This window comes from Platalea leucorodia (assembly GCF_965183815.1).
Source record: "Platalea leucorodia genome assembly, chromosome: 7".
Taxonomy (NCBI): domain Eukaryota; kingdom Metazoa; phylum Chordata; class Aves; order Pelecaniformes; family Threskiornithidae; genus Platalea; species Platalea leucorodia.
In genome coordinates, this window is record NC_138829.1 from 72369217 (window position 1) to 72619574 (window position 250358).

At 47.5% G+C, this 250358-nt stretch overlaps 9 protein-coding genes across 22 annotated transcripts; 5 read left to right on the forward strand and 4 right to left on the reverse strand.

The window, feature by feature from the left end:
• Positions 1-1164: 1164 nt before the first annotated feature.
• On the forward strand, positions 1165-22262 carry GATD1 (glutamine amidotransferase class 1 domain containing 1; the record flags this gene model as incomplete). 8 transcript variants are annotated; one of them, XM_082318919.1, is made up of 11 exons in its annotated part: positions 1173-1258; positions 2027-2103; positions 2494-2599; positions 3170-3277; positions 3907-4001; positions 5172-5265; positions 7185-7296; positions 7819-15897; positions 16491-16608; positions 20396-20537; positions 20987-21092. In XM_082318919.1, 8 exons carry the CDS (start codon positions 1201-1203, stop codon positions 7826-7828), a joined length of 660 nt encoding a protein of 219 aa, XP_082175045.1. The 8 variants fall into 8 exon arrangements, with proteins under 8 accessions (XP_082175041.1, XP_082175045.1, XP_082175046.1 ...); XM_082318920.1 differs by having other exon boundaries at positions 7819-8337; XM_082318922.1 differs by having other exon boundaries at positions 7745-16608.
• Positions 20176-27757, reverse strand: TALDO1 (transaldolase 1). Its single transcript, XM_082318914.1, has 8 exons — positions 27567-27757; positions 24659-24782; positions 24089-24196; positions 23261-23392; positions 22641-22816; positions 22273-22470; positions 21085-21230; positions 20176-20411 (listed from the first exon to the last, which is right to left on the reverse strand). Exons 1-8 carry the CDS (start codon positions 27661-27663, stop codon positions 20379-20381), a joined length of 1014 nt encoding a protein of 337 aa, XP_082175040.1. The 5' UTR covers positions 27664-27757; the 3' UTR covers positions 20176-20378.
• A 1574-nt stretch (positions 27758-29331) lies between these two features.
• On the reverse strand, positions 29332-94820 carry EPS8L2 (EPS8 signaling adaptor L2). The gene is made up of 21 exons (XM_082318934.1): positions 94722-94820; positions 73507-73571; positions 72254-72309; positions 56121-56185; positions 50518-50679; positions 49466-49615; positions 49241-49320; positions 48957-49096; positions 46673-46752; positions 46047-46173; positions 45600-45688; positions 43196-43270; positions 41967-42115; positions 41658-41784; positions 41151-41266; positions 37580-37691; positions 36373-36480; positions 34733-34874; positions 33028-33211; positions 31994-32126; positions 29332-31651 (listed from the first exon to the last, which is right to left on the reverse strand). The coding sequence occupies exons 2-21, from the start codon at positions 73548-73550 to the stop codon at positions 31580-31582; spliced, it is 2211 nt and encodes a 736-aa protein (XP_082175060.1). The 5' UTR covers positions 73551-73571; positions 94722-94820; the 3' UTR covers positions 29332-31579.
• Positions 94821-100110: 5290 nt separating this feature from the next.
• TMEM80 (transmembrane protein 80) lies at positions 100111-107348 on the reverse strand. Of its 2 annotated transcripts, none has more exons than XM_082317153.1 (5): positions 107277-107325; positions 104794-104810; positions 102737-102830; positions 102531-102623; positions 100111-101205 (listed from the first exon to the last, which is right to left on the reverse strand). In XM_082317153.1, the coding sequence occupies exons 1-5, from the start codon at positions 107293-107295 to the stop codon at positions 101000-101002; spliced, it is 429 nt and encodes a 142-aa protein (XP_082173279.1). In that variant the 5' UTR covers positions 107296-107325; the 3' UTR covers positions 100111-100999. The 2 variants fall into 2 exon arrangements, with proteins under 2 accessions (XP_082173279.1, XP_082173278.1); XM_082317152.1 differs by lacking the exon at positions 100111-101205 and adding an exon at positions 101870-102170 and having other exon boundaries at positions 102737-102809; positions 104635-104810; positions 107277-107348.
• A 90-nt stretch (positions 107349-107438) lies between these two features.
• Positions 107439-132441, forward strand: DEAF1 (DEAF1 transcription factor). 6 transcript variants are annotated; one of them, XM_082317602.1, is made up of 13 exons: positions 107439-108406; positions 109363-109460; positions 109856-109985; positions 110836-110982; positions 111814-111953; positions 112675-112740; positions 113674-113800; positions 115636-115764; positions 116547-116675; positions 121122-121372; positions 128493-128558; positions 130339-130428; positions 131800-132441. In XM_082317602.1, exons 1-13 carry the CDS (start codon positions 108115-108117, stop codon positions 131902-131904), a joined length of 1770 nt encoding a protein of 589 aa, XP_082173728.1. In that variant the 5' UTR covers positions 107439-108114; the 3' UTR covers positions 131905-132441. The 6 variants fall into 6 exon arrangements, 5 of the variants coding, with proteins under 5 accessions (XP_082173728.1, XP_082173729.1, XP_082173726.1 ...); XM_082317603.1 differs by having other exon boundaries at positions 130342-130428; XM_082317600.1 differs by lacking the exon at positions 131800-132441 and adding an exon at positions 130922-131788.
• Positions 132442-135201: 2760 nt separating this feature from the next.
• DRD4 (dopamine receptor D4) lies at positions 135202-149767 on the reverse strand (the record flags this gene model as incomplete). The annotated part of the gene is made up of 4 exons (XM_082316923.1): positions 135202-135404; positions 136134-136681; positions 137070-137182; positions 149492-149767. The coding sequence occupies 4 exons, from the start codon at positions 149765-149767 to the stop codon at positions 135202-135204; spliced, it is 1140 nt and encodes a 379-aa protein (XP_082173049.1).
• Positions 149768-165041: 15274 nt separating this feature from the next.
• Positions 165042-168974, forward strand: SCT (secretin; the record flags this gene model as incomplete). Its single annotated transcript, XM_082317327.1, has 5 exons — positions 165042-165130; positions 166089-166193; positions 166480-166584; positions 167745-167846; positions 168863-168974. The coding sequence occupies 5 exons, from the start codon at positions 165042-165044 to the stop codon at positions 168972-168974; spliced, it is 513 nt and encodes a 170-aa protein (XP_082173453.1).
• Positions 168975-171120: 2146 nt separating this feature from the next.
• On the forward strand, positions 171121-184524 carry CDHR5 (cadherin related family member 5; the record flags this gene model as incomplete). The annotated part of the gene is made up of 14 exons (XM_082317328.1): positions 171121-171199; positions 171415-171593; positions 172494-172544; positions 172730-172822; positions 172948-173046; positions 174400-174510; positions 174873-175046; positions 175445-175535; positions 177133-177230; positions 178017-178223; positions 179282-179398; positions 180327-180399; positions 182894-183045; positions 183946-184524. 14 exons carry the CDS (start codon positions 171121-171123, stop codon positions 184522-184524), a joined length of 2103 nt encoding a protein of 700 aa, XP_082173454.1.
• Positions 184525-196645: 12121 nt separating this feature from the next.
• On the forward strand, positions 196646-222053 carry BUB1B (BUB1 mitotic checkpoint serine/threonine kinase B; the record flags this gene model as incomplete). The annotated part of the gene is made up of 23 exons (XM_082316858.1): positions 196646-196788; positions 198239-198298; positions 198550-198694; positions 199603-199799; positions 199901-200079; positions 200198-200391; positions 202361-202455; positions 204649-204875; positions 205157-205269; positions 206769-206866; positions 207162-207214; positions 207710-207790; positions 208041-208119; positions 208518-208620; positions 210041-210327; positions 211271-211446; positions 213594-213740; positions 213914-214026; positions 214309-214470; positions 215185-215327; positions 216911-217082; positions 217466-217572; positions 221825-222053. 23 exons carry the CDS (start codon positions 196646-196648, stop codon positions 222012-222014), a joined length of 3264 nt encoding a protein of 1087 aa, XP_082172984.1. The 3' UTR covers positions 222015-222053.
• Positions 222054-250358: the final 28305 nt, after the last annotated feature.

Here is a 250358-nt window from a genome sequence, read left to right on the forward strand (position 1 = left end):
ACAGGGATGAAAAATGCAAATCCAGAAACTGAACAAGGTTTACAAAAATTGCTTTTCCTCCGGTGAGCCACAGAGCCGAAAGCAACGACACCTGCAAGAAATGAACATTTTTCTTGAAGAATAATGACTCATTGAAGATAAAGAGCGCACGCAAAGAACGCAGCCTGGGCCAGACATGAGGGATGGGAAGGACAGTTTCAGGGGGGTTTGGATGACTTTATTTAGTTTGCAATTCTGATGCTCATTCCAGCGGCTCTGGGAAACCACCCAATTCTCCAACCATGTGTTTCACCCATCATTTTGTTTCAGCAAACCACTCTTGACGGATTTGCGTGCATCTCGTACCATCCCATATAACGTAATTTGTTGTGGTTTCTTCAGGGATGCGAAAGAGCAGAATGTACGTCTGTCCCTTCACGACGCCCCTGCCGTTATTCATCCCGAGGGTGAGAGGTATCAAGAGCAAAACCTGAGAGATAACTTAAAATAACTTAAAAACAGCTTGAGCCAATAACAGCTTAAGCCAGTAACTTAAAAAGCCCACCCTGGGCTTATCAAAGGAGTTTTGTTCCTCCTTATGTCGTGCCAGAAACACACCGTTAGCACAATAAACCCTGATCCGTGGTGGCTTGGGGTTCTGGTGTTGGGTCGGGACTTGGGTGGTTACAGCAAAGAGGCTGCAAACCCGGCACTGCAGCTGGATGCGGCCTCTCAGCTGGGCGTTGAAAATTAGCCGGTATTTTCACTTTAACGCCTGCTTTTTTAATTTCCGATCCACAGCATGGTGTCACTGGCTTCCTCTTCTCTGAGGTGGGGCGGTCCCTATACACTGAAGAAAAAAATAAAACAACGTAAAACTTGATGAGGTGAAGAGCCCTGCTGCCAGCGCGCAGCCCGAGGAGAGCCGAGGACACCGAGACGCCGTGAAGGGGAAATAAAGCACGGCGGCCGCTGGCCGGTGGCGGGGGGGAGGCAGGCGGCACAGCTGAGCCCCATCCTCCGCCGCGGTGCCCCGCAGGGGTTAAAAGGCTCCGCGGCCCCGCGGGCCCCTCACGGCCGCCCCCGCCGCTGCCCCTCAGGCGCCGCCGCTCCCCTCCCTTCGCTCGGCGCCCGCCGGCGGCGCGCGCGTCCCCCGCTCTCCCCGCACTGCGCAGGCGCGGCCGCATGAGGAGACGGCCGCCGCCGCCGCCGGGCGCCGCCATGTCGGAGCGGCTCGGCAAGCCCACCTGCCTCATCGTCGCCAGCGCCGCCGCCGCGGGTGAGACGCTCTCGGGAGTGAGGGGAGGGGGGGGGGGGGAACCCCCCGTCCCGCCGGGCCCCGCTCATCCCTTCGGTGCGCCGGCCTCCCCCGGCCTGAGGGCTCCCCGCCTCGCCCCGGGGTGCGGCGGCCGCGCTGCGCGGCCGGTCCCCCGTCAGGCGCGTCCTCGCACCACAGCTCGCACAGCTGTGCCCTGGGCTTGCAGGCGTGCCTCTCAGCTGTGCGTCTGTGCAAGTCGCTGCAGCTGAGCCGTGCAGGCACGCATGCATGCTTTTTTTTGCTCGGCTTTGCTCTGCAGGGGTAGGTGCAGATGCTGCTCCTCCTTGTGCACCTGTGTTGTGCGCAGATGTGCTCGCTTTCCGTACGTGCTCATCTGCGATGCACAGGTGCCTGCGTGGCCCCCTGTGCACAGCTGTGCTGTTGAATACCTGCAGGTTTTCCCCCCTGCACGTCCCTGCTCCTGCGCTCGCATGTGTCCCTGGAGGCACCCAAATTCCCTTTGCTTCTGCCTTCCTTCCCTCTGCCCTCCCTGTAACACCCCAGCCCGGACAAACAGAATACCTCCATCATGTATTTCTCAGTACATACCTCACCTGTAACGAAGGCTGTGCATTTCTTACATCTTAAAATAACCCTCTGAGATTATTGCGAGCTTTTAAGATGAGCAAAAAAACTAAGCTCGTGTATTTTGCTAGGTAAAATGAGCTAGTGTGGCTGGGATTAAAATAGAACTGCTGTTTCCTTAAGTTGTTGGACTCTGCTTTTCAGGTGTGTCAGCCCAGTCCTTCCTTCACTGCTTTACACTGACTAGCTCTGCATTCAATCTGCAAGTTGCGACTCCTGGGGTAAGTAAAAATGGGCAGTTACTGTGATTTCAGTCTGAAACCAATTGATATCTCAATTGGCAAGAGAGAATTATACTAAACTTTTTTTGAGAGGAGTTTTATTGGCTTTACAGATTGAGACTTTTTTTTTTTTAAAATATTCTGTTTTCTTCATATCGAACTGAATGCATGCTTCCTTTAGTGTGGTTCTGAACCCCTCTGTCCAGTATCTGTTACCCACAAAGAGTGGAGGGAGAACTAATAGAAGAACTACTTCAGTGAGAAAAATGGAAAACTTGAGGTTTTTGAGAGCTGAAGTCTCTCAAAATACCACATGGTTATGCTTCGAGAAACGTAGTGGGTGCCTGTGCAGTGATCCTAACCATGGTCTTTGAACGATGTTTTCCCTAGGGGAAGCCAATTGATTTTGTGGATGTGAACGAGAGCAACATGCGCTGGATACAGGACTTCCGTATGAAATCGTACGCGAACCCTGCCAAGTTGGAGTCAATTGATGGTAATGGCTTTACTGTTGGCCAGTGTGTCATCCCTGTTTGACAGGGAAACAGATGCTTCTTGGTGTTAGGTCTTTAGGGAAGAACAGGACAGAAAAGGCATAAAACTTGTGTTTTAAGAGGAAGCCCTGGCAACTACAGTTGCTGTTTCTTTTTGTTTAAGAGAAAGTCCTGGCAGCTGCAGCTGTTATTATTTACCTTGGATTGGTAATTCTCTCTTATTTTATACACACACACACACAATGTATATATTCTCCTTCGTATGTATATACACACACTATATATTGTTATTTTTTTAGAAATAAATATTTTGCTAAGTAGAAGCTAGCAGACATAGCAGTTTTAAGCTTTGCCTGGGTAAGAATATCTCATTAAAAGTGTATGGTTTTTGTTGTAAAAAGGACCTTTTTCTCTACTCCACATAAATCTGTTAGTTTCTTTAGTTCATTCAATTTATACAGTTTTTGACTGGCTTATGTGGTATTGTCTTAATTTTGTCAAATCTGAAATAGGTTTATGATCTTTTTCATGTTACTTGTATTACAATTAGTTTATCCTTTCCTCCTTACTAGGTGCTAGATACCACGCGTTGCTGATTCCAAACTGTCCCGGGGCTACGACTGACCTTGCGAACAGCGGGTACCTGGCTAAGATATTGCAGCACTTCAGCACTGAGAACAGTAGGTGAACATCATTAGATATTTTGTTAAATAACATAGTCCTGCCTTGCTGTTCATGTAAGGCTGTTACCTTCCAATGACTTAAAAATGTTTATATAGTTGAGGAGCATTCAGAACTGGAAAGAGCTGCTTTAGAGAAGTGTATCGTCTCTTCAAAAGTATCCTCTTTATGTAAATGCATATAAAAAATATCAGTAGCTTTTCAGTGCTGGTATCAGAGGAGGGTTCTCTGCCTTACGCTGATACAGAAGTGGCTCTCTCCAAGTCAGTAGGATTAAAGGTTCAGAGCTGAATGTGGGATGTACCAGGATCATCATTAAGGCTGTAGTTAATCAAGACTTGTGTGTGCTTCTCATTTACTATTTGCGTATGTGTTTTTCTCCTTGGCTGGTGCTGTCTGGACTTGGAGTTAATGTCTGGTAGCTCTTTGCAAGACTGGAGCAATTCTTATTGTAGTGTGCAGGAAAAACCTTACAGCCTGAGAGGGCATAAACAGTGCAGTGCAGTTGTATTGCAGGAAGGCGGAATGCTGTAACACGAAGAATCTCGTTAACACTCACCTGTGTTTTGGCTATTTGATGATGCTCACAACTGCTCAAATATGCTTTGATTTTTATTTTTCTCTCTAGAGCCTATCTGTGCGGTTGGACATGGAGTTGCAGCTTTGTGTAGTGCCACCAATGAGGATAAATCCTGGGTATTTCAGGGATACAGCCTGACAGGGGTAGGTTGAGCTTTCACTTGACTTTTGCTGTTTGGGGGCTTTCTTGCTGTGCAGGGGCCTGTGATTTCTGGTGCTGGTGTTTCTGGTCTTACTCTAGAACTTCCTACAAATATAAATTATCAGTTGGGTACCCTTGGCTTATGTGCAAGATGTGGAGAGCTGTCGTTGGCCAGGGGTCCAACACCGAGTGCACGAAGGGATTGCCTCACTTAGCTGTCATGTGGAGAGTGTTTTCCTTCCGACTGTTCAGTAAACTTTCAACTGAACCGCTGAAATGCTGGAAATGAGCATTTGGATTGATAGAGGAGGGCTTTTAAGAATGACTTTTTTTTGGTGTCGTGCTGAAGGTAAGTGTTTCTCAAGGTGCTCTCTCATTTTAAAAGGTCGAGGAAGTTTTAGGAAGAAAGGCTGTTTGTACAAACTGGCTTGTAATTCACAAAGTGGGCAGATACTGTTGATGTTTTATTTAATGTACAGTTGTATCTCTGACCTCACAGACCACTTATATGGCAGTTGTACCTGTGTGCCAAGATGATGCAGACCTCTCTAGTACAGCTTCTGGGGTTGAAAATGTACATGCAAAGTTAAGAAATTAAGCTTATGGGATTCACAAAAGCTATCAATGTCCTGATGTGCTTGTGTTTGGCATTGCAAACCATGGTAAAATATTTTAAATAAGGCATGATATGGCCTAGCTGTAGTTGCTATGGAAACAATAAAATTCAGTTTCCTCCTGTGCATATAAAAGCTGATCTAAGTAGTCTTAATTTTTCTCTCTTCATTTAAGCTGTTTCCTGTATTCATTCCAAAGCAGAGTACCGTTGTTTGGGCTCTGCAAGTGGCACAGCATTTGTGTCCAAATGTTTGTGTCCAACAGCCAAACAGATCTGCGCTTCCCTGAAGTTAACTGCGTGCCCCCTGTTCGGTTGATGTGCAGAAATTGCTTGGTGTCATTCTTTTTGTCTCACTGAAGAATTTTCACTTTGCTCCCTACAGAAAATCCATAGAAGCTGCTTGTGGTCATTTGGTTTTATGCTTCATTTCTGTTTCGTTTCCTGGGAGAATTGTAGGGGGAACAGAAGAACAAATTGCGGGGGAGGTACATGTTGGTTTTGCTTGGCTTTTTTTATAAAAACCGAGACAGACTCATTTCCTTTTGATCTTTTTCAGCCCTCCGTGTACGAACTAGTAAGGCAGCCTAATTTTGCCAGCTTGTCCATTATTGTGGAAGATTTCGTGAAAGATTCTGGAGCTACGTTTAGTGGTACGTCACTCTCTTGTTGTCCAGGACTTAGCGTTCCGTGGCTGCATTTTGGAAATGAATGTTTGCGTGCCAATTTTACACAGCTGAACGGGACTCTGACAGGATATCTCATCTTGCATTCCCATTTTGTGGATATAAACAGATAACCCAGCGGATTAGGAGTGTTTTAAGAATAAATGCCACGAAATACTGCGTGTGGAGAAGTAGGGCAGCACAGCACACTGATCTCTGTGGTCGTCCACGTGTATTCTTTTACCCCGTGGTAAACAGGAGGTCGCTTGTCCTGCTGTGAAGGAAGAACACGTCCTGCAGGGAAGGGTGTGAGCAGGAGGGTTGCCATCCCTCTGCGGGTGCGCAGCCCGTACCTGCAGGGGAACGTCTGTGCGGAGGTGGTGTCCTGCAGCTGCTTCCTTGCTGCGTGGCAGGGAGCGTGTGCTCTGCCCAGAGAGGTTGAGTTCTGCATTTTGGGATTGTCCTTTAGTCAAGCAAATGCTTCGTTATTTAAAGCTGGAGGCACTATACTGAATGTTTTTGGTTGCTCTGATAATAGTTGTCTTTTACCATCAAGTATGTCACTCGTAGCTGGATCTGGTGTTGTAGTATTTTCTTGTTTTGTTACTAGTAATTTCATCATTATTAGTCAGAATGTAGAAGTTTGACTTTTGAACTGCAAAATCTGAAGTTCTGCCCTGCGCGAGAAACTAAATCCATTAAAGCACAAAAATGTCGCTTTTTTCCCCGGTTATTTCTGGGTGTGCAGGGAGAAGTGTCATTGTCCTTTACATGCTGCTTTCTTGCAATACTGAAGAGCTACAGGGAGAATTAAATAATAAGCTATAAATGGCTCTGCTCAGCCGCAGCTGTCATTCAGTCTGCTATTTTGTTAGGTAATTTTTTAGAACCTGTCCTTAAAGAGAACAATGAGATGTTTGTGGTATTTAAGTCATCCTTTATTTAACAAGAAAGGTGCCACCCATTGAACTGATAGAATTTGAAGTGGCCAGATGAGAGATTACACGCATGGCACAGATAGGAAACACAACCTAATGCCACGCATCTATTTTTCACTAAGAAGAAATGCTGCTGTCTTGTCAAATTGCTGTATATTCTTTGCGTAATCCTCTTCCATCCATGCTGCTGTCAGCCTGTTTTCTGTGTTTAAATGGCAGCTTTAGGCTTTTTGAATGAGCTGCTGCTGCCACCTTCTGCATAATGGGTTCAGTACCGATGGTTTAAAAGCTGCTGTCTCGGTGGTACCTGTTACGTCACGCGTGCTTGGTTGCAGTGGTGCTGACAAAATGAGCAAGAAGAGGAAAAGCATGTGTGGTTTGGAGGCACTTTCCCTGTATTTAGACAGTCAGTGGCTGGGAGAGGGAGAAGAAAATAGTTGTTGTTCATTACTGACAAAATAATGGTTCAATCTGGAATGAGGCGACTTAAAAATACTGGTTGGAGTACTTGAACAATTGCTGGCAGGTATTAACATGCCAGGCTGTTATAACTGGCCAGAAAATAAGTATTTTCCTGCAGGCTCTTTGTAGCGTGGTGATTACAACTTTGTCTTGCATAAGAAGAGTTTATATTGTATTGCAGGGTAATTGCAACTTTTAAAAATATATACTTTGAGGTTTTTATTATGAAAATCTCTTGATAGATGCACTTTAGCTATCTGGCGTTAATTGAATCAAGGGACCGATCCTGCCGTCCTTCCAGAGAAGGACTTTCTAGAGAAATTGTTTCAGGATTGGGAGCTCAAGATTGTCCCTGTCTGGGGGGGTTATAGATCGGCATGTCAGTCACCCGGCAGGTCTGTCTGGTCAAAATAGTTACCTCCTGTGTTAGTTCTGTCAGAGGGGTGATACCGAAACTGAAGTAGTGTCCGCTAACGCAATGCTTGTTGCTTTTTCTCCTGTATTTAGCCAGCAGTCCGGATGCTGTACATGTCGTGCTGGACAGGCACCTGGTGACAGGACAGAATGAGAATTCCACGCTTCCTGCGGTCCAGAATCTTCTCATTCTTTGCAATGTCAGGTGAGGCAATATGGGAGGTAAGAACTGGGAACGGGCAGTGGTGAGCATCTTTTAGTTTCAGGAATATTGTCCCCCAAAAGAATTTTTTCGTCTAGGTTAACTGCTGAAGTGCGTGTCGTCTTTGATCTAGCTATTCAGTTGGTTATGTCTTTTGGTAAAAAGCATTTGTGAAAAAAGGTAAAATGGGTTGGGAAATGCACAGCTATCTATCAGGACTGGTAAAGTAAAATGCAGAATAGGCTTCACTAAGGATTTCCGTTACGAGAAACATCTCTTGTGTGGTGTTCTTTGTGCTTTGGCAAGTTAGCATTTAGTCAGCTATGGCTTAGGATTCTGGGAATGAACAGATTTAATTTCTTTGGTAACGGCCTGGCTGTTTGACTGTCTTTCATCTTGTCAGATAGAAGAACACATGTATAAATAACCACAAAAATCTTCTTTTGTTCAGGTGAATGTGTGTTAGAAGTCCTTTCCTGGCTGTGGACTAACAGGTCGTGTCATGTTTGGATGTGTTTCATTCAGCAGGAAATGAAGGAGCAGGTCTCTTTGCAAATAGGATGGATGAAGAGCCAGCAGGCTAAGGATTTTCTTGTCTGTTATCTGGATAAAACATCTCTCTAAATTTCTGTCCTGGACAATGAAGTGACTGTGACAGTGAAGTGGCGATGTCAGGTTTTGCGTATATAGAATGGATGAAGGTTGTGACTGAGAAAACTTTGAAGTGCATCACGCTTCAGAAGCAACTGTGAAACCACCTTGCATTTTTGTTGCTCTATCTTTTTTTCACTGCTGCTGTCTAGGCCCTGAATTTACAGATGTGGGGAACTGTCTTTTTTTAAAACAAAAAGTTGATGCAATGAATACAGATTGCTGAAGCTGAAGACCTTGCTCTAGCTTGACGTTATGCTGATTGTTAGTAACTCTGCCCCAAAGAGCGCTTGGAATTCTGTGAACCATCTGGTGTTTGTGTTTCAGACATCAAAATCCACACCTAGAGCTTCATTGAAATGCAATTTCAGATGCGTTCTCACCTTTCTTTTGGTAGGTCACAGAGTTACTGTCTGAACTCTGAATGTGTCTGGGACGCTTGGATATACTTGGAATAGGATGGAAAATGCTTAGCTGAACTCCGAATAAAGCAGAACCAGTTGTTTGAAGGCAGCTCGCTGTGGTGATACTGTTAGCATAATGGGCCCTTGTTTTCTTCCTTGCCTCTTCACATGATTGGACTTCTGTTTAAAAAGTTTGCTCAGCTCTTTTTAAATGGTCTCCTAACTGGTTATCTGTTCTCCTTTGTGGTGCTTATGTTATGATTTTTGTTCTGTTTGAAATGTTTGAAATATTTCCCCAGCAAGTACATTGTGGTTGTCTCTTGCTGGAATTTTATGGACAAAGAAAGAAAAAATGTAGGCAGCTAATGTGGATCACATCTTCTGAGGAACCAACTGTAAGATGAAATCTGTTCTTCTTTCCTTTTGAGCAGCAGATGTGGCTTGAAGTTGAGCATGGAAAGGAATAATCAGACCGAGGATATTTTTCGTTGTTGCAGGCTCAAACATAGTAAATCTATGGGAAAGTAGACAGATTTAACATTTTTCCTTCACTCTTGGAACTGAGGGCAACATTTCTGCAGTGCTCTGTGAGGGAAAGGACCTTTGTGGTTGTACTTTTTTTTTTTCTCTCTTAACAGGATAATATGATATATTGGTTATAACCAGTCATCAAGCAGGGTAGTTTTATGCTTTTTCTGTAGAAGTTCAATTTTTTTAGTTCTGTCTCAAGAATTCAGTGTGATTTTAAAAGAGAATCTGCTGTGGGATTTGTTGGGTCTTCTACTGTTATATTCTGGAGCCCAGCTTACAAATTTTTGGCTTTGGTAGAAATTAGAATGTGAAATTAAAATTGGGCTTTGATAGAATTTATCAAATAGCTTCGATAGCTGAAATCCTCATTCCTGACAAGTTGTCTTAGGGATTTGTTGACCTCCGTCACCATCAGGGCATACTTCCCATCTGGGTTTCTAGTGGGCTGTCTGCTGAAATGACGTGGAAAGCTTTTGTACTTGCGCTGCAGTAGTATTTGGAATTGGGGTCTTTTTGTGTTGAACGCTGTGCACCTGCAGCAAGGAGACCCCCTGCCACCAAAAGCTTTATTTAACTAGAGAAGGTGAAGCTTCATGCCCTTGACTCCACTGATTGCCTGAGCAGGGAACTTGGCGGGGCTGGAGTCAGGTAATAGGGGTCCTGGAGGAGGTGGGTGCAATTTTTGTGGCTTCTGAGGTGAAGGAGCGTTGCCACATCTGACTGCAGCTGCAAAGCAAAGCCTTGTTTCTGAAGTGGAGTCTGAGAGGCTACAAGTCTGTATTGCCTTGGGGGCTGCGCTGCCATGCGATTCTGTCAAAATCGCCAGACCTTTTATTGCCTACCTGTAAAATAGAATATTGCTGTCTACCCTGTGTCCTGTTTCCATTCGTTAATTGTGAAGTTCTGTCCAGGCTCATTGATAAGCTGCCAGGTGAACAAACAGTATTCAGACCACTGCAGGCACTGATCAATTCTCTGTTGTACTGTTTTCCTTATTTTGTGGCAGCCAGGACCTGTTGGAACTGCTTCGTGCCTGTATCGGGAAGCACACGGATGTACAAAGTGCACTGCCTTTAGATTTCTGTAACGCTTCCTTGTGCTTCCCGTGTGGCCGCAGATAAAGAGGGGTTACTGTGCGTATCTCCGTTCTGTCACATCACACATCCGTTTCCGTCTCCTCAGTAATCTGAACAGTCCCCAGCGTTGAAGCTGCTCTTGCAAAATAGAGGGAGAATTGCATGATCCAGCAGGAAGCGGCTGGAGAGGTGATGTGTGTAAGTGTGGGTGCCTGCAGCTGTCGGATGGGGTTGATGAGGAGCGAAGGATGCTGGCTGCGGGGATGTGGCCTGACTTCTAGCAGCAAAGCGACTTCGGTAAAACGGGCCTCTCTCTCACGTGGATGGTGGGCTGGCGTCGCGCCGTCTTTAGAAATTACACTGGCAAACTGTGAGCAGCGAGTGGTGATAGCTCTTCTAAGTTCTCGTACAGTATGACCAATTTTAGCCAAGGATTGGGAAAAAATTATTCTAAAACTGTGGGGAAAAGAAGATCAAATTAAAGTAGGAAATATGTGAAGCTGTTTAATGTCATGCCAGATACCTTCAGGAAAGTTTTAGTCTGTTGATTCTGAGGGGGTGTTATGTCCGTGGATGAAAATGTGAAGGCGGTATCCATAATTTTTGCTTGTTGCTGTTTGAATTCTTTTCTTTACCATATGCGTGCAGAATTAATTGCGCTCCTAGTCTGCTTCATCAAGAATGATATAGAGAGTTGATGACCTTCGTGATAAGTTTTCATTTAGTTCTTTGTTCTGGAAAAGCTTTCAATGCAGCAGTGAGCCTCTTGACTCTGTAAAAATTTAGCCGTCCATCAGGCTATTTCTAACTTTTATTTATTTTGAAACTAGTTAAAAGCAGCAGGGCTGAAGTCCAGGCTTCAAAGGCAACAGCATGTCCGTAGTCTGGGGTATTGTAGCATACTCCCCTATGTTAGTTCCATGTTAATTCTGTTCCTCGAATGTAACACTTGATATTTTTTGTTATTTGTATCTTTTGCTTAAAAGGTATTTACATCTACTAAAATCATGAAGTGAGATTACAGAAAGAATAATGATTTTTGGATAAGCCTTGCATTTTATGCTTCCTATGTGAAGAATTTGAATACCTTGGTTCCTATCTTCTGTACCTTGTGTGCTGTGCTTCCTTCCTGGCCCAGCTGAGAAGCAGGCCGGTGAAGTATCACATCCCAGGCATCCGAGCAGGGATATTTCTCCTGAGTTTCTTTTAAATTAAAATGGCATGCCTTAAAATGGCATGTATTCTCCGCTCCCTGGCTGTAAGAATACAGCATGCTCAAACTGCTCAGCAGCCCAATTTTAAATACTTTTCATTTTAAATATTTTTCTTACCCAATTATGCATCACAAGACTGTGACAAATAACAGCACCTGGGTTTTTGGAGGGGCATTAGCATCGATGAGAAATGTTGCTGCTTATTGCCTTGTGCCTATAAACCCTTATCAGTGTCTTAGCTTCTGGTGTAGTTAGTGTTGTCCCTGCTTCACCACCCTACCTGCTAATCTTTAGTTTAAAGTTAATTTGAATGTAAAGATAGGTGTTTATGACCCCTCTAGTGATGTGGGTTAGAAATCATGCTTGGTGTTTCACTGGCTTTGTGACCAGTTGTTCATAGAGGATTCTGGCGTTTAAAGCACATGACAGGCCCTTTTGTCCCACAGGCAGAAACTGCTTCTCAAACAAATTGAAAGCTTCAAATTCTGGAGATTTTCAGCCCACACAAATCCTGATTGTTTGAGTGTTGCGCTCTGGAGCGCTGGGTGCTTTGGTCCTAGGGATGTTATCAGCCAGGCTTATTTCCTTAGAAATCTCTCTGTTCCTGGTAACATCCAGCAGCTGATTTTTTTTTTTTTTATTTAGGGAACCACACACATGAAGTGTGTTACATCTTGTCTGGGCTTAAAGCATGGGATCATATTCTGTATTTTCCTCTGTTCTTACGGGCAGACACTGAAGCATCTGCTAGAAGCATCAGAGTGCCTCTGCCATACACGTTGCAGAAACATTTGTGGGATGAATCCAAAGGGATAAGGGGCTTTCTCAATGACTTGTCCCTAGGATAATCTTTACAGCAGTTGGCTCACAGCTGTAAAGCAACATTCCTGTATTGCACCCCCACAAAGGATTTCTTCACCGAGAAGAAGACAACACGTATCACAGTGCATCCCAGCACCACGCTGGCCACTAAAGCTGTGTAGTTGGTCCCTGCAGGGAAGAAAGGAAAGGTAGAGAACATCTTTAAGGTGATAGGAGCCTTTACTGGCAGTACAAGTATCGGAATAAATGGAAATGACTCCTTGATCCTGACTTGCCTTAAAATGTCAAATGGTACCTATCGGATACTGTCTGGCTTGTTTAATGTAGTCTGTAATAGCCTGTGACAGCTGTATTTGGTAGTCCTTAAAAAAATGAATCTCTAAGGACTAATTTTAAAGTGAAATTCTACGTTGGGAGGCTGAAAATAAACGAATGTACTTACTGTGTCAGTTTTGTGGACCCTAGTGGCTGTTATCCCAGCAGCTCTGCTCTCTTGCACCCTTGTTTTGAGAGTACAGGAGGCACTGGGAGCAACTGTGGGGAGCAGCGGCGTCTCTCCCTCAGCGCATTGCATCACGCACTGCAAGAGGGAGCTGAAAGGGGAAGGAAAAGCTTCCCCCCACCCCAAGCTTTGTGCGTTTGCATAGAGCTGGATGTTGAAATAGAGAGCCGCCACCACACGGGAAGGCTGATAACTTCGCGTTTGCTCATCGGTTAGTTGCTGCTCTGTGAATCTTGGGAAGGCAGCGGGGCCGAGGGATGTTGCAGGCTCCCCACAAGGTGGTGGTACTGCTCTAGGCAGACCTTCGCCTTCCTCCTCAGCCACCAGCAGACTCCATCCCCAAACACCAACTGCAAAGATGTTCCTTTCTGCTTGTGAATTCCCGAGGAAGGGCCTGCTGCTTCTGTGTGCCTGGGCCGGGCAGGGGGGCTGCAGCTGAAAGAGGGAAAAACCTGGGACACCCCCCAGGGCTACAGCAGCACAGACTGCATATTAACACAGGGTTATGTACACTAAACTGCCGTAAGCAACAAGCTGTTCCCCCGGCTTCCCAGTCATCTGTGCCCATAGGCTCTGCTCTCCCATGCTCCTTCTTTTCTTAGGAGGATGAGGGCAGCGTAGTTAAAGATCTTGTCATGAAAGCCTGAATCCTTTGTCATCATCTAAAACATCACGTGCTAATGCTACCCTGCATGCTTCCCTTAGAAGTTATCCCTCCTCAGCATCACCTGTTACTAAACCTGCTTTCTCCCCAAAGGTCTCCCACTTCATAGTTTTTCTTTGTGTAAAGCCAAGGGCCAACCCTGAATTGTAGCGGATTCTTTTAAGTTCATTTGTAATCTTGAACAACTCCGTGAAATTTAAATAGGTATGCTGCCGCTGAAGGGGAGCTTGAGCCTGTGGAGTTGCTCTGGTCTCTTGATCTCCTAGATTCAGCAATATAAATGGGAGTCACGTATCCCTGGGAATAAGAGATAGGATTTGTACAGCTCAGGTGCTGCAGAGGTGAAGCTGAATTCCTAACTTAGGCGCAGCATCCCTAGCCGCTAGTGCAGTGTAGCGCCAGTCTGAGTGTCGGGCTGCATTTGAGTGGTGTGGACTGTAGCAAGATAGAGAGTCCCCTCTGCCTTCGAGAAATGGTACATTTCCTTAGACAAAAGTGTGCCTAGAGGGTGCTGTGATTGTGTGGATTTCACAGGACAAACGGGAGACCCCTTTGCGAATACTCTTTGCATGATCCAAATACATCTGAGCTCAGGCTGTAACCTAGATCCCAGCGGTAAAGCAAAAACAAAGTCAAAAAGCCACAGGTCAGATTGTAAGCTTCCTTCCGTTACACTGAAATTAAAACCGAGCAGCAGAGCCCACAGTGGCCTCTAGCAATCCTCACCCTGACAGCGCAGCAGCCGTTAAACACGCAGAAGCCCGGCAGGGCCTGCTGCAGTTGCTGTTTTCCCGGGAGATGCTCACGGCTGCTGTGCAGATAACCTCTGTGAGGCCCGACCTGTGCAGCCCTGAGGGACTCGGGCTCTGCAAGGCCCTTATCCTGCAGAAAGGCCAGAAGGGCGGTGGATGCTGAGGGTCGTGGTGTGCTCACATCAGAGCTGGCCTCCGGCGTGGACCACAGCAGCAAACCAGCCCCGCCGTTGGGTTAGAGTCACAAACTGCTTGCCTTTTCTTTGCTTTCTGGATGGTGGAGGGGTTTTGCTTATTTTCCCAGCAGAAGAGAAATTTTCTCTTCAAATACAAATGCTGGATCATACAATTTCTGTATAAAGTTTCCAAGAATTCCAGACTACGGCCACGAAGCCCAGCAGTCCTGTAGAGAGCAGCTAGAAAAGATGGAGCCTGTCGCTGCCTCCTTTCCAGGCAGCAGCCACGACTCCTGTCACCTCAGCCCTGCCTGGGTGAGCCATCAAGTCCCCAGGCTGGGAAACACCATCGAACTTAAACCTGATCGTCGCTACTGCTGATGTGTTTGAAAGAGCAAAAGAGAGCAAGCAGCGGTTGCCAATGGGATGGAGAGCTGACAGCGTGGCTAATGCACTTACAATAGCAGTTCTGGGCTGTGAGGCCCACGGATATTTGGGGAGACGCCTGTTGCCTTTGAAGATGTTTGGTGCTGATCCTGCACTTCATGATAGCTGTTTTGTGGTATTATTGCAGCTTAGGGCCTGATGCTGTGCAGGCGGTGAGCGGTGCGTGGTTAGTCCCTTTCCAGGCTTAGTCCACGCATGCTGCTGGAGCTGGTTCGGTCACCGTTCTCTCGTGTTGGCAGGTACCACTGTAAAGGAAAACTCTTCATATGGCAGGAGGCTGATCCTTTCCCCGTTGTCTGAGGCTGGGCTGAGAAATGAGGGTCTTCTGATCCCAAAAAAGCAGTCTTCCACTGACTTTTCCACTGGAAAGCAAAGCACAAAGGATGTTTTCTTAGGGCCGTTTCCTTTGCTCTGTGGAGATCTTCCTCAGCCGTGGTTGGGCGCAGGTCGCTCTGCTAAAGGGATCTACAGTCTGACCGGTTTGGCTGTTGTTAAGAAGGAGCAAGAGGGATGCATCTCACGTAGGCTGTATTGAAGCCTGAGCGCTTGTTCATAGTTGTTAATGATAATAGCAAGGAGATTTCTATTTCAGCTCTTTTAGTAAGTAACTTTCCCAGGACCCTGTAGCTGACCTAGCAGAGGCTGATATTTTTTTCCCCCAAGCTATGGCACTATTTTCTTGAATAAAAGCAGACTTTTGTGATTTTTTTCCTTCTACGCAAATTGTGTGACGTAACGACTGAATATCCTTGGGGATACATTTACCTGTTAAAGTGAACTGCAGAGGAACAGAGCTCAGAGCCTTGCTCTGTTTTGCTCCTGAAGCATTGTATGGATGGATCTCCTGCATCCAGGTCTCGGCCGTCAGGGTCACCGTTTGCCTTGGAAAATCCTCAGCTCTTAGTTGCGCAGGATACGTCCCTTCCCAGCCCATCCTACATCAGAGCACAGCCTTCCTGAACCAGAAAGAAGACAGAGCTGAAGCGCAGGCTTGGCCTCCAGACATCAGCTGGGAAATCGTGAGAGTCCGAGCACCCTGCCTCAAAGGGAATTAGCTTTCACCATAACAGATGCAAAGGATTTTACTTGCCAACAAAGGCTTGCCCGAGGGTGGCCTTCCCACCATTGCTCGCCCGTGCGTTATCGGCATGGTTGCTCAGCCAGTCCCCGCTCGAGTCAGGCCTGGCCCCGCTCAGCCCAACCCGGAGAAATTCGTGCTTCGTTTGAAGCGTGGGGTCTCCCTCCCCGGCTGCCTCAGAGGGCAAACTACAACCTTACGCGTCCGTGCCGTTTGTAGCGCTCTGCAGCCTTAACCTGGGCTCTGGCGCTTGGGCTACAAACACTTGGAGGAAGCGAACTGCGGAGGTTTGTCCCGTGAGGAAGGGGGCTGGTGGCAACCCTCTGTGCCGGCTCTTCTGGCGTGGGGCTGGGGAGCCCGGGGAGCCCTGCCTCGTGGGGAGGGCCTGGTAATGGGGCTCAGGTGTAGAGCAGGTGGTAAAGGGAGATTTTCTGTCCCAAGGGGTTGGAAAGGCTTAGCCTCTGTGGCTGGGAAGGATTACTGGCCCTGGGTGCGTTTGATAAAGTGCAAGGACATTTTAAAATCAAATTTTAAAATGTATGTATTAGTTCTTTGGAATTTACACACGCTCACATTTTATTTGCCCCTGCTTGCTGAGTCCGAGCTTGTCCTTGTGCCTGTGATAGCTAAAAACCTTTCTGGGAGGCAACAGCCATCATCTGCTCCCCATTTCTTAATGTGAGGAGGTGTGGAGATCTGGGAAGCCACTAGTCAGAGTTTGTAAGCTGGGCTCAGACAGGATCCTGGGAGAGAGCTCGTCATCTCCTGAAGAGAGGTGAAATTGAGGAGGAGTTATGGGGTGAATGTGCTCCGTGTGACCGGATAAACAGCTGCATAGGCTGAAGGTTTATGTGGTTGTTGGGTTTTTGCTCCATTTCAGAATGGATGTGGACTTTGTGACTTAGCCATGTACATCAGTCGCCTCAAAACAGCTAGCCTGTGCTGAAGAGAAACAGCCCCAGTGCTGAAATGGGAAACTGCAGCTGCTACCAGAGCAGGTAAGGGATCCTACGACAGTGAACATTTTAAGCCTAACTTGTTCATCTCCTGCCCCTTCAGCTCTTGAGGGGACCGGGTGTCTGTAGGTAAGCGGAGTAAGGTTTGACTGTTACTGAGGCAGCTTCTCCTGCCTCCTCTTCCCCTTTCACTGCAGCATTTCGTTGTCACTTGAGCAACTTTTGGAGTGAGGGGAAGATGCAAAGTAGGTTAAATTGAGGAGGGACCCATCTGGGTTGTCTTCTCACAGAGGAGGACTCCAGGCTAAAAGAGGATCCCAGGTATGAGAGGTGCATAGGGAATGCGCTTCCCAAGGGCAGCAGGATTATCCACAAAGATCAGACACCTTTCAGGCATTTCCTGAGCTGTTTGGTAGCCACAGAGATCGAGGACACAGCTTTCCGATGGGAATGACTCGATTGCTGAGCGAAGCGCGGGATGGAGGGGTCTGGCAGGTGAGCTTATGTCGATGGCTTCAATCCATGAAGCGGAATAGCTGCTTCTTCCCTTCTGCGCTATTTAAGGGCTTGGAGTCGGCCTTTGCACAGAGGTTTTTGGGGTCCGAGTGGCGCAACTCGCACAACCTCAGTGGGGAAGGGAGGCTGGCAGTTTGCCAGGCGCGTGATGGTGTTAAATCGTAAAGGAGAAAGGATGCAGGCAGCTGCGCTCCGCGTTGCCGATCAGCGGACGAGTCAGAGAGCTGTCTGTGGTCGTTACCAAAAGGCAGGCTGCAGATTCACAGACGGTGGAGGCGGTTCAGTTAGCGGTCATGTCCATGCATCTTCATGGTGCGAGAGGAGTGTGCTAAGAAGGCAGCAGTGTCAGGAAAAAAACCCCAAACCCACTTAAAAACTCTGTAGGGCACTTGGTAGGGCTGGGGAGATGAGCAGCTCTGAGGTGAATGAGTTTGGATGTTGGTTTTTTTTTTTAAAAAGAAGAAAAGTAGTTTGCCAGAGGTGACTCCAAGCATCACAGCGTGACACTGCACCCGGACACGCGGGTCACGCTTGGCTATGGAAGGGCTGGCATCTTCCGGAGCTGGGTATCGGTCGCTTGCTGACCTGTGCTGTGATGCTGTGAGTGCTCCGCTGCAGCGTCATTGTGCCTGAACCCTTCCACCTGTACGAATGCGGTAGCACCCTAAAACACCTCGGGACTGCTGTGCTAAGAAGTCGGGCATTGGGACGCGCTTGCCTTGGTGTAAGACAAGCCGTGGCAGGCTGCGAGCCATCCAGCGATCTAGGTGCAGTTCTAGCCTGTTGAGAGGCTTGTCACCTGTCGGTGACCGTGAGGGAGGAAGATCCGTTTTTCAGGGAGACCAGCAACAACTGCACAGACCTCTCTCTATGGCAGCTTTGTATTTGCCACCTCTTCAGCCCCAGATCTTCCTCTTCAGAATATGGGAAATACTTGAGCTCTTCATCAGCAGCATCGTGTTTAATGTGCACGGGGCGCTGGATTCAGCAGGCTCGTTGCTGTGGGGAAATATTTTTGTCTGGCTGAGGATCCCCATCCATCCTACCCTGCCATCTCTTCTGATTATTGTAATAGCAGTTTTTAGAAAACATGAAGTGCCTGCTCAGGAGTTGTGTGACCTTTCAGAAGTCATCTCCGATTGCTCTGCCTGGCCGTGGGTCTCACTGGTCTGTCATCTCTGCCGCTGTCGGTCTCGCAATGGTGCTGTGCAGCTTTATTGAAGCTGCCCCAGGGAGGTGTAATGCTGGACTGGCTGAAAGCCTCGTTCTCTTGCCTGAGGAAGTCATGACTTCATACTTTTGTTAACTGTTAGCAGCTGGAGCCAAACTTGCCTGTTTTGGAAATTGTGGTCTGCTAAGAAGCTAGACCTCTCCTCATCTCATATTCTGGAGCAGAAAACAGACATTGAGAAAGCTAGATCCAAAGCGGAGAGCCTGCAGACTTGTACTTGGCACCTCCGCTGTGCTTGAAGTTCAGTTGCCTTTGCAGCAGGAGACAAATGCTCTGTTAACAGTTTTTAACGACGATAGCGATGTAAATCAGAGCGCACGCTTTGACTCGCAGAGGTAGGTCGGGCGGCTGTGGGGCAGGGTAAAGCTTTTAATGCTAGCTTGACCTTTGGAAGGAAGGGAAAAAGGTCCCCTCCCTGCGGACAGCTTGCTTGCTGCCGTGGGCTGCTTCTCGCCGTTACCTGCGCCTGTAGGGCAGAGGGGTCCAGGCCCGTCCCCTGAGGCGGCTTCATCTCCCTGGGGAAGCCGGCGCTACTCCCAGCCGGGGGGGGCAGGCCCAGGGCAAGGCTGGGAGCGCAGCACCACGCAGACGCGGCTGATGCGGTTCTGCGGTCAGACCTGCAGCTGGTTTGTGAGCATCCAGCCGGCTGTGGCCAAAACAACAGTTCCCAGGTTGTTATGGCGATGTCCTGACAACGGTGCTGCTGTGTCACGCTGATGTTAGTGATCGGTTGTTCCCTTGGCTTGTTTTTCTTGTATTATTCAAGCTGGGTATAGCATGTGTGTGTATAAATATTGTAAGCTCTGCTGCCTTTTTTCCTTTTTTATTTTTTCAAAAAGGTTAATTTCAGGCAACTTTATCAGGAAACAGTTAATTGTGTCTACAGATCTTAGAATCACAGAATCGTTTAGGTTGAAAAAGACCTTTAAGATGATCGAGTCCAACCGCTAACCCAGCGCTGCCAAGGCCACCACTAACCCGTGTCCCTGAGCACCACATCTCCCCGGCTTTTAAATCCCTCCAGGGATGGGGACTCCGCCCCTGCCCTGGGCAGCCTGTTCCAATTCTTAATAACCCTTTCGGTGAAGAAATTTTTCCTGATGTCCAACCTAAACCTGCCCTGGCGCAGCTTGAGGCCGTTTCCTCTCGTCCTATCACTTTTGGCAGCAATTCCATGACTATTAAAGAAAAGCAGTAACTCCTCCATAGACAATATACAAAGCTCTAACAGATGATCTTGAGTTGTATCCACATGTTCACTCTGTCAGCTCAGATTAACCAGTTGTTAAGTTATTTATTAACTGCCTGAGAGACTTAGTTACTTAATTTTGAAAGCATAGCCTTGAATCACATCGGGGGTAGTGGTAGCTTCTGCCGGTGCTGTAATTGCAGTGGCACTTTCAGCTTCAATCGGTTCCCGTGTTCGTGCTGTTACCTTGCTTTGGGCTCTATGCAAGTGGTAAACAAAACTGGTATTTGACAAAATTCCTAAAAATTGCTTATGATACAGCTTCTTCTCCCCTGTTAAAAAGCCTTAAAATACTAACTACGATGGCATTCACCAGGTTTGCCAACCTCTGCTGCCACCTGGGCTGCATAAAGAGGACAGGAAGGGACTGGAGCCCAGCTGGTTTAGTGTACGTACGTGTCTCATAAGAGTAGTTGTGGGGTTTGTACCAAGGAGGGCTTTTGAAACCTGCGTCTTCTCTTTAGTCGCAGTAAGACAGCATGAAAGACAAAACTGCTTTCTTAATGTGTTAGGAATGTAGACTTAATTAGGAATTTAATGTAAAAATTTAAAAAAAGGAAATAGTATGTCAGGCGTCCCCTGCAGCAGTGAAATGAACACGTTACAAAGCAAGTCTGTGTTAATTTGCATGTATTGACAAAAGTGCCACAAAAATTCGAAATTCTATTTGTCCCTTTGCAAGTTGATAAAAAAGCATGATACGGGAATCTATCCATACATAGCGTAAGACTTTTACAGATAAGACATTTGTACATCCATGTAACCTCAGGTGATCCACTCATTCAGCCTTGACCACTCAGGAGAATTCTCATTTTTCTACTTTCCGTTTTCAGCACTGAACATTCGCTCCTAGAAAGAGAGAAGTAAACATAGAGCAGCTGAGTAAGAGTTTGGGAACTGGACTGCGCTTCAGCAATGCAGGCTTAAGTCACTCCTAAGCAGCTGTCAGCCAGCACGAACAAATGCCTAGATCAGGTACGCTTGGTGTGCATTTCCCCCCGCTGCCCCAGAACACACAGTCCGATTAATCCCATTTGAAAGACTCCCCATAAACTGACAGAATGGTTTGGCTAGACTCAGCCTATCTGTTCCTGGTGCCTCCTACTGCCAAGTACAATCATGATTTATTTCCAGCTCACTGTCAGAAGATTATTTGTGTCTGTACCTCGGCTGACAGCTAACGAGTTTAGAATTAGACGTAAGGGACTTCTCACTTTGACAGTACTGTTCTTTTGATTAGCTGCCAGTCTGAACACAGCCTTGGGCCTCAAACAGCAGGTGTGGCTGTACACATCTGGCGTGAATTCCTCCTTGAGATGCAGTGAAGTTTACCGAGTTCACTTAATTTAGGTGGCCGGTTTGCTAGCTGCCTGTCCTACATAACGGGAACGGCCTGTATCAGACCTGATCGGGCTTGCTTACAGGTTTCTCATCCTTAGCCATACCACGAGGCACTGCGGGTTGGCCGCAGTACTTGGAGGAACGCGAGAGGTGTCAGGAGGCAGCACGATGCGACATCTACCTTTAACATCCTCTCCAGTTTAACTGCATCTGCAGCAAATTTTCTGATCCCATCGGATAATTTCTCCACAGCCATTTGGTCTTCGTTGTGGTGCCAGCGGAATGCCTTCTCATCCAGGTGGATCTTCTCAAGCTCGCATGCCTGAGCTGTGCAAGGGGAGTTGAAAAAGAAACAAACCATGTTATCAGATTGTTACCGAGTGCCACAGGCTTCCTAAAACAGTCTCAAGCTTCTGACCGTCTCCAGCTGCTGAGAGCAGTGTTTGAAATCTTTCAACATGACTTGCGACATGAGCACGCTTTGGGCTGCAAGGCTGAAAACGCTCTGGATCTGGTTTGGGGGAGTCATCGAGATAATCAGTTCCTCTTAAAATACAGTGTTTACGTGTATGCTGTTCTCTTGTATCTGCTTCTGAATGGTACGGTACTTTCAGGCCTATTATCAAGAATTATACAACAGTCCTGCTGCACCGAGACATTCTAAGCAAATATGCTGAACAATTGGGTCTTTGATTATTTGGCAGTACCTAACAAAAGCGCCATTGATAACGTGCCTACGAGCCAGCTCGCACCCTGTAAGCAGCAACCCATGACTACAGCTGTGCACAAATCTCATCCGAGTTGTGAAGCAGCGTTTTAATAAGGCTACAGCAAAGCAAGAGAAGTGCAACGGGAACATACATTCAAAAGCATCCTGGCACAGTATCGCTAGATCAAATCACTTAGTCTTGCATGTGATTAATTTCTAGAGTTTCTGGAGGGAAAACACACCTTTGGGCATGTCTGGAGCTAATTGCATCACTGATGCAATATTAACATAAAATTAAACCAGGTTTGGCATCTTCGCTAATATTCAGTAAAACTTCATCCCAAGCACATGGAGGGTAAAGTTCCTTCTGCTCTCCCCGTCCTCTCAGGGGAGGGTACGCGGTATTTAAGCACGCTCAAAACCCATCGTAATTCCAGGCAGCGTACTCAGTGGGACCCAAGACCCTAAAGAAGCGACTGTGTGCCAGCAGCTGTAGCAGAACTGCTGTAACGAGGCTCTATTTCCATTAGAGAGGGGTCAACATTTATCCTTAAAGCAGAACAGAAGCAAGCACCACAGAGCTGAGTGGAATCACATACTCTTAACATTCAAGAGGAAAGGGAGACTGAGCAAGCCCGTGTTAGGTAGAAGTGGACTTACCCTCTTTTACACTGAGCGTGGGAGTTAACTTGACATACTCTTTGCTGAGCTCTGCCAAAAGCTTGGGGGAAATGGTGAGATAGTCACAGCCTGTAAGCGCCTTTATTTCTCCCGTATTTCGAAACGAAGCACCCATCACGATAGTTTTGTAGCCAAACTTTTTGTAGTAGTTATAGATCTTAGTGACACTCTTCACTCCTAAAAAGGAGAAACCAGCAGCTTTCAGAATAATTCATTTGAAGTACAAATGATTATTTAGAACATGCTCAAAACCAACATTTTTTTCATTAAGAGGATTTATACAAGTCGACTGCAGTTTGAATGAGGAGCTATTGTATTTTTAACAATACAGTAAAGGGAAAGCTTACCTGGGTCCTCGGAAGGCTCGTAGGTTTTCTTCTCTCCATTTGCAACGTACCAATCCAGGATACGTCCTACGAATGGGGAAATCAGAGTAACTCCAGCTTCAGCACAGGCAACTGCCTGAGCAAAGGAGAAGAGCAAGGTCATGTTGCAGTGAATCCCATACTCCGCTTCCAGAACCCTGCAGACACAGGCTGGCTTGAAACAGCAGTTTGCTCACCTACTGGATTTACGTTCCAGTGACAAGCTAGTAGGTTAAAACTACCGAATTTCTTGAGTTAAACTAGGAATGTGGTACAGTTTATAAGCTTTAAAGTTTTAAGCTAACAGCAAATGTTTTGCGCTGCCAGACTGTTTTATTTAATGCTGTTCCTTGAACCAAACGCAGACAACTTAGCATGGTATTTCAGGAAACTCTGTGGCCTGGCCCTTGTATGAACAAACTTTTCCTATTTCAACAGAAAGCTGTAGCAGAGCACCTTCCTTGCTAGCTGTAGCCCTAGTAACAGATCTCCTGGTGCAGTGCTTTCAAAACAATTCTTTAAGTGCAGAATCCATTTGTCAGGTGCCTGTCAACAGGCGGAACCATGCTATGAATCAGCATACTAGGTATGGAAATACTTACTTGCCGGCCTGGATTCCTTCCCAGGTTGAAGAGAGCTTTATGAGAATACGATCTTTACCAATTCCTGCTTCCTTATAAAGGTCAATGAGGCGCCTGGCCCTTTGAATCATTCCGTCCTTATCAAAGGACAACCTTTGAAACAAGAGCAGGACTGCTTAAAACTGACTTTTTTTTTAAAATGCCCCCCGCCCCCCCGCCAAACCCCATTGAAAAACATTGTCTGTTTTATCAGCATTTATATGCCAATAGGAGGTTTTTGCTCTCTGAGATACTTCCTGGATTGTGAGCCCCTCAAGTAGGTGCACGACAGCGCCGCTACTCTTTGATTCAGAGGATCCAGAGCTCGAGATTGACTTTCTCAAGGAAAGCTATGGACTAAAGTTTTCCTCGAGTTTTTCATAATGAATGCAGACGCTGAGCATTAGAAGTGAATTGGCAATGAGGAGGTTAACAGACAAATCCTATGCAAGTCTTGAAATGAACTGTTAGAACAGATCTCTTGGTAAATTGAGAAGACGTTATCGCACAGAAGAGAATGAGCAAAACTCTTAAGTATACTGGAAGCATGAGGTTTCCCTTGCTTAAGGAACAAGAAGATCACAAAAATCCAAGTTCAGTATTACTTGTTTTCGTAAAGTTTTGTCGCCAAGTTATAATCAAGCAAACTAAGTAAAATCCATTCTCTGATTAAACAAATATTAACAATATAAACTCTTGCTAGCCTTATAACAGTGAGCTGTCGAGGCAAGAACGTCTTTCTCCAACTCACATCGCTTCTCTTTTTGTATGTACAAATATCCAGGGTAACCCAGAGGAAAAAGAGCCAACCTTGCATCTACTTCTGTGGACACACGGCCAGGTATCCTCTTCAGTATTTCAGCTCCAAATAATACAAAAAGTTTGTCACAAGCATTTTTGATCTGCTCCTCTTCTGACCTGAAAACCACAAAGAGCAAAATCATTTCGGGGGGGAGGGGAAGTGCATTCACACCTTGCCACGGATTTGAGGATCAAATTTCACAGCCCATTTAACGTTAAATTCCAGAGTTCCAGTAGCCCCTTCTGCTCTGCTCCGTGCTTATGGTCGGCCCTGCGTCCCACCAGCAGTATTAGCCTTTGGATACTATTTCCTATAATGCTGTCAACTCAAGAGTGTTTTCCTGAGCAGGCCTAGAAGGCCCCGTGAAAACTGGTAAACGGAGATGCACTTCTGTAAAGCACATCTGAAACGAGCATAAGAAATTTTTCTTGAGGAGTTGAGGCATTTTGGGGCAGGAGATACACCTACGAATACACGAGGGGAAAACCCCAGAACACTGCTAGTAGTACAAAACACTATTTGTATAAAGAAGGCATCTTAAATATAGATCCACCGAGATAGAAAACCTCTTTACTTACCCGCCAAGTTTTTTCCCGTAGGCAACAGCATCATCCACAAGTTCCTGGTAAGCTGGCATCTGAGCGGCAGCTAGTATCAGAGATGGGTTTGTGGTGGCATCTAGGGGCTTGTACTCATCAATTGCTGGGGAAATAAAAACGGCCTGTTGAAAACAACCGGCAGGCCTGAGCAATTAAAGGATTTTGCTCGAATATGCGAGGACGTAGACACTTGTGGCTGTAGGATATTGGCGTCCATGACAGAGCAGACTGGTGCACAGTGATGTTTAAAGACCACTGCCTCCAGTCTGGCTGGTGCCAGAACAAGGTTAACAGAGCTACGGCAATAAGATACAGCAAAGTCTAAAGAAGTAAACTCATAGACGTGACAGATGAAGAGAAGCGGTATAATTTTCAACTTCTCACATCTGTCCGTATCATATTCACCAGCATAGCTGAGCTCCAGGAATCACAGGGGGAAGGTAAAGACGAGGGCGTCTTTCTTCCCTTCTAGCAGTTAGATTTTTGGGGTTTTGTTTCTACAACCAGAACAGGAGAAAAACCCATCTGTTAGAAAAGTTGCTAGAGCCTTACTGCATTTTAAAACTTTTTCAGTTGCAGACCGTTTCTTAGTGTCAGTTCTTGTAATTTCCTTGTCCTACCAGGCTTCTGTCCTTGTAGAAGGTATTTGAACCTTTGGCTTACCTTAAGCCCTGGCCTACCCCTCTTCCAGGCGATACCAGTTGTTTACCAGAGCAACCATGCACTTACCGAAGTACCGTGCATTGTCTGGCCCCGACCACAGCCGAGCTGCCCGGCACACAGGGCCTGACTCAGCAAACGGGGGAGAGCCTCTGCAGGCCCTTCAGTTCTGCTTACGAGCTCCCTTGTTAACGCAGCTAAACGTCAAAAATAACAAAATATTTATTACCAGCTCATTTTCCTCGGTGTTTTTGCACAGGGATGAAAACCCAAGTTAGAGAGTGCAACTGTATTTTTTCAGTCATAGAAGAAAATAAGTATTGGTTTTCCATAGCTCCCTCCTAGGCAGTGATCACGATCCTGGAGCAAGTCCACTCCATATGAACAGATCCTTCAAAACACACTTCAGTTCACACGGATACTGCCTAAAATAAAGCAGCACGCCAACGAAACTCAGATCTGAAGCATCCGCACAATTTTAGAGAAGTCTGTTTTGACAGAGCTTATTACTCCTCCCCAGCCTTGCGGTGTTTGAAGACTCTTGTGGGGCTGTGGCAACGTGCATAAATTAGCCTCGTTAAGGCTGTCACCCAGTTTTCCTCACTTCAGGTCCGTCAGAAGGCAGGCAGCAGCCCGTTTTAGCTGGGAAGTACAAGATTTCGGTGGGGGGTCTGTGACCGTTGTGCCACCTTTCCTCATTGTGAGCACAAAGAAAGCCAGGCAAAAGAGTAAATGTATATATATATATATATCTCTCTCTCTCTCTACATTTTTTTATATATATATATATACACACACATACTGGTCCGGCTTAGTTAAAAAGCAAAATTAGCGCAGCTACCAGAGGAGCCAGCACCACTTACTGCAGGTACTTGCTTCAAGAGCCGTTCAGACCGGCATCCTGTCCTGCACAGCGCCGGACCGACACGCTTACCTAGAAACAAAACTGGGGCCCGGCGTTCGCAACAACTGCGCCTTAACCAGCATCGGTGTTTAGCTTGAACGGGGAGGGAGCGCGATGCTGACTGTAGCCTTCTTCGGGCTGTAAGACGGATCCGCAGGTGACAACAGGCAGAGCCAGAGATCAACCGCAAAACTGTTTCAAGGAGCTTGTTCAAACTTTGCAGCGGCCAGCGCTCGGCCTCCTTCCCGCCACCCGAATGCAAACACCGTCACAAGGATTACTTTTTTTTTCCATCGTGCTTTTTTGAAACCAGGGTAGACAGCATAATGTTTTAAATACATAAATAATCTTTTAAATAAATAGCATAATGTTTTAAATTGGTGCAATCTCGGCGCACGCTGGGCTTTGGCCAGGTTTGTTGCCGCTCGACGGCACGCAGATCCGACAAGGCTGAAGTTACCCGGTCGCTTGGCGTCTCCAGCTCTCCCCATGCAACGCTCGACAGAGCGGCACCGGCGCTCCGTACCTGGCGCGGCACGGCGGTCGTCTGTCGCGGCAGACGGACTGGAAGGTGATTAACCACGTCTCCCTAAGGTTTCATGCAGCTGGACCAGGCGGCCCACAGCTGGGGTCGGCGCGGAGGCGTCGGGAGCTGAGCTGCTGCTACCCCTCTGCGCTCTTAACCTTAAATTCACTGACGCAGGAGACGAGGGGCGGACTTGGCAGCGCTGGCTGAACGGTTGGACTGGACGATCTTTTCCATGTGGGTAATATAGGGAGAGAAAGGTCTTGCCCAGCCTAAAGGATCCTGCGATCCTAAGGCGTGTGGCGGGCGCCGTGGGGCCCGCTTCTCCGTCCCCCGTGGGGCTGGGGAAGCAGCGGGCCCGAGCGCGGGCCAAGGGAGCGTCGCTCTGCGCAAGCCGGGGACGCGCAGCGGGTTTCGGGGTTCCGGGGGCCCCGGGCAGCCCCAGCCGGAGGAGCGCGCTTCCTCGCTCTCCCGAGACGAGGGAAACAGAAGCGCTCTTGCGTTATCGGCCTTGCTTCGCTTCCGCCATTTCAAACCCAGCAACAACGACAAAGCCAAACCCCAAATCGCACTGGTTATCGGAAAAAAGCGACCCCAGGGCAGAGCTTCTCCTGCCGAGGCCGGCGCTTAGGAGGAACGGAGCCCCCCGTCCCCCCCCCCCCCCCCCCGCCGCCAGGGTGGTTCGCTCCCCCTCAGGCGCTCGCCCCCTCGGCCGGGCGCGCCCACTCTGCGCGGAGGGGGGGGACACGCACACACGGAGTGCGGTGACAGGGCCGCCCGCCGCCGCCGCCTCTCACCGTTGAAGTCGCCGGTGTCGGCCACCACCGTGGTGTGGTGCTTGAGCTGATCCAGCGCCGACTCCATCTTCTGCCGCTTCACGGGGGACACCGACATCGCGCGTGGGGCGGGGGGGGCCTCGCGCCGCCTATAACCAACCCTGCGTGCCCGGAGGGGAGCCCGCCTGCGCGCGCGCCCGACGATCGCTCGCTCGCTCGCTCGCTCCCGCCGCCGGCGGGGAGGGGCGGGGCGTACCACCGGCCCGCCCGCCAATCCCGTCCCAGGAGGGAGGGCGGCGAGCCAATCAGGAGCGCCGGGGCAAGACTGACGCGGCCGGGAGGAGCCGGAGCGAGGGCGGGGGGGGAAGGAAGTTTCTGATTGGGTGATTTGGCGGCTCGGGGGCGGGTCGTCACCTTGGTGACGGGGGATGCGGCTGCCCCCGCCCGCCATTGCCCCGAGCGCGGAGCGGGCGGCGCCGCGCCCCGGGAGCCGCGGTCCGCAGGGCCGGGGGCGAGGGGGCCCTGCCGACCCCAGGAGCTCCCGTGGGGCCTCCTCCCGGCCGGGCACGGCGCCCGAGCCGCCCCTCAGACAGCAGTCCCTCTTGTGCCCGCGGGGCCTCTCCGGGGCAGGGCTCCGCCGGTGGCACAAGATGGCGGCGAGAGGGTTGCTGAGGGTGAGGCCTTCGCCCCTTCAGCAGCCTCGAGGAAGGACTCGCAGCCGTGCCCCGCCTGCGTTAACCCGTTGCGGGAGCTCAGCAGTGCGTTTCCTCCCTTGCTGCCGTGGCAAGGCTCAGCACAGCTTGGCAGCCAGGGCTGCGGCCTGCGCTGCCGCGCCAGGGAGAGCCCCCCAGCCCAGCAAGGCACGTGTTCTTGGGTACCTAGGGCGGGTCGGTCAACTGAACTTCATTTAAGCTCTGGAGAAGGCAATCCTGTTAACGTGGCTGTGCTTCTGAAATAGGGAGTGGGACTTGGCTGGAAACGTTGCAGAGTCTGCCACTTGGCCTTTAAACGGAGGCTCTTCAGATCATGCTGCTCCCCTCATTTTGTCTTGTATTGTTCCAATTGTGGAAGCTGCCACAGTAATTTCCCTTCCCGATATACAAGAATATGCCTTTGTCCAGCCTTCTCATGCTTTGTCCAACCCAAAGAGAAGATAATGGAAAGAAGGGTTAGGTTTGAGTCCTGTTTGAATTCCGTGACTATGTAGGAAATGTGTTCTCATTGTCTCCAGCGTCCTTTGCCAAGGAATAAGAGAGCCTCCCTCGTATTACATCGCTTCCCTTCTCTTTGTTCTCGGCCCTGCATTAGCTGGCATTGAGCAGGGTTGGGCGGTTTTAGCTTGCCAGTGCAAAATGTTGTCTTGGACGGTATCTGTGTGTAAATGCTGGCGCGTTGTCTCAGTTGCATGTACCAGAAGTAAGAGAAATTTGTTCTTCAAGGTGATGAGAAAGGGGATGTTTTGGATTCAGCTGGTGGCTTTCCCAGCATTTGATTGCTATCATATGTGGGATTTTCACCTAGCCCTGTTTTTAGATGTGAATGATTATCAAGGCAGTCACATCCTTCCTTTTGCATGGCCGTCCCCCAGAAACAGAAGGAAACATACAGTTTCAGATACTCTGCTGTGTATCTCAGACTCACAGCGACAAGTCGTTAGGAAAAGCCAGCCCTTAACAACTGTTTTTGTGTCCTGTTGCTTTAATTTATATCCAAGTGAAAGAGACAGAGATGGAGTTATAAGTATAACTTAACTATTTTAATAAATCTTATACAGTGCATGGTTATATCATTTTATCCTTCGTTCAATTACATTAATGTACAGTACATTATAGCATTATCTGCAGGCAGTACAAATATAACAGATGCACAGCTCAGTCATATGGAAATTTTTAAAAGTGACTTCTGCAATAAGGTCTACTGATATATTTATTTTACGAAATGCTCCCGTGGCTCCCAGCTGTACAGAACTGTCGTGTATGCTTCTGTTACAATCCCCAGTAACTACAATTGTGTGATTTGTTTTCTTTTATACCCGAAGACAAGAATGGTGTCGTATTTCCTAGCTCACCGTTTGTTTTTATTTTCATTTTAGAAATGATTGAGCCTCCTGTCCTCGTAACACCGATGGTTTGCCAGTGTTCACGCCTGCTTCCCATCTCCTTCCTAATCCAGAGCCAGGGCTTCTCAGGAGGATTGTCCTCTTCATCCCTCCCTGACCAGGTGAGCGCCCTTTGCAAATTCCAGCCGCTGTGGCAAGCCAGCAGGGTTGTGACTAGAAACATGATCCTCCTCTGCAAGTTCCCTGCCTGCACCCTAATTCTGCTGGTGCTAACAATGTCCTGTTTCAAGATTAAGAAAATATATCATCCGTTAGAAACGTTTTTGGAAGAACAAAGCCAAAATTGAGAGGTGCGTCAGTACGCTCAGATTTAGACCCGTCTTCCCCAGCCGCTGCTTTACAGCTGTACAGCTTTTTCCATTGAATGCGCAAGGACAGGCCCAAATTGTGCAAAGACTTAGGCACAGGCTTAACCTTTTGAGGAGGTGGGACCATTCACAGCCCGTAAAGGAAAGCGCATGTGTAAGTCTTTGAGGAGCCTGGGCCTGAATGCCCATTCACCCAAAGTGAAGGTGTGTGAATGAGAGGGGAAGACAGAGTCTTCCCCGTCTGTGAGCAATTCTTGTAGATGTGTTTGCTTTACTGCATTCCTATCAAGTTACTCTGTAAGTAAAATATAGATATAAATACAGCGTGTGCCAAAGATGCTGTGGACAGGAAATCTACTATATGCTTGCTTGAGCTTTTAAAACTTTGAGTAAATTATTGGTGCATAATCACTTAATTATGTCTCTAGGGAAGGGGACTTTTTCCTCATCCCTATTTGTAGATTGTAAGAGCGAAGGGGTATTTCACTAGATAGATATATACCTATGCACATAACATTATTAAGAAAAACAGGAAGTGAAGAACAACAGCCTCTACTAAATTAGATTGGTTTTTTTTTCTTATGGCCATTTATTTTGTATTAAAACAGCCTTTCTAAGTGTGCTTTTGGTTTTTAGATATTTAGGAAGCATTTCAGATTACTCTTTGCAATGAACACCTGAAGGTGGGGACGAGTGGCGAACACCCTGGGAAGGGCTTTGGGTGTGACTGGGTTGGGAGCAAATGGTGGGGGCTTATCTTCTCCTTGTTTGAGGCCTGGCTTTGGCAGTCCTGCAACTTCCCGGCACAGGATCGGTGCCGAGGTGAAGGGCTGCGCAGCTGCCCTGAGCCCCAGCCTCTGTGTAAGCAGGGATGATCAGGCTGAGCTCACCTATTTGCAGGTCCAAATCACTTCAGTTGTCACAGGTTATTACACAATGAAAGCCCAGTTCCACTGTTCAAAGGCAGCACGAACTGGTACAGGTATTTAAGGAAGCAGCCGGTCTTAGGTAATGTGTGTTGCAATTCTAGCCTCGTCCAGGGGACGTGGGGGGACAGAAAAAGGACAGTGAACTCTCACAGGGCCTGTGCTAGTGGGCTGCAGGGGCTATCTGCCAGAGAAGGAAATGGGAAGTAGGGGGAAAAGACTTATTTCTGTGGTCCAGACTCTAACAATTCAGGCTGGCTTGTTCTGTGCTGTGTGCCGTGCCCTCTCTTCCCGAGCCACGCCGGCGAGGGGGGTGGGAGCAGGTACGGCTCTCTGAGAAAAGCTTTGCAGGGTCTTTTTTGCTTGAATCCAGCCATTGTCGTACATTCAGACACGTGTGAAGTCTGATCTGCTCTGATCGCATGCACATAAAATTTCAGTATAAAATATATAGTTATAAAAAAAAAAAAAATACTTCATGCAATGTTAAAACACCTTTCCCAATGGGACATGGTCTTATTGTCTACCCTTATCAACAGCGTTCAAGACATTGTCACTTTGGTGGCAATTACACCGCTAAGTGGAGCGCTGCTGTCTCTTGTCTGGACTGGGGATCACTGCTTTCATTCCCTTTTTCTGCACTACTATGACTAATAGCTGAAATAAAGCAGATGATAGATTTTAATGAGCGGAATCAATCCTTTCCTGGCGACGCTTCATGATTTCTTCGAGCTCGGACTCCCCTCTGCTTTTCTAGAATGGAAACAAAACAGGAGGTTTGAATTTTAACTTCAAGCTGTAGTTAAATTATAATATTTAACTAATGCTTTAAGAGTAGAGCTAGTTCCAAAGAGATGAGTGATACCGGTAAGAAGGCAGATTCATTAGTGGAGACAGGGTGATCTGCCTTACAGATTTGGGGCCTTTTTGCTTAAAAGACTGCTCAGCATTTTTAGGTGGTGTGGTTTGTTTTGGTTATGTGGGTTTTGTTTGTTTGTTTTTAATTGTGTTTCTCAAAACGTCTGTTTAATGGGATATCTGACACTGCTGGTACAGGCACCCATTCAGGTAGGAGTTGTCCAGAAAGCTGCTTACCTCCAGTTGGTTTTTCTCCACCGTGATTTTACTGTATACTCTGTTCCCCTCATCACCACACACTTTCTTCAGCTCCTCTCTGTTGAGGGAGAAGAGCTGAGCTCCAGTAAGGATGCCGAGGTGCTCCACTGTCCTGGGAAGACACAAAGCAAGGAGGTGATAACTGTGCTATGCGTGGCCTCTTGCCACAGGCGAGGAGTCGGAGACCAAAGGGCTAGGAGCAGCTGACGTGCAGCCCCTGCGCCAGGACCGTATCACATGCCAGGCCCTGGGGCTGTGCCAAGGTGGCAGCTGATGGGTCACCCAAGCTCTCGGCGGGGACGACAGCGAGCCACGAGGAGCGGGTGAAGCCAGCGTCACCCTGGCATCCACCGTGTCCCCAGCCCCGTGGGTATTGCGGTGATTTCACTCCAGTTGCATCACGTTTAGGGAGGGATCCTGGAGCTCCTCTTAGCTCGCTGTGCAGAGCGGGAGCTGTAACTCCTAACCCTTGACCACGCGCAGCTTTTTGGTCCTTCCCCGGTGGCTGGGAAGATTTGCTAGCCCCGGCTGAGGGTCCGGCTCTTCCTCAGAGATACTTTAGGACAGCTTCTCCAGAGACAGGCAGTCACCTGAAATTTGCATTTCAGGCCATGGGTTTAGTTAGTTAATCAGTTATTTTTCTCTAAGTTCAGCACGCTGAACTGGCTAACTGGGGCCAGACAAGCACCAGCGGTAGGACGTTGTGCAGCGTTTGGCTGAGTTGTGTGAATAAGCAAGACCGTTCCTTTATGTGCAGCTACTCATTAGGTCTTTCACCGCACTGTAAGACAAGGTTTATTTGATAGTGTTTAAGAAAGAAAAGGAGTAGGTTTGGGCTCTGAATGTACTGGTTATGTAGCCTGGATTTAATATGATTGAAATCTAATTCGCAGCACAGGCTCTGTAAGTAAATACAAGTGACTTGTAATCCAGTTGAAATGTTGCAAGCTGCCTCCCCCACTCCTTTTTAAATGACGGACCAGCATTTCGTATGGTAGTAAAGCAGATCTTACTCTTTGCTGAATGACTTTGCCTCCAGCCAAGCTTTGACTTCTTCAGTGCTGGATTCGAAGGTGAGGGGCACAGAAACTTCCTGAGGCTTTTCCACTTTGAAATTCCTCTGGGGAGGCTGAATTTTATTGTTTGTGATCATCTTTAGCAACTCATCATTCAGCTCGTCCATTTGATGAATAAGTTCTGGGGAAACAAGGCACAAGGTAGAGAGTGGGGAATGAAATCAAGTCGTCAGTCACAAATCCTATTAATTTAATGTGTTTGCAGGGAAAATGTAAGGAAGATCAAAACGTGGCTCAGCATTTCTATTAACTCTGGAAATACACCAAAGGAAAGAGCTTACTTTTGTATTTTAAAGAACAAGCTTGAGTGCTTTTAGAGCAATAGGTTGAGAAATGACATTTTGACCTTCAAACTTCCGTCAGGAACAAATGTGTCAAGGGAGACGGCCACAGTTTTGGAGGCTGGCAGGCTGCTGGAGCAGACTGTGGGAAGCATTCATTCTGTATGGCTGCTGTCTGCAGCAGGTGCTGGCAAGGACCTATATTTTCACCTATTTTATATACAAATTTATATTGGGATCGATCTTTTCTCGTGCTGCTAACCTATCCTGTTCATCACACCTCATTCAAAGGGCATAAAACCCCACAACACCAGCTAGCAGAAGTTTGCTCAAGGGTGTAAAACCTGCTCTGGCAGCGTCTTTGCTTCCACCGGTGCTGTCAAGTGGTGACAAGGGACAGGGTCCCTTTTCCCTGATGTCTGGTGTTGCTGGTGTGCTTTTGCTTTAGTTTGTCATCTTCCTGTTTTTGAGTTCCTTAGTTCCCTTCGGGCTATTGAAATAAGGAAATTGCCCTGCAAACTTAGCGGCAGGGAGGGGAAAAAACCCAGACCACATGAGACAGCAGAGGTCGGGGAGGCCTGACTATCTCTTTCTGAGAACGAGGTTCCCATTTTTCTGTGCCCCTGTGCTGCCATTTATTTTCTTCCCATTGCCCCTTCGCTGTCCCCTGATGTGGAAGGCCAATTGTGTGAGTACCTACAATTAGAGTCTTGTTTTTGAGCTGTAGCCCTGCTCCCTCCACTTTTCAGTCCTCTCTGCTGCTTCTAATAAGTAATTTGCTGATCCAGGTCCTCAGAGCTCCAGCGTTTGCTGTGCAGCTAAATAGAAGTGGCAGGAAGCATGAACTGGGAGTGAGCAGCACACTCGTAAAACTCCAGTGACACACCATCCAGTATCACTTTTTCCATGAAGCTCCTGAAGACTGTGGAGAATAACTCAGGGTTATTAAGAGATGCTTGTCTGCGATGCTTGTATTATGGGGCTTTCCGTCATCCCAAAAGGGCTCCTGCTGCCAGGAGGCCCCAGTAGCTGAACGGTACTACCTGGAACCTCCTGTACACCTCCTCCAAAACCACTGTGGGTCTACTGCTTATCACTAAAAGGTGCAGTCGCTCCTTGTGCAGAGCCTTATGAGAGGGAACGCACGCTTGGGTAGCTCTGAGTAACCAAAAACAGTAGACAGACCATTATGGTGAAAGTAAAGAAAGAAAGAAAACCACGGGGATGGAGAGCAAGCAAAAGCATGTGCTCACAGAAACTTTTCAATTAAGTCCTGAAATGCAAAACCACGGTGCCAAGCTCTCTGGCTGCCCGAGGCTGCTGCGTGCGGTGTAAAAGGGAGCGCGGTGTGGGACACCTACGTTCTTTGGCGTCCTGGGGAGAGTTGCGCGATAGCATTTCACTTCCCCATTTATCCCCAGCGTAGCTGGCAGGTAACTTGTGAGTTGGGCTGGATGGTCCATATCCCCTGGGGCTCAGGTCTCCTTTGTACCTCTGGTTAGACTAGGTGATAAGAAAGAAAAAAAAAAAAAAGTGTAAGAAATTTTTTTTGCCATTTTTTATTTTGTTAGACTTTTTGCCTCCCACCCACGATAGCAAACTGAGGGACAAATTGCCGTGTTCTCCCTGTGCTGATCTGGGGCCGCTCAGCTGAGGCTGATGTGACCTCAGGTGGAGCTGCATGGAAGAAGTTAATTTCTGGGGTCTCATGGGAATGAACAGAACCTAAGCCAAAGACGGAAGACTGCGTGAAGGCATTTACGCCCCTGGAAAACGCGTCACGCTTGTCACATGGAGAGGAGTGGTGGTTCATGCCTGCTTACTGCTGCTGTGGATGACTGCTCTCGCAGGCGTGACTCGGCCCTTTAGCCTTCTGCTATGCAGAAATGACTGCTCAGGGGACTTCCTTGGAGATGGAGAGCAAGGGAAGCAAAAGGTTTTTTACGTGAAGAGAAAACAAACAGAAATCCCGTTTGAAGCGAAAGCATCACTGCTGCAGTAACTTGGTGTTAAGTGGGACTGCTGCCAAGTGCCCAGAGCAGTCTGGAAAGAGTTTTTTGACATTTTGATTAAACTAACAGGGCATTTATCTAGAGGCCTGCTGGGGCACCTTATGCTTTGCCCAAACTCTGAAATACCAAAGTGGGGAAGCAATTCCATGCTTCCTTAGGGCATTTAGAGCTCTCCAGCTCCACATTTTTGCAGTGCAAGGTGCTTGAGAGCAGTATTCACTTACTACTGAGACAGTATTTCTATCTACCTCCACTCCAGTCAGTAACTTGTTCCTGCTGCTGAACCGAACTGGATGAGGGAACTGTCTATCTTTAATCCCCAACAAAAATCTCAGCATTTTGGTGGCAAAATTTGCTTTTATGGCTGCGTTAGCGCTTTTGTCCTGTTCACAGCACAGCCCTGAAAGCAGCAGGGTTTCGCAGCAGAGGAGGTGGTAATCCATAGGCTGAGACGTGCGAGGGTTTGGGGGGGGAAGGCGCTGCCAGAAGGTGGAACTCTTTCAAGCCACGGTAGCCAGCAGCTCTTCGGTGACACCTCAACACGAGCTCTTTCTGTTGGTGCTTCTGGCACCACAAGCCATGGTGGCAGGCTCGGGGTGGGTGTCCCTTCGAGCCAGGGTCTCGCTGCATCGCACGCCGCTGCCCGTAGCACAGGACTCGGCCTTCGTCTGTGCCATAACCCTGCCTGCCAGGCACTGTCGGCAGCAGGCAATGTGCTTGGCATCTCGGAGCAGCAGGAAAGCATGAGGCTGCCGTGTGGATGGGAAGGGTCGGCCTCGCTTGGGGAAGGTAAACAGCAGCAAAATGTGAGAGTTTTATCATGGGAGACTCAGGAATCCCCAGGATCCTGGCTCATCTGCTTGTGAGGGTTCATCCCGACTTGTGCACGGCATCCTAAGAAATCCAGGGAGGTCTAATTACAAGATTATTCTTGGAGGCTGATTATGCCCTGCAGCTGGCTACCAGTTAAATATCACCTGACTGCAGACCTGTTCGAGCTCTTCCAGTTTCACCACATCCAGGATATTATAAGGGACGTAACCAGCCTGCCCGCTCCGGTTGAGCAACTTCCACCACTGCTTATTATCTTCCAACACCTGAGAGAGGGGAAAACATAAATTTGCGAGTAAGAATATCAGATTTCTGGCATATAGTGAAAATAAACCACACGGTAACATGGAGTTGTCAGAATAACGTCACTGAGGCCAGGAGCTGGCAAATGGATGTTGCAGTCATTTGCCATTCAGGACTGAAGGCTTTCCTGAAGAGCATCAGAACTAACGACGAACAGGAGAGCATCTCTGGGGGAAAACAGATCTGGGGTGCTGAAGAACGCATAGTTCCTACTTAATTTGCCTGTTTCTCCATCTTTTTTTTTTTTTTTCTCCACTGACTGAGTTTGTGTTGTCTTTTTGCATTAAAAAGAATAAACCAAGCGTGACTCCTGCCAAAGATGCTGGAGTGTTATCATATAACTTCATCATGTGTCACATCATAACATAACATGATCGCATCGTAACCATGATGTGGCAAGGAGATTGGAGATTGCCCGTTGCTGCGCTAGTTCCTATTGCTCCTGCCCCCCTGCTCCTTTCAGCAGGCTTGTTTTTTACCCAGAACTGTGACTTAAAAAAAAAAAAAATAAATTTTTTAAGTAATCTTCCCAGAATGGGTGAGCTTTGCTGGCAAGACCCACACGTGATTCTCGTTCTAGCTACATTTTTGAACAGAAGTTTTTTCTGAAGTCGTAGCTCTGTTAAAGTTAGTGGGTAGAACAAGTCGTGTCGTGCATTTACCAGCTGCCAACAGTATTGCAGTGAGAGAAAGGTTATCAAAAAGGATGTTTTCATAGAAAATAATTCCTTTGGGGGGGGAAGTGGTAATAACGAACATAGGCCCAGCAAGTGGGTGAGCAGCGTGCTGCAGTGACTTGTTTTCCTTCCTCCTTATTGCTAATTAAGATGTGACTGATGGGTTTCAGCTGAGCAAATGATCCAATGCATACAGTCAGCCTGCTCCAGCTCAGATGTAAGGCTTTAGATTTGAGTAAGGCTTTAGATTTGAGCAAAGCTTTGTGTTACTGCTCAGAAAACATCAAGCAAAAATTGAGTTGGCACTTGCCGGTATCTGGAGGCCTCTCTCCCGTTCCTGGAAGGGGGAGCAGAGCACAGCTTTTCCCCGAGCGCGTCCACTTACCTCCAGGATTTCATCCTTAAGCACTGAGAGTTCATTGGCATTTCGCGCGGTGAAATCGTAGCGGATTTTGGCATATCTCTTCGGCAGAGCCATTCCCTGTGCCTCAAAATTCCTGCAGGAGAAAAAAAAAAATGGAGTTTTAGTGGAGGCCCGTCTAATAACTAGGGGAACATAGGTTCACTGGCAATAGAGGAGTGGTGAAGACTGTGTGCCAGCGCAGGTAGAGAGACAATTGTGCCTCTTTGCTACTCTATTTTGAAGAAGATTTTCACCCCTCATTTTAGTGAAACACCCTGTGTTTGGGGGAGGAAAAAAAGGCAAAAAAAAAAAAAAAAAAGAAAAAAGCTGTAGGGTTGTTTGGTTAGCGGCCTTATTGGGGGACTGTGAGGCTCCTGCTTTCAGGGTGGAAGGAAAGACTTTTTCCCCTGTCAGCAGCTGCTTTGCTGCAGCAAGGACTGGGGAGACTGACCAAGCACAAGCAAAATGCTCTGATTGCACCTCCTGTGAAAAATAAGTGTGAAACCCTCGTGTCCTGATAAGTGGAAACAACTGCCCCATATGCAGGAGCAGGGGAGAAGCAGGCACCGGTGCTGGGAGAGAGGGTACTGAAAACGAGTGTAGGTAGAACTGACTGGAAATCTGTGTTTTTTTCATCAGGCAACGAACGCTGAGCTACTGCAACAGAATTCCGCGGGTTCCCAGGAAAAGTGAGTTCGAGTGTTTCTCTTCTACGATACGTTTGGGGGGGCAAAGGAACGGGTTTAAGTATTTTGCTTGGGAATTTCTGATGCAAGAATATACGGCTTTCAATGTTGAACTGACTTTTCATTTGGAGAGAGAGAGACAAAATAAATATGTTAGATTGTCAAAAATGGAAAATGGTGGGAAAAGTGCAATGAAAGATTCCTTTGGATCCAAACTGAAATAGTTAATAGGTTTGGGTTTTTTTTTTTGCCTGGCTTAGGAAAATTTTGCAGTTCTCATCTGTTTCTCCTCTGGTTAGGATGGGTGTAGTGTTATTTTTTAATTCCAAAAAAATGTTTGCAGTATGGAAAAACTGTCTTGCTTTGTTGTATACGGGCAGGTAGAAACTACTTTAATGCACTTTCTGTGAATCCTTCTGCTTGTGACTTGCAACCTGCACAGCTGCCCGGTGCAGAAGACTCCCAGGCGCTGTATTCGCGGTGGGCATGCCAACGGGGTTGGTTCTCACCCAGTTTATGTCAAGTTCTGTGTAACTCGGTGAAGCCAGTGCTTCCAGCACTGCTAGCAGCTATGGTTTTTAGCCTGATGTTTTTCCATTGCCGAGTTCTTGGGTTTGGTCAGTGATGTTAAATCTGTGATCTGTGGAAACTCGGCTCTTTGTTGGACTGCTTCTGAGGCATCTGTAAAACCTGACTTTGAAAAGCAAGCCCATTATGCTTAGTTTTATTCATTTTACTGTCTTCATTAGATAACTTCTGGTGGTCTGAGGGAGGCGGAAACCCCTGGTTCGATATCGTGCCTGCAGCTGTAGCGCTGTCTTTAGCTTGCTTGATTTGGGACACCTCTGGGTCGAGTTACAGCCACATGCGATGTATGAGTTGCAAGTCTGCAGCGGGGGAAGAGTTTGGAGCAGACTCTCGGACCGATTGAAGCCACCAGTCAAGAAGGGGAGTGGTGGCCGTACCCAGCAGCGCCCTGAAGGCAGGGAGGGGGAGAAAAGCCAACTTAAGTAGAAGTTACTTCTTTTGTAGCATTCCAGAAGGTAAATGAGTCATGAGAGAAGAGGTGACAGCTGGAGGAGTTTGAGGCTAATGTGTACTTTGCATGCACCTAAGGTTTTACACAAGCGACCTTTTCCCGATTATTGTAATATTGCTTGGGGCTTTCATGACAGTTCTCTGCAGCCCAAAGCCCTGGTGTAAGTAATAATACTGATGCATGGGTATTTTTGTTAATATAAGGTCTCTTGGTTAGAAAACTGGTTCAAACTACCTCGAAAAAAGCATGAGTACAGCAGGAACTATGTCTGTCATCTTGGCCAACGTCTGGGCAGACTTGGCTGAAGTCTGCTCTGGAATGAAGAAGGCGTCTAAGCACATCCTCAATTTTAGCATCTGCTTCAGTGCCGTTAGCTTTGATGGTTTTCTTTCTTAAATGTTATCCCTAAGGAAAACTTGCTGTTGACAGTCTGAAAGGTAGGTAAAAAGATACAACGCCTGTCCCAGGAGAAGAGAGATCTCATCTCCTCATCCGTGAGCCCACACTGTAGTTAGGCTGGGTGTTGTCTCAGGGACACGGTCACCTTGGTAAAAAGGCACGCTGTTGATTTGTATTCCAGGACTCGATACTACTATTTATAGTTTGCCTGTGCTGAGACTAACAGGTGAAAATGTTTCCTTATGTGTGTTATCTACCAGTTGCTAAAGATAGACTTAAATGTTCTCATGTAAATTAAGTTCTCCTTATTTTTCATAACCTCACTGGGAAAAATGGAATTGGAGAAGAGAATTTGTTACCGTAATTCTTTCCCTACTCAACACTGTGTCTGTACCATTTTGTGGTCCCACCAGGACCTTTGATGGGGTGAATGGGAAGAATAAGTTATTTTGCTGATATCATTGGATTTAAGGTATTTTGCTGTGAATTTGAACTTTTTTTGTAGTAGTAGAGCTTATAAATCTTTCAGATTAGAACATAAAACCATGAAAAAACAGTCCGGCTTGAAGTTTTTTTTCCCTGTTCAGAGCTGTCCACAGAAAAGTGCATAGTTAAGTGCTTTGCTGGGTCTGGACTTCCAGTCTTTAAAGATTTGAAGTTGGTAACTTCATGTCAAATCACTGCAAAGCAGAGTACGGCAGAGAACTAATTTGCAATTTGGGAAGAGTTTGTTGAAACTCGGAGATCTTGGGAAAATTTCAGACGTAAGCCTATGTAAACAAGCAAGCAGATGAAAAGCCTCTAAACTTTGAACCAGAAGTACTTTGATAAAGACTTTGTACCACTGAGTAACTGGGAATAGAAAACCAGCAGTGGGGCAGAGCGTTGGGTTAGATTATGAAAGAGCCGTCTTTCCCTTGGAAAAGAGCCTGAGGCATAGGGGTGGCCTGGTTGGTTCTGGGTTGGGACCTGAACTTCCCAAGACTTGTGAAGAAAGGGGAGGTTTTTCCCCCATTTTCTGGATTTATCTCATTAAGAAGAGTTGTCTTAAGACAATAATAATAAGAACAAAAGGGCAGCGCGGTATCTTTGCGCATGATCCTTAACGTCGCTTTGGTGGGCTGCTGTTAGGAAACAAGACATACTGATTGACTAACGAAGTCAGTCAATATTTTGGCTCTTGTGGTGGAAAACACATGTAACCCATTTCCTTGTAGACCTGCTGGTGATTAAAAAGCAGACGGCGTTTACATGAATAATCCCTTGTCTGATCTTTGAGTTCTCTTGATCTTGTTAACAAGTCTGAATTAATAATGGCAGAGAGTTATCTACCAGGATGCCGAAACATTCTGGCGTCGTGATATGTTGCGGCGGGCGCTTATGAGGTCACACGGTGGGAGCCGTGGCCAGGGTGGTGCTGATACGTTACCTATTTACGTGCTGAGTTACGTTCTGTTTGAAGGCATCCACGGCTTGTGTCTGATCGGAGGTCTGGCCGCGCTTGAATGAGGAGTTACGGTAAGGGTATCCGTTGGCTGATGATAGCTGGAAAGGTAAAAATGAAGTCAGTGTTACCAGGAAAGGGGAAAGCCGTATCAGAGAAAAGGAGAGTCAGTGGTAGGTGAATCATGGCCTGGAAGCTTTTGGTCACGATGAGGTGCACACCAAAGAAATGTTCTTCAGGCAGACCTGCATCCATGGGGCTCCGTTACGGAATAGTATCTTACTTCCTTTGATCAGGAGCTGAGGCTGATTATTGCTGCCCTTTTCTGGCCTTATTTTCTTTCCATATTTAACTGGAGTGACCAGATCCAACTGAGTTTTGAGCCGACTACTTGTTACACACCACCGCAAGCTCTGCAGATCCATCTCTCACTCTGAAAAAGGGGGAGGGAGAGGGAAGAGAAGAGAGGATGACCGGGGGCACAGGACTAACCTCTTCTTGCAAGTGTCCGATGTCTATTTCCCAGGGAGCTCCGCGGAAGATTTCTATGGGTGGTTCCCAGCCATTGCGAAATTTGGGGATGTAGGTGGGGATGTTTGCTTCTCGGGGCCATTCACCTCTAGGACATGAAGTGGGGAATATGTGGTGAGAGTCACAAGGAACAGGTCTCTGAAAGCGTGTCAGGGAGAAGCAGGGGCATCAGGGCATCCCCGACCCTCTGACTCGGCTATAAAATCAAGCGTCCTGCCTGCCTTTCTCAAGAGCTTGGGGAAGCTGGTGAGATGGCAGCTCTGTCCTCACCTGGATCTGGTCCATGTCTCTCCCAGGGAATCCCAGAGGTTTATCTCTTTTGGTGTCAGGTGTCCTCTGAGGAAATCTGTGGCGTCTTTAGAAAGAAGCGGGCTGAGGACAGACCTGGCAAGCTCAGGGCCACCACAGCTACTGATGATCTGGGTTATACACAAACACACACAAAAGTGAGAGATTTTGCAGGAAACATTCAAAATATCGAACCAGCGCACATGCATAAAGGAACAGAAATCAAAGACAGAAAAATCAGTAGCTCGGATCCTTTGGAGTCTCTGTGCCTGCCCCCTCCAGAGGAAGCCAACGTACCCTCCATGGTGAGTACGTCTAAACCCAGGCTAATTCACATTAGACTTGCACTTCCAAAGTTCTCCTCTGTGCCTTCATATGTAAGGGTGAGGTTTCACAACACAGATGAACTAAATTAATGGTTTGCTGCTACCTAAAAGGGATGCTGTATTCCCTCAGCGTCCCCGTATTACCCTGGCACTGCACTGATAGTACTCGATGGGCAGATTTCGTTAAGAAAAGGCAAATAGACAAGGCAAATAGTTCCTGACTCAGTTGTCCAAGGTATAAAATGAAAGCCAGAGGGCAAGCCTTCGTGACAAGGGATGGCCTGGCTCCTGTTGGCAGCAGCTAATCCTTAGTCAGCTCAGTTGTCTCAAGAAACATCAACCTAAATCTTTGAAGAAGACTGGTCGGTTCAGAGGAACACAAGAATTTTTCTATTGGAGTCAAAGCAAGGTATAATCTAAAAATTATCCATTGTTAGAGACAGGATATATCCAGGATAAAGTGGAAGCTGGCACTTTAAAAGATGGAAAACCATTTGGTATTTCTGTGTCCCTTCTGGCTTCTTTTTCAAGTTAGGATTTCTGCTTCCTATTTTCAGTGCAAATATTGAGCCATGTTTGCGTGCAGGTGAGATCAGGCAGATTCCCGATGGGAAGCATAGGTGGCTTACGCTTTTGTTCGCAGTAAGTCTTTGTTAATGAGGTGGAAAGATTCATATTTGCTAGCGTTTGTGTATTTAGTTCAAGCTGGAAATCAGATCAGAGGCCAGAAACACTGGCTTTGTTGCTTCTAGACTTTACTGAGAAAGCTTTAGCCAGTTGTGAGCAGTCTTCTAACTCTCCTGCGTTATCTAGCTGCCTCTAAGTGCAAAAGCAACATTAGAAATAAAAAGTTGATTCACAGGTTTCCCTGCAAACTCGGTTTACCAGTTCCAGCGGCCCAAATAGGAAATGCACCAACTCTGAAGCGCTGGGGTTCTGGATGTGCTTTCTCAGTTTGGCCTGAAAAGGGAAAAGAAACCCAGTTTAATCCTAACCCGATTTTGCCTTCTCTTTTCTGGAGGGATTGTTGCTGGCTGATGTTTGCTACAGTTAATAACGCAGCCTGAAAAGTAAGGAAACTTTCCACAGTGCACTTGAAACCAGGGAAGAACAGTAAGTGATCGGGCAGCAGGAATCATTCAGTTTTAGATCATTTGTATTTTGTGCCCATTTCTAAGGGCGTTGAATTTCAGGAGGGGTGGAGTACCTACTCTGTTAAAAGCGGTCCCTTTGAAGCTACTTTGAGCAGAAGCAGAAAACCTTGGCTTATTTTGAAAGTCTTAGTGAAGAAGGGCCAGGTCTATTGCTTCTGACTCTTGCAAAGTTGAAAATCCCACTGGTTCCCGCAGGGCAAGTGTTTTGTGGGGTCCCTTGGCAAATTGCTGACAAGAAAAAATCTCCACCAAGGTCTTGGCTGCAGCGCCTAGGGCTACCCTGGCCACTGAAATGCGTGGTATTTGGAGCAGACTGTGGTGGGATGGAGGAGCAAATGCTTAGGATTACTTTACTGTAAGAACTGCGTTTCATTTACAGCAATCAGCTAAGCTGTGGTGAGAAACCCCTTCAGTCTGTGCTTCCTTTCAGCTCTTTCTTGTGTCGTGTGCTGCTGGCATTGCTGCAGTGGGAAACAGACTCCCTCCTCCCTACCGAAATGCAAGGCATTTTCAATGCTGGTGATTAAACATTAATGTGGAGTGGAAAGTGTGAAATAACTGCTGGCAACAAGGTGACTAAATGAAATGGCACTTCCAGGGACGTCGCAGCCACGTGGCACGTGACAGCGGCGCTGGGGCAGACGTGGCAGTGCTCCTCCACTGATTCCCCGCTCTCCTCCTTGCTTGCCCCCGGCTTCTTGCCCGGAGAGCAGCTGCTCGTCGTGCGTTTGTGGGTACACAGGCAGCAAAGCCCAGGGCCCGGCCGCAGGGAGAGCTCGGGCACGTGAATGGGTTTCCTAGGTGTGAACTCCCACGCTGCTGACGGGGCAGCAGCAGCGGCGCTGAGCTCGGGGGCTGCGTGCCAGAGGATTTGCAGAGATCCGCAGCCCGCGATGGGCGCTTGTGGCTGCACCGCCTGATTGCCAGTGGCCAGCGTAGGACACTAACGCCAGCGCAGACCTGTGCGGTGACAGGGTTTGGCTGACCACGCTGACTCCACTGTATTTATCTCAGCTGTGTCAGCGGTCCGAAAGGGCTGGGATGCAACAGCCAGGCTGGAATTTCTTTATGCTTGGAGAATCCTCAGCTGCTGCTTCAGGGAAGCTAACGTCCCGCTGTGGCACAGCCGTAGCGGGGCGCCTGATCGGTTTGTGCGAGAGCAGCGGTTGCTGGCCAGGACTGCCACCTCCAAGACTCGGTTCTGGTCCTGAGCAGGCAAAAATTACGCATATTTGCTTCTAAAAGAAAAGGTTGGAGCTTGGTGTCCTGCATTAAGGTTGTTTACAGTCTCTGTGGTTTCCTTACTAATAACTTCTCAGGAAGGATCTTGTTAGGCTGTGTTCGCTGGGCAAGTTTGGTCAGAACTGACAGAATTTCCTTCTGGCTCATTACCCTCCTGGTGTCTCAAACTTCACTAAGCGGAGCTGGCAGCACTGGGAACATCTTTATGCTCCTGCTTTTCATCCCCTTTTGAAGAGGGCAGCTCCTCCAGGGGCTAAAGAGAGGAGGAGCCAGGAATCCTGGGGCAGTGAGGGACATCAGTTATGGTTAACCAGAGCCCTCCCAGGCCCCTGGCTGAGGCAGCTTCACAGCTGCTCTGTAGGCAGAATTGGATGAGAACAATTTAAAGTAGATAAGACTTTTTTTTCTTTTTTTAACATTTGCAGTCCTCCGTTTTATGCCTTGTAAGGATAACAAGGACTACAGCTCTCGGAAAACTACCCAGCCTTTTAAAGGCCACAAGCAGAAGCGAATATCAAGGTGGGGATGTCTGTGTAAGCCTTAGCACAGCTATCAGCAAGGTGGGCACGGCAGTTCTTGGCTCTCTAAGCTCACGGCTTCGCAAATGCTTCAAGTCAGGACTGTATCTGAAAAGAGATCCAGGCATTGCAAGGCCCCTGGCTGCTCAGTCCCATCCTGGACTTTACGTTTCTAGTTTCAGTCTAACAGCTTGGCCCAAGAGACCTGCACAAGCCTGACACAGTGTTTGTTCTGGATTCTGAAGAATCTGGAATTTACACCTTTGTCCCTTGATCGTGTTTTTGGTTCAAATTTCACTTTAAATGCTTACTACTGTGATATATGGGGAAAAAGCCCTGTCACTGCATGGGATGAAAATACCCTCCGTGTCTTACCAAGAGGTTAAAAGCCAGTTTGGTTTTCTGGAAGCAGTCGATGAACTCGGCCTCACTTGGGGGTCTTGCTCGAAGAGTCAGCATGCCCTCTTTTATGAGAAGGTGGAGAGAAAAACACTTTAATTAGAGCATCCCTTTTCAGGAAAGTTTCATCTTGCTGTCAAGCAGAAGATGCAGCAATAAAGGGTGCTGAGACTAGAACTGCTAAAACTCAAGGGTTCAAGAAGCCCCAAAGTCTTTCTCTGTGTTGGAGGCTTCACTAGGCTCTATGGGCTCTACAAGAGGTCCCCACAGACCAGCGGCACCTTCCAAACTGGTGTAGCTGCTGTTGGGTCCATAGCCATGCTGCTGCGTCAGCCTGGCCCTGCTGGGGTGTACGCTGAGGTCTCCTCCCAACCTTCATCCGTGCCCCCGGGTTCCCCGTTTGTTCTAGCTGTTGCACTGTACCTGCTGGCCCTTTCTTCTTGTTCTTCTTCCCTTTCTTCCTTTGGTTGAGCTGTTTGAATGCCTCTGCAGCCTTCTGAAGCCTGGCCACAAACACTTCAATGTCATCCAGAGTGCAGTTCAGGATTTGCTGTGAGGACAGAAACGCAACAAACCAAGGTGAAAGAGCGCCCAGGCTGCACGCAGCTGGGAAGCCCGAATCCCAGAGCGTGCCGCGCTGTGCCTGCTTCATTTCCTGGAAGAATGCACAGGAATGGGGAATCCAGGCATGAAATTAAGCTGAATTCATCACTTTCCAAACACAAAGCTGGGCCTGGTTGTGTGCTGTACTTAGCAGTGTGACAAGCGAGCCCTGCTAATGGAAGTCTGGAAAACAGCCCCAAAACCGGACTGCGGGCTGGGGAGGAGCAGCCCTTCTGAAATCAGCAGAGCTACCTCAGGTCAAAGGAGATTGTTACCGACCCAGCGATGGAGCTTTGCTGTTGTTCACCTTGTATTTATGACCGGTAGATATCAGTTTAACAATGACTAGACTATGCATAAAATGTCTGCTCGTGGAGGAGCCCCTTGCTTCCTTCCTCTCTTCTCTCTCTCCTCCCTGTTGACTGTGCACTGTTCCTGTTACCAACCGTTTCTTTTTCAATCTTCTGTGCTAAGACAGCTCGGGATTCTTCGTGGTCTTGAGAGCCGGAGCCTCGTCGTTCATAGTCTGCAAACAAGGGAGGGAGAGAAAAAGATATTTACTATGAGAGGCTGAAAATAGGCTCCATTAAATGCAGGAACCCGTGGGATGGTAACTCCCAGCGTGGTGGTTTATTCCGGGTTATGAGAGCACCTCAGGAGATCACAAAGAGGAGGAGGTGATCAAAGTTGCCGATTAAATCTTCCAAGGTCACAGCACCTGCCCTCTGTGTTGATACGCTGCCTGTTTTCAAATATAAGCAGTGAATGAATCACGAAGAGCATCCAGCTGTCGGCTACGGGCAGAGACCTGCAAGCCCCGGTCCCCAGGTGCCGCGAGTCACTAACTCCTTTGCCTTTGATGCATCCAAGCTGACTTACGCCCGCAGAGCAGCTGAGGAGCCGCCGCGCGCATCGCAGAGCGCTCCACGTGTACGTAAAGTGCGATTAGATTAACTCCCACTCTCTCTCCTAACCTCCAGCGCTCCGCAGGAGCCTCCCTTGTCCCAGAGGACCAGTTTAACTGAACAGTAGCTGAGAAAGAAGAAATAAGACCTGAAAGTGAATGCAGCTGTCACTTGCCTAGAAAACAGCGTGCCAGGAATTCTGCATGACTGATGTTTAGGCAGGCCCATGCACAAATCAGCATTTTTGTACAAACTCATATGCAGTCTCTCTCTCAAGTGTTTTTAATGGGCATTAAAAAAAAAAAAAAAATCCTGATCCAAAAAAATGCCTGAACACAGGCACCTCCCAGCTCCCAGCCGACAGGCACTCAGTGAGGGGTGATATTTCGGCACGAAGAATTGCTCGGGTGGCCTTTTGTGAAAAGAGTAACGTGTCAGCTGAGTGAAGTGGGGTTGAGAGGGCTGGCATCGCAGGTGTTGGGACAGCAGGGTATATAACGCGGGAGAACTGGGGAGGCGGTTTTGGCAAAGGACCGTGAAAAATGTACGTCAACTTTAAGTGTTAAGACGAGGTGATTAGTTTTGACAGGTTTTGTAGAAAAAGCAATAAGGCGTGTTTCAAAGGAGAGGCGAGCTCAGCAAACAGGCATCATTCAAGGCTCTCTTCTGTCAACCTGCTTTCGTGCCAGGCTCTGTGTTCTCAGATCCAGAAATCCTGCCTGGGTAAATGCCCGGCTCTGCTGATGTAAGGAACGGACTGAAAGCGTTGTGCTGAGCATCCTGGGAAGGGCAGAGTTAAGGGTGGCCATTTCATTAAAAACTGCTGTGCATCAGGATATAGATGTTTATACGTGGTCCAGCTCTGAAATATAGATCTTATTTTCATTATGCAGAACTGGCCCTGAAATAGGCTCTCCGTTCAGGAGGCCAGAGCAGCTGCTCGGCTTCGGATCCCATCCTCGGGAAACGAGTGTTTTCTCTCCTCAGCTGGTGTTTGGAGTTTCTTACAGTATCCTGATTACGTGTTTTCCTTGAACCTAGAAGTTAATCCTAAGAGAAGGTGGTACAACAGGCAGTGATAAGAAAGGCTTACAGTTTGGTTGTCATTTTAATCAATTTGAGCTTTTGTCAGAGAAGCAGCTCAAAGCTCAAAAGAAATTTTGGGCTTTTCTCCAAAAAGAAATACAAGTTTTCTCAAGCCAGCTCAAACGGGCTGAAGTCAGGATGGTTTTGGAATAAGATTTTAGATTCGCACGAGAGAGGTGCGTTCAGATCTGCATTTCCACACTCAACTCTAGGAGAATTCATGCAAACCACTTGATTTCTGAGGGTGAAATCTTGGCTCCTGTGAAGTCAGCAGAGCCAGGAATTTGCCTTTCTGACCAGGTCTGTCTTGTCTGTACGTCTTAAGACCACCAGTGCCTGGTCCGAGCTTCGTGTGATGGCTCAGTTTTCTGAGGGGCTTTCACCTCTTTTGGGAATTTCGGTATCCCCAAAATACAGGTGTCGTCACAAGGAGTTTCCAGGTGTTTTGATTTATTGAGCTGTTGTTGAGCAGAAGATGCCTACTGCTAGCCCAGTGGGTACAAATGTTTGCTGCGGCCCAATTTTTAGGTGTTTATAAAGCACAGCCGGAGATGCAACAAAATGTTGTACCTTTGGTACCTGTCTGTGTTTACATGATAACACGGTGAAGAAACACTGGGCTTCCCTGTGCTGGGGCAATACAGGGCCCGAAATGACCACAGGCCATTTCGGGAGGGTTGGCTGTCTGGGCTAACCAGTCCCCCGTCCCCAGGGCAGACCTGCTGAGCACTCCCAGTACCTGGATTGTGCTGGGAAGGGGGTGCCACCCGGTTCCTGTTCATCGCTGAGCCTCGCATGTCGTGCTGGATCGGGATGGGAGCCGGCCCTTGCGGCGGTGGGAGGATGGATTGTCGCTGCCTGATCTTTTCTTGGTTTGCTCTGCAAGGGAAACAATGCAGAACAACCCTGTCAGTGGCTGCCGATCCTGTTTCTGAGAGTCTGGTGTGCGAATGCGCCACTGTAAATGGGGTGCTTTTTTGTTTTTTTCCTTTTTTACTCCCAGCTGTATCCTGCACTACTTACTTGAGTGTCTGTGGCCGTATCTTCTTCCCATGCTTGTGGTCTGCCAGGGCACTTTCTATGTCCTCGTGAACCATCTCCGCCTCAGAGATAAAACAGGGATGTTTTTAAGGGCTTTGCTTTGGAAAGGACTGAGGGCTCTAAGTGGGCAAAGGAAGAAGGGGCTGGCAGACAGCGAGGAGCATATTTTGTTCTCTGTTTCACACCAGCAAGGAGGGCTCTGCTCACCTCCACCTCGTCGCAGTTGAAGAAGTGGATGTCAGGTTTGTGCTGCTCCGAATCCTGGCACACCAGGAGGAGGATGGAGGAGTAGCGCATCTGATTCAGCACCGTTTGGCAGTGCTGGACTGTCGGCAGAGGGAAGTCCTCCAGCTCCTCCTGGAAGAGAAAGAGGAAGGGGTCAGGCAATGGGGAGCTCTTGAACTGTCCTGTGTACGAACTCCTGGGATCCCTGTTTGAGGAGAGAGACCTAGCAGAGCTTGTGCTTCTCAGCAGCGGTTTGCTGGGCTCTTCAAAGATACGTGACAAGGTTTGCAGAGGGACAGTGGCTTGGGACTGCAGAACAGGAGAGGGGTGGGCGGCAGAGGTGAGCCCTTGTTCTCCTCGGAGTCCTGAATATGGGGCCCAGCGTGAGACTTCAATAACTTGAGCTTTGTTGCTCACCATCATCTTCTTGCTGTGCTCTGCCTGTACCAGTGCACTTGTCATGCATCCCAGCAGAGCACTGGGAGGAAGGATGCTTTCTGTGCTCCCACTGTCTCCTTCGATGACCTTGGGCTAATATTCTTTAGTTTCTCATTGCTAAAATCAGGGCAGCGCCATTCCTCTCCCACTATATGGCTGCTCTTTCCCCTCAGATTAGGTGCTCTGTGTGCCTGTACACGTGTCACCTGTCAAAATGGTGCACATTCTCGGGCAGGTGATCCTGCGTGTTATTTTAATGCAAGTAATATGTCCTTCCCTCTCTGCTTGTGCTTTACGCAGATCTCTGCGGACCTGTAAGTCTGCATCACTCCCACAGAAAGCAGTTTTACTGTTGGCCTGGAGCAAGGTATCTTTCACCTGGAGTACCTGTGCTCTGGAGCTGTGAATAAATCATCCCACACCTTCCTGCCCTTTGAATTAGAGTCAGCCAGGCCCCGCGCACCCAGGAGTGGATTTTGGTAGCGATTCGCCCTAGTTTGGGTTCCTTAGAAACGGCCCTCCCAGGCAGGGCGGGAAGGGCACGCGCTGCAGCCCACGCGTCGGCCTGCGCGCAGCTCTCGCGGGGCTCTGGGTACCTGCGACTCGCAGTCCAGCAGGCGGATGGACTTGTCGTTCACTTGCAGCAGCATCTCCTGCGTCCAGATCTTCTCTTTCGAGTTGAGCAAGATGAGTTTTCGAATAGCGTCGTCCACCGTCACGATGGACTCGCTCTTGTCCATGATGAACGTGGCCAAGTGCTGAAGTTGGGAGGAAAAGAGGAGAAAAGAGGTGAAAAAGCTTTGATGGTGTGTGTATCGTAAATCAGTGGTGAAACCATCTCTAAAGGCTTGAGCTACTGTTTTTCCGCTCTTTAGAGCACAGGCATGAAAGAGTTGCTGCAGACAGTGTATGTTCTGGTTGTTAGTACCAGCCTGTCTGTAGTGGTGAAAGATTAGGGTTTCATAATGTAGCAAGGGTTTTCATAACGAGTTTCACCACTTGCATATTTATCTCATCATATGTCAATTCTAGCAGCTCTGGCCCCCGTCCAGCAGCGCGCATTTGCAAATGCTTTGTACACACGAGTTAGTCCCCTGGCTTTTCTGAAACTGGCTTGGAAGTTTAAATATGTTAGTTAAGTTTTGCTTGCCAAGCTAAAAGCACTTGCGTTTTGCTTGTCTCACGTAGCAGATCTCCCTGCGTGGAATTTGTGCCAGGCAAAGAGCTCACACAAGCCATGGGCAAACGTTAGTCCTCTGTCAAGGTGGGATCCATGCAATGTATGGGCTTTGGCCCGGTCCCCTGCCCCGGGTAATTCAACGGGCTGCACCAGAGAGCTGCTGCGCTGCGAAGCTACCCGGTCTGCAAGGCAGCTCCGAACCCGGCGGCTGACTCTGCACCAGCCCTTCAATCCCCTCATGTTACCTTCCCCAAAAAAGTACCCAAATCAGCCCTCATGGTACTGAAAATTGGCGTCGCTGTGTGTAAGAAGGGATTTTTTGCTCCTTGGCTCTGTCCTGCACTGTGGCTTTGCTAGATTACCCTGGTTTTCCTCCTTCCCTCCCCCTGTCCTATAAACCCAGCCCAGGGCTCTTCCCACTGCCAGCCTGGCTTCCGTGCTGGCCTCCCCTCTCGTGCCACCTTGTGCGCGCTCTCGGGCCGGGAGCTGCTCGGGTAGGGTGGTAACATCCCAGACACGACCGCGCTCGCCTCCTTTCCCATCCCTGCCCTGCGTCCTGAAGCGTGTGCCGGTCCAAGCCCTGCACTTGGCACTCGTATTTACAAAGAAGGGAGAAATGTGTTGCATACAAATGGTGCGTGTGCCCCCCGCCAGCAGCAGGTGAAGGCCACTCCAGAAATCCAGGTAATTTATTTATCTCCGCGCTGCTCAGCAGGCATGGAGAGCAAGCGCTGCTCTCTGTGGCTGGGGAGAAGGTGCCTCTGCCAGCAGAGGGGCCTGCAGGGCAGGAGAAGCCGGCAGCCTTGCCTGCTCAGAACAGCCGGGCTGTTTTCTGCGCGGTTGTCCCTGTGCGAGTGACAGCACAGCCAGGCCACGTGTTCAGGTGACAACAGGGGACGGGAAAAAAAATTCAGGAAGGAAAAGGAAATGGTCCCGTTTCACCTTGTTCCCTCTGCTGCCCTGCTGTGCTCCTGGTGAGAAGGGAAGGAGAACATGCCCGACTGGGAAAGCGGCTGAAGCTTTTCCCTCTCGTAACCAACTTTCTCCAGGAGAGAAAGGCAGGAGGTTTTCGGATGGGCAAGTCACAGGCCTGACCACTGCATCTGTGCCACAGCTAGTCCGAGGGCCTGCTGCCAGGAGGCTTATCAGGCCAGGTCCCAGCTCCTTCTCTCTTCCCTGGAATATCGATAGCCCATCTACCAGCACAACTCTCTCGCCCTGCTTCCCCTACTCCGTAGCATTAGGGTAAACGACAGGTTGTGATCCCTTGTCTTTGTGCCTTCTCCCAGTGATCAGACATAACCTTTTTAGGGTTCAAGCAGTTTCTTTCTGGTGCTGATTCTTTGCTACGGTGTCAGGGGCCAAGGGGTGGCATGGCACAAAAAGACAGTCTTTGCCCCAGAAGGCTAGCAAGCAAGAGCTGCAAAACATGAGAAGGAGAAAGGGCTGGGGGAAAATCTGTCTGTTCCCAGTAGCAGTCTCAGCTCATGAGTGAATTAAATACCCCAGCGGGTAGTGTCCACAATCAGCATGTGCCTCAGCGGGGAACGGAGGGGGATGAGCGAGTCGCTTGGGAAGAAAGTCCTTTTTTACCTGTAAAAGCCCAGGGAGATGCCAAGCGGGAAGCAGACTAAGAGGCAGCAAAAGCTGACCCTGCTCCAGCACCAGGGAGGCAACCAGCACTGTCCCGCAGTGGAAACACGTTACGGAGGGACCTTGGGGAGGCTGTGAATGTTGGGGTCTGCTACAGACCAGGTGGACCCGAGGAGCATCCGTGTGCTCCGAGCACGGAGCCTTGGATGGTCGTGTGGAAGCACAGGCAAAGAACCGTTGTTGCAGTCGGCTCCAGAGAAGGTGGATGCAGGGGGAAAGGCTCCGATTTAAAGTACTGGTGGCCCTGACGGGCAGAAAGGGCTGAGTCTTTTAAACGCAGTGGTCAATGGTGGGAATTAGGGGCGGAGAGGATTTGTGGTGACCGATTTGTTGTTAAGGTGGTTGTTGGATAATTCACAAAGACTGGAAAGAGCAGAGAAGAGGATAAACGCTGCGGAGTGTAAGACCCAATCCTGTGTTCGTAAAGCAAAGGTATTGGGTGAGGCACTGTCTAAATAAAACGCCGGGCAGGTATTTGAGCTGAGAACTGAGATTAGCCATGCAATCAGATCTGAAAAACATGCTCGGGTGTATGTTACTGCAATTGTAAAATAGTGCACGAAAAGGTATTCGCAAAGTCAATATTATTTGTGCGGAGGTGACAAGCCCTCTGCTTTCTGAGCAGCGAAGAGAATCGGTTTATATCTTATGACGGGCATTCTTATCTGTTCTATTATTTTAACTGCCAGGTTTATAATCTTCATAAATTCCTTTGTTGTTTACTGTTAAGTAAGTTAATTTTCATGGAGGGGAAGGCTACTTGTCTAACTCGGACTCATTAGAATATTTTTTTCTTTAAATACTGGTGGAGTGAGAGGGAGAGAAACTTGCTGCTGTCTTTGATCTATCTCATTAAAACCCCTTTTCATCCAGACGGATATTCAAATATCGTAGCTTTTCTAAGAATGGGCAATGACTCCGTCCACTCTTAAACTTTGATCAGCTTATAGATGACTTCAGAGGGTGTAAAATGCCTCTTGTGAGGAAACCTCTTCCTACCTTACTGCCTGCCACTGAGATCCTGTTTGCCTTGGTCGAAGTTCAAGGCAGAGGCTCGCAAATGGGTGGCATATGGGATAATTAACGAAGAATTCACATACGTGTCACTGTTTAAAGTCCCTTCTCTGCTTCCATGGGTGACTTTATTGGGTCGGAGTCACTGATGGGGATGGTTGGCAGGGCCATCGATGGGGCAGCTGGCCTTCAAGTTGCTTTCTCTGATGGAAACCAGGGCCTCTTTCCAAACAAGCGTTTTTAAAAGTCTAAATTTCATTTTTAAGCAACTGAACAGGCTCCTTTATGTCTGTGTACTTAAGCTCTCTGCTGGACTGAGGTCTTAAACTAGAGAAGAGAGGCCCTGCCTACTAAATATCACCCTTTCTCGCCTTGCCATTTTCAGCGATGAGTGGTCCAGCCTCAGGCGGGCCCCTCCGCTCCTGTGGCACGGAGGCCACCGGCCTGTGCCGGCGTGTTGTATTCCAGGAATCGCCGGGCCCGGGACGGCCGGGCTGGCTCCTCTTTTTGAAGTGGGTGTCTGTGACGCTGGGAGATGAATTTGGCTTACTGCCTGTCGTGGTTGAAGGGTTTTGAATTACTTGAGAGGACACGGTAGCTGAGGGAGAGCTGAAAGGTGATGGTCGATGTGGTCTCTGGGCAGATGAGTTCTGTAACCACCACGGGAACCCTGTTTTTAACCTGTCTGTCTGTGCTGATCAAGGAGGGTTTGAAGCATGGGGTGATGAGAAGGACAACAGCTCCCACTACTCCTTCAAATGTCAAGGAGGAAAAAAGGACAACAGCTTCTCCGTTCGCTGTTTCCTTGTACAGAATTTCCCTTGTCTTTTTAACATCTTTTTTTACCCCATTCTCCTCTTGTCAATTACTCAACACTTTAATTTGCTGAATCTTGATTATTCAGAAAGGAAATAAATTTTTGATAAATGATGGTTTCATATGCCATTTTCAATTTAAATTTAAAGTAGAAAAGAGGTCCATATGTAATTAAACCAACTTCATATTCTTTAAGGATCATTTTTGTCCTCCCTTCTCGTCAACCATTTCCCATCTGCAGGCTGTAATGACACCAAGGGTCGGGCTGAACAACTGGGTCCGGCTGGCTCCACAGCAAGTCCCTGAGACAGTGGCCTCCCAAGCACATGTCACACCTCATAGCCAGAGGACGGAGCTGCTGACCTCAAAGTGTTCCCAGACACTGGTCCTAGGTGTAGCCCAGCAAGGGAAAGGGGACAAGCCAGGAACTTCCAAGCCTTTGGTGCAGGTCAGCACACTGGGCATGCAGAAGCGGTGACCGGTCTCTGTCTCTCTCCCCATCCCCAAAGCAGTCTGTCTAATGTGGGTGTCCCTCCCACTCTTCAGTTCAAAGAAACGTCTGGGATCCGAGGGAGGGACAGTTAAATGGTCAGGGATGGCCTGTGTCACACAACGTGGGAGAAGCCATCAAAGTCTGGACCCGGCTTTGTCATAGGATTTGAGCATGATTCAGAGCTGGACGATGGAAAGCTGTTCGTAGCCTCGTGGGAGGATCTATGAGCTATACCAGAGTCCGTTCCCTCGGACTTTGAAATAATGCCGTACCGTAATGGAACAAGTGCTGCTCTCCAAAGCACCCAGTTGGAGAGGAGCAGCAGAGAAATAAAAGGTGGCAGGAGAGCTGGTATTGATTTTAGGCAGAGCAGGCCATGTGTAAGAGGAGAGAAGAGAAGGGAGAGGGATCTGGTCCAGCCTGAAACCTCTGACTCGTAGGAAGGAGTGGGGCTGGTCTTGGGAGAGGAGTTGTCTCAGGGCTTGTGCAGCTCTCATAGTCCTTTAGTTTATCTCCTCAGAGTGTCTGTGGTAGAGAAATTCCTGTGCTCCACCTACACATGCTCTTTACTTTCCTACCCTTTTGTGCTCAAAGGAATGGGGTGAGAAGCCCAGGTGACCCCAGTAGCGTGTTAGATGTGATTGAGAGGACTTGTGTGGTCTCAGTCCCCGGGTCCAGGCTGGCAGGACCGTGGGGAGTGCAGCTGAAGGAGGGAAATTACAGCGGATGGCTAACTCTGCAAGTGTGTCCTACAGTCCGGGAGCTAGAAATAGGGAGTGCACCCAGCGGGGTGGGAAGTTCAGGAGACCAAGTTCATCTACAGGCAGCCGGGGCCAGGAACCGGAGAAAAGAAATAGGAGGTTTCAAGCAGCTTTGCTGTTTGCCTCTCCCAGGGTGTGAACAGCGACGCTTGCTTATTATAAGAAGGTTCCCAGCTCCTCTTTGGCCTAATGAAGGTCCAGGACAAACGAAACTCATTGCATTACCAGTGTCTATCGCTGACGTTGGCCTTTCAGCCCCTTAACGTTTCATTGCATACTCACCTGTACGTGGTACTGTGAAGTCTCATGCATAATGACGTTGGAGTTGGAGTATTTTTTCCTTTGTTCTGCAAAAAAAAGAAGAAAACAAGTCTTCATTGTAGTGGCTATCGGTATAGCAGGGTGTGAGAATTACAGCTCTCCTGATGGGGTGCTACAGTCTTTCTCATAGTCTCTGGGCTTCCAGCTTCCATCGGAGTATTGGGAATAATAAAACATATAAAAAAAAAAAAACCAACATTAACTTTTGTAACAAGGCTTGGCAAATCGGGCATGTAGGGCACACGTTCAAGTCGCATCCCTTAATGCTGCTGCTAAGTTGATTCCTGGAGGTCAGCACCATTTGCGGAGGAAATTAAACCTAGCGTAAAGGAAAGCCCCAGACAACGACTGATTAGGGAAGCTCTTGGAAGAGGGCTGGGTAGGTGAGGAGTGGCTTGAGAAGGCTGGCAGAAGGCTACGACATGCACGTAGCAAGAAGAACAAAATCCACCACAACCCATCAGTTTGGACATAACAGCCCTTCGAATCGTCCTCCAGAAGAAACCACCTGCGCTACCGTGACGCTTTCAGTTTGGTTTCTCGCGTTCCCTGGCAAGCCGCAGCAGAGGGCTGTAGTTGGAGATAGGAAGGGCCGCAGGGATCAAGGCCAGCCAGCCAGAGCCTGCGTTTCTGGTACAATATTTTTATGAGGCAACAAATCGTCATTACTTCCTGCATTTCTTACTGGAAAGCAGCAGTAAAGAGCAATTGGGAAAAAATTGCTTGGTATTTCATGAGGCTATCGAATATAATCCTATAAAAATTCACCCTCCCAGCTCTTACTCGCTGATGAATTGGTACTTGTCCGGGGATTCCTTATGCTTGAATAGCAGAGGAGTAACTCCCCAGGCCCAGCGTGATCTGGGAGCATCCAAACTGAAACCACCGTCCTCACCAGCAGAGGACATCCTCTGATCTCTGCTTTCCTTAGGAAAGGCAATGGCAGTTTTATTGTTTTCACCCTTCCTAAAGCCTGTGTCAGAATATCCCGGCCTCTGTAGCAAGTCCCGACCAAGGAGATCTCATAACGCAGCAAACGTTAGGGCTCCTCGCGTTTTAAAGAAGAATATATTAATCTTAGTTTATTTGTGGTTTACTTCAAAGTTCTCTTTAATGCCTTCTCTGGGATGTTGGCTTCTCTCTTGTTTTCCCCTTTTCTTTGAACACGGAACATGTGGTCTCATTTAACAAATTTCACATTAAAGAGGCTGGCACCTAGAAAACGAATATCCTCATAGGAACTCCTTCGGTTGGTTTCCAGATTTGTTGGTGAAGTGGTGCAAGATCAAGGTAAAACTTTACAAAATGCTTCTTTAGTTTATATTTTTGGTAGCATGTCCCATTTTAATTGAAAAACTCCCCAAAGCCTTACAAGAAATGCTGGTAATATTTTTGCTGAAAACTGAAGCTTTCCTAGTAATCAAAAGAAGGTGACTTTTTTTTTTTTTTAATAAAAAAGATGGAAAACTGAAGATAAGTCTGTTTCGAAGTGCAGGCAGTGAAATGAAGCGAATATAAAGCAGAGCAAGGGCAGGGCAGTAACTGGAAGGGGCTGGAGGTGGGAAGGAGCTCGGGGAAGGAGCAGGGTCTGCTGGAGCAGTGACCGCCCCGTGGTGCCCTGGAAGGCCTCTGCCCACGTGGACGGGCTACGGGCACCCAGGGCTCTGTCTTGTCTCTCCTTTAGGTGGTAATTTGAGAGAGAGGATAGCAGCCTAACGAAGGTGCTGGTGATGTAGCTCCTCCCTAGGGACACAGGGTTTGTTTGCCTTTTGCTGTTCTCTGAAACTGCAAGTGTTTTGCATCCTTTTAGCTTGTTCAGCAGGACCAACACCGGCCTACGCACTGAGCGCTTCCCTGGTTTGCTTCTGTGCAAATCCTTCCCCTTCTGGGGGAATGAGCACAGCTCAAGAGGTTGAAGGAGCTCGAGTGGTAGTTCTGGCTTTACCACTGCTAGTCTCTTGCCTTTTTTTTCCTCCGTCCCTCGTGTAAAACAGAGAAGTGACTGTTTCCTATCTGCTGCTGCTACTATTGTGCTGTTGAAGTTACTATCCCCTTTCTTTCCTCCTGTCGGGTGGCCGCTCGGTGCCCAGTCTGGCCGTAGTCTCCCTCAGTGGTGCCTCCCTGCTCGGGGTTGTGAGGCACAAGTCCTTTTGCAGACAGAGAAGCCGCCAAGCCCCAGCCCCGAGGAGCGAGCAACGTGGGCTCGCTTAGAGAAGTCGGCCAGGTTCTGCCTGCACCCTGGCCACCTGCAGCAGGGACGGGAGCAGGGTGTTGCCTGACGGGTGTGCATTGCCACGAAAGAGGGAAGACAGGGGGGTCGAGGGCACAACAGGGCACCCGCAGAAGGGAAAGCGGTCACGGTCAGCACAAGTAGTGACTGAAGTGAAGCAGTGCTGCTCTGACAGCCGTTTCCTTCTCCTCTGGCTATATCCCAGCAAAAATGGTCTCTGACCACATCACCCCAAGAAAGCACAGTCCCCTGGTTGCTCCCAAACCATGGAGTTGTTTTCTACAAGATCTACTAAGCCTGTCCTATACATCGCCCCCAAAGCTACCAGGAATCACTGAGACTCCTGCAAATGGACATCATCTCCAGCAGCTGCCTGCTGCTGCTGCTCCCATTGCTGCTCCACACTACTTTGGACCATGAAACTGTCTGTCCCTTTCCTTGAGCTCGCTTGAGTGAACTTGTCCCACAGACAGTTGCACGGGGACAGTGGACTGCAGCAATGGTACGGAGAAATGAGGGTCAGGATTGGGAAGGATGGCAGCTCCTGAATTACAGCCTGAGGGCTGGCTGGGGGGAAATTAGCCAACTCTGCCACGCGTTCTCCTTTAAGCCTTGCATGCAGGAGGGTGCTAGCAAGGAGTAAATGCAGCAAGCAGAGCATCTTGCTGTGATAAGAGCAGAAAAAATACCCCGAAGCACCAGTTTGGACCTGTAGCTTAGTCCTGGGGCCCTCCTTGTATTCACTTCTCGCCTGAGTAGCTGTTGCTTAAACCTCCTGCCAGCAGGTCCTGTGCAACGGGAGGAGAAGCTGGCCTGAACCTGCAGCTTTCCCAGAGAGCTGACAGGAGTTAAAACATCTCATAGGCACATGCCTCCTTGGCACTGATTGCCAGGGTTTCTGCAAATGTCCTTCCTCGTGAGCGTGTGTGCCCCTGGCTATAACGTGCAGCTTCATGCCTTCATTTTTCCTGCCTAGAATGGGATAGGATTTCGAGCCAACCTGTCTGGCCTCTGTGAGCGCTCCTGATTCAGGTTATTTTGATTTAGCTCACACCTAGTGGGAATTTGGGGGTTCTTTGGCTGTCCTAAAATCAGAGAGCTGGCAGGTAGGGCAGTTAAAAACTGGTTATGGTTGAACAAGCTCAAACCTCTCAGGTATATCAGACTGCGGGTCTTTTGCACTGTTTTTTCACGAAGTGTCTGTCGGGTGCTCCCGTGACCTGCCCTGGTTTGGGGCTGTGAAATGCTGGTCAGGAACAAGGGGCAGCGGAGCTGGGAACAGGGCTCGGGTCACGTTTGCAGCATGCTTTTGCCTTGGGTTCCACCTTGGTAGTGTGAACCTTTTCCCCTGGGTTCCCGTTGCATCTCTGTTCCGCTTTTATTTCTCCTTGGCTTCAGTGGAAGGAGGATGAGCAGTCCCCGAGCTCAGCTCGGGCTCGGTGGGCATTGCCAGCAGGTGTCTCTCCAGAACAAGCACTGGCCCGAAGGGCTCCTTTCCTTGGGATTTAGCTTGGGGATTTCACCTTTCTGCTTGGCCAGCAGCGAAGAGCTTTTAAATTGAGCTCCTCTGGGTACTTCTCCAAAGACTCAGGGCTGAGCACTGGTAGCACACGTGTCTGTGGCTGCAGGAGCATGCTAAACATACAAAGATAGCCCAGAGACATCGACCGTGAAAAACGATGCTGCTGCTTTCATTCAGAGCCTGGCAAGCGTTGATAGAAGCTGATTTCTAATGCTTTTTAACATTTTTCTAACATTCTTTAAGCCTGGGGTGTGCCATCAGCTTGACAGGACACCCGAGTACTTTGCACCTTGCATCTCTGTGCCTGTGTCTGAAAACCCAGCAGCGTGCGTTGCCTCTGCAGCTAATCCCCGATAGCCCTGAAGCGGCTGCTGGTCGCAAGTAGAAATGATTTATGGGTGGGCACGCCGGCAGAGGCGTTAACGGAGACTGCAGGTCTCCGAGCTGGTGCCGACTCGGAGGTGGAGCGAGGATAGTTCTGGGGGGAAAGACCTCAGACACCCAGCACAGCTCCCTGCTCAGCCATTAGCTTCCAGAGTGACCTTGAGTAAATTAATTAATATTTCAGCACGGCCACTTCCCACCTGAGGCTCGCATCAAAGGGTCAATGGCATTTTCTGTTTGCTGTGTGTTTTAATTGCAGTCTGCCCTACTTCAAATGTGGGGCAAGGTCTGGAAGAGGGCACACGGCAACACACACCGCAGGGATTCGTGTCTGATGCGAGGAACTTTTTTCTCTCAATAACCTCAATTTCCTCACCAAGCATTTCTCATGTAAATAGATGACACTAATGGAAATGAGAACACCGCGTCTGTGTGGGATGGAGACAAATTTGGATTTTAAGACATCCTGTCCCCTCCTTTTTAAAAGGGAATGGAAAAGGCTGAAGTGGTTGGTCTGGAAACAAAGGGGTTTTACATTAGGGCAGGCAAATGTCTACAGCCCTGAGAGGAATGGTGCAGAGCCCCGTCAGGAGCTGGCAGTCCCCGAGGAAGGGAAGGTATACTGGGGGGATGTGGTTTCCAGAGGGAGGCTGGAGTAGGTCTGTGTTTCTGGTAGGAGAACAGCCTGCCAGACTCTAGGCTGGCTTTCTGGCAGGAGAACCAGACTGGCTTTCTGGTAGGAGAACAGCCTCTGGAGCTGTAGCAATGGTCAGGGCTGTGGCTGGTTGCCTACGGACTCTCTGGGGTCCCCTCCGATGCCTTTGCCCCATTCTCCAGGCTCAGAGGAGCTGCCTGTGTCGTGGTGAGGGGAGCTCTCGGCATGCACGTCTGAGAAAATGTTTGGAAGAGCCCTTGGAAATCTTGGGGACCTGCCGAAACCTCAGAGCTCTGCGTAGCCCCGCTTCCCATCGCCTGCGCTCAGGGTTAAGCTCGCTCAGAGGGGCCCCTTTGGCCATTTGCAGCCTTTTTCAGCGCAGCAAGCCCCAGGCGTTCCCCCTCCCTCTGTTGATTCTCCCTGGGGGCATTTCTGCATTACCTTTAAAAGTCACACAACTGGAACAAAGTGCCTCTGTTTTGTCTGGGGATGCCATTCAAGTGAGTCCCAGAAGCTGCCCAGGGCGAGGAAGGGGGTGTTTCTGCATCGTCTCTTTCCTGTCCCTTTCTTTAAGATGGCTGCTTGTTCCTTCTCCTGAGATCCCTTCTGTATTGTTGGCTTCTACCTGGTCCCCACACCCACGGAAACTTTTATTTTTGTGTTTCCTCCTGGCATCTGCAAATATAACCACACGGCCTGAGAACAGCCAGGCTTTCCGGGGACAGCAGGGTGCCACAACACTGAAATCTCCTTCTTCCCTAGCATTTACTTTTGATTTAACCACAGAAAGAAGATCCCAGGCGGCAAACCACGAAATAGTCAGTCTTAGGCCACATCTGTCTGAGAAGTGTGGGTGCTTTAAAAAAAAAAAGGGGTTTTTTGTTTGTTTGTTTGTTTGTTTACTTTAAGGCAATGTGGTGAAACATTGCAAACCTTTCTGTGGATGCATCATTATTTGCCCTAGCTTAAACCTGTCTCTGGTTGTGGTGGGCTGAGCCGAACAGGCCATGCGCAGAGTGATGCCTGCAGGGAGATCTGTGGCTGTTTGACCCTACGGATCAAGGGGGATCCTTTAGGTTGGACAGGTGAACTCCCTTGGCCAGAAAAGACTCCAGGAGACAGGTCGCATGTCCTGGGTAGCTCCCACACTGCCCTTCTGCACAGCCCTGTCCTCTACCTACTTAATTTTGTATGAATGAACGCTGGCATGTTAGCAGCAGTAGCTAATTTCCTCCCGGTTTATCTGACACCTCTCCTGCTCGGATGCTTTGCATTTCTACAGCGTCTTGCAATAGGGTCTCACAACGGAGAAGCCCTGAGCACCGTAGGGTGTTATCCTGTTATCCAACCCAGACCCTGGCCCCAGGAGGCGGAGAATTCGCATAATCCCCATGCGATACATAAGCATTACAGGAATATAGTGATGATTTTCCCCAGATTAGATGGCAGCCGCTGTCAGAGGTCAGACACCAACCTACACCTCTGTTTAAATGAATTATCTTCTGCTGTGCCCTTTAGAGGCTGTAGCGTAGAGAGGCTGACTCTTTGGATATGACACAGGCTGGGCTGCAAAGGGCAAGGAGAGCTGCAGGGCTGTGGCACTAGTACAGCAAACATCTGAAGGTGATAAGAGTTGGCATAGGCCCACAGTGACCACCACTGTACTATTTCCCTTCTGCCTGCCAAGAGAGCCAAAGAGATGGGAAAACAATGCAGTTTTGTCCCTTGCTTTGGGTGTCTGGCAACAAAAAACCCCTCATAGCGTAGGGATCCCGTCTCGTCTGGAGGAAAGTGGCTGGTGCGATCCACTGCTGTGGCCTAAAGAGCAGTGATGGGTAATTCACAGTCGTGCTGTTGCTGAGCCCAAAGGCTTGTATGAATGGCATGGGTGATCCAGAAAGTTTTGAATGGCTTGAGCGTGGATGCCACGTGGGCCATGCACACGCTCTGGTAAATTGTCTCATCTCTTGCCTCTAAGGATTTGGCCCAGCGAACCCTAAGACATGCCTTTCAGGGGAAAAAAAAACCCTATAAATGATTCTTTAACTGAATTCAGTTCAGTTGTTCCCTCCGTTCCTAACCAGCTAGCTTTAATCTTGCCTTGTAGCCAGAGGTGTGGGGAAAACTGCAAAGTCGCTCTCTGCAGAATGTTACCTATTGCCAATATCTTGGGGATAAACAGTGCCGTGGGAATGATGTTTCCCACGGGCACCAGTGGCCACATGGGGAAATGGAAAAAGCTCCGACCACTGCAGAGGTACTAGGTGGATTTTACTCAAGGACTCAAAACTGGGTGCTGGGCTGAAATCCCAGTGACAAGGCTGAAGTCTTGGCTGGAAGGGACAGCATCCTGTTTGGCTTTAGGTTAAGGAGTGAAAGGGATGAAAGAGAGTAATAAATGAGGAAGGGAAAAAAAAAAAGCAGGATCGATGCACATCCTGGAGGGATGGGGGTTATCAGCTCGGTCTAGGAAGCCAAACCACAACTTTGGTGCCACGTTCCCTCCCGATTTCCATGCAACACTTGTTTTTGCAGGGATTTAGGATGTGGCTGTGAACACTCCCTTCAGCCTGACGGATTGTGTGCACAAGAGATCGGCTAGCGGGATAAATTCTGAAATAACTTGGTTAAAGTCTCTAGGGATGTAGAGCAGTGCAAAGGAGGGCAGAAGCGGGCTTGTATGGCCTCTGCCAAGCCAGCAGGGCAGAGCATCCCCAGTACAACGAACCGATGGTACCAAGGGTGGGAGAATGGGTGGGCGCAGGGGTAAGACACCCAACGGGGCACCTGGGCTTGGGCCCTGCCTCTGCTGCCAGCTTCCAAAATGGCCTGTGAATATTCACAGGGGGTAACATCGGCCCAGAGAGGAGGGAAACGGGCTCCTCTGGGGTTCAGCTTATCTGACCCTGAAGCAGATAGCCAAAAGATGTTAGCTGAGAGGTATGACAAGAGCACCTATGGTTGCCAGCTGTGCTGGGATACAGCTGTATGACCGTGCATCTCCGTGCAGAAGACACTCGTGCCTCTGCATAGGGGGTAGATGGGATGAACGGGGTGTGCTCCCGCCACGCTCTGCTTTCCCCAGATCGTTAGTGGGTTATAGCATTTTTTTTTTTCTGCTCTTTTTGCATTTTCTTAAGTGTCTGCGAGAGGGCAGGAGGCCTCAGGACTGCTGTGACGCTACGTGTTCCCGGCGTTTCGGGGGAATTTGAGCCCTTCTTTCCTGCCGCTGGCAGAGGGAACGCCTGCGGTGCTACGCTGAGCTGCACAGGGGTTGCAGGCTGCCACAGGCAGGATCCCAAAGCTCAGTCCCAAGATACCATCTCTTTCCATCCATTTACATTTTAAACTGTTATAAACAAAAACCTGCCTGTGCTCTTGCTGTACGCCGGGGCCAAAGTCAGTTGTGGTGTAAACAGGTGCCTCTGTAACAAATGCAGCCAGTTACGCCAGAGCTGCAAAGGCCCCAGCCTCCCCTCCATGCGCGTCCTTCTCCGATTAATTAGCGCGTTTTATCACACAGGATCCTCCCTGATCCTCCCGTCAATCCCCGTATTTGTTTTCAGCCGTTGCTGGGCAGAAGGCACAGCAGAGTACGTGGGGGACGGACAAGTCAGCTGTGAAACTCTCTGTAAGGCACCAAAGACGCATCGGGTTAGGTTTGTTTTCTTTGGCAGTACCAGACCAAGGACCTCGCCTTGATTCCCTGCATCGCACTAGAGACCTCCCTGGCTTCCACGTCCATTAAAACAGCCTAAGGAAAGTCCTGGCTGTTGCCTTCTGGAGCTTGCCAGTTCTTTATATTATCTATACGTTATCTAGCAGCGCACATGCTGTTTATAGTAACTTGGCAGTGTAGCATGATCAAGTCTTTGTGCCAAACCAGCAGGTCAGGACGCAACCCTCCAGAGGAGAAACAGAGCAGCAAATGCCTCTCCATGCTAATGGCAGCGATGCAAATTTGCCGGGCCTGCGTTATAAAGCAGCCTTACGAAACAGCATCCATTCCCAGGATCTGAGCATGGGGCCAGATCTGATCTGGCAGCCTGACAGCACATCTGCGGTAGCGCAGCTCTGCCGATCCGACAGGTTCCCGCTTCCTCACCGAGTGGGAGGATGCTCCAGGTTCTGCCGGGTTAGTCAAGGATCTGGTTTCGGGCACTGCACAGACCTGCAGGGTCTGAGCTCCCGATAGGGAGGCATCTCCAGGTCCGTACCTTGCTTCTGCTGTTGCAGAGGCTTCCCTGCTTGGGGTTCCCTACGGCTGGCCGGCCGGCACGGGGAAAGCCCCATTTTGGAAGCACCTTTGCAGCTTCTTATGAAACACCAAGCTCCCTGGTTTTCCTGTTAGCACCATGGTACTTTCTGAACTGCCAGAGCTCATCTGTATCGGTGGCTGTGAGGCTGGGAATCTTTGCATGGGGCGGCTGTCACTCATGGGTGGCACGTTAGTACGTGACCTGGAAGCTCTGGAAGTGAATGAAAAGGCTTTCATTGAGGATGGGGGCAGCCAGAGGTATGAATGGTCCGTGGCAGCAGGGAGCCGCTTACTGATAGCGCGTTGGCAGCTGCTGGTAGGTGTCGCGAGGCTGAATTCCTCCTCAGCACGCTTAATATTTGCTACTAGCTCAGACCCAAGCGCTCACATTCTTGTTTTATTAGCTGAAGACACAACCCACTCTAGCAGAGCAAATAAAAACCTGACCCGCCTCCCGGGTTGTGCAAGGACTGAGTACATCAAGGAACACTGCGTGTTTGTGGCCGGCATGCCAGGGAAGGCAAGGCGGTACGTACAGTAGCCTACTGTCTGCTGGGCAGGCACCCGGGGCCGCTCAGCGGAAGATAATCAGGGTATTGAGGAGCTGCAGGGGAAGCTCATGGGTAGAGGTGTTCCTTTTTCCCTTTACAACCAGAGCTGGAAGAAATATGCCAAATTATTTTTCACCAAACAATCCAAAGTGGTGTTTTCTGAATTTCCCGTAGCTGGTAATGACATATTTTGAATGTCAGAATACATTTAGTAAGATTGGGGGAACCTTGATTTAATTAAACAAACTGATGAATTTGCTTTACTTGAGGACCAAAACACTCATGATGAAAAGTTTTCCTTTTTCTGTTGTTATTAACTAACACAGCTTTTGTTCCCGAGGTACTTGGGCATATCCGACAACCCATTTCCATTTAAGAAAACGTTCCTCTGAATAAGCTCTGAGCAGCTACTCCATGCAAGGAGAGAACTCGTGCTCAGCACTCTTGAAGCGGCAAGGAAAGAGGGCCGCTGGCGATGCCGAGCGGGCACTGCGGCGTCAGAGGTGGCAGATCCCCCTCCGCAGCCCCCCATCGCCAGCTGCCGTCCCAAAGGCCCCGCGATGCAGACACGAGGGCTGCCTGCGGCAGGTCGGAGCCGGGGCTGAGCCCAGCCCGCTCCGATTTCCAGCCAGCAGCACCCAGAGCAGAGCCTGCTCCTCCCAGTAGCTCCAGTCGGGGCTGGGCTGAGCCTACCCATCCCTCATCTTACCCACCACTGGGTTTTGGTCTGCAGGAACCAAGAGCAACCCTGGCTTCCTGTTTTTCTTCCAGCCCTGTTTCCAGTTGGAGTATTAAATGTCCAAGGCTTTGAATAAAAGGGTCACCCACAAGGCAGTGTCGGAGGGGAGCCAGGGTAATCTGAAGCTGGAATCTCGGGTGGGAAAGGGGACGTGAAGAAAGCGGCTGAAACGGCACCGAGGGAAGGACAAGGGAGTTATTCAAGGCTGGCAGCGGAGGAGGTGGGGAATTAATGTCTCGGGCACTGCTCTGACTCGGACCTGTGATCAGCACCGCCCCGGGCTTTCTTGTGGTGGGCTGGGTAAGCAAACAGCAACAGCAGGTGGAAAAACCGCACTGCCTTTCACCCCACCGGCTGCAGGAGCACTTTGGCTCCCTGTTACTGTCCCACTGCGCTGGGCAAATGTTCCCTCAGTTGCCCTGCCATTTCCCAAATGGGAATCTGCAGGGCAGTGCAGTGGTTCCTCCCCTCTACGGCAAGGAGTCTTGGATCTTTACTGGATCTGAGACTTTGCTCTCCTGTGGGATGATAGCTTTAAAGCAAACGGCTGTGCAGTCAGTCAGGTGGGAAGTTGCTGTATCCAGAATTGCAGCCTCACTTCTTTACTGATGGTGACGCAGGCCTGCTCCAGGGCACGAGCTGAGTCAGACGTGCCTAAAACCAAACACCTCGCCTTCCCGCCGAGCTATCGGACCTCAGAAATCGTCTCAAGGAATGCAAGTGCTTTCCATTTTTAGCTTTTCTAAAAGACACCGAGGATATATCTGCATCTGAGGGACGCGACGGTGAGTGGCACCGTTCAGATGCTGCCCAGATCTCCTTGGGTTCAGGCATGTGCATGGTCCTCTCGACACAACTGTGTAGCTGAGCAAGCTCAGTTTCTAGGCACCGCTCCTGCCAGGGCTGTACCTTGCAGGCAATACCAGTGTGCGTTAAATCCATGCACAAACCCTCTTCTAGAGGGCCATGGGGAAAGAACAGCACCTCAGTGCTGCTGTTGGTAACTGTGGGACTGCCACATGGCCTCCACCTGAAATAATTAACAAGCTCGTGGTTTGGGCGGGCAATAAATAATAGTAAATAATGACCCTTTTGTTGATCATCCTGAGCCATCAATAGTAAGTGCACATTTACAATGCAGCTTTAAGGAAAGCAAGACTGTCTTGAGTCAGTGTTGCTGTCTCGCTGCTCTCGGGGCCGTTGGTGAGTTGGCACAACTCTTGTCTGTGATGGGTATCTCACAGCCGAGACCCCAAGGCCCCGCTTCACGCTGTGCTCACCCGGGGTGTGGGAGAGCCGGCGGCAAGGAATTCCAGTCTGGGGACCCTGCTGGGGGCGAGTCTTATCTTAGAGACCTCCCCACGTGGCTGGGCGCTGGAGGCCCTGTTAGGAGACAAGGGAGGTCTATGGAGACCCCCCAGGAGTTGGTTCGTGACTGTTAAGCGTAATTTACTCCTTTGCCATCAGTGTATTCTGCCTAGCCAGGGCCAGCGTCCTCTGCCAAGCCTCTGCCGGTGGCTCCTGGGTGCAGCTGGCGCTGGTGGAGTCTCCTGTCCCCGCGGCTCCCCAGGCAGCTGATACCTGTCCAGGGCCACGCCGGGCAGGCGGGAATGGCTCTGCTCTTTGTGTTCGTGCCCCGTGTCCTGTTACAGCGCCGAAGCCTTTCTTGGGTTACGGGGGTGTGCAGTGTCAAGTGATCGCGCCTCGCAGGCTGCCGCTGTTCAGCACCACGTTTCTCCAGCCTAACTCAAGCCACAGGCAGTTCCTCTTGCTTCAAAATCCCTTTTCCAGCCCTGTACCCCAACAAGTTTTGTTTTTTCCCAGAAATGAGTGTATTGAGGATGGGGTGGGCAGGTCGGAGCCAGCTGGCTGGGTCTCACAGGTCTGGATGTGGGACGAGCACTGCCCTCCTGCCAGGCTGGTGTCTCGCACCCCTGCGGTGCCCCTCCGCGTCCCAGCGCTCTGCTCTGCGGCCCTGCTGGGGGCCAGCCTGGTTTCAGATCCACCGGGTACTTCTGTGCCCCAGCACTTGAAGTGAGAGGCAAAGTCAGCCAAGGAGTTGGCCAGGGGTGCCGGAAAGCAGCTGAGCACCGCAGGGACAGACATGGTAGCCAAACAGAAATGGGTGCTCTGAACGCTGCTGCAGAGCCCTTTCCTTCCTACAGCCCCATGAGAAATCCACGGTAATCGTTAAACTGCCCTCGACTCTATGCAGCTTCTCATGGTTACACTGCCTAATCCATCACCAGAGACAGCGCTGTCTGATCAACCGTGAACGCAGCTTAGATGAACGCCTGCAGAAGTCCAGCTGGCTGTCACCACAGAACGGGGTGGCAGAAGCCTGCGGTGGGAAGCACTATGCAGAAACGCTTCCTCCCAGCCCTTCCCTTGGCTTCTGCCGGAGCCGCACTGGTTTCCCCCCCACAGGCTTTCATCTAGTTTCAGAACAGATGCCAGTAAGCAGAGAAGCAGCTTAATTTATTTATGGTATGCATTAACATTTATTCAGCTGGTTGCTGTGCATTGAGTAAGGTGGCAACTTGATAGGTGCCAGCCATTCCCCCTGCTGCCAGCGGAGCCGGGGCTTGCTCTGTGCAGGCAGCCACAGACTCTTCCAGAATGTGGAGCTGAGTAAATGTGATGCTGTTTTGCTAAGGGGGGGAGGAAAGGATGAGTATCCTGCTCCCACGACAGCCAGGAAACTCCACCGAGGACAGCTGAGCACCTAGAAAGCGTATCCAACTCTGACCAACTCTGGTAGGGATAGGGCCGGGGGAAAATACCTCAGGGCTTTAAGCCAGTTTCTTTGCAGAATTCCCCGGTGACTTTGGTTATCTCTCTGCATCCCTCTGTGCTCACCGCAGTGAAGACGACGTAATGGCGTGTCGCATACTTGATGATCAAGACAATTACAGCAGGCCAAGGGTGACACCAGAGCAGCCACCTTCCCCGCCCATCACCGGCCGCGAGGCTGTGTCCTGCGGACCCACGCTGCCCTGTGAGTTTCACACGACGTCCTTGAACCCCCCAGAGCAGATCCCCCACCTCTGCCATCCAGTCGGCTTTCTGTGCACAGCCTGGAGCTGCTGCTCTGCTTCAGCCTCACCATGATGCTTTTAAATAGCACTCTCCGGGGTCTCGCCAGAGGTGGCTTTCATACTGCCAGTAAGTCCCTGTTGATACTGGGGACCCCTTGGCCCTCAGATAGCAGTCGTGTCCCTGGAGCTGGCACTGCTGTTGTGTTAGGCCAGTAAGGAAGGCTCAGGCTGGGTTAGCATTTAGAGCCCAAGTACCTGAGCTGATGGTTCAGTACGTGCCCTCCTTCCATACCTGCTTTGTGGTGAGAGGCACTTTACTGTAGAAAAAACATCTTAAGAAAGCTAAAACCCAGGCCTCGCTCACCTGGGAATGCTATTTAGACATCTGTGTGCTTTGGGGCATCTGTGTACGTTACCCAGCGAGCTTTAAACGCAGCAGATGTCTGCGTGCTGGGAATCTGGGAGTCATCGCACTCATTTCTTTGGAGGCCTGGCAGCGTTCACAGGCTGAGCGTCCAGCCTGATTACACTGGAGAAATATGAAAAGTCTTGTCAGCTCCAAACATCCCTTAGCAGCATCGTAATCGCGTATCAAGGCCAGCTCAGCTTGATGTGATTTCTTTCAGTATGAACCATAATTCTCCCGGGAATTTTAGTTCTTGCCTGCCCTCCACCCCCAAACGTGCCAGCTCACAGCAGAAATTAATGTTGGGGGAGGGAGGATCTGAGTGCGAAGGGGACCCAGACATTAAAATATTGGTTTAACGCATGCTGAGTGTCCTTTGATAAAGGCACGCTGAATTAGCGGGGCGGGTTTCAAGTTCTGCCAAGCAGAAACCCCGTGGATGTACTCGTGCTGGGCTGAGCCGGCCAGCAGCCACCGATTTATGCAGTAAATTACTGCAGAGCTGAGGCTGCGCTTCAGAGGTGGCAGGGAACGAACGGGCAGCTGATTTACTCCTCTTGAGGACTGGGCCCATGGGGTTATGGTCCTCATTTAAGGTTTGCTGGAATTTGGTCAGACAGGTCCCATCCCTGGTGAAATTTGCTTTTGGGGTGTGTCCATGCAAAAAAATTTAAAAGGCATAACTCGGTGTTGAAAGGGACTTGAGAAACTGTGTTTGTTTTAAAGGCAGTTTGTCAGCCCTTCCCTTTGCTGGCTTTTGCGGTGGAGGCGTTGCGGGGTGGTCCCCGCTCGCCGTGCCGCGGCCCCAAGTCAGCCTTGCGCTCGCAAATAGCTCCCACCCTGAAACCCTGACGGTTCGGAGCCCGCGGGGGCTAACCCGTGCACCTGCCGCGTTTCCAACGCAGTCGTCAGCTCTTGGTTTCGTTCTTACGCGTCTCTGTGCGGCGCTCTGTTCACCTCGCAGCTATGCTCTTTCTGCCCCTGCTCAGATCTGCCCGAGCTTTCGGTGCACAGCGAAAGAAACGATGCTGTTAGAGGCAGGAGGAGCTGCTCTGAACTAGCAGTCCTGTGCGCAAAGTGGAGCAGCACCCAAACGTTTCCACGCCTCGTCCTCTTGCTTCTTTCTAGGCTTATCGCGTGTCCTTTCGTCTCCAGACAAGTGACCGATGCAGTTCAAACCCCCGCTTGGCACCTGCCCATCGTGCAGCATCCAGGCCCCAAATAGCCCTGGCCAGTGACACCAACTTTCTGTCCTACCTTTATTCTCATGTTTCACTTCTTTGCGGCTAATCGAAGTTAACAATGATTTTGTTTAACGCTTCATCCACCAACTACAGCCCCCGCCTTCCCACCAGCGACCCCTTTTCCCCAGGCAAGGTCGGGCACTTGTGGGACAGTGCTCCAGGCCACTCCACACTGATAAATCTGCAGCCAAAACCGTTCAGCAACCAAAGTCACTTCCCAGGGACAAATAAACCACCCTCACCTCGTAGCTGCAAAGGGAGATTTCTGATCAAATACAAGCTCTCCGACAAGGGGCACACGCAGCCTGTTCGTACGCCATGAAGGCATCACCCAAGCAAATGGACAGCTCTCGGGTGGGAGAGTTTGCAGGCTCGGGCTCCCCGAAAACTGCTAGTGTTCCCCCAGACAAACCCCCATCTCCTTATCCCGGGAGTGACGGAGGGAGGTGACTTCTCACACGACTTTCTGCTTGTTCTGCCCACCCCACAGGCCAGGTCTTCACCCGGGGTACGTTAAGAGAGCTGCTAAGATGAGGAATAACTGTTATTGATACCTAAATGTTTTCTACAGCTCTTCACCCAGTGACACATGGGCTCCCCTGGAGCTGGGGTGGTTTATAAACAAGCTGCATATGGGCTCTGCCCAAGCACTCATCCTACCAATTCCCTCTACTTCCAAAGAGCCAAAGGGCAGCAGAGCTTTCATGGTTCACTGAGTAGTTAAAAGCGGATAATCATTAACCTGCTGAGGACAGTCTTTCTTTTGTTAGGCCCTTTATCAGGTTATCTCGCTAACATAACTGGAGAGGATCTGGGTGATGGGTGGGGGAAGCAATGTTCTACGTAGCTTGTCCTCACAAAATCACAGCTGTCCCCAGCATGGGAGGCGGTGGCACAGAGGTAAGGTGCATTTTTTTGCCACGTCAGGCCAGCCTGTTGCGTATGGAGGTCTGGATTCACGTGGCTTTGATTGAGTTCCAGCCTAAAACTCCCCAACAGCTGCATCCAGATCTCCAGAGGTGTTTTTGCTATAGGAAACCTTAGATGCCTTTGTGGGCACGACTTACCGTACAGGTCCTTTGCGCTCAGCTTGGAGGCTCCGTCCGCTCTGCCCATGCTGCCACTGTAAAAGAAAGAAGGTACAAATAAACCATCAGCTCCTGGATCTTTTTAACATCTGCTTTCACACTGCAGCTCTGCAGCTGTCCCGAGAGGGACCAGCCCTGCCCTCCTCATCACCTCCGCCAGATGTGGTACGATTCCACATTCCCAGGCAAAGCATTTGCTTGTCCGACCGTGCTGGCGGCTCCCTCTGCAACCCTAGCTGTTATCCACACCGCAGGCACGTGTCACTAAACCCAGCAGCTGGAAACAGGAGACAAGAGGAGCCCACCGAGGCCTGTCCCCACTAGAGTTACCTTCACACGCAGCGTCCCCTGGAAGGACATTGCTTCTGGAGGGGCTGTTTTAAGGACAGCGGCTCCCAGTGTGCGATAAGTGGGGCTGTTACAGGGAGCCGTGCAGGTAAATGGAGACCCCTCCACATTATACCTGAGTCCACCTGAACCTGAGGCAGTGTAAGTGCCAAGATTAAGATCCCTTATTAATGGACTCTTTTGAGATGTACTCCTTGAAGGTAGGTGCTCAGATATAGAACATGTCCCATGTAAAAATGTAGAAGGATGTAATTGCGTGTAAACGCTTGAGTTTTGGGGTGTCAGGTCTCCAAGCATGGGTTCCATCCCCTGTAGGGCCACCCCCCATGCCTGGGTTGTGTGTAGGGGTGCGCAGCCAGGAGATAACAGTGTTTTCTCCGGCTCGGGCCTGGCAGGGGATGATCAAAGCAGGACCTCCGGGTTTCAGGCGCTGTGGTCAGGCTGTCCTGCACGGTGCAGTGAGCCAGTGGGTGGCCGGTGGCTGCTTTCTGCTCTGTCACCATGTCCCCCTGAGGGCAGGCGGAGGTTCACGGTGCTCATACACCTACACCCTGCTCTCCAGAGACCAGGAGTGTGCAGGAAGGAGGGAGAGAGCTGGTGGCTCTGGCTCCATTGGGAAGCCACCATGGGCTGCCATAGCCCCCAAGCCACAGGTGGAGAGGCTCTCAGTGTCCCTCTGATTGGCATCACCAAGCCACAGGGCACGTGAGGTGTGAGGCAGCGATGCTGGCTATGGCCACAGCTTGTGAGGTGCCCAGGAAGGGTGAAACAAACACCAGGGACTTGGGGGGCAAGTGGGACCGCTGGGAGCATCGCCCTCGGTGGTGGGAAGGAGTGGCGGTGCCAGCCACGAGCTGGAGGAAGCCCGTCGCCGAGATCCTTACTTTGATGAGCCAGGGTTGCTGCTGAGGGATCCCTTGAGACTCATGTCGCTTCGCAGGACAGGCAACTGCAGCAGAAGCAGAAGAGACAGAGTTAGTGAGTAGAAAACACGCTGTCAGACGATTTATCTGTGTGCGTGCTGCCCTTCCTGCCTCTGATTTGGGGTGTCCAAGCCGCAGCGCGGGCAGGTGAGAGCAGTCGGGTGAGCACGATGGGGTTTTCTTGCTGATCTCTGCCCTGCGGCTCAGACACCTCTCCCAGCTCTGACCTGGCCATCCCAGGACGCCTTTCCGAAACCTATTTCCACCTCTCCCCTCTTGCCCGTCCCTTCCGGGCAAACCCCGACTTTGTGGCATTTCAGCACGTCTTTTTCTAGCGAAGCAGCCCTGCCTGCAGTTCGGGACTGATGTGGCCCTTGCCTTTATGGTCTGTCAAAGCCCATTAACAAACATCTGGATCCCTGTGGCCATGTGCTCATGGCTCTAAGTTTCCCGAGTCATTTCTGCTGCCTATAGTGCCATTATCTTTTGTTACGTGGTAATTTTAAACTCTATACCAGTTGTTAAAGTATCCTTACTGGAGTATTGCTCTCATAGAGAAAAGTGAGATAATTGTGAATGCTGCTCCACTGGCAGCGTAAGGGTGGAGAAAAATTTACTGCAATGGCTGAGTGCTTGGTGAGAGGCAGGCAGGCTCTGTTCACAGATTTTTTTTTTTTTCCTCCTCTTTCAGATGAGAATTATAAATAATGTGAGAGAAGATGTGAGAGAGATCCAGGCACTGCTCTGAGAGCAGAACTGAAAGCAGGAAAAAAAAAAAAAAGGGGAAGGGAAAACAAGGTATAATAAAACCTCGGGGGACGCCTTGTATTGGCATCCAAGATATTCACCTCTGCTCCAGTGCATGAGTTGAAGGAAAGCCAAGACAAAGTCTTGACGTTTTCTCATTCACTTTTGAAAAGCTCAGGGGCACCTGCCTGTGGGCTGGGCACTCAGCACCTCTTTTTTGCTTCGCCTGGGTCGGACCCCGCTCACCTCGTTATAAGGTTGTCAGAATTCAAAAGTATGGCTTTAAAATACTCGTTGTTGGCCTGGAGGAAGAAATTAGTCATTGCCTTCGGTGGGATTTCCTGCGAGGGGACCTTGGGATGCGCTTGGTGTGTGCCGCGGGGCCGCCGTGGCGGCCGGCCCTGGCAGGCAGCAGAGCTGCCTCGCAAAGGTTTTTCTTGACTGAGCTTAGGCTAAATTGTGTGTAATCCCCCGGGAATGCCCTGGAGCCATCCCTGGCGCCTGGGATTTCCCCTCTGGAGGCTGTCAGTCTCTGCTGCAGGGCTTGTTGTATCGTCAGCAGAGCTGCCCCAGATTCCTTACCTATCCGTTTTTATTCCTCACCTTGGAAACACTCATTTGTGCTATTTTGCTGCGTGTGTTTCACCCCGAGGTGAGGGCAGATACAGAGTTTTCTCCCTGATCGTAACAAGACCGCACGCCTGTCGGATATTTCGTGGCGATGCAGCTCTCCAGGCGAAGCACGGGGCTTCTGCACGCCGCAGAGCGGCACACCGCGAGCACCACGGCACAGCCGCGTACGCACAGACCGTGTGGAGGACCCCGGCATCTTTTGGGCTCAGCCTTACGGCTTTCAGCCTGCCTTGTGTCGCAGTAACGCTCCTCAGCACTGAGACGCTGTTAGAAATGACTTTGAAGTGCATTTTGTAGCTAGCATATTAAATTCTCCCTTTTTCGTCTCTCTTGTGGTTGATACTAAAGTCCACGCGCACGCACACATGCAGATATAAATTCATACACGTTAGAATCGAAACTTGGTGTTCTGCCAACCCCTCTGAGTGTAATAAAACCCGTCCCTGTGCCCAAGCTTGGGTACCTGTGAATTTTTCCTCTGTTAATAGCTGTCTGCTGGTTTCCTTTTACAGTCCTCAAACTGTTCCTATCTCCCAGATCTCTGTGTGCATTAGCATAAGATACCTAGAAAAGGGAATGTGCTCTCATAAACCCAGCTCTGGTCTGTTTACACTATCTGATCACTTTAGTCCCATGGCTGATGATCATAGTTGGGAATGTTTCTGCATATTAATGTAATATTTCTGGCTCCCTTCCATTTACTGCCCCAGGGCCGTGTCCTTAATGGACTGAAATCCAGGTTACTCCGGCGGGTAAGTGGTGCCGAGTTTGCCCCGTGGAGTTCCGAGCTTGCTCCCGGGCCCCAGCCGTGAAAGAGCAGAAGGACCCAGGGATGCAGCCACGGTCACCCTAGGTTTTGTTTCTCCTTCACAAGCTCTATCTAAAAGACAGACTCTGGGGGATCTGCTCCTGCTTTTAGAGGAACCCATCTGGTCAAACCCTGTGTGGCTGCCAGGGGAGCAGACCCCGTGGCAATGGCAGAGGTCGCTGCTCAGCTTCATGGGTGAAGAGGGACCAGCCATAAAATAACCCAATTCTTTATCTCATGGTAGTTAATAAGAAAGTAGTGACGGGATAAGCTGGGCTCCCTAGAGCAAGGCAGGATAAGCTACCAGGTACCTCGGCTAGTGGCAACGCCACGGGACCCCCCAGTGCCAGAGTTGACTTGCCAACGCGCTGCTGGAAGCATGCAGCGGGAACAGCCGCCACCCCCGAAACAGCAGAGAGGTTTTGTGCCGCTTGCAGTCCCATTTATACCCTGACAGTAAACCCCAGGGTCCCCCCTCCCGCCGCCCAGCACCGGTGGGAGGTCGTCCTCGCTTCCAGGGTGCCTGCATCCGAAAGAGGACATGAAACGGGAAGCAATGCGAGCGCCTGCCAAGTCAGCGGGTCCTTATCCTGCTGGGCTCCCTTCTTTTTATTTATTCGTGCTGTTTTGGTTATTTAACCTTTGCCTAGCTGCACTAAGGGCCGTGTCTGCATTTAAACTTGTGTTAATCGAAATGAGGGTGTGGTGATGCTGGCCAAGTTAAACCAGGACAGAGCCTCGCGGCAGAGCTTTTAATTCAGTTTAAATTGCCTGACATTAATTGAAACCTAGCTGGCAGACGGGGGGGGGGGGGCACGTTTCTGAGGGGTTGGAGACTTTATAATGATTTTGCTAAATCGAGAGACAACTGGACTTGAATAAGATGAAGAAAGGGCTGAGAGTACTTCACCTTTAAATGTGGATGGAGCCAAAGATAAGACGTGAGAGACGAGGCTGTGGCCAAGCGGCTGGCTTTCCCCAGGTTTCCCCCTCCCCGTGGGGGCATCCCTGAGAGCTGCAACCGCTGTCGCAACCTCTTCTCCCCGCTGTCATTTCAGCTCAGCTTCCCTGATTAGAGGGCTCCTGATCTCCCTCTTATCTCCCTGCAGGGTGCGGCTGCTTTCTCCTTCCCCAGCGGGGCGAGCACGCGTAAGAAGGGAAGCGAGAGGCAAATGTAGCCCTGCGATGTGTGGCTGTGCAGGGATTGCCTTTGACTCAGCCTTATCAAATCCAGTTTCGAGACCATCACCCACTCTTTTGATGGTGCAGGGCAGCGTTCCTCCGTGGGTCACCAAGCCAAGCCACTAAGCCTTCCACGTGGTGGTTAATGGGATAGAGGCTCCAGCAGCTAAGCCAGGCTCAAATTCTGGCCGCAGGGACAGACGGCAGCACTACACTTACGCTGGGGGGACTTACAGGGGAAGCTTAACTGCCTGGCTAAAGCCTGGCGCCGTGACCTGTCCCAGGCCAGGAGATCTCCTGTGCTGAAACGGAGCGCCTTAGGGAGGCCAGCAGAAGTCAGTGCTGAAGGACATCGAGGTGGGTGAAGTTGTATTGTACTTTAAAGCAAAGGAAATCTCACTCCCTGACTTTCCGGACAGTCTTATCCTTGGAGGTCAAATATCCTCCCGAAGACACAGAATCGTGAGAGGAGCCTGGCATTGTTGTCTGTGCTACATTTCTGTACTTTTATAGCAAATGGAAGCGGGCCATACATTGTTTTGGCTTTCTTTGAGTCTCTTTGAAGAGGGAGCTACAACATTACAAGGGTGGAGAAGCTCTATGGGAGGGGAAAGAATAATAGCTCTCTTCTCTGTGGGCCGATCACTACTATTGTCGTACATTATTTTTATCAGGAATACTTCTCCCTTGTCTGCTCTGGTCATACATTTTTGTTCTTACAGCAAATGGAAAGGGATCGTGAAAGCTTCTGGGCTTTGGGTGAAGATTGGACAACTTGAAAATGTGAAATACTAGCGTCTTTTTTTCGGGCTATTTTTATAATCACTGTTAATAGCAGCATCTAGGGTTTGTGAGTGTTTTTCATCATGGGTCTAAGAGTAACTTTAAGGCTGCGATCAGGTAGAGTGAGCTGGAGAAGGTTTGTTGGTGTCAGAGGCTGCTGGAATATGCGATTGTAGCGGCGGAGGAATGCTGGGCAAAATGCAACAGCTTTTTCTGGAACAATAGTAGAAAAATACAGCCAAAAACCCCAAACCTTAAAAACTGACAAGCTACCTAGGAGTAACAGTAAGTTTTTTTTCCTAGCATGCTCTAACCCATTTCTAACAGACCTTGGCTTTGTTTCCATCAGTCATCCCATTGAAATCTGCCCGATGCGACGGGACTTCTGAAGTGCCCACAAGCGAGTATTGAAACATGTTTTCCTCCCTGGAGCCATAGTACTGATGCTGATGGTTTAACCGATGTGTCACAAAAAGGGGTCAAATAAGGTTCGATGTCTGTAGCCTAAAGTGTTTCTTGACCGGGTTGGACCACCCGGCACGATGCCACCGTGCAGAGTGGTCCCTTATGCCCCGTCGAGTCAACCCAAAGGTGGTGGGGAATGGCCTCGTTCTGCAGCGCACGTGAAGCGCTCGAGGACGTGGCGAGGGAAGTCCCTGCACCAAGCAGGTTACGGGCCTTGGGCGCTGGTGAAATATTTGTGATGGAAACGCTGCCTGGGGCAGGAGGGGGCAGGTATGGCGAGGGTGCTGCTGTCTGTGCAGGTAGCCCCTGCCGACTGGATGGGTCAGGCAGAAATGCTACATTAGCAGAAGCCTGGGCAAGTAACATAAAGCGTCAGTTAGAAACATTAGCTGGCGACCACATGATGTTATCTTTTAAACTTCCCAGGACAACAAAGCGCCGTCTGTTAGGGCTGCTGAGCGTTTTCATAAGGGAATGTCACGCTGGCGAAAGCTGTTTGACGGACTGTCCCGCAAAGCTAACTCTGCTTGTACCCACACGAGAGCAAAGGGAGCACCGGCACCGTGATACGTGTGTCCCGCGCTGTCCGTGCTCCGGACAGCCCCGAGAGCATCCTGCTGACTCCCACGATCTGTCCTGCCCGCTGTGATCGTACTGAAGGACCTGGCAGATAGGCGAGGCTACAATCCCACGTCAGCCCACTAACAAAACAGCCTTTGGGTGTTGGTGAGGCACCGGGATCTGTGTGCCTGGTGCTCCTCATGTGGCACCAAGAGGTCTAAATTCACAGGATCTGGTTTAGATCTCTGAAAGTGCTTGCGAGATGGACCCTGGGAGCCTGCGGCAGACCTGAGAACTTAATCTGGGTCTCTTCTGTCCTGGTCCAGCCTCCTAATCACAAAACCACCCTTCTCCTGCTTTTAGTTGCTTTTCTGAACCTGCCAGTAAGGATGCCTGTCAGGGCTCACCAAAAGAAATTCAGACCTGCTCATTAGGCTCTCTACCAAGAACATGCACTCATGAAGATCATCATCTTTGCTTAGTCAGAAAGCATCAGGGAAAACCCAACTCCAGAGCAGAGGCTGACAGCCAAACAAATGAACACGTTGTTGTTGTTGCTGCTCCTTTGTAATAGCAAGCAAGCAAGGATCTTGTCCCATCTGAACTTTCCAAACCCTGTCTTTGCAAATCAGGCCTTGCAAATCATGGTGGTTCGGTGGGACCAAGTCGGAACTTCGCGACTCTATTTTAACCTCTTGCTGGTGGTTCCTGCTTTGAAAAGGGGAACACATCCACCCGATATTTCTCAGAGAGTCTGGCGGCCCTAGGAGTCCCCATTCTTGTCTGCATTGTTTGAGATGTCTTTAGAGTGCCCCAAGTTGTGGAAAGTGGTGAGTCCTGTTGTTCCCTCCCACCCATGGCACCCTTTCGAGTTATCTTTACAGTGACGGAGCCAGTCGAGATCACGGGTCGCTTTGGGAAGACGCTAGCCCCTGTGGAAGAGGTGAGCGTGAGTGCCTGTGTAGTCTCAGGGCGTGCATGGCACGTACCATGTTACGGCAGTCAGAGTCACAGGCGGCGGGTACAACCTGCTAGGTGTCTGGAAGAAACCCTCGCTGCTCTCTACGTGGCATTTTTCACATTGTGGAGATTCTCCAGAAGACAAACACCAGGATAAATAGAACCCAGCCCAACAGGTCAGCGTAGGTCCGAGCAGAGGAGAACCAAGCGTTCTTCAGCCTCCATGGGAGAAGTGTCAGCAGCTCTTTCAGACCGAGTCAACTCAGATCTACAGCCACCCCTCTGCCAGCTTTGATGGACCCCGATTGCCACTTTTTGTTTGAGTCCCTCCCTCCTTACGTGCTGTGCCCTTGCATGCTGTGTCCTGCAGAGCACTGGGATAAGATTTATAGCCGTTGCTGAGGATCACACCCAAGTAGGCTGTGTTCGCTCACCTCCTCAGAAACAGTAATCTGTGCTTAAAAAGTGTTTTCTGGGGAAATGTTTAGGCAGACTTCCCAGCGTCGAGAGGGGAACACCCTGGGAGACCACACAGCCCTGCCAGATTGCACTAGAGATTTGGAGGCAGTGCATCTGCTGGCTTTACTATTGATCCCCCAAGGGGCTGAAATGGAGGCTTGGGAGTTAACGCTTAGAAACACAAACTGATACCACAGAGCAAAAGTGCCAATATTTACAAATTCCTGATGCGAGATTCACAAACTACCTGGAGAGAGCATGGGAAGTTACCCCCCCGTGTCTCCCCAAACACATACACACACACACACACACATGCACGCTGGTGGCTCTCTCCAGTCCGTAGGGGATACGCAAACAGACCTTAATTTAGGTCCAGGTCAGGACTCTGGGCAGCGCCGGAGGCTGTCGGTGCCCACAGAGGTCGGTGCGGCATAGGAAGGCTCTGCAGGCTCGTTAAACCGAACTAGGAGCTTTTATATTCCTGCCAGAAGGTAAAACCTTCCTCCAAGAAACATAACCAAAAGCAAGTCTAGACAGTGCCTTGCTCTATAAATACCCAGGGAAAATGGACAAATAGCCACAATCTCCATGATCTTGGGGAAAAACTGGAAGCTGACTCCACTACCCCTCTGCAAGATGTGTTTGCAGAGTCCCCGTGCTGAGTCACAGCTCCTGAATGTACACTTTTCCTCTCTGTTGGAGGAATCCCGCAGAAGCCGGGTGGAGGAAAAACAGGGAGCAGGTCGGGGCTTGCTGCGTGTCTGCTGAGCCCGTCTCCTCCCCGGGGTGCCAAGCTGAGCGTTATCTACGCTTGGGCTGCAGTTTAGCAAGCTCGAGAACCGGCCCCAGAAACAGCGTGCCAAATATTAATAGATGCCTTTGGAAAGACGGAAGGAGACGGATGAGCACACTTTGCTCATGAAATGGTTTGAATTAAAAGACCCCAATTCAAAACTTCCCGAATGGGAGAAAGTGTAACGTGAGTCACTTGCCTAGGCTTCCTGCGAAGAGAAGAGTGCGGTGGGGAATTTTGTAGCTTTTTCCTCTGTCTTGTTTTCATTTGTGCCCACACCTCCTGTGAGCAAAGCCTGTCCCCTCGCCCTGCGACTGGCACCACCCAGCAGGAGCCGTGGGAGGCCGGTGCTGGCCCGGGACTGTCTGGGCGGGAGGCGAGGGGAAGGCTGGAGGGCTGCAGCCATCGTGCGCCGGTGCTGGCCGGACCCGTGGGCGTAGCACGCTTGGAACCCAGAAAGTCTGCTGAAGAAATGCGCTGGTAGTTGTCATGCTGAAGGTTTCTCTGCCCTGCGTCCTTATTCAATCCTACCCCCCCCAAAATAATCCCTTTTTCCTAGCCTGGTGCCAGACTCCGGGAGCTGGATCACCGGCAGCAAGGGGGGTACAGATGTGATTTTTAGAAGGGGCGAGGGATTTGGCACTGTGACTGTTGGTGAAAGGGATCCTTTTTATTTTCTCTGTAGAAATCAGGACTCGGACATCAGGCCAGTAAAAATAGGGAGTGACTCTGCATGTGTGTGTCATATTCCAGAGCGGGACGGATAGCGGCCGCGGGCGCTGCCCTGTTCTGCCCCAGCCCAGCCTGAAGGAGGGCATTGAATCGCCTCCGTCTTCAGGCAAAACACCAAAACCCTGTGCGTAACTGGCCGTGTGCTCGCGTCTCCTGGCTGCAAGCGCCGACTCCCAGAGCTGTTCCTCACGTGCACCTCGCTGTATAGCGAGAATATCTCTCATTTCTCTTATGGCTTTTCCAGGCTCGAAGGCATCTGTCTGTGACACAGCTGGGAGACTCGGCAAAAGGCTGGCACTGGTGGGGCAGGATGGGCTAGCGGCCGGGGATGGAGGAGGTGTAAGGGTTCCTGCCGCTTCGTGCAGTGGTGTTAAGGCTCTGAGGGCACAGCAAACCGTTCTGCTTTATGGGCGGACTATAAAGAAAAAAAAAGCTGATTTGCTCAGGGCTGTCGCATCCGTGCTTGAAAGGTGGTGGTGTGTTTATGCAAAGCACCAGGAGCAAAACTGCTGCTTCCAGAAGCTTTTAAAGCTCTCTGGTCCAACCATCAGCTGCCACAGCCACACTGACAACACATTAATAATACCTGGGTGGTCCTCGTTGGTCCCCGATGGGGACCAGTCATTTATTGTGTGGCCATGTAGGTAGGTAAGAGATGGGCCTTTGCTGTCCCGACTGCTTTGAGCTAATCACTCAGGTGCATCAGTCGTTCGTTAAATGATTGCTTTAATGTGTAAGTACACTGTGACCCCACCTCACGTTAATACTGTGCAATCCTTACAAGCTAGCCTCAGCAGGCCTAGTTTGTTCCTGCTTTTACAGGAGACCTGTAAAGCCTAACAGGTAAATTCGGCAGGCCGATTGATTTTCCACATCACTTCCCAGCCAAGGCCTTTAGCCCCAGGACCGTGATACTTAAACCTGAACATCACTTGCCTGGCTAGTGCCAGCCCAAAGGGGGCTGAAACGCTTCAGGGAAGGCTGACCGGGTGGTATGGCTAGTCCCTCGCCGACCCTCGGGGGGGGCAGAAGGAGTTTTGTTTGTAAATGGACTCCTCCATGCCAGCTGGTTCATGAGCAAGACAGAGGTGTTGAGATCGATGGGACGTTTCCACCGCCTCCTCCTAAGGGAAGGGCATTTTTGGTCACTCCCTAAAACGCTGATTCACTGGCCTGGCAGAAATTCAGGCGTGTAGCAGGACAGTCAGTGTGCCAAGAACTTTTTCTCCATCAGAGAAAAGCTTGTTATTAGGCTGAGAGCCACTTTGGGGGCCATGTTTAGCTTCCATTTGTCTCCAGCATGGTTATCTTGAAGCCTCTGGGGTTGCAGCGAGACGTAGAACATGACTGGTAAATCTGAACCGAGAAATATTTATCTCATTGCCTAGGAAGGCCACACCGTGGTATCCTTCCCCAAATAAAGGGAGAGGGCTGCAGCCTGCCTCCCTCTGCCTGTACCAGCTCTTTCCCTGGGCTCCCTGCGCCCTTTCCGAGTGTCTGCCTGCAGCACTTGGGGCTTGGGGAAGCTAATGCATCGATAATTTTCATTTCCTCCTGTAAAACTCGCCCTGGGGTTTTTGCTGGGAGGGTGGGGCAGAAGATTTGAGGGAGGAGATTAATTTCTTGAAAATCACATTTGATGTTTAAGGCTTTTCCAGCCTTCTTAGGCTAATCACGACAACATTCGTTGCCATCTCTTCCCACCCCATTTTGTGCTTCCTACTCATATCCTGTCTGTGTATTTTTGGCCACTTGCTAACAATTCATTTGAGCTCACACTTGGCACACGGGAGCTCGGCTCTGAGTGCCACTGCAGGAAAACAAGCTGACATCGGTTTAACCAGCTCAGTGACCTGGTGGCAACCACGCTCCCAGAGACGTGGCAGGCTTCAGGTCAGCTTTTGGTGCGGCAGGGGACGGGGTCGTTTCTTACAGGGTATATTCAGCCCCTCGAAACACACCTGGGGCTCTGGCCAGGTTTCTTTCCTTTGGTGCAGGTGACGGCCGCATCTCCCAAGCGCTGCGAGCGCAGAAGGGTGAGCAGGGTCTTGCTCAGGGTGGTTTCCTCAACCCTCTCATCCCAGGCTGCCCCGAGGTGCCAGCTCGCGCGGTGGGAGCCGTCTCAGGGCATTGGGACCGGCTGTGGATGCAGCTTGGATCACTGAAGGTGTATCACCCACCTGGCTGAGGGGAGCGGGCTGTGCTGCTGAGGGTGGGAATAAGCAAAAAAATGTCCATGCAGCAGCACTTGGGCATTTTTCAGTAGTAGTCTAATCTAGCTTTTTTCTTTCTGTTGCTGGTGTTTTCATATATATGTCACGGTAGATAAAATTCTATATGGCAAATGGTGATTTATCACTTCCCAGTCATCTCTGAAAGGCAGAAATGGGAGTTCATCAAAACGTGCTTTTGCTGTCAGTCATTCGTTTTACCTGCAAAACGCTGAGATTTTTGGATTCCCACAGAGAGTCCCCATAGGAACCAAACTGTTGATTGCTGATGCAGATCACGTTCTGTTGCAAAGTACCTAACCAAACTTTCATGCCCAACTGAGGACAGCCCTGCTGCGTCTTTGGATTCAAAAGACGAGATGCACAGTCACAGAAAACAGCGAGGGGAAGAGGACCAGGCGTTATTCTCAAAAACCCTATGCAGGAAACTCGCTCCTTTCTTAAGACACAAACTGCACATCAGAGACGAGATTTCAGCTCATTGCTCTGCCAGAGGTCTCCTCTGTCTCCTCCAGCATGTCCTTTAGACTCTGCCAGGCTCTGCTCCCATCAGCGAAAGGGTGATAGAAAAATTTACAACCTCCCGGAGAGGAATAGAGGGACGGCTCCAAGGGGATGAGCTACCTTGGCTTGGAGGAGAGGCGCAATGCGGGTGCCGAAGCTGGAAAGAGCAGCGGCCTGTCGGTCGGGGAGAGCTGCGGTCAGGGCCTGGCGTTCCCACCGGGGACGGACACAAGTGCAGCTGACCCCGATGTGCTCGTTCATGGCCTACTCACTTTAACCTCTTCTTAGGCAACTCGCCTTGCTGTCCTGTGTGTGGCCCTTGACCGAGCTGTAGCGTTTGGAGCCTTCTGTCAGCAAAGTCTGCTAGAGAGATTCCTGGTATTAACCCTTGGAGATGCCGTTAGATACAGCAATCTTACTCTGGTAGTTCCTCTCTCCTGTTTTTAAACCCTTTTTAAACCCTGCTTGATTTTCACTCTGAAACCTGGGCTAAAGATGAGCAAATGGTCCCGATTCTTTCCTAGCAACTCGCACCGTACCGTGACAAGTTACAGTCTTGGTTCCAGGAGCAGCTCCAGCACTTCCCACCCTCCTGCTGTCCCTGGCCACCACCTCGTCCCCAGCAACCGTGTGCGGGAGCACTCCAACCCAGAGCAGGAACCGATGGGGCTTGAGCCCCATTCCCCCTACACGTACATTTTTTTAACTCGCTGGTTTATTTCCCAGCCAGATCAGCTCCAGGGTCCGACTCGCAGCCCAGCGCCGCGGGCCCTTGTGCTGGCACAACGAAGGAGCATCACAGGAGAGCGAGGGGCTGGCAAGGGCTCGAGCTGGCGTCGCTGCCAGCTGCGGAGCCTCCCCCTGCATGCGTGCAGGTAAACCCTGGGCTTTTACAGGGTGATCTCCTGTCATCTGGGTTGATTTCTAGTGTTTGGGCTTTCAGTAAAGCTCCCGAGCGCTGTGGGTGAGGCCGGCAGGAGGGGTTTTTGCAGCATGAACAGCCAGTTACACAGTAACCACAACAGTCCCATGAGAGATCTTTCCAAAAACAAAAAAAACCCCACATGTTCCCTTTGCCCTTTGTTTCATTTAGAATAGAAGGATGTGTGAGGCTGGGTTTATCAAAAGAACTTAAATGGCAGTTTCTAATCTTACAGTGCAGAAATGTTTTAACAATCTTGCCGCAAAAAAAATTAATCTCCTGCCAGGGCAAGGAGGAAAAAGCACAACTGGTCCCTGCAGCAGAGGCCTGGGATGAGAGTCTGTGAGGGCAGCCCGTTAGCCGGGCTGGGAGAAACCAGGAGTGGTGACAGGGCTGGGAAGGGGAGAGAAGAGTTTCCTGCAATATCTTAAAGAGGAAAGGTTTCACTAGCCGCTCCTGCCTGCCCACAGGGGCTTGGCACAGGGATTTCCAGTCCCGAAAAGCTAAAGCTCTGCACGAAGGAGAGGCTTTCTGCTGTGGGAACCTCGGCGCTGTGGAGCAGGTTGCCCAGAGAGGTTGTGCCGTCTCCGTTCTCGGAGGTTTTCAAGAACAGACTGAGTAAAGCCCTGTGTAACCCGTTCCGATTTCAGAGCTGACCCTGCTTTGGGTTGGAGTAGAGACCTCCGGAGGTCCCTTCTGGCCTGAATGACCCTGTGATCCTCAAAGAGGAGAGGGGGAAGGAGCAAGAAAGCCCCTTTGTGCCAGGTGGGCAAGCTGTGTTTGCGAGGGTTGGGGCTGTCGGAGGATGGCACACAGTCGTGCCAACACAGGCCACATGGGTTCTCCTGCGGCCAAAGGAGGCGGCAGGGGTGGTGTTTACCACAACCTGTGGTTTAAAACCAGTGAGCTCTCCTCACTGGGCCGACTTGTCTTTAGGGTACGCTGATCCTTAAATGAGCCACAGGTTTATGGATCACCTCTGGAGCAAGGAAAGGTTTGCAGAAGCAGGGCTGTGTCTAAACATGCACATTGAAGAACCTGGCATACTCTGGGAAGGTCGTGTTGAAGGAAGGGGCAGGTGGCCCCGAGAGCACAGGAATACTCATGGCTTCGAGAGGGACACGGAGTTTCTGACTGAACGGAGAAACCAAAGTCGTTTATCCTCCACCTCAGCAAATACCAGCTTTCCTGACAGCAGAGATGCCACCCTGGTAGCCAGCCCTCCTGCGCAGTTCCCCTTCAACTGTAGATAAATATACGTACATGTCATTTTTAGCCCTTTCAGTAATTCCCCTTCCTGGCCTGGCTTTGGCGGGGACGCAGCCCTCCTGCCCGCAGCCGTCTGCAAGAGGATATTGCCAACCTTTCGTGAAGATGCTCTTTCAGCATTTGCAGCCCTGGTGCATCTCGGCGGCTGGGGCTCACTTGGGCTACAGCAAAGTGCTATTGCTGGTGCTCCCCAGCCAGGTGCTCCTCAGTGCTGCCTTGTGGGACTAACTGTTGGCAAGAGATTAGCGTGGGCCTACTGCGAAGCTGGTTGTCATGAGCTAAGCGAGTCCTCTTTTAGCTCGAGTTGGTGGGGGACAGGATTCTGAGACAAGAGGACCTGAGTGCCGGTCACCCATGCGGCGCTGGAGCGGAGCATGGCCTCTGCCAGCAGCATCTTGGCAGCAACATGCGCTTGTCTTGGCAAGGACCGATCACGTTGGAGTGAGCGTCACACGCTGCGCTCTAGGGAAAATACCAGGGACTGCCGAGGGTGGTGACAGCCCAGAGGGTGGTGACAGCCCAGATCTCTCCCACAGTCTTCTCCGCTGCTTTAGGTCGTTCTTCTGACCTTTGACTGCTCACAAGGTCTTGGCAGGCAGGGAGCAGAGAGCAGGAGCGTCTCTGGGCTTGTGGCAGGTGTGGAGCAGATGTTCTGGGACCTGTCTGGTCTGGTTTGCATGTGGCTGTGGCAGGCGGGCTTTGACTGTTCAGCTTGTTTCTTCCAGCCACCCTCACTCCTCACTTCCTAGGCTGTGATTAAACTTGCACGCCATTTCCTTCCACTGAGCAGTCCCTGGGGCTGGAGCTCCCCTCCTCCCTTCCGTCCTGCCTTTTGGCTCAGCGGAGCCAGGGACAGCTGCCTGGCCGTGGGGTAGCCATCACCTCTCCCATCGCCCCTGCGCGGCTCCTGCTCGGGTGGCAGGCTGGCAGCGCACGCGCGGCTGCAGCACATGCGGGTGCCCAGAGGAGAGGACAAGAACAGGACAGGCGCACGGGGAGCCTCTCTGCAAAGTTTCCCAGCCTCCAGCAGTGGGATTTAAGAGCTCTCAGTACCCTTTTTCATCCCTGAATTTATCCAACTGCATTTGGCCAACCTGTGTAAACTTTGGACATCCTGAATGGCCTGTGGCAAGACGCTCCGCAGCTCGGCTCTGCATGGTGTGCTCAGCCATCTCCTTTTGTCTGCGCCGCACTCGCCAGCTGCCAGTTTCACGGGATGCCCCCAGCTCTGTTAGCAGGAAACAACTGTTCCCTTACTCACTGTCTCCATGCCACGGGCAGTATCGCAGATCTCGAGGAGAGCAGCTCCTCAGCTGTCTCTCTTCCAAGCTGAAGAGTATTGGAAGTTTTGTAACTTAAGTCACATATACAGGGGCCCTTCCTTCTTTATTTTTAAGCTCGGAGCGGATGCAGCAGCGCAGAGGAGCAGTGCGGAAAGGGTGCTTCCATGTCAAGAGGATTGCTCATCATTGCAGCTGATGGCCTGACCACACCTAGGGTGTTACCTGCACATACCAGCAAAGACCAGCAATGAGCGCGGCTCTGGTACATTTACTCTCAATTTATCCTGTTGAACCTGCTCCTGCCTAGTTTAGTGCAGCAACTGATCTGACTGAGCTGCAGCTTTTCTGGCTTTTTTTTTTCCCAGCTGGTAAAACTTTAGCAACTTTTTTTTCAAGCAGTAGCAACTCGCAGCAACAAACCTGACAGTCCTACGGATCTACAGTTCACCCTGAGAGCCTTCCACGTCACATTTACTCTCCCGCCCTGCCCCTTCTATTGCAAAAAAGGGGGGAAAAACTCCAACCCAGCATTTTACCCATGTTATTCACATCCAGCCTGCTCTGGCTTCGTTTGAGTGCCTGGTTGGAGCGAGCACACGCCTGGATGCTGGACTGGACCCTCCCTTCGCCAGCTTGGGTTCTCTGCTCGTGAAACTCTGCAGGGCCAGCTGGGGAATGCTGACTTACACCTTTGGGAAGCAGCCCTTTGACTTCAGTGGGGCAAATTGCTGTTTCCACAGCTCTCCTCCTGCAATTTAGAAGGGTTTGTGTTCCCAGGCGTTAGAAAAATAGAGGTGAATCAGCAATGCAGCTGCCTGTGTGGTCAGGTACCAGGCCCACCGGGAGATCATCTAGAGATGCTGGTGTGCAGGTGCCTGGTGGTACAAGACTCCTTCCCCTGCCAGCCCGAGGACCTGGCTCTCTTCTCATGTGGATCTGTGCACCGACCAAGCCTGTTGAAGTCCATCTAATTCCAATCAGAGGATTTGCTTGGGTGCAGTCTGGGACACACTCTCCATCACAGAAGTCCTGCCTGTGTCAGATACTAAGGGCTGGAGTCTCAGCAAGGGACAATTTCCAAAACTCTGTTGCGGTCAGTGTACATCGACTGAGGAGCCATCTCCTCCTGCCTAACCTTACACCGGGCAAGAAACACCCACACCTGCACAGGCTCCCCGGGTACACGTTATTCCTCTTCCTTCTTCAAGGAGTTTTGGAAGCCCCTATCTCAACCTAGAAGCAATGCCAAGAGCATCAGGTACTGAAAACAGGTCAAACTGCCTTGCTGTGTGAAAGTCAGCATTACAGATTAACCTGCGGGAATGGCCGGAGACAAGTCCATTCACTTCTTCCCCAGAGGAAAGCATGAATATCTTTCTAGGGAACAGAGAGGTTTTAATTAGTGCTCCCTTCTGCATAAAGCCTGGCTCTCCTACTCTGTCTCCTCAGATGAACACAGCTATAATTAAGAGGCAGCAGTGTCAGGAATGAGAGCAGGCTCCAGCCTGTGATTTATTAAGGGATATCGTGGGTGCAATTACCTTTCTCTCTTCTCCTCTCCCCCATGTTTTTATAAAGTGAACTTACTGATGAAAGGAGTGTCTTAGGCTCAGGCAAATGGACGCCTCTGTGTTTATCTACAGCACAGACAGAGTCACTGCTGTTTCCTCCATACAGTTACCACTGAAAGCCTCAAACGTGACTTGGAGGATTTCACATCCACAAGTCACAGTTCTGGCCTAAGCCCCGACCCGCCGTGACTCCTTGTGAGCAACACCTGGACCAAGGGCAGCACCCACCTTGTTGCCAACCATCTCCTGCCAGCAGCGGTAGGATGAGGAGTGACCCCGAAGGAGTCCTGTTGGTGGTAATGAGGACTAGGGCAAGCCACTTGCGTTGTCCACAGCAGTGAGGTGGGTCAGGGTTTGGGTTTTGCTTTGTATTTGCTGGTGCGGGAATCTGGGGGAGCCCACGGCTTTGGGTGGCAGCTCTGGTTCTCCTGGCAGCCAACACCTCTAACGCATGAAGAGGTTAGAGCTGTCTCGGCTCCCAGATAGTTCCCACCTCTGGTCATCTTCAGCGAGAGGAAAGCTAGGTGTAAACAGTCTGCGGGAGGGTGATGTCGACTCGGACCGTGCCTGTTTGCTTGATCTTAATCGCCGTTCTGCCAGCAGCAGTATTTCATTTTCTGAATTACTCAGCAATGGCGAGCATTACTGCTGGGTGGTTGAACTTTGGTTTATTGCCTTTCAGACGGTCTGCACTTTACCTTTGTAGGATATAAATCTGGAGAGGTTGAAACTGATAAGACGGGGGGGAGAAGAAAAGGGGAAGCAGGAAGAACAAAATTCGCACAAGTTCAAATTATGAAAAGCTTTTGGGGGCCAGCTCCCCAACTGGAAACTGAAAAAAGGCAAGCATTCGCTGGCCCTTTTCGAGGTGGTCTTGAAAGACCCCAGCCCACCAAACGCGGAGTGTTGCCACTCCACCAGCCATCGAAAGAGCTGCCTGCACCTAGGGCAAGGCTGGGTTGGAGGCCTGTGAGCCATAAGGGCTCATTTGTGCTACATCTGCCCATCACGACAGCCAGGGCTGTTGCAAAATCCTGCCCGCTGCCCCTTCCTGCCCTGGGTCTTGGTGCCCATTGCCCTGGTGGTGCTCAGCTCCTCCGTCCCAGCTGAAATGCCTGAGAGAAGCCGTGGCAGCGTATCGGGGAAAGGAGAGGTGAACAGGGGGGCTAACGCCTCAGCGGGTGAAGACCCAACCATGGTCTGGATGTGGGAATGCGCCCCTGGCACCTGAGATGAGGATTTCTGGTACATGAGACGTGTTTGCCCATCTCAACAGGGGAAGGAAAACCTTTGTGGGAGATGCTTTGTGAGCGGCGTTGATTCGTGACCCTCCTGCCTAGGCAGTGATGGACGAAAGGGCACGGAGCATCCCGAGCAGGGCCTAGCTGCCGCGCCAGCCGGGGCTGCGCCTTGCCTCCGAGCTGACGTGGAGCAGCCCAGCCCCTGCCATCAGCCTCTTGCCTTGTGCAGATGTGAGGGTCCCCCTGATTCAACCGTGCCCGCGGGAACAGTCACCTCGGGGCTTCGCTTGGTGCTTCAAACCAGATCAGGGCCAAAGGACCTTGCCTGGCCACTTCAGTCGCTGTTCCAGGGCGGCTGAGCAGGCAGAGCCTGTGACTCCTCACCTTTGGCTTCCTCTTCCCATGGGTTGGGAAGCTTTTGGTCTTCTCCCTCTGCGGAGCCTCAGTGACAGGGAGCACGTTGCAGTAACGCCCTTGGGAACATTTGGGGAACGGGAACAAGGGCTGGGTTCTCCTGGGGAACTGCGGTGCAGGTGAATGGGGAAGATCTCCAAACCGGTCCAGCACTTGGCTACACACCCTTCCCTCCCTTCTTAATTGCAATTCCTCCTGATTTGTCTGGATTACCAGGAAATAAAAATACCAGGGCTTTTTTGGTTACCCCCCCCGGCAGCGTGCATTTCAGGTTTGCAGGCGGCACCGGCCCCAGCCCGGGAGAGAGGAAGCCTCTCGCTGCCTTGGGCAAGGAGGAGCTCTCGCCTTGTGCACAGAGGCGGCCTTGCTCCTGTGGGAGCAGCGCAACGACACCAATGCGTGGGATCGGCTCTCTCTGGGATCCCCTTCCACTCCCTCTTGACAGTGATTTGATGGAGGGGAACTAAATATTTTAGGGATGGGCGACAGCATACTTTTTCCCTGAGCTTGCCATTTCAAAACCGGTGCAAGCAGACAGAGTTGCTGTTCACAGCCTCCCTGCTACATGAAAATCCTTAACGCTCCTCTCTGCTGTAGCCCTGACAGATTAAAAGCTGTCTGGTCTTGTGGGCAGGGGGAGATCCAGGAGCCAAATTGTGATCTTGGGCCTCCTGAGCCTCCTTGGGTCTTGTCGCTCAGGCGTTGTACAGTGCCTGGCACCATTTCTGATGCTGAAAAAGCTTTACCGCAGTGCAGGAAACCATCTCCATCCCTCTGGGAAGTCTGTGGACTTTCCCTAGCACTTCTGCTTGGGGGACACTAGGGAAGGCTCCTAAGGCTTGAGTATTTTTAGAGGGTGATTATTTTATTGCCAGTCACATCAAACTCATAGGCTAAAGGCCGTGCGCTAACATCTGCCCTGGAGTTAAGAGCAGTACTGCTGATTGCTGTTACATAAAGTAGACGTGAGGCCAGACTTCAACCCCGCACGAGGAGAAAACCGCTGAGTCTTCACCAAAACCACAAACCTGCCCTGCCCTAGCACTTCGCGGGAGACCGTGGCATGGAAGAGAGAAAGCAAGCAGAGTGTGATGGAGACACGGCTCCAAAGCAGCACCCCGGGATCCAGCCCCCTGGGAATAACACCCTGAGGTTCCCCCACACACTCAGGCTTTGCACCCGGACTTATTTTATATGGATGTTTCTCAAGCCCACACAAGCCAACGCGTATATTCTCCTGGTTTCACTCCTTTCTTTGCCTATCACAAGAACTGAAACCTCCTTGAGTCTCTTAGCGCATTAGAGTCTCTTCTGAATCTCTCTCACTTCCAGCCTGAATTATCCCGTGACCCTACGAAAAGCACTCTGCTTTCCAGCGCATTCAAAGCCATCTCATCAAGGGTCAGATGTTAACAAACATCTGGCAGATTTGGCCGCGAGGCCATCCCCCAGCAGGGTCTCCTCCCCTGGAGGTGCACCCGGTTACCCTGCCGGAGCGGAGCTAGCTGGCCCGGGTTCCTCCTGCGCAACCCCTCCACTGAGGCTGAAGCCAGGCGGGCAGCCACAGCGGGACAGCCCGACAAAATGGTGGCTGCTGTTAATGTTACCGCAGACAGCGTCTTCTCCGCGATGGACCTTCGTGCACGCAAGCGAGCTGCTACCCGACTTGGCAAGCTGGTCTGTACAGACCAGGTGTCTGCAGCTGTGGGAGTCGGGCAGACGGAGCCCCAGAAGCAACGATCTGTAGGACCTATTTCGCCAGGCTCGGGGCCGGGTTTTGTCACTCCGACTGATGGTGAGTTGTCTGCAGTCCACAAAGGTGGGCACCGAAGAAGACAGCCTATCTGCTTCTGTGATACAGAGCCCGTGGCCCAGAATACATTTCCTCCTGCTTGACTCTGTCTTGATGTCTTTGCCCACCCTCACGTTGGGTGGTGACTGGCAGGGGGGCAGAAAGCCAAGGACTGAAAGCTTGTCTTGGCAAACTGCTTTGTCACCCCAAGCAAACGGGCGTGCGTGCACGCGTGTGTGCGCACAGCAGCCGTGCTTCACCCTCTTTCACAGCTGTTCCCTTCCCCAGAACTTCACCAACATCCAGTGCAACGATGCCAGCGCTCAGCTTTTTCTCAGGTACCCGAAAACACCCCCAGTCCCTCCAAGCCCTGTCATTATAGGACAAACCCGCCCTGCCCTGCAGAGTACGGAAGAGCGGATCCTGCACCGGACTGCCTGCAGGTGCCTGTGCGTGCCGGAGGGCTGGGATCCAGCCGAAAGAGCACCAGGTCCTCGGCCAGCCCTGCTTCCTAACGCTTCAGCGGCAAAAACCAGCAGCAGGTACGACCCAGGCCCAGCCGCAGCAGGGGTCAAGCTGTTAGTGTTATCCCAAACACCAATTTAAGCCTTGGTTTTAAACAGGGCGAAGCAATGACCTTGGCCACTCACAGTTCCCACAGTGGATCCCAAGTCCCTCTTCACAGTCCTGTTTTAAAGAGCTCCTTGATTCAATACGGCTGCCTGCCCTTTCTGTGTGCGAAGGACTAATTTTTCTCCCTGATCGACTGGAAACTCAATCACTCAACTAAATGGAGCCAGGAATGCGCTACTGCGTGCAGTGGTCGCGGGTGAAACCCTGCGTGAGTCTCTGCTTCAGCCAGCCAGGCTGTTTGTGTCAGCTGGGGGCTGAGCCTGATGCTGTCATTTCTTTAACTCAGAAAAAGTCCTTTTTAGGGGCAGATCCCACTAAAGCAGCCCAGTGCTGGAGCTCTCGGACGAGCAACCACCGACGGACCCGGTCCCTGTCACAGCACTCACTTCGTGCAGCGTTTCAGAGCAGCCCAGCAATGTAAGTGTTACTCCCCATTGCCCTAATTACAGCAGGGCAGTCACTGTATTTTACTACTATGTTGTCTCACAATTATTTCCAGTATTTAAAAATAACATCAGTCAAATCATTCGTCCCTGAGCCTTGTCCTCGGTGGAGTTTGCACTGGCATTTTCCAGGCAAATAAGTGAAAGGGGACAGGAGAGCTGCGCTCCAACTCGTTAACGCGGACGAAAGCTCACGGGGAGGCAGAGCCGTCACGCAAGGGACCGAGGCAGCTCCGAGCGAGCCTTCCCTCCGTTTTCAAATAGGGTGATGAATCTCGCCAAGGTCACGGGCAGGGAGAGCTCGCCCACCGACAGCAGCGGCTCGCCGAGGTGCCCGGCGGGGAACAGCAAAAATTCTCTCCGCACGCGTCCCGAACGGAGGAAACCCTGAGGTTTGCAAACAAACAGCTGCTTGAAACTACCCTCTCCAGCCTTCATTAGGAACAAAAAAAAAAGCCCCTTTCATTGCCAGACGGACATTTTGCTGCCAAGAAAGTGCCACCTACTGGACCTGGCCCGGCGGGGAAACGCAAGAACGGGAAACAAACCCAGAAAGCATAACGCTGGAAAAATTATGCTTTTTCACCCTTTTAAAAAAAAAAAAACCTAAAACTATGCACTGACAGTTATCCCAGCCGCAGCCCCCTCTCCAGTCACACTCCCTCCACAGCTGAACCAACCAGACTTTTGAAGCAGGCAAATGTTGGGGGGGGGGATATGAAGTTTTAGGGTTTGCAGGGAGGGACTCACCGGTGCTGAGAAGCCGCTCTTGTCTCCCGCAGTTCCCTCGGCTCCCGCGCGTCCTCTCCCAGTTAGCCGTGCCCTCCTAGTTAAATCCTGCTGCCATTCTCCGGCAGCCAAGCTCCTTCTGCCTCCCTGCGCAGCGCTTTGCCTGCGAGCCTAGTGCCCCAGCCAAAACGATGGAGGAGAGAGCGAGGCAGAGCCCACCCGGCGCCCCAGCCTGGGGGTCCCCGTGCCGCTGGCTTCCCTCTGCCCTTTCGTCCCGGTGCCACTCGCCCCGGTTGTCTGAAAGCAGGTGACAGAGGTTTCTTGGCAGAGGAGAGAGGAGGGGAGGGATGTGGAGGCAGCGAGAGGTGGAGCTGGGACCCGGAGCAACAGGTTACTGTATAACTAGGAGCCGGTGGCCCCGGCGAGCCGGCTGCGTCCCCGCGAGGCTCCGGGGGCAGCTGGGGCCTTCGCCCACTCCCGGTGCAAGGGGACCAAAAGCCGAGATGAGATGCTGCCCGGGAGGGACATGTTAAACTTCAGGTTTCTTTTACCCGAGAACATTTCATACCAAAGGGGGAGGTTGGAGGCGGCAAGGGGTGGCAAAGGAGTGCTTGGAGCTGGGTTTTCCGTCGCCGGTGAGGGAGGGGACGTGCTGCCCGACCGCCTCGTGGTGGGGAACAAGGCCCCCTTTGTGCAGCCCGCTGCTCTCCTCCGCCGCGCCGCGCTGGCTCGCGGGTTGTTTTCCTCCAGCTTCGCTCCTGCCTGCTCTCTCTGCCCCGACGTCTGCAGCGGGGAAAGGTGCCGTGAGATGGAGGGAGAGGGCAAAACGTCCTCTCTCTCCAGGTCCCCGAAGCAGTCGGGGGTGAGGAGCAGAGCCCCCTTCGGGGTACCCCACGCCGTGGCACTGTGCTCCTGAGGGTTACAGTGCCGTAAAGCCCCTCGTCTTTTCCCAGCTCTACCATGAGGATGAGAGGAAATCGCCTCAAGTTGCACCAGGGCAGGTTTAGGTTGGATATTAGGAAAAATTTCTTCCCCCAAAGGGCTGTCAGGCCCTGGCCCAGGCTGCCCAGGGCAGGGGCTGAGTCCCCATCCCTGGAGGGATTTAAAAGCCGGGTAGACGTGGTGCTGAGGGACATGGGTTAGTGGTGGCCTTGGCAGTGCTGGGTTAGCGGTTGGATTTGATGATCTTAAAGGCCTTTTCCAAGCTAAACGACTCTATGATTCTATGAGCTGGCGGGACGTAGTGGTGCCTGGCCATGCCATGCGTCTCGGCCCCACACTTCAGCCCCTGGCACTGGGCAAAGGTAAAACCTAGCTTTGGCAGAGCTGTGCCGAGGTTATGGCGGGGAGAGGGGAGCGATTGCTAAACCCACCTTTGGGAGGAACCGAGGTGAAGCAATTGCCGTGGCACAGGAGGGGAGCAAAGGGCTCACTGGCCTTGGGCATCAGGGAAAGGTTTGGGCATCAGCATGGTACAGCCTGAGCAGGGCTTGCTCCTCGGCAGGAGATGCTCCTCGTCGGCTCTGCTCGGATGACCACCGTACGCAGGACCCCGTCGTTATTCGTGCCTGTGCGCCAGAGAGAAACTGTACGTGACCCTTTTGGCCATGGCAGGGAGCATTCCCGTGCCACCGCAGGGCTGTGCCAGCGCTCCCCTGCGGGTGTCCAGGCTCTGCTTTCAGTGTTGTCAGGAGCGAGACCGCCGTCCCATTTTCACCAGGGCCCCAGGTGGGGCACAGAGAAAGCAAGAGCCGCTTCTTGCTGGAGCAGCAGAGGTAGGACTTGAGTTTCAGCCCTTGCGTTGGGGCCAGTATCGTTCCCGCGCTCTCTGGGAAGGATTTCTTCAGAAGCCCCAGTCTCATCACAATCTGTTGTTGCTCTTCTCTTGCTCTTTGAAAGCCAGAAGGAAATTTTAAAAGATGGCAAGGCCGCTCCTGAGTTTCTGTTGCCAGACTGCGGAGGGGATGTTTGAGTTGTGCTCGGGGCCTGCCACGCTGCCAGCTCAGCCCTGCGGACCCTGTGTTTGGGGGCCTGGAGGGACCCTGAGCTCTGGGAAGTGGCCTCTTGTGTGGGCAGACCTGTTACTTTCAAAGAACACCTAGTGTCATTTGTCTCAAGATTTAACATTTTTTATAATGATGGGATCTGCTCATGAGCTGATCATTAAGCTGGAAAACATCAGCTGAATGCATGGATCTTACAGATGCGTCCGTGGCAGCGTGGGATCCATCTGGTTAGCTAGTCCTCTCGAAAAGCTGAGGCTGTTGAGAGCATTTTATTAACGTGCACGTGCATCGCGGGCCTCCCCACCATCCCCACGATGTGTGTTGAACCCATGGCACGTACATGCTGGAGAGACCCCTTGTCACCGGCCCCGGGGAAGAACTGGTTGCAACTCTGACACTAGAGAAAGAAATAAGAGAACGCTTCCACCACAGGACGCAGGTCTGGAGGAAGCCCGGCTCCCTTAACTCAGCGCTGGTCGAGTTCCACGCCGCCGTGGTTTTCTTCGGTGCCTGCCATGCTACGGGGACTGGCGCTCAGCGTGCTGCCTGGCCCGCGTCCAGGTGCCGGGCAGGGGAACCGCCCCGGGTGAGTTATCACAGGAGGAATGCCGCCGGGTGAGCTGGATGGGCAGGGGGAGAACCAGCTCCCCGCCTGACAGTTACGATCTGAGCAGCTCGGTTTTGACAGGAGAACGACCCCTCTTCCGCCACAGGAGAATGTGAACCGATACTCGGTGTCACGCAGCTGCGCAGTGCCCCATCATCCTCCTCGCCGCGATGTAAGCGAGATCCCGGGGGATGTTGGTACAGGATGGACCGTGAAACACAGCCAGCCCGGGGAGAAGCAGCATTTAGAAAACGCCAGCCACACCGCCAGGCGGGGGAAGGGACACCAGTTCAACAGAAGGGAGGCGCGGTGGGAGCGTCCGCTGTGCCGGAGCCCGGCGAGCCTTGCCAGCTGAGAGGTTTTGTGCAGGAGATCCCGACCCCCTGAAATGTAGCATCTGCCAGCAGGGCATTTCGGTGGGACCGCTGGGCTGGGCTGGCTTTCCCGGGATGCAAACTGGGATTTGGAAGGATTCTGTTGGAGAAGCCATTTAATGTTTAAGGCACTGACTGCTTGTTATCTGGCAGCCTTGGCTCCACATTCACAATGAAAATGGGCACAGCGGGCTACTGTGAGGTGCTGTGCTCCGTAGGAAATAACTGCTGAGCAGAGGAGGAAACTTTTCCTCTGGGCAGGGAAGAAAACCACAACTGAGCTTATTGCGTCTTCCCTGCAAGGGCTGATGCTGGTTGAAGCGGGGCAGAGCGATCAGCCAGACGGGAATTACCCTGCTGCGCGGCGGCAGGTCCCGTACGCCAGCTCCGCCGACCTGGCTCCCAGATGCGGAACCGAACGAGCGCGCGTCCTCGGCCTCGCTCCGTCGGCCACGGCTCGAAGCCCTTCGGAGGGGGGCTGATGGCGGTCAAAGACGGCGGTCGCTGGGGGGCTGTAGCTGGGTTTGGGTCTGTACCTTGTTTCTGCCTGCTGAGGAACACAAAAAGCCGCGGACCAATAAAGCCCTATCTCTCAGAGTATCTCAGAGTTTGAAATCCCAGGAGGCTAACTTGCCTCTCGGGATCAGCCTTTTAAATCAGGCTGGCGGCAGACACCCCTATGATGGCTTGAGAACAAAGACTTCTTCCTTGCAGAGTAAACAACACCCAAACCAAGCTCCTCAAAATATGTGTTCCTCTAAATTTTTAATGCCGTTTTCATCCAACTTGCTCGTCCTGTTTCAGAAGGGCTGGGCCTCGTAATTAAAAGCTCCAGCGATCTTATGTCTGGCAAATGTCATCAATGGCTTCGCTATGCTGTGCCCTGCTTCTCCGAACGGTGGGAACGGTTTGGAAAGGAGCTTCTGATTAAAGAAATTCTCTGAGGTCAGGTCTCGATTCGCTTTGGGCCTTTGTACCAGCTCGGCATGGAGAGAAGCTGTCACAAAATCAGGGTCACCGGCATAAATGACAATTCCCATTCAAAGCCTGGAAACACCCGAGACGAAGGAGTTGTCTGAAGCTTGCAGACTTCTCCATCCTTCTACGTTCATCGCAGAGCGAAGGGCTGTCAGCAGCAGAAGTATCCCAGTATCTGCTCATCTAATCAGAAAAAAGTTTATGGGCAATTTTACCTTAAACTGGAAAACTGAAACAGAGCTGTCCTGCCCTGGGCGCAAATCCAGGTTGGTTCTCAGCAGGCACTGACAGCCCTCCGGGACGCTGCGACCGGTCTGCAAGCCATCAGGCTCTGAAATGAGCTCACAAATTTATGTTTATTGCCATACGTGTATATTTACCCTATTGCTGGCTATCAGCAAGCATTGCCACTCTCCGCTGATTCTTGTTTTTCATCTAGGTGATGGTTAGGGAGCAAAGAGTTCACCGTGTTTTATAACATATGTATTTATATATAAATCACTGTTTTATAAAGCTTGAAGAGGAGGCTGCTTTACTCTGTGCGGCCCAGCAGACTGTCGGTGCTGTGGGGGTAGGCAGAAACGGGGCAGCCACCACCTAATTAACACCTGCATCAGAACCATTTGCGAGGGCCGTTTTCTGCGTGGATGGGGCCAGGGATCCGGTTTTATGGCACAGCTGAGGGGGTGGTGATCTGCGGTGGGGTCAGACACCTCGGGGCAGGAACGCCTTCCGCTAGCTTTACTGGTGTCTCCCGAATCTACACCCTGGGTCTCGGCTACCTCCCGCTGCGCTAATATTCTGTATTTATTTTGTTTGTAGCGAGCACCACGAGAAGGAAGGAAGGAAGGAAGGTGAAGCGCAGAGGCTGCAACTTGAAGTTGACGTGTGACCCCCGTCTGCCATGCCACCTACGTTCAGGTAGAAAATTCCGCTTTGCAATATTTCCTTTAAAACCTGTCAGATGTTCTATTGCCAGACTTTTGTGTAAGGCGGGCGTAAATACCAGGAAAAAAAAAGTGTGCTTTTATTTGCGTGCATACAGAAAGGGGTTTTGCTCGGTATGCGTTTGTCATTAACGGGGTAGACACAGCTCGGTATGTTTGTCACTCCTCGTAACAGGTATGCGATGAATATGTTCCATGGTGCCTGGAGGGACACATGGGTGGGTGTTTGATTCACGCAGATTAAGCGCAGAAACATTTGGTCATTCCGTTTCCTGGCTGCTCCTCAGCACCCCGTCCTGCTGCTCTCACGTGGTCTTCACGGGCGCAGCCTGGCTCGCCCAAGTCTTCCTTTCTGTAGCTTAGGATCTGAACAAGACGCTCTGCACTTCAAACACTTCTTAGATCTAAACCATTATTTATTTGAATAAATAAATACAAATATAGGGAATTCTGAATATAAAACCTGCTGGTAGAAAAACCCCACAAACTCCCCAAGCTTTACATTAATACATACATAATTTTGATAGAGTAAAAAGATCTGAAATTGCACACAGCTCTTCATTTAAAAGACAAGGCTTGAATGTAGTCATTTTTGCAGAATCATGGAAATAAACACATGTAACACCAAACAGAAATACACCCAAAAACATTCTATTGGACTTTTAAATAGGACAGAAGGGTGAGTGAGTGGTGAATATTTATGCTCATCTTAAGGCCGTCCTGTTTAAACAAACGTACCCTCACACCACTGCCTTTGGCCTCTGCGTCAGCAAGAACCAGCTGCCCGAGCCCTGTAGCTCGGCTCTCCGGCTACGCGCAAAACTCAATCCGACTCTCTCCCGCTGGGATAAACCAGGTACTGCCCTACTAAAGTCAGGGAAATTACCACTGGGGTCTGGAATCCCAAATGAGAGCAGAAGAGAAACTGTGCCCTCAAACTCGAACGCGTACGTGGGAAGGCAGAAATGAGTCCGTGCTAGATCGGCCTGATTCATTTCTGTGTCGCTTTGGTCGTACGCTGCTGCTATGCCGTGAAAACTGACGTAATCTCGACAGCGTGTAGCTAGGTGATGCACTGGCTACTATTCTGTGTTGGGAATGAATATTTAGCATCGATCCCCGATGAATACCAGAGCATTAAGTGTTTTTGCTGACTCATCTCTTGCCTTTGCCCGTAAATAAGCTAACTGATGAGGTAGTGTAACACAGCTGCTAGACGGGATATTTTACCTACCATTCAGGGAGATCTCTGCCCCTCAAAAATTTGTACTTTAAACAGAGGAAAGTTTTACAGAATTTTTATACGCATAAGAATTAAATATTTGAAATATAAACCCACTCTTTTCTAGAAGAAATGTGTTGAGAACATGTTGAAAACTGCTCGGGTTTAGCTGACAAAAGCAGCAATGGCTATGACCTTTAGTACTGACTCAAGCCCGTATGTAAAGAGAAGAACGGCGTTGATAATGACGTCCGCTTTCAGCACGTAAGTTTGCCACACCAGGAAGTACACCGAGAGAATCACGCTGCCGACCGTGATCGCAAGACTGAGCCCTAGCGGAGCCTCTTCTTCTGTCAGGTTACCCTTGGAACCTCGAAGGAAAGAAAAAGCTGACGTGAGTCTTCGATTTCTTCCGACAATAGCACAAGCCGTAAGTCTAGAGTGTTCCTGTTCAGCAAAGGCTCTAGCGCTCACAGCTCAGCGTACACTGAAATCCTGGCCTGAACCAGGGCTCTCAGTGAATGCGAGAACAAACCCAAACACCAATGGACAATCTGTTTCTTGCTGACCAAAGTTAACCTAAATAAAGAGCAGTCCGTCGATATTCAAAGTCACGACGCCTACCTTTTCTTATCACAGATAATCGGTTCTGAAGCTGCAACCATCTCGATCGCTCAGCTTCTTAGTCAACCGTCAAACCTTCCCCCAGTCCCCCCCAGTCCCTCCCAGCCCCGCACTTCGCGTGACAGCTCGGTGGCTGCGGTGCACATCTAAGGGCATCCAATCCTGATTTTAAAATCTTACGCAATATGGAATCTTCTATATTCCCTGCTAATTCATTCCCATTTCAAATTACTGTCATTGTGGGAAAGCTGCACTTACCTCTTCCTTGCATCTTATTTCCAAGCTAGTCCCAGTAGATTTTGCTGTTCAACTACATCAGACTTGAAACTCATTTCTTTATTCATCCGCCAGGCTCTAAGCAAACATATGCAGAGAGCTTCAAGGCAGCAGGCTAAATTCACCCCTACAGCAAGTCAGCTGAACTCAGCAGAGACCCACCTTGCATAAATGTCTTAGGAATACGGAGCAGATTTTAAGAGTAACTTGTTTTTTAAAAAAAAGGACTTGATGAAGTTGTAGCAAGCTCTGGACAGGAGTCAGGAGGCCCTCTACGCTGTTGTGTCTTAGCGAAACGAAGGTGTTGGAGCTGGCGTGTGTCTTCAGGAGTGAAGGGAAAAGGTGCGGTGGCGGTGGCAGCCATACGCTGCTCGGGGACGTCCTTAGCATCACCCGCTCCACGCGGCTCCGGCCGTTTGGTTACCTGTGGGCGCTGCTGGAGCAGTTGAAAGGAGCTATCGCCTCACCGAAGGGAAACCCCTGCGTTTCAGCACGTTCATTCTCACAAGTTGCGCTCCCTTGTAAACAGCAGTCCAGCTGTCCCAGTTACATTGCCTTCTGACAACCCAGCTATTCTTTTTAATGCCATTATAGATTATATTTCATCTGAGAGCAAATTCTGTTTCACCCTCTGGCCAAATCTATTGATCAGTCAGGTAAAGTTTAATGACATAAACTAACAACAGTCTCCATATATCTGCTAGTCTGCTAAACTGGCATGTTTTGACACATACTCGATTTCAGAATGATGAAAGGTGATATTGCACTGAAAAGGCCCAGTGATAACATGACATACCCAAGTATAATCGGAGCACTTCAAGAATGGCCATAATGAAAAGCAAGGCGAGATCAGGACCCAAAAAATCATCTGGATAACTGAAAACTTGACCTGTAGAATAACACAGTGTCAATAGGCCAGGAAAATACAGCAGGCATACCGACAAACCACAACCATGTCATAAGCACACAGCCTGCTTCTGTGTTGGAATACGTGCAACTTACTTTTATAAACAATCATTGCAAGAGTTGCCAAGAAGTAAAAGACGTAATAAATCCCATTTACGTAAAAGAGCATCTGTAAAGGAACAGATGACAGCTGACAGCTCTTGTTAAGGATTTCTCATAACAATGAGGTGGGATCCCCTTCATAAAATCGCCATTTCCCAGTAACCTCAAAATGTACTGGTGTGCCTTTTTATACTAAACGGTTCAAATATGGCTGGCCTACTGGGTAGGGTTCAGAAAGTAACTTGAGATTGCAAATACCAAGAGTCAGGATAAAAGCTTGCTGTTTCAGGTTTGGCTTTAGTTCCTTTTTTTTTTTAATTTTATTGGGTACCTAGTGGGGTATTCGTTAGCCTAGGAAATGGGGGGGTGGGCACGCGTACATTTCCCCGGACAACTCCTATACCTCTTAGTCGGCCCTAAGCAGGTTGACAGAGGGCTGGCAGACCCCAATACAGCAAATTCCTGTAAGTTTTTGAAAATAGGCGGCTCCGTGAAGCAAGACAGGCGCTGTCACTGCCCATGCGATGGCAAGTCTGAAAGCTGTGCTCTGCCTTCGTTACGTGCCTGAGAAAGGCCACGAGCTCAACTTTGAGATGTGAGTTCCTAAGAAACAGACTTCCTTAATTCCCTGCTCACAAAACTAGCTGTTGTGTACTACGAGATAATATTTAGCTCTAGTTATTTGTCTATGTGGATCCACTGCCAAGGTATTTGAGAGCTCCACAATCCTTAATACATCCTCAAAATGCCCGTGAAGGACCGGGAATGCGGCACACGCCGTCGTACGAACAGGGAGAAATTACTTTTAGGCTCAGGACCTGCATCTCCCCTGTAGCCATCCCAAGGTGACAGCCATCCTAAAGTCCGGTGTTAAACCGTGCCAGCTCCCTCCCTGACTGCGACAGGAGCTGAAACACCTGGTTTACAGGAGGTACCCAACAGTCAGATGCCTTCAAGAGCCCCCCCGGCCCCACGGATAGGTACGATTCCTACGTAGCAGGTACATACGTACTGACGGAATCATTTTGAGGCACGGCAGCACGTTACTAATGCAATACAGGAGACAGGCGTAGGACGTCCCGGGGCTCACCACCACGTGAAGAAGTTGGAATACGGCTCCCAAGAACGCAGAAAGTTTGGCCATTCATACGTATTTTTGATAACCAAATGATACCAAATGCCTTTCTTAGCCTTAAATAATACAATGTAATTTATATAAGGAAGGTATCAGCGCAGGTTTCATCATTTCCATCTCTCTCTCTACTCAAAATATTCTTGATCCTCCCCTCTCTCCCCCAGCCCTTCTCAAATCCTCTGAATATCTCCAAGCGGGGACTTCATCCCAGGCATCTTTACAGGAACCACTCATCCCGTTTCCGAACGGAGCACCCACCCACACAGGTGGGTGTATCCCAGTTCCCAGAGCCACTCATTTTATTAAAACAGAACCAGGTTTTTGTGTTTTTCCAGTTGAAGGAAGGCGGAGCAAAAAATTACTGGATAGGTTCTGAGCATGGAAATCTCTGAAGCCGAGGGTGTCTCCTCTTAGGAGGTTCCTTAGATCTTGGCAGGAGTAAAGGGAGGGTGAATTAAGATGAGAGAAGAGGAAGCACCGCTGAAAGCTGCTTTTACTACCTCTTGTCGGCTGTGTCAGCTGTCTGGGAAGTGTGCTGCACGGGGTTTGTGCCCATCAGTCCGCAAGTCCAATTTTTAGCCTCGCTTCCTAAGGAAACGAGAGCTACATCATCATAAAACGTGGCCGCCAGCCCTTGGTCAAGACTGCAGGGTGGGTTAAAGGGGTTTCTGCGTGAGGGGGAGCCAATCGGGGCAAAATCTCAGGAAAACCCCAGCTAATGCTGCAAAAACACCTTCCCTTGGAAGAAATGTTGTACCCGTTTTGCTTCCTGTGGATGGTGCCGAGGATGGAAAACGCAAAGAGTAACGCAAAAATAGCATTGTGCAGATTTATTAGGCAGGAAGATGTGAATGCGTTTCAGCCAGTCTTCCTGAAGATTCCCGCACGTGAGGGATGAGAGGTACAAAAAGGATACAACTGACGAAGTTCTTCCTTTCCGTTGAGAAGGAAAAAAGAAAGAGAAGAAAATAAGTCTAAATATTTACCAAAAGTGCTGCAGAAACATTCAAACAACTGATGTTACTAGAGAGGTCGAGCATGCTTGTCGGAATTTTTTTTTTTTTTCAGTTCACTGGAAAACGTACTATTTTCTCCGATCGTGCAGTTCAGGTTCCAAAAGTAACTTTCCAAATACTTGAATTCTAAAATAATTTGGGGGAAATCCCTATTGCGAAAAGTCATTTTCATGGAGGAGCCCATCTCTTTCAAAACATAAAGCAGTACACAGGCATTACCTAGAACTTGTTTATCCTGTCCTTTCGCAGCAGACGACACTTCATCCCCTCTAACTATGCAGGAACAAGGGAACCAGAAGGTACCATTTGTTTTTAAATTGTGAGAAAGCGTTCATGTAGAACACAGGGCTCCCCGGTTCCTCTAAATAACATCCTTCCAAACCGGTTCCCTTCAAAAGCAAAGCCATTCTATGTAAAACCTCAGCAGGTTCTGATCACCCACAGAAATCACACCAAATATTTTCTATGAGCTAACCAATACATTTTACTTCTGTCTTTTCCTGCAAAAACACAGATAAAATTCCCTTGCAACATGATGGCACTGACCTCCTCAAGTACCTCTTAAGTAAATCATTAATATTCTTCGCCTCTTTCAGGCACACGAGGAATTGAAAAGTTAGGATCTCTGCTTCACAGAGAGCAAAACCGTCCGTGAAAGGCCATTTCATCCATCTTCTCAGAGACATCTCATTACCATCAAGTCAGCAGGACGTACTCACCTCACCGTCTTCATCCCTGGGCTTCTTGAGGTTAATGTCCTCATCACCTAATAGTTTCATGCAGTTGGGCCCAAATTAATCCCCACTAACTTTAGGCACCTAATTAAGGTATCCAATTTGGGAACACAGTGGAAATAGGCAAGCCATTTTAGGTGATTCATATGTCTATGATCTGAAATGCCTCCTGGACGTGCTTCATCTCCTCTCCACTTTCTGTAAAGGGACTTCAGGCTCCCAACAGGCTCGTCCCTCCACTTAGCCAAAACGCGTTTTGATGAATGCTTTATTTCTTTTTGCAGAATGGGCGTTAAAGGTTTCATTACACGTCTTGTTCTGCAGTGACTAATGGTTAAAGATGTGTTTGTATTTACACTCCGGTATAAACCCTCATGGGAAAGTAACGCCTTGTGTCAAGATGCTGTGCTTCCGTTCTTGCACAGCAATAAGCAGATGTCTCCATTTTAAAGTTATTTTAGACTATGAAGTAGGATGTTAATTTGAAATACCGCAACTGCATGTGCAGACGTGTTATTATTCCGCAAGAAGTGTTCGGATACGGCCCATTTTCTGTAAAATCAAACACTAGGCTGTACCGGTGCAGCCTCATCCATGCTGGGCAGCTACATCGCCGTGGTGCCAGTGGGATAATTAGAGTAGTACAATTTTACCGTACAGGCAACCCCTAGTGAATTCCCTAATGGCAGCTCCCCAAACTTTATTTTTAAACTTTTTTTCTTTTAAATGGTTTCCACAAGAGGGCACTGACCACATTCCTGCCTCTGTTCCAAGGAGGGGTTTGAGAGCCGCTGTTACTTAGAGCATGCTGCCTCCCCCCGAGCAAGAGGGGACACTTCACACGGGTTAAACCCCTGAACCCCACGACGCTCCCGCGGGGGGGCCCCGCAGGTAACGCCTAACGATGATGCCAGGGGCACGTATAATTTCAGGTGTAACAGCAGCCTGCTCATCCCAACACCCCGAGATCATCTCGCTGCGAGGATTAACGAAGCCTGCGTCGCTGCTGGGGGATTTTTAAATTGGAAGTGAGCGTTCTGGCCCAGGAAAAAATAAAACCAAAACCAAAAATAAACCCCTGGTAATAATTTTAAAGCCTTTCTAGGCAGCACCCAGGCTCGCAGCAGCCAGACCAGCGCTCCGCTGGGCCTCGGGCACACGCCAGTCCTTCAAGCCCAAGTTTTACAACACCAGCTTTGCCCACCGAGGGCTGAAATCTGCATTTTGGGGGGAAACCTTTGACCTCTGTGAAAGAAGTGGCAATTGAGCACTTTGGCCACGCTAATGAAGACTTTTTTTTTTTTTTCTCTCTCTGAATCCCCGGGGTTCATAATTGGAAGTAAAGAGCTGAATTTTCAAGGGGCGTCACTCGGCCTCAGGGAAGGGATTTGCCTGTGGGCTAAGGTGCTCCTCAGCCCGCACAGGGCCCGCAGCTGCCGGGATTTACCTCAGCGCGTTGGCGCTGTCGCGATAGGGCTATCGGGCTGGGCGCCGAGGCCTAGCTCGACCTCGGGCCCCCGCCTCGCTCTCATCGTGTCCCCCGGCCTGGGGCGGCGAGAGGTAACCGCTAACGCGGTGGGAAGCAGCCCCCCCCTCCCCGGGACACGGCGGGAAAGGGCTGTCGGTATGGAGGGCACCGCGCCGCTCACCTCGCCTGGCGCCCGCCATCTTGGCGCCCCGCCCCCGCCGCCTGCCAGTCCTCCAGCGTCCCGGCAGCCCGTGCGCCGCGACCGTTTGTCCGCGCGCGCCTGGGAGGAGCTCGCTGCTCCCCCCCCCCCCTCCGCCCCCCCTCTCCCCTCCCCTCCCGCCTTCGGGTGCGATCGGAGCGCTCGGCCCGGTTCGGCCGCTTTCGGGCGGATTCGGGCACTGCCCGTTCGGGCGTCTCCGTTCGGGCCGGCGAAGGGGAATTCGGGCGCGATCGGAGAGGACTCGGCACAGCTCGGCTTTCCTCGCGCCCGCCTCAGCCGCCTTCGGGCGGGATCGGAAAAGACTCGAGCGAGCTCGGGATTCTTCGACCCTCTGGGCCGGACCGCTCGGGGACTCGGCCCTGTTCGGGCGGGCTCGGCTTCCCCCACCCGATCTGTCAGGTATCGCTTCGGGCCGCGCTTCTACGGACTCGGCCGGGCTCGGCTGCGTCCTGCCTTGGGATTGGCCAGCCGGCAGGAAACGCGGGCCCCGCTCCTCGGGAACCATCGCTCGCCTTCGGACGAGGCCTGGAAAGACTCGGGACACTTCGGGCACCATCGGAAGCGGTTCGGAAACGCTCGGTTCCGCCCCGGGGAACACGTTCGGAAACGCTCGGGCGAGCTCGGCACCGCTCGGCGCCCCGCCGAAGAGCGCTCGAGTGACCTCGGAGGACCGGGCCCCCCCGCCCCGGCGCCCCCCCCCCCCGCCCCGGGACCCTCCTCAGCGGCGCTCGGGGGGGAGCGGCGGGCGGTGGGGCCCGCTCGGGCGGGCTCGGCTCCCCCCGCCCGTCGGCCGCCTCGGATGGAGGACGCCGACTCGGCGGCGAAGCAGCTGGGCTTAGCGGAGGCGGCGGCGGTGGCGGCGGCGGCCGCAGTGGCGGCGGCCGCGGAAGGACCCGAACAGCAGCAGCAGCCGCCGCAAGCGGCAGCCTCGGAGTCGGAGTCGGAGGCGGAGCCCGAGGAGGAGGAGGAGGAGGAGGCGGCGGCGGCGGCGCAGGTGACGGCGGTGACGGTGATGGCGGCAGATGCCGAGCACATCGAGATGGGAGCCGAGCCCCTGCCGAGCGCCGACGAGGCTGCCGCCGCCTTCGCAGGTCAGGGCGGGCGGAGTGCGCATGCGCAGCTCCCCTCAGCCCCGGCGGCGGCAGCGCCCGGCCGCTCTGCCCGGGGCTCTGCCCCGCAGTGACACCTCCCGGTCCCCTCGTTCCCCGCCGGTGCCGGGGGCAGCCCCGGCCGTTGTTCCCCGGGCCCTCTCCCCGCAGCGCTCCCGCTTCCCCGCCGGGGGTGCAGCGGGGAACGGGCAGGTCCCAGCGGAGGCCCGGGTCGCTCCCGCGCTCTGAGGAAACCACACGCTCCTGCACCACATCACGTCAAGAAACGTCAGCAAGAGCTGCCTCTGCGCGGCTAAAATTACCTTGGCCCCGTGTCCTGTTAACGAAGCGCCCTGAAACACGCAGAATCTGGGAGGCAAGCCCTGACAGGCAGGAGATTTCAGAGCCCTTCATCCCTAGAGCGGTATCTCCACCTGAGCTCCGGTGGTGGCTTTTCACTCCTTCACGTGGGGTACTGAAAAACCTCCGATTTTAGCGAGGCAGTCAAATATGCTGTACACCCTGGAAACATTTGGCTGCGAGTCTGGACAGTTTTTAACTGGACGTTACCTTTAACAGGTGACGGCACCCTAGAAATTAATACATGGCAGAGGGAGAGGCAGTTGTTCTCTTTATTTTGGTGTTTGCCAGTCACCCCTCTTTTAATAAAAAGCATCACAGTTTGGTTTTTTTTTTAGTACAGGTGCAACATTCATTTTTCCCTTAGTTCATCACATGCTGGTAACTACTGTTATGGTCTCAAGGAGGTTAAAGCATGTTCAGCCTGAAGCTTAATCAAAATCAGAATGATTATGACAACTTAAAGGTGTCATGAAAAATAAAATTAATTTTGAATAGGAAGGAAGAAGGAAATGCAATTATATTTTTTGATGTGTAGCTGTTTATCAGGCTCTCTGGATGCAGCAGAACGTTAACTTCATGTCTGTTTTACGTTTCAGAAGTCACCACAGTGACAGTAGCCAACGTTGGTGCCTCCGCAGACAATGTTTTCACTACATCTGTGGCAAATGCAGCTTCGATTTCAGGACATGTGTTGGTAAGTCCGTCCTTTCCTTTGAGGGCCTTAGCAAAGTCCCGTGTGCTTTCTTGGTGTAAATGAAGAGCTCGGTTTGTGTTCGAGCTGTAGTAAGGTCACAGATGTGTTTTCATTGCAGTACACAGGCTTTAAGCCACAAAACCATTAGCTGGGGGACATACAGGTTTTCCTTTATCACGTGGAGAGGTTTTTTTTACCTTTCCACCCCCATATACTCTTATGTAATGGAACGGGTGACCTGGAACACGTAACCTCTGAATTTGGTAGGTTGAAACCTCAAAAACTCACCTAATTACTGATTGGTGTTTTAGGGTACCTTTGAGAAGGTTTGGGGGAATACTAAAACACATTGGTATTTGAACTCTATCAATTTAAACTCTCTATTTCTTCTGTAGTCTGGGAGAACGGCCCTCCAAATCGGGGACAGCTTGAATCCTGAAAAAGCCACTCTCATAGTGGTTCACACAGACGGCAGCATTGTAGAAACCACAGGGTTGAAGGGACCACCAGCACCTCTCACACCAGGTATAAGGCAATCTGGTTTTGAAGTGTCGTTCTCCCAGAGGGGTTGCTTTTTCTCCACTTTAATTGTGTTGCTAGGATTAAAAAACATTCTGTGCATAATATTATGCAGTTGCCTTGTAAGGCTTGTTTGTCCCCTCTTCACACGGTACTTCTTGTATTTCTTGGGAGGAGAAGAATACTCACTTTTTTTTGTTTTTTTTTTCCTATCAGAAATATATTTACTTTTCTTATTCTCTGCCCAAACCCTTGCAAATAAGCTTCTTGAAAATTCTCGCCCTGCTGCTGGGCTGTCGCATGCCTTTCTACACCCATCCCACCCCCAAAGGCAGATGGATCATTCGAATATCGATAATAAAAATATTAATCTCCTAGTTCTGCACGCGGGTTCTTTTTAAAGGGCCCTTGAATACAGTTCTGTCTCCTTTCAGGCCTCTTGCCGATATGTAAGTATCGCGACAGCTGATGTCTTTATTGCTAAGGGTTTTGTTCACGGCTGCTTGGCAGTTTCCTTTCTGCCCACAAGATGGCCAGGCAAACCTTCAGCGCTCTGAAACGCGTTACAGCATCGGCCTCTGGGAAGGGGAAGATCCAGCCAGCTGCTTCCACCACTCCAGGTTACAACCCCAGCGTTTAACCCGCTGTTAGAGCGATGCAGTTTGGTTTATTTTCAGTCACTTTCAGAACGTTCAAGCTGATTTTTTTGTGGTGCACCATGTAACTCACGTTGCTGTGGAGGGGTGTCGCTGCTTCAGTAACCACTTGAGACTGTTGCCCCAGCCAAGCTGAGAGTGTGACGGTATAGCCAGTGTGCTTTTTCGTTGCTGTCACCTTTCTTTTCTTTTTTTCAAAGGACCGCAATCTCCTCCTACCCCCTTAACATCCGTCCAAGAAAAAACTGGAACCAAGTATAACTGGGACCCATCTGTGTACGAGAACGAGCTCCCGGTGAGGTGCCGGAATATCAGTGGCATTCTGTATAAAAACAGACTTGGCTCAGGTAACAACGCCCTCCTTGGGTGAGGAAGCGTGACGGCTCCTTCCTCACTCCGTGCACTCTTTTTTTTAATCAGGCTACTTTAAGGGCCGGTCGTGAGGAATAAAAAGACAGTTTCCTAGCCAGCCGAGTCCCTTTCGATATTATTGTTCTGTTCTGCTCTTTCTTCAGAGGCTTTATAACTTTTTTCTTAAATCTGTGAAGACAGAGGCTGCTGTGCAGCGAGTCTCCCCGGTAATAGATTGACTCCTCTAACGTTCTTTTTGCCTCAGAAGTAGACCTGTGTTTCTACAAAGCTCTACAGAATCCCTGCTGGAATGGAAAATAGAGAGCTTGTCTCCTGATGGGACTCCTTAGCTGCCTTAGCCCCTCCTCTTCGCTTTTATCTCTGTGGGAAAGCTGAAGAAGCAGCAGCAGAAATTGTCTGTCAGCAAGCCTGACTGCGCAGCACAGCGCTTGCTTCGTGGTTAGAGGGTTTTCTTCACGACCAGAAGGATTAGAAATTTAAGTGCAAATTAAGGAAGGGCTTAAATTCGTGGTGTTTATCCAGGAAAGCCTTATCCTTCTTGTGGATGAGTAGTTTTTTCTAGCCTTTTGATGCATTGGTGAGGCCCAAAGCTGGAGCTCTCTAAACATGCACAGTCATTGCCACGGCCAAGATAATAAATGGGCATGGTTATCCTAGAGCAATGAGAAGTAGCAGATGGGCATGTTTGGTGATTGCTATAGATTAACTGCTATTTTGTCCAGCAATTTCAGTATTTACTTCTCTAGGAAAGTGGCAAAATGATTCTTAACCTTTACCAACAATTTCTTTCTTCTGTTTTGTTTCAGGAGGCCGTGGTAGGTGCATTAAGCAAGGGGACAACTGGTACAGCCCCACTGAATTCGAAGCTATGGCGGGACGAGCCAGCAGCAAAGACTGGAAGAGGAGCATCCGCTATGCCGGGAGGCCGCTGCAGTGCCTTATCCACGTAAGGTTAAGTTTGCTTCCTCCTTTCTGCTGGAAGGGGCGGGTGGGGTCTGGGCAGAGTCTGCCCCGCGCTGCAGCCCAGCAGAGTTGTGTGGGATGGTGCTGTGGGGCAGCTCGGAGGCAACATTTTGATTTGGTTGAGAATCAGTGATGAGAGAGGCATTTTTCTCGATGTGTTTTCAAACGGCACAATACAAATCTTGCTTGTACTTGAAAAGGGGTTACAGTTTATGCAGGATGAAGTCCAGCCTCGAGCTGTATGGCAGAAATGGAGAAGCGAGCTCTCGCCCATGGTACTGCAGTTCAATAACCTGATCTCCTTAATTCTGTTTGCCTGGCAAACATATTCTTCACTTGCATCGTCTATTGAGCATGACTTCGGGTCCTTTACTTCCTGCCGTGTCCAGGAGTCTCATGGAGAATTTGGCATTGCCATTAGGTTGGCAGTTGATTTCTGCTTGGGCAGAAACTTTATATAAAGTCTCAAATTCACATATCCTTGCCTTTTGGGTTGAAAATGGTTTGTTCTTCCTTCACTCTCTTCCTGTCTGCTCACCCTGTCACTATGATGCAGGGGAGCTGACCTCTCTCTGACCGTATAGGGTCCCTAGGAGGGAGTGGGTGCGTCTCGCTGGGAGCTGTCTGAATCTTAAACAGAGTACGGTTGTGCTACCGGTGGTTTTGGCGACTCTGATGCTGAACTAGGAATCTTCCAATTTCAGGATGGGATTTTAAATCCTCACGCTGCCTCTTGCACTTGTGCTGCTTGCTGCGACGACATGACTCTGGTGAGTTGCAGGTTTTACGTCCGTTAGTTTAAAAACAAGTAATCAGTCAAGCTGCCGCAGCCCTTTGCGAGCAGGTCCTGAGCGTCCTGGAAGTGTTCGCAAGTACGGTGGTTGCAGCGTGCTTTGTCCATGCTTCATAGAGAAAGGAGATGAGGAACTGCTGGCACTATTGCGTAGCGGCTTAGTAAAACTGGATAATGGTTATTGCTTTTTTCTTCTTTTTTCTTTCTTTCTTTCTTCTTTTTTTTTTCTTTTCTAAATAATGTATTTATGTGAAATGCCTATTGGGGATGTCAAAACTTTTTGTGATTTTTGACTCAAATGCCACAATTTTTTGAGTTGGGAAAAATGTTTTTATAAGGAGGTAATGTCATACTCTCTGTTGGATCTATATTTTCATATTAAACTGCTTGGGTTTTTTGGTTGGTTGGTTGGGTTTGGGTCTGGCTTTTTGTTTGTTTATTTTAAAAATGAGGTTAAAGTCCTGAAAGCAGAAGTCTTTAGCTTGACTTGCAGTAGTGTTTTGCATTTCTTTTCTGCTATGACCTGGATGATTTGCTTGTTTCCTGGACTTGAAACTAACTGCTTCCTCTCTTCTCCTCACTCCGTTCTCTTTTCTTCCACCACCTTGGCCAGCAGTCAATTATTTGCCCAGTTCTGCTCCTTAAATAATAGTGGGAAGAGGCTGGATCTGTGCCTCTTCAGCTGGAGGGAGCTGAGCGTAACTTTTTTTTTCCCCCAGAGTTCTTTTGGTTTGGAAAAGTAGGAATTTTTTGATCAATTGTTGCAAACTACACATCTTCCATGGGAATACGTGCTGCTTGACCTTAGCTGCATCTGAAAAGACGAGAAGTAAACCCAAAGTCCCCAAAGAGGTGCCTCAGCTAATGCCTTTTCCTTTTTGCTTATTATTTTTTATTGTGTTTTGCCTAGAGTGGCCCTGTACGACTCTTTGTACCATATAAAAGGCGGAAAAAAGAAAACGAAATGCCTGCAACTCCAGTGAAGAAGGATTGCCCCAAAAACATCACTCTGCTTCCTGCCACAGCTGCTACTACATGTAGGTTCTTTGGTAAAAATTGCTTCCCTTTTTCAATGAAGAATTGCCACAGTAGATATTTTACGTCTATCAGTGGCCCCTTGGAACTAGCCAACTGAGAAAAACGTCTTTATGTTTTGCCGCTTCCTTTTCGTTGGATAGTTTTATTGGCGCAGTGTCTTTAGCTAATTTCACTTCCTATTTTGTGGAAACTAGCCCAGTTTTGCCACGTTGGGACTGCAAGTCGAGTAGGAAAAAGTCCAACTCTAGACCTCCAGGAGACTTGGTTTTAAGCATCTTAACGTCCTTTTGCAGTGAGCAGTAGGTTTCATGTTCTGTTCTGAGAGAGGTCTGGCTTATATTTCCCCCCTCTACCTGCTCTCTCGGCCTGGCAGGGCAGGGGCAGTTGTGGAGTCCTGGCCTTGATCCGCACTGGGTTTCGGGTAGGTTTTTCACAAATGACAACTGAGAAATTTCCTCCTGCTAATATTAGGTTGAGGGGAAGGCTGGCCCTTCTCCGCTCTCCTGGAAAGCCCCATTCCATCCCTTGAGCTTGGTTTTTGTCCTTTAGAAGCTGGTGGGGGCTATGGAGTAAGATTTGTGCTATTTCTTGAAATTTCTTGAAATAGGTAGAAAAGTAGGCTCTAAGCAGCTGGAATGAAATCCACAGCCTGAAAGTCATTAATGAAAGAGGGAGAAGGTGACGCTTTCATCTGCAAATTCCTCTCTAGCATTCAGGACACGCTTTGTTACTTACCGTTTTTGATTGTCAAACCATCTGTGTGAGAACAGAAATTAATTTGCAAGCTCATCCAGCTCACGCGTTCCCAGTCACATTCATGTGTCCTCCTGCTCTCATCACACTAGCATCGTCTGGATGGTAACATTACAAAGTGAACTGAGGAGGAAGCAACAGGAATCCAAATACGAACAGCCAAAAGTAAGATCAGATTGCCAGCAGCAGCAGGAAGAGAAATACGCAAGGATTCTATAGAGTTTTGGGGGGGGTTTATCCCCCAAAGAGTTTAATCTGTATTGGTTCATTAATGTGTGGTGTTGTGAGGTTGCTTATTTGCTCACGCTGGCATCGGGAGAGAGGAGGAATGCTTGTTTTGGTAGGAGCCCCGTATTTCACCAGGTACGACTCTGTAGCCTCGATGACTTATAATTGAATTTTTGTTTGTGAAAAGATTCTTCTGGCTGAGCAGCATGCCACAGAATCAGCCCGTTACCAAGTAATGGTGCCAGATTAATTAATCCCATTTAAAAAGGCGTTTAAACATTTTGGAGCTACTCAGGTATATTCATCCAAAAGGATTTTGTGACTTGTTCCTTGCACTAGCCAAGCATATTCTTTCGCTCCGTGTAGACAGACCGCTAATATTGTCCAGCTAACCAAACTGTCGTAGAATTAGTTGTAATCCACAGGTTTTTTTATGTCACTTTAAGTAGTAAGACTGCTGAAGTTGTAATAAATCAGGATCAGCAAGAAGCTGGTGGGCTTTGTGGCCCCGCTGGATCTTTCCAGTAGGTGTTAAGTTTTTGCTCGTACAGTAATTGAAGAGGTGGTGATTTGGGAGGCAGCACGTTGTAAGTGAAAATTCTGGCCTCGTACACCCAGCGAATAAACAGAGGCCTGCAGGAGGCCGGCAGCGCCTTCAGAAGCCAAGTGGGGCTTTTATTCCCATTTCCAATTGCATTGGTCGTGGGTGTGATCCAAACCTGGGTTATCACAGGCCATTTACTGCTCTGTGAGTTCTCTGACTTCAGATGATTGAGAACAGGGGTATCAACAGCTAAACAGCCGAGGCCGCCGCGCTGAATGTTAATTATGAAAGTACTTCTAATATTTCCAGTCACCGTGACTCCTTCTGGACAGATCACTACCTCCGGCGCTCTGACATTTGACCGTGCATCGACAGTGGAAGCCACAGCGATTATCTCGGAAAGTCCGTCCCAGGGTGATGTTTTCACTGGAGCCACAGGTAAGAGTTCAGGTGTGCGTCTGCTGGGCGTCCGTGGGAAGGAGAAAAAAGGGTTTGGATGCCCGCTGCTATAGGAGGAGGCATTTTGAGTGCTGCCCGAAGGATTTCTTTCTCAAGAGCTTACGGAGAGACTGTAGGTAACCTGCCGTCCTTCCTTTGAAATGATTTCAGCAGCTTGAAATCTCACCAGTTGCACAAAAGAAGTTAAAAGTTTTGTCCAGATGTTGCAGCTGCTAATGTACCCCTCTGCTGATTTCTAGGGTTTTATGGTCACCTCTGTCATTTTTTTCACTCCTCCTTCGTCCTAAAATACTACCAAAAAAAGAAAACTAGCCGAGTGTTGAAACTAAGTGACAAAATGCTGAATACATGCTGAAAAATGCCAGAATAAATTAAACAAAATATAAATGCATGCCATATAGTTCAGTTCTTTCTGTTTGATTCATACATGGGGTTGTGAGCTCTGCCGAGGGAACGATCCTGCTCTGAGAACCACAGTTTGGAGTCCTGCGATTGTTGTAAATACATAGGTGTGCGGGAGGGAAGCCAGCGGGAACCTTAAAAGTGAAAGCAGGGAGAGATGAAATCAGTACAAACTTGCTTTGCCTGCTGACTGTGTAAAATCGTGCTGCTGGTTCTCATTTCCAACCCTGGGAATTATCGTAGAGTGTAGGAACTTGTATAAAATGTAAAAAAAAAAAAAAAAAAAGGGTGAAAGCAGCATAAGAAATGCCTGGAAGCTGCGTTACGCCGCGATTCCTGATGCCGTTGTTCTTCTGCAGTTCAAGATACCAACGTCCAGCAGCCTTGCCGGGTCACTCACCCAGAGCCTCACTATCCCAGTTACCAGGACAACTGTCAGATTTCACCTTTTCCCGAAGCCGCACTGCCAACATCTCACCCCAAGATCGGTATGTTTTATGTCCGTCACGCGAGACGCAGTTAGCAGGGCTTCAGTTTACTCTCTAATCTTCTTTCTCAGCAAAGGTAAAGCTTGAGGCAGAAAAATAAACTTCTCTGTTTTGCTTACGAGTGTTGCGGTTATTAAGGTTTGGACAAGCAGATTTTCCACTCTGTGGAAAGTTTTTCACTCCGTCACTGAGAACTTTGACTTGTTGGTTTCTGCCAGAGGAGGCTGTTGTGATCCTGCTTCCGAAATCATCTTGCAGTCCCCTGCCTTGCCCAAGGCTTTTGCTTCAAGGCTTTTGTCACCACTTGGGCACTGTGGCTCAACATTTATTGAGGTTTTGACCTCAGGAGACCACCCCCTTTAAAATTATGTCACAGAAGCTTTTCTGAAAATTCCCGCATCTCTTTATCGCTACTGATCCGTGCTGAAGGCAGTTTTGGGCAGGTTTGGTGTGCCGCTCTCACGTCCAGTGTCAGTTTTCCATCCCTTACCACTGACGTTAGTGCTGGGATGACGGGTGCTGGTTAACAAGTGCCAGCAAGAGCCTGCCCTGCGGTGGTCACGTAGACTCTGGAGTGGAAAAAAAGAAAAGACGGTATGAAAAATGACGAATGCAAATCAGCCCGTTAGTGTTTGATGGGACGGGTTAGCCCGATTATCAAATACCTCCTCGAATGTCGTTATATTACGTAAACTGTAGAGCTGACTGATAAATCAAGTGAACTGCAATGCTCGTACTGATAGAAAGTGGAAGTGTTGAAGACTGGAATTGCAGACTTGAAGTGTTGTTCTTGCTTCGTGTGTTTTTATCGAGCCTGGGCAAGAGATGCAGCAGGGGATGGTCTGCCACTGGCTGGCTGAGGGCTTGGGTGGTTTATGGGCCTGGTACTTCTCTAATTCCTGTGATTCTGTGAGGTTTCTCTGACACTGCTCTCGCTGAGGCAGCGGAGCTGTAAGACAGGCAGGTTGTGATCCCTGTTACTGTTCTCTCAGGCACCCAGAAAAGATCACGTAAACGTGGTATTCCTTTGCGCAGTCTGAAGTTTTTCTTTTTCAACCCCTGTGTTCTCCCTTCTCTAGGACCTTTTATTTGCTTACTCGGAGCAGCACAGTGCATTCCTGCTCTGTCCAGAATGAAATCTTGTTGGTTTTAAGTCTTAGTCAGATCTTGATGTTACTAATTAAACATTGATTATTTTTTTTTTCGCCAGTGAATACTTTCTGTTGACTGATAGACCTATGCCAAAACGAGGAATCAGAAGTAATTCCTGTTAGATAAGTTATCAAATGCCATGCTGGGCTAAATATTGTGCTGGAAATGTAGCAGCGGGAAAGGCTCTTCTGCAAACAGCTACTGATAAAAGACCGGTTTATCTCTTACTCATATCTAAGTGCAAATAGTTCTATGCCAGGCATGTGCAAATTGATTGAAATTACTATTTTAATTAAGGGCCGTTGAGCATAAAACATCCGCTTACCTGTATGGTGAACTTGGGATGCTGTCGGTCAGAAAAGGTCGCACGCCTAAGGCACAGCGACCTGCCGTTCGCTTTCCAAATGCGGGCTGGGTCCTTTCAGCTTTTGTTGCTTGCGTGAAAAATGACCAGATATGCCTTGAAAAGGGTTACAGTGTTCATACACCTAAATTAGGTGCTGTCTTGGAAGATACTCAGTGTTTAGTGCAGCCTTGTAAGAAGTCTTGTTTGTCTGCAGATGCTTTACTAAGGCGAGGTTCGCTGTGAGCGGAACTGCTGGAATTGCGGCCTGGTGCAGGACGGCGTGTTGGCCTCTTGCTGTTCAGGACAGTGTTTACAGCTGAATTTTAAGTACCTTTTGAAGCGTAGTCAAGATTTTTTTGTGAACGGGGGTGTCTGTTGTTCTGTGGTTTTAACCAGGCTGTGCAGTTTGCTGTTCTGTGTCCCTGTCCTTCAGTGAGAGGGGTTTGAGGCTTGTTTCTGCATTTCTTTTTGGAGCCGCCTTAGACAGACCAGGGTGCCAATACCTGTAATGGCATCCAAAACAGATTGCGATGGGAGACTGACGATAAAGTGCATGAGAATAAAGCGCCTTTCAGACTCTTCAGCCTCTATGTTTTGTTCAAGAACTTCCCGCTTAGTAAATTTCTTAACTCTGGTTTCCCAGCAAAGCGTCTGGCTCCAATCGTGGCCCATTTTAACGAAACCAGTGGTCAGTACCCAGCAGTGGCAGCTGTGCTGCCTGCGGGGCACCCCCTTGTAACGCTGCAGAGGCTCAAGGACGTTGTCAGCGCCTTATCTTGGGTCGCACCGGCGGGAGCTGGGAGACAAGCTGCCTGGCTCAGCGTAAGGCCTCTAAAAGCAAAGCGGACGCTGGCAGGGTGCAAACAGGATTTAAACGGCTCAGCGCTTCTGAAGTTACATTCCTGGCTGCGTTCAGTGTTTCTCTGAGGGCCATAGCGTCCGTCAGTTGGCGCGGTCCTGCGTTTTTTATATGAACGTGTCGCTCATTATTTAAAAATCAAGGCAGCTAATTGGCTTTTGGTGGCTGGAATTCTAACAGCTCTTCCCTTGACAACGCAGAACTACCCAGGAAGGAATGTGGTTTCTCTGCTTGCAGTACTTACTGCTGTTTCTGTGTGCTGAATCGTTCTGAAACTCCTGCCTAAAGAGGGGAGGAAAAATCCTGAAATGGCCTCTTAGTAGATTTTGGGGTAATGAGACTGCACAGCCCCAAAGTCGGTGGTGCCCTCTTTTTTTCTAGTAAATAATTTAGTGAGGAATTGAGAGGTCAGCTGTTGGTAGATGTAAATGTCTTGGACTTAATTTTATGGCAGATGGCGAGTATTTATCGCTAGAGTTAGAGATAAATTTTGGAAAAGTAAGGCCAGTAAAGCCAGATAACCGTTGTTCCTGGAAACGTTGCCTGAGGTGAGCTTACACTGTGCATTGTTGGGTTCCTGGTTCTAGATTTAATTTCCTCATGCTGTGGTCTCCCAGTGTATATGCAAACCTAGCGCTGTGAAAAGTAGATGTTTTAGTGACACAATAACTGCTGGGTTTTTGAAACGTTTGCAAAGGTGCAGCTAAGACAGACGTTGGTTTCATAGGGCTTTAATTTTCTAACACAGGCTTTGGGAAAGGGAGGACTGCAGAGCCCCAGTAATCGCGGGGGCTGGAGGTACGCTCATGGGAAGTATGACTGGGTTACCAGGACAGGAGCTCAGCTTCGTTCTGGTGGCTTCCTACAAACTGCAGTTACTGTTAAGGTTATGGTTAGGATATGAAAATGTAAAGGCTGCAACACCTCAATAAATATTTGGTTTGGTTTGGATTTTTTTTTTCCTTCTTTTAATGTCCCTTGGAGTATGTTGAGAAATATTGCTGGGCTTCTGTGCTTTTGTATTTAGTTTCATACCTGTGGCATTCTACTTCATACAAGGGTGAAGAGTTGTAGTTAGGATTCTGGAGGAAAGGGCCGTAGGCAAGAAATTTCCTTCTTTAAAACTGTGCAATGTAAAGCAAGTGTCAGGAGCTGTTAGTGTCTGAAGCTAAAACTTCCAGCTAGACTGTATGCGTTCACTCTCACCGTCGGGATTGGGCAAGGAGAGGTTTCCGAGCTGCAATGAGCCCTGCTGTTCAGAATACCCGGGATATTTGAAACAGATACGTAGAGCTGTGAATAGCTTTGAGTAACTTTTTGGGTGTTTCAGTGTGGTATGTGTGTTTTTATGTCCATGGTTTGTTTTATGGGTAGGATGCAGGATGAAGGGGTCCAAAGAAGGTACAATTGTTGAGGGGTTTTTTTAAAGGGTTTCCCAGCTGGTGGCTTTGGAAGGGGCATGTTTGTAATACGTGTAATTTTGAGGTAATGATAACTGTCTTGTTTTTATCCCAGTCTTGGGCCAGGGTTATGGTTAAGATCAGAACTCAGGAAGCGTAGGGGAGTGTGGTGTGGATGGGTGCCTCCTTTTTGTAGTGTCGCAACCTGAAAATCGATATCTGTATGGTGACATCGGGATGTTTCAGGAAACTTGACCTTTTGGTCACTGAATGACTTATTATCCCCTGACTTAGTGATAGTTAAGGGAAACATTAGGTGGAACATTGTGATGATAGTGGCGGAGGAGTCCCTGGGAATGCTGCTTTCACCGCCTAATTGTGCTTCCCTGCAGCAGTGCTGGAAGGTCTCAGTTCCTTCCCCGAGTAACCAGGATTGGGAGCACGGGTTCTTCTCTCCTCTGGGCTTGAGAGTGCCCCGAGGGCTTGTTCTGCACAGAGCCAGTCTGTGCACTTTGGGTCACAGAAGGCAGGTCTGTGTAGCAAAAACTTAGCTGGATTGGACCTTTCTGCAGATCATATTTTTTAAAAAAGCAGCCAAAAACACAACAACAAACCCCATCCCCACACACACTTCATAGAAATGAAATGCCCTAATTCTAAATATTTTCTTTTTCTTTCTTTATATTCAGTGTTAACCTCTCTCCCTGCACTGGCGGTGCCCCCCACGACCCCTACCAAAGCCATATCCCCTTCGGTGGTGAATGGGCTGGAAGTGACGGAGCAGCGGAGCTGGCTGTACTTGGAAGAGATGGTCAATTCGTTGCTCAACACCGCCCAGCAGCTGAAGACGCTCATTGAACAGGCCAAACAGGCCAGCTCCTCCTTCCGCGAGGCTGCTGTCACGCAAGCGAAAATTCAAGCTGACGTGGAGAGGAAAGAGGTAATCATGCCAGGGGAGGGGAGAGGGTTCAGCCAAGGGCATCTTTTTGGCTGAGTGATGAACAGAGTAAGACCTCACTGCTTGCCACTGGCTCTAACAGTGGTAGCCCTTAAAAATTGTTTCTCAGTGTCTTGAGAGCAGTGTTACCGAGAGAAATCTTTCCGAGTTATTCGTATCACGGGGAAAGGAGTAGAGTGCTCTGGGATTCCGCGAGCTGTGGGCAGCAGGCCAGTAATGCAAACTCTTTGGTGTTGGGAGTCCTGCGCGGTCCCGTCAGCCATCCTTAAATTTACGAGACGTGGGCACTGAATGCTGGGGTAGGAAAGATGGTGAGTGTTCAGCCGTGCGGTGGCTGCTCTCTGTATGTCCGGTGAGCGGCGCTCTCAGAAAGGCTTTCGATGGCCCGAAGAGGCAGGGGGACACAAAGCGCAGCAAGCTGTGGGGTTTATGGGGAAGATAAGCAGTAAAATTCAGCGGTGTCTTGCTGAGCATTGTGCAAGCGAAGCTGATCTCGCATGAGTCCTGTGGTAAGACCGCGAGGCCGGCTGGCATTACAGGAGTATTGGCTTGTACCCAGTGGCCCTTCTCTCCTCTGTAGGGGATTAGCTACGAGGACTGCCCTGCTCTCCCTGCTTTTCTTCTCTTTAATTGATGCATGGTAGGAACCCTGGATTCTTAACATCAGCTCATGCATGCACCTCGAATCTGGCTCCATGCGCTGCTGAATGCGTTCCCCTTCTCCCCCAGATCCACAGCTGCTGGCGTGGACTTGAGGGAGAGAGGTGGGGGGGAACGTACTGGGAAACCGGTGTCATTGTCGGTGGCCAGTGAACTCCCTTCCTCCACACCACCCCACCCGCTGTTGCCATCGGCGTTATTGCTAACGTCAGCTTTCCACTGAATTCATAGGCACGAGTGTGCAGCAAGAGACCGTGAAGAAATGTGTGTGGGAAGACTTTGCTGAGAACTGAGAACCCCTAGGACAGTCCTTGCAGCGTCTTTGATATTCTTTGCCACGTTGTCTCTGCTAAACTCTTCCGTACGCTGCATCCTTGATGTGCAGGTGTGTGATACGTTGAGAGTCTTAATTCTTCCCTGCCTTCTGCCTGGGCAGAATGGGTATTCGTGCTGCTGGCCAGGTTTGGGCCGTCTGCTGCTAAAAAGCTGCATAGAGCGTGGGATACCGAAAAATCGGAAGCTTTGACACAGTTAGAGATGAACGTCTGACTTTGTTTAACTTTGCTCTCTGCTCTTTTTCCAATCCATGTGCTGTCTTCCCTTCTGTTTATCCTTACAGATATATCTTATCCTTCTGGAACGGTTGTTCAGAGTCCATTCCCCTCACCCTCTGATCCAAACCCGGCTCACTTCCGTGTACTTCTACTTTCTTCTTGCCCCGGGAATGGGAGTTAAAATCACTCCTGTGCGTTGATGAAAGGGCTGACTTTACAAGGCAAGGACGGGCAGGCGTTTGTTTCCAGAGGAAGTCCCTTTCCCAGTAACTGTCGACCACCCAGTTACACAACTGTGTGTCTTACCGTTCTTACTGTGTAACGGGTACCTCGGCAGTTTTGTATTTTGATAAAAACATTTGCTCCTGGTGGTGGTTTTTTAATATCCAAACAACAATTCTCAAGCTTGCGGCTGTGCGCTAGCTTCTGGAACCATCTGGGCGATACTGCAAGTAGCTATTTCTGAACTCCTTCTAGGGAATTCCATATTTGGAAAAAACTCTGGGTTTCTGGGCGCAGGGCTGGCATTGGAAGTAATGACAATAAATGTCAAAGAATTGGCTGTCTGCTTTTGTGTTGGTCAAAGGCACTTTTCTGACTTCACGAACGTTTCCCTCATTTGTAACGCAAGTCTCTCTCCCACCCTGAGCGCGTGTGTGGTCAAACTGCTTTTTTTGACAGCGAGGGTGTATGAGAGGGAGAAAGAGGTGTCTTCCTACCTCGGTGGTTGCTGATTTTTGCTGGACCAATTTAATACAAAGGAAACAGGTGCTTTATCGCCACTTTGCCTTTGTTACGCTGACAGAACTTCCAAGCGCTAGCAAACGGGGGGAATCTTCTCGCCACCTCCTCCGATTGCGTGAGCGGAGACGGTGAACGCAGCAGCGTGGGTGCTCCTCTGTAGGAGGGCCAGCAGTTTGCAGAATTTCCCTGCAGCCCTATGTTCCTAGGTATTTAGAAGTGAAAGATTGTGACGTTGTAGCAGAGCCGCAGAGCGAAAGCACAACAGATTAAATTGTAATAGAGCTGGAGACCCGGCTCGTCCTGGAAGAGTGACTTCATACGCAGCAGGATTAAAGAAGTCTGTTAGGAGCAGGCTGGTTCCCCGCTGGCTACACAAACTCCGCTGCCCTGGCTCTAAATAACGCGTATCCTTAGTTTCCACGGCCGTGCAGAGCTGTTCCCCCAGTTCAGTGTCCCGGCTCTTGAGGTTGTTGAGTTCAAGCACTTTTGATCTGGTAACTGTCCGTATCCTTGACCGTATCCGTCCGTCATCCCCGCGGAAGAGACCTATGCCTTCCGACGGTGGAGGAGGACGGAGTGCTTTGGACAGCACCGGCTTTGCCGGCCCTTCGGGGGAAGTCTGCAGCGGCCCCAAGGTTAGGCAGAGTAGGGAAGAAGCGGCAAGAACAGCAAACGCGTAGGAAAACTTACTTGTGTGCTAGTTCTGTTTCAGTCTTCCTAGAGAGCAATAAATTAAGCATTAAGATTTTTTAATCAATCACAGCTAATACGCTTTGTTGTATATTGCAAATCATTTACTGTGTTTCGCTTATTATACTTATTATTTAATGAGCTTTGGAGTTCATTAAATATGACAAAGGAGCCAGTCTGCTGCCATATAGCAGCAGTTGGGTTGACTTGGCTTTAAATACCAGAAGTTGTGCTCTGTAGTGAGCAGCGGTGAGCGCCTGTGGGGCTTGCAGAGCTCTGCACGGTGACCGGCAGGCTTTTGCTCCCAGTTCTTTGGGCAGGGGAGGCGTTCGTGCTGCCTGTACGCTTACGTTCTGATCTGTGAAGTCAAAGAGCGGACATCACTGTTTCATTCTGGTCACGCTTGCTAATGCTATTATCCAGGACTATCAAAGGAGCCTTAAGACCGCATTATTCCCCTCGTTTATATCGTTTTGAAGGTGGAAATGCCAGCATCAGAGAGGAGCTGCAGCAGGAAGGGGATCTGCTAAATGTAGCAAGGGAAAACCATAAAAAATTGTAAGCGCAGCATAAATTAGAAGCATCTACAGTCACGTTTCTTCCTTAAAACGGCACGTCTAATCTGAATTGTGCGGGAGGGTTGGATCCCTCGTTGCAGCGCCAAGCACATGGTGATACCTAGATACAGAGTCCTCCAAGGCAACGAAGCGCTGAGCGTTTAGGCGTCAGGCTGCACGGCAGTGGGATATAAATGCCTGTCTTCGTAGGCAATTATAGAAAATATGGAAAAAGGCACTTGCCTTCCACTCTTCTCTCACCTCTGACGTGAGTTTTTCTTTCACTCTGCCTCCCTGCTGCACGATTCCAGCCATATAATGCCCCGTGTCAGGGCCTGGTGACGTCCTTAGCTGTTCTGAAGAACCCGTAGGTCAGATTCCAAGGGCTGGAGCTAAAGGCTTCACCCACAGAGTTCTTCTTGCGCGTAATTTTGTAATTTGGAAGTCCTTGCATGCGCTCTGTTGCCGTCTTTGTCCTTTTTAATTTCTATAAATTTGTTTAAGGACCATGGTTTGCTGGGCAAATTTCAAGACTGAGGATCTCTTTCAAATTTTGTTTCCATCTTTGCCACGAGTTATGTAGGTGCCCTGGGTAAGTCCTTGGCCTCTCTGGGCCTCACAGCCTGCTCCTCAGAACGAGGATAACGCTTCCCTCGCAGGGGGCTTGCATACCAGTCTGCAAAGCGGTAGGATCTCTGGGTAAAAAAGCCTCAACCTTGTAAGTCCTAGCAATAAGGACAATTTGTAAACCCGAAATCTACAATTCCCGCATTTATGAAAATACCTCTTTTGCAATAATTTGAAACAAAATTGTTCTAGAGCCTAAGAAAGTGGTTAAAGGTACCTCTCCTGTTGTGAATGCTGCTGCAGCATCTCATGTGCCTGCTGCTGAGGAGAACTCCGTAACGAACCAGCGGAGCCCTCCCAGAGTTAGTGCTGGACGTGAAGCTGACTGTGAAGAACCACTGATGGCCTTAAGCCCTGTGCTTTCTGTGTGTAAACCAGAGGCGCCCACGCAGCCGGCGCTGAGCCTGCGTACGGCTTTGTGTCGGCAGACACCAAATACACGTTGCATTTGCGTTGCCTAGAAGTTTCGGGGAAGGACTTTCTGAAAGAAAAGCAAACCATAAACTCCCCGGCTCGGTCTTTGTGTTAACTTCTAAAATGCATCACGCTTATTGCAAAATGCGAAAGTATCACAATATTTGTAAGCTTTGGGTTGCGGCATTTTGCGTGGGATTCGTTAAATACGACTGCTCCGTCAGAACTTCACGCAGCTGTTCCGAGAAAGTTCTCCACTGCCGTTACGGATTGGCTCGCGACTGAGCGAGTCTGATCCTTTGGTTGCTATCCGAATGCGGGGTTTACCGCGTTTTTTGATTTAGGGAAAAACATTTCGGAAGAGAGCGAGTGGGGCAGCAAAGGCTCAGCGTCTCGTACGAGGGAGATTTGACAACTCGCAGGTCTGGCCCGAAAGGGACGGATTACAGACCGTACTTGCACAGAGGCCGTCTGCTTTGGCAATGTAATTTTTCTGAGTGTGCGTTAAGCCATCGTTTGTATCAGATAAACTTTAGGAGGGGGAGAACTCACCAAATTCTGTGCCGGAAGACATTGCTGGAAGGTAATAAAGATATATGGGTAATGTGTTGAACAGTTTTTCTGTATAAATTTAAAAGAATGGGTGTTGAAATCTGACAAGTGTTTTAATTGACGTAGCCCTCTTCTTGTAATGCAGTGATGCCTTCGGAGCCCAGCCCGTTTGAAAACAAGGTGGAAGATTAAATCAGCGAACAGCTGGACCATCTGAATTCTTTTTTAGAAAGATTAAAACAGTTCAGGGCTAGAGAGTATGAAATTAACCTAAAAAGGGCTGGGCATTTAAGAGATGTAGCTCTAGTAAGCAAATAATGCTTTGTGTACTCCAAAGCAGCAGTGAAGACGGCTGGGAATTGGAGGTTATCGGTTTTCTGGAGCCGGTTTTGTGAGAGATCTGGATGTGTTTGGCTCGATCCTCTCTCTTAGCACGCCTTTTCCTTCTCCCTAGTTTCTGAATGGCTCGGATGGCTGTGCGGAGCCAGAGGACTCGCTATGCGGACAGAGAAAAGGGAGACAGAAGGGGGTGAGACGTGTGGGTTCCATCCGCAGGGCTCAGGGCCGAGAGCCGAGGTGGAGGAGCTGCTGGGGCTCGGAGAGAGGTGGCTGGACCCCCTCTCGATGTCCTTCTCGGTGGCAGTCTCCCTGGAGAGCAGGATCAGCCACGCTCGTAGAGGACGAAGTGGAGTCTGGTGGCGGGAAGGGTTTTCATTCTGGAGCTGCGGCACTTTGGCAGAACTGGAATTCAGCGTGTTCGGCCCCGGCACTGCCTCTGCGTGGGCTGTCGCAGAGGGGACGGTGCTAGCTGGGGCTGTGTGCGCAAAGGCTTTCTCGCCAGGTTGAAATGCCAGCTCGCCGCGTGCTTTGGTATCTGTATTTCCACTTTCTTCACTAAAAAGAAGTTTAGAAACATTACGCAGTTTTCCTAGGCCAGTACTCTTAACACGGGGCATTTCTCTTTCGCTTACCAGTGGAAAACTCGTTTTAACCTTTCCCGAAGAATCCACAGCTTCCTGCCAGCCCGGTTCTCCGCCTGTCTGCAGGCTGGCAGAGGGCAGAGGCTGCGGCACGAAGCGTCGACTCCACATCTCCAAACTTGGTTTTCAAAATAGTAATTCTGAAATTTCCATACACGCGACGCGCACTTTGCCTGCGCAGAACTGCGTCGGGGATGCTGTGCGTGTGGCTCTTGCCTGTTTGTCAAGTAACGGCAGAAGCCAGTCGCAGCCCTTGCAGCGTACAGCAAGGGGGCTCCCTGCCGCCGCCTCCGTCTCCCTGGCGTTTTTCAATTTGAATTTGTGTCATGGTAATATAAAGGTTTTGAAGGTTGTGATTTCACAGGAGAATAAATGCTGTGATGTCAGGTCATAGAGACACTTGTAAATTAAGCCTTTAATCTCCTTATATGTTGGGTCATAGTCACTCCTGGATAAACCTGCTTTGCCTGAAGGTGCGGGTTTGGGTTTTTTCTTACTTTTTAGCCGCTCCCAATCAATTCGAGTCAGGGTCAGCACATAATCAAATCGGGATCGGTTTTGAAGTCCTTTGGCTTCGGGCTCCTGTCTCGCAGCAGCGTTGGCTGCTGAGCACGGCAAGGCCATAGGTGGTTGGACCTGGACTGGTTTGGGGTGAATCTGCAACGCACCCAAAGCGTGCTTTAAACGGCACCGCCGAGGGCTGCTTAAGTCAAAACCTGTTTGAAAGCCCTTTTATGCTTTTATTAAAAGGAGGAATAATGGTGGCAGTTGATGCTGTTTCTCAAGCTTTGAGTGTGTTAATTTTGTCTGTTTTTTCCCCCTAATCCATTCTGTTGGGCTGCGCCATCCCTTCAGACTCTTTTGCCTGTTAGTGGATTAGCATCACAGGGCTTGACCCAAAATTCAGCCCAAGAAGATGGCGCTTGGCCCCGTTACCTTGCCATTTTCCTCGTGTTTCCTTTGCTAACTTCTTGGCTTCTCGTGTGAGGGGTTGCAGTTCCCCTGTGGCAGTTGAGCCACCGGTTGTGAGGAGTGCTTGGCTGGCCGGAGTGGGGAGAGCGGGCTTTGAGTCAGTGCTGAACTTAGCGGGCGGTTTTGTCACCTCAGGCCGTTTTCTCACAGGCTTCGTCGGTCTCTGCACAAGGGCGCAGTGTCCCTCTCGTAGACGGGAGGAGCGGGGTTCCCCTCGGCCCTCTTGCAACTGCAGTTTTGGGCTTGCAGAAGCAAGCTGAGCGTCAGGACCCTCGGTACAGAGCGCCCTTTTCAGCCCCTCACCTCGTACGCTGGCTGTGAAATGACAAGCCTGCTGTATTTTTCCTTGCAGCAATATCAGAACCAGTTATTTCAACAAACGGAAGATGTGGACGGGAAAACAGAAATCATCATCAAGGTAAGCTGGGGATGTCCCATGTTTTATGAAGTCTTTTGTTCTTTGTCTTGTTCCATTTAAAGATGCAGAGGTTTTTGTCATTGCTACGGAAGTCATGGATTCTGTGTCTGGCCTTGCCTTCTGGCAGAGATCTGAGCTCCCTAGCGGGACTAGTGCTCTGTTGGAGCAGAGTGTGTCCCCTGTCCCAAGCCTCCCAGGCTGTCACCGTGCTCTGTCGGCATCTGGCCAGGTTAGTCCGTCTCGCTCGCCTCAGTAACGGTACTGCCGCTCTAACGGGCGGCTGTCACCGAGGCGGGACAGGAGGGAGACTCTTCCTTTTTGTCCTGCGAGCTGGTTTTCAGAACTGCACGGTTCCCTCTGGCTTTCGGAAGGGCCGTATGGGTTGGGTCAGTTCAGGACCCGTGGTTTAAGCCCTTGCAGCTGCCTGTGTTATTTTCTAAGATCTCCAGGTACAAGTGCGCACACTGTTCATTGTCAGCATTTTCCAATGCTGTACGGGTTATGAACAGCCTCAATCAAGTATCCCTTTGGGACAGGCTTTGCAAGTCCCACAGAGCAGCTTTGAGCCCCTCTTTGGCGGCCTGAATCCCCGGCCGTACGTCAGGAATACAAACGTAGTGCAGTCACACCAGCTATTAACTGTGGGTACGTTGCTAAGGTGTGAGCAGATGGTGTGATGATCGCGGCGTTAATCAGGGCGCCGATTGTTAGCTTGGTCGGGCTCAAAAGAGAGAAGGAGCTGGTGGAACTAAAGACGCCTGTGCTGCTTTCACAGCCGAGAAACGCTTCCCGTCGCGGCCTCGCGCCGCTGCTCTGACGTGCTAATGATTTGTCAGTAATTTAATGAGTTGGAAACGGAATGCTCTCTGAAGTGCTTATTTTTGTGGTAGTTCAATGATATTCCCACCTAAATATACAGGTTATGTTAATTGATGTCACTGATACAAGATTAAAGCGATAGACACAAAAACATCCTTTAAAAACCAGGTGTGATTTTTCATCTGTGTATGCTATCTCGCCTTACTTCTAGGTTTAAGTCCTTGCTCCTGTTACAGCCTTCTTAATTTTACTCCTCTCTTCCGTTTCCCTGTTGGGACACTGCTGATGTAGCCGTGCTGCTGACGGGCAAAGGAACAAGCCTGCTCAGCCCATCGGAGCAGATCCCTTTCTCCTCTCAAAATCCAGGGAAAGATTAAACTGAAGGGTCCCATCCTGATGCCTGCTCTTGTCCTTCCTCACCCCCTCTCTCAGACGTACGCAGGATTATGAACCAACCCAACCAAATCCGCCCTTAAAGCTTTGAATTTGCGATAAACTCGGAGCTTGGGTATCACTGGCCTGTGCACGGCCCTGGGTCAGGGCTGACTCCCGCTGAAGCCTGCAGAACCCGGCCGCGGCTGGTGAGATGCACGGCCTGCGTGGAGGGGGGCGTCCCTGGGCACCGTGGGCAGGCTTCCACGGCCACTCAGTACCTCACCCACGTCTGGAAGGGCTTCTCGCCCACCAGAAAGGAAAACCGAGGTGCATTTCGTTTTCCAAAGTGATCCCTGCTAACACGGCGAGGAGGGTGGGTCTCTGAAAGCGTTTCCAGAAGCCACTGGGCCTGTTTGGTTTGTGTTCATGTGTTGAGGATATATTGGGAAATATTGGGAAATACTGGGAAACGGGGGCTTTACCACTGCTCCTGCATCGCGTCGTATTACAGCACCTGTATTACACTTCGGTGATCTGCCTGTTGCTGTTCTCTCTGACGTGGTCACTTTGCTGCCCGTTTTCACAGCAGTCCTGTGTCAACTGCGGTCGTGAGGCAACGAACGAGTGCACAGGATGCCATAAAGTCAACTACTGCTCCACGTTCTGCCAGCGGAAGGTACACGCTTGTTTGTGAGCTGCAGATGCAGTTGTCTAGAGGGGGCTGTGTGACCCTGGGGAGAGCCGGACGGGTGGGCGTAAGGACGGCGGGAGGAGCGGGCAGCAGAACGTGCGGCGCGGTACGGGCAGCGGAGCGCCAGCCTCGCGTGGGTCAGCAGCCCCGGCATCCCAAACCGGCCCTGCCCGCTGGGCCTCCGGGCGAGGCTGCAGTGACGGGGCAGGTCTGCGGCTCCGGGTCTGGATCGGGTGGGCAGGGAAGGTCCCGAGCTTTGCACACACCTTCGCAAAGGTGATCTAAAAATCCGAGTGAGGCCAGAAGCGAGGGCGCGGACACCTCACTGCCTGAGCTGCGGGGAGCAGGGAGCTGGGAGCGCTTTCACAGCCCTTCCCTGCCGCTTCCTGGTAAGCCGAACGCTCCGCAGGACCTGTGCTCCCCCCCTGCCTCTGAGGACATCGTTCTCCTATTGTTGACGTTGTTTGTGGTGCTACAGGTGACACAGCGGGACAACCGTAAGATTTTGATCGTGGCGGGTGGAAAGAGGTATGAGGCAGTACGGTGGAGGAAGCTGCTGTGCTTCGTTTCGCGCGGGTTCCTCACAAAGACCCCGGGCACCCTGCTCTAGAGGAAAGGATCCTTTGGTTTGGCCGGGGCTCCAGCTCTGCAGGCTGTGCAAGTTCAGTCTTCATCAGCTGAGGCCAGGTGTACGGAGTAGCTGAAGAATTTTGATTGTGTCCTTTTGCTTGTAACAAAGCGTAACGGTGGCCACCTTCCCTGTCTGCATAGCAGAAAGCTTAAAAATTGCAAAGAATGGACAAACGCTGCTTGCAGGAAACTCGGACAGTTCCCTGCCGCCTCCCCGGTGCTGGGAGCTGGTGCTCTGCACGGAGTTTGAGGTGCTCGTCAGGAACCGAAGCCTTGAGCTTCCCCCTGTTTGTGATCGGTGCTGTGCGACCTCGGAGCTGAGCGAGGTGGAGGGGTTATTTCGTTAGTTCAGACGAGGGGTTAACGTCGTCAGTCTTGGGAGGAGTTGTATTCCCCTCCCTTGCCGTTACGGAACTACGGCCCCTTGCGTGGCGCCGTCCTTCGGCAGTGCCAGGCTCTAAGTCCAGGTTCTGACTCTGCTTTTGTAGAATTTTCCACGACCTAACTGACATTGATGTCCTGGATTGGTTTTCGGGTTGAGAAGCCAGCGTTCCGCTTAGTTTGCGTCCTCCTCTAGCACTGACCCAGCGCCTGGTTCCTTTCCTGTCCGTCGGTAGCCCTGTTTGGCCGAGCACTAGAGACCTGCCGTAGCCCGTCTGTGCTGGAGAAAGCGCGGCTCAAACAGGGCTTCTCTTCATGGCCTTTCCCTCTGCTCTCCCCTCGCAGGACTGGAAGGACCACCAGCATATCTGCGGCCAGTCGGCCACCGTGACGGTGCAAGCCGACGAGGTGCACGTCACGGACAGCGTCATGGAGAAAGTCACCGTCTGAGCCCACCTACCTCTTCAGCCGTTCACGAGCAGCGTGGTGCGGCCGGCTGGATCGGCAACCCGGCGTGAACGGTCTGTCCTTTGCAAACCACTCTCCCCTCCCTAGCAAACTCATTTTTGAAAGACTTTTTGATACTGTGACAGCATTTGCCTACTCCCGATCCTCTTCCAAAACTTTGAATAATACAGAGACTGTGAAAACCTCATCTGGAAAAACAAACCCCGCCTAACGGCAGCCTCGCAGCTGGGAGCCACCTTCGGCGTCAGGAAGCTTCGACTTTGCCAGACTGGAACCTCCACCATGTGGATTACAGCGATCTCATCATCTCTCTTGAGATGGGTCTCAAGCAGGTGCTGCAATGAGATTTGCCAGTGTTTCCTTCTCCCTGAGCCTCCCTACCTCTTGTTTGAAAAAAGAAACGAACCTTCGGTTGGTTTATTTAATTGCCTTGAAGAAGTCGGTACAAGTTCTTAGTTTGCCATCGGAAGGACTTTTTTTTTCCTGTGTTCCCTCTGTGCTGGGCAAATTTGGAACACATTGGAGCTTCTGCACTTGAATAGAAGTGAAAAATAACACGTTGTTAAATAAAATGCGGTGAAAGCACGAGCGTGCCCGGCGGTACTGTTTAATTCCCACGGCAGCACTTGAACGTACCGATCAGCGCAGCAAGCGGCTGCGGCGTGGCTGCGGGGAGCGGGTGCAGCTACAACGCGGCTGCGGTTCCGCGCGTCTTCGCTCTCCCTCTCCGCAGAGGCCGGCTGGGACGGGGTTCGTTCAGCACTTTGTTTGGTGGCTGTCTCGTCACGCGGCGTGCCTGGGCTGCGGCTCGCAGCGCCCATCTGGCCAAAAGCAGAGCTGATCAAACCCAAAGTAAGAGCATATTAATAGAGTGCTGTCCTGCCAGCGCCACTTAGTAGCTGCTAATTAGAGAAGTGGCGAGCATTAGGAAGCTATTTTTTTTATTCACTGCAACAAAATCATTTAATTATTAATGTACTACTTTAATAATTGAGGCTAATCAGGCGTCTTCATCCGTGTTTGAGGACTAATGGCCCAGGCTGAGGAGTCTCAGCACACACGCACGCCGCGCTGGTGGTTTTTTTAGCCTCGGGCATAGCAGGTGTGAGGGGTTACTTGTCTTGTCTGGGCGTTCGCCCCCGTTCAGTGTCGGCGGCAGGGAGGGTCACTGTTAGCTCACGCTCCGAGGGGGTCACCTCTGCGTCACAGGGACCGAACCCAGCGCCATAAATGCTGTCAAAAGGAGAAAAATTCTGTCCTGAGTTGCAGGAAGGTAACACGAGAGACAAACACGATGGAAGATAGCGAAGTCCTGCGCTGGCGGTTTCTGACCTCTCCGCGGGTGACAGGCCTCCAGCCCAGGCCGGTGGCAGCTGATGGGTGCCGCTTTCCGGCCGTTCACTGGAAAAGTTATTCCTCCTAGCGCAGAGCTCGTGGGCGAGGCAGGCAGCGCCGCTGGCGTGCCCAGCGCGGGTGAGGAACCGGCGGCGGCAGCCTGCCGGCCTCCTGGAGGAAGCTGCTCTCTAACGGAAAGCCGGGATGAGAACAGAGTTTACCCATGTAAAACTCCTGGGAAGGAAAGAGGAGGCAATTCCTTAGGTTCCCACAGCAAAATGCTCACTCCTGCTTCCCAGAGTGGTACTTCAGGATTTGTAATAGTTTCTTCTCCCACTGTTAAATTATGATTGCCTGTTTTCCAAAGCTGAAAGCCAATCAGTTAATTGAAAAGACAGTCTTAATCAAGCCCGCGGTAATCCAGCTAATTTACAGGGTTGCTTGCCTCCGTCTGTTGCCCATTACGGCGCGGGCTAAATGGAACAGCAGAGCGTCGAGCACCTCGCGCTGCCGTTGGGCTGCGCCGCCCGTTTGGTTTTGGCGGCCTGCCTCCGCGGCACCCTCCCGCGGGCGCGAAGCTCCCGGCGCCGTGGCGGAGCCTGTGTGCGAGCTGTGAGCTGGTCGTTCAGCGCGGGGGCGGACGGGCAGCAAGCAGAGCTGCTGCTGCTTCGCTCCGAGCCCCCTCGGCGCCGGTGTCTCCGAGCAGAGGTGCTGTTCCCAGAGAAGGCTGCCAAGTCGCAGTCCAGTGAATCCGTGGATCGAGTCGCTCCCCAAATACACGAGGGCGGGACAGCAGCGTCGCGCATTAGAACGCAGCGGCTGGCTCTGAAGGGGCACCTCTGGAGTGCTAAAGCTGCACTTTCGATGTCAAACACGGCTTTCAGTGGGAAAATACTCCTGTCGCGTCACCGCTTTGGCTCACCTTGCAGAGCCGCCCGGCCCCGGAGCAGAGCGCTGCCTGGATTCAGCTGCAGGAAGAGGTGAGCCGCGACCGCAGGGACGCAAGGTTGCCGGGTCTCCTCCTGGTGTCGGTGAGCGGGCAGCAACTTGCACAAACACAGAGCGAGTGCTCCGCCAGCCTTGCTGCACAGTCTGTGCCTTGGTTGCTGTCCCGCTTTTGGCTTTCCAGAGTCTTTTAAGGGGAAAAAAAATTGGAAGAGAGCGGGGCAACTTTCCTAAATGAAAAAATTGTAGGTCGGCGCCATCTGTAATTAAAGGTCTCGGGGAGCGTCCCATCAGAGCCCCGGCATGCGGGGCAGCTGTGCCCCAACGCAGTGCCAGACTACAGAACACCAAACTTTACAATATAATCACCCTGGGAATTTAACATGTTTATTTGTTGATGATAAATTGATCAAGCAATTGTTATTCTTAGTCAAAGAAAAGCTTCAGCCCTCCCTGCAGTACTTTTTACCTTTTGTTTCTAAGCAAACAAATTACCCCTTGGAAAGCACCAACCCTAAGCCAAAATCATTACTCAGACGATTGCTGTTCTGTGCAATAATCCCTTTCTTCCCTCCTGCGCGGCAGCGAGCGGCCTGAGCTGCTCCCTCCGGCTGCCCTCGCTGTCCCTGCGCTCAGGTTTACCAAAAAGTAGAAAGGATTTTTTTCCTGCAGGCTTGGAAATGGAGCTATTGTCCGGCTCGGTAAGGAATTCTGGAGACCTGGCGATGGCATCGTCCTGCCTTTGGACGGGTAAATCTAAAATTACCACTCGCAGCCACGGACAGCCAGGCTTGCGAGGGAAATGCCGCAATAAAACATCCCGCGGTACTCACCTGTAACTCCTTATTGAAGGGCTGGGAACCAGCACCCTTTAGGTGCCGGCTCTCCTCCTCCCCTCCTCCCCAACAAAGACAGCAGACCTTAGGCAGAAATAGATCTTTAATGAACTATACAAAATAACCAGCCTGGTCGTTCCTTCTCCCCGCCAGTTCCGGAGCCTCAGCAGAAGAGGTGCAAGACTTTGCGGAAGAAGTTCCTGAACTCCGCGTTGAAAACGGTATAAATGATGGGGTTGAGAGCACTGTTGACGTAACCCAGCCAAGTGACAGTGCTGGTGACTTGAGTGGGAATAGTGCAGGACTTGCAGAGAGCCCTGGTAATGTGGACCACAAAAAAAGGTGTCCAGCAGAAGAGGAAAGCACCTGCCAGAAGGACATTAAAGAGAGAAAGTGACGTGAATGTTAAAAAGGGTTTAACTGAACAAACGCAGCCTGGGCCAGACAAGAATGGAGACAGCTCAGAGCGCTGAGGGAAAAAGCAGCAGATGTGCTGACACGTAGAGCTGGGCTTACGCCCAGACAAAAAATTTCGGATGTCTTTCTCATCCTAACCCTCGATGAAGTCTAAGTTATGTCTCGTTTTGGGTTCGCGCTTAAGATATCGGGAGTCAGAGGTTTACCTTGACGACAAGGCTGGATTCTGAACGCTGTACGTACGTGCTTTCCCAAGGCGGGTGGTTGTTGGCACTGCTCTGGCTCAAGGGGTACTGAGATTTTCACACCCTCTCACACCGAGGGATGGGTGCAGCAGGTCTTAAGCCACAACCAGGCTGTTCCACAGGAACAAGGGGAGGGTGGGTGTTAAAACGAGTCCACGCACGATGGAGAGGGAGGAGGCCCAAAGACTCTGGGGAGGGGGAACAAGAGGGCGGTGGCTTTTATCTCAGCCTCCCCTCCTCCAGCAAGGATAAAGCGTGGTTCTCAGCGTGACAGCTCTCGCGGCTGTCCCAGCACCCGTGCCTGGGCACTCTGGCTCCCGGTAGGGGAGGCTGCAAAGCGTGTGTTCACTGCACCAGGTTCAAACAGGTCCCGCCAGGCTGCCAACGCAGCACGTCTCCCGCCCTTCCCCAGCCAGCACCGACTGCTACTCACCGACGACGACAGGCAGCACCCGCATGGCCTTCCGCTCCCGGCCGTTGATCTTGGCCCGCTTCCGACTGTGTCCTGGGGGTGGGTACTTGAGGTGTGGGTAGGAGACAGTCTGGATCCCGTTGTCCATCACATAGTCCCCAGGGGGGTCAGAGCGGGCGTAAGGGTTGCGCTCCCCTGGCCCCAGTCCGGTCTGCGCTCGCTCAATCAAGGTTGAGGGGTGATAGAGCTTCCTGTTGGCCCCGTAGATGCTGCCCCTTAGCTTGGCTTTCCTGGCTTCTTCCCAACGCTTCAGCCCCTGGAACATGGCACAGTAGAGCACCAGCATGACGGGGCAAGGGATGAAGAAGGAGCAGATGGAGGAGTAGACGATGTAGTTGTCATCCTCCAGCTGACACAAGCTGGGGTCCCGGTTTGGGACGTTGTTGAGACCAAATATGACTGGGGATGCTACAGCAAAGGCGAATATCCAGGTGGTGGATATAAGGATCAACTGCCGCAGGTCGATTTGTCGCCGGTTGTAGTTCAGTGGGATGGAAACAGCGATGAACCTGCCAATACAAGCCCCAGGTGAGTCAATCCTAGTACGGTGGTGTCACCACGGGTAACGTAACCGAGTGGTCCCAAAGCTGCTTGCCACCGTCCTTCCCCCCTATTAATTTACTTGCATAGCCAAGGCCTGGGCTACAACCAGTCTCCCCCCTCAGAAGGGCGCCCAAAGGGACAGCTCGGGCCTCAGCACACAACTCTGCTTTCAGCTGGGCCACCACAAGGGTACTGATGGGAACAAAGCGGGGATACTGATGGGGGGCACGGGGGGCAGAACAGCCTCCTCGGGGAGGGCAGGATCCGGGACCCTGGTGAGGGCGCGTGTGGAAGCAGCTTGATGCCAGGACACAGCGCTCCCTCCTCTGGCGTGAGGAGGAGGAAGGCACTTACCGATCCACGCTGATAGCGCAGAGGTTGAAGATGGAGGCCGTGCACAGCATCACGTCCATGGTCATCAGGGCATCGCACAGCACCGTGCTGAGGGACCACACCCCTCCCTGGAACTGAAAAGACCCCGGGGGTCAGCAGATGCCATGTCCCACTGCCTTTAAAATGACACGAAGGAACTCTGTGCCTGGGCGCCTCAGCCACTCACGTTTTGCCCCAAACAAGCAGCCTGACGTCGAGCAGTCCTGCCCGGGGCACGGGTCCCCCCTTCCCGTAAAGCAGTGGCACACGGGAGTCAGCCCCACGCGAGAGCTCACAGCTCGCTTAGGGCTTCGCAGTCCTGGCCTGGCTGGAGAATTGAGCCCGCGGACCATCAGCATTGCCAAGCAAATCGTGCTGGGCAGAATAATGGACGCAGGGCAGCCCCTGCCTTGGGTTAGTGCAGAGTGACAGCCAGCAGGCTCAAAACCCCCAAACTCGCCCAACTCGGCACCCCAAAACCTCCCCGGTAACGCAGGCTGGGCACTCGCTGCGCAGCATCGCTAGCCAGGGTCACCGAGGCAGCAGGGAGAGGCTCTGCAACAAGTGACAGCGACAAAGCTCCTCTTCTGTTTTTCATGTCCAAACCGCTCCAACGTCCTGTTTGCAGAGGCTGTGAATAATTTCTGTGTTACACAACTGTTTCATTCTGTCACGCTAAGCACAAGGCCAGCCTCTTGAGACTCTGTTCAAGCTAGTCAGATATAATCTCTTGTTTGCTCTCTCCACAATTGCAGGCACCCAGGGCAAAGCAGAAGCGCTGTCAGCGAAGAGGACGTGACCAGACGTGTGTCATTGGGCCGTATTACTTGGAAATGTTGACTCTGCTATGCAAAAGAGATCAGTTAAAAATCTACACTACTGCATCCCAAATAATCCTCAGGAAAAAAAACAGAAAATGCCCAAGGGTTTGCGGTTTATCGATACAGTTTGTGGAACAGGAACGTTTGCTCAGCAGTGCGCTGTGAACCTGGCTGTTGGAAAATGGGAATGGAAGGAAAAGCTCAAGGAGCACAGAAATAAGTCAGGCTTCATTAAACCCTTTTTCAGCACATGGCACCAAACACCGATCCAGCCCCGCCTGCATCCAAAGCTGAGGCACTGAATGTCAGCGTCCCTTCCTCGCACCGGGACGACTGCCTCTAGGATGAGACCACAAACAGAATTTTTATAAACATTCTCATTTTAGTACAACAAGAGAGGGTGCCTTTTTGTTTTTCCCTGACGGTAAAAGGGGCTCAAAACCCCGCTCAGCTCAAGCTGAACTCCTCCATCCTAGTTTAGCAGTCAAGAGGAAGGCGGCTCCCTCGTTCCCCCGTATCGAACGTATAAAGCTCTGTCACCCCACGCCACTCAGAAGCCAGACCTCTGTGTGTGGTCTGCAAGCGCTGACTCCAAATTAAATTCTTGTAAAAAACCACTCAGTTCCAGGCACAACAAACCAAGCTTCTTGTATCTGATGTAACGCTATTTCTGTAAGGAGCAGGGCACGAAGCGGTAGTGCTGGCAGGGAACGGGGAGGGGTTATTTGGCAAGAAATAAGATGAGCACAGCAAGAAGGGACAGGTCTGAGCTGTCTGAGGGTCTTTTTTTTTGGAACGGCGCATGTATTTCACTTGCCAGGCAAAGAATCCTCCTCCCTGGAGGGTCAGACAAATCGTATTTTGGATGGTGCTGCTCCTCCTAAGCATCACCCCGCTATGGCTGAAACAGGAGCTACAGGTACTTTCAGATCTCAAGCTGTCCTCGCATCGCGACTGGGACATCCCCTCCTTAGGGCAGGGGCTGGGAGGCAGGGGCTCGCAAGAGGCGACTCACACCTTCCCTCCGGGAGCCGTGAGACTTTCTGGTTTGCAGCTGGGTCATTTCTCAGCCAGCGGCACAGACTCTCTGCACAGCCTGTGGCTGAGGACAGAAAGAAGGACAGCAATGGCTTAAGCTAGCACAGCCACCAAGAACTACTCGCAGAAGTTTGTTCCAACCAAGCGCTGGTCTTGCCCAGTTGTAAAACCAGCCCGTTGCTTTACCATTAAAGCACCTTTTAGGCTGACGCAGAAAAAGCGTCAGCTCAAGCCCGTTCCTGCTGCGTGCCAACGTGCCGTTATTCCCATGAGCTCGTTCAGCGCAGGCAGAGACCCGTCAGTGCACTCACACCCGCACAGGCAAACCAGGAGGGCTCCACGGGCTGTTCCTACTACGCCAGCAGAGAATTTCTCCTCCCAGTTTGTGACTGCCAGGCAAACCCCACCAACCCTTGGGTCTCTCTACGGAGAGAGGTTAGGTTAAGAACCCAAACCCTGTATTCGACGTGCCGTACAAATAGGTGTACGATTTTAGCTTGAAAACAAAGCGTTCGGTAGCAAGGGGCGCTTGTCATGTCCACCTCAAACACAGGTCTTCTACTAGCAGCTTGCAGATCTGTTCTCTAGCAATCACACCAATGCTTAGCCATTCAGCTATTTTATATAGAGTATATACACACATGGGGTTTTTTTTCTTTAGCTCACGCTCCTTCACAGTCATATTAACGCAGCAGCTTGCGGTCACCCTCTGAACAGGCTACCGCAGAATTTCAGGAGCTGAGCTGTTGCAAAAAGCACCACCAGCTCCCGGGACCGGCTCTGCCCGCCGTGCCCGGGCTGTGCCCCCGCAGCGCCCTTTGCACAAGCCTCAGCCCAGCGCGGCTCCGTGGGGCCCGGCAGCCGTGCTGCTGGGAGCCGGCTGCTGCCAGGCAGGGCCAGGGCACAGCCCGACAGTTCAGCCCCTTTGCAGAGGCCCACATATACAGAATATACGGAGCTATATGTATTCTTTATATATTATATAGAACACACACGTGTATAAAATAGTGTGCATATATACTAATAAGCTATATATTATCTATTGCTGTAATGTAAGATATATAATATAGTAGGCATTTCTACATATTGTGCATATAGAGGGGCTTTGAAATGTTTTTCTGTATTATATATCAATGCAATATACAACATTTTATACGTTATATGTAGTTTATCCATATATTTCTATATAATATATGCTATATATGTAATACATGTATAAATTAGATTTAAAGTTATTATATTTACTATTAAAAATCAGATTGTATACAAATATAAATATAAAATGCCCTTGGGACTTTGCAAAATATCAAACACTACATATACTCTCTATATACTCTTACTATTATAAAAATATATATTATACATAATAAGTATTACTATAACATATATATCGCTACATGTAATATATATAATTTACTATATATTTTTACCTATACATAATGTGCTATATAAAAATTATTTTTATATATATAAATATGTATTAGTCCCAGGGACTTTCTTCTATTTTATATACGTATAATATCTTTTTATCCATATAAATATGTATTAGTCCCAGGGACTTTCTTCTATTTTATATACGTATAATATCTTTTTATCCATATCATTTATCAATGTATTAATAATATGTGTTATACGGTGCATTAATATATAAAAATAATATAATATAGAACACGTAAAAATAATGTGTATATTACGTATCCTATATTGTGGTAATATGCAGTAAAAGACATAAACCATAGGTAACACGTTGTTCCACGCCATGTATTCATATTTAGGACATAGATGTCACAGGGCTATACGAAGCTGCTCGGAGCGGAGAGCCGCGGCTGAGGGGCTCTGCCCAGCCCGCGAAGCCCCCGGCCCGCAGGCAGCCGCCACGCTGGGGAGCACGGCCACCGCCTTCCGGGATTCGCTCCCACATAAGCCCTTCGGTACCAGAAAAATCTTGAGCAACCTGGGGAGGCGGTTGTTAAGAAACGAGAGTGGAAGCCAAAAAAAGCAATTCAGCAGCTTAGGAGAGGAAGCGAAATGCCTGGCAGCTGGCACGGGGACGGTGGAGGAGGTGCCAAGGGTGGGCAGAGCAGTTCGGCCCCTGGGCCAGCGCAAAGTGAGGAGCGATGGGATGAAGCCAAGAAGAGAAATGATTAGACCGTCGCTGTATTTGGTTCTAAAACAGGAGAAGCAGGGAAAAAAGGCTTCTGTTGAAGTAACCCAGAAGAAAGCCACCCAGAGAAGCGGGTGTCACCTCCAATCTCTCTCCAAAGCGAACCTATAGTAATAGTCAGCTGGCGCTCATACAGTCTAACTCTGCCGGCCTTGTGCGCGGTTCAGGAATTGGGTGTAGATTTGCTCAGGTACGGATGCTAAAGGATAGGTTCTGGTTTTACTCCTCCCAGCACACGAAACAGAGCCACGTGGGTAACGCTCCCCACCGAACGCTGGGCGAGTGCAGAAACCCCTGCCCCTGCCAGGGCGAGGGGGCAGGCAGCTCTGCCAGGATTAGCACCGGGCAGCAATGATGTCACGCACAGGATTACGATTAGTGGAGCTGTAAAGCCAAAGTAGACTCTGAAGAAACTGTTTGGCTATTTTTATATAGCCATCTCCTTGAGAGGTAGCTCCAACCTCCGGGGAGGGCTGGATTCAGACCCGAACGCTTCATTCAGCCTTTTCTCTAGCACAGATCAACCACCCCAAACTGAATTTGGGAGCTGAATCCGAAAAAACAACCCTCAAATTTTTGCCAAGCTCACTGGGATCCCGACAAGTTCAGTTCAGTTTATGAGAGAGGAAATTTGATTCTGGGCCACAGTTTTCAAAACCTGTTTGTGATTTTGGGGAACTAAGTGATTTTGAAAAGGGCAAGAGCTCTCCGGCTGCAGCACCTGCAGAGGACACAGCCTTTGCTGTGAGAGTCAAGTTGGGCACTCAGCAAATGCTACAAGCCCTTCCCTTTCCCCACCAGCCCCCAAGACTCTGACTCTGGGGAGAGGACTCCCCATTATACCATGTTTCTCGCCTGCCCACCTTAGCAAAATGCGCCAAGCAGCTCTCTGATGGGGGAGTGACTTTGGATTAGAGGCAGAGCTGGCTTGGCTGGGTCGTGTGATTCAGCGGTACCTCACTACGGGAGGTTGCAGATTAGCCCACCGAGGCACGCAGCGTAAAGCTTTAGGGATCATAAACAGCTCAAGCCGCCTTTAAGAAGTGCTCCGGAGCAACTCCACTTTCATCAACTTTTTTGCATTCTCTGCTTTTTCAGCGTGAGGCCCTTTGTGTTTCTCCAGCGATGCACGATCAGCGGTGCTGCTGCTGAGAAGACACAGACAGCTAGTGGCACAGCAAAACGATGCTCTGCAGGCAAGCCATCTCCCTTAACAAAATAAAAGAAAGCTGCAAATATAACCCCACAAGCCAGCCTACCTGCTACGACTTTTCTACGGCTGATGACATGCCCTAAACAGCTCTGGTGAGGATATAGTCTGAGCCTTAAATAGTGAGGTTAGGGATATTAACCACCACACTCGAAACCTCCAGGCATCACTTCTTGGAAGAAGATGGAAAACGATATAGGCAGGGAGGATCACGCTCTGCCCGTAGCTCAGCTTCCTGGCAGACAAGGAGGGTTTATAGGAAAGTGATAATGATCGCCTCTCGGGACGCAAGCCGAACCCCTTTCAAAGCGGTATTCCAGGTGCAGACTGGCTGCTTGTTGAGCTGACCTAGGTTGGCAACGCCAGTAAATTCACATGCAGTCACTGCGGTCTCTTACAAGACACCAATATCTCACTACAGATGACACTTAGGCTCTGGATCAACCGCTATGCGCAGAGGAGGAACAAACCCAGCTGCTTCTTACAAAGAACACAAACAGGTTATGGAAAAGGTTTTATAGGATGGTGGATGGCGGGAGCCAGACTTGACTTCTCAAACACCCTTGCAGGCTGCCTTCCCAGTTCAGGTCGTTTTGATGTCCCTGTTCCTAAGCACAGACGATTTGTAAGAAAAAATCTGCCTTCTGGCAGAAAGCCTGATGCCAGAAGGGCTCTTACACTGCCAGTGCTCCTGAGGGCATGAGCCAGGACAGGGCCAAAGGTTTTAGTCTTATTTCCTATGCTAACAGCTCTTACCTCAGTCCTGCCACACGCTTCTGCACGGCACCACACAGCAGCTTCATGCCTGCCTCTCTTGCCAGCCCTGCAAACAGGCTCACTAAGAAGCAGAGCACACAAAGTGATCCTTTGGTCTCTGGTGGTGATGGCATCTGAAACAAGATACCCAGGAACCAGCAGCCTGCAACTGAATTAGGAGATGCCCGGCTGAATTTCCGAACAAGCACCTGCCTGCCCTCAGCGAGGCCGTGGCTCAAGTGCACAGCGTGGAGAGACTGAAAGTGCTAATCCTAAGAGCCCAGGCCTGCTGAGAAGGCTGTGACACCAATAAGAGTAATAATCCTTGCAAGTGGGCAAAGTCCAGCATCGGAGTCAAAGAATTGTCCAAATGCCCACAAGAAGCTGACTCTGGGCCTTTTTTTATGAGCCTTGATGACTGCTACGTTCTCCAGAAGACACAACGCAACCTGCAAGGGGAGAGGAAGGAGAAGGAGTGGGACAGAAGACAAAGGTGGCCTCGCGTCTGCTCTAGCGTCCTTTCTTGACTTAAATCATGGAGGTCAAGGTTTTTCAGAAATGACAAGCAAGTCTGGTCATCCACCTGAAACATTATGAGGGCCCAAAATTCAAAGACACCCCTCCCATTATTGGTCGCTGAAAATAACATCCTCAGGACCGGTCTGTATCACCTCCCCTGTATTTTGTGCAAAGACCGTGTGGCTCAGAGATCAGTCAGGCCTAGAAAAACATCTATTTCCACTAAAGAGTCCAGAAAAGACTAATCTCGAATACTTCTGCAAAAAAGATGACACGCGTTCACAGAGAGCCACAGAAAATTTGGAGAGTAGAGGTCTGGTCTCTCATCAGAAGAGCTGCATCACAGGCACACGACACGCTGCAAAAAAAGAGATCGTTCTGTACCAGTGGTACACTGACACCCTGAAAGTTTTATGCAGAACAGCATCACCCTCACCAAGAAAATAGCTTATGCAATTAGTACTGGCTGCTCTATCACTCCGAGGATCCACGAGGCAGAGTGCCTGCTTGGAAAGACTCATCTTCCCTGACCTGGAGAAGCAGACAGGTAAACACACAGATCTGCTAAAACGGTTTCCTCTTTATCGTAATCAATTACACAGATCTTAGTGGCAAAGATGTTTACGTAACGGTGCCTTACCCGGCTCCTGCCAGCAGCTCCCCGGATCAGGCCCCGCTCACAGCGCAGGCACCCGCGGGGATTAAGCGCGAGCTGATCAAAGGGAGGGTTTGCGGAGCGAGGCAGGTAGGAGGTACGCTCCGCAGCAGAGTACAAGAGTTGCTCAGCCTGGCACCTGCCCTAATTGCTGGGAATGCCTCCAGTTAATGAGGACTATATAAACTGCTGCTGTGGCTCCTGCCGTTGTCACAGAGTCTTTGGGCAGAGGAAGCAGTTAAATGCAAAGACAAGCCTTTGTAGCCATGCAGCTCCCTCCCTGCAGGTTTCTAGTGGGCAAAGCCACTCAGAGCCTGATGATATTTTGCAGTACCTCCGCTGCACCTGTAGCTCTGCTCTCTCATGTGTCCTCACTGCCTCAGGGGAGCGATAACCCACATTTTCAGTGCTATCAATGCTCCAGGCAGACTCTGGTATCTTCTCCTGGCCTCTCTTCACACAAAAGCAGGCCTTTGCCCCTGGGGAATTACCGTGGACCTGGGGGAGTGCCCCAGGCCACCTCCTTCCCCCTTGGTTCCCATCATCCTTGCCTTACTGGCACTGGATTGCTAGGAGAGCACTTCACACTCTCATCAGAAAGACAAGGCCACTGCAGAAGAGCAGTCCACCTTCCCTGTGGATTTTTACCTCTCCCTGTCATGCTGCTAAGAGCCGAGATTCCCCAGCAAGTTGGAAGATAAGTGCCTTCTGCATATCAGGGCAGCCTGCTCTGTGGTAATTAACAACTGGCAAACACTACAACATGTCTTTGTTCAGTGTTTGAACGAGTTCAGTGGAAGGCACTGGGCACATCTGCTTCCCCACACTCTCATTTGGTACATGATTGCCTGGGTACGTACCGATACCTGCACGTTGGCTCAGTCACCTGCGTAGTAGCTAACAAGACAAATGGCAAAGAAAGAGCACTAATCCACCTCCATCCAAACCAGCGCTCCAAACAGAATGAGCAACGGTCAGGGTACAGAAGTTCATCTGGTTTTCTTTAAAGATGGGGTATTTCTGCAAAAGAGAAACTGGCTGTAAACACTGCCCTGTCAGGAATTCACTTCACGTCCTCAGTCTCAGGAGCTGTTCAGTTTGGAAATGGATGCTTTAAGCCAGTGGAAAGCTGATCTTTCTTCCCTTCTCATCCGTAGGGTGCTTCTTGGTTACATCAAGTTGTGGAGGAGCAGAAATGACAAACGACATCAACATTTGGATTTATGGAAGGCCAGCTTCATCACATCAGTTTTAACACTCTTTCTCATTAAGGCCCCAAGTGTTAACTTGAGCTGCTAAGGTAGGTATATTTGACAGGACAAATTAATGATGAAAAGATACAGCCTGAAGAACTCCCAACAATGCAGAGTGAACACTAGAGAGAGATTTAGGACAGGGCAGGACTCAGGGGAAAACGTTCACCTCACACAGAGAAGGCTGTCTGTGGGGAGCAAAGGTCTACAGGCTCTCCTGCACGCCTGGAGAGAGCCACACGGCTCCAGTCTGTGGGAGATGCTGACTTCCTACACCACTGGCCTGTCTCCAAAGAAAGTTCTCTCAGCCAAGGACTGTCCATTTTTGTATGTGTTGAGGGAGCCTAGTGCAACAGGACCACAACTGGCCAGGAGAAACAGACACCATCTCCTGCTCGCCACCAGAAAGCCGTCGCACCACCGTGGTGCTTCTCCCGTAAGCTGCACGTGCGAGGACAGGACCGGAGGAGGTTTGCATTAGATGGCCCCGCTTCCCTGCCCTTCTCCAATGCTCTGGTTCCAGTCAAGACTGCCGTGACTGAGAAATGGTACAGAAAAGAAACAGTTGTGACTGCACACACCAATTTCCCCCTTGTCAGGCACCTGCTTTCAGCAATCCTCCAACCCTGCAGATAGAAACAAGGGACATCCAGAGAGAACTAACACACAATTTGGCTTCCTACAGCCAAGATCTCTGAATCCTCACCATGGACTAAGAGTTTAGCGCGACAAAAAGTTATGCTGGCTCTTTCAAAAATACAAAAGGAGAATATGTGTCAACAAATGGGGCTAACGCATCGGAATAAGCTTTCTTAACTAGAAATAACAGTCGAGATCAAGGCCTCTCCTGCTGTGCTCAGGCTTCTGTGAACAGCAGCAAAGCATAATCCACATCTCACAGGAAGGAATCCTGTCCCCACTGAAGCTTGTGGGAGATCTGCTGTTTTGTGGGGATGTCAGATGTCACCTCAAAAGTTAAATCCCTCCAGCTGTCTTCTAAAGCCCCGACTGGGAGGGATGTTTCCAAAAACCTAACACAAGAAGCTGTCTCCCAGGAAAAAAACACAAGATAACCAAGCTTCTCCTGCTGAATTAAGAAAGTGGTCAGAGTTTATTGTTCTGTTTCTGCTGAACAAGAAGCAAAAAACCACCCTCTCAGCCAGTTTTCAAGTTTTCCAATAAGGCCTCAAAGTCCACCTTTGCACTGTCAGGAGCTGTACTAAAGTTAAAAAGAAAAACCAAACAAAAAAACCCACACCAAGAATAAAGGTTGAACTGAACATTCAGGACTGTCCGTGCCACGTTTTCAGAGGCTAAATGCAATGGCACAGAATGCAAGTTGAAATCAAGCTAGTTTTAAACAGCAGCAATCGCTATACACTGCACCCCCTGTCCGAGCATCTGATTCTGATCTACAGTTTTTGCTTTTGCCTCCAAGAAAAGAGAAAAAACCCAACACAAAAATTCTGTCCCCGGCACTGACTCAATGGCTACTCTTACTTTTCCTTAGCATATTTCAGAACAAAACAAGCTGCAAATCCTGCACCAAATACAGAAGATTATTAAAAATGAACATGGGCACTATGGGCTCTGAGCCCACAGAGGAAGGAAATGGGTACTGCTTCAACACAGACAACAGCCCAAGCTGCCCTATGTTTCAAAACCCCGTTGCCCGCTGGAGGAGGCTGTGACTGCTGCACAGAGCTCCTTTTCTCTCCATACCTGTCCAGTACCTGTGCGTGACTGCTGAGTGGGAGGGGTGCAGATCCTGGTGCCTGCTCTGTTTACAGGGTCTCTTACGCCTCTGAAAGCCTGCCTTGTTGCAGGAGCTGCAGAAGTTGGAGGGAAAGACAATTCTGTCATATGCCACCTTCATTCCCTGTTGTTTAATATCCTGGGTGCAGAGACACGGAAAAATGACACCACATAACTGATGTTTATGAACAGCTATGGAAGTGAACACACAAAGTATCATCATAGCTAAGGCAGGGGCTGGACAGCCCAGGTTTTTAAAGCTCATCCAGGGCTGAACACCCATCCAGAATTTGTGGGATGTCTGTAGTACCCAAGGAAAGCCCCACAATGCTCATGCCCAACTGGAAGCATTTTCAGAGGTGCCCCAGACTATGTTAACTAGCATTTTACATATGCCAGCAAAATTCAAGCCTGCAGGCTAGAGGAAACCACACTGGTGTGTGTGTCTGCCCACAGAATGGGGAACTGGAGGCATGGAGAGACAACAGAAAGAGCAAGGGGAAAAAAAAGGGAATTCTGATTAGCAAGAAGTAGCTGAGAAGAATCATGAAGACAGAGGCTTTCTAACCACCCAAATGGAGTTAACGAGGGAAAAGCGAAACCACCAAAACCAAACACCACAAGGGAGCTCCTGTCAGTGCAGTGGGAAGAGAGAGAGAAATCTAATGCGTCTGTTCTTCACGGGTTCTTCTTATGGGTCCCCAGCTGAACCGGTCCCTCCAGAATACCTCTGTCTCCAGAGAGGTCACAATGTCCTGCAAAATCCTCGGACCAGGTAGAGAGGCTAAAAGCATCCTAAGCTCTAATCCGCAGCCTGCCTTGCTTAAGAAAGTATAGGCCCATCCCAGTCAGGCGCTGAGCGGCAGCCCTGACATGGGAGAGAAGGGGCGATGCTAAGCCCTGCACGCTGCCGGTACACTCTTGTGTTAGCCACACCGTTCGGTCTCACTCATGGGGACAGCCCCTTTCGCTCCCTGGGGGAGCACTTAAGCCACCACCTTACAAATCATGGGGCTATCCGAAAACGCAAGGTTTGTCTGACACACGCACACCGCCCAGTCCCCGGACTACAGCTTGCGGGGGCTGCTCACTGCGCACAAGGCTGCATCCTGGCTCTCCCCACGTCTGGAAAGAAGAGGACTCCTCTTTCTTCCACACCACCAGCTACGGCAAGGGCAGGCGCAAAACAACTCCTATTTTGGTCTGCAGGTGCTTTAATCCACTTGAGCAGGGAAAGAGCCGCTGGCTGGTACTAACGGGCAGGCTCTAGCGAGGCTCCTCACTCCAGTCCAACAAATCCCCCCGCAATCTCAAGGCTTTATCAATCCCCTGGCAGTAAACATTTATCTCCCTTTTACAAAGAAGCAGAGATGCAAAACCACTCAGCCTCAGGAGCTCGCTCCTGTTTTTCTTTCCCTCAGCTGTCACAGTCTCGCGTGAACAGGTTTCGGAGCAAACAGAAAGCCTGACCCGAAGTCCCCCAAGGCGGCTCTCCGTGACCACCACCGCACGGGGGGTCAGGCCTGTGCGAAGCAGGGCACACCTCCCAGGAGGAGCCCCAAAACAAGCCGACCACAAACCAATGCAGGGTGACCAAATCCCATCCAGCTCCCTAAAAAAGACAGCTTCCCCTACTCAATGCGACATGGAAACCTGTTTCCTGGCTAAAGATCTCCCTTATCACCAAAACCTGCTCACCTTACCCCAGACAGAGCACAGCACAGGAGCACTCTCCCTTCCTGACCATTTGCTGATGGCCACCTGGGAAGCGTGCAACGCAAGGGCTCCCCAGAGCTGCGGAGGCGGCCCGGGGCAGACACCCCGGAGCATCTCCACTCGGTACATTTGCAGCTCGGAAATCGCCTGGGGAGGACAACGGGGGAGCCCACGAACTTCCACTAAACCGGCTGCCGCTACCATCACTCGTGGTCCTGCAGCAGTTTTGTGCTGCAGGCAGCAGCGGTGCCGTGGGAGACTGAGGGAAAAGCCGCGGCGGTTTGAAAGCGGCACAGCATCCCTGCAGCGGAGCCGGGGGGCAGAGCAGGAGGGCAGGGGCTGCCCCGAGGGGCGGAGGGATTCAGGTGGGGAACAAAGCCAGAGAAGGGCTTTAACCCTCGATACTTGGTCTCTTGCCGATCCCACCCCGCAGCCCCGTAACTTTCAGGACCCCCGGGCCCAAAGGCCACAAGCCCCCGTCCCACCGGTGCCCCCGCAGCCCCCCGGGCAGCCTCACCTCGGAGTAAACGTAGAGGGGCAGGACGAGGAGAGCGAGCAGGAGGTCGGCGACGGCGAGGCTGACGATGAAGTAGTTGGTGGTGGTCTTCAGCGCCCGCTCCGTGCAGACGCTGAGGCACACCAGCCCGTTGCCGCCCACGATGAGCAGGATGAGGAGGATGCCCAGCACCAGGGCGGCGATGTTGTGGCCCCCGGCCGGCGGCGGCGGCAGCCCGGTGCCGTTGCAGGGCGCGGTGCCGTTGCAGGGCGCGGCCCCGGCGCTGCCGTTCCCCATGGCGCGGCGGCGCTGCCCCGCCGGCCCGGCGCATGGGAGCTCCCTCGCCGCCGGGGCCCGGCTCCGCTCCCGCCGCCGCCAGCCGTGCTCGGCCCCGCGGCCGAGGCTCCGGCGGCTCCGGCGGACCGGCCGGCCGGCCCCAAACTTTCCGCGGAGCGGGGAGGAGGAGTCGCCGCCGCCGTGAGGCAGCCCCGCCCGGCCCCGGCCCCGGCCCCCGCCGCTCCAACTGGGTCACCAAGCGGCTTACGGGGCGGGGGGGCGGGCTCCCGGTGTCCCGTCCCCGTTCCCCCCGGGGAGCTGCGGCCGCGGGGGACCCCCGCCCGGCCCCGGCCGCGGCGCGGAGGCGAGGGGCGCGGCGTGGCGGTCCGGCGGCGGAGGAGCCCCCCTTGGGGGATGCTCTTCGTGCGACCGACCCCTGCCTGTAACCGAGCTCTGCCCCTGGCCCGGGCGAGTGCTGTCAGTCCGGGGCTTTACCGAAAAAAAAAAAAAAAAAAGCCGGGGATTAACGCCTTGCCCTTCGCTGCCTAACTCAGCCCAGCCTCCCGCTCCGGTGGAGGAGTCTCCTTCTCCCAGGGTTAGGCTTCGTGTTGCCTCTTGAGCAGGAGGAAGGGAACAACTCCGCACTGACACAGCTAAAATTTCTTGTTTGATTACTCACCCTCTTCCAGGTACAGCCACCTTTACAGGTACCAGCAATCAGCTGGTGTTCCACAGTTGGTGCTTCCCGCCCCAAAGCAGCCATCGGTCGCTCCGTGAGTGGTAAAGAAACGGCACAACATTTCCTTCAAAGCTAAAAATGATGATAAACACAAAAGACTTTGCAGTGGCATGTTTTAGGGTTGGCTTGTTTGAGTTATTTTTTCCTTTGGTTTTATATCTTGTTCTTTTATTTGGGCTTATGATTTGCTTGCCTTTTTTGTATGGCACATGTTGGGCCATCGAGTGAGTCCTGTTGTAAAAGTGGCATAGTAGGAAGATAAAAACCAAGGACTGGGTCTCCTGCAGTGAGATTTCTGTACATTGGACATCATAATCTCTTTCTTGGCTTGAGCCCCACCACATGTATGTGGCTCAGAAATAGCAGAGGCACTGGCCCCACAAGCACTGTCTTGCAAATGTTGTGGTACATCAAAGGACACTTGGGTCTTGGCTGGACCCTCACAAGGAGGGAAAAACCCCAACAGGTAAGCAAGTGTTTAGAGTAGAAAGTTGTTTTAAGTCAGCCTGACCTGAAGGCATTTTCCCCAGGAGACTCAAAGCAGTAACATGAACAGTGATCAGAGAAATCAGTGCCATTGGCTTTGATCTCCAAGAGCATTTGAAGGACTGTAAAGTCTGCAGAAATCCAGAAAATGGCAAACACTGACTATTTTTAAATGGAGAGAGACAAAAAATCAGGGCACTAAAGAGCAACCTGAGTTGCTTCAATCCCTAGAAAGTAACAGAGCTTGTTTGTTTCCGTGCCAGACCTGGGAGCAGTTGTAGAGATGGGGAGAAATAGTGAATATCACATATCCCAGCTTTAGCTCTAGCTGCAGTCTCACATGGCATTCTCTTAAGCAATGTAAGAGGAAAGACTAGGTGAAATTGTTACAGGTTGGGTGAATAACTGGAAAATTGTATTCCACGATCTGTGCAGAATCTGGAAATATTTAGTGTGAATATGATTGACCTCAGTGAGGGTCAAGAGAGTCCACTAATTGAATTTGAAGACACTACCAAGACAGGAGAGGCTGTGAGCATCTTGGAGCACAGAGTAAGAATTCAAAATGGTCTTGGTAAGTTGGAGAAACTGTCTGGCAATTGCAGGATGCATTTCAAAAGGGATTTTGCATCTGTCCTGTGCTTGGGCAGGAATAATCAACTGCAGAAATGCAGGACTGAGGAAGCAAAAGTATAGGCAGCAGGTGTGGGAGCAAAGGTGGTGTAGCAGGTCACAAGCTGAACGTGGGGGCTAGGATGTCTTACTGTTGAAAATGAGAGAAAAAAAAAAATAAATGCTCTCCTGGGATAATGCTGTTTGTGAGGTACCTGTGCACCTGCAGTCTCAGGCAGCCTTCACTCTGTTAGCCACACTCAGAGCCACTTTTCACAATATCTGTCATAATTATGTCAACTAAAATGAGAGACTTCAATTATGATTCCTAGAGGTAGGGTTTAGGGTAGCGTTTCCCATTCCCTGGGACAAACACTTGCCCACTGCAATGCTACAAGCAGTAAGGCAGACACTGCACGTGCTTGGCCCTGACACCACTTAGTCTGCCTTTTTTACTGATTAACGACTGGAGCGACTGGTGTGGGGAACCACGGTGCCCCTACCTGACCCCCTTGCCTGTGCCCCCTGCACCCCCTGCCATGGTGAAGGCACGTCACTGCATTCACCCCTGCGTGGGTGGAAATGAGCTCGGTGCAGTCTAGCAGAGATGGAGCCTGAGGCTCGGGCAGGACAGGGGAGCTGTGACCCCCCATTTCTAGCCCAGATGGCTTGGGAGATGTGGGACCTGATCCAGACACGGTGGGCATCTTTCCAGCCGTGCCATCAAACCTCAGATCAGCCTGGTGGTTATGGAAGGCAGCGGGAAGAGAAGGCATAGCTGGAAAGGATCATTTACACTACATGGAGGGGGAAAACTACATTATTGGCAGTTTTTGTAAGACAAGAAGCTTCTCAGAGCCGCTTATAAGGTCCAGCTATCAGAGTTTCATCTAATCTATTAAGAGACTGGTGGAAGAAATCCTCTCTTCACTCCCCCCCGCCCTCCCCGCTCTCCCCAATTCTCTTACTCTTTTTTGAAAAAGGACATGATTAATCCTCAGCATGTGCAGGACGGTAAAGCCAGAGCCCTGTTTTCAGCCATGGGGATGTAGTCAGATCTAGGTACCGTCCTTTCCCTGCAGTGGATTAACAGCAGTTGATCCACATAGTCTGTTTTACCCAGCTGCCTCGGGCTCTACAATTTCATACATGAGTAGGAGAAAATTACCTTGGTTTAAGCACTTAGCTGGCAATCTGGTTTGCCAAATACTCTCTCCAGAGGTGTGGCTTTCAAGTCTTTTCTAAAGCCAGCAAGAATGCCATCCCTTTAGTAGCTACTGAGCTACTCTCTCCCATCCCCAGAGTAGGTTTGCCATCCTCACATTGATCCCAATACCATGGATTTGTCTAGTCATCTCCCTCTTCCAGCAGACCCAGCTTTGACATGTGCTTAAATCACTGTGCAAAGACAACGCTCCGTCCTACATAGCACGGGAGAGAAACTTCCATCTGCTCTGAATGGGCCCGAGTCTTTCTCCAAATCTGGTGCTCTCAGCCACCAGCACTGGAGTGGGTACTCACATGCCTTCAGCTCTGCCTGTATTTCCACATTCCTTCAGGAACAGTTCGGGTTGGGCTCAGGTGGGCACGAGCATGGCTGCGCATCCGTCAGGTAAAGGAGAGCTGGTTTGGCAATACCCTCATCTGCTGTGAAGTTCAGACAAGGAAGGTAAATGTTATGCAGTGCAGCAAACTGGGATAAAACTACCCCACCAGGTTTTTTTAAACCTGTATGTCTTGACAGAGTTTGCTCAGTGGTTTCTATCACCTGGTCACAGCTTTTCTGGTCTGGTGGTTGGTCCCTAAAACCCAGCTGCTGGCACGCTTGTGGCTGTCACAGCCTTCACTTGGCGAGGAGCTGGTACAGCAGAACCACTTTTACTAGAGCCCTTTTACTCCAAGAAATCAACTCAAATTAGCCAAAGGAGGCCCTGAAGTGCATTAATGAAACTGCACTGAAACCCCGTGTGGACAGAATACCCTTGATTTATTTATGTTTCAACTACCTGAGCAGCAAAGAGAGCAGGATCGAATCGTGACTGCAGGCCTTCTGCCTTCCCACAGGGATTAATGCCATTTACCTAATCCACTTTAACAGTTAATTTATATTCATTATCTTGATTTTCCCTGTGGGTTAGTGCAGAATGACTCAATTCTCAGTGTGGAAGCCCTTATTCCAGACTAACAGTGCCTTAATCCTAAACTAGTTTAATCTTGGAGTGAATTACACTAATGTGAAATAAGGCTTTTGACTTCCAAAAAAGAGCAGTGCTAATTAGGACAGCTCTTCCATTGCAGACTCACAGGCTGCAGTAATCCTTGCCGACTGTCCTGCGTCCCGCGGTTCCTCTGTGTTTGCCTGCTGCCGCACCGCCCGTAGTGCATCCCTTGGCAGATACGGAGGTTGTAAACCACATCCTGCTAGGCCAGCTCCTCGCTGGCCAACTAGCGTGGGCCAGCTGATTTGGCTTTGCTGCGCGATGGTGTCTCCAGGGGCAGTGAATCCTGGAGAGCAAAGGCTAACAGAAAAGCACCCTTTTTTTCTGTTGGTGGATATAAGCATTAGACACAATCCCTTTCTCGGACAAGAGGAACTGTCCTCCTAACAGAGGAGAAGGAAGGTCTGTAACATATCCAAAGAAGTCACCTCATGTCACTGCAAGAAAAAAAAAGATGACAAAGGACGGAGTCATTTGTCACCATCATGGAAAGCAAGAAGAGGTATATGCCAAAGTGATGGACAGTGAATGCTTTAGAGCACCTATGGAGAGTGTCTGATGTGGCTGGTGGTTTTGAACAACCCTTTTTTGCTTGGATGTGCAGCTTGCAGAGTGTCCGGGTTCCCCCATCACACTGTGACAACCTGCTGGCTCAGGGCAGGCGGGTGGAGAGGCTGCAAAAGCCACCTGCAGCTGCTCTTTTTGTCAGAAAAAAATGTTTTATTCTGTCCTAAGTAGGTGCTGTGAAGGACACAAGGTATGAACAGCAGCACCTTCCACCAGCATGGGCACTTCAGCCTCACATAAGACCGTGCCTCAGTTTCCCCCTTATAAACTGACAGACTGGTCCCCCAGCCACTCCATCAAAGAAACAGCTGTCCGTACACCAGGGATGGACTCTCTATATAAACCCATATCACCGCTTGTCAAATATGGGGAAATGAAATTCTGGTACCCTCTTAGGCCCTCTGCCCTTCTTTCTGTGCCATGCATCCGCGACCGCAGCCTGTGGCACGCAAAGACTTTGCTAGCGAGCGCAATGTCACCGTCACTGCCCTCCAGCCACCTACAAACCCAGCTGCCAGAGACCAGCTCATAGCAGCACCAGGAAAGTACCCGTTTCTTATGCAAACCAACAAAACAGTGGGAGATCTACCTTTCCGGTGTGTTTTGGAGTGTGTTTTTAAAAGAAACACAGGAAAATGAGCAGTGCAGTTGGTTTTCGGCAAGCCTCTGCTTGCTGAAAGTGGCTGCGGTGGAGCTGGCCCCCGGCAGCCAGCCAAGGGGCCGGGAAGGGTCCCCCAGAGACTCCCCAGGACGAGTTAATGGAGGATTTGATTGCCAGCCGGTTCAAAGGATCAGGAAGGTGGCAAAGTGAGACATCTGTCAGAGTCTCCCAAAAGACAGGGAACTTTTATCACTCGTAGTTTTTCACACCTGAAGCACTGAATTTTTAAATAGAAAAGGAGAACAAAATTACCTGCCAAAGTTTCAGCACAGATGTGCCTAAACTCAGCTGTTGAATAGTACCCTGATAGCTGGGCAACAGATCGCTGGGGCTATCTTCAGGTTCAGAACAAAGGGAGGAAAATAAAGAGCTTTTAAGGCCAATCTGTTCCTTTTATTTGACATATTTAGCTGAGCAATTCTCTGTGAAAGTATCATCCGTGGCAAAGCCGTCCTGCTTTACAATCTGCCTGTAATGCATTTCCGAGAAAAGAGGCAGAGGCAGCATCCTGCCTTTCAGGTTAACCTTTGCAAGAGAGGGACGAGGATGGCACGGCTCTCTTGGCTTTCCAGTCCCCCTCTAATAAGCTGCAGGGATTTATGTACACCCTGAATAGATCTTTTGACATTTAACATTCTGGCAAGTTATGATAACTCCGTGTAAGATGTAAAAACTCATGCATTTTAAACGGTGATTAGCTGTGGGGATGAAACTACAGAGAAAATGGCTGGATTTTCTGTCTCTGTTAGCTTAGAGTCAAAACTACATGTTTTTGTGGATGCCTGGTTTCAGACTAAGCCACATAATTGATCTCACGCAGGGGTAACCTGGTGAAATACAAGGGTTTGTGTGATAGGGCAGATCAAATTAATATACGTCAAGAGCCCCTACTGGTTTTAAAACATCACTGAGCTTATTAGAGCCACTTGTTATGAAAAACCTTCTGGGGAGGAGGAGAAGTGCAAGGCAACGCAGGCAGGGAAAGGCACGCCTGTGAGCAGCGAACACCTATAAGTGCACCTCCTTCCACCCTCATCTTCACAAAGCCTGTTCTTGTTCCCCTGGAAGGGACGTCCTTGCCAAAGTCCAAAGAGGGATGCAGCCGCAACGAAGCCCAAGCAGCTGTATAGCTGTCAGGAGCTGCTGTGCTCATTGCTGGCACTGCACACCTGGAACAGCTGGGCCAAGCCTGCCTGCCAGCCAGGGCACAGAGCATGTCATCCTTATAATTAAAATTAATTCCCTGAAGTGCTTTCTCTTCTTCCCCAGACACAGCAAACAGCTGGAGGCTGAGATTACGGACGCTGATGCCAATTAGAGCTGTGCTAAGGCCAGACGGATGGGAAGCATTAGTGCATAGCTCTGCTGCGGAGACACGGCACTTGGAGCTCCTCTGTGTCAAGGTACAAGGTAGCTTCCTGGGGAGGAAGCCACCCAGTCCTGTCCCGTCATGTCCCTGCAGTGGTATGTGTTGTCCCATCCATGCATCCCACACTGTGGAGACTACCTGGAGACAGGCAGTGTGCACCCACTCTGGCAGTCCTCAAAGGAGATTTGGAAGAAGACCCACGGGGTGTAAAAAATGGCAAGTGATTGATGGAGGCGGCAGCTTGTCTTTGCAGGTCTTTAAAAAGCTCTTCGTCCTTCCTCGGTGACAGAGAGACAGCCACAATATGCATATGGGCTGGGAAAACAGAGTTCCCCTCTTTCCCTGAAAACTAGGCTGTGCCCCGAGCCTGGCTTTTGCTTTTCTGGGTCGCAGGGCCAGCCATGGTAAAACCAACCCTTGTTTCTGTCTACCGTGTCCATTCCCAAGCGGGGAGGAAGATTTGCTCGCAGGAGGGAAGTGCCTCATAGCAGCCCTTCCAAATTCCAGGCTGTCTCCTGCTTGCCGCAGGTGTGCCTGCGCAGGGGAGCAGCCTCTGCAGGACGAGCCTGGCTCGGCCCCAGCATCCCCAGGCAGAGCACCTCTAGGGAGGCAGGCTCGCACCCTTAGGGGACCCTCTGGCTTAGCACCCACCCCTACTCCAGAGCAGGGGGATAAGGGATATTCTGGCTTGCCTCCAAAGCGCCTCTCTCATCCCATACCATGGAGAGCCAGGGCACTCTGCCAGCACCCCAGGTACCACTCACGCACCAATGGAGTACTTTTCCCCTCTCCCTTCCCGATTCTTAGCAAAATGTCTCAAGCGTTTTGTTTTTTCCAGTGTGAGCAAAACACCTAGTATTTTTCTTAATCTTTTCTTTCAAAAGAGCTGGGGTTCACTGCAGATTTCACCCAAGGATTTGGCTGGAAGTAGATACAACTTTGATCAAAATGACCGAAGTCTGCTCTAGCACAGCCCAGAGCTCCTAACACAACGGTTTTGCTGTCCTTGCCCCGGGTAGTGCTGCCAACCATGGAGATAACTGGCATGTCCAGCATCTTCCTCTCAGGCTTCAGAGCAAGTGGGCACGCTTTCAGGAATGTGACATTTTATACTTTTGGCGTCCGCATTTTAACTTTCTTTTTAAACTGGTGCAAATCCAGAAAGGTGCCATATGTCACAGCGAAACACAACACATCTCCCACCTGCCTTGTCGGACTCCGCGGCCCAGCCGAACAAAGCAGAAGAGAGACACAGGCAATCTAAGCAAACCCAAGAGTAGCTCAGGAGCTAAGCACTACCTAGGCAGATAGAGAGCCATGCACATCCTAGACCTGGACATCTTCTTTGCTTAGAGTAATTTGCCCCTTGCTGAAGCACATGCTGCCGTGGAGGGATGTGTAGCCTCAAGGAGAGGGCTCTCCCATTCCAATGCTGGGACTTGAATAAACCCAGATACCTTGTCATACTGGGCATGGCAACGGGCATACTCCCTGCTCACAGAGTGAGCCGTCCAGAGAGTGCTATAGCCCCTTTGCACACACAGAGGCACTGGGAAGCTAACAAAACAGAGAGTAAACATGGTTTTTCCCTCTGTTTTGTGCATTGCTTTAAGCACAAACTTCCAAAAGGGAACACGAGGGGCTGGCATGCTTCCGTGACACTGGGTTTATGCCAAGACAAGGAATGCTCCCTACCCCGTTCAGGGTTTGGGAACGATAACTGAGTCCACCTTGGGGCTTGGGAGTGGGGCAGGTGTTTTTCTGAGGTCCCATGGCCATATGGGACTGTGATTTTCCTTCTCCCTTCCTCTCCCAAGCCCACCTACAGCTGCCCCTGCTCACCCCTTCCTCCCATCCCACTCTTCTCTTTTGCAGCAGAAATTACAAAATCAGGTGGCAAAGGTTAAAACCACTCCTGAAACCATCCTGTGCAAGAAAGGAGCATTTAGAAGGCTAAATCCTCCAATCCCCTTATTCCAATTAGGGTCCTTTCTCTTACAGACCTGGGAGTGGTGCAAGAAAATTACTCCAATCTGCTCTCAGTAGACAGCGTCACAGTCAGCTCCTTGGCACGAGGAAGGCTCACCGGCAAACATACGAGAGAAAATCCCCACTACACACATGGACTCACACACATACATATTAAGAAAGAAAAAAAGAGTGGGGGAGGTAGAAGTTCCTGAACACCCCGTAAGCTGATTAAAGGGTATTTTACTTTTACGTAGGAAGGATTTAGCCATGCAGTTCCTAGTACCATCTGACCTCAATAAACTCCCATGCCATCGGCGGGTGCTGCCATTGGATGGGGTCACGACCTGTGCCTGGGCTCCTTGAAGGTCAGCTGCACCTAGACAGCTTCATCAGGACTTGTGACACCATTGCTGGACAGCTGTGGTGGATGAGATGGTCCTTCCCCAACCTTCTCAGCTGTCTTGACCCTTGTGCACTTAGCCATCTCAAAGCCACGGACCTCAAAGAGAGCAGTGCAGAGGCTGTAGGAGCATTTTGGGATGTGCGTTTTGGCCAACCAAGGTGTCTCCATGAAGAAGAGCAGCCCCAGCAGATCCTGAGTTGCTGCAGTAACACAGCTGGGGTCTGGACAGTGGGCAATCTGGCAAGGGATGCTACCTTGTAAGGGTTGCCCTGGATAAATAGCAACCCCGAAGGCTGGATGGGCTTTCTTGGTCCAAGGCGGGACCAACAACGTCCACATGACACTGTAGCAGCATTTATCCAGCCTGTTCTTAGAGCTCTCTGGAGATGGAGTCTGAATGCATCCACACTGCTCCTCCAGCCAGAAGGTCTTTTTTGATCTCCTGTATCAATTTATTTGAAGTATGAATGGGAATTTCTCCCCTTCAAAACTCAGAGTGACCCCCCCCAGAGGTTTGTATGCTGATTTTTGAGACTCTGCCTGCATCCTTCTTGCAGTGTGGGCTCAGGATACCTAGCTTTATGATGAAATCCTCTCTTTTTCAAAATGCAGTTTCTCGTGTTTTTATCTCCAACATAGAAAAAGGCCAGGCTCATGTGCTCTCCTTAAATATTGCCAAATAGGGGGCTAATACATCTAACATGGTTATAAGATGCTGCATTTCACACTGCAGATTTGGTGACCCCTTCCTGCCACTGTAACGAGGAGAAAAAAGACCTTCCTCTATGCCACTCCTAGCTTTGATGCCTTTGGGATGGGTCAGCTTGTGCACACTAGCCACTAGGTACCCTTTAATACAGAGCCTTGGGGCTGAACTGGGGACGGCCGCTCTGTTTCATAACCTTTGCTCACTGCCACGCACAAGGGTGTCCCCAGCCAACAGCGTGCGGCTGTGAATAGCCCTGGCACCCATGGCAACCGCATTTACTTAATGCAGCTCACCACAGGTCTCTCCACGCTGTGCATGTCAGTGGGTGTCAAACCTAAGCACGAGTGACTGCACAAAGATCATGGTGGCTTTACACCTGGCAGCATCCTCAGGGCAGCTCACCTCCTGCTCAGGGATGGCCCCAAGGCTCACAGACCCCGTCTCCCTCCTGCTCCGGGGCGTCTCTCCCTGCCCTCTTCAAGGAGTGGTGATGCACAGCCTCAGCGCTCCTCAGTGTTACCTGTTTGTGGCATTTTGCTATACATCCTGTAAAACAGTGTTATGTCCCATAAACGGGTAAGTCACTGGCAGCTGGTGGCAAGGATCAGTTCAGCCCTGACTTCTTGCAGCTTTGGGTATGACAGCTGTGCAAGGAGCAGGGATCGGATGAGGGCAATGATTTCCTTTTCCTTTGTCATTCTTAGAGTCAATGATGGAGAGCTTTTCTCTGCAATGATGCTGCACAGAGATGATGGGTTAAATAACAGTGATTAATGGATGATTTAATCACGCTTTGTGCCTGCTGGATGCAGGCAAGTGGAATCTCCACTCCCGCTTTGAATGCTCATACAAACCGAGAATGGGAAAAGCAAGGTGCAAATTCACAAAGCTCCATTCAGCTGATATTGCTAAGCAGTATTGTTTATCACTCCTGTTTCCAGAATGTCTCCTGATGAGAGTTTAATGTTCATTCTGATTAAAGGAGACTCAGATGTTGTTTCAGGACTGGGGATTAGGTTTGGGCTCCAGTCTATTCAGATATAAATTGCAGCTTGAAAAATCTCTTGGTTTCCCTGTATGGTCCTGAATTTCCTCATCAGAGGCCTCAGGAGCTGCTCTTAAGCTCAAGCCCGTGGTTGTCACTTGCATTGTTGCAGCAGTGCTGGGCATGGCCCCACGCTTTGCTACACCATCACCTTTTCACTCTCTGCCACTGTTGCTGCAAGGCAAAACCTATTTTTTGTTGCAAAGTAGATAAATCACGTTACTTAGTCCATGTTCTTCCAGTCCCCAGAAGCTTTTACTCTCCTGTTGCTCACTCTCTGCTGCCATCATGGGGACACTTCCTCGTTGCAACCTCTCCTGTGTGCCTCTTACCCACACCCGTTTAGATTCCCATAGCAAACTGAGTTTCCCCGAGAGCTTGTGGGCATTTCAGACCCATTGAGGTTATTTGCAAAGGAAAGGAAATCACATCAGTCATTTTTAGCTCCTTATATGTTGTTTAGCCTTTTTTTTATAAACTTTTTTCCTCCTTGCCTTGTTCCTACATGGTCTTTCTCAGCTGTAGATGTTTGGCAACACCACGAGCCCAAGTTGAAGCTGGCCACCACCGATGCAGATGTAAACTATGAATACAAAAAATATGAAGATTTAAAGGCAAGGAACAAAAATACAAGAATTGCAGATGCCACTAATGTCACTGGGGGTTCCCAAAGTGGGACTGGGTGCTCAAAAGAGCTTTCAGCTGCCATGGGAGAAGGCTGTGACTCACAATGCATCTGCACCTGGTTGTATAGAGAGGAAAGGCATTAAATGAGATCATACCACTACAGAAAGTTGTATCAGAGCGATGGTGGGAGGGCTGCAGGAGGAATGACAGCACTAACGCAGCTGAAGAAAGCTGTCGTTGCAGAAAGGAGAGGAAAATGGTTGGGAAATGCCTGGATGTGTGCAGGACTGACCTGAGCTGTCTCAAAGGAGAAAATGGGCTCCTCTGTCCAAGCGTTGTCCATGGCACCTCTCAGTCCTCCTGTCCTGGAATGGGGAGACTTTTCACTGCTGTTTCTCCCCCTCCCTTTTGCAGGGGGCCGGCAGCAGCCTGCAGTCACACGCAGTAGTGCTGGGGCTTGCTGATAATCAGTATGTGGGTTATTCTTCCAAGGCAAAAATGATGGGGAAAATCAGGTCCCTCCCAGCCCTCTAGTCATGGGGATGCCCTTTGCTTTTGCAAAGAAGAAAAGATAAATAGCCAAGAAAAAAGTGTAATATAGCTCCTATTTCTCCAGTTGGAAGATAAGAAGATTTAGTTACAACGATTAATCCTTCCAAGCTACTTTATACAACATAAAGAAGGAGAGAAAGGGCATAATCCTATTTTCTCCTTCCATTTCCATGTCACCTTTAGCAGCAGTATTTGAGAGCAACCAGCTCCAAACCCCAGCAAAGGCAGGGAATACATTCAGGATGTTTTCAGTGCATGTATAAGTATGCTTCTTTCTTTGAAGCTGTGATACGGTCTGTTCTCAGCAGACCTTTCCCAGACATGGCCGTGAAACCACAGCTTGAAAAATATTGTCCCCTCATGCAAAAGGCAGCCCTCATCCTACTGATCAGACAGTCTTTGCCCTAAAAAAGTGACACGTTGTTTAGCCAAATCGCAGGTACACACGTACACTCACTGATTCTTCCTGGCATTGCAAACAAAGCCCAAGCCAGGCTTAAAAAAGAACAGAAGATTAAGCTCCTATCAAGCGGTAATTAAAGCCAGGAGGAGAGATAATGATCTCAATCATAATGAATCAATTGGTACAGGGAATGTTTGTCCGACAAATTACTGTCATTATACACAGAAGCAGGAATTACTACACATCAGCAGAAATACAGTTCATCAAACTGCTGTAATGACCTGGTCAGGTTTAGAGAGTAATTAAAAGGACATTCCAGCCTGGATGCATTATTTGCTGTTAATCATGATTACTCATACTCATATCTTTACCCAAATAATTGCTTCTGATAAGGGCTGCAGATTTATAGGGGGCCATGGAGAGGAGTGGGCCAGTGGTGCATCGTAGCCGTGAGACAGCTGAGAGCCCGGAGTGACCACGGTTTGGTGAGTACCGCTGTGCTGACACGGTTGGGCTGGACGGGCTGCCTTCTCCCCTCTTTCAGTTTTTGGGTGGTGCATTTCAGGCCTCCGGGATGCTTTGCTGAGCCATTGCCATGAGGCCATCGATCTCCTGAACAGCAATGCTGGTAATATGTGGGGTTTTCCTTCTTTGGAGCAACCAGAGGAAAGAACAGAGCCCAAACAGCAGCTGGACCAGATGGCTTCCAGAAATACATGGTCTTTAGTTTTAGGTAGAGCACAATGGATAGGCAGGAGCGAGAAGGTGCGGAAACTGGCTGTGTACCAGCCTTTTTGGAAGCTCTTCTAGCGGTAGTGCTCCTGCAGGGTGGTGGGATTCAGCAAAGACTTTGGGTGCAATCTGACATTTCAGCAGTAGGATTTATCTGCTGGAAAGGTCTGAGATGCTCCCAGGTCCTGGGCTGGCTTGGTGCACGCTTCGTGCACACTTCTTTCAGCTAAAGGTCCCAGCTAGCTAAGGAGTTTGCATTTATTGAAAGCCAGCATCACCAAGGAGGGCAATAAAAAGCTTGGAAGCATCTGAAGAAACTTAAACAGCTCTACTGTGATCACACTGAAGATTTACCTCCTCTCTGGGGTCTGACTGATTAAAAAAACCAATGCAATACCTCATTATTGATACACAGGAGAAGTTCCCCAACAGCCTTTACTGTTCCTAGCAACTTCAGCAAGCAAATATGATCTGCACAGGGAAGACAAAATTATGGCCAGAAAGGGAAAAGACACGCTGATCCACTTGATTAGCAGCTAGAAAGGTTATGAAGAGAGGCGAAACTCTGCAGCTAGGGAAGGGGTTTAAAATGGGCTTTTAAACATGGTGCTCCAAGACAAATGCCAGCCCAGGGTTGGCACAAGGAAGGCCAAAACGACGTGGAGAGATCCTGGCCGGGGGTCAAGACAAGGCATTGCGTGGCAGGTATTGTACAGACTGGAGGACAGGCTCAGGATCCAGGTTCCCCTTCCCTGAAGGGTGGTGTGCTCTGGTTTTGGTGGCTGTTTTCAGCTCTTCCATGTTCCCTTCCCCTGCTGGGAAGCAGTACTGTGGAGTCTGTTTTGTTTGGACTCCAATGAGAAATTGATCTTTGAAATGTCCTTCTTTTTTTACTTATTCCATCCCCCTCAAAGCCAAATCAGGCAGGAAAGCACAACAGTAAAGCATCAGAAGTGTGTGTGAGATGAAACTTAGGGCTCCTTAATCATGCAAAACCTCTCACCTGTCTGCTCTGCAACCCCCATTAAATATTTGTGCTGTGGCTTACAGCGAATAAATTTCTGTATACATCCCCCACTCTTGTTCTTCCTCCTCTTGCCTCTTCTCATCTTGCAGTATCTCTAGAGTAGCAAACAGTCCCAGAACGGTGGCTAGAAAATGTTCAGGAAACTCTGACAGTCCTTTAATGCTCTTTGTACTGTCTAGTTTCAGACTGAAATAAAACCAAAGTGGGAGGACTTTGATTTTGGGTTAGCAAGTACTATCTGAGAGTTTCCAGGACAGTGACTAAGAAAGCAAGGTTTGCTTCTTTGCAGGAGGAAGGCAGGTATATTATAAATTACAGATATGGCTTCTGTGTAATCCTGGGGGAAATGTGAGCACCCTCTTCTAAAGGCACATACACATTTCTGCAGGCATAGGGCAGCAAGAAGAGCCTGGAAATAAAAGGGAAAAACATGCAGTGGCTTGTGATAAACAAACTATGCTTTGCTTTTCTTTTTATTTCAGTAAGAAAACAAAATGCGAGGTTTCTGCTACTGAAAATGTGTGCTGTTTCTTTTTTCTTTCTTGAAAGATTAGAGGATAGGCAGATATCAGCACACACAAGAGCCCTTCCCTTCTCCTGTGTGTAGATGAACTTTTATTTGGTACATGCCATTCTTTTTTGCCTGATAAAATCCAAACAGATTTCTCCTGGGCATCCTCTAGGTATACTAATAGCTGTCCCTGGGGGATGCTTTCTGGGGTGCTTTAAATCCTCTCCCTGAAGGCTCAGCTCTCAGAGACTTACAGTAGAATGGCGTTTATTCCATGGTGTTGTGACGCTGATGGATTAACTCACACGATACCTCCCTGCATATTCAAGGCATATTATGCTGACTCACAGCAAAACTCCAGCACAAACAGCATCTCACACAGCCAACCTCAAACCCACGCTCCGAGACTGCATGGTGATGGCGGTGGGATCACAACTACAAACAACTTCCAACTAACTGGCAACATGAATGATTTGAATTGTTCATCTTTTGTATTTTAAAGAAATACTATCTTTGCTGGGAGGATTTCCTGCCTAATTTAGTTATAGTGATGTTATTTATATAGCAATGTCTTCTGCATGGCATGTGAACTGTAACAGACAAACACCAAGGTCATTTGTTCTGCTGCTCACAAAACCTTGTGCTGTAATTCAGGAGAGAACATGGTTTCCTTCGTGACTGGTCTGTGGCAACTAATTATTCCCATGATTGTCCTATCACACTTCTCAGCATCTCTTCCAGCCCGGGAGAGGTAAGCGTTCCTTGTGCCTCTGCTTCCTTTTCCTCCATGGCTTTTTGAACAAACTGCTAGCTATAAAGTCAGCCTTTTATCTTCCTTCCAGAACTTGCAGCTGCTTGGCTCTTGGATTTTTTTTCTTCCCTAAATTGATTTAGTTAAATGACTGCAAATGTTGTAATTTTTCTTGCTTAAGAGTGGAAACATCGATTTGACTTAATTCAGGAGAAAAATCAGGACCCCAAACAGATCAAACTACAGTAAAAAAGACACTCTCGAGTTTGTTTTCCTGCTCGGTACTTACACAGGCTGATAGAGGTGGAAGTTTCTGTTTCAAATAGCCTACTCCCATGAAAACATAACCAAAAATAGTCAATGTTGTAAGTTCACAATCTTGCGTGTAAGACTTTGGCAGGGTTGTCCCTCCTCCCGCTTGTGCAGGGGCAATGAAAGCACAGAGAGACTAAAGGACTTAGGCTGGAAGAGGAAGACCTGAGACTCCCTTGCAGCCCTTCTGCAGCCACAACCAGTGCCTGGCCCGGCTTCCCTAGCACTGTACTGGCATAGACACACACACACACACGAGTGCTGGTCTTTGGTGCCGCCACCGTTACCTACCTGTTCCTCAGGTTTTCTGTATCTGGGCGTTTAATTTATTACTTGTCCAGTCTCTTGTCCTACTCTCTTGTGCTGAATCAGTGTTAACCTCACATTCCCATATCCTTATGGTAAGGTGATTACATTAGTAAGAAGCAAGTGCAGGTAGTTTTTCTGTGCGATGGTTAACAAAGATATTTCTTTTAAACTCCTATAAGAATTGACCTTTTTTTGTGAAACTTTGCCAAATTGACACAAATTCTTGCACATCTTTGTTAGGGACCCTCTTTCCTTGAGGGAGCAGTTTTAAATGCCCATTCTTCTCTGGTCTTAGACCCATGCCTTTTCACCTCTTTTTTCTCTTCTAACCTCCCAGGACTGAGAGACATGCTGATGGGCTCTTCCACAGTGAGCTCAGCAAGATGAATGGCAATGCCTACGTGCGGCAGCTAGTCAAACACCTGGTGGGCCTCAAGGAGAGGTAAGGACCAGCCAAAACCACTCTTCTGGGGCATGGAAGTCTCCACTGGGAGATGGGATCTCCGCAACAAGGGGCATGCCCATGGGGCTGAGCGGTCTCCAGCTCCAGAGCAAGCCTGAGCGCTGGCCTCATCCAGAAGATGCCCAAGATGAAAGGAGACAGAAGAGGAGAAGGGGAGGGATACAGGGCTCCTTGATGGTGGGAAGGAAGAAAGAAATTTCTGTGTCTTGTCCCACATCACATGGCTGGGAGGAGCAGCCATTGTACTGCATTTTCCCTGACGCAGGTCCCAGAGGCACTCAGATGGACTGTTTACCAGTGAATACAGCAAGATGAGAGGAAACGCTCAAGTTCAGAAATTCATTCAAAATCTCATGGGCCGCAAGCGCAGGTAAGAGCTCTGCTTCCCGGGGAACGGGAAGGCAGCTCGGGCCATGCAGGCTGCAGGGAGGCAGGTCTCAGCTCCAAGGAAAGGGGGGTGGCGCGACCAGTGGTTTGGAAAACTCGAGACAAGGGCAAGCGGGCTGGGGCTTGATCTCCTCCCGCTAGGCTGTGCCTGGAGCTGCTGTGCGATAGCAGAGATGACCCATCAGCCTGCCCTGCCTGTCACAGCAGGCGGAGCAGGACACAAACCTTCTCACTGAGGCCATTTCTAAGCATAAACCAACATTCTCTATTGCTTATGCATATCAAGCTTAATCCATAGGACACAAAACTTTACATCAGATCACAGCCTGGGATTTTTTGTTTACATTTTGATTTAGCCTTTTGGGGAAAGTTGTAGGTGATTTACCTACTTCAAATAAAGCACCTGAGAAACTGTTTGTAGATAAATGGGCTCTGTAACAGAATGAGGAAGACCTCTGGGTTTCATAGTCCCCACCCATGGCTCTGACTGCCAAACTGGGCAGGCTTTAGACATAATCATAGATACGGCCAATATGGGGTCTTTCATGCAGCTGAAATACGGGGCCACTAGCTCCCACTGAAGCCACGTACACGAGCACATCATCAGTTATAATATGTGGCGCACTGTGCTACAACTCACCACTGCTGCTGCCCTTGCTGCTGGTATGTTATGAAGGGCCAACATTGCCTGCAGAGGTTTCCTTCAGGCTCGGTCCTTTCTTCAAGGCAGAGACATAGCACATTGATTCCTTCCCATCTGTTCACTGTGCTTTGATATTTTCTGGGGCACGCACCACTTACAAAATTCTGGCAGATGCAGTAGATTTTTAATTTCCAAATGCTGGAAAAAGGCATATATCCATGGGCAGAAGGACATGCCGGTACTGGGTAATGAGGCAGAGTGCAAGTGCATATTAAAACCTGTCCCTTTGCCAGCCAGAAAGCATCTGAGCCTGATTTGAAGAGGATACCTCTTTTTCTTCCTGCACAGCTATGGTGACAGTCGGCAGGTTAACAGAGCGTGGACCATGGGGCAGATGGGTGGGGGGGTGAACCTGCCTCCCAGACAGCAGTGCTGCTTTACAGCTGTGGTGGTTACATTAATTTTTTTTAATTATTATTAACTTTCTTCCTCTAAACCAGCTCTCCAGGCCCAGTCAACACAGATGTGCAGGGGAGAGAGGAAGAAAACAGCCATGAGGAACTTTGCTTTATGTGGTTGTACCAGAGCTTTCTGAACACCAAGTAGGTGGGACAGATTTGTCACCTCTGTGGCCCTGATCACCACAGTATTGAAGCTGAAAGAGGACTTTTAGTAATTTGTAAATGCCCGGTTTTTGCCTCAGGCACAGAAGTCTGATGTAATGCAGCAGATCAGAAGGGCTCAGCTGATATCCTCAGAAATATCCTTAAAAAGGGGAAGGGTGGAAGATTTATTAAATTGCCCATATTTTAAAATCACTTCTACTTCATTCCCCATCAGCTCGTGAGACACTGTCTTGGAGACTGTTGTTGCTGAATTGCAGGCCTCCATCGCACAGTTTTGTACCTCCTGTCACTCTGCCAGCAACCACACTCCCAGGGGTGGTTTGCAGAGCTGGAAAAGCAAATGCTTTAGTCTAACTGCAAGGTGGCATGGGGCTGTGTGCAATCTCAATTGATTTCCATGGCTGCATTCACGGTAATCTCTATTTCTATGTGCCAAGCCCACCTGGCAATCCGGTTTCCCTTACCTAAAGCAAAGCTGGCATCAATTTACAGCTAGGAAGTGCCATATAAAAGCCAGTTATTAAAAATAATAAAACCCAGGGAAATGAAATAATATCTTTTTCTAATCATAGAGTTGTCATCCTGGACTGAAACAATTGTTTGCCCCATTCGGAAACCTGATCTAACAGCTAAGATTCAGTTATTGAATTGATTCAAACACACACCTCAGGATGGGCTGTCCCAGCATCTGGACATTGTCTCTTCCTAGCAACCAACCACTTTCAATTAGACATCTCACTGTTAAATCACTAAAATTAGGAGGAATAAGCTGGCCCTTAGTGCCTCTTGTCCACATTGCCTAGAATAAATGGGGATGATAACACCAATAGGCTTGCCTGTGCGTTTGTGGGGTGCCTGGCTGCTGGCAGCCATGATCTGGGTCCCTCTGTCATACATCTGCTCCTTGGAGTCATCTTTGAATTTTACAAGGTGGCCTTGTCACACTTCCTTCAGGAATAACAAACTATCACTCATTTTTTCCCTCTGAACAGCCGCTCCGACAATGATGCCAGGGAAGCTGCTGCAATTACCAGCCAGTATGTTTGCCCCATCTCTAAGCAGCTGGTTGCTGACATGAAGGAAGATACAGACAGTTTCGACTGAAGGTGAAGGCAAAGAAACAACCAAGGAGATGGCTTTGCATGTATATAGCCTTGAAAATAAACAAGGAAGCTATTGAATTTGCTTAGGAAAAACTGCTGAGATCAGCAAATAAAAAGGAATTCTAGAAAGCAGCCAAGAACCAATAAAACCTCTTAGATTACCAAGAACGAAATATATGTCAGTGTGAACTGGTGTCAGTAGATGGAGCCTGACTGAAGCGCATCACTTCCGCTTTGTGTTAGCATTTGGCTGCCTGCTTCTGAAGTCAAATAAAGATTTGTTAGCTACATCTGTGCTTTGGCTGCTCTTTGGGAAACAGTAATAAGGGTGGTACCATTACTAGGTGTTGGACCATTAGGAATGCAGGGTTGGGGGGAGAAGTATTTTGCCAGGCTTCTCCCACTGGAGGGAATGTTTGCCAGGCTTCCCCCACATGAGGCATGTTGGGACTAACTGGAGTCCCTGGCCGCATCTGCCGTGGCTGGGACTCACTACTGCTCACAATCCAACTGTACAAAGAGGCCAGCATCAGGGCCTCCATTTATCAGAAACTTAGCCAGGTGTTAGATTTTATTGCAAAGAAATGTACCGAGAGCTACTCAATGTAGATACACACTGTAAATATTGTTTCCCCTCCGTTCTGCCCCTGTATTTACTGGCCCAGTTTTCTCATATCCATTAAGGCAAAGCTCCACTAGGAGGAATTTGTTCCCACCATTTAATGAGGTTTACATGTTATCCCTGCACCATGCTGCCTGGAAGAGTCTCTCCTCTGATAGAACAGCAACTCCACCTTTTCTGTAAAACCAAGAGATTTTGAAGAGCAGCTCTAAAATAAGGCATCATCAACTGCGATCATGTGTGCCTACTGCAGAACTGCTCAGTCCATCCTGCACCATCAGTTCTCACCATTTATGATGCACCTGACATCTGCAAAGAAGCTAGGGGATTTTAAAAGGAGCAGTGAGAGCAGCTGTCCCCTTTCTCCTCCTACACAATGGGCAAGCGAAAACAATGGTGTTTCTTTGCACAAGTGGCCAAACGCCTTGCTGCATGATATTTGGCATAGAAGAATTTACACAGGCTCGGAAAAAGACAGGACAAGACAGCAGAATAGCATGCTATTGAAGCTTCAGGAAGCTGCTGAGGTAGAAATAATTGGAACCTGGATGGAGATTCTGGGGGGCATCCCTACAAAGAGCCACTGCTGGCAACGGGTAGAAGGGGACATGCATTGTCCCTACAAAGTTGCTGGGTAATCACTGGGCTGCAGCTGAGCCCAGTCACTGTCTCTGGATCCACTCTGCTCACCGTGCAAGGGTACTGTAGGATGGCTGGGAATAACAAGATTGTCTCAGAAACATAACTGATTATCTCAACCCAAGGACTTACACAGGGCCTAGCTCCTTCCTTTGCCATCCAAACAAAAGAGCAGCCAAGATGGCCTTGTCTTCACTGAAGTCTTTGCCTTTTCTAGAAATAAAGATAAAATATTTGAGAGCTGGCTTTTTAATTTTTTTTAAATAATTTGTTTTTCAGGAAAAACATGACAGACTGCAACTAGAAGAGAGAAAACATAAGTCATGGGCTGAAGAGCAAAACCTGTTATAAAAGGGAATGTGGGCCATGCAGAAAAAGCCTGGCTAAAATAAATAAGATACAGGGCGTATAGTAGCATCATTATACCTTTTTCCAGGAAATCTGACCAAAACAGACCCTACCTCTGGCACATCAGAAACATAAACTCGCTCACTTCCTCCCCACTGGGAGAGGCTGGAGTATACAGACAGCTTCCCAAGTGTCAGCCCTTGTCCTCCTTCCTGCTCATCTCAGGGGGCTTGGCTCTGAATTCTGAAATGCTTCAAATGCGTCGTTGCTACAGAGAGTTTAGGATAGGAAAGACCCAGGAACAAAGTAGAAACAGGAATTTATGTGTTATCATGTTCTGTGACTGGTAAATATCTTTCAATAAGTCATCCAATGAGACAAAGAGGCAAAGGTTGAACTGCAGCAATCTACTGCAGCCAGCCAATGCTTTTTGCCTTCACGAAGCAGTGAACACAGAAGACTGCACTGGGAGGAAGAGGGAGAGAAGAGGATCTGCTTAATCAGAAACAGGGACTTTTTCAACAACTGGCAGCTCACCATGGCTGTTTCTCACTGGCTCCTCACTTCTGTGCTCTTTCTGCTGCCCTTCGTAACACAGGTTTCAGCACAGCAACAAGGTAAGCTCTTGCAGGAGGTCCATGGCCTTGGAGGAATAATCCCCACGGCAGCAGGTTGCACCATTATAGGTGGGAGATGTTTACACTCTTACTCCGAGACAGCTTTGTTCAATGACTTTCTCTTCAATGGTAACCAGAGAGGTCTCATGTCTCACCCAACTCTGTCACAACGTGAATCTCTGGCAATTTTGTGTCTCATTTGTGTGTTTTTCCAGGATGTGCTGTCAATAACAGCAAACCGAGCATTTATGAAAATAACCCTCCTGGCTACGTGGTGACCACTATCAATGTGGAACCAGGCTTCACTGCAATGATTGATCATGCTTCCCCCCATGACAGTTTTTTCACTATACAGGGGTCCGAGCTGCAGCTGAGCCAAAGTGTGGACTATGAGGTAAGCCTTTAGCTGGCAAGCTGTAAGGGTGAGATGAATAATGCTGGGATGCAATGAATTTTGAACCCGGGGTCTTGGACTTCCAGGATTCATAAACTGTTTCTAAAGGATCTAGGAAATAACTTTGAAAAGTAAACCTATTTCAGTTGGGTTTGAATTCACTGCTTGGGAGGTCAGCCCTTCCACAAGCAGAGCATAGGGAGGAGGGGGATGCATAGTATGCCTGCTGTCACCTTCCTCCAGTGAGTCTGTATGAATTAAAGCAAGGGGAAGTTCTAAAACCAAAAGACACCTGTAGTGTTCAGAGCTCTCCAGGACTCATGGAAAATGATCCCTGCTTGCCTAGAGAAAACACAGCTCTGAGCAACGAGGTGATCTTGTGTGAAACATAAAGGCAACATAAAAGGTCAGTGTGTTCAGTTAGGTTGCTGCTAAATTATTTTACTTTCCTGGAGTACTCTGTACACAGCCACAAGCATCCTCAATCTGCCTTTCCCCTACTGTAAAAACCCACATTTATTTGAGCAAAGAACAGCAGAGTTAACACCCTGCAGGCGACACTATACTTGCTGCATGGTACATTTCTGTTTCATTCAATTTAAAAAGAAATCTCTGAATTCACCTAAAGCACGAGAAAATGGCCAGTTAGCTCTGCTGACCTGTTACAGGAATCACAGGGAGAGAAGCTGGAAGATCGGTCTGCTTTGACTCCATCAAAATTCCAGCGCTGATGGATGGCTGTAAAGGAAAGAAAGGAAAAGTTAGATATGCCTGAAAACAAGATAAAGCCCAGCAGCATTTCTGATTCAGCAATGCGTGTATTTGTCTCATTTACTTTAGAAAGAGTTAGTACATTTTGGCTTGTTTCTACAATGGCTGGGTTTTTGTTTTTGCATACAGAAAGACACCCTGCTGCTGGTGTACCTGATTTGTCAGAGCATCGATGGGCAGGTGAGTGCTCTTCCAAACACTCAGCCCTGTTACAAGGTACTGCAGGGCAGCACGTACTCCCCTCTGCTCTTCCTAGGCGACAGACTGGGACGAGGAGATGTCCTTTTCTTTGCAGACATACACACTCCTCTCACAGCCAAAGTCTTATTTTTGTCTTTGATTCTCTCACATTACCATTTCTGCAGAGGAATTCTTTGGAAATTCTTGTAACCATTCTCAACGTGAATGATAACAGCCCAGTGTTTAAGCAAACGAACCTCACTGACATTGTTCCTGAGGTAAGCATTTTACGGAAGTGAAGAGGACACTGGGTCACCCAGTGCTGTGGGACTAAGGAAGGGTTAGCTGGGAGAAGTCTTCAGCCCATTTCACAGAAAGAATAACCACAGCAACTTTGTTTCAGGATACAAAAGTGAATGCAACCATTGTAGCCCGTGCAGATTTAAGGGCCAGAGATGATGACCTGGACACCGTATTTTACGAACTCACAACAATAGTGCCGGTGAGCTTGTTTGTTCTTCGGGGAAAAAATGGTAGCTTTGGAGAAGTCTGTGTTTAATTCAGAAAAGCCCCAGCTTTGAGGCTAAGGTGACTGTATTGCATTTAGTTCTCTGACAGCTTCTGGAAGAGGTATGTCTTTTGCAAAAACCAAGCATTAGTTTGGTTAGCAGAGCAGAGCAATCAACATTGCAAGTATTGAATTCTTTTACTGCTCACTTTTATTGCACTGTACATATTAAACTTTCATCTGGAATATTCTGAGCCATATGATCCAGGGAAGTCTTGTTGGCATGGTCTGTAAACATATCAGGAGAGACCTTTGTACCTCACAGAGTTCAGAATTGCGCTGAGTCGGATAGGGAAAGGAGTTATTGTCCTGTTTGCCAGCAGTGTCCATGCAAAGTGGAGATAACACGAGCTGCCCAAGATCACACAAAGAGTCTTTGGCAAAGCCAAAGGCAGCCTCCGCTTCCCCAGGTCCCAGTTTAGTGCCTTAGTTTATTTGCTCTTAAGGGGTTTGCTTGATAACATGGGAAATGAACTGTATGCAGTTAAATTGATGCCAGCCTAGAGTGCAAGGGCTAGAAACTAAAAAAAAAGTAAATTCAAGAGAAAAACCAAATGTGTATTTACATTTTTAAAAAGCATTGTGGAGTGAGCAGGCAGTGTCGGACATTCTGCCTCCATTACCTCCATAACCCCAGGGATTTTAAGGGTTGTGAATAGAAACCACAAGTTTTGAATTTCAGCTATTTCAAACTTTACACTCACATCAGTGTAAATCCAGGGGGATTTAGAAATCTGGAGGAATTCTAGTTAAGACATAGGATTAAAGGAGAACCAAAGCAAGTGCAGAAGGTTATAGAGTAAAATGCAACTTATGTTATTTCAGTTTAGCTTTACAGTTGCTTCCAAAGTTCAGCTGTGCTAGGCTAGGGCAAGTGATCTTGCCAGCTCTCAGAGGCTGAGCCATCTTTGATCTGTTTTGTGCATGGATGTGAGATTGCTTGGCTGTCATGGACCGACAATCAAGGATTGTTGGCAACCTATTGAGTGTAGGAAATAAATGAAGTAAAAGGTTTCATCCAGTACCTGCTGAGCAGGCAGGCAGGCAAAGCAGGGGATCTTGGAGAAGAAAACTCACAGGAACATGAACAAACCTTTCTGACAAGCCGGGCAACTCCAGTGTGCAGTACCAAAGATTAAATAGATCTGGCATTCTCACACTGCCCCCCGCTCCCCAGATCCCCAGGCTTAAAGGTCCGATTGGGATGACAAACACAGCAATGAGCAGTATTTCGAATGTGCCTGTGATTGAGTCTGCTAGCAGGGTTTTTCTTTTTCCCCCCCCCAGGGCACAGATGGTTATTTTGCCATAAAAGGAGTTAATAACCCAGAAATTTATTTACAAAAAGCATTGAACTATGAGAAATTTAATTCGACAACGTTGGTCTTGTATGCAAGGGTAAGTTCCTTAGGAGGAACAAAATGCCTTGTTTGCCCCCGTCTCTCTTAACTGAAGGGTAAGTCTGAATGAGAGATCTCTGGGATGGCAGGAGGGGGGGTGGATACTGGGGGCGGTGAATTTGGAGCAGCCTTCCACCCTCCGTAACTACACAGTCACTGTGTCCAGCCTTGCATTCAGTCCATCTTTGCCAGCAGAATGAGATAATTCACTGCTTTAGCTAATCTCACATAAACTGCTAAGCTTTAGACAGAGTGGAGTTACAACAGCTAAAATACCCTGGGTCACTGCCTTTTGCAGATGGGTTCTTCTTTTGGCATTAAAACTTGCGTCTCACGAGTATGCTTTGCCTTTGGGTACAGGACAGGCCTGTGGGCAGCAACGACACCAACACAGCTACCACAACAATAAACATATTTATTGAACAAGCTGACACCAAACCACCCTGGTTCCTACCCTGTACTTTCATTGACACAGACAAAAGCATTTGCATCAGCAGCCCCTATACTGGGAGGGTCAACATCTCCGAGATGTCGGTAAGCAGGCATGATCAAACAGTATCCTTGATGCTATTCTCAAACAATACCCAGATGCTATTCCCAGTGGGTAGTGCCTAACAGTTTCCATGAGCTCATCCTGATCTCCAGTCATAAATGCAGATGATTCAGCATGACAGTGAGCCTTCATCATCCTGGAAAGTGGAGGTTCCCCCACCCCAAGCAGCACTGCTTGTCCTTGTTTCTGCAGGAGAGGCGAGAGCTGGAAAACCCTTTGCTCTAGGCTGTCTCGCTTCTGCCCTGTTACAGCCATTTCCCAGCAGTAAATGCCATTCTGCCCAGACAAAACCACCAGAGCCGCGCTGGGACGGGAGAGTGATGCAAATGCTAATTTGGTGCTGTAGTGTGGTATGTAATGCTTTCCCTTGCTGTTGCAGACGGAACCACTCATCCTAGAGCCGGGGCCTATCTATGCTATTGATCCTGACTACACTTTAAATGAAAAAATCGTGTACAGTATTGTTGGTGGTGAGTAGAAGTTGTCACCTTCCACAAAATGCATTGTTTTTATGTCCCCTACATTGCATGCTGAGAGGAGATACCCTCCATGGCACTTGAGAGTTGAGGGCCTGGGGATTTGCCCCTCTGTTTCTGCCACAGAAACATAACTAGATCCACAGAACATTGTGGACTAAGTAGAAGAAATAGACTGCACAGAGAGGAAGAAAGAGAGAATTACAGTTCCACAAACGAATCTCCATGAGATCTGTTTCAAAAGGACTTTGTTTTTTGGGGAGGTGAGACATGTTTTACCTTTAAGCTTTTAGACTTGATTTTGCCAGGCTGATCACACCACTTTCATTCAGTCTTTGAACCTAAAATTCCCACATCATCAGCATAATTTTCATTCATTGCCAAGAATTATGTTTTTATTCCCCAGCACATTGCCACTGTCTAATCTGCCCTGTTTTACTCTTGATCTCAAAAAGGTTACTTGAATACAGTCAACTGATTGCCCAGTCATTGACTGGGCCATTTATTTCATTCAAAGGATTTCTTCTCCTTCTTTTTTTTTTTTTTTTAAACAATAGTGGGGTTTTGAATAACTATCAAAGCAAAGGTAGATCATATTGGTCAGGTGTAGCCATTGCTTGTTCATCTCCCTTTACCTATGCCACAAGGCACCACATCTGTGAATATCCTCCTGGTAATAAATACATTAAATAGCCTTAAATACCACTGGCATTTTGGATGTAGTGTGTCCTCCCTACCCCACAGCCAATAGGGAACCCCAGACAGGGAGATCCTTGTCTGAATACAGCCCACAGTGTCTCAGAGTGAGGAAGAGAACTAAAAATTTTGCTTACATTTTAACATATATCCAACATAGATGTTTTTATGATTCAAACACAGATTAGAGACGTAGGAAGCTAATTTCCACCCCTACATCCATACAAGAAGGTTTCTGTGTCTAGGCTCCTTTTGTAGTCAGTAGAGAGAAATAAGCATTTCCGGAGCAGAATGCAGCTCACGTTGAGGCCAATGTTCACAGTAAGTCAGATAAATCATGCACTGAGATGCCATTTCTCTTCACAATATAGGTAAGAAGGTCAGGTAGACATGCCTTCCCTTTAGATGCCTAGAGCTATTCAAGACGAATTCCCACCCAACTGTTCTTTGTAGATTGGTTTCTTGCCTTTAAAATAGGAATAATCCTTCCCTTATCTCTCCTGAAGTGCAGTTTGGGTTCAGTTAGGGCTTGGGTTCAGGTTAGGGTTAGGGAACTGGAGACCTTCGGTCCTCAAATTGCACCAGAGTCTCTAGGCTCCAGGCATTTAGCAGAATTTAAGCTGGCTATATCTGGGCCTAGGCACGGGAAATGCAAAGCTTTGCTGCCCTACTTCAGCTCGTTGGGTTCACACACATCTTCTCAGTGCTTTTTGTCTGTTGAGTTGCTCTGAATCCCTGGCCAGCACTGCCAGTCCTTGGAGCAGCCAGGCAGGCAAGGAAAACAGCATTATGCCCTGGGAGTATTGTCACTAAGATGTGAAAAAAATGAGTCAATGAGCTCCAGGTCACTTTATGAAGGTATCTGATGATTGAGTTGTCTTTCCATTTTCTTTAGGGGATGCAGATGAAGTATTCTCAGTGAATGCAGACACAGGGAATCTAACTATGAAAAAAGCAGCAACTTCCTCAGCCTCCTACCTATTGCAAGTCATGGTAAGTCTGATGACATTGCAGACAACAACCCAGCATAGCTGGATTTCTAGGAAGCAGCAGTCCTGATGCGACAGGAGTAAATCACAATCATAATTAAAGCTAACTCAGTTAGACCCTTTCTTTTGGAAGGGGCTAGTATTTAACCAGTGTCTTATACCAACTTACATGCAAAGCTCTTGCAGAAGTTAAGAGGCATTTTCCCTTACCTGTGGGTTGCAACATCAAAGCACATTAACTGAATGGGGACATCCTGCTGAGTTGAAAGTAGGGAGGAGCATAACTGGAAGGCTTTCTTTAGGCATGACTGGAGCTTGTGGAACAGTAGTTAACGTAACTCAACCCTAGAGACAAGCTCCTCTTTTGGCTACAGCTCAAGAGGAAAGGAGGATGTTGAAAAGCACTCCCTGCACATACGTACCCAGGAAGATGTGGACTCTCAGGCAGCAACTGAACTGACGCAAAGCCTCATGAAGATGAGCAGACTCTGCCTGCTGGTGCTGGAATCTCACTGCTTTGTACTGGAACATGGCAATTTGTCCAGACATGGCCCTTATGGGGGGTCATGTCTAGACTTTGGGGCTGTGTGGAGGACCAACAGCAGAAGCAACCTAAAACACAAGGATTCCAAACCATAAGGCCACCTGTGACAGGCCTGGCTCAAAGCTCACTGAAAAGGATGGAAAGAACCCCATGGGTTGCAATGGGCTTCAGATCAGGCCTGTCCTTTCATGTCTCATCACTAATAGGAAAAGGCTAACATCTCTCTCTCTCTCTCTTTCTCCCCAGGCCACCCAAGTCAACAACATACAGAAATACTCCATAGTCAGTGTAGAGATTAAGGTCATCAATAAAAGTAATTATCCACCGTACTTTGAGAGCAAGATCTACAATGGGACAGTACATGTTCTTCTGCCCCCAAGAAGCTTTGTCTTCAAAGCTGGCAATCCTTCAGCCCCCCTGATGATAACAGCAGCGGATGAAGATTTCCCTAATGTAAGAAACTGAAAATGCACTGCATTCTTTCTCACTGCTTCAGGCTTAAAGCAGGATCAGAAAACACGAGGAAGGGGAGGTAGGGAGAGGCCAACACATGTTTTCCTCTAGTGTTCCATATTATATTTCCCTGGCAATTCCACATAGATCAGAATCACTTATGGTGTGATGTAATGTGGGCTCCTCTCTTCCAAAAGCCAGTCCCACACAGATCTATGTAGGTGAGCTGATCCACTGCAAAACAGTATGCTGAGTAAAGCCCAGGGTTAGCAAATACTGTGAACGGGTCCAGATCTGAATGAGGGCTGGGTGAAGTGTTTCCTTGAAGAGTTCGGGGTGCCAGGATCCCAGGTGGAGGTGTCCTCTCTCTGCTAGGTCAAGGAGAGCTATTTGCGGACTGGCCTGGGAAGAGGAGGCAGTCCAAAGACAGCAGACTAGCAAGGACCTGCAGTCCTGGGCTGGAAATTGTTAACCTTCTCCCTGTACGGACTCATTCTGAGACAGCCATTCTTTAACAATGTACTGGGAGAAGGAAGGGCGAAAAGATTTACTGACCAGTCATTCCCATCCCACCCTACTAAATAAAGAAAAAAGTGCTAGTTTTATTGATGCCAAGGCTTCCATAACAAGACTGGGGACCTAGTAGAGGAATAACAGCCTAGACATAAAGGAAAAAATTGTGCAGACCTCAGCAAAAGTATTATTCTCCACGTACATCCCCTTTGGCACTGTATTAAAGGCAGAACTGATCAAATTTACAGGGTCCTGTGCATAGATGTGTTTTGCTTGGACCAATACTAAAGATACCAACACAAGCTGGGTAAGACTTGGGATTTTTTTGGAGGCAACACTTCTAGGATACATTCTTGAACTCTGAGCAACAGGGTGAACACATTTGAGTTCAACCTTTCTCACCTCCTCAGTCCAGATTTATTTATTGCACTATACAGCTGCTCATACTTCAGGTGTATTTGACAAGCCCTGCCAATGGGTTGTTACGAAGAGGGATGCAAAGCACGAACAGTGTGGTTTAATCATTCACTCTTCTGGCTTTTCAGAAAGTCAACCCAAACATTGAGTACTACATAAAAAACAGCACCGATTTCATCGCAACCAAAGATGGACTCATCCTGACAAACGTGATGCTGGAGTCAATGGGAACTGTAACCATCGAGGTAGGGCAACTTTCTTCATTATCTTGCCAGGGTTGTGAAGGAAGGGGTAGTTTCTAGCAGCGAAGCACCAAGGGTGGAATTCCATTAGATAAGGGATATAATGAAAGGACAGTCCTTGCCCCAAGCGTTTGCATCATAAATGTATAGGGACGGAGGCAGATGAAGTGATAGCAAATTTACTCTGTATGACACAGGCTATATCTGATGCTAGCTGTAAAATTGTTTCTCCAATCTTGTGGAAAATATCATTGGAGACAAGCAAAAAGTCAACTGGGGAGATTTTAGGAGCCCCCCTCCCACACTCTGATTCTGATTAACAAAAAAAGGAGGGTGAGCAAACGGGCAGGAGGTTGATGTGTAGGTATGGGTAGGGTATGATTGCTGGCATATACCCCAGCTCTAAAGGCTACAGCCCCAAACTTGGAAATCCTTTGGTAAATCCAGTACTTTTTTCGCTCAGGTCAAAGGAAGCAGTTAATAACTTTAGACTTTCTAAGAAGCTAGATGTTCACTTTGTCCATCTGCCTGCCAGTGACATCTGGCTCCTTAAGACTTGCCTAGCACAATGCCATGCCCTATGGAGCTATCTGAACCAGCTTCACTATAGCATTGTTTTAGCTACACAGGCAGGGCAGAGAGAGGTGCCAACACATGCTGCTGCCTGCCCCACACTACCTCATTATCTGGGTACAGCACTGTGCTACAAAGCTGTACACAAATGGTGCACCTGATTCTGGCCCAGGACAGGGAATCTTCAGAGCTTTTCTTCCTCTGTGACCAGATTGTCCAGCTACAATGCAGGGCTATTGTGAGGATGTGGTGAGGATATGGACAAGGTACTTTGTCCACAAAGGGTCCACCACATACCTTGAGAGTGAGCTGGAGATCTAGGAAGTCCCTAAGCTATCTCTTTCCCATGTTCACATAGGCTGTTGCAAAAGATATGGTGAGCCTGCAGGAGGCGAGCACTGTAATCGTGGTGGAGGTCATCCCTACCGCAGGTAGGCTGGGTGTCTCTTTGTTTTCTGCTTTGTGGAGATGACTGGGGAGTCTTTTCCACTTCTGTAGGCAAACTGGCAATGACAGGTCACCCACTGAAGTCTGTGGACCTGGGCTGAGGCCAACTCCATACCTACAGGAGGTTCTATGGCGGCTATAAGAGAGAAAACACTCATAAAACATCCTTATGATGTGGTCACTGCATGCCTCAAACAGCCTCCTGAGACTTTAAGTAGTGCTGCGTATTGTACTGTCTTTTCCAAAGCTAAATCTAGGGTTGCTTCATGCTGTTTTGTGGGTCAGAAATAACCCAGGATGTCTTATCACGGCAAAGGAGGGTTGCCCTGATGCCTTGGTACATCATTGCTCCTTTTTAGCCAAAAATAGAGAAAACTGCGACATTATTTCCTTTCTTATGCAGAGCAGACAGAAGTTGGCACACCCACGCAAAGCCAGGCTTCCTCATGAGCCAAGGCATTTTCTACTCAGGACAAGTTCTTATACTCCAAAATTTTACGGACTTAGCAGGAGAAATGACCCATGAGAAATAAGATAGACCTGAGGCTACATACATAACCCTCCAGCTACCATTTGGCTTTGTTGACAAAAAAATAGCTTACACTTCCGTACTGCTTAGAAAGGCTCTTAAATAAATCTTATAAATCGGTTAGATTTGAAGCTTATAAAGCTTCTTATGCTTTGGGTTAAGATGAACCAATATCACGCATTTTCACAGTAGCATAGGCAAATAATGCCCAGACGCCATTGGTTTCTACATGACGATGTGTGATTGAAGTTCCCAGTTGGGCTCTTCCCTTACTTCACCCTCTGAACCACGACCATTGTGGGAATTTCTGGAGGAAAAAAAAAGTGGGCTCCTGGCTGTAAATTTGGATTCCCTAAAGGCAGTGTCACTTCACAGCTAAAAACACTGGCTGCATGAAAACTACCTAACCCCATTTGAGACCACAGTCCAGCTCAGCAGAAAGCTGGTTTAGGTGTCAGTGCACAGAGCTGCAAATGCTCCAAACAGATGTACCAATACTTCTATACAACTTTTAAGTGTTGGCCTTGCTATTTAACCCCCCCAGAATAATGATGCTGGTGACTATGCAAAAAAGGGGATTGAAATTACACTGAATGGCTCAGAGCCTATGAGAGGAATTGTGCTTTATTCTATACTATAGCCAGCACCCAGGAATGGCCTAAACAGAGCTGAGAATACCATTGCCTGGCCAATCTGTAGGATATTTCATCCTCAGCTCTAAGAGGTGGTGTTAAGGAACGTGCATGCAATGGGTTGGAGAGTGCTTTACTGAGCGTTCCAATATCCAGGGAGAAACTAGAGTCATTTTTAATATACTCTCCTTCTGGGAAGTGGTAACTGTACTTTGGCCTCTGGTTTCTGAGACACCGGTGCTGGAGCCAGCTCACATGGATCTCAGGGTGAGTCATTCCACCAAGCTTTCACAGAGGCACCGTGTGCTGCACAGCACAGAAGGAGTTAACGCTAGTAGTGTTTCACATTAGCTCCGTGGGCTGTGGCTCCCTAGAAGACGTGATTAAGAAGCAAAAATTCACTGATGTCCTAAACCCTCACCAGCGTACTAATGTTAAACTGAGGGTGCAATCAAATGCAGAGGGAATACTCAAAGTCCATTGTCATAAACAGGTCAGCAGGAGAACAAAACCGTGTTTCATTAATCATTAAACTTTAAAGAGACTAATTTATGCTACAAAATGAAGCTAGGAAACTTAAAACCAAGGCATCCCACTGACAAGAACAAGCAAAGCTGATTAACCCTGAGGAAGTTACTGTTTTTCCACTATAATGTTGATCTCCATACAAATATGCTTACGCTGACCGGTGGCTGAAAGCATAAGCTGCTCCTGAGAAGGCTGGCGTATATTGCTGCAGCTACAAAAAGGGCAGGAAAGGGTTTCTGGCCCTGGGGACCTTCTAATGCTTTTTCTATTTCCTATTATGCTTTTTTATTTCGTGTTTTAATGTGCTCATCAGTATCAGAGGTGACGTTCCAGATTAAAAGAAGCTTTGCATTTTCACACACATACGTACAAACGTACCTCATTTTTGCATGCTGGTGTAAATGGATGAAGTGGGGAAGTACAAGACCTACCTAGCTTTACTCCATATAACATCTGCTTGCCTAATACAGTCACATATAAATCAGCTTAGTTAAATCATGGGGCAAAAGTCATTGTCCTGTAAATGGATGCTATTTCCACGTCACGTAACTTGTTGGAAGTTATAATATTCTGTGACTGGTCACCTTAAAATAAAAAAAACCTCTGCTTTCAGGACAGCAAAGAAATGGCCTTCTGTAACATTAAATATATCACTGTCACATTCTGCAGCACAGGGTGCTTCTTTGCCCTTCAAAAATTAGCTGGAGCTTCTCCCACAATGAAGTGTTGTGTTAAAAAAGCTAGCTGCCATTTGTAGGCTTTGTAACACTGGTTGTTTTTTTCTTGTAGCTGTATCCTCCCCTGATAAGAGATACACTGCTCAGGATATGGGTATCTTAGGTGGTACGTTAGCAGCACTGCTATTAATTGCCTTAGTCTTCCTTGGAGTGATGATCTTTAAACAGTATGGAAAACTAGTCAAATACCCGGTAAGGAAAAAGGTAAGTGTGTGCCTTGTTTGTACCTGACTCACTTTAAGAATTTCTTAGAGTTAGAAAGTGGGATCTGAGAAGGTTTTAAAGTATGGATGGGCTGTCCAAATACTACACGTTTGTGTGAAGGTGATTAATCACTCCTGAGACAATGTTTGCAAAGGTAGCATCGTTTTGGTGTTGCTTGTTGCTTGCTGCTGTTCTTTTCTGCCCCCTGAGGCTGGAGCTCTGTGGTAGATGATGAGCAGACATGATAAGGAGAGGACCAGAGCTCCATGGAGCACAAAATCTAGGATGAATGTGACACATATCAGAGGTGGTCTCTGAAAAACAGGTGTCTGTGGTATAAACTGCTGTTCATCCTCCCTCTACAGTCAATGGAGAGAAAGGTCCCTTCATAGCCTATCCTAAAGCCTGGGCTTAGACAGTTGTCTGCACTTGAGCTGTTAACCTCGGCAGTCTGGTTACTTTGAAGTTTAGGGTGTAATTCATAAGACCAGACGTTGGTCTCTGCCTTAGGATGGGACTGTGAGGAGCCTAGACTTCACTGACTACAACAGGAGTCCAGGGCACATAGCTCAGGCGAATAACAACAGTCCTTCACCCTCAGTGAGGTAAATCCCACTCCAGAGTAATACCTCAAATGGACAGGTACAAATCAGTATACATTGCTGGGGCTCAGCCCTCCTGGAAAACATGCCTATGCTTATCTGAAAAAATCTAGAAACAAAGTCAATAAAAAATAGCTGTTCTAGAGAGCTGTATCTTTCTCAGGTTTCAAATAGGTCTAACTGCAAAACAAGCTGAAGCTTTTCTGAGCAGAGGCTCAGTCGCTTCAGCCACCCCTTTCCTCCCCTGCCCCGTTTCTTTTCCTTTCACTAAAATCATGAGGTGTCTCTCCTCCTCTAGGTCTTCAAGGAAATCCTTGGGGGTTACGAGAACAAATCTTACAACCAATACGAACACCCAGATGTCAGCACCAAACAGCATGAGACATCAGAAAATGGCAGTGTCCAGTCGATGACACATGTGGTAGAGCAGCCAGCACTTCCCTTGCCCTCTTCCAACACAGAAGAAACTGATAGCCTCCCAAAGGCTTCTATAGCTTCCACCATCAACTTTGACCAGGAAGAGAAAGAAGAAGTGGAAGAAGAGACTAAGCATGAGAAAGAAGTGAAGTCTATCCTCAAGACAGACAGGCACATGGCAGATGATGGCTACAAAGCTGTGTGGTTTAAGACTGATGTGGATCTAGATGCTGGAGAGAGGGCTGAAGTGATAGATGACAATGCAGCAGATGGTGATGATGACAGTGACCAAGATCTGCAGAAGAATGATGATGAGGAGGAAGAAGATTATGACAAGGACGATCACCACAGCGGGCTGGGAGTGTCCTTTGCCTCAGAGAGCTCATCACTCTCAGCTCCAGAAGTGATAGTCAACGTGTCTCGCACTGATGCGGTGACAGCAGATGATGACGACCTATAATGAAAATAAGCCTGCGCTCTGCCCCCAAAAATGGGGAAATCTCAGCTGCTTTGCTGACATGAAGCCCATCTTTCTGCTCGGAGGGAAACTGGAATGCAGGAGGACGTGGTTGCCTGTCCTGCTTGTCTGAATGCAGAGATTAAAGTTGGAGGAGATTACAGCTAATTCAATCTTTTAGTGAGACCTTGCAATATCACTTAGGATTTTGGGTGGAGGAACACATGTCCTATGTCTCCACCTTCCTGCCTGTTCCCCCTGGGGTCCCTTACATGACATTTCTCAAACTGGCTGCAGGTACAGCAGAGATGTAGCTGAACTGACTTGGAAGCAGTTAGTCCAGCTCGTGGTAGCAATTCAGTTACACAACCCAGTGTTCATCTCCTCTTGGTGGGTAAATAAGCCAGCACTGACTGCTTGGCTGTTCCCTTTGGGGTGTTACAGTTCGATGCCAGCTGCAGGGCGTAAGCCAGCGCAAGTCACCCTGGCCCTGCAGTTGCTCATAGGACTGTATCCAGGAGCTCACTTCAGGGCTTGGCTCTGCTCTCCGCTGTGCCAGACTCTGTGCTCCCAGCACAAGCTGGTGGCATGTGCCACTACGGTCCTCGTCCTGCCAGCAGCCAGCAGTTTACATGCTCAGGAGCTGCTGTTTCCTCTATCGCTGGTAAACAAGGACTGATCACATGTTCTTTGCTGAAGGACTTTGTCATCATTTTTTCTATGTCATAAAACCACTAATTGTGCAGTACTTCCTTAGCTGTCTGTCTCCTATCTGTTAGGGAAAAGAAGAGCTCCTGGCAGGACCTGCCTACAAAATGCCAGGGGCATTTCCAGCTCTCTGGGCTTTTGGTAGCAATGGGTATCATTCCAGGGGTGCTGGGTGTGCGGTCAGCACATTGTTTGCATACCACCTTTCTCCATTCATGAGGAGCCCAGCAGGCTCTGCTGCTGGTAAAATACCATCTTTCAAGCTTCACCTAGAGCTGAGATGCAGCCTGAGAGCAGAGGTGGTTCACTGAGAGCAAGTCAGCTCTGCTGTGCTCGGCTTGTGAGTTCAGGCTTGAGCTAGAAAGCCTGCTGACCTCTGGATTGACTTCATGAGGTGACAGCACCATAGCATGTTGGACCCCTCCTCCCTCAATCCTCCCTCATCTTTCGGCAATATTGTCTTCAATTATGGTCCTGCCATAAAGCCCCAATTCAGTAAAGTGAGCACACCATTTCCAGGCAGCATGGGGAGTAAAGCGTTTGATGCTCTGGTCTAGATTTAAACCTCCCATCAACCAATCTCTTCCCCCACCTGGCAACTAAAAGCTGGGCTGATTTCCACTGTCTGAGAATATGGCTGTGTGCATTGGCATCTTCTGATCTATCCGCACAAAATTTGTGCTGCTCCTGGTTTTCTCATTTTGGGGCTAGCTACAAGGCAGACATGGGCTGTTGAGTGTTTAACTTCCAGTAAAAAGCTTGGGAGAGTCCAAGACAGGGAGGCAGCAGAAGGAGCTTGGGTGACTAATGTTTATCTCACTTTATCAGCTTAGCACAACAGCACAAGATTGCAACAAGATAAGTCTCCCGATAAAGAAGCAAAACCAATAAATAATCCTGCCTTTTCCTTACAAGCCAATCTCCACATTGCTGCTATTACTCCAGATAAATCCTCGAGAGAAACCAAAGTATGGCTGCTGGGATCTGCATGTACACCAAAGCACAAATGATTTCCAAGGAGGCTTTTATCCTCTTGGTCCATACTTTAATTCTGGACATGTCCCTGTCCCAGCGTTGCTAGTGCTCAGTTCTGCTCTCCTTTCTCTGAGGAGTACTGCCCTTCCTGTGTGGACTTTGGGAGCTGCACTTGTGCTGAAGATGGAAATTGAGATGTGGAAAGCTTTCCTCCTTACTGCAATAAAGCTATTTGCCCAGAAATTACAAGTGCAGTTTGTCTGATAACAGAGGGTGGGGAGTGTGCCCTGTGTTTGCCATGTAAGCACGGTTCTTCCAGTCGCTTGGGGCTGTCTCCAGCAAAAATTTCTCCTGGGACTGTGAGAACTCTCCAGCAGTTGCTAATTGCTAGCCCAACACCTTCAGCCGCCAGCAAGGGTGAGGGTAGAGCCCAGCCTGCCCTCCATGCGGATGCTACCCATAGGAGGTTTGCTGATGGGTGGGTGAAGCTGGAGTGTTTCTACTCTGACCCCCTCCAGGCATTTGCTTTTTTTCACCTCTGGCTAAAGGTCCAAAAATGTGCCACAGGCTTGCTGTGCACCAAGAATCAGCATTTACGTTCGTTCAGTGGTGCTAAGTGCCCCACTGATTAGGGATCTTTTTGGCAATGCAGGATTGTGTCCCAGGTCAGTGGCTGACATAACCCAGCTTACATGGGACAAGGGATGATCTCTGTGGAAGCAAAGCAGAAAGCAGAAGCAGACGTTGCACTAATGCAACAGCGAGTGCTCCCCATCAGATGGGCAAAGGGAACAGACACAGCACGGTGCTTTCTAATCCATGTGGGTGTGGGAAGTGACTGGAAAGGATGGAGGATGTTTGAGAGGAGGAGAAAAGGGCAGATAAAAGGAGCTTGATGTTCACCAGCCCCTCTGCCCCAGTTTTCTGCAGTTGGGACCAGTGCTTATCAGAACCCAGTTATTGTTACCCACAGCTCTGTTACGTGGGTCGCAATTGGTCATTCCTGCCTCAGTGCATTAATAAGGAGCTTTGAATTATTTTAAGACATAATGACCTGAAAAGCGACTGACTGGCATTGGGAAGGAGAACTGCTGATTGCCAGATCCCATCTGCCTTTAATGAACCAGGAAAAACATTTCTGAGAGAAATGCTGACACAGACAGACCTGTTTACTGAAAGCAAGGGACAAGAGGCAGGCTCAAATCAGCCCTGGTGCAGCTGCAAATGTGCAGTCAGGGGGTGCCAGTCTGGTATCTCGAGCAGCGCGGTGAATTTGGCCCCACCGGCTGTTACCTAAGATGATACCACCACAGCGGTGAAGGGACGCAGACATATGCACACACAACTCCCCTAGCCCAGCTGCCCCCTAAGTGTGCTAGAGCAGAAATACCTCCTCAGTTCCTGCAGCATTTTGCTAGCCTCGGGATTACTTGAGGCACAACTTTCACTTTTACATTTGGGGACCGTATTCCTGTGGACTATCCTTCTCTACCTCTTCTTTCTACACACCTGGAGAAAGGAAAAATCCTTTTCTGCTTGTCCAGAAGACTGTTTGATGATACCTGTGACCGATGACTGGACTAAATGGTTTCCAGCAGAAGGCAGTTTGTGTGGGCTGACACAGCGTAGCTGCTCCATTTCCCTCGTTGCTGTGCCATATGTGATCTATTCCTGTCCGTTGGCATGCTGCTGTCAGTCTGTCTTCCCTCGGCTGCTGTATTTTTTGGGCTTCTGGGCACATGCGTTGGCACACTGATTTATGAGCTCCCTCGATTTGCAATCTGTACTCATCTGTTGGTGCTTCACCTTCCCCTCATTGGTTTGCTTCTCCTGCTTTTGGCCTTTTGTGTTGGCATGCTGTTTGAGTCCAGGCACCCTCCGATTGCCATCCGTTGGCTGTTGGTGCTCTGGCTTCCCTCCGCTGGCGTGCAATTGAAATCCCATCACTGCGCTACTCACCTGCCAGGCTCCCTGCTGGCAGTTCGTTCCTCTGCAGCCCCAGCTGCTCAGTCTGTCCCCCTGCAAGCTTTCATGTTCTTGTTCTTTTATCCTCAAAATTCATACTGGAAATACCCAGAAGTTTGTGCTTGTTAAGACAAAAATTAAACCTCAGCCCTCAGAGGGGAAAAAGTGTGTTCAAATAGTGCCGTCACATGGACAGCAAAGGCATCTGTCTTTTATTCCACACAGCTTGAATGAGAAAGCAGAAAGTGAAGGTGCTTCTGCCAACTTCTTCCTGCACTCAGCCCTTCCTTCAGAGCCTTGTGGTGAATTGGGGTGTCCTGCCAGCAGGAAGCTTCACTGACCTTCCCTCTCTTGGGGTAACAGCCCCACACAAAGACAGCACGCGTTTGCAGAACCTAACTCTTATTTGCACAGTGAGTGTATGAGTTACAGGGCTGGCTGCAACCCCAGAACAAGGGTGTCGAGATGCCACCAGTGCTGTGGCTTCATTGATGTGCCATATCAGAAGATCTCACTGGGCATGGCAGGGAGAGGGAGGTGTGGCTGCTGGTCCTCTTTATGCCATTTTTGAGGTCCTGAAGCCAGGGCTGCCAGGGCTAGGATGCTGCTGAGAGAGGGGGACAGCAGGAGGTTGGGGGCTGTCTTCCTTTGCCTGCACCTGGATGGGCAGGAGAGACCAAGGGAAAATGCTCTCGAGCCATCAAGAGATGATGCTGATCCTCACCACCACTCCTCTGACCCCACATCCTGTTCCCAAACCTGGGTCTCAAGAGAGGTTTTGGGTAGTTGTTCCTTTTGTTCTCTCTGTTGTAGTGATGTCCAAGGACCCCCATTTCATTCTGCAGCCTCTTCCCTGCAGGTACACTGTGAGGCATCAGTGCCGTGCTTGGCTTGAGAGCCATCCCTACACCCTGCCTCATGGTTTCTGTTGTCCTGTCCCTCCAGGAGACTGGGGGAGTCCGTGCTGTTTGGCTGGAGTGCAGGCAGGGAATGAGTGTCCTGTTCCCTCTTATGGAGGCCCTTCCAGGCTCTCACACTCTGCTTTCCTGAGCAGGGACACCAAGAGCAGTGAGCAGGAGACCTTTGAGTACCAGGTCAGAGAGTGCACTGCATGTGTGTCAGGGCCAATGACCTCTCCTGCCTCTTCCTGGATACCAGCAGCCTGCATGGAGCCTGCAACATGTCTGTGGGGGCCATGGCACACCCCGAGGGTTCAGAGACCCGTACTTCACCTTTCCAAGTATGTTGCAAAAGATCATGGCCTCACAGATGATAAAGTATATGTTCCTGGTAAGAAGACAAAAGAAAACCTTTCCTTTCCCTTGCACCATAGTGAGCTTGGGAGCTGTGCTTGAAGTGGCTCTCATCCTTCGAAGGATCCCATCATCTCCGTGATACGAATATCAGTCTGGCATACCCTACAGTCAGGACGCTGGCACATGAAGCAGAGATATCTATACAGAAGGGGGATCTCATTTTTCCTTCCCAGCATTGTTCAAATCCTGTGGCACTAATTTGACATGCAGAGAAAGTTAGCAACATTTTCCATCATGCCTCACTTGTTCGTTCTTTTCCTTTTGGGTGGGATTTCAGCTTTCACTTAAGAAGGACTTTGATATTTCCTGCATGTTCAGTTCTCTAAGAAATGCCTCTCCTGGGAGGTGGATCAAAGATGAGATCCCTACAGGCCTTCTGTTTATCCCATCATAATTTCTGAGAGGTGTGAATAGTTATGATGTCTTCCATATCATCCTCCATAACTTGAAGATACCATTCATCAAGCGCATTATATTAAATAACCTCAAATATGTTATGCTAACATAGACTTACAGATCTGCTGGAAACTAAACCCAAACAGTGCCAGCCCTGGACCCCCCAGGTTGATTTGTACGGCTGATCAGCAAAGTACCATGCAGTAGACAACCTGGCCAGGATTTCCAGGATTTTCCATGGACAGGATTACCTCTAGCCTGGGCATCTCAGCAGTAACCCTACCCAGAAGAAAGGGAAGTGTCTAATCCACAAATTGGAAATAAATTTGAAATTCTATTGGGAAAAATAAATTCCATTAGTGGAAAAATATTCTAATAATACCAATGTTATGTGAATATCAAATGCCAATAAATTCCAAGTATATCTTTAAGATTCATCTTTCAAACACAGAAATTGGGCGGCCCCAGTTAAACCAGCCTTTTCTTATGCTTTTCCATTTCTAACATCAGTACATACAGCCACAGTGTCTGGTATTTTTCAGGGTCACGCTTCTATCCATTCAAAGGAGATGATGCTTTGTAAATATTATGTCTATGGTAGTGGTGGTGGTTGTTGTTGTGAGGAGAGCTAATAAAACTTGCCAGCAGGCAGAGCTCAGCCTCTTCGAGCTATTGCCTGTTCGAGCCTCCTTTTTGCAAGGAAACGAAGAAAAATGAGAAAGGAACAAGAAGAAAATGTTATTTTCTAAGTTCAAGTCCGTCTGAGATTACACTACATCTGGTTAGATTTGTTTGTCTGTTTAGGCTGGGAAAGTTGACTAACTTTTTGCACTATTGTACAACAATCGTGTTCATTTATAAACATTTGTATGAGAAAGAAAAATACACTAAGTGATAGGAATGTTTTTATAAAATTGTTTGGATCAGTCAGAAGACTTGATGAAACAAAGTAACAAAAAAGTGTTTCACTAAGCTTTTAAATAAGTATCATAAGTTCGGATATGAATATTATGAGGAACAACAGAACTAGGAATCTCCAATGTTTACTTGCTGGAGTTAAAAACTAAACCAAAAAAAGAACTTCAACTTCTAATCATCTTGCTGCAGTTTTTCTCCATAGGTTCAAAATATTGTCTCATAAACTCACATTGATATTCGCTAAAAGACACAGAAGCAGGAGGGAAAAACTGTCACACAGCTTGCATTACGAAAAGAAGCATTAATTCAAGAATCTGGATTCTCTAAATTTGTGTCAGACTTAAAATATACTAACATATTGCATGTAATGTGGGAATCTGGCTCAGAGAAGTTCTTTTTTTAAATTCTAATGCAATGCCAGTTCTAAGGTCTTTGAAAAAATGTGTCTCAACAGAAGATGTGCAATTATTCTCAAATTTCTTTTCCCTCCAACAGCCTGAAGTAACACTTTGTGATCTAAGGTGAATGACCATGCAGGGCACAATTCTAAGGAATTTGGTCCACTGTTAGTATGTTAGTATAGCCCTGGCTTAACGGGGTAGGAAAATATTGTCACAGTCGTCAACAAATCTGCAGGGGGAAAAAAGTAGCAGTTTCAGTGTGACAGTGGTAGATCTGGATTTGAGATTACAGATGGAAGCTGAAGCGAGACTGAAATGCCTTGCAGAGATGACACAGCTGCCAAGGGAGATGATGCTCGTGACTTTTCCGAGCTTTGAGCACCCTCTTCTGGAGTAACACACACCTAAGAAGTGGCCATTTCATTTTCATTCTTAGCCTCTACAGAGAAAAGAAGCAACGTCCCTTCTTGGCTGCCAGGGAAAACTGTAAAGCTGAATTGAAATCAACAGACACAAGAAGAGAATTTGAAAAGTCGAGTAAAATAGAGACATTTTACCTTCAGAAAGTAACAGAAACAAACAAAAAAAATTCCCAGGTGTCTGAAAATTCATTTCTGCTAGCCCAAGTTCTGTCCCCATTTAGAACTGAATAACCTCACAGTTTTTATCAGGTCTTCATTGGCATAGCTGACAGCAAGTGCATCCTTTTGCCTTTTTTGCCTCCAAGAGAAAAATGGCTTTGGTACATGGCTAATGAGAGTGCAGAGGACACTTGGTTTAGTTTTGAAGGCATGGAGGATAACTGAAGACCTATTCTCTTTGTATGTAGGACAGCAGAACTATCTAGCATTTATCTGAAGCAATAATGAACCCTGATCTCTTCAATCACATGATCCAGGGAAAATTATTCTTCATCTCAAAGAACAACTTCCAAATGATAAATAGTCAACTGTAGAAGACCTGTTTTAAACTGATTTGCCTTGGATATACAGAGTCTTTAGCTCTGAAAGGGATTATTTTTCCTTTAAAAAAGGTCAATTCGATTTTATTCTCATTTGTACAATTTATTTTTTCATTAGTTGGTTACTAAGTCCTCATAAAAGTAAAACTGACCTCAGTAGACCTGTAAATGGAAACTTAAAGAAATGGGATCAACTCCATCACGTGGACTTTAAGCAAATTATGGCCTTTAGTTTTTATAAATACATATTTTATCCGATCAATAAAAACAAAGCAGTCCACCAAATAGATTAAAAGGAACAGATTTGGAACTATCATAAAAACTGATGCTGCAGAAAAGACCTGTGGAGAGCAGTGGTCCAGTAATAATACTTAGATAGAAATTGTGTTTTGGAGAGTACAGTCCCATCTTTCACTCCTAAAGGAGGGAGCGATCCAGAAGATGGTAGTGTTTACAGCAGCAAAGGCAGTGGCTGAAGCAGAGTGAAAATAAGATTTGGTGTGGGGGGGAAATCTGCATTCCTCGATCAAAATTGCCTGTTCTCTCCATATGTGCAAGAAGTTTTCCTCCTAAAACCTCCTCCCAATGACTCTTTCTCCTGTTTGTGGCTCAACACAGTCAAATTTTACATTATAAAATCAGAAAGTCACATAAACTCACTGTCTTGCATTCAAGTTTTCACAAGATTTCCTTCACTACCATCTGACTAGATAAAAATATTGTGTTCTAAGACTTGTGTGTATACATGATTAAAAAAAGAAAACTTTGATTCAACTCAAACTCGGGGGACTGTTCTCCAAGACAGTTACTATTGTAGAAAGTCAGGATTTTCATAAAATTTAAACATTCATTACTAGGTTTAGCTTTGTGTTATTGCTGTCATCTCTGTTAGCTGGACATGTTGCAGCACACATGTATGGCTCTGTATCTGAGCCCGAATTGAAGAACAGAATGAAAACCAGCCCCAGTTACCAAAAAGGATACATATTCTCAGAAATCTTATTTGGGGCAATATTCAACAACAGGTGATTCACCACACAATTCCATAGTTTTATAAACACATGCTGACCACAACATCCTGATACAAAGTTCTAGTTATAACAACAATGGCAATACTCATCATATGAAAGTCCTGCAGAAAAATGTAGGTGGAAGGATCGAAATTCAGATTTAAGTAATAATCTTAGAACAACAGGGATTTAGCTTCAGTCTAGACATGTTATATCTTAACGTGTTGTACCTTGTCCCCAAGAGCTGCTCAAGATCTCTGCTTACCTTCCTTATCTTTTCTTCTTCAAACAGCTTAGATAACAGTCTGTTCTCAAGCTTGGAAACTGGTTATTATAACATCAGTTTGTCCTCTCTGAAATTCCATGAGATGAAGGTCTTGGAGGGCTCCTGTAAGATATCAAACAAAAGATGTGTTAGAGAAAAAGTAGCTGCACTCTCACAAAGACCTCAGCACTAAATGGATTTTCTCAGCTTCTGAATGTTGTGAAGCACCCATCTTAGGCTAAACATTTGGTGGTCTCTTTTGCACCCAGCAGTGCCAGCTCAGTTACCGAGTCCTTGAGTTACTGCATTGTACCACATTTCTGAAGTGCCCTACGTTGTCCCTCGTGTGTAGAATACTAATGAAGATGGATTAATGCTATTAGGCATTGTGTTAAAAGACTCCATATTTGTAGGAATATTAAGGTCAAGAGATGACATGATGTGTCACCCTCTATCTGTTTCTTCACAGGCTCTTGAAGGAGCCCAAAAAGAATGAGAAAGAGGATTTTGTCATTATTCTGGGCACATCTGAGTTTTCGTTCATGAACAAGACCTTAGACATTAAAAGTTCAGTTGTGCTGTTGTCCTGAGAGCACAAGCAGGTCTGTGACAACTTGCGTGCAGGCCATGCGTTCCTACAATAGCACACAGCATCTGATTTATGTTAAATAGGCACAGAGAGGTTGCTGTAATGAATGACAGAGATTGCAGTTCTGGTTTTCACTTTGATTTTGTGTAAGTTGAGAAAACGCTTGTATGATAAGTCTTAACGGAATAGCTGAAAAATTTAAGAGACCATATTATACTTGATGTTATGCTTGGATTTATATACCTTTATGCACACATTATGTATTTTATTGTAGGATAAGTATGTTAACTGTTCAGGTATAGCAGTAACAGATTTATTAGGAGGATATAAGGCCATATATTCCTTTTAGGTACGTCGTGAATTTCTTGCCCATGTAGCAAAGCAGCAATCACCCATCAATGACATGATCACAGTTTGCCTTTAATATAGGCACCTTTTCTCAAAAAAAAAAACCCCAACAACCCAAATATCAGGCTGTGATTATCCTTTGTGTTTACTTTGTGTACTTGCACTCACAAGAGGACTCATGCCTTTTATGGATATCATACAAATGCTATGGAATATCTAAACAATGAAAGGTGATTAATACATTTAATCTGTGAGTAAGTTTCATAATTCACAAGCATCACAAATGCCTTCAGAGCCTGTGAGTTATTAAGGTCAGTTTTGAACAAAAAACCCCACTTTTTACTCATTAAATATTCAATTTCCTTTATGAGAAGGTTTTTTTTTTTATTGATCACCTTTCCAATAATAGCAGGCAGCTAATCTATATTACTCACAGGAAATATCTGTCCATGCCTAAGGCAATTTTTTTCCCAGCTGCCTCATATTTCAGTTTTTGCAGATATTGAGTGCAGAAGGGAGCAAGACATCTGTACATTTAAGACCCTGAAGATATTGGATTTTATTAATATCTCAACTTTCACGTAAAGAGAGGTAAACAACTAGTCCTAACTCATTTAAGTTAGCCTACAGGACAACAAGCCAATGCTGAAGAACAACTTGAAACTCGTGTGGGGAGCCATTAAAGCACTTCAGCCATCTTATTAGGTTGCTAACTCTGAGGACATGACTATACCACGTAAATAAGGGCAAAGCAGAAAAAATTGGTCTCACTGCACGGTCGTGCTGTGGCACTGGAAGCAGTATAGCAATCTTACTGCAGCCCGTTGGGCTAATGAGTTCTCTCTTGCACTGCTGGAGGAGAGAGGGCAATTAACCGGGCTGAGCATCACATTAACACAGCAATACTGCCCCTGGGGCCTGAGCTAGTACCTCTGCATACACCCTTTTGTTCGGACCAAAGAGGTTACTTGGAGCCAGTTCGAGGGTCCCAAACGCTGCATTGTATTTGACAGAAATACCTGAAAAGTGAGTTTTTCTGTGACAACAAAGCCGAGCTAATGGCTAGTTGCATGCCGAAAGGAGTGCTCCCCTCAGAGAATTGTTTTCTGGCAGAGAAATAACCTGGAGAAATCGACAGATTTCGGTCGTTAGCGGAGCCGCTAGCCAGGTCGGACGAGCACCAGAGCTGAGCAAGGGAAACGATAGGAACACACACGAGCAAGAAAAGGAGGACGCAGGAACGTTCCTTGTGGTGGCAGCTGCCTTTTAGATGAGATTAATTATTAGGTCATTAATTATTTAATTAATTATATAATTCTCCCTGTTCGAAGCGCGGCGGCGCAAGCCGCCTGAGGGAAACTATAATTCCCATGATGCACCGGTGCGGCAGGGCCGGCTCTGGGCGGAACCAATCAGGCAGGGCGTGGTGCAGGGGCTGGCCAATGGGGAGGAGGCTGGCGGCGGTTGGAGTTTGAATTTTGAAGGCGGCTGAGGTAGAGCTGCCGTTACGGTGCGGTCGCCGCGGACCTGGGGCCCCTGCGCTTGGGGTGCGTGTGGCTGCGGGCTCTGGCGGGCGGCGCGGGCTGAGGGACGCTTTCCTCTTCCCTCCGGCCGCGGAGAGCGCGGGGCCCCTTATCCCGGCGTGCGGGAAGAGGGGCGTCCCGGGGACGAACCGCCGTTCTGGAGCTGCGTAGCAAACGGCTTCTCTCGCTCTGTGCTAGCGGGGAGCCTGCTGGCTTGCAGGCTGTGAGGGGGTCTCCGCCGCGCCCCTCGTCCCCTCCGGCCGTCGCCTCACCGCGGGGAGGCAGGGGTCGAGACTCGCCTGTCCTGCCAGGCCGCTGCGACTACTCGTAGGTGAAGAGCCTGAGGGGCCTGACCAGGTTTGCGGGGCTGCTGGGTCTCCCCTCGGCCGGAGTTCGCCGCTCACCAGCCTCGGAGAGGGCGGTGTTATCGGGGGAAGGAAGGGAGCACGCGGGTGGGGAGGGAAACAGCTTAATCTGAGTAGCCTTTCCTGCTAACATCACCTGCCTGAGATTCGTGATGTAAAGAAGTCCTTAGCTCTTGTTTCATATAATACCCAAGGAGGGGAATTAAATGCCTAATCTCCTCTAAAAGTTGGGGACCTAAACGGTGCGCTTATGGCTATACAGAAAGTGTGTGGTGGATCGGCTAATGACAGCCAGATCTGTCACGTTTCAGGTTAGTATCCTACCTAATGAATCAATTCCTTATTGTTTTTGTTGTTGAGGCAGAATTCAAAGGAGAGGCTGCCATGTCACAGGACTGCAACGACGAGTGGGAGCTGAGCAAAGAGAATGTGCAGCCCCTCCGGCAGGGGCGTGTCATGTCCACCTTGCAGGAAGCACTGGCTCAGCAGGAGACCTCCATCCACACTGCTGTTCAGCTCAAAAGACAGTGAGCAATGTTTTGACACCTTCTTTTCCCCTTATCTTCCTGCCTCCTCGTCAGTTTTTCTATGTCTTATTTACTGTACTAATCTCATAGGCATTAAAAATGTGGGCACCTGACATCCAGCCAGGGTCAACCCACCACAAGCATTTAAGCAACAAACACTAGGGAGACTTGGCTGTGCTTTTAAGTGTACTCATTAAGAAAAATATATATAGGTTACAAAGGGGAGAGCTTTTTTTTTTTTTCTCTTCTTTCCTACAATAATCTAGCAAAGCAGGGTATTTCTTAGGGGATAAATACTTCCTACTATCGTAATGTGGGCACAATATAGGTATCTCTGTGTTCTCTGGATTGCAAAGACATCTGAGTGGGTAAAGTCAGCTTGGGTTTGGTCTGTCTTACATACAGTGTTCCACAGATACGACTGTATGACTTCAAGGGCCACCTTGTGTCCCAAACCTATTCAGTTATATTTCTATTTTCTGATCCTCAAATCTGCATGCCCTGTGAAGGCCTAGTTGACTTTGTGAGGAGTCTGCCTATTGTTTCTGTACTATGTTGTCAGAATTTGGAAGCACTTATGCTGAACCATCTGGGTGATTTCACATGAAGTCAGCAGGGTCTGTGAACACCTGCTCAGTACTTATCAGTAAGCACTTAGCAGTGCTTATCAGCTGGATCTAGATTTTTTTTTTTTTTTTCATGGAAAGCCATGGAATTTTTATTGAACTGGGGTCTGCAGGAGGGTTGGTCCAGCCTGACTCATGTTTGTGAGGTGTTGTGGTTGAGCAGAGCCTTCCAAGAACAAGGGACTGCCCAGGGAGCTTTACAGGATCAAGTTAGAGCCGCTGCTAAACACAAGCTAATGTTCTTGTCTAACTCAAGCTGCAAAGTGGCTTTCTTGATGTGCTGCCTGAGGGTGAAGTCGTCATGTTGTAGGGATGGATTATGTGTGGCCACTTACATGTGTCTTCACTGTGCTCTCTGGTGCAGTTCTGTAGTTGTCTGATCATCACGCTTTTCCATCATCCTGTGTATGTATTCCAACCTCCTCCTATACTTAAATAAGGGACGTTTCATGCAAAAATTAAACTTCACAATGTATCTGTCTGCTAATAACTCTTCATAACAGAACAAGCATCCTGTCAAGGGAGACCATGTAAGGTTTGGGGTAGTAGAAATTCTTGGAAATATCCTTTGGAAAGATGCATATCTGTTCCTGTTAAATAATGATACGTTTCCCAGCACTTTCATTTTGAAGAGTGCAAAAACTTATTTTCTTGATTCTTCTGGTCTCAGTAAAACCTGAAGTCTAAATATATGTGAACCTAGCCTTTTTTTTTTTTAATAGACCTACAAAATGGTATGAGTGAGAGTGAAGGTCTTAGTTTACAGTGTAGAAAACATCTTTACAGTTATACACATGTATTTATTGGATGGATTTCTTTTTTAGGGAGTTTGAATCAGAAATCCGATTTTACTCTGGAGATGATCCACTGGATGTCTGGGACCGGTAAGTTTCCTTTTATTTCAGCAGAAAGAATAGAAAGGTCAGATGCCCTTGCAAAAGCTTGGGAAAAAATTTTCTAATCTAATAAGAAACTCGTTAAAAAAGAAATTCTATAACAGTTTTTTTTTTTTTTTGCTAATATGTTGTTTCATTACTATGCCTAATTTTTTTTCTAAGTCTCCTTATGTTGTACAGAAAGAGAAGCCTTGTATCTTATTCAGAACTGACTTCCTATGAATGTATTCCATCACTAGGTACATCAAGTGGACAGAGCAAACCTTCCCCCAAGGTGGAAAGGAGAGTAATCTCGCAGCGATATTGGAAAGGGCAGTGAAAGCACTCAATGAACAGCAGCGATACTACAAAGATCCCCGTTATCTTAATATCTGGCTCAAGTTTGTGAGTGTTTTGTGAATGTGCTTTGGGTGCTGCTTTTTCTTGGTAGTTGTCACGTCATTTGCACACAGTTAAGCTGATTTTTGTAACAATAGCATCAAAGAATATGTTGTACAACTAGTGCAATATTAGAAGTATCTCTCTGCAAACATGTTACCTACTCTTGAATTCCACTTCTCATTTTCAGTAGGATCTTCAAACCTTTTTTAGGATCATTCAGTTTGGACAGCTACAAACTCCATAAGTTTTGTTTTGGAAAAGCTAGTTTGAATGAGTAGAGTTTGATTATTTATTTAAGGAGAAAAGAAAGTGACTTAAAGATACAATTTAGGTGTTATATCTGTCCTATCAGTTATTTTAACTTCTAACTGTCTTGTATCCCCATCCTATGTTTAAGCAAAATTAAGCTGAGTGTGTCCTGGTCTTGCCCTGTCTCTTCATTGCTATAGTTTTTGTTGTTCTCGTCTTCTCAAAGCAGCTTTTCTCCAGGTTTAGCTTCCTGAGCTGATTTACCAGTTCTGAAACTGATAAGAAATATGTTGTACTTTAGATAAAGATAAAATATTCTCAGGAATACTTATATGATGTAGTTCAATCATTGAATTATCTCAGATTAAAAAAAAAAAAAAATCTAAGAAATGACTGACTTTGAATATGTAGGCTAGAATTGAGGGACTGGTAACAATATTGACAAATATACACATGCAGTCAGAGGCTTTCCTCGTTATTCTTCTCCTATTTAGTTCCCTTTTTTATCTTGTGTACTGTGACATGATACAACTGTATGTCCTGGCCTTACAACTGCTCCTGTAAGACTTGTATTGAAATCAGTGGGGTCTTGCAGGAGGCATCAAAATGGAGGCATCAACTTGTAGTCCAATGCAATTACTGAAATAATTTGGTTGTTTCAGGGAAATTGTTGTAACGAGCCCTTGGATCTCTACAGTTATCTACATAGCCAGGAAATTGGCACAACGCTGGCACTACTCTACATCACTTGGGCAGAAGTACTTGAGGCTAGAGGAAGTTTTAAGAAAGCAGATCTGATATTCCAAGAAGGTCTTCAGCGCAAGGCTGAGCCTTTGGACAAGCTCCAGTCCCATCACAGGTAAGCTTCCAGCTAAAGGGAAGAACTGCGTAGTCTCACGGGCTTCAGTGCATAGCTGGTACAGTGAAGTTTATGCTGACTTCTCTGATATTTTTTCTCAGGCAGTTTCAGACCCGTGTTTCTCGGCAGACGCTACTGGGGCTTGAGGAAACTCCTGATGAAACCGATGTGGGTCTTCTGGGACCTGCAGAACCTCAGAGAAGCTCCTTGGCAGATCTAAAAGGCAGGGGGAAGAAAAAAGTGAGAGCCCCAATTAGTCGTGTAGGAGATGCACTTAAAGGTACATTCAGTTGCTGAAACCACATATTGTTATTGGAAGAGTGACATCTTTTTGCTGTGGAATTTGCACTTCAGTGTGATAGTTAAAGGTTAATTTGCAAAAATCTTTTTGCTTATAGCCACGAACCCAAACAGAAGCTTCCAGACTCTAACTTCTCAGCAGCTTTCAAATAATCCAGGTTTTGCTGTGTTTGATGAAAATTCAGCTTCTGGACCTGAGATTCCCGTACTTACACCACAGCCATGGACAGCACCTCCAGTTCCGAGGGCTAAGGAGAATGAATTAAGCGCAGGACCTTGGAACTCTGGCAGGGTAAGGAGTCTCAAAATGGACTGGTAAAAAAGAGGAAGGTGTGTGTAAGCTGATGGCTTCTGATCCCTGAGATAAAGGTCATACTCTTTTCTCTTGCCTGGGGCTTGTGTCCGTTTGTAACTACGGATCTTCCTAGCTTCTTCCTAAGGAGTTTCTGCCTATGCATAACCTATTCAAGTTTAGCAAGCTAATCTTGCTAGAATAAGTTTAAAAAACTCTCTAGAGTTCTTAAATCAAGACATTTATAATTCTTGCTAACCAGAAAAATCGGTAGAGATGGCCTGCGAACTGTTTGGAGGGCAGAAAAGGAATATGAGGGAAAACACTAGCCAAAGAGAGTGACAGAAGCCAGGCATTAGTTAATTCTGTAAGAAAGAAGAGCAAGAGTTAAATTGATATCATACAATACAACCTGAAGGAAGAACTTGTTGCCTGTCTTCTTATGAAAATAAGGTATGTACAGCATTCTGCAAGTCTGTTTTGAAGTGCTTGTGAGGAAAACAGAAGAGTGGAGATCAAAAGAATTGAAGAACTACTGTATCAATGGAATATTTATCTTGACAATAGGATGACAGAAAGTAGGTTCCAATGGTTTGAACTGATGCTGGAGACATGAAAAGAAACAGCTGTGCTACAGGTGTTTAAGCTGTTGTAGAGAAATGATCCAAGACATTATCTGAAGGAAATTAATCCTATGAAATCAAGTTTGTTTCATAGGTCCTTAAATAACCCCCACTGTTCCCCTATTCTTTGTAGGTTAGAGAGGAAGAATAGAAAGTAATCAGATGATAAAAATATTTTAGACTTCTCAATATAGGGGTTGTTATGAGTGAAGCTTAGAAACAAAAACTAGGATGAGGGGAGGGAAGCAAATGGGCTGAAATTCATGGAAACTCCAGGAATAATTACTAAGAGATGGAAAGTAATTTGATTAAGTGAATGGAGGAGTTCAGTAAATCACAGGTTTAATTTAGCTGAGAAGAATGAGGAGGAAGAATTACTAATGTAAAACTTCTTTTAGCAGTTGCCTTGCTTTGGGCTGCTTAACACATTCATTCTGGTCCCCAGATGCTTTCATATTCTTTTAATGTCTGTCCTTAGAGTTCTCTCTGTCACCCCTGTAATGAAATTTGTTAGATTTTAATTAAAAAAAAAAAAAAATAAATCCGCAACTAATAGAGTTGAGGATGTTTAATTCACCTTTACTGAAGTGTGGTGCTCATCCTGGCTTGGATTGCAGTGAAAGAATAAACTTTCATGAATGCTTTGAGATATGAAAAGCTGCACGGGGGAAAGACGCTTCTCTTTTATTGCCAGTCTGAAGATGGCTAAGTAAACAGTTTGAAAAATGTTGGAAAAGAGAAGTCAGTAAGTCAGTTTGTGAAATATTCCCACCATGTAACTTTTTCTGGTGGAGTCAAGGCAGTTTCAAATAGGCAGATAAGAGTAGCATGTTGTCAGACTAAATTCCATCTGTCTTCTCTTAAATAATGCACCCCAGAAACTGTTAATGGATTTTTGTGGTGTTGTAATGGCCTCCAAGAGGAAAATTGAGAAGTCTGGAGGTTCTTGGTGGACAGCAGAAGGAATACTATCATAGAATTGGGACAGTCTTGGCTGAAAAATGAGGACTATAACATTTCTGGAAAACAAACAAGAGGAGCAACTGGAATGCCCAGCTTGACCAGCATTCCCTCAATAACAAAACTAGGTACTGATGAGGACATGCAAGAGGACTGTGTCCTGCTTTTTTAGGTGCTAGTGCTCAGCCGATGGTCTGTAACTGTTTATGAGTCAGAACAGAATTAATCTTGTAAATTAATCTTGGAAAAGTCCATCAGGTTTAATTTTTTTAAATAACAAAAGCTACAAATGAGCCAAACATTTGTGAAAAGGAGACTGAGTATCGAGGAATGTAGAGGCTAAACATGAATCTTTAAGCTATTAACATTGGCTTTTCCTTCCTCAGCGTCCTCGCAGCAGTGCCAATTCTGGTACAGAAGTGCCCTGCCCACTGCCCAGTTTCACCCCATACGTGGAGGAGTCGGCTCAGCAACAAATCATGTGAGTCTTCAGTTTGAAATGGGGATTGCTTTTGAAGTTATCAAAGCTGCTTCATAAGATTCTGACTCGTTTTGCCAAGTAGTCAAACCTCCAGATCTACAAGAATTAAAAAATCTGGCAACCTGGAAGCTCTCGGTACTTTAGCTTGATGGCAGAGGCTTCAGTGGAGGATGCATAAGGACATGGGAAGTATTTGACTATTGCTGCTCATTGTGTGGGAGCCTATATCATATTTATATATGCTAATTAGTTTAATAGCATAACTCAATGTGTTTACACAAAACCACAGTTACTTCTCTTAGGATGCTGTTTGCTATGAAAGCAGCCATGAATTGAGACAAGCTTATTGCTGTTTTCCTCTATTTTAGGAACTCTGTGCTCATTCTATCTGGAGTTTTATTCTGAAACAAGCTATCAAAGTTTCCATGGCAACAGTGTTGCTTAGGTTCTTGAGGACTATGCTGTTTTGCCTGAAATTACCTTTCTGCTTGTACGGTGCTCACTGAAATGCTGATAAATCCCAGGAGATGGGGTTGCTCTGTTTTGTTAGAGCAGAGGAAAATGCATTATTTAGCAAAGCTGCTCACCTTTCTTTCTGTGGCTAATGATGGCCACAGAATACATAGGCTCTTCCTAAGAGAGAAGTGGAAAAGAATTTTTGACATTGCAGACAGCTTCCTTGGCTCTGAATTGCATATAATCAAAGAATGCTGAAAGGCGGCTGACAGCATGGATTTTTCCTGTGGGTTTTGTATGTCGCATGTGGACTGCAGAGTAGCTCTGACCAAGGACATATCATAATTTAGTTTAAGAATATGTAAAAAATTGTTTGTCTGAACTATAAGACTATTCCTTGCTCCTGAAAGTCAGTGATGCCATAGAATTAAATCTCTTGACATGCTGGTCTCTCAAATTAAGACTTATTATTTACAGAAGGCAGCATCTTTTTATACCAGGGAAAAGGAAGGAATGGGTGGGAACTGAACATCATGCTAAATTAGCTGTAAGCAACTTGAGCAGAGAGTTTGTACGTAGTATGTAGTTGAAAATTTAAAAGCAGATTTTTTTTTTCTGCCTTTGAGTCCATTTCCTCATGATGCCATGGCTGTCAACCAAATCAAGACTTAGTGTTGCTTGGAATTTGTGTAAACATGATGCAAATCATGCCATCAGTTGTCATCCGGAGATTTGGGTAGAAGGACCCCGTAGTGATCTGGGTAATAAGCCCCCAAAAATAAAAGCTTTAAAAGAAACCCCAACCATTAGGAGCACCTGTTTGCCTCCTAGTCTCCCAGATGGCCGTAGGGTTGTGAGTCCATTCACATGCAAAACAAAACAGATGTCTTGGAACTGTGCGCTATGTTTTCTTTTGAACTAACTATTTACCCAGACCACAGTTAACGTGTTTTTCAAGGTCAGTTGTTCAGATCATCTTTTATTGAGGTACAGATAATTGCTGGAGTCATCTGGATTACTGGTATCTGTAAAACTGTACAAACTCAGGTTCCTCTCTCCTGAAATTAGCATGTAGCAGTTTCAGAAAGCACTTTCAAGCTCAGAAATTGACTGCCACAGACTCCTTTCATTGTACAGCAATGGGGTTTTTTGTTTGTTTTTAATAATGGGGCACTTAATTTCTGTCACTCAGCATGCAAAACATTCTCCTTGAGCAAACTCCCCTCTTATTGCATCTTAAATCTTCCCTTTTTTTTCTTAATCTGAAGTACCAGGCTTAATCTAGTCCAAAATCTTCCATTTTGAAGTCCTGCTGATTCTTTTTTCTCCCGCCCCCCCCCCCCCTTAGATAAAGAATGAACTCTGTTTTGTAGGATGATTAGGGACTTGTCACCTTTGTGGTCAGAGATTGATGGAGCTAAAGTAAATGTAGATCCTGCTCCAGAATGCACAGCAATTCAGAGTATCATAAGAATTTTGTTAGCTCTTGACTGGGCCTTATTAACTATTAGGGGTTTTTTTGTTTGGTTTTTATTACATAGTTCTGAGTTGGTATGCTTGCCTTTTATGTGCTATCATTCCATTTTTCTTGTTTGTTTTTTCTTTCAACAGAACAGAATGTCTTTAGACTATTTTACAGCTAGATTCTGAAATTGGCTATCTTCTCTCCTATGCTTGCTCTTCTGTGTTACGGTGAAGTACATATAATCAAAGTAATAACTGCATGTTTTTTTTCAGGACTCCCTGCAAAATTGAACCCAGCATAAACCGTGTTTTAAGTGCTCGCAAACCTGAGAAAGAGGAGGATCCACTACAGCGCGTGCAAAATCATCAGCAGGATGCTCAGGAAAGGAAAGAGGTGGTGATGTACTGTAAAGATAAAGTTTATGCTGGAGTCGAAGAATTTTCTTTGGAAGAGATCCGAGCTGAAATCTACAGAAAGAAAGCAAAAAAGAAAACGGAAGGTATGCTTCAAAATGGGATGATATAGGACTCTGAGACAGAATCATAACGTTGTACTTAGTTTTTATCAGCATACAACTGTCTGTTATTGCAGCTGCTTTTCTTTTTCTGCTGGAATAGTTATTTAACTGCTCTGAGGTATACAGAAAGTAACATATCTGATAGTTTTACATGTGAGCCATGAAACAGACCAGAGGTTTTAGTCCCTTCAGGAAGAGTTTAGGCTTTAGCCACACTTTGCATGGGAAATATGCATTGTGCCTTAAAAGCTTTTCCTCCTTAGAGGAGATGCAGGCCATAGCACAGAAGAAGGAAGAATTACAAAGGAAAATTGAGGAGCTGGAGAAGAAATTAAAGAAGAAAGAAGATGACAAGCAGCAACAACCTCATGAACAGGTATTGTCCTCATTTAACTGTTCTTTTACGAACAGCTACTATTTTAGGTAAAAGTACCAAAGGAGGAAGAATATCTAATATGTTTCTCTTTGGCTAACACTTCTAACACTTTTTTTGAAAGGATGCATCAGTCTATTGTATGCATACATTCTAAATTTTAGATCTTTTTAAGTAAAGGTATGCCAAATGCTTAAGGGCAAATTGCTTTCTTAAGCTCTCTTCATGTGCAGCTTCCTTTTATTTAGAGAATTTGTAGTGCAAAAGAAGACAGGAGAAGAAGCTGGAACTAGGGAAAGAAGTGAAGGGTTGCGAAGTGGTGTGGGCTAACCCCTGCAGGCAACTAAGCACCACCCAGCTGCTCACTCACTCCCCCTCAGTGGGATGGGGGAAAGAATGAGAAGGGTAAAAGTGAGAAAGCTTCTGGGTTGTGATAAGGATGAAAGCTCTGCACTCAAGCAAAACAAAATAAGGAATTCGTTTGCTACTTCCCATCAGGGGGCAGATGTTTAGCCATTCCTAGGAAAGCAGGGCTCCATCATGCAGAATTGTTACTTGGGGAGACAAATGCCGTAATTCTGAATGATCCCCTTCCTGTAGATGTTATTGCTGAGCATGACGTCATATGGTGTGGCCTTGGGTCAGCTGTCCCAGCTGTGTCCCCTCCCAGCTTGTTGTGCGCCCCCAGCCCACTCGCTGGTGGGGCAGCATGAAGAACAGAAGACCTTGATGCTGTGTAAGCGCTGTTCAGCAGTAGCTAAAACACCAGTGTGTTATCAACACTTGTTTTGGTCAAAAATCTAAAACATAGCACCATACCACCTACTATGAAGAAAATTAACTCTATCCCAGCCAAGACCAGTACACAAAGACACGTCTGATTTGTCTCCAAGTTTTATACACTGTAGTGTGCTGTATTATGTATCAGATTTCTTTTTCCTTTTCTATGCAGACCAGTCTTGAGCAGAGTATCTTTCAAGCAAGTACACTTTGGTCTGTCATTGCTAGGTGGTGTTTAAACCCCATTTTTCTTATAGGTTGCAAATAATAAGTAAAAGTTAATTATTTTAAAGCTTTTCCTTTTCCCACCTTCATTAGTTGGGCTAACAAAGTTCTCTCTCTCCCCTGCCTCGCTCCTTCACCATTTCCAAAATAATGCCTTAGTAGTAAATATTTTAAATAATGAAATAGAAAGTGTTGTGAATTTGATGTAAGCTATATAACTGTTTACGTATGTCTTTTAAGATCTGCAGCATAACTAAAATCTCCTATGAAAGTTATATGGTTGCAAAGAGTAAAATTATGCATTTTAACTACACTAAGCAATAAAATGGACTTTTTTATGCAAGTAAACTAAGTACAAATAAGAATAGCTAAAGACAATTATTAATCCATCAGGGCTCTAATGACCTACACAGGATTATCATAATGTTCTTGGAACCTTGTTGCATGGCTTGTGATTCCATCACTGTAGAACAAAAATACGGGTTTTGTTTCTACAGCCAACAGAGATGACAGAAGCTTCACCACCTTTGGGACTCCAAGGATTTACTTTTTCCAGTGCAACAGAAGTTGGGGAGAAACAGCCTCAGTTGCAAAGGTAATACAGGATTTTCTTTGCCAGCAATGAGAAAATTTGTGGAGATAATTAGTTATGAGTAACATGGATCGCTAACAGATCGCCTGTTTCCGCAGACAGAATGGAAGATACCCCTAGGCATCAGCCTGTAACCAGGATCTGTAATCTGTCTTTATATAATTTCAATTATTTGTCTGAGGGATCTTAGCTTCTTACAAGTAGCACGTGTCAGCTTGGCTTGCCTTTTTTACAAAGTTTACTTATGTTTTGTGAAGGTGTGTAAAATATAACAAAGAAGTTTGTATCTTTTTCACAGTGAATCCCAGGTCTCTGAAGATACTCAACTACATAAACCATCTTGTTCTGAGGGTAAGTATTTAAAATTTTTTACCATTAAGGAGAAGGCTGTGTTGAAGGGAAGTGTTCTTTTATATGAATAGCAAGATTGCATCAAACTGAAAACAAAAGTCTAAGTGGATTAGAAGAATGAAAATGAGAACGTGCTAGTGTTGAGTGCCTTTAACCATATTCAGCAAAAAACCAAGCATCTGAGGTCTGAAAACTGTTGTATTTGAAAGGACTTTCAAGCAGAAGAGCTTTTTTTCTTTTAATATCTGAAGAGTTTTCTTTACGCTTTCATATATATGCAGTCTTACTAAAATTTGTAAAAAGAGTTTAACACTAAGATTGATACTATTTTAAGTCCTCCTTTTTCCTCAGGGGATTTGGTAGAGGGATGCAATCGGAAATTATATATTCAGTTTTGTTGTTGGGAATGGTGCGTGCTGAAAAAATTTACTTTTGACCCCAGTTGACTACTGTTACTGTTGACAGAGGTTATCCAGTCTCTTGATGTGTGCGTAGATACACAAAGGGGAAATGTGTTTTTAGACTCTGAGGATGAACAGGAGGAACAGAGGGATGAGGCCAGCCTCAGGAAAAAAGGTACGAATTCTGAAGTATGTTCTGAAAAGAGCAAGCTAGCGAACATAGTATGGTGGTAAAAGTGTGGTTCATTAAGATGGCAAAACCAAGCCTTTTTTTAATAGGTTTCTTTAAATGTCAATTCTGTGACTTCCTGCTAGGGCTGGTATTTTTAAGGCTGTGTATTAAATGTTTTAAGTAGCATTGGATACACTGTTGTGGAAAAACTGTTGATATAATAGAGCCTCTTGGTTTTTCTTTATACATGTAGGTCCCCTTCCCCCACCGGATCCTGCTACATTTTTCTCCATATTCGATGAATCCTCTACTTTGGCAAATCAGAATATAAGGTAGAATTATTCAAGACCTAGATTTCAGAGGGAGGGAAAACTGAAGTATCAAACCACTTTCCCTAGCAGCTGAAATACAGTACTGTTGCTTGTGTGGATGTGGGGTGGTTTTTTAGTTTATGTTTGTATTTTCTTTTTTTTTTAATTACATTACTCTACTTGGGAAGTCTGTGATGAGGAAATACTCTCCTGTTGTTCCTCCTCAATCTAGAACTATTTAAGCTGCTATATAAACTTTCTTCATTCTGGAGAGCTGTATATATTGCAGTTTACTGGTAGTTCTGTAGTAGAAAGTGGTAGATTGAAATTGTCAGTAGACTTAAACTTTTGCGAGGAATCTCTGTTGAAGATCGGAAGCCACTCTAATAAATATTTAATGGAATGTAACTTTATCTTAGTTGTTCTGCAGATCACACACAGAAAAGTGCCCGGTGCCCTCTTGCTGTTCGTAAACCTTCAGGTTCTCTAACTGCAAAGGAAAACATACCACCAGAAGCCTGTGTAAGGAAACAATTTACCCCGTAGCAGATTTCCTGTCAAGGAGAAACCAGCATAGAATGTCCTGCTGTTAAACTGAGTGAGATGGCTGGACTGACATGATGTGCGATAAGGATTCTAAACTTCTGTCTGGCATGGCAATACTTGAATGGGGGGATGTTAAGATCATAATGGAAATTTCAGGGGGTTTTAAGCTTTAAGGTGGGCAATGCAGAGGTGATGGTAAGGAGTCTTCCAGACTTTAAGCAACTGATTACTGGCCAGGATTACTCACGCTGAAACTTTAAAACGTTTGTGTGAGGAAGAGTTGCACTCTTAAACACTGCCTCCTGTTCCATCCACTTTCTTGCCATGCATCCAAACATGCATCTTAGCTCCCGTGTTCCTCACCTGAAGTACCATAGGCCTGACTCCCCTAAACCTTTGTATCTTGTTTCCTAAGCTATGTGTCTTTGGGTGGTGGTTTTGCAGATGTTTGTAAAGTTTTCAATAGAGATGGATGTGTCTTCAATGCCCAGCATTTTAGTAAACACTTTAATGTGCTTATAACTGAGCCGAAATGCACTTCTGGGGTGGTAGATACTAAGTAGGCTTTAACAGGTCATGGCAGCTCTGCAGCAAAACAAAGCTACCCTTTCTAGTTGGAAAAATATATGCAACTATATTGCAGTGTCGTGGTTTAACCCCAACCAGCAACTATGCACCACACAGCCGCTCGCTCACCCCCCGCCCCCCGTGGGGTAGGGGAGAAAATTGGTAGGGTGAAAGTCAGAAAAACTCGTGGGTTGAGATAATAACAGTTTAATAATTGAAGTAAAATGAAATAGAATGGTAGTAATAATAATAATATAATACAATAATAATAATGTAAAGCAAGTGATATACGACACAATTTCTCACCACCCACCGACGATGTCCAGCCCGTTCCTGAACAGCAATCGCCCCTTTTTTTCCGGCCAGCTCTCCTCAGTTTATATACTGAGCATGATGTCATATGGTATGGAATAGCCCTTTGGCCAGTCTGGGTCAGCTGTCCTAGCTATGCTCCCTCCCAGCTTCTTATGCACCTGGCAGAGCACAAGAAGCTAAAAAGTCCTTGACTGGTGTAAACTCTACTCAGCAAGAACCAAAACATCAGTATCTTATCAACATTATTCTCATCCTAAATCCAAAACAGAGCACTCTACCAGCTACTAAGAAGAAAATTAACTCTATCCCAGCTGAAACCAGGACATGCAGTTAGGGTTCAATTACTCAATTTGAATAAGCAATATAAGTAGAGTACAGGAAGACTGAGTGTCAGATTCATGTTGGAAGGTGGTGGGGTGGAAGAAAGGGGAGAGAGAAATGTTCAGCTTTTAAATAAAAGAAAATTGGACATAAAATCTACAGGCTTTTCACTGTCTCTTCCTACTTTTTTCAGGATGAGCTGAATGGAATTGAACCTTTGACTGAAGATGCAATTGTGACAGGCTCCTACAAGAACAAAACCCTTTGTGCCAACCCAGAAGACACGTGTGACTTTGTTGGGGCTGCCCATCTGGCCTCAACGCCCTTTCATGGGGTGATAGCTCAGAGAGTCCCAGCTCCTGCTTTTTCACAGAGCGTCCTGAAGGAAGACTGTCCAGAATCTAAGAGTGCACCTCTGAATCAGGAAACACTGGTTTGTGAGGGAGTGTACAATGAGGCTCTCTGTGTAAAAAAACTGAGGTAATTAACAGCAAAGCATCTTAAGCCCCTTTTCCTGTGTGCCTTTGGTTGGTTGTGGTTTTACTTTTCTGTTGCTAAAGAAACAATTTTCTGAAGAGATCAGAACATACTGAAGGCAGTCATTTCTCTAGCTGAGGGTCCGTTTTGCCTTGAGCAGATTTAAGAGGTAACAGCAAGCCCAATTAGCTTTTCAGCGTTACTGCTGCAGGACTTAACTCCACGCATTTTCTACCAAATAACTCGCAAAGAAATTAATAAACACATTCTGTCTTTGTAATCAGAGATTAAAAGTAGAATCATCAGTTCCTTTTCTACTTGTATGCTTCTGTAGTTATCTTAGTATATGAAATGCATCTGGTGATTTTGGCTTAGATTTCTTCTACAGAGGAGAAAGCTGGAGAGAAGGAAAAAAACCTGGCAAACCACCTCCTGTTTCTTAACATTGTAAAGAGAAAAGCATCCATTGTATGGGGTTTTCTTAATTTAAAACTGAGTTTGATTTGCTAGCTGTATGTAAACGTGTATACCATGCTGAAGGTGTTTGTTTACTTGGCAAGCTCCCTGGCAATCCATGCTGATTATAATCAGGAAGGAAGAGCAAGAGTTGTTTCCCACCCAACCCTCCGCTGCTTTAAAAGCACTGGAGGCCTGAATTTTTGCAGCTAAGGGAGTAATAAACATTCAGTATGTCTTCTGTTGTAGCAGTCATATTTAATGGAAGAAAGACAAAATTCACCTGTAGACTAAGATTCTGAGTATAAACAATCATTGAAGCTAAAATGAAGCTCTGACATAACTACTGGTTTTGCACTAAGGATGGGAAAGGAGTTCTTTAACAGAAAGAAGTCTGGGAGTGCACAGTAGCCTTTCATAGCCACTAGGCTGGCATTATCTAGACGCTGTGTCTTCTGAAAGTCTGAATAATTGATGACTTTATTTACAGCCCGATCATGGAAGCAAGCCTGGAAGATACTCGCTCGTCAGGTTCTTCTGTCTCCTCAGGATCTTCTCTTTCTTCTGTTACACAAATGTCTACTATTAAATACCTGCATATCCCTGAGAAACTGGAACTTGCTCAGAGCTCGCCTGCTGAAATAGTTATTGATTCTGGAGGCATCAGTGAAAACATTACCGGTTAGTACTAAATTGAGTTTCACTCACAACAAATAACTTGCAGCTGTCACTAAACTATGGTGCTTTTTCTGCACTTCCCATATTCTGCTCTGCTTTCTGTGTATTTCCCATTACTTTCACTTGTGACTAAACTTGTGTCTCCCTTGTCAGAAGCAGTAGTGAGGTATACAGTCTAGCGTGCTTGTCAGCAGCCAAAAGATGTAAATATTAAGGTGACGGAAGTTATTTAAGGTATTAAAGCAGGGAGTGTGTAGGAGTAATGAGGTCAAATTCTGAAATGAAAAATTTGGACTGGATGGTAGCTAGAACTTCTAAGACAGCTTTGGTTTTTTGTCTCGATATTTTTTTTTTCCTATTCTCTGTAATCATACTGTGTGTTCTCCTGATGTGCTGATAAGTGCCACCTTGAAAAAGGTGAAGATGAATTTGAAATTTAGTGAAAGTTGCATAATTTTGGTTTTAAATTTGCACTCTTAACTTTGCTGTAAACTATTGTGCTGCTTCGCAGTATGTTTTTCTTCCTATTGAAGGAAAACGATACTGGTACTTAAATAGTTATTTCCTTTTTTTTTTGTTCTAGCCAAAGACCTTTTGTTTCTCTCTGTTATAAATCTTTATATTACAGTTAGAACAGGAATGGTCTCAAAAAGCCTTCAGAATCTGGCCTGTAGAATTAGGTTTGTGTTGAATGACAGTTTTCAAGGTGCTTAACCTGCTTTAACTCCTTTGATTTTCATTTATGATATTTTAACTAGAGTTGTATATCTGAAAATTCTCAGCGTATCTACTCTAAAGAATAATATGTTATTGTGTGTCTGCAGACTATTTTATGAAGCATGCTGGGGACCTGGAATGAAAGTACAATTAGGAGAAAAGTGTCACTGAAATAGCTGAAATATTTTGGATAGATCTCACACTTTTTTTTTTCTTTTAATCATGTGCACTAATCTTTACAGCAAGATGAAGAATCTTTACAGATTCTTTTCAGAAAAAGAAGGCATTTGTTCAGATGTTTTAATGGTCCTTTCTTAAACTTTTAATCATTCCTGTTGCTTTTTTGTTTTTTACTTGCCTTCTGCACATCTCCCTTGAACTGCAGTTCTCAACCTGGATGTAGTAATTCTACTGAGGACTCCTTAATGCTGCATAGAGCAGAAAAACTACTTCAGATATCTGTCAGTTTACTCCTGTAAAATATGCCAATAAATTTCATAGGTTTGTGATGGTAAAGTATTGGAACACCTATTTAGCCTTCAACCTTTAATGCTTCCTGGCTCTACTTTCACGGAATTACTTCCTGAGCAATATCTTACTGCAATGCTTTTCAAATAAATATAACAGTAGGTAATGATATTCTGATTCTTACCTTTGTACTGTGAAAGCTTAAAATGTTGTCACCCCTTACTAGGCATAGGCTTTGGGAGAGGAAGTCAGTAGAAGCCATCTAGTTCTGCTGTGTTAAAACACAGATCTGCCTGATCATTTGAGATCAACACTTTTTAGGCTACCTTGGTTTTGTACAGATGAACTCATCTATTGAATGATTTTTCTCTCTGTCTTATTATGAAGGAAAATAAACCCAGACCTACATGTAATTATTTTATGTGTCTTCTAAGAGGTAAAAGCCATTAAATTCTTAATATTGCAGTGAGCAGCAGAGTTGGAGTCCAACTTTGTTTTCCTTTTCTTACATAAAACCCCTGCTGAATTTCAATAAAACCCTTGATTTAAAAATCACAAACTGATCACTTAATCTGGATATAGATTTAAAAAAGGAGTGTTAATTTGCAAAATGAGTTTGAATTCTGCTGTGGCTGAGCAGATGTACCTAATCTAATTCAGATCTTTGTCTCATGTGAAAGATGCATTTTTACATGACGCTACAGTAGACTCATTGAGACCTCATGATGAGATAGTCTGTAGGGTAGTTTCAAAGATAAGTGTTATGTTCACTTCACAGAACCAGAAACTACTGGAAAGAGAGTAATTGGCTTGCTGAAAGGTGATGCAGTAAATCAGTATGCAGATAGAAAGCTTCAATATCCAGGTTACTTTTTCTTGACAGATATAATCAAGTCATAAGACTCAACACCTAGTTTCAGCTCATCTGTTTCTATTGCTTGACTTCCTAGGTGATGATGTAACTCGGTTCTTGTGGAATGCTGAACAGCGTAAAAAGCTTTTAGATCCTGTGCCAGAATCATTGACTGCTTCTCCAGATTTTCATTTGGAGACTGGCGCTCTGCCTGTCATGGAGTTTGAGAAAGACGTTGAGCTAGGTAGGTATACCAGACGCTTTACAGTGCAAAGGATCTATTTATGTTCTAACTGGTTTGAAATATGCTTCGTATTCACACTCATTAGTTTTATGTGGTGTAGACAGGAAATAACTTGAACAGCCTGGGTATGTGTTTTTGCTGTGGCAGCTCATGAATGTAAACTTTTGTAACAGGAAACGAGACTTACTGTATCAAATGGGAATATTGGACCAATGAAGAATACAAGATGTTTTTTGCCATTCCAGCTAACTTTCCCCAGCTGGATGCAAAGGGATTTGCAATAAAGGTAACACATACGATGGTTATTATACAAGAAGTGTGAAATGTTAAAATCTTCTCAGCCAATATAAAGTAAAATGTAGTAAGTTTGGTCTTAATTCTGAATTCCATGCATGAAGTTTGCTACTTCAAGTCCTCCTTCTAATTGTTGATATAGAGTAAAAGTTTCTGACTGTGGAAAATGTCTTCCTTGGTAAAGTGGGGAGGTAAAAAAAAGATGAGAAGAATATGAAGATAAGCAATTTTCACTTTATTCCAAAAATAAATGTTGTCGTGTACCTTCTTGTAGGTGTATTCTCAGCCTGTGCCTTGGGATTTTTATATCACACTTCAGTTACAGGAGCGTTTGAATACTGACTTTGACCAAAGCTTCAGTGAGAATTGCAGCTGTTACTTGTATCAGGATGGCTGTGCTGTTTTGCACAGGGATATCAATCGCTTCACACTTGGGGTCAGTACAGATAAAGTACAATTGTAGATGACATGAACTCTTGCATAGGTACCACTAGTGAGTTTTGTTTGTCATTATGCTCATTGCTGAAGATAGCTTCACATGTTTAATCCTGCAATCTAGATTCTCTGTTTTTCTTTTTATCTATATACAAATCAGGACTGTCTATTATAGCCTTTGTTAGAGCTGGTTTCTCATTCATAGATCAAGTGCTTCTCGGAGACAACTTTGAACCAATTTTTCACATTTTCTTTATTCATGAGTTATAAACGACCTGAGCCAAGAAGCACGTGTTATTCCACAGCAAGATGTGCGCCCAAAACTCTTGTTTAACTCTACATCTTTCAGTGAGTTCCAGTCTGCTATAGTAAAGTCATAGCATTTAGTGTCTTGCTGAAGGATTTATATTTTAAATGAAGTCTAGTAGTGCATTTTGAATTGTTGCATATAAATAGGATACAAATTAAATAGTGATTTCAGTCTTCAGTTCAATTTCCTCTTCCTGATCTTTTGTCCACTTCTGAATAGTAGTGTCTCCTAAGAGCTCATGGTTCCTTTAATTCTGGCTGGACTGATCATGGGCAAAATCTGATTATACTGAATTTAGGGTTGGACTGTTAGCTCTGTACAGATGAGTAAGGAAAAAAGGTGGAAATATTTCACTTAATCTAAGGTAGAACGGCATATAGATACATGTTCATTCCCTGTTTTCAGGATGTTATTCGTGGCTGTAAGTCCATCACGAAGGAAGTTATCCTGCTCGTTGTTTATAATCTTCTGGGTGTGGTAGAGAAGCTCCACAAAGCAGAGATTGTCCATGGAGATCTGAATCCAGAGGTGTTCTTTCTGGGAGACAGGTTCGTCTCTTTGTATGAATATGGGAGGATATATAACACTCGGTTTCAGCTACAGCTCTTGTGCTTTTGGAATTTCTCCTCTTTAGTTGGGGTACTGATATTGCAGTCCAGTTTTTTTTAGGCTACAGTGTATTCTGAAAATAGTGAAAACACTGTTTAGAAATAAACCTTTCTTTTGTTTATTTCTATAGCAATAGTATACAATGATGTTGTAAAACTTAAAACATTTGTTTGTAAAACGTGTGTTTGTAAAACAAAAACATTTTGTTTAGTATATTGCCTGTGTTCTCAAGTTTCTGCTTTACCAATGTACTGGACAGCTAACTGGATATTGGTAAATAACTTGCCTTCTGGTTTTACATATCTGAAAAACAAGAAATTAGAAGGCAAAGGGCAGGTGGGACTGGAATATCCAGATGCTCTCTTAAACTGCTTGTAACTTGATGCACAGATCTAGTTTTCTTCTTTAAGCTCTTTCCCATATTATGTTAACAAAGTCACATATCCCTTGAAATGTGATCTGTGAACTAAGTGTGGGAAGACCGTAACTTTGGAATGTCTAATGATTCAGATATAATTCTATTAGAAGAAATTCACTGAGGCTGTTCTTAGTCTTCACTGATATGTTAAAAATAGCTATTAACTTTAAATGTATTTTGAACCTACAGTCATCTAACACGTGCACCCCCAATATGTTTTATTTATAATTTATCTATAATTACTTATAGAATTTATTTATAAGTTACATACGTGTACTACTGAAGTTCTAATATTTTCTTCACGCACACCTATGGAGTGTCCTGCACCTCCCTTAGGGTGCACATATCCCTTTTTGGAAGTCACTGATCGAACAGTGGATTGATGGACTTGGATATCTCCTGCTGGATTTCTCTGTGGCGAATACAAACCAAACTAAACTGCCAAAAAGTTAGGATAGTGGTGGTGGGGTTTTTTTATTTTATTTTTTTAGATAGCAAAAACTCTCCTACGACAAGTGCATAGTATCAATTACAAAATATGCCCATAGTATGTAAGAATAGTAGCGAGTATGTGTCAACTGTATGCAAGAGGAATAGTAGCAAGAAGCGTGATCTGTGTGTATCGTTGGCTTGGCAGTACACCGTCATCTATACAGATACGCCTCACTGCCCTTTCTGATTGTTCTCCCTAGTGTGTAGGCTAGGAAAGATTTATTTATTTTTTTTTTTAAAGTACTATGAAGCTTAATTCTTTCTTGTATAAAGTATTCTGAGATCTTGAAGGAGAGGGAGAAGTGCTAAACACTATGCTATATTCCCATTCCACCAGCTGTGTTTCAGGTAACTGTGACAAATATCAAAACAGCATCATCCTTAACCCTTTCGTGTTTCCCATTGCTTGCTCTGAAGACACCAGTATCATCTCTAAGCTGCAGGCTACCAGCTGGTTCCCTGTCCAAGAGTAGTCCTTTCAGCAGTAGTTCTTAAGCTAACCATCAGAGGGGAGCATTGACATAGCTAAGAGTCACCTTCACTGTGCTGTTTAATTTAAAAAAAAAAAAGTTGTTTGGATTGTCTTATGCTTCATTTACTTCCTCTGCTCAGGATCTGTGATCCATTTGCTAATGATGAGATGACAAGAGCTCTGAAGATAGTGGATTTCTCTCACAGCCTCGATCTGAGATTACAGTCTCGAGTAAGTTTGCCCAACAGCTTTCCAATATCTCAGACCCCTCATGGACAACAGCTTCTGGCAAAAAGTTCTCTTCCTTATCAGGTGAGTATCTATTTAGCAGGACATCTTAATTTCTGTGTTTCCTTTACAAAATCTCTATTTTCTGAAGTTGTATTTTGCAAGCTCTGTGGAAAGCTCTGATCAATAAATACTGAATAAAGAATTTTTCATCTGATTAAATCCTTGGCATCAGGTGAGGGGACTAGCAGCACTGTTGAGTGCCTGTGACTACTGTATTTATTTAGGAACCTACAATAAGACCAGAATTTCACTTTTTGAAGTTTTCTTGCTTAGCAAGTCTCTGGAAGATTCTGATGCAAAGACCAGTTCAGACTTAAATGTGTAAAAGCACTGACAGCAGAAATCTGTAGCGGATTGCAGAAACTGACAGAAGTTGAACTTTCTGATGTTTGTTGTGATTGCAGGTGGACTTGATTGGCATTGCAGATATAGTCCATTTGATGCTGTTTGGGGATCATGTCCAGGTCTGTCAAGAGAATTCCACCTGGAAAATCAGCCAAAATGTATCAAAGTAAGTCCTTTTGCAGAGGAGGCTGCTGGGAGAGAACAGACTTCTAACTTCCTTCACTTTCTTCACAGTGGCACCGTCTTCAAAGCTGAGAACACAGAACTTGGTGCTGCTGTTGCCAAAAGCGTTTGTTCTGTGGGGACTTAAATTTTGAAGCAACTACACTTGTTCATTGTATAGCAGCCTCAGTGCTGTGTAGGAGACAATTTAAGTTCAATATGAACCTAACAGTCCAGTTGAGATTATTTTGCTTTTTCTATCCTTTCAGACCAGACTGCTTTAGTCTCTCTTTTTACTTGGTAGACCAAGCTTGGAGAAGTTTATAAGTAGGTGGGTGGTGAGGAAAAAAATGACATGAGCATGTTGCTTTAGAAATTGAGATTATTTGGTTTTTCTGCCTTTTTCATTCTAGGCTCTATTGAAGGGCTACTAAGACAGTGATGCCAGGGTTCTGTCTCTAACAGTTGCAGAAACAGTATACGTGCACAAGAGGGAAAATAATTTAAGATTATAATTTAAGATGTGTCTGCAAGCAGCTGCTTCTTGGAAGCTGCTGTTTGTCCTCAGGTATTAATTTCGACTGCTCTGTTTTGGCTCTAAGACTGCTCTGCTTTCATCTACCCTTTGTTTGTTCTCAGACTAAACATTTGTTCACTTTCTTAGTCAGATCCTGCAGAATTTTATGCCTTAGCATTTCATAAGGATTTTCCAGAGTGCTCTGCTCATCACAGAAATTACTTGACAGATGTCTGCATTCAGGATCGTGGTATATTAGCTGCACTCACTGTGCAGATCTACTTCTATAACCATTGCTTTAAGAAAACCTACTACAGTCTGGGAGTTGTCCAGTTCCCTAGCAACCTGCCTCACTTATACCTCCTAGTTTGTTGTATTCAGCCTTTGAAAAAAATCTCATCTTCTTAAGCTGTGTACAGGGGAAAAATGCATTTTTCTTTACTTGGCATATATCTTGTTTTCTATATTGTTATAGACCGATACCAGTAGTTAGAAGGCTATAGCAGGCTTCTGCTGAGTACTCGCTATGCGTGCCATGCTGTACCCTGTAGCTGTTGTTTTTCCTGCAGAGGATCAACTTACAGGACTAGGCTGTGAAGAACAAAAGCACCAAGGGTGACTGTTCTCTGAAGAGATGAATATCAATGATGTACCGGTTGGCAGTAAATACATGTCTTATACTGCCTTTGTTTCAGAAATACTAAAAAAAAAAGGGGGGGGGGGGGCAAAAAAAAGGCAACTAAATCATTGATGGAGCCTGGCTTTTGCTCTCTACTGACAGACATTCTACCATCACCTATCTTTGAGCTAAGTAAATCTGACCTGCTCTGAAAAATAGGACTCCTGTATATTAATTTCTATCAGAACATGATCTGTTTTTAACAATATTCTGTTGGGATAGAGGGACAGATTTCTGATAAGTGTTGTCTTTTTAAAATTTAGTTTTAAATTATTTATTTATTTAAATTTTTAATTCTATAAGAGATTAAATTGAGCTACTGCAAATGAAGCCACACAAGGCCTGAGTTGAGAAGGTCAGAACAGGGTGTTGGGGACCTGATCAGGATGTGGGTATAAGAAAAATAGCAATAACTGTCTGGATAACTGGAGCAGGAGGAGCTGAGTAGCAGGTATAGTAAGTCTGAGTTTGGAAGGCTAGGGCTGGCTGTTATGGGGAGTTCGGAGAGGAGGCGTCAACTGGAAAGGAATCTCGGTCAAAGCTGGGGACACTGGATCAAAAGAAGCAGGATTCTCGGTAGAGGTAGAACTTGGAGGGAGACTTGGGTAGAAGGGGAGTGAGACCTGTGAAGGGCTAGAGGAGACTAAGGAGGAAGAAGGTAAAGCCTGGGCATGAGTTCTGTGTAGCTGGAACCAGGCCATAATGGCACATTGCTCGCTTGGGTACCTCCGTTAATAACTTTTGCTTTGGGGTTGGGAGTACAAATAAGGAATTTCCATTTTCCATCCTGTCTTCTACTTTGCTTCTGAAAGCATTATGGACTTATTATTCATCTTCTATACTTATTTTTCAGTATCATGAATTCCGAGAAATGTCTGTATAGGTGCTTTAGTTAAGTTATACTGGAGTCTTATATCAACCGTGTAAGCAGGGCACTTCATTATGCGAGAATAAGGAATCTGCACTGAATCTTTTTTTTTTTTTCATTCAGGCATAGATCTTTCAGTGTGGCTGGCTCTTATTAATTGATGACATTTCCTCCAGTCAACTTGAAGCTTTCAATAAATTCTCAAGTAATCTCTGACAAGCAAGTTTACTGCTGCAGGGAATCTTTATCCACCAGGAGGGGCTGCACAATTAAGCACTTCCCTGTGAGAGAGTCAGTTGATGGATATGAATCTTGTGCTTTATCCTTTGAATATAGCCATGCACAGCAATGACACTTGCAACACCCGTGAAGACACAGGATTCTTTTTCCTGTTGCTTTTAGTAATTCTATTTTTCATTTGTATAGGTCATGCTACTTCTGGCCTTTCTACTAAAAGTTCTATAAGTGACTTGGAAAGTGTTTCTTGGTTTTTTGTTTATTTTTGGGTTTTTTTTTCCCTTATGGGGTTGGTTTGGTGTGTGATTTGTTTACGGTTTTTTGTTTGTTTTTTTTTTTTTTGAGGGTTGTATTGACAGGATAGCTTTCCTCAAAGAATGTTCTAAGAACTTAGGCAGTAAGAAATAGAAAGAAGGCTTCTTACTAGAAGGCTGACTGGTATTAAATGCAACAACCATGACCTCCTTATCTTAGGAAAGCTTTTAAAAAGGACTTAATTATTTTTAAGCATTAAACAAACTTAAAGATAGTGGCTCTGCCAGCCATTCTACTAATTTTACTACCTGTTCAACAAAATACCAAAACAGTGGGGAATTGCAAGGCAAAGCACAAAATTGTTCTTCTAAGGCCAGTGGCACTCAATAAAGCAGAAATCACTTAAAAGCTCACAGAACGAATGCAAAGCACTTAAGTCAGTGTTGTAGTAAAGACTTCTGGAAAGGCAGAATGTGAATTCTGATCAAGGTTTTTTTTCATCTTTGAGCATTACTGTAAGGTTGACAACCTGTTTTTCAGGGGAGGGGGTTTTAGCATATTATTAAAGAATGAATCTGGAGATTTTTCACTTCCAGGAGTGTTTTTAGTGTTTCTATTTTCACTATACTATTTTAGGAAACTTCATCTGTGCAGGCTTATGTAAGGTAGTATATAGAAGCTGTGTTTGAATTTTTAGGACTATTTTTGTCACTCATAACTCCTTAGACATCCTTACCAACATGTAACCTCCTCTGCTATGCCTCTTACTGAGATGGCTAAGTCCATGAAGGCAATGGCCTCAAGTCTTTTTTTTTTTTTTTTGTGTTAGGTTCTGTGTGGCTTCATTATTTTAGAAAATGTAAGATATTAGTGTAATAGTACAGGCCAGATTCCTTCTGAGACCATGGCTGCTGCTGTTTTGTGAGTCACTTACAAAAAGCAAAGGCAGATAATTTGTTCAAAAGCCAATGTAACTCCTAGCTTGAGAGAGAAAAGTGCTTCAGTAGTCAGAAGCAGTGCGGTCTATGGACTTCAGTGCAAGACTGAAGAACAAAGGGTTAGCTCTGATATTGGTTTTGTGAGACTTTAATGAGTCAGTTAACCTTTTTATTCATGTTGTGTGGGTATATCTGTGAGCGTGGATTTATTACTATTAATTGTCTTTGAAATGTTATCTATGTAAGAACTCTGGCAGTTGGTAGGCAGGGAGAAAAGAAAGTAAAACTAGCTGTAAAGCACTTTTTTTTTTTTATTTCTCTTGCAGCTTTCCTTTAATATTGACCTATGAACTTGCAAATGGGGGAATAAGCTTTACCTCTACCCCTTAATCGTGAAAGGAATCTGCCAACTTTGGTTCAAAGAATGCTCTTGATAACTCCTTTAATTTAAAAGTGCTGTGGCTCAATGTGAATGGTGATAGTGGTCAGGTACACTAGAGGCAACTGTAAAAACAGTGGTTTTGATAGACCTGTGAAACAGCCTGTCTAGTTATTATTCAGAAGCCTACTGGAGAAAGGGGCCCACACGTATAAACTTAACAATGCATTGCTAGTTTTCCTCTACACTTACTCATATGAGTGAAATTATTATTTCAGACTTGGTTTTCCCAGGGCATTTAGTGCTGACTATAAGTGGAGATCTTGACAGACATGTCCTGTATGTGCATACTGTTTCACTGAAAACTGCTCTATTTGTTTTAGGACTGTTGACAGTGATTTCTGGAGTAAACTTTTTGGGAGAATTCTGAATGCAGATGGTAAGTCCACAGTGCCTCTGCTGAGGGAGTTAAGAGAGGAAATAAATGGTATGTTTGACAGCTGTTTCCAAGAACGTCTTTGTGAATCCTTAGCTGCACTGGGAGAAACTTTCCTCTTGGAGAACTTCCTGTGATTTCATAGAAGACAAATACATTTTGTATTATAGAGAGGAATTTGTTGTTAACTTCTTATTTATTTTTTTTCAAATGTAAGCATGAACAGTGATTGTAGCCATTCCTGCAATACTTCACATGGGACTTGCTAAAGAACGTTGCTATTGCATCAGTGTATAGATAACCTCCTAAGCGTGCTATGTGAACTAGTCTGTGTCTGAGCAGTTTGCCAGAGAAAATTGGTTGTCATAACTTCCCCCTCCTATTTTTGTATAGTTTCTTAAAAATGTCGTTAATAGCTAGTTCACACTGCAGTCTCTGAAACATCTTTGTCTTATGTTTAGTTGGTCTTTTAATCAGTGTTTCATCAATAAAGTTGTATTTTGATAGTAACTCTGTCATATTAAACATGGCTGTCAGATGGATTCAAAAGACTTGATTTACTATCCATGCTGGAGTGCTTCCGCCTGACTGGGAATTGTTTGTGACTGCTAGATACAAAGGCCCCTCACTTGGTGGCAGCCTTCATAACCACACAGGACTTCCTGGACACTTGAACACAACTTCAATGATTCTACTTGGAACGTGCTCTCATGAATGATTGTCATAAGAAAAAGTAGATGAAGTCACGAGTGAAAAAGATGCATACTTAAAATTTTGCTTCTCACTGCAAGTTTTCTATTTACTTTTGCAAGGGCTAGAGTTACTGGCTGGGTTGAGCATCTTTCAGAAATCTCACTGAAGTCTAAATTTGCCATATGTGCTGAAGTGTTTGCAGGTTTTTGTGGGAGGTTTTGTGGATAGATATTTGTGTTAACCTTTTAGGCACTGTATTATTGAAACCAATACAAAGGCTTCATTTTATTCAAGAGAACAGAATTTACAGGATCCAAAACCGAGACGCTATGTACCTTAAGTGTAGAGGAACTTCTCAGACTCGGGATTTACTTCCTCACAGCTTCTCCCACATATGAAATGAGAGTAGAAGACTGCATCACAAGTAACTTCTTTTCCCTATAAAACCAAATTGGCTTTAAGTGTTGTGGGTGTTTTTTTTTTTTTTTTTTTTTTTTCATTTGGTCAAATTCTCTGGCCATGGTTCTGTTTGAATCTCCCCCGTTTGTCTGTTATCTCTAAATTCTGCTCTGGAACTTAATTCTGTATTTTCTAAGTTGCTACAAGCCACCTTCTTTCCTGTTCTTTCTGCATATCTCCATCACTACTCCTTTTGCTTTGACCTATATTCTTTTTGCTCTTCTAGATACCTAATGCCTTCTTTATAGTCCCTTCATGAAAGTTATATACTCATGTAATTCAGGAATAGGACTTAAATGCACTGATAGACAAGCTTTAATATCCAATGTAAACTGCTGCTGAATAACTTTTTTTTTGGTCTGTTAATCCCTCCTGTAATACAAGTCATTAGTTAGTCATCTATTGAGCAAGCAGATGAAATAATGATCTGTCTCTAGCCAGAGTTTGGAGCAAAGATTGCTGGTAGAGCGACTAGGAGCTATGCATTGGACTAACTTCTGTTAGCTCTAAAAGGATTTGCATGTTTGTTAGTGCTTTCCTTTAGTTGAAATTTGTTTCCTTTTGCTGATCTTCTAACTTCCTTTTAGACAAAGTCTGGGGGATCTCACTCGCTGTCCTCTCGCTTTCAGCCTTTTCAGTTTATCTCCTGCAACACTGATATGAAAACCAGGTAGCTTAGGAGGAGAACGCTCATAGCAAAGTATTGGTCATCCCAAGGACTTCTCGGGCAAGACATGTTTCCAGCCAACACAGAACTTCACTATCATTTCACCTATTTCATAAACCTTATTCAGACAGAAAGCTTTTGAAAACAGTCTGAACACGCAGATAAGAGCTCTCAGCAGAAGTTCAGCAAAGGAAATTTGTTCACCAGGTCTTTAAAATCTGTAAGTGAATCTATTTGTCTTTAATGAAGTATACTTTAAAGCTGAAACACTCCATTACTACTCTTATGTTGACTTGGCATGTTTTCTTTCTGACCAAAAAGTGTGCTAATCCTTCTAATCCATCTAATAAGACTACCCTCGATCAGTTGCACGAGAGCATCTCATTACTCTTCATACCCTTATTAGAACTAGAAAATTATTGAAAAATAAGAATTATTATTGTAAAATGATTGTGTATTTAAATTATTGTAGAATAAGAAACATTTAGCAATGACATTATAGGCTTCTACATAAGAAACAAAAATAATGAAGAGGAACTAGCAGCTATAAAAAGCAAGAGCAGACATCTCTTGTGCTGCTTGTTCCCAGTTCTGCTCCGATGGAACTGCATCTCTTCCACACAGGTTAGTCTTTGCCTACCCTATCCTATGAGTTGATTGCACCAATATGTAAAAGGAGCTCAGGGAGGTCTTTCAGACACCCCTGTTGTATCTCTGTTCAAGTTTTGTTCTCCAAGCAACCAGGTGCAACTGTGATCCATTACATTCCTTGGACTTATTTTCATATATATATATTTTCATAAAATAAACAATATATTAAAATTTGCAATAGCTCAGATTCCATCACCATATTTTTTAGTGATAACCTTGCTAGGACTTCTAGGCCTGGACATCAGATATAACTTCACCCTACCCTCTACCCCTTGTGGCACTTCTTGTCATTTTGGCATGTGTAGATGCCTCTTTTCTTCTGAAGATATTAGGACAACTTTGATCTCCAAGCATCTTGTGGGCAAGGCTGGTCTCTCTTGTGTTTCATGACTGGTCTGTTACAATCCTGGCCTGTGAGCTCTCGGAGCATGTTTCTTTTACACAATGATTCAAAACATGATGCTTAGGAAAAATGTTTAAGGTTGGAGGCAGAGAGTTACTTTAAAAGAAAAAAAAAAAAAAAACCAAACACCACAACAGGGCTTCATGCCTGCTAATGTGTGCTTAATGACAGAGGGTAAATAGGTTTTATCATGTTCAGTTACCAGAAAGTAATACCATTGGCATCTAGAGAGGAAGGTGCCAAGGTGACTAATGTTTCCTGGCGGAAATGCCACACACAAAATCTTACACATCCATTCTACTTGTCTTCGGTTCTTCTGTATCCGATGTGAAAACATCAAATGCTTATTAAAATAAAGGTTAACTTGTCTAAGTAAACTGCTCTAAAAGTTTTCCGCAGAATGGCAGTTCCTTAATCACATAGTTGGTGGATATAACACAAGTTGGGCATGACGTGTTTGTCAATAGGAATGTCAGTCAAACAAGGTGCCTACTGAATTTGGCAAATCTGTGGTTAAATTTCAGAGTTGGAAGGCCCCTATTGTAAATGTAGGAGATGACCAATAGAATTGTAGAAGAACATATACTATTTCAATGTCCTAGAAAATAAATCGTTTAAAAAAAAAGGGGACCTTCTAATATATTTTTTCAATTGGAAAATGGAATAAATTTCATGTAGCTGAAAGAAGAGAAAAAAAAAAATCTATGATGTCTGAGATGTTGCCATTCTTCCTTAGCCTGCTTGCCATTTGAACACAAGTTGGCGTTGCACGTACTGGAGATTCGGTAACAATATCCTGCTCTTTGGCTACTGTGTCAGTAGTAAATTTTCTTCACTGAAATGACTAATTACATGCAATTCAAGTATAGTCTAAATGCTATGCATGATACTACACTCGCAATATTATTGTCCAGATGATGCTTTTTCTCCTACTTGGGTAACCTGCAGGAGGAAAGTTGTGGTTGGTTGGGTTTTTTTTATGCACAGCTTATTTCCCTGCTTCTGAAATGTTTCAGTAGTATCACAGGTGTTTGACAAGAAAGGTCAGAAGAATGGAAGTGATTTGTAACGTTGGACACTGCTGGAAAGCACATACAGATCTTCCTTCTAAAGCCCGAGAATCTTGCTTTTTGCCATTTTTCTTATGCTCTCTGTGCCAGCAGCAGCACTCGGCTGTAGATCTGTCCTTAGAGTTCTGACTGGCCAGAGAGTGGGAAGAGAACAGGAGACAAAACCTGCCCCTGTTTCTTTCTTATTCCTTGCTAAGGTAGTGCTACAGCAAAAGTTTCTTCAACAGCTACAGAAAAGGGTAAGGATACAGAAGAGCTGAGCTTTTAACTTTTTCAGAAATTAAGAGACACGTGACTTAATGCTCTGGATGCTTGAACGTGCACTTCACAGACTAGCCCTGCATGCAGTAGCCTACCCAGGCCCCAGATATTTTCATCCGAGACTAGAGAACACTTGGTCTGTCTGCTGATGAGGCTCTGGAATGTTTGTTTTTTGAAGCAATTTGTTGGTATTCACGGGGACCCCCCTTTCCTCTGTGTTCGTATAAACTGTCTGCTTTGATTCAGAAACAGTAAAAGAGTTATGTTAATGATGTTGTCCGCTCTGTTATATTAAGTGGACAGGGGCCTAGAAATAATGGCAGAAAGTCATTGAGCCCCAACAAATGCTACAGATAAAAAAATCCAGGCTGATCAAATGTTCATGAGATGTACATATACTGTGGGCGGGGCAAAAACCACAGGCCCGAGCCATTTTCTGCTCATTAAGCTCTGGTAGCTGCATCTGGGTTCGAGGGAGTGGCTTCCACTGTTTCTAAGGCTCATCAAGATCCCTGTCTGCACCTGTGAGGCGCAGGTGACACAGGTTACCTCGTTAGCAGCTATGTGCTGTAATGACCAGCAATGTTACACAACCTGACAACTTCTACTTGACTCCGTCAGTGCAAACGATAAGAAAAAGCAGATCTTGATAGCGAAGAAAAGTGATTAAAAGAAGCTGCAGAAGCCAACAATAAGAATTGGAGTTCTAAAACATTAATGCTAAACCAGAACTTACTTTTTAAATATGTCTACAGATATCTACAAAAAGTCTGTTGCAAGCTCTGAAGCGAACTTGCCAATACTTTACATCTGAAGAGATCATTTTAAGGAAATGTGTCAGCTATTTGTACTCATCACCTGCTGCACTAAAAAGGTATTTAATATGTAGGAGATTCAATTCTTAAAACTGAGATTAATTGGTGAAGTATTTATCCGCGCCGATAGATATATTCCAAATGCATTCATACTTCAGACTTCTCTTAGCCTAGGGTCTGTGTTAAATAGAAAGATTATGAAAACCACAGAGTAGAAGGATGCACCTGTTGGCTGATATATTATCAGAGGTGTCAGCTTGTGCTTGTGCCAGCAGGTGAGATTACTTAACAGGAAATTTCTGGAATGAACTAGAAACAGTAGCTCCCCAGTCCCACAGGATGGACACAGCCAAGGAATTTTGGTTTTTATGGCTCTCCTAAGGGTAAGTTTCTTCTTGTTGTCAGAAAATTGCATTCTGCATACTGTGAACAACTGACATGATTTGAATCTGAATGTTTGGAAGGTTTTGAACTATTTCAATAAGCTGAATGATTCTACTTTCTAATATCTTTTTCTTAATTTGGAAATTGACTTCCGTTATTTTCTCCCTATTGGATGTGTCGCTTTCCTCGCTACAGTGTAACATGGTCTTACTTAAGAAAACAAACAGTCTGTTCCTCAACCTCACTGAAGTTTTGCAGAGTTGAGAAGAGACAGTACCATCATGTTTTAAAAGAAAATTTTAAAAAGGCTTTGGTGAGCCATTTGTCCCAGCTTTAGTCTAAAATTGAAAGAATTATAGAAGAAAAAAATCCTAATTATTTTTTATGAAGAACACTGTCGCTTCACATTTTGTGTCACTCAGACTGACCTACCAGATTGTGGATTCCACACATTAATTAATTCTGCTTTGGTTCTACCAAACTTACTATAAATCAGCTCCAACTGTTTTTTAGTTCATGAAATTTATGAATACTTTCAAAAGGAGACAAATTACACCTCCTGCATGTGCATCAGCAAATAATTCTAAATCTTTCCTCTGTGCTGCTGCTGATTTCCCAAATAATAAATATTCCAAAATGGCTTTGGGCTAAACTGTAACTTCTGAGGTGTTGCACTCCATGCTGTGCACTAGTGATTTCCCCAGCGATGCTTCGGTGTACAAAAGCTTAGTGTTCTTATTCTAAGTGAGTTATTTGACTGTGGTCTTGAGAATTGGTGGTTAGAGTCTCTCATTTAGCCTTGGGCTATGGGCACTGCAGTTACATTAATGTGCGTGTGCTTAAAAAGATTGCCCTTAAAGATTGCTGAAGGAAGACTGAAGCTCCTTTAACAGTTTCATTCTCTTGGTTCTTACTACTTTACACTCATTGCCCCTCTGCTTCGTTAATCTAGCAGAATGCCATGTTTAGAAACTTAGAAATAAGGAGGTTTCATTTCCATTCATTCTGTATCTGATAGAATATTTTAAATTATTAAACAAGCATGTGAATATTGAGGTCACTCAGTAAGACCAGGGAAGAATGCTGTTCCTTTTGTTCGTTCTGGAAATATTTGTCGTACTCTCCTTTTGTAATAAGAACCATCCAAAGCTATTTAATTATTGATCCCGTGGCTCCAGCTGATATGGAAGTGTGATTTACAAAGCAGGATCAGCAGCTAGGTGACACAATGCTGACAAGAGACAAATGTTAAGTCTTCTGTTGTGCTTCTGTGTTTGAGCTTACGTTTGTTTTTCCAGTGCTTTGGATTCTCTTGATGCACAGTTCTTCGGTATCTCTTGAATTGTGTAGTTCCTTTCTTGAAGCTAAACTAGTAATGTATTTTGATATAGTGTAATACTTCAGATAATCGTTCACTCAGGAATCATGTTGTAGGGAAAAAAAGTGTTGGAGTCTTGTGAAATTCAGTGGTGGCTGGATATGGCTTGTTGGTACATTTCCGTGATAGCCAGTCAAAATAGATCCAGTAACGGCATTCTGGACCAGTCTGCCGCACCACTGGATCTGCATTTACTCCCAAAGAGCCAACCTGGATTAGTACTTTACCTGTGCTGTGAACTGAACCGGCTACAACTTGTCCTTTCATTACTCTGTTCCCATGGCTTCACAGTCCAGATCTGCTGATAGCCTGTTTGAAAAGATAAGTCTGTCAGGGACTAAATCGGGTTGTAAGCAGGCACCTATTGTTGTAGTGGCACATCGTCTGCTCCCCCTATGTTTGTAGGGGAACCATGGAAGACCTTTCTTCACGTAGCTTTAGTGGAGCGTGCCATATTCTTGTATCTTGGAAACTATTGCTTAGATCCTGTGCAACTAAAAGCAGCAGTTTTTATATCAAGATGTAAAACATAAGTGTCAGCTGAAAGTAGTCTTGCCTAGCCTGAAACAGAAAATATTACTGGCAACTGGTGTGGGCAGCTGTAAAGATAGTCTCTCATTTGCTTAACATATGGGGAATGTGTAACAGGAATAGTCCATTTTCATGCAATTAAAAAAAGTTATTGTTCCCCCTCATCTCCTGGGAAAGCATATTTTTCACTTGGTGAGCTAGACAACAATGGAAAACTCACTGTGATCCTGTTCTCAGTTCTTTCAACAGATAATTCCCACACAATTGAACACCGGAGCCATCTTCGTCAATTCTTGTTTATGAGCATTCGTTTCTGCTCCACATGTGCTCCAAGCACCAAGATCAAAATGTACTTTTGCTTTCTGTCAGCTCAACTGAGGAGATTTTTATCAAAGTGAGCAGTGTATCTATATACTTTTAGGCTGTCTGCAAATCGCTTCATAACTTTCTCAATCACAAGCTTAAGTTTCTGTGGTCTTTCACTGTACGGCATATTCTTCACTTTCTCAAACTTTGTTGTGGTTTCCACAGTGATCTTTCCTGACGTATCAATATCCTTTCCAGAAAGGGATGCGTAGCAATACGGGTGGAAGGGGAAAGGCAGAACAGCTGCCATGTGATTAGGAACACGCTGTTGCATTGGATGAGGCTCATGGAAAAGAGGTAAAGTTTTCTTTGCTTCCTTAGTAAATTCATGCTAGCCCTCTTAAAATGGGAGACAGCAAATTTGGAAATGGTGTTTGAGTAGTTGGACTTGTAAAGGAGAGGTAAGAAAACTCTGCTTCTCCTGAATCTTTTTGCTATTTCATTAGGGTAAAAGCCAAGCTGTCGGGTATTGTGCTGCAGAAGCTGTGCGTGTTTTGGCAAAGCCCTGTTAATGTTTCTAGCGGTTGCACTTTTCTGAAACTTCCATTACTGAGACAAACGGGGTTCCAGACTGAAGACCTGCCTTCCACTGTCCGCGTTGCTCCTGGCTTTGCATGGGATACTGGACAAATCATTTAAGTCCTGGGGTTTTCCTGTTTATAAAACTGGTATTACACTTTTGTGTATATTTTCATATCTAAATGTACATATTTATAAATGTTTCACTTCTGTGAAGTCCTTCATAAAAACAAGGTAACCCTTTGATACATTCAGTTGCTGGTTTCCTAACTTGCACTTGGACTAGTACTGGTGCTCCCTGTCACTGCCGTGCTTCTGGGCACTTGAAATGTACAATGCAACCAGTAGCATTTCACCAAAATAGGGTTTGGTTTTGATATTAGGATCCAGAGAGTAAAAAAGGGGAACTGTTTCTCAGACCAATACTGTTGTTTAAACTAGAGTGTAGTCGTTCTACCAGCTGTTGAGATCCAAGCTGTTTTCTTTGAAAACTAAGATTTTTTTTGAGTAATTAGTATTCAAACTGAATTTTGGACCTTGACCTCTATCTTGCTGAAATAATTCTTCTTAGCATCCGGCTTTTAGGAATGTCACTGTCCTGTCAGATTTTGGTGTGATAGATGGCTGCATGTTTGGTTTAGGTGCCATACACATAAATAATACTCCTTTGACATCTATGATAGCTTCCCTGTCATGTTCTTAAACCACCCTTCATTCCTCCCAATTTATTCCAAATGCATTCTAAAAGGATGGGTTTTGTTCATGTCTATCGTCTTCCCTTTTCTGTCTCTTCTGTGTTTTGCAATTTTTATATGCACTAAATGTTTCATTATATGAGGGTTGTGTTAACGTGCAATGGCACCCCACATAGTCAAGGCAAAATCAACAGTCACAGTTATTATTCAAAGTGATTATAAGCAGTACGAAGCCTTTACATAAAAAAGGGTATCTGTCCCCTCTCTTTTTGTGACATGCTATTGTCTTTCCTTTCAGAAGTGGCTGTATTTCGGTAATGCTGCATAGATTTTTTTCAGGATAGAAGTTACTATACAAACAAGAGTGTGACATGACCTCAAAAACAGCTATGAGCTGGAAAGCTAAATCCAGCTCTAATGAATGAAGTCCGAAAGCTGACAGCATTCAGCAATTTCACAGGCTCAGAATATTTTCTAACAAGAAAATTCATTTCTGAGACTTGTTGACAGAAACATCAAGAATGGAACTGCTGCCTTTGCCTCCACCCACCCCAGCGGAGTGGGGGGAGAAGAGCAGCTCTTTATAAATAGCTCTGTTCCTGTCGTATTTGTAAATTCAGTGCTTTTTGTGTCAATGACATCACCCTCTTCTCCATGGCAACTCCCTACGATGTCAAAACTGCAGGGCACTATCAGAGAAACTTAAACCAGCAAAGGAACAGGTTGATTCAAGATGATTTAATTGAGAAATAGTGCAGGGGGTGACAGGAGGGGGTGGGAAACATGAGCAAGCGGGTTACTGTCAGCTCTGCTTCTCTGGAAAGCTTGCACCCGTGATGATTGTCTCCTAAAACTCTGCCCCATCTCTTCTTTTTGTAAGTCCTTGTCAGGAGGAGGAGGTGGGTGGAAGGCAGGCAGGCATCTTACTCTTCATCTCCGGTGTGTCTGGAGAGAAGCACTACAGGTGACTAAGCAGGAGGTACATGACTGACTCACTCCTGAGTTATTTTCTCACTCCCTTTCTCTCCCCCCTCCCATCTTTTCTGTTTGTTTTTTAGCTTTTGCCCAACAGCTTGTCTTTTTCCCCAGGCCCTGATGAGAGAGAATTAGCAGCAGGCTTTCTTGTTACCTAATGTTCACAAAAATGTGCTTGTGGTTATCCAGGTGAGGAAATAAAAGCCAGCTCTAAAAGCAAGAAAAATGAATTGTCTCTTGGATACAACACCTTTATCTTAAAAAAAAAACCAAACAAACCCACAAAAACCCAACCAAACAAAAAACAGTGCTTCTCCTTTCTGAATGTTGTCCAGGAAATACTAAAGTAACTGACATGCCAGGAAACTGTAAATAACTGCCTTCTTTATCAGACTACCTATGGAAAATACCTAATTGCCTCACTGGCAGCCCTGCTGGTTTTGACTTGATTTCTAAACTGACTGCAGTGGGAGGAAGCGATTTCGCTTGCTGTCTTGATTACAGAATTGGATTCTGCTGGGTTCCATTTGGGACTCAAGTAGCAGGAACATAATGGTTACATCTGCAGAGTTTCAGCAAGTGTAAACTGTCACTGCTTCAATCAGCTTAATAAAGCTGTCCTGATTTACATCCCTATGAAGTCTGAAGTCTGAGAACAGTTTACCTTCTTTCTTCTGCAGGGTGCCATGAGATCTGTTGCTGAAATTTAGCCTGCAGAAGTGTCAACTTGATATTATATTTTGCATTTTTGAAATTGCATGGCATGGATGCAGGCAAGTTATGCAAGATCAGCACAACGCCCACAGAGTTCTTGCATCCAGAAAGGGAGACACGGGACTGCTTACCGCATTGATAAGTAACACTTTGGTTTGCCTGAGCAATGGAATAGCACTGTTTGCTGCTCATGGTCTGCAGTTTATACCTCTACAGGGCACAGGAGTCTTCAATCACAGCTTCTCAAAGTGTGAGGCTTTGTTACGTCTGTTAACTCCCTCCCCACCCCGGAGTGAAGCATAAGTCAGCCATCCTGTGATTTCAAGGCTTAGCTGAGGGGAAATGCACGTATAGTCTTTGTACGCTAGGATCTTGATTAGTATCTTGCTCTTGCCTTTTGTGCAAAATGCCACTCAACACACAGTCACATCCTCTTTGCTGAGATCACAGCATCAGCCCACGATAAAAAAGGTCCCAGAAAATATTGATTCACTGCATTACAGAATCTTGGTAGTGGTATGTGTCTACAATGAGATCTCATCAGTTTTAACTGCAAGGTTTTAATGGAATTTATCATTGTGGTCTTCTCTGTCCTCCACTTGTGAGGATATTTTACCTTCAGTGAATTCTTCTAACACCTCTGCTGACTGCCAGAAAGAGGGGGCGTGTGGCACTCTGATATACTCCTCCACGCAGCTGGCATTGGGGCAGTGCTGGTGAGTAAGCAGCTGCGAGCTTGATGTGTTTGCATGTGTATGAGGCTGAACCAGGATCTTTCTGAAGAAGCTTTAAGATGAAATTGCTGAGAATTTTTGCCTGAAGCAAGGGATGTTTCCCGTGTTTAAGACAAGCAGCAACCTGCAGTCAGAAGGAAGAAGGGACTGAATTCACTCCAGAAGTATTTCTCGGGGATCTTTTTTTCAAGGTAAGACTCCTATTGTGGGAGGTGGATGGGGCAACAGGGTCCACCATTCCGAACACTACAATTGAGATGACTTCTAAAATTTTTTTACCTTCCTAAGCTGTAGAACTGAGGTAAATCTCTGATGTAGCTGGCACTCCCTTTTTAGGTTGGAAGTTTAAATCAGCCAATAAGAACTAATTTTCTGAGGTCTGAAGCCATAAAAAAGGGGGGGGGGAAGACTTTTCACACTGCTTTTTGCCTGCCTGTATTCTAGTGGTGAATAAATGCCATTGACTGTGCTTCTAAATTAGGTACTTAAATAGTAGAATGATGGGCATTGTAGGAACAGTAGGTGAATGAAAGTAAAATTTAGTAAATAGATATGAGCTTATGGTTTATTAATTTCATTTAGTGCTTTTAAACATTGATAGAGTATTTGTTCTGTAGGAGGCAAAATGAAGATGGTTCCTGCGTTAGGAACTTGAGCTCGAAGGTTTTTAATGGGCTTGATTTGAAGCAATGCTATTGAAACAAGAGCGAGGAGACAGGATTTATTTTAAAGCATCTGTTCGAATTACACCTGAACAACCAGCTTACCATTGTTGGAAACTGTTTGTAGAGAGGCCAGAAAGTAGTAGAGAGCTCCTTGTCCCAGCTGCAGGCAACTTGTTTGAAAAGCCTTATTTAAGGTAGGAAAAAATACCTTGAATGTAGAGATGGCTCTGGAAAAAACTGGTGAGTAACATCTAAAAAATGTTTTCTCATCAGTATCCCCTCCTCCCCAGTATAAACCAAAACCTGAAACTCCTCCTAGTTGGGAACCCTCCAGACTGAGAATTGTATGCTTGTGTTGCGGTGTATAAATTATAGTCCTTGATTAAAGTATAGCAGAGTGCAAATCTTATAAAGGTGCTGGAGCCATTAAGGAATGCGCTTGCTGAGCCTGGAAGTGCAGGGGAGAGTGTAGGTGTGAGTCTACGCTTTCTCTTTGCACGCTAATTGATCTAGTACTTGTATGCAGTTCCATTTTGCTCTTGGAAAAGGAATAAAATGTGCTCATAAAAGCAAACCCATCAGTAGCTAGTACACTTCTGCACCTAGGACTGAGAAGGAGGAAAAAGCCTTGTCAAGTCTGTGAGAAGTGAAATCAAAATGATCCCTGACTTGTTGCCTCCTCTTCCCTCCCCTGTGCAAGGTAAGGAGCGGAGCGGTGCCTGGAGGGGAAGCTGTGCTCTGCGAAGGCTGCAGAGCGGTTAGGTGAGATTGCCCGGGGAAGGGTACTCGCGCCCAGTACTCAGGCAGGGAAGGGTGGCCAGGAGGGTGTTTGCTGCCAGCAGCCGTTGCGTAACTTTATGCTGTCTCCGCAGCTGGCTTTGCCAGGCGCTGGAGCAGTTAATGCAGTTGGATGCTGTTGCTGCACTTTGATTCCACTTTGTAGAAGTAGTTGGGATGAGGAAATTCCTGCCAGCTTCACAGTCAGGAGTCATCAGTTCTGCCTCTGACACTTGCGGAGCATGAATGAATAACTCTTAAAACATTAATCTAGGGCAGCTTCCAAGAATCCTGTGTACTGAAGTCTAGAATACATTGTGATCTGATTCATTATCCAGGGACAGTAAAGACTTTGAAGAGGTGTTTACCCAGCGTGTGGACATACTGAACTTCAAACTCACAAAGAAAACCTGCTTTGGCGACTTTCAATAATTTATTTGGAGAGGACAGGCACAACCTCAGAGGGCAGGGGAGCAATGGACGTGCAAGCAAGGCTACAGAGGAGCAGGGAAACCAAAGAGGGACAGTAGCCGCAACGTGCTGTGCCTAGTACGTGGGACAGAGCAGCAGACAATACGGCTTTGGGGAGTATGGAAGATGCTGCTGCTGCTTTTGGTAGTGTCACTTGACATCAGTTTAAACTGGAATTCTGCATAACCAGTGTTAAGCACCATATTATCTTCCATGGGATGGTTCTTTACTTTAGTAAGATCTTGTATTTCTTTTTGCTGATAGATTTTGGTGGGAGAGGGGGCTTCTTGCAGTTCGTGAGAGAACTGTGGAGGGAGGCATAAATAGGAGAAAGCAAATGATATTGCTGGAGAATACAAAGCACAGCAAGCTACATAAAGGTGATCCTAATTGAGGAGAAGGATTGGTATTTAATTAAAACTACTGCTAAAAACCAGGCTCTTAGTTGTAAAATAAATAATAGCAGGACATGAGTAATTCCTCTCGGGGGAATGTCGGAGACAAAATTACACTAATGTAATAATAAAAGGGGCGTGTGTGCAATTGCTCAGAGGAATAGTAACAGGATAGAATGATTTTTCACTGCTAAGAAGTTCAAATGTGGTTCAAGTCAAAAGGGACTGAAACCTGTTAAAGCACACGCTCCTCAGGGCTCTCGGGCAGTTTCAGAAGGCTGAGTTGCCCGAGTTACTGAACCCGCCGCTGATGCTTTACTTGGCAATCCCAGCAGAGAGGAGGGAGATTGAGCTCCTTCTCTGCTTTAGCAAATGACGGCAAGTTAAGTGTGTCGCTTGCACTCCTGCTGCTCAGTCAGTGTGTTTTCAGTGAATTAAAAATCAGTATTTCAGGCCCGGACGTAGGACAACTGAGCCATGTGTCATGCATCTGGAGGCAAGAAAGGACATTAAACCATCTTTTGCTTCCTTATTTCCCTCCCACCTCTCCTTTCTAATCATGAAATAATTTCAGAGCTCTGTCTGCATTCCTCAAGCTGTGATGCCCGTTCTGGTAAGGCGGTTAAATAGCGTCAACTCATTAACCAGTCTCAACTGAGTAATATAGAGTGACATAACATAATTTCTTTTCCATAGCTGGCTTGCATAATGCTGCACTTCAGTTGTTGTTACTCTTTCCATTTCATCCTTTTCATTTCTATGACGTCCATCTGTTTACCAGACAAGGTTTAGAAAAAATTAAAAAAAAAAAAATAAAAAAATCCCAGAATAGAAGAAGAAGAAACCACACAAGTGAGTGCAAAGAGGATTTAACAAAGAACAGAGGTATTGGGACACTGGAATGAGAACTGCCATTGCCCAAGGCAGGAAAGTGAGAGAAGATCCTGGATACTTAGGGACCAGAAAAGCAGGTAGTAGAAGCTTTTTCCTTTTATTTTCTTCCTTCTTTCCTCCCCCCAGCCCCAACCTGGAAAAAGAACACAACCAACCACCACCACCCAAAAAAAAAAAGCCCAGCCACTCCGAAACAGCTGGCATCCTGGCTGTCTGAAAGCTGTCTTGTTTACAAAGACTGGCATGCATTGCTGTAGTCAGTTATTGGTCACAAAATTTCGTAAACAAAAAGTGTTCTATGAAGAATTCATGTTCCTCTGGACTTGCTTAAAATCTAGCAAGGAATAGCAATGCTTCAACCAAAGAGCACTTTGGAAACAGTTGAGTGATGTATTTTTTCTCCTGCAGGCTGCCAAGGGGAAGGGAGAAGGCCTTGTCAATCTCTGAGACACTCAGGTTGCATTTTGCAACAGCGGTGCTTTGCAGGAAACAAGCACAGCCAAAAAAACCCCAAGTTTAGTCAAAGGAAGGAGTAAGGTACTAGTGGTTTGTGGTGGATAGGGGAGGTAATTCATAGTCTGCTCTGAAGAATCAGACTGCAGCCAAACTACCGCTCTGAGCAGTGTCATTTCTAGTGGAGACCCAGCTGAGGCACCGCAGTCAGCAGGTATCCTGCCGATATGATGTGGAGATACTTGAAACGCCATTGCATAAAAAAGATGGTTTAGTTCCTAAAATGAAACATACTGTTTCAAACTAGAAAGCAAACATACTCAGCAGTTTCAGCAGAGACAAAGTGTCTCTATGAGCTGATAATGTCAACTTGATGGCTCTGAGCTCAATTGTTTTTCCCCCGAGAATCTGGTTAAATTGGACTGTCTGTAGTGTCAGTGTTATCTTGCTGATGGCCTTCTAGTTTTCTGACTTTCCTCCCTGCAATGCCTTATAAATGACTATATTTTGTTTTTCTTATACTCTGTCGCCTTTTTCATTGAGATGAAATTTTTCACAGATCTCACTAATCTCTTCTAAATTTGATCGTAATTCATGTTACTGTGTCCAGAAGACAGTACTAAATAGGCTGCAGAGCCCTGGTTGTGTTACTGAAAGATCAGGCCACCGTCCTCCCTGCTGTGTTACGGGGATGTTTTTTTTCTCACCTGTGTCAACCTTTGAGTCTTCTTTCAAAGCTGTGACTTTCCAAGGCATAGCAGGAGCTGAGGGTCCTTTACAGCGGAGCTGAAGAGCTGTGTTTGGGTGGGGAAAACAGGTATGAAAGTCTTCCCTTAATCTGGACCAGGAACAGAGGGGTTAATATGTGTAGTGACCAGAAGGCACTACACAGAGCTTAAAATAATGAAGATCAGGATAATTTGGCTTTAAAAACCATCTGGGGCTTGATTCAGTGCTCATTAAAATTCATAGTAGCCTTATGATTGGCTTCTGGAAGAATAAAGCAGGGCGTTACACTTTGCGATGAGTGCTTTGGGTCTTGTCCAAGAAAGTACATGAATGCATACAATAATGTTAGAAATTAACTTCTTTCCTGTAACACCCAGCTTAGAATAAGAATCTTTCTAGCACTTGTGGAAGTCAGTGAAAAAACTCTGGTTTCAAGGGACTTTGGATTGGATCCGAAGAACAGATGTTACAGCTGACTCTGGAAAGAAGTCTCTCTGGGCAAGTCATCTTTGAGCTGTTCATGCTACAGCAAGCTGTCCAGTTTGGGTACACGCATAATTAATTTGCAGAAATCAGAGCTCCTGAGTGTGTAGTGAAAGGTGTGGAAAATCAGATTGCAAACCTAGATGCTGTTATGGAATATTTGGGCCATAAAATGAAAAATGCATGCTGTGTTTATTTCATGAGAAACCTAAATGTATAAAGTACTGTCACAAGTAGTTGGGATCTTGTACCACCTCATCAACCACGGGTGATGTTAGTAGGCAAGATGCTCCTGTTTGTGACTGCTGCTGAGGAAACTTCCTGATTTCTGACACTTTATTATAAAATATGCACTGTTTGGTGTTAACAGCGAAGAAAATATGAATTCTGCTGCTTGCTCCCAAATCAGGAATTTGCGAAGCTCTTTGGGCTTCTGTGTTCTCTTCTGAGTTCTAAATATGTTCTCCCTAAGCTTCTGCAAAATAGCAGCCTGAGTGATGTAAAGCTGAGCCAATAACTTATTTAAAGAACATTGCCATTTATTTCTGTGTCATTTAAAGGTATGTTTTTAAAAGAGTCTCTTAGAACTCAGGGTCACCTAAATTACATGGCTACTTCTAATTTGTGGTCTGCGATCACCTTCATAATGGGTTGTGGCTGTTCTTGGACTGAGATTGCCATTTGTTGAAAGAAGGAAACGAAAGAATTTTCCAGATAACTACCCAAGTATTTCTGTAGGGAATCTTTGCTTAAGCACTTGGGCACTGCTGTTAGCCAGGCTTTCAGTTTTCATCAAAGTTCAGAAGAACAAAACAAGAAAATGCTCGTTTTGTGTCTTAACAAGCATTTGTTTTTAAAGGTCACATGTGGAAATGAACAAAGTTAATACTTTTTTTTATTTGAACACATTTCTCTGAATTCATTTATTTATAGAATTTATTTGGCACTCCAGAGAGCACATGAACAAGAAATGTGTTTTTGAATTCGTAGTTTGATAAATGATGATTACATAGACGGTTAACAGAATTTTTTCATTAATTTTTATGATGCCATCCTCAGAATCTCTAGATCTGCAGAATAGGAGACATACCGTTTTATTTACAGCTTGAATGGCTATGTCTTATGTTGCTCCTTTCTTAACTGCTTTAATTATTATTATTCTTCAGAATTTGGATACTTCCTTTAATTATCTATCAGTGGATTCGTTTCTGGTGTTACCTTGAAGAGGATTCTGGTTCGGTTGTTCCACTCTGGTTTCGCTCCTGACAGCAGCCAGCAGGACCTAGACCTGATCCGAGGGAAGGGCATTTGTTGTGATTGCAGCCAAATGCCAGCAGGTCCCTGCGGTCGGGTAGAACGTATGACTGTTCAATTTGGACTCCATTAATCATGTGGTAGGGCTTTGGTATAAAAATGTTCTTACAATACCAGAAACAGCCAGCATGTTTCAGTCCTTTGTAACACGCATTGCCTGACTGTGTGCACATTTTAGTTTCTTATTGTGGAATCTGACAGCATTAACAGTTGCACAAATGTTTTGGGTAGTTCTGAATTTTTTTTAATGGAGAAAATGGTGGTTGGAAGCTTTATTGTGTGCCCACCAGCCTGTGTTCTGCTGAAACAGTGTGCCACAGAGCAACCCACATCTTATTCTGTCTTATGCTAGGATTTAGGCTATTATAAATTGCAGCCTGAATGAAGACTGGAGGAGAGAGCTAAGGATAAAGAAAGTAAAAGGCTTCTTTAACTACTAACAGGAAAGACTAAAAATCACTCTTAGGGGAGGTAGCAATTAACAACTTTTTCTCTTTCCTCTGTTGTAGCAGTTAGTACACAAGACAAGGATGTCACAGCTAACATTTTTCTACACTATATAAATAAATCTCTAAGTGGTGATTATAACCATTTAATCCTTTGCAACCCACCCTGTGGACTCCAGTGCATTCACAGCTCATAGAGATAAAGGAAAGTGAGGGTACAGTATTATGACATGCTTGTTTCAGTGGCAGAACAAGAAGGCCCAGTTCCTGCATTGCAGGTCGCTGGCTTCTGAGTTGTGGTGGCATGACTGTTTGCGTGGCTCAACCCTATGCCAGGCCGCTGAAACAATCGGAGTTTAAAAATAAATAAATTAAATATTAATAATAATAATAAAAAACCCCAAACAGATATAACCCTTCACCTACCTCCTATTTCCAGTAGAACCAAAAGCTTTTTGATGCAAGTAGCTGTATGGAGTATCTGCACGGTACGCTCTGCAGGCAGCTGCACAGTTGTACCAGCACAACGAGGGGAAATGAGCTGCAGTATGAAGGTACGAATGAGTGGCATGCAGCAGTGCTAAACAGCGAGAGGAAAGCAAATGCTCAGTCCAGCTTCAGCAACTGAAGGGGACCGAGATAAATTTTAGATGCTCATCCCCATTGCAATGGTCAACCCTTTCCCTCTTCTCTTCCTCGGGTTCCATTCAATCAGCTGCTCCCTGACTTTACCAGCCTTCCCCCAAAATAAGTGACCACCACCGCAGCACAAAGCACCCTCCTGCGGGGAGGGTGACCGTGACACCCGTTCCCCGGCACAGGATTAACAGTGCGGCTCTCGGAGATGGGCTGCGTGCATTCAGCTGCTTAAGGCTGTGCTGTCTGCGAGGGCCGTTGTTCCCTGCCTCTGCAAGGCAGCAAGCGGGATGGGAGCCTCCTGTGCTGTGCAGAGCCACGGGGCTGGATTTTGGCAAGCGTAAACTCCAACCCTCAAATTATTCTAGGCTCTTGAGAGCTGGGTTTGAACATACCCAGAGGTGGAGAGGGACTAATAACAGCAAATGGTGTTAGACTTCTGCTACCGTTGTTTTAGCCACTAGGAATTCTCTGAATTCTGGTTAATACTTTTGCAATAGCTGACTGACCTAGTTATTCTGAACAGAAGCTGTAGTCTGTATTCCTCTTATGTCAGCCAGGGATTTCGGTTTGCATTTCTATAGCATCCTTAAGGATCGCAGCATGCTTGAAAAAAACAACAGATTAAGCCGCCTCTGTTCTGTGGGAGTTAAGCATTGTCACAGTCATTTTACCACTGTGCACAATGACTTTCCCAAGGTGACCTGGCAAATCTGTGGAAAAGGTAGGCTACGCTGACTTTCTGCTGCAACGTTGCCATTGCAGGACTAATCGTCCTGACTTTTGTGGGAAGCAGCAGATGCACCTTTAGTAGAGGGTGGCACAGACTTGTCTGGTGGAGCATGACGTTACTTCTTTTATAACCTAATATGTCTGTGAATTTTTGCAAGTAAAAGATCTGGAAGAAGTGTGAGATGGCTGTGATCTAAGCTGTATTGATATTATCTGCAGGGAATGTCTACCAAGCCACAGGAATTTAACCAGTAGCAAAATAGCGTGTGCTGTCTTCAGGTGATTCTCTTGAGTTCTCATCAGAGTGGGAGTTAAAATTTTTAAAGAGAGTCTGCTGTTTTCTTACCCTCTTTAAGCTTAATTTGCTTTCTTGCCTATGTTCTCAGCTCCTGCTGCTCCAGCCTGGAGCTCTCAGTCTGGCGGAATTTGCAGGTGCTCGTGCTCCTTCCTTGCTGGCTCTGCTTTGCTCCACCATTGGAGCTGCCTGGCCTAGGAGAGCCTGGCTGTGTTTCTGCCCTAGTGCCGATGAGCGCCTGAAGCAGCGCAAATTTTCTTCTTTCATGCGACCCAGCGTGCATTGTATTTGGCGGTGTGCGTATGGTGAAGAGGGACTCCAAGCACCACGCTGCCCTGCCAGATTTGAACGTGGGGCTGTGTCCTGATCTGTAACAGCACGCAGTGCTCTGGCAGAGGTGATGAACTTGCTAAACCAACTTCCAGTCCTTCAGCTTTGGCGCATTTGTTTTTTGTTTTGAATTGGGCAAAAAAATGGAGACTGGATTAGACTGTAAACCATGGAGACGCTTAGAAGCACACTGAATGAGCTCATGCAGTGGGAGTGCAGATAAGGTTTTGTCCTGCTGGGATCTCCAGGATGCTACCTTTATAATGTCAGCCGTGCATAGTAAGCAGGAGGATAACCCTAACATTAGAGCTAGCTATCCAAATAGTGCTGTCTTGAAATATTCTGCCCACCTCTGAATGCAATAGCCTTGGGGAAAAGCAGCTAAACTGTAAGCACTTATTTAAAGCGAAACTGCCTCTGGATTGCTCCCTCCTTATCTCCGGTCCTGGCTAATGTCATGTGTTGATTATGAGACTTGCAGACTTGATTCCTATCTTGTGCTTCCTCCCACCAGTTGATGCTGATGCTTTGTGAATTTGCGAACACCCTTTCTCCCAGTGACCCCTTTGTCCCAATTGTTGGCGTATTTTTTCACTTCCCTGGCCAGCTTACTCTGGATTTCAAGAGCCATGACAGAGAAGAGGGACCACACTTCTTTGATGGAAGTGCATTTGTGCCTTCTAGTAGAGGCCGGAGCTGAGAGGAGCCCTGCTAGAAGGTCTAGCTCTGAACCACAGCCTGGCTCCATGGGTGGAATAGCCTTAATTCTTACTGGGATTTCCTGAGTGCATCAAATTTACTGTGCCTTGGTATTAGACTTCTCCTGGAAGCTTTGTTGAAGCAGGGTAAATTTTTCTTAACAGCTTGCCCAGTTCTCACAAGCCCCAAGCAGGTGGCCAAGTACGTTTCTCCTGCCTGAGGGAGAAGAAAGATGTCATATATGGTAGAGTTGGCGTTGGTGTCTCTAACTTTTTTTTTTTTGAAGATTAGAAGTGCCCAATCTTGCCTGTTGGCATAGTAAAACGTGGAATAGTTTTTTTTCCTCTCAAAATTCTGCTCCAGTAGAGATGAAATGGGCTGAATTGGGATCTATTGCAGCAACAGCTCAGAACGTGAGGTGCTGGTGCTTTCCTGATGCAGTGACGTGGATGGGCAGGGTGAGAAAAGAGGCGAGAACAGCAGTTTTGATCTGAAATTTGCTACGCTTTGTGTCTGGGGAGGGGACACGGAGCACGGAATGGCCTTTGCTGTGTAGATAAATCAGGCAGTCTGCGATGCAAGCATTTAGTCAATGTACCCTGCAGCACTTCTTGCTTGCCAGTTATGGCTGCCATAGCTAAGACAGACAGGACCTGAATGAGCAACAGAGAGTACAGCAACCGTAGGAGGAGTGGGGTGTGTATGCGTGTGTTTATATAAATGTGTGAGTATAATTATTTATATTGTGCAATTCTCTAGGTGAGAAGGGAGCAGTGGGCAGGGAAGGGGCCTTGAAATGTTTAATGAAAGGACAATTCCTAAAGGGCAAAATTAGAGATGCATCACTTTTACTGGGAAATTTTTCTTCAAAGTGTGTAGGACTGCTGGGACCAAACTTGTGAATAGAAAGACTGGAAAGTGTCCTAATTTTTCATCAAGATTGTAGGCAGCAGAGGTTCACACCAACTCAAAGCTGCCTTGGTTTCATCTAAGCTTGTGTCTTGACACGTAAAATCAGGCTCTTCCATTTATAAAGACCTTGAGCCTTGTTCTAGAAGACTGTCTTAGCATGTAAGCCCATGAAATATAATACTTATGCAAATCTGAAGCCAGTTCCAAGCCTGGGTGACTCCTCGTAGAATATAAATGACGTTTCTTTGTGACGCTCCCAAAGCTGTGGTTGTGCAGACGACTCCTCGCTGATTGGCACGGCAGCAAAGCACAGATGCAACAGATGACAATGACGGTTTGCAGTCACTGTCGCGTTTCCTCCACACCTAGCTGAATTAAGCTCTGTTTCCTCATCTCTGATCCTCCACCACGCTGCTTCTGCCTCCCAGGTTCCAGTCTTTTGGAGAAAGAATGCTGTCCCCCTCTCTTGATTGCAGTTTTTTGTTTACTACTATTAACATGAACTTTCCTTTTTTTGATTACATCTGTGTATGGGGCCTGCCCTGTAGGAGGAGACGAGCTAATCCCCAGACAGAAAGGAACCTGGCTAACTTTATTTCCTATACCCTAGGGACGCTGCTGTGAGGTAACAGGCAGGAAACCTCAGTCTCTTTGGCAGGCTCTGGCAGGCAAGGACCTGCAGTGTAATGTCGAAGCGGTGACTGTGCTTTCAGGAAGCAGCCTTCCACAACTTAGCTAGCAGGTCTGGAAATGAGGATTATGAACCTCGGACCATCAGCTACAATGCCAGGGTTTCCTTTACATTCTCTATATGAACCCCAGTTCTGTTCCTTCTCCATAATATTACTGTAGATCTTGTGCATTCCAGCTACATCTGTGACTCTGGTGGTTGTACAAAGATGCAGCCTACTTAGGCGGGATGAATAGGTAGGAAGGAAAATGGGAATGGGGGAACATGGCTAAAAGGTCACTGGGCTGGCCCACCTCTGCTGGGCAAGTCACTTCCAGCAGAAATGATGACAGCCTAATGATTATTTGTAGCATGTCATTCATTCATTTCTTTTAAGGGCGGTTCAACAAAACCAACACTAAAAAAAATTAAAAATCATGGGGGTGGATTTTTAAGGCTTTTATCTCTGCTCTTTGGACCTAAAAATATCTTAGGGTTAAGCCAGCGTTGTTAGTGATTTGGAGAGGCCAAGAATCCTCTTTATTTGCAGTGGAGAAAGAGCAGCTGAATGGTTTGCTGACGTGAACTCTGACCTGTCCTGGGCTGTAATCCCCAAAGTGTCCTCTAATGATGCCCCATTCCAGCCATGCCCATCCACCACCACCAAGCAGCGGCGGAGCTGGTGTCCTGCTGAACATGAGTCGCTTGTGGAAATGTCTATTTCCAGGAGTCGGGAAACCCTGAGGCACGGCACAGGCAGCGCAACAGGATTATAGGGTGATACTAGACTTCAGACCTCGCAGCACTGACTCACGCGGAGCGACAGGGGAAAAGTAAAAGCGCCAGGTCATGTGCTGCTCATCTGCAATGCAAATAAATCGGTGAATTCTTCTATAGCCAGCCATATAGCAAGCAATCAAAGCTTTCCTGCCGGGAATGACAAGGAATCAGTGGCAGGTCCTGAAATCTGCAGCCAGACGACGCAGGCAGAGATGTCGGGATTCGTTAGAAACTGCAGCAGCTCTAGGCCCTGAGGCTGTGGAGCCGGGAGAGAAGAGCTAACAAGCAAGTTGGAGCTTTAATAGGTCAGCAGTGAAGTGGGGGGCTAAGAAGGGTGGAGGGCAATGGGAGATAATCTCCCCAAGGTTACTGCCTGAGACCCAGCAAACCTCGGTGCCCAGGTGTGACTCTGCGCTCTCTCTCTCATCCCCTCTAGGGACCAAAAGGAGGAGATGGTGAGGAGAAGGCAAGATGGTCCCAAGAGGCTCTGCTGTCGGCGTGTGTCATTTTCCTTGGAACACGAATCTGAGGCTTCTCCGCTCTGAGTGCTTCTGTGTCCCATCTACTACCACACCCTGAAATCAAACTCGGCAGCTTAGGTGAACCAGGCACTGTACAAACATGTCAGACTTGCCTCCACCCCTTTTCCTTCTCCCGCTTTCTCCTGCCGTCTTTCTCTCTCAAGTTTATCGGTGTGTCAGCGGATTCCAGTGGCAGAGCATTCCCACCTCACCTCTGGTTACGGAGCAATGAGGAGTCAGGGGTAAGCTCCCTCCCGCAGATTTGGGGCTCAACATTGACTTGCTTGCTTGCTTTAAAGCAATAACAAGACTGTCCTAATGGCTGCTGTTTCGTGCGATTTGTTTCCTCTGTTTACAGAGGACTAGGTTTGTCAGTTTAAACTAACGTCTTCAGTCCCCAGTGGCTGTGCTGCTATGGCTTAACCCCTTCCCTTCGGAGCTAAGCCTTGCCACTGCCAAGAATTAGCGTAATGATCACACGTGTGTTGGCAGTGCCAGCCTGGGGCAAAGTGAGAGGGAAATGGTTTGGGGGTGGTCATACAATTTTTTCCTCTCAAGGGATGGTTCTGGAAGGGAAGAAAAACCGGGAGCCGGATTCCTTTGGGAAGGAGTTTACTTCATCTTTACTCCTATAGCCCAGCAACACCGTCCTCCAATCGGCTTTGCTGCGTGACAGTGGGAGAGTTTCTCTCCAGACCCTTCTTTCTCCTCTCGCTTGGAATTGTCCTCTACCAGCATTGTTGCAGCAGGACTGCCAGTAAGATCTTGCATTTTTTGCTTTCTAGTGTCTTTTAGGTGGGCCAGCGTATGGGTCTGTGGTGCCTGGGGGCTAGCGATTTAGCCTATTGACACTCCAGATGATGGGGAATGTGGAGAGGAAAGCGCATTGTTGAATCTTGCAGGGTGATGCTCTTAAAACATTGGGGTGAAGAAGGGGTTAAAAATTACTCTGGGTGATGCTTGAGAAAGCAGACAGCATGTCAGGAACATGCATGCTCGTTGCCTTTATGCGAGACATAGCAATATCGCTTCTTAAGTCTCTTGTATCTGCAAGGACCCTCACCACATCTTAGGAAGAGGTCTGATTGACTCACCAGCCCCTTGTGTCTGTATGCCTGACCTGGCTGCTGCGCTAGCCAAGATCCTTTCAGCACGCCTACTGAAACCACGTTGTAGTACTCGTGTGTGTATGGGTGCGTGAGTGTTTTTTGGCTATCTGAAAGCTGGCTAATCTCCTCCTATTTAAGCTGCAATCTACAATTCTATTGGGCATTTGTACTTAATTATTTTTGCTAGGTGGTAACCAACATATACAGCCAGGTATTTACAGCTACAGAAAACAGTCCTCTGTTAATGTTTGCTGATGTGTTTGCTTTCTTCTTTGCCAGGACATTAATGCCTTAAGGTATTTGGGGACAGAGTACTGAAAAAACAGAAGAGAAGTTTGTAGCCGGTGAGCGCGAGTTCTCAGGTGAGGCTGGGGGACCTATTAGAGTGAGAGAGATTTGCTGAGTCTTCCTCTGCTTTTCTGAGTTTTGTGCTTGGTTAGAACCTGAGTCAGCCCCTACACAGCTTGCTGGGGAAAGAAACGCTGCTGCATGGCGCTCTCTCAAGCCCTGTCCCACTGAAAAGTCTCATTCTTGACGGTGTGATGAAGCTATATATTGATTTTAATATTCTACACTGACTTGGTATGTACATCCTGTGTGCTAAGTGTGAGCAGTGGTTTATGTATCTAGTAGCAAAGCTGATCAAACAGTGGAAAGAGCTATCAGTAAATACTTTGCTGGATTAGTAACTGTGCTTCCAGATGGACAGTCTTTTCCCTATGCAGGGGTTGTTTCTGTCTAGATGAGTGTAAGAATGTATGTACCTGGAAAGAATATCCTGGGTCCTGCTGCCGAGGCTTGCAAAAGTGAGAAACGTAACTCTTGCTTGCTCACAAAATGGTTTCATTCACAAGGAGAAGCACTATAAAAGTTTGGCTGTCCTGCCTCCAAACAGAAAAAAAAAGAGGACTTTTTAACCTACTTCTCTAATGTGCTTAGGGAAATTCACAAGCAGAGAAGAGCTAAATATTTTGTGCAAATTGCATGAACAGCTTGGACTAGCCTACTCCAACTGCAGTAAAAACTCAGCCAGGTCCTGAGTTCTGCATCGCACATCGTGTTTTCTTGAGGGTACCAATAGAGGTGCCGTGCTGCGGTTCCATCACGTTCAGAGCTGCACGTCAACCCTGTACACGTACAGGACATCAGCTCTGAAGTTAGCAAGAGCAGCCGAAGGCTCACCAGCGCGTTGTGCTGCACAGCACCGACAGCTGGAGAGAGCACAGCAAACTTTCAGATCTCACCAAGGGAGGCTCTGGACTAGGGGACCAGTTTTCTGGTCTGTGGTGCTAACCCTGCTCCTGCAGCAGTCTCCTTGGCTTCCAAGTTCTAATTGTATAGACTCAGTGCAATGGAGTACAGAATCAGGTCTTGGCTGATACAGGTCTTGTTTTTAAGGAATTTGTCGGTATGGTTTCTAAAGTTGCAGGAGGATTACCTGTGGCTTGAGGACTAATGCACTGAGATTTGGTCACTAGCGATGATATTGTTGTTTTGAGACTGATCTTCCATTTGTCTGGCATGAGAGAGCCATGTGAATGTAGGGTGACGATAGACTAAAAGTTCAAATCTATTTCCCTCAAAAAAAAATCTCAGGAAATTACACTCACCCTAGGGCTGAGCCATTTTAACCTGTAGCGTTAGTAATTAGATTATTTTGTAATTAATTGATGAACAGAGTGTAGCTGTAGACAATAACAGTTATTTATCTTTACTTCTGTTACGACTGCACCTGAGGTTTTAATACATGGAGTGCTGTGTGAACATTCATACTCATGGCATGTGTTTTTCCTTTCCAAACAGAGCAGAATAACTGATATTCCCTAGGAGAAGACTTGTCTGTTATGATTTAAATTTCTGTATCGGTGTTGGCGGTAGCGAGTACGAAGGCACTGAGAGGCTGCCAGGTTGTGGGGTTTAAGCTAGCCTGCCTCCTCCATGTTTTGGGGCACACTGCCTAGGCTGCAGTTTTCCCATCAGTTATCCCGTGGAGATAACACAAGTGAGCTGCCTTGCAGGCTGTTGACAGCAATTAAATATATGCGTATCTCGCTTTGGGAGAACATGATGATCATAAATAGGGACTAAGATTGTTTAGTGTTGTTGGCAAGGAAGTTTAACTCTTGCATCTCTATGCTTGGGTGGGCTGGGGAATCACTGCGGTGTCTCTGCCAGCCCTGCGCCGTGCTGCTGGAGTGAGGAGTGTGATCCAGGACGTGCGTGATTGTGAGTGCCTCTGCTGGGACAGGTCTGCTTGCAAGCAATCGGCCGCGCTCGCCGAGTGTGCGACTCTTGCTTGGCTCCTGCCTGGTGCTTCCCTACGGTAAAGTCTGTATCATGTGCGTTTGTAGCACAGAGCTACAGCTTCCCTCTCGTAACCCAGAGGCAGCTGGATCTGCGATCCCTGATGTGGCATGGAGGAGCACAGTGAGGTTACAGTGCTCAGACAGAGCCGCAGGACGTGGCACCCAGTGTTTCGAAGTGCTGTGTTTGAAGTAGCGTGTTCCCCAGATGCAGCCGAGTGCCTTGGCTCCGTCGTGTGTCATGTGAGCTGGCACGCCAGATGTGGCCCCTTGCACTTGTCCCAACATAACCTCCCATCTGATATGTCAGATGTTGCTATTCATGTGAATTTTTGGAGCCAGAACCTTAAGTGTTCTTACTCTAATCTCGGTAGTATTTTTATGCTCATTTTGAATGGATCTGTCACACAAGACGGTGGAGAGTGAAGCTCCATATCCTACCCTGTCTTGAAGCTCTTTGGTACTCGGGGATTAACAGCAAAATACAGCCACTTGTTTTTAACCCTGATGCATCCTTCGTGGCAAGATGATGACAGTAAACCCGTTTGAAACAATGCAATTACTCTTCGGACATGGAAGAGTGGATTGTGCATGTGTAAGGCAGGTGTCAGAGAGATGCAGTGCAGTATGGTTTTGTGTATCCAGAACAGGACACAGCCACGCCAAGTGTTTAAAAGGTGGGGGAAAAGGGTCATAGTTGTTATAGTGGCTTATGTCTTAGCCTCACGACCTGCAGCGTGCATCTCGCTGGCTTTGGGAGAAGAGGATGCGATGAGTTGCAGTGTTCTCTTGGTGCTGCAGTGGTATTTGCTAGCTGTAACCCTCTTACGAACCAAATACAGATGGGAAAAGGCTAATCTTATAATGAAGGCATTGGATTGCAGTTGAGGTTTGGGTGTGATTTCTGTCTGTGCAGCTGGTTTCTGTCATGGTGTCTAGACCTACGTGCTGGTGTCAAGATCAAACATGTGGTCAGAGCGTGTCTTGGCTCCCACCGGTGCTGTGCACCCGTGTTTTCTCTTCATGGAAGCTAGGGTGTGTTGGGTCTGGATGTGGCCTTGATATGAAGTTAAAAAGCAGCCAGGAGACATACCTGGAAGCTCTTTTAGGTTTGCTAATCTAGACATAGCTGGGAAGAAACCGAGGTAGTCATTTTTTTTTTCTCTCTCGTCTGCAAATGAGGATAATAATTCCTTTTCCTCACCTTTAGTCTGTTTAGATGAAACCTCTGGAGGGTGGGGCCTGACTTCAGAGACTGGTGCAGTGGGACAGTGACTTCAGCTGGGATTTCTAGGGGACTGTAAAGAATGGAAAACTTTATTATTTGTCAAGGGAAAAAGCACGTTAGCATTTGGGACATGCCTGTACTGGTTTCAGAAAGTTCAAGAGGTCTTTTCTTTGCAAGTGCTTTTACATGTCCCAGAATGAATTTGGTCTAGTACAGCTAAAACACCCCTAAAAGTATGTCACTGAGCAGCGTCCAAAACAAGCTCAGCAAATAGACGTTCACTGTCTTTCAGGTTTTCGTCCTAATTTGTGAACAAGGAAATGG

Bases quoted from the DNA above. Each gene is read 5' to 3' on its own strand.
- DEAF1 (XM_082317600.1), top strand. From the start codon at position 108,115: ATGGAGGACGCCGACTCGGCGGCGAAGCAGCTGGGCTTAGCGGAGGCG. The intron at 116,676-121,121 runs GTATGTTTTATG...CTTTATATTCAG, and splicing joins AACATCTCACCCCAAGATCG to TGTTAACCTCTCTCCCTGCA. The intron at 128,559-130,338 runs GTAAGCTGGGGA...CCGTTTTCACAG, and splicing joins AAACAGAAATCATCATCAAG to CAGTCCTGTGTCAACTGCGG.
- TALDO1 (XM_082318914.1), bottom strand. From the start codon at position 27,663: ATGTCGGTGTCCCCCGTGAAGCGGCAGAAGATGGAGTCGGCGCTGGAT. The intron at 24,783-27,566 runs GTGAGAGGCGGC...TTATTTCCCCAG, and splicing joins CGACACCGGCGACTTCAACG to CAATTGATGAGTACAAGCCC. The intron at 22,817-23,260 runs GTAAGTATTTCC...CTGTGTCTGCAG, and splicing joins GAAGGAATCCAGGCCGGCAA to GGTTCTGGAAGCGGAGTATG.
- EPS8L2 (XM_082318934.1), bottom strand. From the start codon at position 73,550: ATGAGTCTCAAGGGATCCCTCAGCAGCAACCCTGGCTCATCAAA. The intron at 50,680-56,120 runs GTGAGTATGCAA...TCCCAACTTCAG, and splicing joins CTTCACAGTACCACGTACAG to CACTTGGCCACGTTCATCAT. The intron at 41,267-41,657 runs GTTAGTCCTGTG...TTACCTTTCCAG, and splicing joins TCGGACACTTGCAAGAAGAG to CTATCATCAGCCAACGGATA.
- TMEM80 (XM_082317153.1), bottom strand. The intron at 102,624-102,736 runs GTAAGTTGCACG...GTTATTCTACAG, and splicing joins TGCAATGATTGTTTATAAAA to GTCAAGTTTTCAGTTATCCA. The intron at 101,206-102,530 runs GTATGTCATGTT...CTTTCCTTCGAG, and splicing joins AGTGCTCCGATTATACTTGG to GTTCCAAGGGTAACCTGACA.